General features: G+C 47.5%; 1 long non-coding RNA gene and 15 other non-coding genes across 16 annotated transcripts; 6 read left to right on the plus strand and 10 right to left on the minus strand.

Annotated features, from left to right (window-relative positions):
* Positions 1 to 52,770: 52,770 nt before the first annotated feature.
* LOC135037383 (uncharacterized) lies at positions 52,771 to 190,185 on the plus strand. Its single transcript, XR_010231938.1, has 3 exons — positions 52,771 to 52,850; positions 61,548 to 61,694; positions 189,511 to 190,185. It is a non-coding gene; the product is annotated as an uncharacterized LOC135037383 (long non-coding RNA).
* A 668-nt stretch (positions 190,186 to 190,853) lies between these two features.
* Positions 190,854 to 191,017, plus strand: LOC135037396 (U1 spliceosomal RNA). The gene has a single exon (XR_010231951.1). It is a non-coding gene; the product is annotated as a U1 spliceosomal RNA (small nuclear RNA).
* Positions 191,018 to 191,169: 152 nt separating this feature from the next.
* On the plus strand, positions 191,170 to 191,331 carry LOC135037410 (U1 spliceosomal RNA). Its single transcript, XR_010231964.1, has one exon. It is a non-coding gene; the product is annotated as a U1 spliceosomal RNA (small nuclear RNA).
* A 670-nt stretch (positions 191,332 to 192,001) lies between these two features.
* LOC135037387 (U1 spliceosomal RNA) lies at positions 192,002 to 192,165 on the plus strand. Its single transcript, XR_010231942.1, has one exon. It is a non-coding gene; the product is annotated as a U1 spliceosomal RNA (small nuclear RNA).
* A 152-nt stretch (positions 192,166 to 192,317) lies between these two features.
* Positions 192,318 to 192,480, plus strand: LOC135037414 (U1 spliceosomal RNA). Its single transcript, XR_010231968.1, has one exon. It is a non-coding gene; the product is annotated as a U1 spliceosomal RNA (small nuclear RNA).
* A 669-nt stretch (positions 192,481 to 193,149) lies between these two features.
* LOC135037390 (U1 spliceosomal RNA) lies at positions 193,150 to 193,313 on the plus strand. The gene has a single exon (XR_010231945.1). It is a non-coding gene; the product is annotated as a U1 spliceosomal RNA (small nuclear RNA).
* A 357-nt stretch (positions 193,314 to 193,670) lies between these two features.
* LOC135037416 (U1 spliceosomal RNA) lies at positions 193,671 to 193,833 on the minus strand. Its single transcript, XR_010231970.1, has one exon. It is a non-coding gene; the product is annotated as a U1 spliceosomal RNA (small nuclear RNA).
* A 152-nt stretch (positions 193,834 to 193,985) lies between these two features.
* Positions 193,986 to 194,149, minus strand: LOC135037398 (U1 spliceosomal RNA). The gene has a single exon (XR_010231953.1). It is a non-coding gene; the product is annotated as a U1 spliceosomal RNA (small nuclear RNA).
* A 670-nt stretch (positions 194,150 to 194,819) lies between these two features.
* LOC135037405 (U1 spliceosomal RNA) lies at positions 194,820 to 194,982 on the minus strand. Its single transcript, XR_010231959.1, has one exon. It is a non-coding gene; the product is annotated as a U1 spliceosomal RNA (small nuclear RNA).
* Positions 194,983 to 195,134: 152 nt separating this feature from the next.
* On the minus strand, positions 195,135 to 195,298 carry LOC135037399 (U1 spliceosomal RNA). Its single transcript, XR_010231954.1, has one exon. It is a non-coding gene; the product is annotated as a U1 spliceosomal RNA (small nuclear RNA).
* A 674-nt stretch (positions 195,299 to 195,972) lies between these two features.
* LOC135037406 (U1 spliceosomal RNA) lies at positions 195,973 to 196,135 on the minus strand. Its single transcript, XR_010231960.1, has one exon. It is a non-coding gene; the product is annotated as a U1 spliceosomal RNA (small nuclear RNA).
* Positions 196,136 to 196,287: 152 nt separating this feature from the next.
* LOC135037391 (U1 spliceosomal RNA) lies at positions 196,288 to 196,451 on the minus strand. Its single transcript, XR_010231946.1, has one exon. It is a non-coding gene; the product is annotated as a U1 spliceosomal RNA (small nuclear RNA).
* Positions 196,452 to 197,121: 670 nt separating this feature from the next.
* LOC135037402 (U1 spliceosomal RNA) lies at positions 197,122 to 197,284 on the minus strand. Its single transcript, XR_010231956.1, has one exon. It is a non-coding gene; the product is annotated as a U1 spliceosomal RNA (small nuclear RNA).
* A 152-nt stretch (positions 197,285 to 197,436) lies between these two features.
* LOC135037400 (U1 spliceosomal RNA) lies at positions 197,437 to 197,600 on the minus strand. The gene has a single exon (XR_010231955.1). It is a non-coding gene; the product is annotated as a U1 spliceosomal RNA (small nuclear RNA).
* A 675-nt stretch (positions 197,601 to 198,275) lies between these two features.
* On the minus strand, positions 198,276 to 198,438 carry LOC135037407 (U1 spliceosomal RNA). Its single transcript, XR_010231961.1, has one exon. It is a non-coding gene; the product is annotated as a U1 spliceosomal RNA (small nuclear RNA).
* A 152-nt stretch (positions 198,439 to 198,590) lies between these two features.
* Positions 198,591 to 198,754, minus strand: LOC135037384 (U1 spliceosomal RNA). Its single transcript, XR_010231939.1, has one exon. It is a non-coding gene; the product is annotated as a U1 spliceosomal RNA (small nuclear RNA).
* Positions 198,755 to 288,358: the final 89,604 nt, after the last annotated feature.

Genomic DNA, 288,358 nt, shown 5'->3' on the forward strand with positions numbered 1-288,358 from the left:
TTTATACACATTCAGGTACCTTACTCAGACCGGCAATTGCGTCGACCTGGGTGTGTAGTGCTGTAGCGGCATGGACAAATGCCTTATCTGAGGGGATGGATAGCCTAGACAAGGATACTATTTTATTGACCCTGGGGCATATAAGAGATGCTGTCCTATATATGTGTGTATGCAAACTACCGGTGGTGCTGCAGGGCCCACACCCTTTTACTTGTCTTGTAGAGCAGCTCTGAAGCTGTTACAGTGCCCAGCTGCTGCAAGAAATCAGCTTGAATGCTTCAGGGGCTTGGGCATGGCCAACATGAGCCCCACACCGAAGGAGGGTGGGGGTGTTTAATGCAAACTTGGGGTTATCCAAGCGCCGCAAAAGACCGCCATGCCCCGCATGCCCCTTTTCTCTTTTCATATACAGATGAGGGTTCCAGCCAACTTTGGCCCACTGCTTGGATGACATCACCGAATGCAAATCCGTCTGCTGCAGACCTTCCCCCAGGAATGCTTGCAATAGTTGTTGCATATGGTTTAATGTCTGAGGGTGCTTCAGTATTAGGCAGCCTTCCGCCCTCCCATGTTCATCTGAAAAGATGTGGTCTCCCTGCAGTTGTTGTCCCCAGACGAGAGTTCCCTTGTGCTTCCTCAGTTAAGTCTCCTTAACTTGACGAGGGTGTGCCCGAGCAGCCGCCCTCCCCAGCCCTTTCCCAACACATACTTATCTTGCATATGAGATCTCTTGATCATGAAGATAGTTCTCACAGGTTGAGGTTCATCCTGGCCCCGCTCCCCGCTGGAGAGCGCTGATGGGGACAGCAGCGGGGCTTCAGCAGCAGGGTGAGTATGTGTGGCCAGAGACCTCCCTTCCCATGTGCAGGCCTGCAGAGTGTGCCGCGCAGGATGGGGCATGTGACACTCTCCCTCCCTGGGGCTCTTCCAGATGTAGCTCCTCAGCAGTATTTTTCCCGGGCTGCGCGGCGCTCTCCCCGACTGGCATCCGCCCTGGAACACTGCCTTCCTCAACGCAACATCAGCAGGGGGCCCGGGCCTCATCACCATCCCAGGTCTTTCTCATGTATGTATCATGTATGTGTGTGTGATATATGTATGAATCATATATGTTTGTGATATATATATATATATATATATATATATGTATCTATCTATCTATCTATCTATCTATCTATCTATCTATCTATCTATCGTATGTGTGTGTATATATGTATCTATCATGTATGTATGTATGTATCTATCTTGTATGTATGTGTTCTATCTATCTATCTATCTATCTATCTATCTATCTATCTATCTATCGTGTGTGTGATATATGTATGTATCTATCATGTATGTGTTATATGTATGTATCACACCTTCCTCTATACATATACATACATACATACATACATACACACACCTATATCTGTACGTACACTGACATACACACACCAACATCTATACATAAACACGCTGACCCCTAAACGTACACCAACGTACCCACATGTGAATCTATACATACATGTGCTGACACCTGGACATACACTGATGTACCCACACCTAACATCTATACATACACATGCTAACAACTGGACGTATACAGACGTACCCACATTTGCATCCATGCATATATAGATGTAGGTGTGTGTACGTCAGTGTACGTCCAGGTGTCAACGCGTGTATGTATAGATGCAGGTGTGGGTACGTCTGTGTATGTCCAGGTGTCAGAATGTGTATGTATAGATGCAGGTGTGGGAACGTCAGTGTAGGTTCAGGTGTCAGCGCGTGTATGTATAGATGCAGGTGCTTGTATGTCCAGATGTCAGTGCATGTATGTATAGATGCAAGTGTGGGTACGTCGGTGTATGTCCATTTGTCAGCGCGTGTATATATAGATGCAGGTGCTTGTATGTTGGTGTATGTCCAGGTGTCAGCATGTGTATGTATAGATGCAGGTGTGGGAATGTTGGTGTATGTCCAGGTGTCAGGGCGTGTATGTATGGATATTAGGTGTGGGTACATCAGTGTATGTCCAGGTGTTAGCGCATGTATGTATAGATGCAGGATAATAATCGCACAGCGTGCCCCCCGCCAACCACAAACCTCCCCCACCCCCCTGTATGACATAAACACCGCTAATTCCACTTACACACAATAATTTCAGTTTGCAACCAGGAGCCGGCAATGTATGTGCACCCAAATGAAGCCACTGTACATGCCCTGCAGGCTGCTATGTACTGCACAGGTGCAACAAATTGAAATGCCCTATCTTTAAAATGGGGCATATTTTACTAAATTAAAAAAACCTGTAACTTTCTGTAAAACCTTAACCCCAAAAGGCACTACACTAACATCGGGGTGTAGAGTTGGATGTTGATCCAAGGCACCAACAGGCTAAAGCTTTGACTGTTCCCAGGATGCCTTGCACCGCCTCCTCTATAACCCTGCCCAGTGGCGTAACTAGACCTTTGTGGGCCCCATAGCAAAATTCTGAATGGGCCCACCAGCACTCAACAAGAATGAGTGGCGTTTGGGGTCAGAAAAGTAGAGGGGAAGGGGTCTGACAGAGTAGGGGGCAGGACATGAATGAATAGAAACTGAGGTGTCCATTATATAAAGAAATACAGTATGTGTGTCTATGTGTATATCACACACACACATATAAGGGAAATTCAAATGCCCTCAATTATTGCGCCCATTACACTCTGGTTTAGGTGCACAAAGCACCTAAACCTGAATAAAGTAATGGGCGCGATCGTGAAAAGACACCGTTTGGTTGCCCAAATGGGTCTCTTTGCACACATTTCAGCTTGTTTCCCCTGGGGGTAGCGAGCTGAAATAAACATGTCGCACCCGTTGGCAGCAACATTAGAATAGCTGCTGACGGGCACGATTGAGGGAGGAAAGGGACATTTGAATCCAGCCCATAGATGCAATGTGAATATGTAATTTGTACCTTCCTATCTTAAAATGTATATAGTAGTGTATACACTAGAGGTCTTTCCGAACCCCCTAATCCTAACATTGTAATTTGCTTTAGGGCGCACCTCCAATTAGTCTAGTGTTTCGTATTTTCACATTAAATACTTTCTTGCATTGGTTGGTTAAAGATTAGATCGTATATTTTTCTAGATATAGCTGTGCATAGTCTACAAGGCTACATGCTTCTCCCCTAACTAGAGATGTGCAGCGGGCATTTTTCGTGTTTCATGTTTTGGTTTTGGTTTCGGATCCGCAGTTGTGTTTTGGATACGGACGCGTTTTGGCAAAACCACCCTTTCGGGTTTTGGATTCGGGTGATTTTTTTTTAAAACCTCAAACAGCTAAAATCATAGAATTTGGGGGTAATTTTGATCCTATAGTATTAAGCTCAATAACCAATTTCTACTCCTTTCCAGTCTATTCTGAACACCTCACACCTCCCAATATTATTTTTAGTCCTAAAATTTGCACCAAGGTCCCTGGATGACTAAGCTAAGCGACCCAAGTGGGCAGCACAAACACCTGGCCCATCTAGGAGTGGCACTGCAGTGTCAGACAGGATGGCACTTAAAAAAATAGCCCCAAACAGCACATGATGCAAAGATAAATAAAAAAAGAGGCGCAAGATGAAATTGTAGTGTGTCTCTCCTGCTCAGTGTCAGTTCTCAGTAGTATCCTCATCAGTGCTCAGTATCACTGCTCATTGTCTTGTGCTGCATTGTGGTGCTCAGTATACTAGAGTACATTACTAATAGTCCAGTGCTGCATCTTGCTGCTCAGTGTCAGTTCTAGTATCCTCATCAGTGCTCAGTATCACTGCTCATTGTTTTGTGCTGCATTGTGGTGCTCAGTATACTACAGAACATTACTAATAGTCCAGTGCTGCATCTGGCTGCTCTGTGTCAGTTCTAGTAATCTCATCAGTGCTCCGTATCACTGCTCATTGTCTTGTGGTGCTCAGTATACTACAGTACATTACTAATACTCCAGTGTCTTGTGCCGCATATGGCTGCTGTAGGGTGCTGTGGTAGTGTCCTGTCACTGTGCATATGTCATCATTCCAGTCACAGTGACATACCCTCCAACTGTACCTTTTTAATAGGTACAGTACCTTTTTTTCATGGTCTGTACCTATTTTTGTCTCTCCAAACTTCCATTGAAAGTATAGGAAAAGGGGCGTGACCACGCCCCTTTACCTGTGACCACGCCCCTTTTTCTAATTTGTACCGATTTTTGTGTGTAAAATGTTGGAGGGTATGCAGTGATATCTGGTATCTATCTAGTGGTATCTAATTCCAGACATTACCACCGTCTAATTCCAGATATATTACTGGCATATAATTCCACACATTAAAAAATGGAGAACAAAAAGGTGGAGGGTAAAAATAAGATTTTACTTACCGATAAATCTATTTCTCGGAGTCCGTAGTGGATGCTGGGGTTCCTGAAAGGACCATGGGGAATAGCGGCTCCGCAGGAGACAGGGCACAAAAAGTAAAGCTTTTTCAGATCAGGTGGTGTGCACTGGCTCCTCCCCCTATGACCCTCCTCCAGACTCCAGTTAGGTACTGTGCCCGGACGAGCGTACACAATAAGGGAGGATTTTGAATCCCGGGTAAGACTCATACCAGCCACACCAATCACACCGTACAACCTGTGATCTAAACCCAGTTAACAGTATGATAACAGCGGAGCCTCTGAAAGATGGCTTCCTTCAACAATAACCCGAATTAGTTAACAATAACTATGTACAATTTATGCAGATAATCCACACTTGGGATGGGCGCCCAGCATCCACTACGGACTCCGAGAAATAGATTTATCGGTAAGTAAAATCTTATTTTCTCTATCGTCCTAGTGGATGCTGGGGTTCCTGAAAGGACCATGGGGATTATACCAAAGCTCCCAAACGGGCGGGAGAGTGCGGATGACTCTGCAGCACCGAATGAGAGAACTCCAGGTCCTCCTTAGCCAGAGTATCAAATTTGTAAAATTTTACAAACGTGTTCTCCCCTGACCACGTAGCTGCTCGGCAAAGTTGTAATGCCGAGACCCCTCGGGCAGCCGCCCAAGATGAGCCCACCTTCCTTGTGGAGTGGGCCTTTACAGATTTAGGCTGTGGCAGGCCTGCCACAGAATGTGCAAGTTGGATTGTGCTACAGATCCAACGAGCAATCGTCTGCTTAGACGCAGGAGCACCCATCTTGTTGGGTGCATACAATATAAACAACGAGTCAGATTTTCTGACTCCAGCTGTCCTTGCAATATATATTTTTAATGCTCTGACAACGTCCAGTAACTTGGAGTCCTCCAAGTCACTTGTAGCCGCAGGCACTACAATAGGCTGGTTCAGATGAAATGCTGACACCACCTTAGGGAGAAAATGCGGACGAGTCCGCAGTTCTGCCCTGTCCGAATGGAAAATCAGATATGGGCTTTTGTAAGATAAAGCTGCCAATTCTGACACTCTCCTGGCAGAAGCCAGGGCTAGAAGCATGGTCACTTTCCAAGTGAGATATTTCAAATCCACCTTATTTAGTGGTTCAAACCAATGAGATTTTAGAAAGTCCAAAACCACATTGAGATCCCACGGTGCCACTGGAGGCACCACAGGGGGCTGTATATGCAGCACTCCCTTAACAAAGGTCTGGACTTCAGGGACTGAAGCCAATTCTTTTTGAAAGAAAATCGACAGGGCCGAAATTTGAACCTTAATAGATCCCAATTTGAGACCCATAGACAATCCTGATTGCAGGAAATGTAGGAATCGACCCAGTTGAAATTCCTCCGTCGGAGCACTCCGATCTTCGCACCACGCAACATATTTTCGCCAAATTCGGTGATAATGTTGCACGGTTACTTCCTTCCTTGCTTTAATCAAAGCAGGAATGACTTCTTCCGGCATGCCTTTTTCCTTTAGGATCCGGCGTTCAACCGCCATGCCGTCAAACGCAGCCGCGGTAAGTCTTGAAACAGACAGGGACCCTGCTGAAGCAAGTCCCTCCTTAGAGGTAGAGGCCACGGATCTTCCGTGATCATCTCTTGAAGTTCCGGGTACCAAGTCCTTCTTGGCCAATCCGGAACCACTAGTATCGTTCTTACGCCTCTTTGCCGTATAATTCTCAATACTTTTGGTATGAGAGGCAGAGGAGGAAACACATACACCGACTGGTACACCCAAGGCGTTACCAGCGCGTCCACAGCTATTGCCTGCGGATCTCTTGACCTGGCGCAATACCTGTCCAGTTTTTTGTTGAGGCGAGACGCCATCATGTCCACCATTGGTCTTTCCCAACGGGTTACCAGCATGTGGAAGACTTCTGGATGAAGTCCCCACTCTCCCGGGTGAAGATCGTGTCTGCTGAGGAAGTCTGCTTCCCAGTTGTCCACTCCCGGGATGAACACTGCTGACAGTGCTATCACATGATTCTCTGCCCAGCGAAGAATCCTTGCAGCTTCTGCCATTGCACTCCTGCTTCTTGTGCCGCCCTGTCTGTTCACATGGGCGACTGCCGTGATGTTGTCCGACTGGATCAACACCGTTTTCCCTGAAGCAGAGGTTCTGCCTGGCTTAGAGCATTGTATATTGCTCTTAGTTCCAGAATGTTTATGTGAAGAGACGTTTCCAGGCTTGTCCATACTCCCTGGAAGTTTCTTCCTTGTGTGACTGCTCCCCAGCCTCTCAGGCTGGCGTCCGTGGTCACCAGGATCCAATCCTGTATGCCGAATCTGCGGCCCTCCAATAGATGAGGACTCTGCAACCACCACAGAAGAGACACCCTTGTCCTTGGAGACAGGGTTATCCGTAGGTGCATCTGAAGATGCGACCCTGACCATTTGTCCAACAGATCCCTTTGGAAAATTCTTGCGTGGAATCTGCCGAATGGAATTGCTTCGTAAGAAGCCACCATTTTTCCCAGGACTCTTGTGCATTGATGTACAGACACCTTTCCTGGTTTTAGGAGGTTCCTGACAAGCTCGGATAACTCCTTGGCTTTTTCCTCCGGGAGAAAAACCTTTTTCTGAACCGTGTCCAGAATCATCCCTAGGAACAGCAGACGAGTTGTCGGCATTAACTGGGATTTTGGAATATTCAGAATCCACCCGTGCTGTTTTAGCACTTCTTGAGACAGTGCTAATCCCATCTCTAGCTGTTCTCTGGACCTCGCCCTTATTAGGAGATCGTCCAAGTATGGGATAATTAATACGCCTTTTCTTCGAAGAAGAATCATCATCTCGGCCATTACCTTTGTAAAGATCCGAGGTGCCGTGGACAATCCGAACGGCAGCGTCTGAAACTGATAGTGACAGTTTTGTACAACGAACCTGAGGTACCCCTGGTGTGAGGGGTAAATTGGAACGTGGAGATACGCATCCTTGATGTCCAAGGATACCATAAAGTCCCCCTCTTCCAGGTTCGCTATCACTGCTCTGAGTGACTCCATCTTGAACTTGAACTTCTTTATGTACAGGTTCAAGGACTTCAGATTTAGAATAGGCCTTACCGAGCCATCCGGCTTCGGTACCACAAAAAGAGTGGAATAATACCCCTTCCCTTGTTGTAGAAGAGGTACCTTGACTATCACCTGCTGAGAGTACAGCTTGTGAATGGCTTCCAAAACCGTCTCCCTTTCGGAGAGGGACGTTGGTAAAGCAGACTTCAGGAAACGGCGAGGTGGATCTGTCTCTAATTCCAACCTGTACCCTTGAGATATTATCTGCAGGATCCAGGGATCTACCTGCGAGTGAGCCCACTGCGCGCTGTAATTTTTGAGACGACCGCCCACCGTCCCCGAGTCCGCTTGAGAAGCCCCAGCGTCATGCTGAGGCTTTTGTAGAAGCCGGGGAGGGCTTCTGTTCCTGGGAAGGAGCTGCGTGTTGCTGTCTCTTCCCTCGACCTCTGCCTCGTGGCAGATATGAATAGCCCTTTGCTCTCTTATTTTTAAAGGAACGAAAGGGCTGCGGTTGAAAAGTCGGTGCCTTTTTCTGTTGGGGAGTGACTTGAGGTAGAAAGGTGGATTTCCCGGCTGTAGCCGTGGCCACCAAATCTGATAGACCGACTCCAAATAACTCCTCCCCTTTATACGGCAAAACTTCCATATGCCGTTTTGAATCCGCATCGCCTGTCCACTGTCACGTCCATAAAGCTCTTCTGGCCGAAATGGACATAGCACTTACCCGTGATGCCAGTGTGCAGATATCCCTCTGTGCATCACGCATATAAAGAAATGCATCCTTTATTTGTTCTAACGACAGTAAAATATTGTCCCTGTCCAGGGTATCAATATTTTCAATCAGGGACTCTGACCAAACTACCCCAGCACTGCCCATCCAGGCAGTCGCTACAGCTGGTCGTAGTATAACACCTGCATGTGTGTATATACTTTTTTGGATATTTTCCATCCTCCTATCTGATGGATCTTTAAGTGCGGCCGTCTCAGGAGAGGGTAACGCCACTTGTTTAGATAAGCGTGTTAGCGCCTTGTCCACCCTAGGAGGTGTTTCCCAGCGCTCCCTAACCTCTGGCGGGAAAGGGTATAATGCCAATAATTTCTTTGAAATTATCAGCTTTTTATCAGGGGCAACCCACGCTTCATTACACACGTCATTTAATTCTTCTGATTCAGGAAAAACTATAGGTAGTTTTTTCATACCCCACATAATACCCTGTTTAGTGGTACCTGTAGTATCAGCTAAATGTAACGCCTCCTTCATTGCCAAAATCATATAACGTGTGGCCCTACTGGAAAATACGGTTGATTCGTCACCGTCACCACTGGAGTCATCGCCTGTGTCTGGGTCTGTGTCGACCGACTGAGGCAAAGGGCGTTTCACAGCCCCTGACGGTGTTTGAGTCGCCTGGACAGGCACTAATTGATTGTCCGGCCGCCTCATGTCGTCAAACGACTGCTTTAGCGTGTTGACACTATCCCGTAGTTCCATAAATAAAGGCATCCATTCTGGTGTCGACTCCCTAGGGGGTGACATCCTCATATTTGGCAATTGCTCCGCCTCCACACCAATATCGTCCTCATACATGTCGACACACACGTACCGACACACAGCAGACACACAGGGAATGCTCCTAACGAAGACAGGACCCACTAGCCCTTTGGGGAGACAGAGGGAGAGTTTTCCAGCACACACCAAAAGCGCTATATATATATCAGGGATAGCCTTATAATAAGTGCTCCCTTATAGCTGCTTTGTTATATCAAAATATCGCCATAAATTTGCCCCCCCCTCTCTGTTTTACCCTGTTTCTGTAGTGCAGTGCAGGGGAGAGACTTGGGAGCCGTCCTGACCAGCGGAGCTGTGAGAGGAAATGGCGCCGTGTGCTGAGGAGATAGGCCCCGCCCCTTTTCTGGCGGGCTCGTCTCCCGCTATTTAGAAAAATTAGGCAGGGGTTAAATATCTCCATATAGCCTCTAGGGGCTATATGTGAGGTATTTTTAGCCTTTATAGGTAATCATTTGCCTCCCAGGGCGCCCCCCTCCCAGCGCCCTGCACCCTCAGTGACTGCCGTGTGAAGTGTGCTGAGAGGAAAATGGCGCACAGCTGCAGTGCTGTGCGCTACCTTTTGAAGACTGCAGGAGTCTTCAGCCGCCGATTCTGGACCTCTTCTGACTTCAGCATCTGCAAGGGGGCCGGCGGCGCGGCTCCGGTGACCATCCAGGCTGTACCTGTGATCGTCCCTCTGGAGCTTGATGTCCAGTAGCCAAGAAGCCAATCCATCCTGCACGCAGGTGAGTTGACTCCTTCTCCCCTCAGTCCCTCGCTGCAGTGATCCTGTTGCCAGCAGGAATCACTGTAAAATAAAAAACCTAGCTAAACTTTTTCTAAGCAGCTCTTTAGGAGAGCCACCTAGATTGCACCCTTCTCGGCCGGGCACAAAAATCTAACTGGAGTCTGGAGGAGGGTCATAGGGGGAGGAGCCAGTGCACACCACCTGATCTGAAAAAGCTTTACTTTTTGTGCCCTGTCTCCTGCGGAGCCGCTATTCCCCATGGTCCTTTCAGGAACCCCAGCATCCACTAGGACGATAGAGAAATAGGGAAAGATCAAGATCCACTTCCACCTAGTGCTGAAGCTGCTGCCACTAGTCAAGGCAGAGACAATTCAATGCCATCAACATTATGTAATGATTATACGATACATTATATATCATATCATTGTATGGTTGTAAAATACAACTTAAAAACTTTAATGAATAAATACATAAAGTAGCTTTTATGTAACCTTTTTAAACCTATTAGCAAAGACCGAATCTCATCGTGTGTATAGGCCTTTAGTTCAACAACAGCATGGGACCAGTTAGTGTGTTTTGACCACTGCACAGCACCTGGTGTTATATAGTAAGCACCACTATGGCATAGTATACAGCATTATGGGCCTGATATGAGTGTGACCAGCGGTGATGTGGAATGCAGTAGGAGGTGCTGTTTAGTAAGCACCACTTCTATATTCACCATGCAGTATATTGTGTGAATATAGAAGTGTTGGCTGTGTTATGTATTAGAGTAATTATTGCAGCTCCCAGCTAAAATTGCAACAATGTAATTTCGTGACAAGCTGCAGAGATTAACCCTTTCTGTGGCTGCTGCACAACCTCTATTCATATCGCTGAATTCAATTAGGGAGATGTTCTCACCCCGCGAGCAAGCGCAGGTATATGCCACACTTATGGTAACATTGGATTTGCAGATATTTTCTTGCAGGGGTGTTTCTAAACAATTTGGCTTCAAATGCGTGCCCCCCGCCACCATTGGCATTAAAAATTGTGCCCCTCCCCCATATATATATATATATAAAAAAACTATATTTGCGTGAGCGCTCCGGACGGGATGGGGGGGCGTAACCTCGCAAAAATGGGTATGGTCTCCATAAAATGGGCGTAGCCTTGCAGGCAAAGACTACCTTACACCCCAGTTCTTGACCCTGCACCAACAGACCTCGGCCACCACAGGGAAAAAAGTACAGTAATTTCCACCATGTTAAGCCCCACACATTAATGCCCTTTGGAACATATTATGTCACTCACCACAATATCTGTGATACACTATGCCCTACAGTAAAGCTTCTAATTACTTTTACAAAAACTGCTCAATGCCAAGAGTTTCACGTGCTGGGTGTCATGCTCATTGCCAGGGGTTTCACTCTCTGGGTGTCATGCTCATTGCCAGGGGGAACGCAGTAGGAGGTGTTATATAGTAAGCACCACTATGGCATAGTATATAGCATTATATATATTGTGAGCACTGGTGATGTTGAGTGCAGTAGAGCTGCTGCTGGGTAATTACAATTGACTACAACCACCAATATATTCTGCTGCACTATATATATGCAAAGCTAATTCTGCTGGGTAATTACAACTGACTACAACCACCAATATATTCTGCTGCACTATATCTATATTTGCAAAGCTAATTCTGCTGGGTAATTACAATTGACTACAACCACCAATATATTCTGCTGCACTATATCTATATATGCAAAGCTAATTCTGCTGAGTAATTACAATTGACTACAACCACCAATATATTCTGCTGCACTATATCTATATATGCAAAGCTAATTCTGCTGGGTAATGCAAATTGAAACATTATTGCATAGTATGTGATTTTGAAGTACTTTTTTAAAGTTTTGAATGATATAGACCCAGTTTAATCTTTGTGGAATGCCTGGTTGTTGTTTTTAAGGTAATTTATTGCCTGGCATTTGAGGGGGTGGGGTGTGGTTACAGATTTCAATTATTGGTTTCACTTGTAATAGTCTTCTACTTAAGTCCAATGGTGTAGGCTGTGCAAAGCCGTTTGGCTGTGCATTTATTGATCTAAGCGTGCATTTTTATCAAAGCGTGATAAAATTGACACATAACAGCAGCGTTCAATCAGCGTTAATTTATCTTCAGCTGATATTGATTGTGAATTGACGTTTCTTCTCTTCTTGTCACCTACAGGTAATTACAATTGACTACAACCACCAATATATTCTGCTGCACTATATCTATATATGCAAAGCTAATTCTGCTGGGATATGCAAATTGAAACATTATTGCATAGTATGTGATTTTGAAGTACTTTTTTAAAGTTTTGAATGATATAGACCCAGTTTAATCTTTGTGGAATGCCTGGTTGTTGTTTTTATGGTAATTTATTGCCTGGCATTTGAGGGGGTGGGGTGTGGTTACAGATTTCAATTATTGGTTTAACTTGTAATAGTCTTCTACTTAAGTCCAATGGTGTAGGCTGTGCAAAGCCATTTGGCTGTGCATTTATTGATCTAAGCGTGCATTTTTATCAAAGCGTGATAAAATTGACACATAACAGCAGTGTTCAATCAGCGTTCAATCGAAGTGAAAAAGAAGGAAAACAGAAGCACACCAATCTAACAAAACAAAGAAAACTGAAGAACTAATAACAAATGTGAGTCACTTACTCCTCAGATCACTCACCTCCTGATTGTTGCATCTGATTACATAGCACAGAACTACCTTACTTGGACATTTCATAAACCATCCATTTCACCTACAAATGCCTGTATCTGTATTATTGTAATTTTGTTTTTTAAGCACAGCTGCACCAATGCAATTTTACCTGCAAACACTTAAAACATCTAACATAATTACCATTGCTTCTTAAACCTCTCACAATCATTTCATTTCTTACACTCCAAATACTTTTCTGCACCCACTTTATCTACGCTTTTGACTCATTTCATACTAAATCTACACCCCTTGAGCCTACACTGCTTTTCTCACCTGCATTTCTGCAATTCTTCTGCTCGGATTGCCTTACAGTCTCCTCTCCTACTTCCACTTTCCCTCAACCTATTTACCTACTTAACACTATGTCAAGGTTTTCTTATACTCCCCACATCACTCAGTGTCTACCTAATAATGTATCTTTAGCCTTCCCCCCTAGTCTCCTCCACCTCCTCCTCTCTCCCCTCCTCTGTCTCCCCTCCATCCCTCTGTTTTCTTCCCCCACCTTTCCTGTTACCCCACTTTCATTCACCTCTGCCCCATGGTCCTGCTACCCCACAACTCAGCCCTGCTCCCTCTCTCCCTTCCCTGTCACCTCCCCACACCCCCATCCACATCACACTGACCTCCCTCCCTGCCCACCTCCTGCAGTTTCCCCTCCTAGCTCAGGCACCCGTACCATCACTACTCTCTCATCATCCCTGCCCTCAAAGTTAATCCCACCTCATCGCTACAGCAACCCTGAAAATCGAATTCACATCTCTCCCACAAACTCATACCCCCTATCCTGTGCCCTCTGGAATGCCAGATCTGTTTATAACAAACTGGTCCCCACTCATGACCTTTTCATTTCCAACTCCCTACACCTACTAGCCATTACTGAAACTTGGATTACGCCCTCTGACACTACTTCTGCTGCTGCTCTCTCTGCTGGGGGCCTTACATTCACACACACACCCCGACCTGGGGGTCGCCATGGGGGTGGTGTTGGGGTCCTTTTACCTTCTAGTTACTCCTACCAACTCATACCACCAGAACCATCCCTTATATTCTCTACATTTGAGGTCCACGCCATATGCCTCTTCCAACCAGTCCATCTTAGAGTAGCTGTCATTTACCGCCCCCCTGGCACTGCTTCCAAATTAATCGACAACTTTGCTTCCTGGCTTCCTCACTTCCTCTCTTCTGACATTCCCACCATTATCCTAGGTGATTTCAACATCCCTATTGACATCCCCACACAATCCCCTGCCTCTAAACTCCTTAACCTCACCTCTTCACTTGGTCTCTCCCAGTGGACCTCCTCACCCTCCCATGTGAATGGGAGCTCACTGGATCTGGTCTTCACTCACCGCTGTGATATTTCTGATTTTTCCAACTCCCCATTTCCCCTCTCTGACCACCACCTGCTCTCCTTCAACCTATCTCTCTCGACTTCCCCATCTCTACCTCCTAAGGCTACCATCACTAAGCGTAACATTGAAGCTATTGACACCACATTCCTTTCCTCCCTGTTTGACTCACTTCTCTCTCCTATTCTCTCTCTCTCATGCCCTGAACAAGCCACTTCCACATACAATGCTTCCCTTACTTCTGCTCTTGACTCTGTTGCTCCACCAACCACTATTCACCCTCACAAATTAACACCTCAACCCTGGCACACCAAATGCACCAGATATCTGCAAAAATGCTCACGTACGGCTGAGCGACACTGGAGGAAATCACGCTCTAAGGCAGACTTCCTCCATTTCAAACTTATGCTCTCATCCTTCAGTGCTGCCCTTTCTCTTGCTAAACAGTCATACTTCAAGAACCTCATCTCCTCCCAGTCTTCCAACCCCCGGCGCCTCTTTGCCACTCTCAACTCACTCCTCTGCCCACCTCCACCTCGTCTCCCTTCCTCACTCTCTGCTCTTGACTTTGCCACTTACTTCACATCCAAAATTGACTCCATACGTCAGGACATCACATCACACCAGACTATCAGTAACCAGCCTTCTCGCAACCCTTACGAACCCTCCCCATCCCTCGCACCAACTCTGTCATCTTTCTCCCATGCATCTGGAGAGGAAGTCATGGCCCTCATTCGTTCCTGTTCCCTCACCACCTCCCCACTTGACCCAATCCCCTCCTGCCTCCTTTGCCACCTCTCTTCTTCTGCTTTTTCCCATCTTTCCCACCTTCTCAATCTCTCCCTCTCATCAGGCACTGTCCCCTCTGCCTTCAAGCACACTCTCATCTCTCCTATTCTTAAAAAACCTACCCTTGATCCAAACACTCTCTCCAACTACCGACCCATCTCTCTCTTCCCTTTTGCCTCCAAACTCCTTGAGCGTATTGTCTACAACCGCCTTACTTCCTTTCTTTCCTCACACTCACTGCTTGACCCATTCCAGTCTGGCTTCCGTCCTCTCCACTCCACTGAAACTGCCCTTACAAAAGTATGCAATGACCTCCATGCTGCTAAATCTAAGGGACACTACTCTCTACTTATTCTACTTGATCTCTCTGCTGCTTTTGACCATCCTCTCCTACTGCAAATCCTTCACTCCATTGGTCTGCGTAACACAGCCCTCTCTTGGTTGTCGTCCTACCTTTCTGACCGTTCATTCTCTGTCTCCTCTCATGACTCCACCTCCCCCTCACTTCCACTAACTGTAGGGGTACCCCAAGGTTCTGTCCTTGGTCCTCTTCTCTTCTCTCTCTATACGTCCTCACTAAGTAAGCTCATTAGTTCTTTTGGTTTCCAATATCATCTCTATGCTGATGACACTCAAATCTATCTTTCCTCTCCAGACCTCTCCCCTACTCTCCTCACTCGTATCTCCAACTGTCTCTCTGCTATCTCTTCCTGGATGTCCCAGCTCTTTCTTAAACTTAACATGTCTAAGACCGAGCTGATCATCTTCCCTCCCTCCCGCATAACCTCACCTCCTACAATCTCATTATCTATTGATGGCACTACTATCTCCTCTACCCCCCAAGTGCGCTGTCTTGGAGTAATCCTTGACTCCTCCCTCTCCTTCAAACCATACATTCAGCACCTCTCACAAACCTGCCGTTTTCATCTAAAAAATATTTCCAGGATCAGACCCTTTCTGACCCAGGATGCTACTAAGACTCTTATCCACTCACTGGTCATCTCCAGACTGGACTGCTGTAATCTCTTCCTGACTGGCATTCCTGACAAATACCTCTCTCCACTCCAATCTATCCTCAATGTTGCTTCCCGGCTCATTTTCCTCACCAAACGCACTACGTCCACCTCTCCTCTCTTACTAGTCCTTCACTGGCTCCCCTTCCCTTTCAGAATCCATTTCAAGCTTCTCACACTTGCTTACAAAGCCCTCACCCACTCCTCTCCCATCTACATCTCTGATCTTATCTCGCTTTACACTCCCACCCGTCCTCTTCGCTCTGCTAATGCACACCGACTCCTGCCTACGGATTACTTCCTCCCACTCCTACCTCCAAGATTTTTCACGTGCTGCACCACTTCTCTGGAATTCCCTACCTCTCCCCCTCAGACTCTCCACCTCTCTACAAAACTTCAAACGGGCTCTCAAAACCCACTTCTTCACCAAACCCAGCCAAATCTCATCCTAAACCTCTGTTCCACGCTCTCTATGTACCCCATCTGTCTCACCCCTGTCTGTCTACCCCTCCCTTTTAGAATGTAAGCTCTCACGAGCAGGGCCCTCTTCCCTCATGTGCTTACTCTTTTCTTACTTTAATAATCTTCAGCTGCACCAAATCCAGCAGTCTTCTGCCACCTGATACTTATTCCAGTGTCATCTGCTGATGTAGCTATGTTTATTTACCCTGTACTTGTCCTATATTGTCGTCAACTGTAAGTTGCTGTTTTCCTGTTTGATTATTTGTTTATGTACTCTGTAATTGGGCACTGCGGAACCCTTGTGGCGCCATATAAATAAAGGATAATAATAATAATATAATATATAGCAGTACGGTACAGTAGGCCACTGCTCTACCTACCTCTGTGTCGTCAAGTATACTATCCATCCATACCTGTGGTGCATTTTAGAAAAAAAACATGTCTCGGCAGAGCAATCTATAAATCCATAATTTTTCAGACAGCAACAGTGGGTATTGTAATAGTCACCCAATCCATCACTTTTATAGGGTTACATGCACCCACATGCTACAGCCTGTCTCAATAATTTTACTGTCACGCTGTGTGTGTTTGTGTTTTTATTTGGGTATTTTTTGTTGTTGTAGAACTACAGGTACCAGCAAGCCCGTTATTTCCCCGCCTGCTGGTACTTGAGGTTCTCCAAGTACCAGCAAGCGGGGGAGGCTTGCTGGGCCTTGTAGTTCCACAACAACAAAAAACAATATTTTTTTTTACACACATGGCTATCAGCCCGGCACCCACCACCCAGGGGTGCTGGGGACAGCCTCGGGCTTTACCTCTGGCCCTTGGGTGCCTCGAGGGGAGGAACCTCTTCATTTAAGGGGTCCCCACTCCTCCAGGGAACCCCGGCCAGGGGTGACTAGTTGGAGGGGTAATGCCAGGGCCGCAGGGACCTACATAAAAGTGTCCCCCGGCTGTGGCATTATCTCTCTGGCTAGTGGAGCCCGGTGCTGGTTTTAAAAATATGGGGGACCCCTACATCTTTTGTCCCACGTATTTTTGGAACCTGGACCGTTCTAAGAGCCCGGTGCTGGTTGTCTAAATACGGGGAACCCCTGTCCAATTTTTCCCCCAGTATTTAAATAACCAGGACCGGCTCAAAGAGCCCGAGGCTGGTTATACTAAGGAGGGGGGACCTCACGCATTTTTTTTTAACCCATTCAGACCCTTCTCCTTTAAGTTAATGGAAGCCCTGGACAACAAAATTGCATTCATGTCCTCCTCCCTCACCCTTCCCAGTCCCAAACACTCATTTTTTTTTTCTTTAAAAATGTATAATATATAACAAGAACAATGAGCAGGCAGGCAGCGGGCATTGGCGGCATCGGACTGAGATAGAAATTAGTGGTGGAGGGCTGGGTCAGTTGATTGTGGGAGAGTTTGTAAGCCATTGGCGGTGGCAGCGGGTATCGGCTCAGAGGCAGTAGCGGGCATTGGCTAAGGGTCATCGGCAGGATTCGGCGGAAATTATGGCTGTAGTGCCTCACTAGCCACTGACCTCACCGCACGCCACTGTGGGACAGATGTAACATGTAGAGAGAGGTAGATTTGGGAGGGGGAATGTCCTAGCATAACTGTTAATTGCAGACTCTTCAACCACGATACAAGATCACAGCCAAAAGGGCGAGAAGCAACTACACTTGCGTTTAACCAAAATGGCTAAAACTTAGTGAAGGAAAGTGCAGTGCACCAAAACATAAGCTGACACAATCATGGAGAATGCGCCAGCATATATGCTCTTCTATCTATATTTTGCAAACCTGCTCTTGTCCCCTCCAGCTGCTCCATGTAGATTTGACGCCTGGCAAGGTGCATAACCCACTGACAAGCAGGCACACTCCTGCATGAGTTTTCTCTCTCACTAGCTGGATGATACACAATCATTTGCATGTGCTCCACCTCCGACACACCACCCACCCAACCACCCAGTGACCAGAGCCACCCACAAGCCAACTGGCTCCGTGATTTAATTTGCACAGTGTAGTCATCCAGGCAGCATGTCCTTCTCAATGGAAGGATCTCTGGTTCCATGGAATCTTCCACATTGGAATGCTGCGGAATAAAAGGATTTAAATATTCAGCTTGCTAGCATTCAATGTACCTGCGGCTTGGCTTTAGCACATGGGTCTTCATCCTGTGGCCCTCCAGCTGCTGTGAAACTACACATCCCAGCATGCCCTGCCACAGTTTTGCTATTAAGGTATGCTAAAACTGAGGCAGGGCATGCTGGGATGTGTAGTTCCACAGCAGCTGGAGGGTCGCAGGTTGAAGACCCATGTTCTAGCATGCCTGTTCTATGATGCATGTACCGTGATGTCACAATCAGCTTGGAATGGGGTGTCTAGCAGGCATTTGCTGACAGCCACTTGAGGGAGACACACATCAGGAGATGCAGCATATCGGAGGTCTTCGATGCCTTTCCAGCAAATGCACACCACCTGCTGCTGGTCTGGACACAAAACAATGCTGACAATCGAAGTCCCAAAATGCCCAACTACAGGATTCATGTAAGTAGTGAATTTAGGAATGAATTTAGAAGTAGGAAATTAAGTTAGTTCACAAGTACATTCAAATTCAGATCTAAAGTCTAGGTAGGCCTCACGTCCTGGCAGCCCCCAGCACTTAAAAATGCCTTGATTAGAGGTAGAGAATTAAATGTAGATAAAAAGTAGACACAAAATAAGACTCCACAGAGCAGTTATCAGGTGTCTTTATCAATTGTTGCATTTAAAAAATCAAGCAATTAGGGAACACAATGTTGCAACAATGTAACCCTATTTGCAAAATAGTACTGAATAAGTTTGTCGATGTAAGACATTTGCAAAGGCGCATCCAAAACACGCTGGAAAATGCAACTGAATCTGTTTTTGGAGGCTAGAATAGGAAATGTGCATCGGTCCTACAAGTACTGAAAGCTCTTCTACCATCTCCCTTTTCTGAAAAGCCATTTAATATATGGTTCCCAGATAGGGGACATATCAGATATTGCCTTTCAAAAGCAGCAAATATCATACCACTTCTATTGCCATCAAAGATAAACATTGATTGTTTTCAGATATTGGATTGAAAAAGCAGTCTTTATTGACATAAAGAAGCAAAAAAACATACATAAACATTACACACATAAGTACTGTGTTGCAGCACAGATAAAACACAATACAAATGCTGTCGGTATAGTACAGTTCAAGAACTACAGCACAGGCCAGCCTACACTATAAATCATGAACTGCACTATACATTTAAACAATACAATAATACAACAGTCAATAAGGCTATGGGTGTGGAGTGTAAGAGGGTGAGGGAATCACAAGCCCGAAGCTTTATTGAAAGACAGACACATATAAAGGGAGGATTAATAAATACAAAGATATCCTTTACTATAGAATGTAGTCCAATCCGCTCTTTCAACTCTTCCACAACTTAAAAACGGATAGTGTTCCCAAGCCTTCCATCCTGGAATATCTTCAGTCTCTCGCCAATGAAGAAAACAATCCCTCCAGCAGACTCTTCAACCACGATACAAGATCACAGCCAAAAGGGCGAGAAGCAACTACACTTTTGTTTAACCAAAATAGCTAAAACTTAGTGGAGGAAAGTGCAGTGCACCAAAACATAAGCTGACACAATCATGGAGAATGCGCCAGCATATATGCTCTTCTATCTATATTTTGCAAACCTGCTCTTGTCCCCTCCAGCTGCTCCATGTAGATTTGACGTCTGGCAAGGTGCATAACCCACTGACAAGCAGGCACACTCCTGCATGAGTTTTCACTCTCACTAGCTGGATGATACACATTCATTTGCATGTGCTCCACCTCCGACACACCGCCCACCCAACCACCCAGTCACCAGAGCCACCCACAAGCCAACTGGCTCCGTGACTTAATTTGCTCAGTGCAGTCATCCAGGCAGCATGTCCTTCTCAATGGAATAATCTCTGGTTCCATGGAATCTTCCGCATTGGAATGCTGCGGAACAAAAAGGATTTAAACATTCAGCTTGCTAGCATTCAATGTACCTGCGGCTTGGCTCTAGCACATGGGTCTTCATCCTGTGGCCCTCCAGCTGCTGTGAAACTACACATCCCAGCATGCCCTGCCACAGTTTTGCTATTAAGGTATGCTAAAACTGAGGCAGGGCATGCTGGGATGTGTAGTTCCACAGCAGCTGGAGGGTCGCAGGTTGAAGACCCATGTTCTAGCATGCCTGTTCTATGATGCATGTTCCGTGATGTCACAATCAGCTTGGAATGGGGTATCTAGCAGGCATTTGCTGACAGCCACTTGAGGTAGACACACATCAGGAGATGCAGCATATCGGAGGTCTTCGATGCCTTTCCAGCAAATGCACACCACCTGCTGCTGGTCTGGACACAAAACAATGCCCACAATCGAAGTCCCAAAATGCCCAACTACAGGATTCATGTAAGTAGTGAATTTAGGAATGAATTTAGAAGTAGGAAATTAAGTTAGTTCACAAGTACATTCAAATTCAGATCTTAAGTCTAGGTAGGCCTCACGTCCTGGCAGCCCCCAGCATTTAAAAATGCCTTGATTAGAGGTAGGGAATTAAATGTAGATAAGAAGTAGACGCAAAATAAGACTCCACAGAGCAGTTATCAGGTGTCTTTATCAATTGTTGCATTTAAAAAATCAAGCAATTAGGGAACACAATGTTGCAACAATGTAACCCTATTTGCAAAATAGTACTAAATAAGTTTGTCGATGTAAGACATTTGCAAAGGCGCATTTAAAACACACTGGAAAATGCAACTGAATCTGTTTTTGGAGGCTAGAATAGGAAATGTGCATCGGTCCAACAAGTACTGAAAGCTCTTCTACCATCTTCCTTTTCTGAAAAGCCATTTAATATATGGTTCCCAGATAGGGGACATATCAGATATTGCCTTTCAAAAGCAGCAAATATCATACCACTTCTATTGCCATCAAAGATAAACATTGATTGTTTTCAGATATTGGATTGAAAAAGCAGTCTTTATTGACATAAAGAAGCAAAAAAACATACATAAACATTACACACATAAGTACTGTGTTGCAGCACAGCCAAAACACAATACAAATGCTGTCGGTATAGTACAGTTCAAGAACTACAGCACAGGCCAGCCTACACTATAAATCATGAACTGCACTATACATTTAAACTATACAATAATACAACAGTTAATAAGGCTATGTGTGTGGAGTGTAAGAGGGTGAGGGAATCACAAGACCGAAGCTTTATTGTAACACAGACACATATAAGGGGAGGGGCAATAAATAGAAAGGTATCCTTTACTATAGAATGTAGTCCAATCCGACCTCTGTGCTCTTCCACAACTGAAAAACGGATAGTGTTCCCAAGCCTTCCATCCTGGAATATCTTCAGTCTCTCGCCAATGAAGAAAACAATCCCTCCAGCAGACTCTTCAACCACGATACAAGATCACAGCCAAAAGGGCGAGAAGCAACTACACTTGCGTTTAACCAAAATGGCTAAAACTTAGTGAAGGAAAGTGCAGTGCACCAAAACATAAGCTGACACAATCATGGAGAATGCGCCAGCATATATGCTCTTCTATCTATATTTTGCAAACCTGCTCTTGTCCCCTCCAGCTGCTCCATGTAGATTTGACGCCTGGCAAGGTGCATAACCCACTGACAAGCAGGCACACTCCTGCATGAGTTTTCACTCTCACTAGCTGGATGATACACATTCATTTGCATGTGCTCCACCTCCGACACACAGCCCACCCAACCACCCAGTCACCAGAGCCACCCACAAGCCAACTGGCTCCGTGATTTAATTTGCACAGTGCAGTCATCAAGGCAGCATGTCCTTCTCAATGGAATAATCTCTGGTTCCATGGAATCTTCCGCATTGGAATGCTGCGGAACAAAAATGATTTAAACATTCAGCTTGCTAGCATTCAATGTACCTGCGGCTTGGCTCTAGCACATGGGTCTTCATCCTGTGGCTCTCCAGCTGCTGTGAAACTACACATCCCAGCATGCCCTGCCACAGTTTTGCTATTAAGGTATGCTAAAACTGAGGCAGGGCATGCTGGTATATGTAGTTCCACAGCAGCTGGAGGGTCGCAGGTTGAAGACCCATATTCTAGCATGCCTGTTCTATGATGCATGTTCCGTGATGTCACAATCAGCTTGGAATGGGGTGTCTATCATGCATTTGCTGACAGCCACTTGAGGGAGACACACATCAGGAGATGCAGCATATCGGAGGTCTTCGATGCCTTTCCAGCAAATGCACACCACCAGCTGCTGGTCTGGACACAAAACAATGCCCACAATTGAAGGCTCAAAATGCCCAACTACAGGATTAATGTAAGTAGTGAATTTAGGAATGAATTTAGAAGTAGAAAATTAAGTTAGTTCACAAGTACATTCAAATTCAGATCTAAAGTCTAGGTAGGCCTCACGTCCTGGCAGCCCCCAGCATTTAAAAATGCCTTGATTAGAGGTAGGGAATTAAATGTAGATAAGAAGTAGACACAAAATAAGACTCCACAGAGCAATTATCAGGTGTCTTTATCAATTGTTGCATTTAAAAAAATCAAGCAATTAGGGAACACAATGTTGCGACAATGTAACCCTATTTGCAAAATAGTACTAAATAAGTTTGTCGATGTAAGACATTTGCAAAGGCGCAAACAAAACACGCTGGAAAATGCAACTGAATCTGTTTTTGGAGGTTTGAATAGATGCAGGATCAAGTAGCTCAATGGGTAAGGTATTTGATTAGAATTCAACAGGTTATAGGTTTGAATCCTGGGTATGATAGTTTGAGGTGTTATTTAATAAAGTATGTTTATATATTAGTCACACATGGCTTACTTGTACAAATGGCATGTCACCAGTTAGTGCTGACTGCTGATATGCCATTTGCACAAACACGCCATGTGTGACTGTATATGCATCTAAGGAGGGCACCCCGGCAATACCACAAACCATTGAGTGTCAAGTATACTAGATATATCTTCATATCTCATGTGCTTTCTCTGAGACCAGGGCCGTTTCTAGACAATTTGGCTGCCAGTGCGAGATTTCAAAATGCGCCCCCCCCCCCCCCCCCCCCATTGCTATAAAAAAAAATTGCGAGCCCCCCCCCCATATATCCAGAAAAAAAGCATGCGCGCGCCTCCGGCGCGCGCGCTCCCGACAAGGCTGTGTGGCCTGATTGAAATGGGCGTGGTCTCATTACAGTGGGCGTGGCCTCGTCTGATATCACGCCCACCACAGGGGGAAAAAATAAAAATAAAAAAGTCCCCTTTTTACACATTACACCAGGCAAGTGTCCCCATATTACACAGCGCGGCAGGCAGGTGTCCCCATTTTACAAAGCGCGGCAGGCAGGTGTCCCCATTTTACAAAGTGCGGCAGGCAGGTGTCCCCATTTTACAAAGTGCGGCAGGCAGGTGTCCCCATTTTACAAAGTGCGGCAGGCAGGTGTCCCCATTTTACACAGTACGCAGGCAGGTGTCCCCATTTTACACAGTACGCAGGCAGGTGTCCCCATTTTACACAGTACGCAGGCAGGTGTCCCCATTTTACACAGTACGCTGGCAGGTGTCCCCATTTTACACAGTACGCAGGCACGTGCCCCCATTTTACACAGTACGCAGGCAGGTGTCCCCATTTTACACAGTGCGGCAGGTATCCCCATTTTACACAGTGCGGCAGGTGCCCCCATTTTACACAGTGCGGCAGGTATCCCCATTTTACACAGTGCGGCAGGTGCCCCCATTTTACACAGTGCGGCAGGTGCCCCCATTTTACACAGTGCGGCAGGTATCCCCATTTACACAGTGCGGCAGGTGCCCCCATTTTACACAGTGCGGCAGGTATCCCCATTTTACAGAGTGCGGCAGGTATCCCCATTTTACAGAGTGCGGCAGGTATCCCCATTTTACACAGTGCGGCAGGTGCCCCCATTTTACACAGTGCGGCAGGTATCCCCATTTTACACAGTGCGGCAGGTATCCCCATTTTACAGAGTGCAGCAGGTATCCCCATTTTACAGAGTGCGGCAGGTATCCCCATTTTACACAGTGCGGCAGGTGCCTCCATTTTACACAGTGCGGCAGGTGCCCCCATTTTACACAGTGCGGCAGGTACCCCCATTTTACACAGTGCGGCAGGTGCCCCCATTTTACACAGTGCGGCAGGTATCCCCATTTTACAGAGTGCGGCAGGTATCCCCATTTTACAGAGTGCGGCAGGTATCCCCATTTTACAGAGTGCGGCAGGTATCCCCATTTTACACAGTGCGGCAGGTGCCCCCATTTTACACAGTGCGGAAGGTGCCCCCATTTTACACAGTGCGGCAGGTATCCCCATTTTACACAGTGCGGCAGGTATCCCCATTTTACACAGTGCGGCAGGTATCCCCATTTTGCAGAGTGCAGCAGGTATCCCCATTTTACACAGTGCGGCAGGTGTCAAGTGGGGGGAGAGAGAGAGAGAGAGAGAGAGAAAAAGAATACTTACAACTTGCCGCTCTTCGGGTCCCGCGCGCCGGCCGCCTCCTCTGTAGATGGTTATCTCCAGTCCTCCTCTCCTCCCCCCGAGCGCTCCTGCTCGGGGGGCGGGGCTTCGCGGAATGACGCGTTTGCGTCGTGACGTCACGACGCAAACGCGTCATTCCGCGAAGCCCCGCCCCCCGAGCAGGAGCGCTCGGGGGGAGAGAGAGGGAGGAGAGCAGTGGTCACAAAGTGCCGCGGCGGGCGCCCCGTGCGGTTGCACGGCTCGCCCGCCGCTAGAAACGGCACTGTCTGAGACCAATCTTGTTATGCCCCTTCCCCACAAGGCATGCGCCTTTTGTCCATATTGCAAAAATGGGGAGGGGGGGGGCATATAATTATCTGTCACAGGGCACCAAAAAGTCTAGTTATGGCTCTGGTATGCATTATGTAATCTGGCAGACCATGGCCCTCATTCCGAGTTGTTCGCTCGCAAGGCGATTATAGCAGAGTTACACACGCTAAGCCGCCGCCTACTGGGAGTGAATCTAAACATCTTAAATGTGCGACCGATGTATTCGCAATATTGCGATCAAAACCGAGTTAGCAGTTTCTGAGTAACTCCAGACTTACTCTGCCTGTGCGATCAATTCAGTGCTTTTCGGTCCCGGCTGACGTCATAAACACACCCAGCGTTCGCCCAAGCACTCCCACCGTTTCTCCAGACACGCCTGCGTTTTTTCCGGAAACGGTAGCGTTTCCTGCCACACGCCCCTAAAACGCCGTACATCCGCCCAGTAACACCCATTTCCTGTCAATCACAATGCGTTCTCCGGAGCGACGAAAAAGCCGTGAGTAAAATTACTTTCTTCTTAGTAAAGTTACTTGACGCATGCGCAGTGCGAACATTACGCATGCGCACTAAGAGAATTCTCACTGCGATGCGATGAAAAATACCGAGCGAACAACTCGGAATGAGGGCCCATATCTCCAACACTGGCTGGTTGGAATAGAAATCCGGTTATCTATGTGAGCAAATGACCATCAACGATTTACTCTCAAACACTAGAAAATGGACAAAAATGGTCCCCTAAACAAATTGGTTAAATTTTGGGTTTAACCAATTTGTGTAATGACCATTTTTGACCACTTTTCTAGTGTTTGGGAGCAAATGGTTAATTGACATTTGCTCCTATACATTACCAGATTTTCATTCCATCCATCCAGACTGGATAGATAGCCTGACAGATAATTGTGTAGTGTACGCCCAGGATAACTGTCAGTTGTGCTTTCTTTTATGACGGCACATAAATGGGTGGGCAGATCCAGAGCAAGCACTGCCCACTCATGCATAGTTGTCAACTGATGTGAAGTTCCAGGGGGCAATCTCAGTTATAAAGAAAAGTATCTGGAAATTGTCCCTAGTTTATAAAAAAAATAAAAAAAAATTGATCAACTCCATTTATTTAGTATGATATCCCAGGTGACAGGATGCCGGCAGTCAGAACAACATACTTTATTAAATAACACATCTCAAACTACCATACCCAGGATTCAAACCTATAACCTGTTGAATTCTAATCAAACACCCTACCTATTGAGCTATTTGATCCTGCATAAAAATTGTGAACATTATATGAAGCTATTGGTACTTTGAAAAAAAAAGTATCAGCATTACAACGCAGCAGATCCATGCAGTTTGCAGCCACACACTACATGTATCTGCTCAGCCACAATGCTGATTATTTCTTCACAAAGTACAAGGTAAGCTCCAAACAGAATTCTCTAGCTTAGAATTATGCCAAACCTAGAAGTCGGGCCCCCCACCCTGGGATCCCCCAGAGGGAGGCCTGCACCGTCATGCGGCAGGCTTGTCCGTTTTGGAAGCAGGCTGATGGGCAGCCCAGGCTTGCTTCAGTCTGGGCTTGGCAGGTCTGGAAGCATGAGCTTGCTTTGGGTATGCCTGACCTTGGGTACGCTTTACCTTGAGGATGAAAGGGCCAAGGGAAAGTACTTTTAGCCTTCTGCGTGGTAGGAGTCATACTAGGTAGGCAAGCTGTTTTAGCAGTAGCCAGATCAGCTACAATCTTATTGAGGTCTTCTCCAAAGAGAGTGTCTCCCTTGAAAGGAAGCACCTCCAGGGTTTTCTTGGAATCCATATCCACCGACCAGGATCTCAACCAGCTGTATAAAGTATTACCTTGGAACTGGCTCTCCACTCCCCATTATCTGGTTATCATGGCTTCCTCCGCCAGTGTCCAGACTCGCTTGCTGAAGCTCGGCCACTTCTTCCTAGCAGCAGGCTCCTGGATCACTGGGCAGCAGAGGTGCTTGGGAGCCGGAAGGGGGCGGAGCAATCAGGCAGGCAGTTGCAGTGCTGCCCAGCTATCTGTGGTGTGAGAAGAAGCAGGGGCACCCCACCGCTGGCAGTGCTGCAGCTAGCGGTGGTGGCAGCGGCGAGGCTGCTGGGCTGGGTCTTGAAAAAGGTGGAAAGAAGGGTGTTACGGCATGGAATGTACAAACTGCGAGACCCTGCTGGTAGCGCCTTTGTCTATTTAGTAGGAAGGGCACGTAACAGCCGGAGGGCAATGGAGGAAGCCCCTTTAGGGCTGGAGCCCGGCGGCAACTGACTCCGTTGTCTCTGGCAGTTCCGCCCCTGGACTAGAGGAATGGTCAAGAACATGGCAACATTTAATGCCAAAAAATGCAAAATCATACACGTCTCAAAAATACAAAGGCTAACTATAATATTAAGGGCATTATAATGGCAAGAGGAAAGCTATCTAAGTATTACTATTTCAGGTGAGCAATGTAACAAAGCAATAGGAAAGGCAAGTCAGATGCTTAGGTAAAGAACCAGTAGCAGAAAAAAGTAATACAGGTTGAGTATCCCATATCCAAATATTCCGAAATACGGAATATTCCGAAATACGGACTTTTTTGAGTGAGACTGAGATAGTGAAACCTTTGTTTTTTGATGGCTCAGTGTACACAAACTTTGTTTAATACTCAAAGTTATTAAAAATATTGTATTAAATGAACTTCAGACTGTGTGTATAAGGTGTATATGACACATAAATGAATTCTGTGAATGTACACACACTTTGTTTAATGCACAAAGTTATAAAAAATATTGGCTAAAATTACCTTCAGGCTGTGTATATATGGTATATATGAAACATAAATGCATTCTGTGCTTAGATTTAGGTCCCATCACCATAATATCTCGTTATGGTATGCAATTATTCCAAAATACAGAAAAATCCGATATCCAAAATTCCTCTGGTCCCAAGCATTTTGGATAAGGGATACTCAACCTGTAATGCCACTGTATAGGTCCTTGGTACAGCCACATTTAGAATCCTGTGTTCAGTTCCAGAAGCCATATCTCAAGTCCTGTTGGAGAAAGAGCACTATATAAATAAATAGTATCAAAATTTGTTTCACGGCACCCCTAGGCCAAAGTTTTTTTTATTGAGAAATTCAGAAAAAAATATAAAATTAAGTAAATTGTGTTTATAGCATGTCATCCTCAGGTTCAGTTATGTTGTGAGGGAATGGTTTTGCCAATTTAATAAAGTATAAATAATTTTAATTGGTCCTGGACCACCAAACTATGCTACCAGTGCAAGAACCCCAGTTTGGAAACTACTGCCATAAAATAAACCTTTTTTGTTTTTTTTAAACTACATGTAATACACCTTAGATCTCAGTTCCTAAAAGGTTTTAAACCCTTGCATACAGTAAACTACACATATTTAAAAATCCTACACCGGGCACAAGTGCTCACGGGCCAATTTCATGGCAGTCTCGGATAGAAGGGCATTGTGGATTCACCAAGGGAATGCTGATGCTGACTCCAAGAAGCCTCTTCAAGATCGCAGGAGCAGAGTCCTCTGCTTCTGCCAAATCCACTGCATGACGCTGGGGCTCTCTTGCAGGAGCCCACACCAGTGGGGGGCACCAGGGGCGGAACTACTGGCAGGGCAGGCAGTGCATTGCACTGGTGCCCCACCGCACTCAAGGGCCCACAGCCGCCGGCATTACAATGAGTCACAATGACTCATTGTATTATGCCGCAGCCGCACACCAGCGCTCCCGTCAGGTCTGCGTCCTGCGACTCCCGCCGCCCGCCCGTCGTAACGAACAGATCAGGCCAGGGCACTACGGGCAGCAGCCGCAGCACCAGACACGCTGCCGCCTCTGTAACACACGAAGAGGGAGGAGGGTCGCTTGGAGATGAGAGGAGCAGCGGCACGGGCGGGAGGAGGAGGAGGGAGCTGAAGGAAGGAGCCGCAGCAGCGCTTTGTTACTGGTGGAGGCGCTGCTGCTGCTGCCCCTCTGCTTCACTATAGGCTGTCTTCCGAGAACAGCCTATAGTGAAGCAGAGGGGCAGCAGCAGCAGCGCCTCCACCAATAAGACAGCGCTGCTGCGGCTCCCTCCTCCACCTCCCTCCTCCTCCTTCTCTACTGCCCGGGAATCGTCAAGCTGCACGAGAAGCCTGAGCCAGCGGAGAGGGTAAGTATAATTCTTCTTTCTTTCTTTCTTTCTTTCTTTCTTTCTTTCTTTCTTTCTTTCTTTCTTTCTTTCTTTCTTTCTTTCGTCTCTTTCTTTCTTTGTTGGGACTGCCTGCCGCTATGTGTAAAAAGGGGGAATCTGCCTGCCGCTATGTGTAAAAAGGGGGAATCTGCCTGCCGCTATGTGTAAAAAGGGGGAATCTGCCTGCCGCTATGTGTAAAAAGGGGGAATCTGCCTGCAGCTATGTGTAAAAGGGGGGAATCTGCCTGCAGCTATGTGTTAAAAGGGGGAATCTGCCTGCAGCTATGTGTAAAAAGGGGGACTACCTGCCGCAATGTGTAAAAAGGGGGAATCTGCCTGCCGCTATGTGTAAAAAGGGGGAATCTGCCTGCAGCTATGTGTAAAAAGGGGGACTGCCTGCCGCAATGTGTAAAAAGGGGGAATCTGCCTGCCGCAATGTGTAAAAAGGGGGAAGCTGCTTGCCGCAATGTGTAAAAAGGGGGAATCTGCTTGCCGCAATGTGTAACAAGGGCAAGCTGTCTGCTGTAATGTGTAACAAGGGCAAGCTGTCTGCTGTAATGTGTAAAAAGTGTACGATGTCTGCCATTATGTGTAACAAGGGCAGGCTGACTGCTGTTATGTGAAAAAAGTGTACGCTGTCTGCCGCTATGTTTAACAAGGGCAGGCTGTCTGCCGTTATGTGTAAAAAGTGTACGCTGTCTGCCGCTATGTTTAACAAGGGCAGGCTGTCTGCCGTTATGTGAAAAAAATGTACGCTGTCTGCCGCTATGTGTAACAAGGGCACGCTGTCTGCCGTTGTGTAAAAAAGGGGGATGCTGTCTGCCGTAATGTGTAAAAAGGGGACGCTGTCTGCTGTAATGTGTAAAAAGAGGACGCTGTCTGCTGTAATGTGTAAAAAGAGGAATCTGTCCGCCGTAAGGTGTAAAAGGGTCTCTACCTGGTGTAGTGGTGCTACTGTGCGGCGTAATTTGAATAATGGAGACTACTGTGCACCGTTTTATGAATTGGTATTATTTTGTGGCCACACCCCTTAACCACGAAGCCACGCCACTATGTTTTTTTGCGCGCGCCTACGGCGCGCACTGCCCCTGTTTTGCATGCAGGGGTGGGGCTCCAATGCCGTTTCTTGCACACACTGCTAAAATGTCTAGTTACGGCACTGTTGCTAAGTATCCACTTCCCTGAGCAGGCCCCCCTAACCAGATCCTCTTCAGGGGTGAGGGGGTGGACTTGGATGGGAAGGGATGGGGGGGGGGGCCCAAGCCATTTTGTCGCACATGGGCCCACTGCTCGCTAGTTCCACCACTGGGGGGCACGTCTAAAACTCTTCAGTCAGTTCTGGATTCATTCGGACCTGGACTCGTGGGTTTTACAAATAGTGTCCCAAGGGTACAAACTGGGGTTTCAAGAAGTTCCCCCTCACCGATTGTTCAAATCAGCCTTAGTCAGCAGGGAGAAGGTTTTTATTCAAGCCTCTTCGTGGTCCCGAAGCCGGACGGCTCAGTCAGACCAATCTTAAATCTGAAATCCCTTAATTTCTACCTAAAGAAATTCAATTTCAAGATGGAATCTCTCAGGGTAGTGATCTCCAGTCCGGGGGATAAAGGAGATTTCCTGGTTTTGGTAGACATAAAGGATGCCTACTTACATGTTCCCATTTAGCCACTGCATCAAGCTACCTGAGGTTTGCAATTCAGGATTGTCATTATCAATTTCAGACGTTGCCGTTTGGTCTGTCCACGGCTCCGAGGATTTTCACCAGGGTGATGGCGGAAATGATGGTTCTCCTTCGCAAGCAAGGAGTCACAATTATCCCGTACTTGGATGATCTCCTGATAAAGGCGAGATCCAGGTACCAGTTGGTGCAAAACATCTACTCTCCCTGACAGTTCTTTAACAACATGGGCCCTCATTCCGAGTTGTTCGCTCGCAAGGCGAATGTAGCAGAGTTACACACGCTAAGCCGCCGCCTACTGGGAGTGAATCTTAGCTTCTTAAAATTGCGACCGACGTACGCGCAATATTGCGATTACAAACGAGTTAGCAGTTTCAGAGTAGCTCCAGACTTACTCTGCCTGTGCGATCATTTCAGTGCTTGTCGTTCCTGGTTGACGTCACAAACACACCCAGCGTTCGCCCAGGCACTCCCACCGTTTCCCCGGCCACTCCTGCGTTTTTTCCGGAAACGGTAGCGTTTTCAGCCACACGCCCCTGAAACGCCGTGTATCCGCCCAGTAACACCCATTTCCTGTCAATCACATTACGATCGCCGGAGCGAAGAAAAAGCCGTGAGTAAAAATACTTTCTTCATAGTAAAGTTACTTGGCGCAGTCGCAGTGCGAACATTGCGCATGCGTACTAAGCGGATTTTCACTGCGATGCGATGAAAAATACCGAGCGAACAACTCGGAATGAGGGCCCTGGTTGGCTCCTAAACTTGCCAAAATTGCAGTTGGTCCTAATGACGCGGTTGTTGTTTTTGGGAGTGATACTGGACACAGAAGAGGTTTTCTTCTAGTGGAATGGCTCTGGAGATCCAGAGTCTGGTCAAACAAATTCTGAAACCAGCAAGAGTGTTAATCCATCAATGCATTCGGTTGCTGGGGAAGATGGTTGCGGCCTACGAGGCCATTCAGTTTGGCAGGCTCCATGCCAGAGTGTTCCAGTGGGACCTGTTGGACAAGTGGTCCGGATCCCACCTACACATGCACCGGAGGATAATCCTGTCTTCCAAGACCAGAATCTCACTCCATTGGTGGCTGCACAGTTCTCACCACCTAGAGGGGCGATGGTTTGGGATCCAGGACGGGATCCTAGGGACCACGGATGCAACCCTCCGAGGCTGGGGAGCGGTCACACAGGGGGAAAACATCCAAGGAAGATGGTCAAGTCAGGAAAGTTGTCTCCACATAAATGTTCTGGAGTTAAGGGCCATTTAATAACTGCAGACACAGTACGCACTGGGACGGGTGCCCAGCATCCTCTACGGACTAAGAGAAAAGGATTTACCAGTAGGTATTAAAATCCTATTTTCTCTAAAGTCCTAGAGGATGCTGGGGACTCCGTAAGGACCATGGGGATAGACGGGCTCCGCAGGAGACATGGGCACTTTAAGAAAGACTTTAGTTCTGGGTGTGCACTGGCTCCTCCCTCTATGCCCCTCCTCCAGACCTCAGTTTGATACTGTGCCCAGTGGAGACTGGGTGCTTTTCAGGAGCTCTCCTGAGCTTTCTGACAGAAAGTATTTTGTTAGGTTTTTAATTTTCAGGGAGCACTGCTGGCAACAGACTCCCTCATCGAGGGACTGAGGGGAGAGAAGCAGCCCTACTCTCTGAGTTGCAAGGTCCTGCTTCTTAGGCTACTGGACACCATTAGCTCCAGAGGGATTGGTACGCAGGATCTCACCCTCGCCGTCCGTCCCAGAGCCGCGCCTCCGTCCCCCTCGCAGAGCCGGAAGATAGAAGCCGGGTGAGTATGAGAAGAAAAGAAGACTTCAGAGGCGGCAGAAGACTTCATGATCTTCACTGAGGTAACGCACAGCACTGCAGCTGTGTGCCTTTGCTCCCATACACCTCACATACTCCGGTCACTGTAAGGGTGCAGGGCGCAGGGGGGGCGCCCTGGGCAGCAATATAAACCTCTTTCGCAAAAATATAACATATATACAGCTGGGCACTGTATATATGTATGAGCCCCCACCAATTTTACAGTTTAAGCGGGACAGAAGCCCGCCTCCGAGGGGGCGGGGCTTCTCCCTCAGCACTCACCAGCGCCATTTTTTCTCCACAGCACCGCTGAGAGGAAGCTCCCCGGACTCTACCCTGCTTATACCACGTTAGACAAGAGGGTTGAAAAGAGGGGGGGGGGCACATAATTCGCAAATTACATACAGCAGCACTACTGGGCAAACATTAAGTTACTGTTTTATTCCTGGGTTATATAGCGCTGGGGTGTGTGCTGGCATACTCCCTCTCTGTCTCTCCAAAGGGCCTTGTGGGGAAACTGTCTTCAGAAAAAGCATTCCCTGTGTGTGTGGTGTGTCGGTACACGTGTGTCGACATGTCTGAGGAAGAAGGCTATATTAGAGAGGAGCGGGAGCAAATGAATGTGGTGTCTCCGCCGACAGCTGATTGGATGGATATGTGGAATGTTTTAAATGCTAGTGTAAACTCATTGCACAAAAGATTAGACAAGGCAGAAGCTTTGGGACAGTCAGGGTCTCAACCCATGCCTGATCCTATGTTGCAGGGACTGTCAGGGTCTCATAAGCGCCCACTATCCCAGTTTGTTGACACAGATACCGACACGGATTCTGACTCCAGTGTCGATTACGATGATGCAAAGTTACAGCCAAAATTGGCAAAATCCATTCGATTTATGATTATGGCAATAAAAAATGTTTTGCACATCACAGAGTAACCCCCTGTCGCTGACAAGAGGGTACATATGTACAAGGGAAAGAAGCCTGAGGTAACCTTTCCCCCCTCACACGAGCTGAACGAGTTATGTGAAAAAGCTTGGAAATCTCCAGATAAAAGACTGCAGATTTCCAAAAGGATTCTTATGGCGTATCCTTTCCCATCAACGGATAGGTTACGATGGGAATCCTCCCCTAGGGTGGACAAAGCATTAACACGCTTATCCAAGAAGGTAGCCCTCCCGTCCCAGGATACGGCTACCCTCAAAGAGTGTGCTGACCGCAAACAGGAGATTACCCTGAAGTCCATTTATACACATTCAGGTACCTTACTCAGACCGGCAATTGCGTCGACCTGGGTGTGTAGTGCTGTAGCGGCATGGACAAATGCCTTATCTGAGGGGATGGATAGCCTAGACAAGGATACTATTTTATTGACCCTGGGGCATATAAGAGATGCTGTCCTATATATGTGTGTATGCAAACTACCGGTGGTGCTGCAGGGCCCACACCCTTTTACTTGTCTTGTAGATCAGCTCTGAAGCTGTTACAGTGCCCAGCTGCTGCAAGAAATCAGCTTGAATGCTTCAGGGGCTTGGGCATGGCCAACATGAGCCCCACACCGAAGGAGGGTGGGGGTGTTTAATGCAAACTTGGGGTTATCCAAGCGCCGCAAAAGACCGCCATGCCCCACATGCCCCTTTTCTCTTTTCATATACAGATGAGGGTTCCAGCCAACTTTGGCCCACTGCTTGGATGACATCACTGAATGCAAATCCGTCTGCTGCAGACCTTCCCCCAGGAATGCTTGCAATAGTTGTTGCATATGGTTTAATGTCTGAGGGTGCTTCAGTATTAGGCAGCCTTCCGCCCTCCCATGTTCATCTGAAAAGATGTGGTCTCCCTGCAGTTGTTGTCCCCAGACGAGAGTTCCCTTGTGTTCCTCAGTTAAATCTCCTTAACTTGACGAGGGTGTGCCCGAGCAGCCGCCCTCCCCAGCCCTTTCCCAACACATACTTATCTTGCATATGAGATCTCTTGATCATGAAGATAGTTCTCACAGGTTGAGGTTCATCCTGGCCCCGCTCCCCGCTGGAGAGCGCTGATGGGGACAGCAGCGGGCTTCAGCAGCAGGGTGAGTATGTGTGGCCAGAGACCTCCCTTCCCATGTGCAGGCCTGCAGAGTGTGCCGCGCAGGATGGGGCATGTGACACTCTCCCTCCCTGGGGCTCTTCCAGATGTAGCTCCTCAGCAGTATTTTTCCCGGGCTGCGCAGCGCTCTCCCCGACTGGCATCCGCCCTGGAACACTGCCTTCCTCAACGCAACATCAGCAGGGGGCCCGGGCCTCATCACCATCCCAGGTCTTTCTCATGTATGTATCATGTATGTGTGTGTGTGATATATGTATGAATCATATATGTTTGTGATATATATATATATATATATATTAGAGATGAGCGGGTTCGGTTTCTTTGAATCCGAACCCGCACGAACTTCACTTTTTTTTCCACGGGTCCGAGCGACTCGGATCTTCCCGCCTTGCTCGGTTAACCCGAGCGCGCCCGAACGTCATCATGACGCTGTCGGATTCTCGCGAGACTCGGATTCTATATAAGGAGCCGCGCGTCGCCGCCATTTTCACTCGTGCATTGAGATTGATAGGGAGAGGACGTGTCTGGCGTCCTCTCCATTAGAATAGAGATAGATAGATTAGATAGAGAGAGATTGTGCAGAGTCGCAGACAGAGTTAGTTTACCACAGTCAGTGACCAGTGCAGTTGCTAGTTAACTTTTATTTAATATAATATATCCGTTCACTTCTCTCTGCTATATCCGTTCTCTGCCTGAAAAAAAAAACGATACACAGCACAGTCAGTCACACAGTGTGACTCAGTCTGTGTGCACTCAGCTCAGCCCAGTGTGCTGCACAGTCATCAATGTATAAATTAAAAGCTTATAATTAATTGTGGGGGAGACTGGGGAGCACTGCAGGTTGTTAGCAGGAGCCAGGAGTACAATTATATTAATTAACAGTGCACACTTTTGCTGCAGGAGTGGTGACCAGTGCCTGACCACCAGTATAGTATTGTTGTATACTACTAATATCTCTTTAAATATCAACCAGTCTATATTAGCAGCAGACACAGTACAGTGCGGTAGTTCACGGCTGTGGCTACCTCTGTGTCGGCACACGGCAGGCAGTCCGTCCGACCAGAATTGTATTATTTATTATTATATACCTACCACCTAACCGTGGTTTTTTTTTCATTCTTTATACCGTCATAGTGTCATCCTAATTGTTACGAGTATACTACTATCTCTTTATCAACCAGTGTACAGTGCGGTAGTTCACGGCTGTGGCTACCTCTGTGTCGGCACACGGCAGGCAGTCCGTCCGACCAGAATTGTATTATTTATTATTATATACCTACCACCTAACCGTGGGTTTTTTTTCATTCTTTATACCGTCATAGTGTCATCCTAATTGTTACGAGTATACTACTATCTCTTTATCAACCAGTGTACAGTGCGGTAGTTCACGGCTGTGGCTACCTCTGTGTCGGCACACGGCAGGCAGTCCGTCCGACCAGAATTGTATTATTTATTATTATATACCTACCACCTAACCGTGGTTTTTTTTTCATTCTTTATACCGTCATAGTGTCATCCTAATTGTTACGAGTATACTACTATCTCTTTATCAACCAGTGTACAGTGCGGTAGTTCACGGCTGTGGCTACCTCTGTGTCGGCACACGGCAGGCAGTCCGTCCGACCAGAATTGTATTATTTATTATTATATACCTACCACCTAACCGTGGTTTTTTTTTCATTCTTTATACCGTCATAGTGTCATCCTAATTGTTACGAGTATACTACTATCTCTTTATCAACCAGTGTACAGTGCGGTAGTTCACGGCTGTGGCTACCTCTGTGTCGGCACACGGCAGGCAGTCCGTCCGACCAGAATTGTATTATTTATTATTATATACCTACCACCTAACCGTGGTTTTTTTTTCATTCTTTATACCGTCATAGTGTCATCCTAATTGTTACGAGTATACTACTATCTCTTTATCAACCAGTGTACAGTGCGGTAGTTCACGGCTGTGGCTACCTCTGTGTCGGCACACGGCAGGCAGTCCGTCCGACCAGAATTGTATTATTTATTATTATATACCTACCACCTAACCGTGGTTTTTTTTTCATTCTTTATACCGTCATAGTGTCATCCTAATTGTTACGAGTATACTACTATCTCTTTATCAACCAGTGTACAGTGCGGTAGTTCACGGCTGTGGCTACCTCTGTGTCGGCACACGGCAGGCAGTCCGTCCGACCAGAATTGTATTATTTATTATTATATACCTACCACCTAACCGTGGTTTTTTTTTCATTCTTTATACCGTCATAGTGTCATCCTAATTGTTACGAGTATACTACTATCTCTTTATCAACCAGTGTACAGTGCGGTAGTTCACGGCTGTGGCTACCTCTGTGTCGGCACACGGCAGGCAGTCCGTCCGACCAGAATTGTATTATTTATTATTATATACCTACCACCTAACCGTGGTTTTTTTTTCATTCTTTATACCGTCATAGTGTCATCCTAATTGTTACGAGTATACTACTATCTCTTTATCAACCAGTGTACAGTGCGGTAGTTCACGGCTGTGGCTACCTCTGTGTCGGCACACGGCAGGCAGTCCGTCCGACCAGAATTGTATTATTTATTATTATATACCTACCACCTAACCGTGGTTTTTTTTTCATTCTTTATACCGTCATAGTGTCATCCTAATTGTTACGAGTATACTACTATCTCTTTATCAACCAGTGTACAGTGCGGTAGTTCACGGCTGTGGCTACCTCTGTGTCGGCAGTCGGCAGGCAGTCCGTCCATCCATAATTGTATTATTATTATAATATATACCACCTAACCGTGGTTTTTTTTTCATTCTTTATACCGTCATAGTGTCATACTAGTTGTTACGAGTATACTACTATCTCTTTATCAACCAGTGTACAGTGCGGTAGTTCACGGCTGTGGCTACCTCTGTGTCGGCAGTCGGCAGGCAGTCCGTCCATCCATAATTGTATTATTATTATAATATATACCACCTAACTGTGGGTTTTTTTGCATTCTTTATACCGTCGTCATAGTGTCATACTAGTTGTTACGAGTATACTACTATCTCTTTATCAACCAGTGTACAGTGCGGTAGTTCACGGCTGTGGCTACCTCTGTGTCGGCAGTCGGCAGGCAGTCCGTCCATCCATAATTGTATTATTATTATAATATATACCACCTAACCGTGGTTTTTTTTTCATTCTTTATACCGTCGTCATAGTGTCATACTAGTTGTTACGAGTATACTACTATCTCTTTATCAACCAGTGTACAGTGCGGTAGTTCACGGCTGTGGCTACCTCTGTGTCGGCAGTCGGCAGGCAGTCCGTCCATCCATAATTGTATTATTATTATAATATATACCACCTAACCGTGGTTTTTTTTTCATTCTTTATACCGTCGTCATAGTGTCATACTAGTTGTTACGAGTATACTACTATCTCTTTATCAACCAGTGTACAGTGCGGTAGTTCACGGCTGTGGCTACCTCTGTGTCGGCAGTCGGCAGGCAGTCCGTCCATCCATAATTGTATTATTATTATAATATATACCACCTAACCGTGGTTTTTTTATACCACCTAACCGTGGCAGTCCGTCCATAATTGTATACTAGTATCCAATCCATCCATCTCCATTGTTTACCTGAGGTGCCTTTTAGTTCTGCCTATAAAATATGGAGAACAAAAAAGTTGAGGTTCCAAAATTAGGGAAAGATCAAGATCCACTTCCACCTCGTGCTGAAGCTGCTGCCACTAGTCATGGCCGAGACGATGAAATGCCAGCAACGTCGTCTGCCAAGGCCGATGCCCAATGTCATAGTACAGAGCATGTCAAATCCAAAACACCAAATATCAGAAAAAAAAGGACTCCAAAACCTAAAATAAAATTGTCGGAGGAGAAGCGTAAACTTGCCAATATGCCATTTACCACACGGAGTGGCAAGGAACGGCTGAGGCCCTGGCCTATGTTCATGGCTAGTGGTTCAGCTTCACATGAGGATGGAAGCACTCAGCCTCTCGCTAGAAAACTGAAAAGACTCAAGCTGGCAAAAGCACCGCAAAGAACTGTGCGTTCTTTGAAATCCCAAATCCACAAGGAGAGTCCAATTGTGTCGTTTGCGATGCCTGACCTTCCCAACACTGGACGTGAAGAGCATGCGCCTTCCACTATTTGCATGCCCCCTGCAAGTGCTGGAAGGAGCACCCGCAGTCCAGTTCCTGATAGTCAGATTGAAGATGTCAGTGTTGAAGTACACCAGGATGAGGAGGATATGGGTGTTGCTGGCGCTGGGGAGGAAATTGACCAGGAGGATTCTGATGGTGAGGTGGTTTGTTTAAGTCAGGCACCCGGGGAGACACCTGTTGTCCGTGGGAGGAATATGGCCGTTGACATGCCTGGTGAAAATACCAAAAAAATCAGCTCTTCGGTGTGGAGGTATTTCACCAGAAATGCGGACAACAGGTGTCAAGCCGTGTGTTCCCTTTGTCAAGCTGTAATAAGTAGGGGTAAGGACGTTAACCACCTCGGAACATCCTCCCTTATACGTCACCTGCAGCGCATTCATAATAAGTCAGTGACAAGTTCAAAAACTTTGGGTGACAGCGGAAGCAGTCCACTGACCAGTAAATCCCTTCCTCTTGTAACCAAGCTCACGCAAACCACCCCACCAACTCCCTCAGTGTCAATTTCCTCCTTCCCCAGGAATGCCAATAGTCCTGCAGGCCATGTCACTGGCAAGTCTGACGAGTCCTCTCCTGCCTGGGATTCCTCCGATGCATCCTTGCGTGTAACGCCTACTGCTGCTGGCGCTGCTGTTGTTGCCGCTGGGAGTCGATGGTCATCCCAGAGGGGAAGTCGTAAGCCCACTTGTACTACTTCCAGTAAGCAATTGACTGTTCAACAGTCCTTTGCGAGGAAGATGAAATATCACAGCAGTCATCCTACTGCAAAGCGGATAACTGAGTCCTTGACAACTATGTTGGTGTTAGACGTGCGTCCGGTATCCGCCGTTAGTTCACAGGGAACTAGACAATTTATTGAGGCAGTGTGCCCCCGTTACCAAATACCATCTAGGTTCCACTTCTCTAGGCAGGCGATACCGAGAATGTACACGGACGTCAGAAAAAGACTCACCAGTGTCCTAAAAAATGCAGTTGTACCCAATGTCCACTTAACCACGGACATGTGGACAAGTGGAGCAGGGCAGGGTCAGGACTATATGACTGTGACAGCCCACTGGGTAGATGTATGGACTCCCACCGCAAGAACAGCAGCGGCGGCACCAGTAGCAGCATCTCGCAAACGCCAACTCTTTCCTAGGCAGGCTACGCTTTGTATCACCGCTTTCCAGAATACGCACACAGCTGAAAACCTCTTACGGCAACTGAGGAAGATCATCGCGGAATGGCTTACCCCAATTGGACTCTCCTGTGGATTTGTGGCATCGGACAACGCCAGCAATATTGTGTGTGCATTAAATATGGGCAAATTCCAGCACGTCCCATGTTTTGCACATACCTTGAATTTGGTGGTGCAGAATTTTTTAAAAAACGACAGGGGCGTGCAAGAGATGCTGTCGGTGGCCAGAAAAATTGCGGGACACTTTCGGCGTACAGGCACCACGTACAGAAGACTGGAGCACCACCAAAAACTACTGAACCTGCCCTGCCATCATCTGAAGCAAGAAGTGGTAACGAGGTGGAATTCAACCCTCTATATGCTTCAGAGGTTGGAGGAGCAGCAAAAGGCCATTCAAGCCTATACAATTGAGCACGATATAGGAGATGGAATGCACCTGTCTCAAGCGCAGTGGAGAATGATTTCAACGTTGTGCAAGGTTCTGATGCCCTTTGAACTTGCCACACGTGAAGTCAGTTCAGACACTGCCAGCCTGAGTCAGGTCATTCCCCTCATCAGGCTTTTGCAGAAGAAGCTGGAGGCATTGAAGAAGGAGCTAACACGGAGCGATTCCGCTAGGCATGTGGGACTTGTGGATGCAGCCCTTAATTCGCTTAACAAGGATTCACGGGTGGTCAATCTGTTGAAATCAGAGCACTACATTTTGGCCACCGTGCTCGATCCTAGATTTAAAGCCTACCTTGGATCTCTCTTTCCGGCAGACACAGGTCTGCTGGGGTTGAAAGACCTGCTGGTGACAAAATTGTCAAGTCAAGCGGAACGCGACCTGTCAACATCTCCTCCTTCACATTCTCCCGCAACTGGGGGTGCGAGGAAAAGGCTCAGAATTCCGAGCCCACCCGCTGGCGGTGATGCAGGGCAGTCTGGAGCGACTGCTGATGCTGACATCTGGTCCGGACTGAAGGACCTGACAACGATTACGGACATGTCGTCTACTGTCACTGCATATGATTCTCTCAACATTGATAGAATGGTGGAGGATTATATGAGTGACCGCATCCAAGTAGGCACGTCACACAGTCCGTACTTATACTGGCAGGAAAAAGAGGCAATTTGGAGGCCCTTGCACAAACTGGCTTTATTCTACCTAAGTTGCCCTCCCACAAGTGTGTACTCCGAAAGAGTGTTTAGTGCCGCCGCTCACCTTGTCAGCAATCGGCGTACGAGGTTACATCCAGAAAATGTGGAGAAGATGATGTTCATTAAAATGAATTATAATCAATTCCTCCGCGGAGACATTGACCAGCAGCAATTGCCTCCACAAAGTACACAGGGAGCTGAGATGGTGGATTCCAGTGGGGACGAATTGATAATCTGTGAGGAGGGGGATGTACACGGTGATATATCGGAGGGTGAAGATGAGGTGGACATCTTGCCTCTGTAGAGCCAGTTTGTGCAAGGAGAGATTAATTGCTTCTTTTTTGGGGGGGGTCCAAACCAACCCGTCATATCAGTCACAGTCGTGTGGCAGACCCTGTCACTGAAATGATGGGTTGGTTAAAGTGTGCATGTCCTGTTTTGTTTATACAACATAAGGGTGGGTGGGAGGGCCCAAGGATAATTCCATCTTGCACCTCTTTTTTCTTTTCTTTTTCTTTGCATCATGTGCTGATTGGGGAGGGTTTTTTGGAAGGGACATCCTGCGTGACACTGCAGTGCCACTCCTAGATGGGCCCGGTGTTTGTGTCGGCCACTAGGGTCGCTAATCTTACTCACACAGCTACCTCATTGCGCCTCTTTTTTTCTTTGCGTCATGTGCTGTTTGGGGAGGGTTTTTTGGAAGGGACATCCTGCGTGACACTGCAGTGCCACTCCTAGATGTGCCCGGTGTTTGTGTCGGCCACTAGGGTCGCTAATCTTACTCACACAGTCAGCTACCTCATTGCGCCTCTTTTTTTCTTTGCGTCATGTGCTGTTTGGGGAGGGTTTTTTGGAAGGGCCATCCTGCGTGACACTGCAGTGCCACTCCTAGATGGGCCCGGTGTTTGTGTCGGCCACTAGGGTCGCTTATCTTACTCACACAGCGACCTCGGTGCAAATTTTAGGACTAAAAATAATATTGTGAGGTGTGATGTGTTCAGAATAGGCTGAAAATGAGTGTAAATTATGTTTTTTGAGGTTAATAATACTTTGGGATCAAAATTACCCCCAAATTCTATGATTTAAGCTGTTTTTTAGGGTTTTTTGAAAAAAACACCCGAATCCAAAACACACCCGAATCCGACAAAAAAAATTCGGTGAGGTTTTGCCAAAACGCGGTCGAACCCAAAACACGGCCGCGGAACCGAACCCAAAACCAAAACACAAAACCCGAAAAATTTCCGGCGCTCATCTCTAATATATATATATATATGTATCTATCTATCTATCTATCTATTTATCTATCTATCTATCTATCGTATGTGTGTGTATATATGTATCTATCATGTATGTATGTATGTATGTATCTATCTATCTTGTATGTATGTGTTCTATCTATCTATCTATCTATCTATCTATCGTGTGTGTGATAAATGTATGTATCTATCATGTATGTGTTATATGTATGTATCACACCTTCCTCTATACATATACATACATACATACATACATACACACACCTATATCTGTACGTACACTGATATACACACACCAACATCTATACATAAACACGCTGACCCCTAAACGTACACCAACGTACCCACATGTGAATCTATACATACATGTGCTGACACCTGGACATACACTGATGTACCCACACCTAACATCTATACATACACATGCTAACAACTGGACGTATACAGACGTACCCACATTTGCATCCATGCATATATAGATGTAGGTGTGTGTACGTCAGTGTACGTCCAGGTGTCAACGCGTGTATGTATAGATGCAGGTGTGGGTACGTCTGTGTATGTCCAGGTGTCAGAATGTGTATGTATAGATGCAGGTGTGGGAACGTCAGTGTAGGTTCAGGTGTCAGCGCGTGTATGTATAGATGCAGGTGCTTGTATGTCCAGATGTCAGTGCATGTATGTATAGATGCAAGTGTGGGTACGTCGGTGTATGTCCATTTGTCAGCGCGTGTATATATAGATGCAGGTGCTTGTATGTTGGTGTATGTCCAGGTGTCAGCATGTGTATGTATAGATGCAGGTGTGGGAATGTTGGTGTATGTCCAGGTGTCAGGGCGTGTATGTATGGATATTAGGTGTGGGTACATCAGTGTATGTCCAGGTGTTAGCGCATGTATGTATAGATGCAGGATAATAATCGCACAGCGTGCCCCCCGCCAACCACAAACCTCCCCCACCCCCCTGTATGACATAAACACCGCTAATTCCACTTACACACAATAATTTCAGTTTGCGACCAGGAGTCGGCAATGTATGTGCACCCAAATGAAGCCACTGTACATGCCCTGCAGGCTGCTATGTACTGCACAGGTGCAACAAATTTAAATGCCCTATCTTTAAAATGGGGCATATTTTACTAAATTAAAAAAAACTGTAACTTTCTGTAAAACCTTAACCCCAAAAGGCACTACACTAACATCGGGGTGTAGAGTTGGATGTTGATCCAAGGCACCAACAGGCTAAAGCTTTGACTGTTCCCAGGATGCCTTGCACCGCCTCCTCTATAACCCTGCCCAGTGGCGTAACTAGACCTTTGTGGGCCCCATAGCAAAATTCTGAATGGGCCCACCAGCACTCAACAAGAATGAGTGGCGTTTGGGGTCAGAAAAGTAGAGGGGAAGGGGTCTGACAGAGTAGGGGGCAGGACATGAATGAATAGAAACTGAGGTGTCCATTATATAAAGAAATACAGTATGTGTGTCTGTTTGTATATCACACACACACATATAAGGGAAATTCAAATGCATTCAATTATTGCGCCCATTACACTCTGGTTTAGGTGCACAAAGCACCTAAACCTGAATAAAGTAATGGGCGCGATCGTGAAAAGACACCGTTTGGTTGCCCAAATGGGTCTCTTTGCACACATTTCAGCTTGTTTCCCCTGGGGGTAGCGAGCTGAAATAAACATGTCGCACCCGTTGGCAGCAACATTAGAATAGCTGCTGACGGGCACGATTGAGGGAGGAAAGGGACATTTGAATCCAGCCCATAGATGCAATGTGAATATGTAATTTGTACCTTCCTATCTTAAAATGTATATAGTAGTGTATACACTAGAGGTCTTTCCGAACCCCCTAATCCTAACATTGTAATTTGCTTTAGGGCGCACCTCCAATTAGTCTAGTGTTTCGTATTTTCACATTAAATACTTTCTTGCATTGGTTGGTTAAAGATTAGATCGTATATTTTTCTAGATATAGCTGTGCATAGTCTACAAGGCTACATGCTTCTCCCCTAACTAGAGATGTGCAGCGGGCATTTTTCGTGTTTCATGTTTTGGTTTTGGTTTCGGATCCGCAGTTGTGTTTTGGATACGGACGCGTTTTGGCAAAACCACCCTTTCGGGTTTTGGATTCGGGTGATTTTTTTTTAAAACCTCAAACAGCTAAAATCATAGAATTTGGGGGTAATTTTGATCCTATAGTATTAAGCTCAATAACCAATTTCTACTTCTTTCCAGTCTATTCTGAACACCTCACACCTCCCAATATTATTTTTAGTCCTAAAATTTGCACCAAGGTCCCTGGATGACTAAGCTAAGCGACCCAAGTGGGCAGCACAAACACCTGGCCCATCTAGGAGTGGCACTGCAGTGTCAGACAAGATGGCACTTAAAAAAATAGCCCCAAACAGCACATGATGCAAAGATAAATAAAAAAAGAGGCGCAAGATGAAATTGTAGTGTGTCTCTCCTGCTCAGTGTCAGTTCTCAGTAGTATCCTCATCAGTGCTCAGTATCACTGCTCATTGTCTTGTGCTGCATTGTGGTGCTCAGTATACTAGAGTACATTACTAATAGTCCAGTGCTGCATCTTGCTGCTCAGTGTCAGTTCTAGTATCCTCATCAGTGCTCAGTATCACTGCTCATTGTTTTGTGCTGCATTGTGGTGCTCAGTATACTACAGAACATTACTAATAGTCCAGTGCTGCATCTGGCTGCTCTGTGTCAGTTCTAGTAATCTCATCAGTGCTCCGTATCACTGCTCATTGTCTTGTGGTGCTCAGTATACTACAGTACATTACTAATACTCCAGTGTCTTGTGCCGCATATGGCTGCTGTAGGGTGCTGTGGTAGTGTCCTGTCACTGTGCATATGTCATCATTCCAGTCACAGTGACATACCCTCCAACTGTACCTTTTTAATAGGTATTTTCTCTGACGTCCTAGTGGATGCTGGGACTCCGTAAGGACCATGGGGAATAGCGGCTCCGCAGGAGACAGGGCACAAGAATAAAAGCTGTAGGATCAGGTGGTGTGCACTGGCTCCTCCCCCTATGACCCTCCTCCAAGCCCCAGTTAGATTTTTGTGCCCGAACGAGAAGGGTGCAGGCTAGGTGGCTCTCCTGAGCTGCTTAGAATAAAAGTATATTTTAGGTTTTTTATTTTCAGTGAGTCCTGCTGGCAACAGGCTCACTGCATCGTGGGACTAAGGGGAGAAGAAACGGACTCACCTGCGTGCAGAGTGGATCGGGTTTCTTAGGCTACTGGACATTAGCTCCAGAGGGACGATCACAGGTTCAGCATGGATGGGTCCCGGAGCCGCGCCGCCGGCCCCCTTACAGAGCCAGAAGAGCGAAGAGGTCCGGTGAAATCGGCGGCAGAAGACGATCCTGTCTTCAGACTAAGGTAGCGCACAGCACCGCAGCTGTGCGCCATTGCTCTCAGCACACTTCACACTCCGGTCACTGAGGGTGCAGGGCGCTGGGGGGGAGCGCCCTGAGACGCAATATAACATGATATACCTTAGATTGGCTAAAGAATACATCACATATAGCTCTGGGGCTATATGGATGTATTTTAACCCCTGCCATTTTTTACAGAAAAAGCGGGAGATAAGGTGGTCGTGAAGGGGCGGAGCCTATCTCCTCAGCACACAAGCGCCATTTTCCCTCACAGCTCCGCTGGAAGGACGGCTCCCTGACTCTCCCCTGCAGACTTGCTACTGAATCAGGGTAAAAAAGAGAAGGGGGGGCACTATTGGCAGCTAAAAACTATATAAACAGCAGCTATAAGGGATTAACACTTATATAAGGTTATCCCTGTATATATATATAGCGCTTGGTGTGTGCTGGCAGACTCTCCCTCTGTCTCTCCAAAGGGCTTGTGGGGTCCTGTCCTCTATCAGAGCATTCCCGGTGTGTGTGCTGTGTGTCGGTACGTGTGTGTCGACATGTATGAGGAGGAAAATGATGTGGAGGCGGAGCAATTGCCTGGGTTAGTGATGTCACCCCCTAGGGAGTCGACACCTGACTGGATGATCGTATTTAAAGAATTAAGTGATAATGTCAGCACTTTGCAAAGAACGGTTGATGACATGAGACAGCCGGCAAATCAATTAGTGCCTGTCCAGGCGTCTCAGACACCGTCAGGGGCCCTAAAACGCCCGTTACCTCAGTGGGTCGACACAGATCCAGACACAGATACTGAGTCTAGTGTCGACGGTGAGGAGACAAACGTAATGTCCAGTAGGGCCACACGTTACATGATCACGGCAATGAAGGAAGCATTGAACATTTCTGACACTACAAGTACCACAAAGAAGGGTATTATGTGGGGTGTGAAAAAACTACCAATAGTTTTCCCTGAGTCAGATGAGTTAAATGAGGTGTGTGATAAAGCGTGGGTTTCCCCCGACAAAAAACTGCTAATTTCTAAAAAATTATTGGCACTATATCCTTTCCCGTTAGAGGTTAGGACACGTTGGGAAACACCCCCTAGGGTAGATAAAGCGCTCACACGTTTATCTAAACAAGTAGCGTTACCGTCTCCTGATACGGCCACCCTCAAAGAACCAGCAGATAGAAGGCTGGAAAATATTCTTAAAAGTATATACACACATACTGGTGTTATACTGCGACCAGCAATCGCTTCAGCCTGGATGTGCAGTGCTGGCGTCGCGTGGTCGGATTCCCTGACTGAAAATATTGATACCCTGGATAGGGACAATATACTGTTAACTATAGAGCATTTGAAGGATGCATTACTATATATGCGTGATGCACAGAGGGATATTTGCACCCTGGCATCAAGAGTAAGTGCTATGTCCATTTCTGCCAGAAGAGCGTTATGGACGCGACAGTGGTCAGGCGATGCGGATTCCAAACGACATATGGAAGTATTGCCGTATAAAGGGGAGGAGTTATTTGGGGCTGGTCTATCGGACCTGGTGGCCACGGCAACGGCTGGAAAATCCACCTTTTTACCCCAGGTCACTTCACATCAGCAGAAAAAGACACCGTCTTTTCAAACTCAGTCCTTTCGTTCCCATAAGTACAAGCGAGCTAAAGGCCATTCCTTCCTGCCCCGGGGCAGAGGAAGGGGAAAAAGACTGCACCATGCAGCCGCTTCCCAGGAGCAGAAGCCATCCCCTGCTTCTGCCAAGTCTTCAGCATGACGCTGGGGCTTTACAAGCAGACTCAGACATGGTGGGGGCCCGTCTCAAGAATTTCAACGCGCAGTGGGCTCACTCGCAAGTGGACCCCTGGATTCTACAGGTGGTATCGCAGGGGTACAAACTGGAATTCGAGGCGTTTCCCCCTCGCCGGTTCCTGAAGTCTGCTCTACCAAAGTCTCCCTCCGACAGGGAGGCAGTTTTGGAAGCCATTCACAAGCTGTATTCCCAGCAGGTGATAATCAAGGTACCCCTCCTACAACAGGGAAAGGGGTATTATTCCACGCTGTTTGTGGTACCGAAGCCGGACGGCTCGGTGAGACCAATTTTAAATCTAAAATCCCTGAACACTTACATAAAGAGGTTCAAATTCAAGATGGAATCACTCAGAGCGGTGATAGCAAACCTGGAAGAAGGGGACTATATGGTGTCTCTGGACATCAAGGATGCTTATCTCCACGTCCCAATCTACCCGTCTCACCAAGGGTACCTCAGGTTTGTAGTACAAAACTGTCATTATCAGTTTCAGACGCTGCCGTTTGGGTTGTCCACGGCACCTCGGGTCTTTACCAAGGTAATGGCCGAAATGATGATTCTTCTTCGAAGAAAAGGCATCTTAATTATCCCTTACTTGGACGATCTCCTGATAAGGGCAAGGTCCAGGGAACAGTTAGAAATCGGAGTAGCACTATCTCAGGTAGTGTTACGTCAGCACGGGTGGATCCTAAATATTCCAAAATCGCAGCTGATTCCAACGACACGTCTACTGTTCCTAGGAATGATTCTGGACACAGTCCAGAAAAAGGTGTTTCTCCCGGAGGAGAAGGCCAGGGAGTTATCCGAGCTAGTCAGGAACCTCCTAAAACCAGACCAGGTGTCAGTGCATCAGTGCACGAGGGTCCTGGGATAAATGGTGGCTTCTTACGAAGCGATTCCATTCGGAAGATTCCATGCAAGAACGTTTCAGTGGGATCTACTGGACAAATGGTCCGGATCGCATCTTCAGATGCATCAGCGGATAACCCTGTCGACAAGGACAAGGGTGTCTCTTCTGTGGTGGCTGCAGAGTGCTCATCTACTAGAGGGCCGCAGATTTGGCATTCAGGATTGGGTCCTGGTGACCACGGACGCCAGCCTGAGAGGCTGGGGGGCAGTCACACAGGGAAAAAATTTCCAGGGCTTGTGGTCAAGCATGGAAACATCTCTTCATATAAACATTCTGGAACTAAGGGCCATTTACAATGCCCTAAGTCAAGCGAAACCCCTGCTTCAGGGTCAGGCGGTATTGATCCAATCGGACAACATCACGTCAGTCGCCCACGTAAACAGACAGGGAGCGGCACGAGAAGCAGGAGGGCAATGGCAGAAGCTGCAAGGATTCTTCGCTGGGCGGAAAATCATGTGGTAGCTCTGTCAGCAGTGTTCATTCCGGGAGTGGACAACTGGGAAGCAGACTTCCCCAGCAGACACGACCTTCACCCGGGAGAGTGGGGACTTCACCCAGAAGTCTTCCACCTGATTGTAAACCGTTGGGAAAAACCAAAGGTGGACATGATGGCGTCACGTCTAAACAAAAAACTAGACAGATATTGCGCCAGGTCAAGGGACCCTCAGGCAATAGCGGTGGACGCTCTGGTGACACCGTGGGTGTACCAGTCAGTGTATGTGTTCCCTCCTCTGCCTCTCATACCAAAAGTACTGAGAATCATAAGAAGGAGAGGAGTAAGAACGATACTCGTGGTTCCGGATTGGCCAAGAAGGACTTGGTACCCGGAACTTCAAGAGATGCTCACGGAAGACCCGTGGCCTCTACCTCTAAGAAAGGACCTGCTCCAACAGGGGCCTTGTCTGTTCCAAGACTTACCGCGGCTGCGTTTGACGGCATGGCGGTTGAACGCCGGATCCTGAAGGAAAAAGGCATTCCAGATGAAGTCATCCCTACCCTGGTCAAAGCCAGGAAGGATGTAACCGCAAAACATTATCACCGCATTTGGCGAAAATATGTTGCGTGGTGTGAGGCCAAGAAGGCCCCTACAGAGGAATTTCAACTGGGTCGTTTCCTCCATTTCCTGCAAACAGGACTGTCTATGGGCCTAAAATTAGGGTCCATTAAGGTTCAAATTTCGGCCCTGTCAATTTTCTTCCAGAAAGAACAGGCTTCAGTACCTGAAGTTCAGACATTTGTAAAAGGGGTACTGCATATACAACCTCCTTTTGTGCCTCCAGTGGCACCTTGGGAACTCAATGTTGTTTTGAGGTTCCTTAAGTCACATTGGTTTGAACCACTCACCACTGTGGACTTAAAATATCTCACATGGAAGGTGACGATGCTGTTAGCCCTGGCTTCAGCCAGGCGTGTGTCAGAATTGGCGGCTTTATCATATAAAAGCCCTTACTTAATTTTTCATTCTGACAGGGCAGAATTGAGGACTCGTCCTCAATTTCTCCCTAAGGTGGTTTCTGCTTTTCACATGAACCAACCTATTGTGGTGCCTGCGGCTACTAGGGACTTGGAGGACTCCAAGTTACTTGACGTTGTCAGGGCCCTGAAAATATATGTTTCCAGGACGGCGGGAGTCAGAAAGTCTGACTCGCTGTTTATCCTGTATGCACCCAACAAGCTGGGTGCTCCTGCTTCTAAGCAGACTATTGCTCGTTGGATTTGTAGTACAATTCAACTTGCACATTCTGTGGCAGGCCTGCCACAGCCAAAATCTGTGAAAGCCCATTCCACAAGGAAAGTGGGCTCATCTTGGGCAGCTGCCCGAGGGGTCTCGGCTTTACAACTTTGCCGAGCAGCTACTTGGTCAGGGGCAAACACGTTTGCTAAATTCTACAAATTTGATACCCTGGCTGAGGAGGACCTGGAGTTCTCTCATTCGGTGCTGCAGAGTCATCCGCACTCTCCCGCCCGTTTGGGAGCTTTGGTATAATCCCCATGGTCCTTACGGAGTCCCAGCATCCACTAGGACGTCAGAGAAAATAAGATTTTACTTACCGATAAATCTATTTCTCGTAGTCCGTAGTGGATGCTGGGCGCCCATCCCAAGTGCGGATTGTCTGCAATACTTGTACATAGTTATTGTTACAAAAATCGGGTTATTATTGTTGTGAGCCTTCTTTTTAGAGGCTCCGCTGTTATCATGCTATGCTGTTAACTGGGTTCAGATCACAGGTTGTACAGTGTGATTGGTGTGGCTGGTATGAGTCTTACCCGGGATTCAATATCCTTCCTTATTATGTACGCTCGTCCGGGCACAGTATCCTAACTGAGGCTTGGAGGAGGGTCATAGGGGGAGGAGCCAGTGCACACCACCTGATCCTAAAGCTTTTATTCTTGTGCCCTGTCTCCTGTGGAGCCGCTATTCCCCATGGTCCTTACGGAGTCCCAGCATCCACTACGGACTACGAGAAATAGATTTATCGGTAAGTAAAATCTTATTTTTTCATGGTCTGTACCTATTTTTGGCTCTCCAAACTTCCATTGAAAGTATAGGAAAAGGGGCGTGACAACGCCCCCTTTACATGTGACCACGCCCCTTTTTCTAATTTGTACCGATTTTTGTGTGTAAAATGTTGGAGGGTATGCAGTGATATCTGGTATCTATCTAGTGGTATCTAATTCCAGACATTACCACCGTCTAATTCCAGATATATTACTGGCATATAATTCCACACATTAAAAAATGGAGAACAAAAAGGTGGAGGGTAAAATAGGGAAAGATCAAGATCCACTTCCACCTAGTGCTGAAGCTGCTGCCACTAGTCAAGGCAGAGACAATTCAATGCCATCAACATTATGTAATGATTATACGATACATTATATATCATATCATTGTATGGTTGTAAAATACAACTTAAAAACTTTAATGAATAAATACATAAAGTAGCTTTTATGTAACCTTTTTAAACCTATTAGCATAGACCGAATCTCATCGTGTGTATAGGCCTTTAGTTCAACAACAGCATGGGACCAGTTAGTGTGTTTTGACCACTGCACAGCACCTGGTGTTATATAGTAAGCACCACTATGGCATAGTATACAGCATTATGGGCCTGATATGAGTGTGACCAGCGGTGATGTGGAATGCAGTAGGAGGTGCTGTTTAGTAAGCACCACTTCTATATTCACCATGCAGTATATTGTGTGAATATAGAAGTGTTGGCTGTGTTATGTATTAGAGTAATTATTGCAGCTCCCAGCTAAAATTGCAACAATGTAATTTAGTGACAAGCTGCAGAGATTAACCCTTTCTGTGGCTGCTGCACAACCTCTATTCATATCGCTGAATTCAATTAGGGAGATGTTCTCACCCCAAGAGCAAGCGCAGGTATATGCCACACTTATGGTAACATTGGATTTGCAGATATTTTCTTGCAGGGGTGTTTCTAAACAATTTGGCTTCAAATGCGTGCCCCCCGCCACCATTGGCATTAAAAATTGTGCCCCTCCCCCATATATATATATATATATATAAAAAAAAACTATATTTGCGTGAGCGCTCCGGACGGGATGGGGGGGCGTGACCTCGCAAAAATGGGTATGGTCTCCATAAAATGGGCGTAGCCTTGCAGGCAAAGACTACCTTACACCCCAGTTCTTGACCCTGCACCAACAGACCTCGGCCACCACAGGGAAAAAAGTACAGTAATTTCCACCATGTTAAGCCCCACACATTAATGCCCTTTGGAACATATTATGTCACTCACCACAATATCTGTGATACACTATGCCCTACAGTAAAGCTTCTAATTACTTTTACAAAAACTGCTCAATGCCAAGAGTTTCACGTGCTGGGTGTCATGCTCATTGCCAGGGGTTTCACTCTCTGGGTGTCATGCTCATTGCCAGGGGGAACGCAGTAGGAGGTGTTATATAGTAAGCACCACTATGGCATAGTATATATCATTATATATATTGTGAGCACTGGTGATGTTGAGTGCAGTAGAGCTGCTGCTGGGTAATTACAATTGACTACAACCACCAATATATTCTGCTGCACTATATATATGCAAAGCTAATTCTGCTGGGTAATTACAACTGACTACAACCACCAATATATTCTGCTGCACTATATCTATATTTGCAAAGCTAATTCTGCTGGGTAATTACAATTGACTACATCCACCAATATATTCTGCTGCACTATATCTATATATGCAAAGCTAATTCTGCTGAGTAATTACAATTGACTACAACCACCAATATATTCTGCTGCACTATATCTATATATGCAAAGCTAATTCTGCTGGGTAATGCAAATTGAAACATTATTGCATAGTATGTGATTTTGAAGTACTTTTTTAAAGTTTTGAATGATATAGACCCAGTTTAATCTTTGTGGAATGCCTGGTTGTTGTTTTTAAGGTAATTTATTGCCTGGCATTTGAGGGGGTGGGGTGTGGTTACAGATTTCAATTATTGGTTTCACTTGTAATAGTCTTCTACTTAAGTCCAATGGTGTAGGCTGTGCAAAGCCATTTGGCTGTGCATTTATTGATCTAAGCGTGCATTTTTATCAAAGCGTGATAAAATTGACACATAACAGCAGTGTTCAATCAGCGTTCAATCGAAGTGAAAAAGAAGGAAAACAGAAGCACACCAATCTAACAAAACAAAGAAAACTGAAGAACTAATAACAAATGTGAGTCACTTACTCCTCAGATCACTCACCTCCTGATTGTTGCATCTGATTACATAGCACATAACTACCTTACTTGGACATTTCATAAACCATCCATTTCACCTACAAATGCCTGTATCTGTATTATTGTAATTTTGTTTTTTAAGCACAGCTGCACCAATGCAATTTTACCTGCAAACACTTAAAACATCTAACATAATTACCATTGCTTCTTAAACCTCTCACAATCCTTTCATTTCTTACACTCCAAATTCTTTTCTGCACCCACTTTATCTACGCTTTTGACTCATTTCATACTAAATCTACACCCCTTGAGCCTACACTGCTTTTCTCACCTGCATTTCTGCAATTCTTCTGCTCGGATTGCCTTACAGTCTCCTCTCCTACTTCCACTTTCCCTCAACCTATTTACCTACTTAACACTATGTCAAGGTTTTCTTATACTCCCCACATCACTCAGTGTCTACCTAATAATGTATCTTTAGCCTTCCCCCCTAGTCTCCTCCACCTCCTCCTCTCTCCCCTCCTCTGTCTCCCCTCCATCCCTCTGTTTTCTTCCCCCACCTTTCCTGTTACCCCACTTTCATTCACCTCTGCCCCATGGTCCTGCTACCCCACAACTCAGCCCTGCTCCCTCTCTCCCTTCCCTGTCACCTCCCCACACCCCCATCCACATCACACTGACCTCCCTCCCTGCCCACCTCCTGCAGTTTCCCCTCCTAGCTCAGGCACCCGTACCATCACTACTCTCTCATCATCCCTGCCCTCAAAGTTAATCCCACCTCATCGCTACAGCAACCCTGAAAATCTAATTCACATCTCTCCCACAAACTCATACCCCCTATCCTGTGCCCTCTGGAATGCCAGATCTGTTTATAACAAACTGGTCCCCACTCATGACCTTTTCATTTCCAACTCCCTACACCTACTAGCCATTACTGAAACTTGGATTACGCCCTCTGACACTACTTCTGCTGCTGCTCTCTCTGCTGGGGGCCTTACATTCACACACACACCCCGACCTGGGGGTCGCCATGGGGGTGGTGTTGGGGTCCTTTTACCTTCTAGTTACTCCTACCAACTCATACCACCAGAACCATCCCTTATATTCTCTACATTTGAGGTCCACGCCATATGCCTCTTCCAACCAGTCCATCTTAGAGTAGCTGTCATTTACCGCCCCCCTGGCACTGCTTCCAAATTAATCGACAACTTTGCTTCCTGGCTTCCTCACTTCCTCTCTTCTGACATTCCCACCATTATCCTAGGCGATTTCAACATCCCTATTGACATCCCCACACAATCCCCTGCCTCTAAACTCCTTAACCTCACCTCTTCACTTGGTCTCTCCCAGTGGACCTCCTCACCCTCCCATGTGAATGGGAGCTCACTGGATCTGGTCTTCACTCACCGCTGTGATATTTCTGATTTTTCCAACTCCCCATTTCCCCTCTCTGACCACCACCTGCTCTCCTTCAACCTATCTCTCTCGACTTCCCCATCTCTACCTCCTAAGGCCACCATCACTAAGCGTAACATTGAAGCTATTGACACCACATTCCTTTCCTCCCTGTTTGACTCACTTCTCTCTCCTATTCTCTCTCTCTCATGCCCTGAACAAGCCACTTCCACATACAATGCTTCCCTTACTTCTGCTCTTGACTCTGTTGCTCCACCAACCACTATTCACCCTCACAAATTAACACCTCAACCCTGGCACACCAAATGCACCAGATATCTGCAAAAATGCTCACGTACGGCTGAGCGACACTGGAGGAAATCACGCTCTAAGGCAGACTTCCTCCATTTCAAACTTATGCTCTCATCCTTCAGTGCTGCCCTTTCTCTTGCTAAACAGTCATACTTCAAGAACCTCATCTCCTCCCAGTCTTCCAACCCCCGGCGCCTCTTTGCCACTCTCAACTCACTCCTCTGCCCACCTCCACCTCGTCTCCCTTCCTCACTCTCTGCTCTTGACTTTGCCACTTACTTCACATCCAAAATTGACTCCATACGTCAGGACATCACATCACACCAGACTATCAGTAACCAGCCTTCTCCCAACCCTTACGAACCCTCCCCATCCCTCGCACCAACTCTGTCATCTTTCTCCCATGCATCTGGAGAGGAAGTCATGGCCCTCATTCGTTCCTGTCCCCTCACCACCTCCCCACTTGACCCAATCCCCTCCTGCCTCCTTTGCCACCTCTCTTCTTCTGCTTTTTCCCATCTTTCCCACCTTCTCAATCTCTCCCTCTCATCAGGCACTGTCCCCTCTGCCTTCAAGCACGCTCTCATCTCTCCTATTCTTAAAAAACCTACCCTTGATCCAAACACTCTCTCCAACTACCGACCCATCTCTCTCCTCCCTTTTGCCTCCAAACTCCTTGAGCGTATTGTCTACAACCGCCTTACTTCCTTTCTTTCCTCACACTCACTGCTTGACCCATTCCAGTCTGGCTTCCGTCCTCTCCACTCCACTGAAACTGCCCTTACAAAAGTATGCAATGACCTCCATGCTGCTAAATCTAAGGGACACTACTCTCTACTTATTCTACTTGATCTCTCTGCTGCTTTTGACACTGTGGACCATCCTCTCCTACTGCAAATCCTTCACTCCATTGGTCTGCGTAACACAGCCCTCTCTTGGTTGTCGTCCTACCTTTCTGACCGTTCATTCTCTGTCTCCTCTCATGACTCCACCTCCCCCTCACTTCCACTAACTGTAGGGGTACCCCAAGGTTCTGTCCTTGGTCCTCTTCTCTTCTCTCTCTATACGTCCTCACTAAGTAAGCTCATTAGTTCTTTTGGTTTCCAATATCATCTCTATGCTGATGACACTCAAATCTATCTTTCCTCTCCAGACCTCTCCCCTACTCTCCTCACTCGTATCTCCAACTGTCTCTCTGCTATCTCTTCCTGGATGTCCCAGCTCTTTCTTAAACTTAACATGTCTAAGACCGAGCTGATCATCTTCCCTCCCTCCCGCATAACCTCACCTCCTACAATCTCATTATCTATTGATGGCACTACTATCTCCTCTACCCCCCAAGTGCGCTGTCTTGGAGTAATCCTTGACTCCTCCCTCTCCTTCAAACCACACATTCAGCACCTCTCACAAACCTGCCGTTTTCATCTAAAAAATATTTCCAGGATCAGACCCTTTCTGACCCAGGATGCTACTAAGTAAGACTCTTATCCACTCACTGGTCATCTCCAGACTGGACTGCTGTAATCTCTTCCTGACTGGCATTCCTGACAAATACCTCTCTCCACTCCAATCTATCCTCAATGCTGCTTCCCGGCTCATTTTCCTCACCAAACGCACTACGTCCACCTCTCCTCTCTTACTAGTCCTTCACTGGCTCCCCTTCCCTTTCAGAATCCATTTCAAGCTTTTCACACTTGCTTACAAAGCCCTCACCCACTCCTCTCCCATCTACATCTCTGATCTTATCTCGCTTTACACTCCCACCCGTCCTCTTCGCTCTGCTAATGCACACCGACTCCTGCCTACGGATTACTTCCTCCCACTCCTACCTCCAAGATTTTTCACGTGCTGCACCACTTCTCTGGAATTCCCTACCTCTCCCCCTCAGACTCTCCACCTCTCTACAAAACTTCAAACGGGTTCTCAAGACCCACTTCTTCACACCAAACCCAGCCAAATCTCATCCTAAACCTCTGTTCCACGCTCTCTATGTACCCCATCTGTCTCACCCCTGTCTGTCTACCCCTCCCTTTTAGAATGTAAGCTCTCACGAGCAGGGCCCTCTTCCCTCATGTGCTTACTCTTTTCTTACTTTAATAATCTTCAGCTGCACCAAATCCAGCAGTCTTCTGCCACCTGATACTTATTCCAGTGTCATCTGCTGATGTAGCTATGTTTATTTACCCTGTACTTGTCCTATATTGTCGTCAACTGTAAGTTGCTGTTTTCCTGTTTGATTATTTATTTATGTACTCTGTAATTGGGCACTGCGGAACCCTTGTGGCGCCATATAAATAAAGGATAATAATAATAATAAATAATATAATATATAGCAGTACGGTACAGTAGGCTACTGCTCTACCTACCTCTGTGTCGTCAAGTATACTATCCATCCATACCTGTGGTGCATTTTAGAAAAAAACATGTCTCGGCAGAGCAATCTATAAATCCATAATTTTTCAGACAGCAACAGTGGGTATTGTAATAGTCACCCAATCCATCACTTTTATAGGGTTACATGCACCCACATGCTACAGCCTGTCTTAATAATTTTACTGTCACGCTGTGTGTGTTTGTGTTTTTATTTGGGTATTTTTTGTTGTTGTAGAACTACAGGTACCAGCAAGCCCGTTATTTCCCCGCCTGCTGGTACTTGAGGTTCTCCAAGTACCAGCAAGCGGGGGAGGCTTGCTGGGCCTTGTAGTTCCACAACAAAAAAAACAATATTCTTTTTTTACACACATGGCTATCAGCCCGGCACCCACCACCCAGGGGTGCTGGGGACAGCCTCGGGCTTCACCTCTGGCCCTTGGGTGCCTCGAGGGGAGGAACCTCTTGATTTAAGGGGTCCCCACTCCTCCAGGGAACCCCGGCCAGGGGTGACTAGTTGGAGGGGTAATGCCAGGGCCGCAGGGACCTACATAAAAGTGTCCCCCGGCTGTGGCATTATCTCTCTGGCTAGTGGAGCCCGGTGCTGGTTTTAAAAATATGGGGGACCCCTACATCTTTTGTCCCACGTATTTTTGGAACCTGGACCGTTCTAAGAGCCCGGTGCTGGTTGTCTAAATACGGGGAACCCCTGTCCATTTTTTCCCCCAGTATTTAAATAACCAGGACCGGCTCAAAGAGCCCGAGGCTGGTTATACTAAGGAGGGGGGACCTCACGCATTTTTTTTTAACCCATGCAGACCCTTCTCCTTTAAGTTAATGGAAGCCCTGGACAACAAAATTGCATTCATGTCCTCCTCCCTCACCCTTCCCAGTCCCAAACACTCATTTTTTTTTTCTTTAAAAATGTATAATATATAACAAGAACAATGAGCAGGCAGGCAGCGGGCATTGGCGGCATCGGACTGAGATAGAAATTAGTGGTGGAGGGCTGGGTCAGTTGATTGTGGGAGAGTTTGTAAGCCATTGGCGGTGGCAGCGGGTATCGGCTCAGAGGCAGTAGCGGGCATTGGCTAAGGGTCATCGGCAGGATTCGGCGGAAATTATGGCTGTAGTGCCTCACTAGCCACTGACCTCACCGCACGCCACTGTGGGACAGATGTAACATGCAGAGAGAGGTAGATTTGGGAGGGGGAATGTCCTAGCATAACTGTTAATTGCAGTGTAATACTGTAATTCAGCTGTGCAGCATTTGTGGCTAAATGTCAAAGAAGCCAGTATTTACCCTGCATGCAAAACAATAAATGTATTTGAACATACCTCCCAACTATACCAATTTTTGCAGGACAGTCACTTTTTTGGGGAATGTCCAGCTAACCCAAACAACCCCCCCCCCCCCCCTGTGGGGGCCGCAGTGTCCCATAGTCATGTGGAAGGGGGGGGGGGGGTGGAAGGCTCCCTGTAGCTTGTTGCTCTGCAAATATGCACATTGTGGGTAATTCAGACCTGATTGCTAGGGTGTGTTTTTTGCATCCCTGTAATCAGGTAGTTGCCGCCTACAGCGGAAGGGAAAATTTGCTGTGCAGGTGTGTGATCACATGTGCACAAGAGCTGCACAGCTCAGCACTTACTCAGCCATTGAGGTGACGTCACAAATCCTCCCACAAAACGCCCGGTCCCTCCAGGGTTTTTCCGGACACTCCCTAGAAACATTCAGTTGCCACCCACACAAACACCCTCTTCTTGTCAATCTTCTTGTGATCTCCGGACCGTCGCACTTACGCATTGTGGCGCATACGCATGTGCAGTGCAGACCTGATTGCCCGCTGGGTGAAAATAAATTGAAGCGATCTGGTCTGAATAAGCCTCAATGTCTATTCACGGGAGACAGAGGGGCTGGGGCATGGCCAGCAGCTCACAGAGCACCTATAATGACAAAAATGGGAGACATGGCTCATGATCGCGATATACCTGCGAAGGTACGCCCTCTACTGATTGACAGGCAGAGGCATTCGCATTTTCTGCGGGGCACCCGGAGAAAATGTAGGCACACGCACAGGATGGACCCTGCGTATATGCCCCCATCCTCTTCATAGTTTTTGCGGTTGGAACGCGTATTACGATCCAAACTGAATTAGGCCCTATGTCTTATATACACGAGCAGTGTGAAAATGGGGGTAATTCGATGGGGGTAATTCCAAGTTGATCGCAGCAGGAATTTTGTTAGCAGTTGGGCAAAACCATGTGTACTGCAGGGGAGGCAGATATAACATGTGCAGAAAGAGTTAGATTTGGGTGAGTTATTTTGTTTCTGTGCAGGGTAAATACTGACTGCTTTATTTTTACACTGCAAATTAGATTGCAGATTGAACACACCACACCCAAATCTAACTCTCTCTGCACATGTTAAATCTGCCTTCCCTGCAGTGCACATAGGTGGTCATTCCGAGTTGTTCGCTCGGTAATTTTCTTCGCATCGCAGCGATTTTCAGCTTAATGCGCATGCGCAATGTTCGCACTGCGACTGCGCCAAGTAAATTTGCTATGCAGTTAGGAATATTACTCACGGTTTTTTCATCGTTCTGGTGATCGTAATGTGATTGACAGGAAGTGGGTGTTTCTGGGCGGAAACAGACCGTTTTAGGGGCGTGTGGGAATAAATGCTACCGTTTCTGGGAAAAACGCGGTAATGGCTGGAGAAACGGAGGAGTGTCTGGGCGAACGCTGGGTGTGTTTGTGACGTCAAACCAGGAACGACAAGCACTGAACTGATCGCACTGGCAGAGTAAGTCTCGAGCTACTCAGAAACTGCACAGAGATGTCTTATCGCAATATTGCAAATCTTTCGTTCGCAATTTTAAGATGCTAAGATTCACTCCCAGTAGGCGGCGGCTTAGCGTGTGCAATGCTGCTAAAAGCAGCTTGCGAGCGAACAACTCGGAATGAGGGCCATGGGGGGTAATTCTGAGTTGATCGCAGCAGGATTTTTGTTAGCAGTTGGGCAAAACCATGTGCACTGCATTTACGAACAGATGATTTTTTATATAAATTTTAAAATGTTAGTAAATGTGTGTTTTTTTTTCAACCTGGAAGCCCAACATCGATTAAGATCGATCTTAAATAGACCCCTGGGTTTTAAGGATAACCATGGTTGAGTCCAATGGTTAATTCACATTGACCGAAGTTCTAATTAAGTCACCTGTGCTCAAGCATGATATCCTTAAAATCTGGATTGCAATGACAGCATTTGGGAACTATGCCTAAGGGTTTAATTTTTACATTTATCCACTGACAATAAATCTACCTACAATATCCCTGTAACTGTTATGATTACAGTATTTCACTAAATAATTTAATTTGCTGAACCTTCTGTAAAAAGAAATATTAAGATGCTGTAATTCCCAGATGCAGCAAATTTGTTAGCTAGTGGGCAAAACCATGTGCACTGCAGGGATGGGGGGGGGGGCAGATATAACATTTGCAGAGAGATTTAGGTGGGTTATATTGTTTGTGTGCAGGGTAAATACTGGCTGTTTTGTTTTTACACTGCAATTTAGATTTCAGTTTGAACACACCGCACCAAAATCAAACTCTCTCTGCACATATTATACACCCCCCCCCCCTGCAGTGTACATGGTTTTAGCTAATAAATTTGCTGCTGTGATCAGATCTGAGTTAAGCCCTATGTATTTGGCACTGGCAAAGGGTTAGAGGCCTTGCTGTAGAGCTCACACCTTTCTTATCATGCATTGTAATATTTCCTGTGTCCTGATGTTGTGCTCTCTGCTCCATCCAAGTAAACAGCAATGTAGCGTGGCTATCAAAGAGCGTGAAGATTGCAGATTTCCTGGGATTAATGCTAAAGAATGCTATTATAGAGGCTGCTGCTTTAATTCAAGTGTCACTGGGGTTAAATGGTGTTTTTAACCTTAAAAACACAGGTAGAGTATACAGTACAGTGGTAGAGTGGGAGCATGTAGTGCTATTGATTACAGATTTGATGGAGCTTAAACATGGATAAGGTCCATAGCTATAAGAGTTTATCTTGTGTATCCTTTATTCTTAGTCATGGTCAGATAAGATTAGAAAATACCATTTATGTGGAAATTTCCTGTTAGCTGTTTTAGCTAAATTGCACCAGTTAAAAAAAAAAAAAAAAAAACTAAGCTGCTGTAATTCCTGGATGTTTCCTTACTGCATCAACAGGAAGTGACAAGAAACAATGTAATGTGGAACCGTACAGCAGAAGGGATTGCGGCTACCCCACAATAAGTGCAGCGGAATGTAAGAAGAGGAATTGTTGCTTTGACTGCAGCATTCCCGGGGTTAACTGGTGTTTCTTCAAGTCACAAGGTATGGAGCTGCTGTATAGTTACTGGCAAGTCAGTAGTTGTATGATGCTCACACCCAGGGCCGGATTAACAATGGGGCGGATGGAGCTGCAGCTCCAGGCCCCCCATTGCAAACAGGCCCACAGGAGACTGACAGCCATGACAGGAAAATAACTTTTTCCTGTCACAGACTGTCAGCGACTGTCCTCTCTCCCATGCCCCGACGCCAGCACTCTCACCAAGAGCCACAGGACGGTGCAGGCAGTGTGGTGGCAGCATCTCTCCCCCAGTCTCTCCTTCTCCGGGGTCCTGACTGATCCTGTCACTCACAAGCTCCGCCCCCTCAGACTACACGAGGAGCTGCTGCTGCTGCATGAAGCCTGGTAATTGTAAGTTGTACAATGGCTTCTGGATAAGTAGCATCGACTGCTTTGTGTGTGTAGTGTTTGTGTGCATGTAGTGGTGTGTATGTATGTACATGTGATGTTGTGTATTGTATGTGTGTTTGTGTGTACTGTATGTCTGTGTAGTGTATGTGTGTAGTGTGCACTATGCACTATGTGGTGATGTGTGTGTACTGTCTGTGTGTATATGTGGTGGTGTGTGTGCGTGTACTGTGCATGTGTATATGCATGTGTATATGCAGTGGCGTGTGTGTATGTATGTATGTATGTATATATATATATATATATATATATATATATATATATATATATATAGTGGTGTGTGTAGTGATGTGTTTGTGTACTGTATGTGTATGTAGTGTATACTGTGCGTGTGTATATGCAGTGGTGGTGTGTGTACTGTGTGTGTATATGTGGTGGTGCGTGTTTGTTGTGTGTACTATGTGTGTGTATGTGGTGGTAGGCAGGGATAAAAGTGAAACAACAAATGAATACCTAGCGCTTATCAAGGCATCAAAACTGTTTGGCCAATCGCTATATTATTGTATGTAGAATTCTCATGTAATGCTGCAGTACTGTGATGCCAGGGTTAAGTAACAACAAAAAAAGGTAATAGGAATACTTAGGGCGTGCCATAACATATTTATTAAAAATGAATATTACTGTACATACACATTATGCATACATAATAACAATACTGTAAGTCATTAAAAATATATTAAATGAACAAGACTTGTCTTATTTCTAATCATTAAGGTTACCCAATAATCGATGGTATCCAATCCTAAAAAGTGCCAAATAGAAGTTTAGTTTCAACAGTTGTATTCTGATAAAGTTAGTGCTTGTTTATTCCAGCAATGTCAGTCTCTGGAGGGGGGGAGCCTGACTGTACGGCACAAATAGGTAAATGTATTATAGCCGCACGCATCATGCCGCTATAACACTTCCTGCGTCGCCTCATTACTGAGGCGAAGCAGGAAGGGACATCAACAAGATGTATTAACATCTTGTCTGCCGAAGCGCTCCCCCCTCCGGTGATGTACCCCTGAGCACACAGCGCGTCAGCTCAGTGCTGACGCGCTGCGTCTCCTACCCGGCCGGCTCCTCTGTGCATGCGCAGGAACTCGTTACTCAGGTGAGAACTTCAGCGCAGTCCGGTGCCGGCACCCGCCACAGGCAGCGACAGCTCTGTACCTGCTGTAGTGTATGGTGCAGGTGTATGACACCTGCAGCTGTCCAAATCGACAGCTGCAGGTGTCGGAATGGTCAGCGATGCTGACCGTTCATATATTGCCCGCGCATATCCGCCTGCTATGTTTTAGATAGCCGCACCGCAGCCATCATACATGGGGGAGAAGAGGTATAACGCACATCATGTGCGCTGATACCGCTTCTCCCCCATATTGCCAGATCATACATTTACCCAAAAAAGAGCACGGCGCTATGCTCCACCTCCTAGATGTTACACTTATCCCCACAGCAATGATGTAACGGAATAACTTTTACGCTGACAAAAGGAGGTCGCCGGGGCTCTGTATGTAACGTACCAGCGCTATGCTCCACCTTTGATGTTTGTAGTTATTGTACAAAGTTACTGTATATCCAAGATGCTATTAACAAACATTAGGAATGGAGAAGGCCAGCAGCTGTTAAAGTACTTTACCCACGATGCTGTGGGGATAAGAGTAACATCTAGGAGGTGGAGCATAGCACCGCGCTCTTTTTGAACCGTACAGTCAGACGCCCTCTCTCCAGAGACTGACATTGCTGGAATAAATAAGCACAACTAACTTTAATGGAATACAACTATTGAAACTAAAATTCTATATGACACTTTTTAGGATTGGATACCATCGATTAAGGATTTCTGTCCATAAACCCTTATTAGGTAACCTTAATTATTTGAAGATAAAAGGAGTCTTGTTCAATTGTTCAGTTAATATATTTTTTATGATATATTGTTATTATGTGTGCATAATGTGTATGTAAAATAAATTTTTTATAAATTTGTTATTGTGCTCCCTAGGTATTCCTGATACCTTTTTTTGTTAGGGGTTAAAGTGTATCAGAACGGGGCAGAACTGCGTTTCCGTCAGTTGTATGTGGAATAAGCGGCACTGCTACCATGGGCATTTATTATGTGTATAAGCGGCATTGATACTGTGGACGTTAACATGTATGTAAGTGGCACTGCTACCACGGACATTTATTATGTGTATAAGAGGCACTGCTGCCACGGGGAATTATGTGTATAAGGGGCATTCCTACCGTGGGCATCATTATGTGTATAAGCGGCACTGCTATTTACAGGGGGTTTCCTTTTGTTTGTTAACTTTCACATTACACTGTTGATATAAGTGAAGTGGAGATGGCAATTAAGGTGACTGAAGGAAGGCCACACCCCCACACCACTGATCATGCCCCCCACACCACTAGCCACACCCCATGTGGCGGTGCACAATTAGGCCCTTTGTAAATTTCAGCTCCAGGCCCATGTGGACCTTAATCTGGCACTGCTCACACCTGTTAAGCTGGATACACACAGAATGCCCTACACAGGGGGTGAAATGAGCGCCCCCCCCCACCCCTCGTACGCTCAGTACACATCACGCTGTGCTGAGCGGGGGGAGAGATGTGTGCTGAGCAGTTCGCTCAGCACACATCTCTCCCCAAAATCGGGCCGTGAATACGGACCTTTAAACTGGATCCACACTTAGATTATCTGTCCAATTTTTTTTTTTTTCTAGTTGAAACAAAATTATGCTAATATGTGGCAGCAAATGACAATTGACCATTTGCTCACAAACACTGGAAAACATCCAAAAATGGTCATTTAGATAAATTGGTTAAATCCATTTCATTTAGCTAATTTATCCAAACTACCTTTATTGTATCTTTGTGGGTGAATGATGTGTGGGTCAGTGTTGAGGGTGGTGGAGGAGATGGGTAATAGGCACAGCAGGGTGTGGACAGTCAAATAGTGTGCTTAGAGGTTCAGAGTCATTGTATGAGACTCTGGCAAAAGTGACTTGATGAGTCTGGTGTCCATAGGGTGGGACGCACTAACCTTTTTATGCTATTGAAATAGTTCTCCTCCTGACCGACGCAGTTCCTTGCTCCGAGGTTGGTGTATTGTCCTGTTGCAGCGCCTCTCCACTGTGGTCACAGTGAGCTGTGTGGTGTTGCTGGCGCATGCCAATCTCCCCCCAACCTCCCTCTGGCATTTCAGACCTACGTACGCATGATGGGATCTTGTATGATATGCGCGTGTGCTGTAGAGATGAAAGTGGCGGTGAGGAGGCAGATCGTGAGATGGGGAAACTTTGTGGACTGTTAGCGAAGGGGAGCACTGGGCAATCTGAGTTGCAAAGAGGGCAGCAGAAGAGGTTATTGCATGTGCACTGGTGACAGGTCCATCCTTGGTGGCTAGCCTCAGTGGTAAAGGGGTACATGAGCTAGTGTCCCTTGGTCAGCCATGTACCATGGCCACCTCCCTACCTCCTATATATTCTCCCTAATCTGTCACTTTGTTACGGTCTGCTGCTGGCACTGGTGTATCGTCCTGCAGATGCCGTCTCCGCCCATTGCTGTGACTTCCCCCAGAGTTAGCCACACAGAGTGACAGATCTGGGAAAATATATAGGAGATCATTACTTTCACTTGCAGCCTACCTTATTTTTTGCAGCCTAGCATGCTCCTGACCCCTTCTCTCACTAATACTTATACAACATTCATGAACTCATCTTAAGGTTTCTTTATTATTCAGTCACACTGTCTTGGATCCAAACCATTTCCTGTGGCATTGCAGTCAAACAATTGAGCTATTTACCCTTGCATAGAAAGGTATAATCTAAGCTAGAGAATTCTATTTGGAGCTCACCTTGTACTTTGTGAAGAAATAATCAGCATTGTGGCTGAGCAGATATATGGAGTGTGTGGCTGCACACTGCATTGATCTGCTGAGTTGCAATGCTAATAATATTTTTTTGCAAAGTACCAATAGCTTCATATAATGTTCACAATTTTTATGCAGGATCAAGTAGCTCAATGGGTAGGGTGTTATTCCTGGGTTATATAGCGCTGGGGTACCAGTGTAGCTTGCACCAGTTGTTATAACACGGGAGAGTCCAATGACAGAAGAGACGGTCTCGGGCTGCGGGAACGGCGCTTCACTGGCGCCTGCTGTGCTGAATAATTACCCGACTTCCAAGCTTTATGAGTCCACGCCTCCAAGTGCCGTATGCAGACACCACAGTCACGGTTGTGTTCTCCCGATCTCCGTTTAGTCCACGGATATTACCGCTAGATGATGGTATATTTTGGGGCTGCAAATAAGGCTGGTATAAGGGTCCAATGACTCTCCCGTGTTATAACAACTGGTGCAAGCTACACGTAAGGCTCCAGTGTGGAGCGGTTATTTTGCACAATATCATCTCCTTTGCCAAGTGGCAGCATATTGAGGAATTCCAATATATAACCACTTATAAATATGTTATCTACTACATGGGTGCGAATTACAGCTGGTAAATTGATTTTTTAATCCAATATATGGACTGATTTTTATTTTTGAAAATTTCTCTGTGCACAGAGTTTATCTAAGATCCACCTCCTATAGCTATGCAAATATATTGTTAGTGATTTTATTTGACCGGTCTAATAGTTTATTGTAAAGTATATATATATATATATATATATATATATATATATATATATATATATATATATATATGTAATAAAAAATATAGAATATATGAAATTATTTATTTGTTTTTATTGAACTTTGAGCCATATCATACTATTTATAGCGCAAGAGGAGATTAGTTCAGTGAACTGATAAAGTGCAAGGTGATAAAGTACAAGCCAGTCTGCTCCTAACTGTCATTTTTCAAACCCAGCCTGTGACATGGCAATTAGGAGCTGATTGGGTGGTACTTTATCACCATGCAAATTATCATTTCACCAGGTTTAATAAATCGTCCGCTTATTCATTTATGTACGAGTAGTTAGAAGTAGAAGAACTCTAACAGAAACCACTAAGCTCATCTACAGCCACACCACACTGTATATGCCCAATATCACCTGATTTTAGGCCTGGTTTGTTCTTGGATGTGAGACCACCTGGGAATACCAGGTGCTGTAGGTAGTTTTATACTACCAACACCGTTCTCTTGATGCATTCTATTTTGAAACTTATTCATTGATGTTGAAGTTAGAAACAGCAAAAATCATCTACAGCCGCATCACACTGGATATGTCCAATCTCATCTGATGATGGAAGCTAAGCAGTGTTGTGCCTGGTTTGTTTTTGGATTTCAAGTCCTGCCTTCTGGTTTGGCCACGGCACCTCGGATATTTACCAAGGTCATGGCCGTGATGACGACCCTTCACCATCAGAGAATCAGGATCCTGCCAAATCTGGACGACTTGCTGATCCCGGTGAACTCCCAAGAGGTTCTCCACAGTTATCTGGAACTGGCGGTCCAATTCCTACAAGTCCACGGGTGGCTCATCAACTGAAAAAAGTCCTCGCTGGTCCCTGCTCGGAACATGGTGCACCTAGGGGCACTGCTGGACACACACAGCCAACAATTGTTTCTGTCACCAGAGAAAGTCCTGAAAATTCAGGACAGTATCTTTCTCTCTCGCCCAAGAGTGTTGATACACACGGCGATGCAAGTACTAGACCTCATGGTGTCGGCTTTCGATATGGTAGAGTACGCTCAATTTCATTACCGCCCTCTGCAGAGGTTAATCCTCTCCAAGTGGGACGGCCTGCCTCATCGGATAATGTCTCAAATGATCTCCTTGACTCCGGAGGTTCGTCTGACACTGAGCTGGTGGCTACAGGACCAACAGTTGAGCAGGAGCCATCCCTTCTGGATCTACAACTGTGTCCTCCTGACAATGGATGCCAGTCTTTTGGGCTGGGCCACGGTGTTGGAGCAACACTTTCTCCAGGGTCGGTGAACCAGGGAGGAATCTCTCCTCCTGATATACATTCTGGAATTGCAGGCAGTGTTCAATTAATTGACACTGGCCCTGCCTCTAGTACAGAACAGGCCTGTTCAAGTACAATCTGACAACGCCACCACGGTAGTGTACACAAATCATCAAGGCGGCACTCGAAACTAGGCGGCACTCGAAACTGCATGGCAAAGCTGGAAGTATCAAAAATCCTCCGTTGGGTAGAATGTCATCTGACAGCAATATCGGCAGTGTTCATTCCCGGAGTCCTCAACTGGGAAGCGGATTTCCTCAGTCGTCAGGACGTTCACGCTGGAGAGTGGAGAGGCCGCAGCAGAAATGTCTGCACTGGTGTCAGTAGGTGACTGAGGCAGGGATGACTGGGAGATAGTGGGTGACTGAAGCATGTATGAGTGGGAGATAGTGGGTAACTGAGGCAGGGGTGACAGGGAAAGTGTGTGACTCAGGCAGGGGTGACAGGGAGATAGTGGGCAGCATATCTCTGCCTCACTGCAGCAGCACATTCCTGCTTCAATGACAGCAGCACATCCCTGCCTCGCTGACAGCAGCACATCCCTGCCTCGCTGACAGCAGCACATCCCTGCCTCGCTGACAGCAGCACATCCCTGCCTCGCTGACAGCAGCACATCCCTGCCTCGCTGACAGCAGCACATCCCTGCCTCGCTGACAGCAGCACATCCCTGCCTCGCTGACAGCAGCACATTTCTGCCTCGCTGACAGCAGCACATTTCTGCCTCGCTGACAGCAGCACAGCACTGCTTCGCTGACAGCAGCACATCACTGCTTCACTACCAGCAGCACATCCCTGCCTCACTGGCAGCAGCACATCCCTGCCTTACTGACAGCTGTATATAGGGCCTAATTCAGACCTGATCCCTGCTGTGCATATTCACACAACAGGAGATCAGGTCTGAAGTGCGTGTGTGCTGGTGCCGCAGTGCACCGGCACATGCCAGAGATGCGATCAGCATCTCTGCCCAGTGAGCGCCTCTGCCTGATTGACAGGCATAGGCGATCACTGGGCAGGAGGAGTCGGGCCAGCGGCGTTGTGCCGCCATTTTGGGGGCACAGTCCGGACAACGCAGACATGACCGGACCGTATGGGGGCGGGCCGTGACGGCTGCGTGACCCGGACAGCAACGGGCCTTATTTACTAAAATCTCAGATAAATTTTATGGCATTTATGTGCAGTCTAGTTTGCACAGTTGATAGAGTGTTGATCTTGCACTATCAATGTAAGCCTCACATAGGTTTGATACACATGTAAGTTTGTTTTTATTTTACTACATTGTGGTTTGTGGCTCTATACCATGTAATGCATGTCTTTTAACAGTAGTCAAGTCTTCCAATGTGCTTGTTAGTGAAACCCAATAGATAGCTTTATTTTATTTTGTTTCTTCAAATATTGAATGCATATGTCTTTATAACTTTTTTTTTTTTAATATATATATATATATATATATATATATATACATTTTTATTATAAGATTTTCAATGACACAAAACCATCCAAGTTGCAGATTATGGATTGTGAAGGACAAATCAACCATATAAACAATTTAAGCAATTTAAATTGCATGCAGGTAGTAGAATATCAAACTCCTTGGATGAGAGTTGGTCGTAATAAACTAGGATAGAAAAGAATACAGTAGAAAATAAGATTTTAAACCGATCGGTAAATCTTTTTCTCGTAGTCCGTAGAGGATGCTGGGGACTCCGTAAGGACCATGGGGATAGACGGGCTCCACAGGAGACATGGGCACTTTAAGAAAGACTTTAGTTCTGGGTGTGCACTGGCTCCTCCCTCTATGCCACAGTTAGAGAAACTGTGCCCAGAGGAGACGGACAGTATGAGGAAAGGATTTTGTTAATCCAGGGCAAGATTCATACCAGCCACACCAATCACACCGTATAACTTGTGATAAACTACCCAGTTATCAGTATGAAAAAACAACATAGCATCAGTGCAGGACCGATGCAACTATAACATAACCCTTATTGAAGCAATAACTATATACAAGTATTGCAGAAGTAGTCCGCACTTGGGACGGGCGCCCAGCATCCTCTACGGACTACGAGAAAATGATTTACCGGTAGGTTTAAAATCTTATTTTCTCTAACGTCCTAGAGGATGCTGGGGACTCCGTAAGGACCATGGGGATTATACCAATGCTCCAAAACGGGCGGGAGAGTGCGGATGACTCTGCAGCACCGATTGAGCAAACATGAGTTCCTCCTCAGCCAGGGTATCAAACTTATAGTATTTTGCAAAGGTGTTTGAACTAGAGATGAGCGGGTTCGGTTTCTCTGAATCCGAACCCGCCAGAACTTCATGTTTTTTTTCACGGGTCCGAGCGACTCGGATCTTCCCGCCTTGCTCGGTTAACCCGAGCGCGCCCGAACGTCATCATGACGCTGTCGGATTCTCGCGAGGCTCGGATTCTATATAAGGAGCCGCGCGTCGCCGCCATTTTCACACGTGCATTGAGATTGATAGGGAGAGGACGTGGCTGGCGTCCTCTCCGTTTAGAATTAGAATAGATTAGAGAGACACTTCATTTACTAATTTTGGGGAGCATTAGGAGTACTCAGTAGTGTACAGTGCAGAGTTTTGCTGATAGTGACCAGTGACCACCACTTTTATTTATAATCCGTTCTCTGCCTGAAAAAAGCGATACACAGCACACAGTGACTCAGTCACATACCATATCTGTGTGCACTGCTCAGGCTCAGGCCAGTGTGCTGCATCATCTATTATCTATATATAATATTATATATATCTGTCTGACTGCTCAGCTCACACAGCTTATAATTGTGGGGGAGACTGGGGAGCACTACTGCAGTGCCAGTTATAGGTTATAGCAGGAGCCAGGAGTACATAATATATTATATAGTGAGTGACCACCAGACACTCAGTGCAGTTTATTTAATATATCCGTTCTCTGCCTGAAAAAAGCGATACACACAGTGACTCAGTCAGTCACATACCATATCTGTGTGCACTGCTCAGGCTCAGGCCAGTGTGCTGCATCATCTATATATATTATATATCTGTCTGACTGCTCAGCTCACACAGCTTATAATTGTGGGGGAGACTGGGGAGCACTACTGCAGTGCCAGTTATAGGTTATAGCAGGAGCCAGGAGTACATAATATTATATTAAAATTAAACAGTGCACACTTTTGCTGCAGGAGTGCCACTGCCAGTGTGACTAGTGACCAGTGACCTGACCACCAGTATATAATATTAGTAGTATACTATCTCTTTATCAACCAGTCTATATTAGCAGCAGACACAGTACAGTGCGGTAGTTCACGGCTGTGGCTACCTCTGTGTCGGCACTCGGCAGCCCGTCCATAATTGTATATACCACCTAACCGTGGTTTTTTTTTCTTTCTTTATACATACATACTAGTTACGAGTATACTATCTCTTTATCAACCAGTCTATATATTAGCAGCAGACACAGTACAGTGCGGTAGTTCACGGCTGTGGCTACCTCTGTGTCGGCACTCGGCAGCCCGTCCATAATTGTATATACCACCTAACCGTGGTTTTTTTTTCTTTCTTTATACATACATACTAGTTACGAGTATACTATCTCTTTATCAACCAGTCTATATATTAGCAGCAGACACAGTACAGTGCGGTAGTTCACGGCTGTGGCTACCTCTGTGTCGGCACTCGGCAGCCCGTCCATAATTGTATATACCACCTAACCGTGGTTTTTTTTCTTTCTTTATACATACATACTAGTTACGAGTATACTATCTCTTTATCAACCAGTCTATATATTAGCAGCAGACACAGTACAGTGCGGTAGTTCACGGCTGTGGCTACCTCTGTGTCGGCACTCGGCAGCCCGTCCATAATTGTATACTAGTATCCAATCCATCCATCTCCATTGTTTACCTGAGGTGCCTTTTAGTTGTGCCTATTAAAATATGGAGAACAAAAATGTTGAGGTTCCAAAATTAGGGAAAGATCAAGATCCACTTCCACCTCGTGCTGAAGCTGCTGCCACTAGTCATGGCCGAGACGATGAAATGCCAGCAACGTCGTCTGCCAAGGCCGATGCCCAATGGCATAGTACAGAGCATGTCAAAACCAAAACACCAAATATCAGTAAAAAAAGGACTCCAAAACCTAAAATAAAATTGTCGGAGGAGAAGCGTAAACTTGCCAATATGCCATTTACCACACGGAGTGGCAAGGAACGGCTGAGGCCCTGGCCTATGTTCATGGCTAGTGGTTCAGCTTCACATGAGGATGGAAGCACTCAGCCTCTCGCTAGAAAACTGAAAAGACTCAAGCTGGCAAAAGCACCGCAAAGAACTGTGCGTTCTTTGAAATCCCAAATCCACAAGGAGAGTCCAATTGTGTCGGTTGCGATGCCTGACCTTCCCAACACTGGACGTGAAGAGCATGCGCCTTCCACCATTTGCACGCCCCCTGCAAGTGCTGGAAGGAGCACCCGCAGTCCAGTTCCTGATAGTCAGATTGAAGATGTCAGTGTTGAAGTACACCAGGATGAGGAGGATATGGGTGTTGCTGGCGCTGGGGAGGAAATTGACCAGGAGGATTCTGATGGTGAGGTGGTTTGTTTAAGTCAGGCACCCGGGGAGACACCTGTTGTCCGTGGGAGGAATATGGCCGTTGACATGCCAGGTGAAAATACCAAAAAAATCAGCTCTTCGGTGTGGAGGTATTTCACCAGAAATGCGGACAACAGGTGTCAAGCCGTGTGTTCCCTTTGTCAAGCTGTAATAAGTAGGGGTAAGGACGTTAACCACCTCGGAACATCCTCCCTTATACGTCACCTGCAGCGCATTCATAATAAGTCAGTGACAAGTTCAAAAACTTTGGGTGACAGCGGAAGCAGTCCACTGACCAGTAAATCCCTTCCTCTTGTAACCAAGCTCACGCAAACCACCCCACCAACTCCCTCAGTGTCAATTTCCTCCTTCCCCAGGAATGCCAATAGTCCTGCAGGCCATGTCACTGGCAATTCTGACGAGTCCTCTCCTGCCTGGGATTCCTCCGATGCATCCTTGCGTGTAACGCCTACTGCTGCTGGCGCTGCTGTTGTTGCCGCTGGGAGTCGATGGTCATCCCAGAGGGGAAGTCGTAAGCCCACTTGTACTACTTCCAGTAAGCAATTGACTGTTCAACAGTCCTTTGCGAGGAAGATGAAATATCACAGCAGTCATCCTACTGCAAAGCGGATAACTGAGTCCTTGACAACTATGTTGGTGTTAGACGTGCGTCCGGTATCCGCCGTTAGTTCACAGGGAACTAGACAATTTATTGAGGCAGTGTGCCCCCGTTACCAAATACCATCTAGGTTCCACTTCTCTAGGCAGGCGATACCGAGAATGTACACGGACGTCAGAAAAAGACTCACCAGTCTCCTAAAAAATGCAGTTGTACCCAATGTCCACTTAACCACGGACATGTGGACAAGTGGAGCAGGGCAGGGTCAGGACTATATGACTGTGACAGCCCACTGGGTAGATGTATGGACTCCCGCCGCAAGAACAGCAGCGGCGGCACCAGTAGCAGCATCTCGCAAACGCCAACTCTTTCCTAGGCAGGCTACGCTTTGTATCACCGCTTTCCAGAATACGCACACAGCTGAAAACCTCTTACGGCAACTGAGGAAGATCATCGCGGAATGGCTTACCCCAATTGGACTCTCCTGTGGATTTGTGGCATCGGACAACGCCAGCAATATTGTGTGTGCATTAAATATGGGCAAATTCCAGCACGTCCCATGTTTTGCACATACCTTGAATTTGGTGGTGCAGAATTTTTTAAAAAACGACAGGGGCGTGCAAGAGATGCTGTCGGTGGCCAGAAAAATTGCGGGACACTTTCGGCGTACAGGCACCACGTACAGAAGACTGGAGCACCACCAAAAACTACTGAACCTGCCCTGCCATCATCTGAAGCAAGAAGTGGTAACGAGGTGGAATTCAACCCTCTATATGCTTCAGAGGTTGGAGGAGCAGCAAAAGGCCATTCAAGCCTATACAATTGAGCACGATATAGGAGATGGAATGCACCTGTCTCAAGTGCAGTGGAGAATGATTTCAACGTTGTGCAAGGTTCTGATGCCCTTTGAACTTGCCACACGTGAAGTCAGTTCAGACACTGCCAGCCTGAGTCAGGTCATTCCCCTCATCAGGCTTTTGCAGAAGAAGCTGGAGGCATTGAAGAAGGAGCTAAAAGGGAGCGATTCCGCTAGGCATGTGGGACTTGTGGATGCAGCCCTTAATTCGCTTAACAAGGATTCACGGGTGGTCAATCTGTTGAAATCAGAGCACTACATTTTGGCCACCGTGCTCGATCCTAGATTTAAAGCCTACCTTGGATCTCTCTTTCCGGCAGACACAGGTCTGCTGGGGTTGAAAGACCTGCTGGTGACAAAATTGTCAAGTCAAGCGGAACGCGACCTGTCAACATCTCCTCCTTCACATTCTCCCGCAACTGGGGGTGCGAGGAAAAGGCTCAGAATTCCGAGCCCACCCGCTGGCGGTGATGCAGGGCAGTCTGGAGCGACTGCTGATGCTGACATCTGGTCCGGACTGAAGGACCTGACAACGATTACGGACATGTCGTCTACTGTCACTGCATATGATTCTCTCAACATTGATAGAATGGTGGAGGATTATATGAGTGACCGCATCCAAGTAGGCACGTCACACAGTCCGTACTTATACTGGCAGGAAAAAGAGGCAATTTGGAGGCCCTTGCACAAACTGGCTTTATTCTACCTAAGTTGCCCTCCCACAAGTGTGTACTCCGAAAGAGTGTTTAGTGCCGCCGCTCACCTTGTCAGCAATCGGCGTACGAGGTTACATCCAGAAAATGTGGAGAAGATGATGTTCATTAAAATGAATTATAATCAATTCCTCCGCGGAGACATTGACCAGCAGCAATTGCCTCCACAAAGTACACAGGGAGCTGAGATGGTGGATTCCAGTGGGGACGAATTGATAATCTGTGAGGAGGGGGATGTACACGGTGATATATCGGAGGGTGAAGATGAGGTGGACATCTTGCCTCTGTAGAGCCAGTTTGTGCAAGGAGAGATTAATTGCTTCTTTTTTGGGGGGGGTCCAAACCAACCCGTCATATCAGTCACAGTCGTGTGGCAGACCCTGTCACTGAAATGATGGGTTGGTTAAAGTGTGCATGTCCTGTTTTGTTTATACAACATAAGGGTGGGTGGGAGGGCCCAAGGACAATTCCATCTTGCACCTCTTTTTTCTTTTCTTTTTCTATGCATCATGTGCTGATTGGGGAGGGTTTTTTGGAAGGGACATCCTGCGTGACACTGCAGTGCCACTCCTAGATGGGCCCGGTGTTTGTGTCGGCCACTAGGGTCGCTAATCTTACTCACACAGTCAGCTACCTCATTGCGCCTCTTTTTTTCTTTGCGTCATGTGCTGTTTGGGGAGGGTTTTTTGGAAGGGACATCCTGCGTGACACTGCAGTGCCACTCCTAGATGGGCCCGGTGTTTGTGTCGGCCACTAGGGTCGCTAATCTTACTCACACAGTCAGCTACCTCATTGCGCCTCTTTTTTTCTTTGCGTCATGTGCTGTTTGGGGAGGGTTTTTTGGAAGGGACATCCTGCGTGACACTGCAGTGCCACTCCTAGATGGGCCCGGTGTTTGTGTCGGCCACTAGGGTCGCTAATCTTACTCACACAGTCAGCTACCTCATTGCGCCTCTTTTTTTCTTTGCGTCATGTGCTGTTTGGGGAGGGTTTTTTGGAAGGGACATCCTGCGTGACACTGCAGTGCCACTCCTAGATGTGCCCGGTGTTTGTGTCGGCCACTAGGGTCGCTAATCTTACTCACACAGCTACCTCATTGCGCCTCTTTTTTTCTTTGCGTCATGTGCTGTTTGGGGAGGGTTTTTTGGAAGGGCCATCCTGCGTGACACTGCAGTGCCACTCCTAGATGGGCCCGGTGTTTGTGTCGGCCACTAGGGTCGCTAATCTTACTCACACAGCTACCTCATTGCGCCTCTTTTTTTCTTTGCGTCATGTGCTGTTTGGGGAGGGTTTTTTGGAAGGGACATCCTGCGTGACACTGCAGTGCCACTCCTAGATGGGCCCGGTGTTTGTGTCGGCCACTAGGGTCGCTAATCTTACTCACACAGTCAGCTACCTCATTGCGCCTCTTTTTTTCTTTGCGTCATGTGCTGTTTGGGGAGGGTTTTTTGGAAGGGACATCCTGCGTGACACTGCAGTGCCACTCCTAGATGTGCCCGGTGTTTGTGTCGGCCACTAGGGTCGCTAATCTTACTCACACAGCTACCTCATTGCGCCTCTTTTTTTCTTTGCGTCATGTGCTGTTTGGGGAGGGTTTTTTGGAAGGGCCATCCTGCGTGACACTGCAGTGCCACTCCTAGATGGGCCCGGTGTTTGTGTCGGCCACTAGGGTCGCTAATCTTACTCACACAGCTACCTCATTGCGCCTCTTTTTTTCTTTGCGTCATGTGCTGTTTGGGGAGGGTTTTTTGGAAGGGACATCCTGCGTGACACTGCAGTGCCACTCCTAGATGGGCCCGGTGTTTGTGTCGGCCACTAGGGTCGCTTATCTTACTCACACAGCGACCTCGGTGCAAATTTTAGGACTAAAAATAATATTGTGAGGTGTGAGGTATTCAGAATAGACTGAAAATGAGTGTAAATTATGGTTTTTGAGGTTAATAATACTTTGGGATCAAAATGACCCCCAAATTCTATGATTTAAGCTGTTTTTTAGTGTTTTTGGAAAAAAACACCCGAATCCAAAACACACCCGAATCCGACAAAAAAAATTCGGTGAGGTTTTGCCAAAACGCGTTCGAACCCAAAACACGGCCGCGGAACCGAACCCAAAACCAAAACACAAAACCCGAAAAATTTCAGGCGCTCATCTCTAGTTTGAACCCGACCAAGTAGCAGCTTGACACAGCTGTAGTGCCGAGACCCCTCGGGCAGCCGCCCAAGAAGAGCCCACTTTCCTCGTGGAATGGGCCTTGACCGATTTCAGTAACTGCAATCCAGCCATAGAATGCGCTTGCTGAATCGTGTTACAAATCCGGCGAGCAATAGCCTGCTTTGAAGCAGGGGCACCAATCTTGTTGGTTGCATACAGGACAAACAGCGCTTCAGTTTTCCTGACTCTAGCCGTCCTGGCCACGTAAATTTTCAAAGCCCTGACCACATCAAGTAACTCGGAATCCTCCAAGTCACGCGTAGCCACAGGCACCACAATAGGTTGGTTCATATGAAAAGATGAGACCACTTTTGGTAGGAATTGAGGACGGGTCCGCAATTCCGCTCTATCCACATGGAATACCAAATATGGGCTTTTATGTGACAAAGCCGCTAATTCCGACACTCGCCTAGCCGAAGCCAAGGTTAATAACATGACCACCTTCCACGTGAGATAATTTAACTCCACTGTTTTAAGTGGTTCAAACCAGTGTGATTTTAGAAAACTTAACACCACGTTAAGGTCCCAAGGTGCCACCGGAGGCACAAAAGGAGGCTGAATATGCAGCACTCCTTTTACAAAAGTCTGAACTTCTGGAGGAGAAGCCAATTCTTTTTGAAAGAAAATGGATAAGGCTGAAATCTGGACCTTAATAGAGCCTAATTGTAGGCCCAAATTCACTCCAGTTTGTAGGAAGTGAAGGAAACGGCCCAGATGGAATTCTTCCGTAGGAGCATTCCTGGCCTCACACCAAGAAACATAATTTCGCCATATACGGTGTAATGTTTTAACGTTACATCCTTCCTAGCCTTTATCAGCGTAGGGATGACCTCAACCGGAATGCTAGGATCCGGCATTCAACCGACATGCCGTCAAACGCAGCCGTGGTAAGTCTTGGAACAGACAGGGCCCCTGATGCAACAGGTCCTGTCTTAGAGGGAGAGGCCACAGATCTTCTGTGAGCATTTCCTGCAGATCCGGATACCAGGTCCTCCGTGGACAATGAGGATTGTTCTCACTTTTCTTTGTCTTATTATCCTCAACACCTTTGGTATGAGAGGAAGAGGAGGAAATACATAGACCGACCGGAACACCCACGGTGTCACTAGGGCGTCTACAGCTACTGCCTGAGGGTCTCTTGACCTTGCGCAATACCTCTGTAGCTTTTTGTTGAGCCGGGACGGCATCATGTCTATCTGTGGCAGTTCCCACCGACTTGTAATCTGTGCAAAGACTTCCTGATGAAGTCCCCACTCTCCCGGATGTAGGTCGTGTCTGCTGAGGAAGTCTGCTTCCTAGTTGTCCACTCCCGGAATGAACACTGCTGACAGTGCGCTTGCGTGATTCTCCACCAAGCGAAGAATTCTGGTGGCTTGTGCCATCGCCACTCTGCTCCTTGTGCCGCCTTGGCAGTTTACATGAGCCACTGCGGTGACGTCTGACTGGATCAGAACCGGTTGGTCGCAAAGTAAGGTCTCCGCTTGACGTAGGGCATTGTATATGTTGATGTGAAGACAAGTCTCTTGACTTGACCAAAGACCTTGGAAATTTCTTCCCTGTGTGACTGCTCCCCAACCTTGGAGGCTTGCGTCTGTGGTCACCAGGATCCAGCCCTGAATGCTGAATCTGCGTCCCTCGAGAAGGTGAGCACTCTGCAGCCACCACAGGAGTGATACCCTGACCCTGGGGGACAGGGTGATCAACCAATGCATCTGTAAATGTGACCCGGACCACTTGTCCAGTAGGTCCCATTGGAAAGTCCTCGCATGGAACCTGCCGAATGGAATGGCCTCGTATGATGCCACCATCTTTCCCAGGACTCGAGTGCAGTGATGCACTGACACAAGTTTTGGTTTCAATAGGTTCCTGACAAGAGTCATGAGTTCCTGGGCCTTTTCTATCAGGAGATAAACCCTCTTCTGGTCCGTGTCCAGAATCATGCCCAAGAAAGACAGACGAGTAGTAGGAATCAACTGCGACTTCGGGATATTGAGAATCCAGCCGTGTTGCTGTAACACTTTCAGTGAAAGTTGTCACAACTGAGGGCCTGAGCTGACGGGAGGCAGCCTCAGTTGTAGGGGCTGAGATGTACCGGAACCTGGGAGGTTGTATCAGACCCCTGGACATGTAAGTAACATGAATAATAACTGCCCGAAGGCGTGACCACGACAACTTGGATAAAAGTCAATGATGTTTATTATGACAACTCCGCAACACAGCAGCAGTAAAAGAAAACATAAAAGTCAGCAAAGAATAAATACAGTTCCTGGGTACTACAGGGTGGCAGGAGCCACAGGGCACTGGTAGTGTGAGATAGTTCTTATAATCTTCTAGATGGAAAGTCCTTACCAGGCCCGACTGTAGCAATGGAGATAACCCAGGATTGTACCAGCTGGTGTTCCAGGAAAAGCTGGGTTGCTGAAGATAAAACGGCTGCTGTGGATACTGGCTGGAACCAGACTGTTGTTAGCACAGAGTGGATACTGGCTGGAACCAGTTAAATAATAAATGAAGCTTGAGAGCGATGCAATATGAATGAAATGTAGAACTTGAGAGCGGAGAAATAATAATACCGGTGGAGAGTGGTAAAGTGTAGAAAGGACACCGGCCCTTTAAGAGAAGCTGTACTCTGCTGGAAGCTGGGCTGGAAGCAGGTAATGTTGTAGCTGGAAACAGATGAATCCACAATGGATCGGAGAGTCAGGCTACACCGCAGGTGGAATGCTGGTGCGGGTCTCTATGGTGGAAGTCTTGAGACAGGAGCTGGAACCTGGAAGACAATCACAGGAGAGAGACAAACAGGAACTAGGTTTGACAACCAAAGCACTGACGCCTTCCTTGCTCAGGCACAGTGTATTTATACCTGCAGCAAGGAAGGGATTGGCTAGGCAATTATGCAGATTAACAATACTGACAACAGATTGGAGTAAATGATCAGCTGACAGAATCCAAGATGGCTGCGCCCATGCAGACACTTGGAGGGAAGTTTGGTTTGTAATCCATGTGGTAATGAAAACAGTAATGGCGGCGCCGGCCACTGGAGACAGGAGGCGCCAGGCTGACAGATGCACATCCAACCACGCGGACACAGCGGAGGCCGCGGCTGACGTAATCGCCACTCAGACACTCTGCATGCAGAAGTTCAGGGACGGCGGCGGAGGCCGCGGGAGACGCCATGCCAGGTGTAATATGGCGTTTACTGTGACAGCGTCCCAGAGTGACAGGAGAGGATACAGGAATGTACACATCAGGATAACAGATGGGATCCGGTCCTGGAGCGCTGAGCCAGCCTTAGGAGGCATCGGATGGGTAAGAAATGGCGTCCAGATACCCGGATCATGACAGCACCCCCCCCTTTAGGAGTGGCCCCAGGACACTTCTTTGGCTTTTGAGGAAACTTGGAATGGAATCTCCGGACCAAGGCAGGAGCATGGACATCAGAAGCATTGGTCCATGAACGTTCCTCAGGACCATAACCCTTCCAGTCAATAAGATATTGTAGTTGACCGTAACTGTGACGTGAGTCCAGGATCTTGGCCACTTCATACTCAACGCCTCGTTGAGTTTGGACTTTCGGAGTTGGAGGAAGTGAGGAATGAAACCGATTCAAGATCAGCGGTTTCAACAGGGAAACATGGAATGTCCTGGGTATTTTTAAGAAGGAAGGCAACTGGAGTCTGTAAGCAACAGGATTGATGACTTGTTCAATCTTGAAAGGACCGATATAGCGAGGTGCAAACTTCATACTGGGAACTCTTAACCTCAAATTCTTCGTGGATAACCATACCCGATCACCCACCTTGAGAGCAGGAACTGCTCGACGCTTCTTATCCGCAAACTTCTTGTACCTGAACGATGCCTTGAGCAGAGCTGATCGTACGCTCTTCCAGATATTGGCAAACTGATGCAAGGTGATATCCACTGCGGGAACAGAAGTTGCTGGAAGCGGTTGGAACTCAGGGACTTTAGGGTGGAATCCAAAGTTAGTGAAGAATGGGGTTGAAGCAGATGAAGAATGATACTGGTTGTTATGACAGAACTCGGCCCAGGGAAGTAATTGAACCCAGTCATCTTGAGAGGAGGACACATAGATGCGGAGGAAGGCCTCCAAGTCCTGATTCACCCTCTCGGTTTGACCATTGGTCTGAGGATGGTAAGCCGTGGAAAACTTTAGCTTGACTTGAATGACTTGACATAAACTTCGCCAGAATTTGGCTGTGAATTGAACTCCTCGATCTGAGATAATTTCTTCAGGAAGACCGTGGAGTCGGAAGATCTCTTGTATGAATACTTGAGCCAACTTGGAAGCTGACGGAAGACCGGTGAGAGGAATGAAATGTGCCATCTTGGTGAACCGGTCAACTACCACCCAGATGGTATTGAACTTGTTGCACATGGGTAAATCTGTAATAAAATCCATCGACAAATGGGTCCAAGGTCGACGGGGAACAGATAGTGGAACCAGTTGCCCCGCAGGCGACTGGCGGGATACCTTATGTTGAGCACACTTTGGGCAAGATGCAATAAACTCCAAGACGTCCTTTTTCAGAGTTGGCCACCAATAGGACCTAGAGATAAACTCCAGGGTTTTTTGGATACCTGTATGTCCGGCAAAATGGGAAGCATGGGCCCAATGCATGAGCTTCTTCCTTAGCATCGGTTTCACAAAACTTTTCCCTGATGGGGGCGTAGAGTCCATCCCTACCGTGGAGAATGCCAACGGATTTATAATAGGATGCTTGTCTGAAGACTCTGACTCATTTTCTTGCTCCCATGAGCGGGAAAGGGCATCGGCCTTGCGATTCTGAGAGCCCAGACAGAACTGGAGTTTAAAGTCGAACCTGGAAAAGAAAAGTGCCCATCTGGCCTGACGAGGGTTGAGACATTGTGCGCCTTTCAGATATAAAAGGTTCTTGTGGTCTGTAAGTATGGTGATTGAATGAGAAGCTCCCTCCAACAGATACCTCCACTCTTCTAGAGCAAGCTTGATGGCTAGCAACTCCTGGTCGCCAATGGCATAGTTGCGCTCAGCTGGGGAGAACTTCCGGGAGAAGAAACTGCAAGGGTGTAAATGGCCATCTTTAGCCCTCTGAGATAACACCGCTCCTACTCCAACGGAGGAGGCATCCCCCTCTAAGATGAAAGGAGAGTCGATGTCAGGCTGTTTCAGAACAGGCGCAGAGATGAACCTTTGTTTTAAAAGATGAAATGCTTGCATGGCTTCTTCAGACCACTTGGACGGGTTAGCACCCTTCTTAGTGAAAGCAGTAATAGGCGCCACAATGGTGGAAAAGTCTCGTATAAACTTTCGGTAATAGTTGGCGAACCCCAAGAACCTCTGGACCCCTTTGAGGGTTAAGGGTATCGGCCAATTTTGGATTGCTTGTAGTTTCTCAGGATCCATCTCTAGTCCGGAACCGGACACAATGTACCCTAGAAACGGAATGGACTTGACTTCAAAGACGCATTTCTTTAATTTGCAATAGAGATGATTGACACGGAGACGGGACAGAACCTCTTTAACCCAAAAACGATGTTCCTCTAAATCGTTGGCAAAAATGAGGATATCGTCTAGATAGACCACGACATGACGGTATAGAATGTCTCTGAAGATCTCATTGACAAAATGCTGGAAGACAGCTGGAGCATTGCTCAATCCGAAGGGCATGACGAGGTACTCATAATGTCCGTCACGGGTGTTAAAGGCGGTCTTCCACTCGTCACCCTCACGGATCCGGATGAGATTGTATGCACCTCTCAAGTCCAGCTTTGTAAAGATGGTAGCTCCGCTAACTCTGTCAAAGAGCTCAGTAATCAGGGGTAAAGGATAACGGTTCTTGATGGTAATGTCGTTCAAACCTCTGTAGTCGATGCACGGCCGCAGACCACCATCTTTCTTTTTTACAAAAAAGAAGCCTGCGCCGGCTGGGGAAGAAGGTCGAATGAACCCCTTTGCTAGGTTCTCTTTAATGTATTCCTCCATAGAATGCGTCTCAGGCAGAGACAACGGATAAGTTCGGCCTCGAGGTGGAACCTTCCCTGGAACGAGATCAATCGGGCAGTCCCATTCTCTATGAGGAGGAAGGATATCAGCAGAAGCTTTACTGAACACATCCGTGAAATCTTGATATGGAGGAGGTGGAACATCAGACGACCTGGGGGAGGAAGAACAGACAGGCAATACTTTAAACAAACATGTCTCAGCACAGGAGGAACCCCATGCCAGGATTTGCGTAGTCGTCCAATCAATTGTAGGATTGTGAAGACGGAGCCATGGAAGGCCCAGGACCACAGGATGTGTGGCTCTTGGAATCACTAAAAAAGAAATAAGTTCGGAATGAAGAACTCCCACTCTCAGACGAACTGGTAGAGTCCTTAAAGAAATAACTGCATCAAAAATTTTGCTGCCATCCACGGCAGTTAAAGAAATGGACGAAGGAAGTCTCTCGGTGGGTAGAGACCACCGTTTAACATAGGCTTCAGTAATAAAGTTCCCAGCTGCTCCGGAATCCAGGAGGGCAATGACGTTCCGATAACGTTGAGCAACTTGAAGCGAGACTGGGAGATTACAATCTTGAGGAGATCATTACTCCTAGCCGGCCCTCTCCTTGGCGAGCTAGGGTTTGGAGTTTTCCCGGACATTCGTGACAGGCATTAATGGTGTGAGACGGAGCTGCACAATAAAGACAGAGAGACTCGGAGAGACGTCTTCGGCGCTCAGCAGGCGTTAAACGGGAACTGCCAATTTGCATGGGCTCATCTTTAGTTGGTGACAGTTGACGAGGAGGAGGAGCAGAAGATTTTAGAGCAGATGATCTTCCACGCTCAGTTGCTCTCTCTTTGAAACGTAAATCAACTTTCGTGCAGAGTGAGATTAGCTCATCTAACTTAGAGGGTAAGTCTCTGGTAGCTAACTCATCTTTAATACGCTCAGATAAGCCATGCCAGAATGCAGCATACAGGGCCTCGTCGTTCCATGCCAGTTCGGATGCCAGGATCTGGAACTGTATCAGATATTGTCCTACAGTACGTGACCCCTGGCGTAAATGGAGAATCTCGGATGAAGCTGAGGTTACCCGGCCTGGCTCGTCGAAGATGCGCCTGAATGTTGACACGAAGGCAGTGTAGGAAGATAGCAGGGTGTCGGACCTCTCCCATAACGGTGATGCCCAATCAAGGGCTGAGCCACTGAGAAGAGAAATAATGTAGGCAATTTTTGTACGGTCACTGGGAAAATTGCCAGGTTGTAGCTCAAACTGAATCTCACACTGGTTGAGAAATCCCCTGCAGAATCTTGGAGATCCGTCAAATTTTGCTGGCGTTGGAAGATGAAGACGTGGAGCAGAAATGGGTAAGGTGGGTGGGGTTATAGCTGGAGTCACTGTGGTTGACGCAGCAGACGCGCCTGATCCACAGAGAGTTGTCTGAATCCCATCCAGCCGAGTAGAGAAATCCTGGAGACAGCGGATGATGTGGCCCTGTGCAGCCTCCTGATGTTCTAGTCGGGCTGCCAGTTCTTGCATCGGCCTGGCCGCTTGATCCTGGTCTCCGGCTGGATTCATTAGGTCAGTGCTTACTGTCACAACTGAGGGCCTGAGCTGACGGGAGGCAGCCTCAGTTGTAGGGGCTGAGATGTACCGGAACCTGGGAGGTTGTATCAGACCCCTGGACATGTAAGTAACATGAATAATAACTGCCCGAAGGCGTGACCACGACAACTTGGATAAAAGTCAATGATGTTTATTATGACAACTCCGCAACACAGCAGCAGTAAAAGAAAACATAAAAGTCAGCAAAGAATAAATACAGTTCCTGGGTACTACAGGGTGGCAGGAGCCACAGGGCACTGGTAGTGTGAGATAGTTCTTATAATCTTCTAGATGGAAAGTCCTTACCAGGCCCGACTGTAGCAATGGAGATAACCCAGGATTGTACCAGCTGGTGTTCCAGGAAAAGCTGGGTTGCTGAAGATAAAACGGCTGCTGTGGATACTGGCTGGAACCAGACTGTTGTTAGCACGGAGTGGATACTGGCTGGAACCAGTTAAATAATAAATGAAGCTTGAGAGCGATGCAATATGAATGAAATGTAGAACTTGAGAGCGGAGAAATAATAATACCGGTGGAGAGTGGTAAAGTGTAGAAAGGACACCGGCCCTTTAAGAGAAGCTGTACTCTGCTGGAAGCTGGGCTGGAAGCAGGTAATGTTGTAGCTGGAAACAGATGAATCCACAATGGATCGGAGAGTCAGGCTACACCGCAGGTGGAATGCTGGTGCGGGTCTCTATGGTGGAAGTCTTGAGACAGGAGCTGGAACCTGGAAGACAATCACAGGAGAGAGACAAACAGGAACTAGGTTTGACAACCAAAGCACTGACGCCTTCCTTGCTCAGGCACAGTGTATTTATACCTGCAGCAAGGAAGGGATTGGCTAGGCAATTATGCAGATTAACAATACTGACAACAGATTGGAGTAAATGATCAGCTGACAGAATCCAAGATGGCTGCGCCCATGCAGACACTTGGAGGGAAGTTTGGTTTGTAATCCATGTGGTAATGAAAACAGTAATGGCGGCGCCGGCCACTGGAGACAGGAGGCGCCAGGCTGACCGATGCACATCCAACCACGCGGACACAGCGGAGGCCGCGGCTGACGTAATCGCCACTCAGACACTCTGCATGCAGAAGTTCAGGGACGGCGGCGGAGGCCCCGGGAGACGCCATGCCAGGTGTAATATGGCGTTTACTGTGACAGCGTCCCAGAGTGACAGGAGAGGATACAGGAATGTACACATCAGGATAACAGATGGGATCCGGTCCTGGAGCACTGAGCCAGCCTTAGGAGGCATCGGATGGGTAAGAAATGGCGTCCAGATACCCGGATCGTGACAAAAGTGATACGCTGTTCAGCAACTGCTCTCTTGATCTCGCTTTTATGAGATCGCCCAAGTACGGGATAATTGTGACACCTTGCTTGCACAGGAGCACCATCATTTCCGCCATTACCTTGGTGAAAATTCTCAGGGCCATGGAGAGACCAAACAGCAACGTCTGAAATTGGCAATGACAGTCCTGTACCGCAAATCTGAGGTACGCCTGATGAGGTGGATAAATGGGGACATGAAGGTATGCATCCTGTACACAAATGCGGACAACAGGTGTCAAGCCGTGTGTTGCCTTTGTCAAGCTGTAATAAGTAGGGATAAGGACGTTAACCACCGCGGAACATCCTCCCTTATACGACACCTGCAGCGCATTCATCATAAGTCAGTGACAAGTTCAAAAACTTTGGATGACAGCGGAAGCAGTCCACTGACCACTAAATCCCTTCCTCTTGTAACCAAGCTCCTGCAAACCACACCACCAACTCCCTCAGTGTCAATTTCCTCCTTAGACAGGAGAGCCAATAGTCCTGCAGGCCATGTCACTGGCAAGTCTGACGAGTCCTCTCCTGCCTGGGATTCCTCCGATGCATCCTTGAGTGTAACGCCTACTGCTGCTGGCGCTGCTGTTGTTGCTGCTGGGAGTCGATCGTCATCCCAGAGGGGAAGTCGGAAGACCACTTGTACTACTTCCAGTAAGCAATTGACTGTCCAACAGTCCTTTGCGAGGAAGATGAAATATCACAGCAGTCATCCTGCTGCAAAGCGGATAACTCAGGTCTTGTCAGCCTGGGTGGTGAGAAACGTGGTTCCGGTATCCATCGTTAATTTACAGGCAACTAGACACTTGATTGAGGTACTGTGTCCCCGGTACCAAATACCCTCTAGGTTCCATTTCTCTAGGCAGGCGATACCGAAAATGTACACAGACCTCAGAAAAAGAGTCACCAGTGTCCTAAAAAATGCAGTTGTACCCAATGTCCACTTGTCTGTGGTTAAGTGGAGCAGGGCAGACTCAGGACTATATGACTGTGACAGCCCACTGGGTAGATGTATTGCCCCCCGCAGCAAGAACAGCAGCGGCGGCACCAGTAGCAGCATCTCGCAATTGCCAACTCGTTCCTAGGCAGGCTACGCTTTGTATCACCGCTTTCCATAAGAGGCACACAGCTGACAACCTCTTACGGAAACTGAGGAACATCATCGCAGAATGGCTTACCCCAATTGGACTCTCCTGGGGATTTGTGACATCGGACAACGCCACCAATATTGTGCGTGCATTACATCTGGGCAAATTCCAGCACGTCCCATGTTTTGCACATACATTTAATTTGGTGGTGCAGAATTATTTAAAAAACAACAGGGGCGTGCAAGAGATGCTGTCGGTGGCCCGAAGAATTGCGGGCCACTTTCTGCCTTCAGCCACCGCATGTCGAAGACTGGAGCACCACCAAACATTCCTGAACCTGTCCTGCCATCATCTGAAGCAAGAGGTGGTAACGAGGTGGAATTCAACCCTCTATATGCTTCAGAGGATGGAGGAGCAGCAAAAGGCCATTCAAGCCTATACATCTGCCCACGAAATAGGCAAAGGAGGGGGAATGCACCTGACTCAAGCGCAGTGGAGAATGATTTCAACGTTGTGCAAGGTTCTGCAACCCTTTGAACTTGCCACACGTGAAGTCAGTTCAGACACTGCCAGCCTGAGTCAGGTCATTCCCCTCATCAGGCTTTTGCAGAAGAAGCTGGAGACATTGAAGGAGGAGCTAAAACAGAGCGATTCCACTAGGCATGTGGGACTTGTGGATGGAGCCCTTAATTCGCTTAACCAGGATTCAATCTGTTGAAATCAGAGCACTACATTTTGGCCATCGTGCTCGATCCTAGATTTAAAACCTACATTGTATCTCTCTTTCCGGCAGACACAAGTCTGCAGAGGTTCAAAGACCTGCTGGTGAGAAAATTGTCAAGTCAAGCGGAACGTGACCCGTCAACAGCTCCTCCTTCACATTCTCCCGCAACTGGGGGTGCGAGGAAAAGGCTAAGAATTCCGAGCCCACCCGCTGGCGGTGATGCAGGGCAGTCTGGAGTGAGTGCTGACATCTGGTCCGGACTGAAGGACCTGGCAACGATTACTGACATGTCGTCTACTGTCACTGCATATGATTCTGTCACCTTTGAAAGAATGGTGGAGAATTATATGAGTGACTGCATCCAGGTAGGCACGTCAGTATGTATACTGGCAGGAAAAAGAGGCAATTTGGAGGCCCTTGCACAAACTGGCTTTATTCTACCTAAGTTGCCCTCCCTCCAGTGTGTACTCCAAAAGAGTGTTTAGTGCAGCCGCTCACCTTGTCAGCAATCGGCGTACGAGGTTACTTCCAGAAAATGTGGAGAAGATGATGATCATCAAAATGAATTATAATCAATTCCTCCGTGGAGACATTCACCAGCAATTGCCTCCAGAAAGTACACAGGGATCTGAGATGGTGGATTCCAGTGGGGACGAATTAATAATCTGTGAGGAGGGGGATGTACACAGTGAAAGGGGTGAGGAATCGGAGGATGATGAGGTGGACATCTTGCCTCTGTAGAGCCAGTTTGTGCAAGGAGAGATTGATTGATTGATTCTTTTTTGGTGGGGGCACAAACCAACCAGTCATTTCAGTCAGTCGTGTGGCAGACCCTGTCTCTGAAATGATGGGTTCATCAATGTTTTTCTTTTCAATCTAAGCCCCTGCAGTTTTCTGTAAGCATCTGCTTCGCTATGATGATCAACAAGTCACATGGGCAAACACTCAGGGCTGGAGGCGTAGATCTTAGGACCAGCTGCTACAAGCATGGCAGAGGTGTCACTATCACTGGTGACACCCAGAGAGGTGGCGAAGGAGATTGTAATGCAGTGCGCGCAGATAAGCAGCGCAATGGTAAAAAGGAGGCATGGTCTCATAGGTAGGGGCGTGGCCTGAATCACCATTTTGTTGCTCCGGGTATCCCGGGGGTTGGGGGCTGCACCCGGGGACCCTGTGTGTGAGTGGTGCTGGCTCCTGCACAGTGACAGAAACTGGGTGTTGCACGTAATGTCACAGTGAAACACCCATATTCTGTCACTGAAGAAGAGCCGGCACTTTGGTGTCACCCCCCTTGGCGGGTGACACTCGGGTGTGTGCCGCAACCCTGTTGTGATGCCACTGACCCATGGGAAGCTTTACGTGGCTTACCCATGTGTTAGTAGCCCCAAGCATCTTTTGTGTTAGTCCCTGAAGAAAAACTTCAAATATTGTTTACAATTTTGTAATCAATGGGCCTAATTCAGTAAGGATTGCAAATTCTGCTAAGTAACAGAATTTGCAATCCTTTGGTTCGCATGCTGGGGCCACCCATCACAGGGCATGGCCACCCAGCATGCCGCCTCCCTTCTTGACCACGCTGAAATTGCAGTCTCAGTGCAGTTCAGCGTGATCATAAAAAATGGGTTAGCCTCCTGTTGGTGCAGACTGTACGTGTGCGCAGGAAGCCGCCACCATTTTTGTGATCGCAGCGGCTGCATGTGATGTCATGCAGCCGCTCTGACCACGCCTCATGTTTCTCCGTTGCCGACCCCATTTTGTAGCCCTGCCCCTGCACCGCTCCATCTCCGACTTTGAAATGGATTGTTGCTGACCCCCCCCCCCCCCCCCCGCACCGATTGACAGTCAGAGGTGATCGCATTATCTGCGGGGTGCCACAGAAAATGCAGGCGCATGCGTATGCTCTTAGCAATTTTTGCAGTTGGATTGCTTATTGCGATTACAATCCAACCTGAATCAGGCTCTATTACCTATCACAAAGCACTGCAGGTAGTACAAAATGGGGTTAATATAGGAGAAAAACCCCCAGAGCTGTGCTCCTTAACTGTCCCTGGTGGCTAGTGGAGCGGCTGCCCAGTAATCAGTGTCCACGCCAGTGCGTACACGGCCCGCCCCCTACAGCCACGCTGGATCTCGGTATAGTGTGGGCACAGAAGCCCCTTACCTCCCTTTCATCAGCGGCCTCGTGATCCCGGAGGGCGGTGTGTGTGTGACTGACCTTAGGAAGAAACCAGAGCCTCCGCTGCAGTGACCCAGCAACCAGGGCACGGGAGTATACTGCGCCGCTGGGAGTGATGGAGCTGCAGTAAAGATGTCTATTAGACCTAGCCTGCTGCAGCCCTTGTAGATTCTTATAAAAAAAGTTCTTCTTTTCTTGTCAAAATTAATAGCTAAGAATAGGCTGCCTGAGGCAGCCCCCTGTTAAGTGGCCTGCTACTGAAGGCACCAACTACAAACTGAGCTCCCTGTTCATGGAAGCGAGGTTATAGAGCAGGGGGCGCTGAGCATCTTGGGAACAGTCAAAAGCTTTGAGCCTGTTGGTGCCTCAGATCAAGATCCTACTCTACACCCCAATGTGAATCCTTGTGGAGTCCAGTGTACCCCACAGAAGAAATGAATGTGTCACACCCATTGGCAGCAACATTAGAATAGCTGCTGATGGGCACAATTGAGAAAGGAAGGGGGGAAAACATTTGAATCCAGCACATATATGTAATTTGAATATGTAATTTGTACCTTCCTACTTTAAAATGTAATGGATGAACCTCACCCTGTGAGAACTATCTTTATGATCAAGAGATCTCATATGCAAGATAAGTATGTGTTGGCAGAGGCGCTCACTGGGCAGAGATGCTGATCGCATCTCTGGCATGTGCCGGTGCACTGCGGCACCAGCACACACACACACTTCAGACCTGATCTCCTGTTGTGTGAATATGCACAGCAGAGATCAGGTCTGAATTAGGCCCTATATACAGCTGTCAGTAAGGCAGGGATCTGCTGCTGCCAGTGAGGCAGGGATCTGCTGCTGCCAGTGAGGCAGGGATCTGCTGCTGCCAGTGAGGCAGGGATCTGCTGCTGCCAGTGAGGCAGGGATCTGCTGCTGCCAGTGAGGCAGGGATCTGCTGCTGCCAGTGAGGCAGGGATCTGCTGCTGCCAGTGAGGCAGGGATCTGCTGCTGTCAGTGAGGCAGTGATCTGCTGCTGTCAGTGAGGCAGTGATCTGCTGCTGTCAGTGAGGCAGTGATCTGCTGCTGTCAGTAAGGCAGGGATGTGCTGCTATAAGTGAGGCAGGTATGTGCTGCTGTCAATGAGGCAGGGATGTGCTGCTGTCAGTGAAGCAGGGATGTGCTGCTGTCAGCAAGGCAGTGATCTGCTGCCCACTATCTCCCTATCACCCCTGCCTGAGTCACACACTTTCCCTGTCACCCCTGCCCCAGTTACCCACTATCTCCCAGTCACCGCTGCCTCAGTTAACCACTATACCTGCGACCCCTGCCTCAGTCACCCACTATACCAGTCACCACTGCTTTAGTCACCCACTATCTCTGTCACCCCTGCCTCAGTCAACCACTATCTCCATATCACCCCTGCCTCAGTCACCCACTATCCCTGTCACCCCTGCCTCAGTCACCCACTGTCACCCTATCACCCCTGCCTCAGTCACCCACTATCCCTGTCACTCCTGCCTCAGTCTCCTACTGTCCCTGTCACCCCTGCCACAGTCATCCACTATATCCCTATCACCCCTGCCTTAGTCACTGACTATCTCCCAGTCACCCCGGCCTCAGTCACCCACTATCTCCCACTCATACATGCTTCAGTCACCCACTATCTCCCAGTCATCCCTGCCTCAGTCACCTACTGACACCAGTGCAGACATTTCTGCTGCGGCCTCTCCACTCTCCAGCGTGAACGTCCTGACGACTGAGGAAATCCGCTTCCCAGTTGAGGACTCCGGGAATGAACACTGCCGATATTGCTGGCAGATGACGTTCTACCCAATTGAGGATTTTTGATACTTCCAGCTTTGCTATGCAATTTCGAGTGCCGCCTTGATGATTTGTGTACACTACCGTGGTGGCGTTGTCCGATTGTACTTGAACAGGCCTGTTCTGTACTAGAGGCAGGGCTAGTGTCAATGAATTGAACACTGCCTGCAATTCCAGAATGTTTATCGGGAGGAGAGATTCCTCCCTGGTCCACCGATGGTGAAGGGTCGTCATCACGGCCATGACCTTGGTGAATTTCCGAGGTGCCGTGGCCAAACCAGAAGGCAGGACCTGAAATCCAAAAACTAACTAGGCACAACACTGCTTAGCTTCCAACATCAGATGAGATTGGACATATCCAGTGTGATGCGGCTGATCGCATCTCTGGCATGTGCCGGTGCACTGCGGCACCAGCACACACGCACTTCAGACCTGATCTCCTGTTGTGTGAATATGCACAGCAGGGATCAGGTCTGAATTAGGCCCTATATACAGCTGTCAGTAAGGCAGGGATGTTCTGCTGCCAGTGAGGCAGGGATGTGCTGCTGGTAGTGAAGCAGTGATGTGCTGCTGTCAGCGAAGCAGTGCTGTGCTGCTGTCAGCGAGGCAGAAATGTGCTGCTGTCAGCGAGGCAGGGATGTGCTGCTGTCAGCGAGGCAGGGATGTGCTGCTGTCATTGAAGCAGGAATGTGCTGCTGCAGTGAGGCAGAGATATGCTGCCCACTATCTCCCTGTCACCCCTGCCTGAGTCACACACTTTCCCTGTCACCCCTGCCTCAGTTACCCACTATCTCCCAGTCACCGCTGCCTCAGTCAACCACAATACCTGCGATCCCTGCCTCAGTCACCCACTATACCAGTCACCCCTGCTTTAGTCACCCACTGTCACCCCTGCTTCAGTCACCCACTATCCCTATCAACCCTGCCTCAGTCACCCACTATCTCCCAGTCACCCCTGCCTCAGTCAGCCACTATCCCTGTCACCCCTGCCTCAGTCTTACTGTCCCTGTCACCCCTGCACAATCATCCACTATCTCCCTATCACCCCTGCCTTAGTCATTTATTATCCCTGTCACCCACTTTCTTCCCATACTTACCCAACCCCTTCCTATCACCCCTCCCTCAGTAACCCACTATCTCCCAGTCACCCCGGCCTCAGTCACCCACTATCTCCCACTCATACATGCTTCAGTCACCCACTATCTCCCAATCATCCCTGCCTCAGTCACCTACTGACACCAGTGCAGACATTTCTGCTGCGGCCTCTCCACTCTCCAGCGTGAACGTCCTGACGACTGAGGAAATCCGCTTCCCAGTTGAGGACTCCGGGAATGAACACTGCCGATATTGCTGTCAGATGACATTCTACCCAATGGAGGATTTTTGATACTTCCAGCTTTGCCATGCAGTTTCGAGTGCCGCCAAGTTTCGAGTGCCGCCTTGATGATTTGTGTACACTACCGTGGTGGCGTTGTCAGATTGTACTTGAACAGGCCTGTTCTGTACTAGAGGCAGGGCCAGTGTCAATTAATTGAACACTGCCTGCAATTCCAGAATGTATATCAGGAGGAGAGATTCCTCCCTGGTTCACCGACCCTGGAGAAAGTGTTGCTCCAACACCGTGGCCCAGCCCAAAAGACTGGCATCCATTGTCAGGAGGACACAGCTGGAGATCCAGAAGGGATGGCTCCTGCTCAACTGTTGGTCCCTAGCCACCAGCTCAGTGTCAGACGAACCTCCGGAGTCAAGGAGATCATTTGAGACATTATCCGATGAGGCAGGCCGTCCCACTTGGAGAGGATTAACCTCTGCAGAGGGCGGTAATGAAATTGAGCGTACTCTACCATATCGAAAGCCGACACCATGAGGTCTAGTACTTGCATCGCCGTGTGTATCAACACTCTTGGGCGAGAGAGAAAGATACTGTCCTGAATTTTCAGGACTTTCTCTGGAGACAGAAACAATTGTTGGCTGTGTGTGTCCAGCAGTGCCCCTAGGTGCACCATGTTCCGAGCAGGGACCAGCGAGGACTTTTTTCAGTTGATGAGCCACCCGTGGACTTGTAGGAATTGGACCGCCAGTTCCAGATAACTGTGGAGAACCTCTTGGGAGTTCACCAGGATCAGCAAGTCGTCCAGATTTGGCAGGATCCTGATTCTCTGATGGTGAAGGGTCGTCATCACGGCCATGACCTTGGTAAATATCCGAGGTGCCATGGCCAAACCAGAAGGCAGGACTTGAAATCCAAAAACAAACCAGGCACAACACTGCTTAGCTTCCATCATCAGATGAGATTGGACATATCCAGTGTGATGCGGCTGTAGATGATTTTTGCTGTTTCTAACTTCAACATCAATGAATAAGTTTCAAAATAGAATGCATCAAGAGAACGGTGTTGGTAGTATAAAACTACCTACAGCACCTGGTATTCCCAGGTGGTCTCACATCCAAGAACAAACCAGGCCTAAAATCAGGTGATATTGGGCATATACAGTGTGGTGTGGCTGTAGATGAGCTTAGTGGTTTCTGTTAGAGTTCTTCTACTTCTAACTACTCGTACATAAATGAATAAGCGGACGATTTATTAAACCTGGTGAAATGATAATTTGCATGGTGATAAAGTACCAGCCAATCAGCTCCTAATTGCCATGTCACAGGCTGGGTTTGAAAAATGACAGTTAGGAGCAGACTGACTTGTACTTTATCACCTTGCACTTTATCAGTTCACTGAACTAATCTCCTCTTGCGCTATAAATAGTATGATATGGCTCAAAGTTCAATAAAAACAAATAAATAATTTCATATATTCTATATTTTTTATTACATATAAATATATATATATATATATATATATATATATATATATATATATATATATATATATATATATATATATATATATATATACTTTACAATAAACTATTAGACCGGTCAAATAAAATCACTAACAATATATTTGCATAGCTATAGGAGGTGGATCTTAGATAAACTCTGTGCACAGAGAAATTTTCAAAAATAAAAATCAGTCCATATATTGGATTAAAAAATCAATTTACCAGCTGTAATTCGCACCCATGTAGTAGATAACATATTTATAAGTTGTTATATATTGGAATTCCTCAATATGCTGCCACTTGGCAAAGGAGATGATATTGTGCTAAATAACCGCTCCACACTGGAGCCTTACGTGTAGCTTGCACCAGTTGTTATAACACGGGAGAGTCATTGGACCCTTATACCAGCCTTATTTGCAGCCCCAAAATATACCATCATCTAGCGGTAATATCCGTGGACTAAACGGAGATCGGGAGAACACAACCGTGATTGTGGTGTCTGCATACGGCACTTGGAGGCGTGGACTCATAAAGCTTGGAAGTCGGGTAATTATTCAGCACAGCAGGCGCCAGTGAAGCGCCGTTCCCGCAGCCCGAGACCGTCTCTTCTGTCATTGGACTCTCCCGTGTTATAACAACTGGTGCAAGCTACACGTAAGGCTCCAGTGTGGAGCGGTTATTTTGCACAATATCATCTCCTTTGCCAAGTGGCAGCATATTGAGGAATTCCAATATATAACAACTTATAAATATGTTTTCTCTGACGTCCTAGTGGATGCTGGGACTCCGTAAGGACCATGGGGAATAGCGGCTCCGCAGGAGACAGGGCACAAAATAAAAGCTTAAGGATCAGGTGGTGTGCACTGGCTCCTCCCCCTATGACCCTCCTCCAAGCCTCAGTTAGATTTTTGTGCCCGGCCGAGAAGGGTGCAATCTAGGTGGCTCTCCTGAGCTGCTTAGAATAAAAGTTTAGTTAGGTTTTTTTTTTTATTTTTCAGTGAGTCCTGCTGGCAACAGGCTCACTGCATCGTGGGACTAAGGGGAGAAGAAACGGACTCACCTGAGTGCAGAGTGGATCGGGTTTCTTAGGCTACTGGACACTAGCTCCAGAGGGACGATCACAGGTTCAGCCTGGATGGGTCACCGGAGCCGCGCCGCCGTCCCCCTTACAGAGCCAGAAGAGACGAAGAGGTCCGGTGAAATCGGCGGCAGAAGACATCCTGTCTTCAGACTAAGGTAGCGCACAGCACCGCAGCTGTGCGCCATTGCTCTCAGCACACTTCACACTCCGGTCACTGAGGGTGCAGGGCGCTGGGGGGGGAGCGCCCTGAGACGCAATATAACAGAATACCTTAGGTGGCAAAACAGAATACATCACATATAGCTCCTGGGCTATATGGATGTATTTTAATCCCCTGCCATTTTACACAAAAAAGCGGGAGATAAGGACGTCGTGAAGGGGCGGAGCCTATCTCCTCAGCACACAAGCGCCATTTTCCCTCACAGCTCCGCTGGAAGGACGGCTCCCTGACTCTCCCCTGCAGTCCTGCTTCAGAATCAGGGTAAAAAAGAGAAGGGGGGGCATTTTTGGCAGCAAATAACAATAATTAACAGCAGCTATAAGGGAATAACACTTATATAAGGTTATCCCTGTATATATATATAGCGCTGGGTGTGTGCAGGCAGACTCTCCCTCTGTCTCTCCAAAGGGCTAAGTGGGGTCCTGTCCTCTATCAGAGCATTCCCGGTGTGTGTGTGCTGTGTGTCGGTACGCGTGTGTCGACATGTATGAGGAGGAAAATTATGTGGAGGCGGAGCAGTTGCCTGCGTTGGTGATGTCACCCCCTAGGGAGTCGACACCTGACTGGATGATTGTATTTAAACAATTAAGTGATAATGTCAGCAATTTGCAAAAAACTGTTGACGACATGAGACAGCCGGCAAATCAGTTAGTGCCTGTCCAGGCGTCTCAGACACCGTCAGGGGCGCTAAAACGCCCGTTACCTCAGTGGGTCGACACAGACCCCGACACAGATACTGAGTCTAGTGTCGACGGTGACGAGACAAACGTAATGTCCAGTAGGGCCACACGTTACATGATCACGGCAATGAAAGAGGCATTGAACCTTTCTGACACTACAAGTACCACAAAGAAGGGTATTATGTGGGGTGAGAAAAAACTACCAATATTTTTTCCTGAGTCAGAGGAAATAAATGAGGTGTGTGAAAAAGCGTGGGTTTCTCCCGATAAAAAACAGCTAATTTCTAAAAAATTATTAGCATTATATCCTTTCCCGCCAGAGGTTAGGGCGCGTTGGGAAACACCCCCTAGGGTAGATAAGGCGCTCACACGTTTATCTAAACAAGTAGCGTTACCGTCTCCTGATACGGCTACCCTCAAAGAACCAGCTGATAGAAGGCTGGAAAATATCCTAAAAAGTATATACACACATACTGGTGTTATACTGCGACCAGCAATCGCCTCAGCCTGGATGTGCAGTGCTGGAGTCGCATGGTCGGATTCCCTGACTGAGAATATTGATACCCTGGATAGGGACAATATTTTGTTAACTATAGAACATTTAAAGGATGCATTACTATATATGCGTGATGCACAGAGGGATATTTGCACCCTGGCATCAAGAGTAAGTGCTATGTCCATCTCTGCCAGAAGAGCGTTGTGGACGCGACAGTGGTCAGGGGATGCGGATTCCAAACGGCACATGGAAGTATTGCCGTATAAAGGGGAGGAGTTATTTGGGGCTGGTCTATCGGACCTGGTGGCCAAGGCAACGGCTGGAAAATCCACCTTTTTACCCCAGGTCACTCCACATCAGCAGAAAAAGACACCGTCTTTTCAATCTCAGTCCTTTCGTTCCCATAAGTACAAGCGAGCAAAAGGCCACTCCTTTCTGCCCCGGGGCAGAGGAAGAGGAAAAAGACTGCACCATGCAGCCGCTTCCCAAGAGCAGAAGCCCTCCCCTGCTTCTGCCAAGTCTTCAGCATGACGCTGGGGCTTTACAAGCAGACTCAGATATGGTGGGGGCCCGTCTCAAAAATTTCAACGCGCAGTGGGCTCACTCGCAAGTGGATCCCTGGATTCTACAGGTAGTATCGCAGGGGTACAAACTGGAATTCGAGGCGTTTCCCCCTCATCGTTTCCTGAAGTCTGCTTTACCAAAGTCTCCCTCCGACAGGGAGGCAGTTCTAGAAGCCATTCACAAGCTGTATTCCCAGCAGGTGATAATCAAGGTACCCCTCCTGCAACAAGGAAAGGGGTTTTATTCCACGCTGTTTGTGGTACCGAAGCCGGACGGCTCGGTGAGACCAATTTTAAATCTGAAATCCTTGAACACTTACATAAAAAGGTTCAAATTCAAGATGGAGTCACTCAGAGCAGTGATAGCGAACCTGGAAGAAGGGGACTATATGGTGTCTCTGGACATCAAAGATGCTTATCTCCACGTCCCGATATACCCTTCTCACCAAGGGTACCTCAGGTTTGTAGTACAAAACTGTCATTATCAGTTTCAGACGCTGCCGTTTGGATTGTCCACGGCACCTCGGGTCTTTACCAAGGTAATGGCCGAAATGATGATTCTTCTACGAAGAAAAGGCATTTCAATTATCCCTTACTTGGACGATCTCCTGATAAGGGCAAGATCCAGGGAACAGTTAGAAGTCGGAGTAGCACTATCTCAGGTAGTGTTACGTCAGCACGGGTGGATTCTAAATATTCCAAAATCGCAGCTGATTCCAACGACACGTCTACTGTTCCTAGGAATGATTCTGGACACAGTCCAGAAGAAGGTGTTTCTCCCGGAGGAGAAGGCCAGGGAGTTATCCGAGCTAGTCAGGAACCTCCTAAAACCAGGACAGGTCTCAGTGCATCAGTGCACGAGGGTCCTGGGGAAAATGGTGGCTTCTTACGAAGCGATTCCATTCGGAAGATTCCATGCAAGAACATTTCAGTGGGATCTACTGGACAAATGGTCCGGATCGCATCTGCAGATGCATCAGCGGATAACCCTGTCGCCAAGGACAAGGGTGTCTCTCCTGTGGTGGCTGCAGAGTGCTCATCTACTAGAGGGCCGCAGATTTGGCATTCAGGATTGGATCCTGGTAACCACGGATGCCAGCCTGAGAGGCTGGGGAGCAGTCACACAGGGAAGGAATTTCCAGGGCCTGTGGTCAAGCATGGAAACATCTCTTCATATAAACATTCTGGAACTAAGGGCCATTTACAATGCCCTAAGTCAAGCAAAACCTCTGCTTCAGGGTCAGGCGGTGTTGATCCAATCGGACAACATCACGTCAGTCGCCCACGTAAACAGACAGGGCGGCACGAGAAGCAGGAGGGCAATGGCAGAAGCTGCAAGGATTCTTCGCTGGGCGGAAAATCATGTGATAGCACTGTCAGCAGTATTCATTCCGGGAGTGGACAATTGGGAAGCAGACATCCTCAGCAGACACGACCTTCACCCGGGAGAGTGGGGACTTCACCCAGAAGTCTTCCACCTGATTGTAAACCGTTGGGAAAAACCAAAAGGTGGACATGATGGCGTCACGTCTAAACAAGAAACTGGACAGATATTGCGCCAGGTCAAGGGACCCTCAGGCAATAGCAGTGGACGCTCTGGTAACGCCGTGGGTGTACCAGTCAGTGTATGTGTTCCCTCCTCTGCCTCTCATACCAAAAGTACTGAGAATCATAAGAAGGAGAGGAGTAAGAACTATACTCGTGGTTCCGGATTGGCCAAGACGGACTTGGTACCCGGAACTTCAAGAGATGCTCACGGACGAACCGTGGCCTCTACCTCTAAGAAAGGACCTGCTACTGCAGGGGCCTTGTCTGTTCCAAGACTTACCGCAGCTGCGTTTGACGGCATGGCGGTTGAACGCCGGATCCTGAGGGAAAAAGGCATTCCAGAAGAAGTCATCCCTACTCTGGTCAAAGCCAGGAAGGACGTAACCGCAAAACATTATCACCGCATTTGGCGTAAATATGTTGCGTGGTGTGAGGCCAAGAAGGCCCCTACAGAGGAATTTCAACTGGGTCGTTTCCTTCATTTCCTGCAAACAGGACTGTCTATGGGCCTAAAATTAGGGTCCATTAAGGTTCAAATTTCGGCCCTGTCGATTTTCTTCCAGAAAGAACTGGCTTCAGTACCTGAAGTTCAGACATTTGTAAAAGGGGTGCTGCACATACAGCCTCCTTTTGTGCCTCCAGTGGCACCTTGGGATCTCAATGTGGTGTTGAGTTTTCTAAAGTCACATTGGTTTGAACCACTTTCCACTGTGGACTTAAAATATCTCACATGGAAGGTGTCGATGCTGTTAGCCTTGGCTTCAGCCAGGCGTGTGTCAGAATTGGCGGTTTTATCATATAAAAGCCCTTACTTAATTTTTCATTCTGACAGGGCGGAATTGAGGACTCGTCCTCAATTTCTACCTAAGGTGGTTTCTGCTTTTCACATGAACCAACCTATTGTGGTACCTGCGGCTACCAGGGACTTAGAGGACTCTAAGTTGCTTGACGTTGTCAGGGCCTTGAAAATATATGTTTCCAGGACGGCTGGAGTCAGAAAATCTGACTCGCTGTTTATTCTGTATGCACCCAACAAGCTGGGTGCTCCTGCTTCTAAGCAGACGATTGCTCGTTGGATTTGTAGTACAATTCAGCTTGCACATTCTGTGGCAGGATTGCCACAGCCAAAATCTGTAAAAGCCCATTCCACAAGGAAGGTGGGCTCATCTTGGGCGGCTGCCCGAGGGGTCTCGGCTTTACAACTTTGCCGAGCAGCTACTTGGTCAGGGGCAAACACGTTTGCTAAATTCTACAAATTTGATACCCTGGCTGAGGAGGACCTGGAGTTCTCTCATTCGGTGCTGCAGAGTCATCCGCACTCTCCCGCCCGTTTGGGAGCTTTGGTATAATCCCCATGGTCCTTACGGAGTCCCAGCATGCACTAGGACGTCAGAGAAAATAAGATTTTACTTACCGATAAATCTATTTCTCGTAGTCCGTAGTGGATGCTGGGCGCCCATCCCTTGTGCGGATTGTCTGCAATACTTGTATATAGTTATTGTTACAAAAAATTCGGGTTATTATTGTTGTGAGCCATCTTTTCAGAGGCTCCTTTACGTTTATCATACTGTTAACTGGGTTCAGATCACAAGTTGTACGGTGTGATTGGTGTGGCTGGTATGAGTCTTACCCGGGATTCAATATCCTTCCCTATTATGTACGCTCGTCCGGGCACAGTATCCTAACTGAGGCTTGGAGGAGGGTCATAGGGGGAGGAGCCAGTGCACACCACCTGATCCTTAAGCTTTTATTTTGTGCCCTGTCTCCTGCGGAGCCGCTATTCCCCATGGTCCTTACGGAGTCCCAGCATCCACTACGGACTACGAGAAATAGATTTATCGGTAAGTAAAATCTTATTATCTACTACATGGGTGCGAATTACAGCTGGTAAATTGATTTTTTAATCCAATATATGGACTGATTTTTATTTTTGAAAATTTCTCTGTGCACAGAGTTTATCTAAGATCCACCTCCTATAGCTATGCAAATATATTGTTAGTGATTTTATTTGACCGGTCTAATAGTTTATTGTAAAGTATATATATATATATATATATATATATATATATATATATTTATATGTAATAAAAAATATAGAATATATGAAATTATTTATTTGTTTTTATTGAACTTTGAGCCATATCATACTATTTATAGCGCAAGAGGAGATTAGTTCAGTGTTCCAGTGTTACCGGAGACTTTAAAGTGCCGGTTCTTTTTTACTTGATTTACCCCAAGTCAAGCTCTCTCCTGCAGCTTAAGTATACATTAATTGCAGTATTATTTGTACATAATTTTTAATACCAGTAATTTGATCACCAGAATATGGTGATGATGTATTAGCGCCTGGTTATATTCTTTTGTATTTTTTTACTTTATCAGTTCACCAGGCTTAATAGATCTGCCCCAATGTTTCAAAATGGAATGCATCAAGAGAACGGTGTTGGTATTGTAAAAATACACACAGCTCCTGGTATTTCCTGGTGGTCTCCCATCCAAGTACTAAAACCAGGACCAACACTGCTCAGCTTCCATGATCAGGAGAGATTGGGCAAATCCAGTGTGCTGTGGCTGTAGATGAGCTTGTGGTTTCTGTTAGAGCTCTTCTACTTCTAACTTCTGGTACATAAAAGAATATGTGTAAAAATTAAATGTACAGTACCAAGAAAAGGGTGTTGGTAGTTTAAAAACACCTAAATAATCTGATAATACATGGATGGGAGACTGCTTGGTATTAACAAAGTCCAATACTGCTTTGCTTCAAAGATCAAATGAGATTGGGCATATCCAGTGTGGTGTGGCTTTAGATAAGCTTTGTGGTTTCTGTTAGAGCTCTTCTACTTCTAACTACTGGTACATTAATGAATATGTATAAGGTTGTAGTTTATCCAATATCCCTTTACTACCTTACCTTCCCCCCCCCCTCCCCTCCCCTCCTTATAGCTTCCTTTGTTCTCTCCTCCTCGTGTGTGCGTTATTTGTTTTCTCATACGTCCTAGAGGATGCTGGGATCACATTAAGAACCATGGGGTATAGACGGGATCCGCAGGAGACATGGGCACTTTAAGACTTTCAAAGGGTGTGAACTGTCTCCTCCCTCTATGCCCCTCCTCAGGGCCGAAACTAGGACTACCGGCACAAGACAGAAATTTTGCGCCCCCCCCAAAAATTAATAAATAAATATATATATATATATATATATATATATATATATATATATATATATATATATAATAAAATAGAAAAATAAAAAAAATAAGAAACAAACAAATTCAACACAGATATCCCTCAGACCAGCAGACACCAGTAATACACACATGATAGACTGATAGATATATATATATATATATATACACACACACACACACACACACACACACACACACACACACACACACACACGCGTGTATATATGTACACAGCCACATACATATATTATATATCTATATCTATATCTATATATATATATATATATTTATTATAAGGGCACGGTCGTGCCCTTATATTAAGGCTGAATCGAACAAACGGAATTCTCCCATAGGGAACTTCTGAGATGGGGGCATGGTGTTTGAGGGGCTACACCTCAAAACTGATTGGACGTACTGAGCTGAAATTTGGCATGGGAGCGTAGAATCGTCACCCGGTGCTGCATGCCAAATTTCAGGGCAAAATAATAAAAAATGAGGAATTGGGAGTAACCTAAAGTTCCAACTGTCAGTTTTTTTCTGCCACTCCCTCTGTGGCTTTTTGACACCGTATTCCCATAGAGTGAATGAGGATTGTTTTGGGAAGGCATAACTCAGGATAGAGGACGAATTAAGACTTGGGGTTTGTTTTACTAGATAGAGTATGTCCCAGTGTAGTGCCTTTTGGGGTTAAGGTTTTTCAGGAAGTTACAGTTTTTTTTTAATTAAGTAAAATATGCCCCATTATAAAGATAGGGCTTTTCAATTTGTTGCGGCTGCGCAGTGGCCGCCAGCAGGGGGTGTACAGAGTAGCTCTGGCAGTTGGGCACGAGGAGACAGAGTGGGAAGGAGTCACGTGGAGCTGCAGGAGGACAGCCAGCGGTTCCCGGCGCGTGAGTTCACTGAGGTCCATGAAGCGGGAGGAGCTCGCCGGAGCTGCGTAGCACTGGGTGAGTTCTGTCAGGCAGCCCACCGCTGTGTACCCAGCTTCCACTTCTCCCCCGCTTGTCCGCCCTCCCTCCCGCTGTGTGCCCGGCCGCCCGCCGGACCTTCCCCGGTTGCTGCCTGCGTCTCCTCCCCGCGTCTGTGGTGCGGCTGGCAGTAGGAGCCGTCTCGGGCAGCTGTGTCCGGCCACTCCTCCCTCCTTCTCCTCCTGCTGTGTCCGGCCCTCCCTCCCTGCAGTATGCGATATTTATCAAGGTCTCTATGGTCACCAGTCCTCCCCTCCCTCCCTGCTGTGTGTCCGTCGTCCCCCACCCCCTCGCCCTCCCTGCTGTGTGTCCGTCTCCCCTCCCCTCGCCGTCCCTGCAGTGTGTCCCCCCCCGCAGTGTGTCGGGTGTGTCCGTCCCCCCCCCCCCCGCCCTGCAGTGTGTCCGAAGGTCCCCCCCTCCCTGCTGTGTGTCCGTCCGCCCCCCCCAGCCCTCCCTGCTATGTGCCTGTCTGCCCTGCTGTGTGTCCTTCCATACCCCCCGCCCTCCCTGCTGTGTGTCCCCCCCCGCCGCCCTCCCTGCTGTGTGTCCGTCCCCCCGCCCTCCCTGCTGTGTGTCCAGCCACCCTCCCCTCCCGTGCTGTGTGTTCGGCCAAACCCCCTCCTCCCGCTATGTCCGGCCACCCCCTCCCCTCCCTGCTTTGTGTCCGCCCCCCCCCCCCTGCTGTGTGTCCGGCCACACCTCCTCCTCCCTTCCGTGTGTCCGGTCACCCTCCTCCTCCCTTCCGTGTGTCCGGTCACCCTCCCCTCCCCGCCGTGTGTCCAGCCACCCCCCCCCACCGTGTGTCCAGCCACCCCCCCCGCCGTGTGTCCAGCCACCCCACCCCCCCCGCCGTGTTTCCCCCCCCCCCCCCGCCATGTGTCCAGCCACCCCACCCCCGCCGTGTGTCCAGCCACCCCACCCCCGCCGTGTGTCCAGCCACCCCACCCCCGCCGTGTGTCCAGCCACCCCCCCCCCGCCGTGTGTCCAGCCACCCCCCCCCCCCGCCGTGTGTCCAGTTACCCTCCCCTCCCCTGCTGTGTGTCCGGCCACCCCCCCCTCCTCCCTGCTGTGTCCGGCCACCCCCTCCCCTCCCTGCCGTGTGTCCCGTCACCCCCACCTCCCTGCTGTGTGTCCAGCCACCCCCCCTCCTTGCTGTGTGTCCGGCCACCCTCCCCTCCCCTGCTGTGTGTCCGGCCACCCCCCCTCCTCTTGCTGTGTCCGGCCACCCCCTACCCCCTTCCCTCCCTGCCGTGTGTCCGGTCACCCTCCCCTTCCTGCTGTGTGTCCAGCCACCCCCCCTCCTCCTCCTCCTCCTCCCTGCTGTGTGTCCGCCCCCCCCCCTTCCCCCCCTGCTGTGTGTCCGGCCGCCACCCCCACCCCACCCCCGCTGTGTGTCCGGCCACCCCCCCTCCCTGCTGTGTGTCCGGCCACCCCCCTCCCTGCTGTGTGTCCGGCCACCTTCCCCAGACACGCAGCGCCTGACACACACAGACATGCAGCGCCTGACACACACAGACATGCAGCGCCTGACACACACAGACATGCAGCGCCTGACACACACAGACATGCAGCGCCTGACACACACGCACACACGCAGCACCTGACACACACGCAGCACCTGACACACACACAGACGCAGCACCTGACACTCACACGGACCTGACACACACACACACACTCACACGCAGCACCTGACACACACACAGACACGCAGCACCTGACACACACACAGACACGCAGCGCCTGACACACACAGACACGCAGCGCCTGACACACACAGACACGCAGCGCCTGACACACACAGACACGCAGCGCCTGACACACACAGACACGCAGCGCCTGACACACACAGACACGCAGCGCCTGACACACACAGACACGCAGCGCCTGACACACACACACTCACGCACCTGACACACACACACACTCACGCACCTGACACACACACACACTCACGCACCTGACGCACACGCACACTCACCTGACACACACGCACACTCACGCACCTGACACACACGCACACGCAGCACCTCACGCACACGCAGCACCTGACACACACGCACACGCAGCACCTGACACGCACACTCACACGCACCTGACACTCACACTCATGCACCTGACACACGCACTCACACGCAGCATCTGACACACACGCAGACACGCAGCACCTGACACACACACAGCACCTGACACACAAACACGCAGACATGCAGCACCTGACACACACACGAAGACACGCAGCACCTGACACACACACACGCAGAACCTGACACACGCAGACACGCAGCACCTGACACACACGCAGCACCTGACACACACACACACACACAGCACCTGACACACACACACACAGCACCTGACACACACACACACACAGACATGCAGCACCTGACACACAGACATGCAGCACCTGACACACACACACACACAGCACCTGACACACAGACATGCAGCACCTGACACACACACACACTCACGCACCTGACACACACACACACTCACGCACCTGACGCACACGCACACTCACCTGACACACACGCACACTCACGCACCTGACACACACGCACACGCAGCACCTCACGCACACGCAGCACCTGACACACACGCACACGCAGCACCTGACACGCACACTCACACGCACCTGACACTCACACTCATGCACCTGACACACGCACTCACACGCAGCATCTGACACACACGCAGACACGCAGCACCTGACACACACACAGCACCTGACACACAAACACGCAGACATGCAGCACCTGACACACACACGAAGACACGCAGCACCTGACACACACACACGCAGAACCTGACACACGCAGACACGCAGCACCTGACACACACGCAGCACCTGACACACACACACACACACAGCACCTGACACACACACACACAGCACCTGACACACACACACACACAGACATGCAGCACCTGACACACAGACATGCAGCACCTGACACACACACACACACAGCACCTGACACACAGACATGCAGCACCTGACACACACACACACACACGCAGCACCTGACACACACGCAGACAGGCAGCACCTGACACACACACACACACACACGCAGCTCCTGACACACACACGCAGACACGCAGCACCTGACACACACACACGCAGCACCCGACACACACACACACACACGCAGCACCTGAAACACACACACACACACACAGCACCTGACACACACACACACACACGCAGCACCTGACAGACATGCAGTGCCTGACACACACACACACGCAGCACCTGACACACACACGCAGACACGCAGCACCTGACACACACACGCAGCACCTGACACACACACGCAGACACGCAGCACCTGACACACACACGCAGACACGCAGCACCTAACACAGACACGCAGCACCTGACACACACACACATACGCAGCACCTGACACACACACGCAGCACCTGACACACAGACATGCAGTGCCTGACACACACACGCAGACATGCAGCACCTGACACACACATGCAGCACCTGACAGACACACACACACACACACACACGCAGCACCTGAGACACCCACACACACAGACATGCAGCACCTGACACACACACCCACACACACACACACACACACACACACACAGCACCTGACACACATACATACATGTGGCATTTAACGCACACACGCACAGCACCTGACACACAATCATATACACTCAGAGCACCTAACACACACATACACTCGCAGCACCTCACAAACACTCGTATACACACGCAGCACCTGCCACTCACACATATATACACATGCAGCACCTGACACACACATACACGCGCAGCACCTGACAGTCACACACATACAGATGCGACACAAACACATACACGCTCAACACCTGACACCCACGTGGCAGCTGACGCATACAAATGCAGCACCTGAGATACACACATATACACGTGCAGCACCTGAGACACACACATACACGTACAGCACCTGACACACACACATGTATGTACACGCGCGGCTCCAGGCACACACATACGTACATACACACGCGGCATTTAACACACACACACACGTACGTACACGTGTGGCACCTGACACACACACGTATGCACACGCATGGCTCCTGACACACACACACACACGCACGCGTGGCTCCTGACACACACACATGTATGAACACGCGCGGCTCCTGACACACACACGTATGTACGTATATGCTCGGCACCTGACACCTACACGTATGTACGTATACGCACGGCTCCTGACACCCACACACATGTACACGCGCGGCTCCTGGCACACACACACGTACACGCGCGGCACCTGACACACGCGTGTACGTACACACATGCACAGCACCTGACATACACACATGTAGGTACGCGCCACCTGACACACACACACGTACACGCACGACACCTGACACACACGTACGTACACGCACGGCACTGACACGTACGTACGCGCACGGCACCTGACACACACGTACATACTAGTGATGAGTGGGTTCGGTTCGTCGGAATCCGAACCCCCCGAACTTCACCCATTTTACACGGGTCCGAGGCAGGTTCGAACCTTCCCGCCTTGCTCGGCTAGCCCGAGCGCGCACGAACGTCATCATCCCGCTGTCTGATTCTCGCGAGATTCGGATGTCTGCATTCGTGGAAAGGGGTCCCATGTGTAAACATGGGACCCCTTTCAGTCAGTCTGGTCCGGGTGTTCGGTTTGTTGTTTTGCCAAGTACGTGGATTTAATCTGGAACCTGGATCAGGTGAGTATAATTATCTTATTTTCAGGTACCCGTGGATTCTACTTGGAGAAGAGGACCGACTGCTTCATGTCAACATAGGTAAGTATGTGTGTGTCGGCAGGTGTGAAATAAAGTTATACTTTCACGGTGTCTGTGTCCTGTTTTTATTTGGGTATTTCTCTAACGTCCTAAGTGGATGCTGGGGACTCCGTCAGGACCATGGGGTTTAGCGGCTCCGCAGGAGACAGGGCACAATAATAAAAGCTTTAGGATCAGGTGGTGTGCACTGGCTCCTCCCCCTATGACCCTCCTCCAAGCCTCAGTTAGATTTTTGTGCCCGGCCGAGAAGGGTGCAATCTAGGTGGCTCTCCTGAGCTGCTTAGAATAAAAGTTTAAGTTACAAGGGGAGAGAAGTAAACTCACCTGCGTGAAGGATGGATTTGCTTCTTAGGCTACTGGACACCATTAGCTCCAGAGGGAGTCGGAACACAGGTCTCACCCTGGGGTTCGTCCCGGAGCCGTGCCGCCGACCCCCCTTGCAGATGCCGAAGTTGAAGAGGTCCAGAGGTCCAGAAACAGGCGGCAGAAGACTTTCAGTCTTCATAAGGTAGCGCACAGCACTGCAGCTGTGCGCCATTGTTGTCAGCACACTTCATACCAGCGGTCACTGAGGGTGCAGGGCGCTGGGGGGGGCGCCCTGGGCAGCAATGTATTATACCTTTTTTATGGCTAAAATACATCACATATAGCCCTTGAGGCTATATGGATGTATTTAACCCCTGTCAGATCTCACAAACTCCGGGAGAAGAGCCCGCCGTTTTAGGGGGCGGGGCCTATTCTCCTCAGCACACGGCGCCATTTTCCTGCTCAGCTCTGCTGTGAGGAAGGCTCCCAGGCTCTCCCCTGCACTGCACTACAGAAACAGGGTTAAAACAGAGAGGGGGGGCACTTATTTGGCGATATGATTACATATGTGAAAATGCTATAAGGGAAAACACTTGTATAAGGGGTTGTCCCTGTATAATTATAGCGTTTTTTGGTGTGTGCTGGCAAACTCTCCCTCTGTCTCCCCAAAGGGCTAGTGGGGTCCTGTCCTCTATCAGAGCATTCCCTGTGTGTGTGCTGTGTGTCGGTACGTGTGTGTCGACATGTAGAAGGACGATGTTGGTGAGGAGGCGGAGCAAATTGCCTGTATTGGTGATGTCACTCTCTAGGGAGTCGACACCGGAATGGATGGCTTATTTAGGAATTACGTGATAATGTCAACACGATGCAAGGCCGGTTGACGACATGAGACGGCCGGCAAACAAATTAGTACCTGTCCAGGCGTCTCAGACACCGTCAGGGGCTTGTAAAAACGCCCATTTACCTCAGTTGGTCGACACAGACACGGACACTGACTTCAGTGTCGACGGTGAAGAAACAAACGTATTTTCCTTTAGGGCCACACGTTACATGTTAAGGGCAATGAAGGAGGTGTTACATATTTCTGATACTACAAGTACCACAAATAAGGGTATTATGTAGGGTGGGAATAATCTACTTGTAGTTTTTCCTGAATCAGATAAATTAAAGGGTGTGATGATACGTGGGTTTCCTCCGATAGAAAATTATTGGAGGTATACCCTTTCCCGCCAGAAGTGAGGGCGAGTTGGGAAACACACCTTAGGGTGGATAAGGCGCTCACACGCTTATAAAAACAAGTGGCGTTACCGTCTCCAGATACGGCCGCCCTCAAGGAGCCAGCTGATAGGAAGCTAAAAAATATCCTAAAAAGTATATACACACATACTGGTGTTATACTACGACCAGCAATCGCCTCAGCCTGGATGTGCAGCGCTGGGGGGGCTTGGTCGGATTTCCTGACTGAAAATATTGATACCCTTGACAGGAACAATATTTTATTGACTATAGAGCATTTTAAGGATGCATTTCTATATATGCGAGATGCGCAGAGGGATATTTGCATTCTGACATCAAGAGTAGATGTGATGTCCATATCTGCCAGACGATGTTTATAGACACGACAGTGGTCAGGTGATGCAGATTCCAGACGGCACATGGAAGTATTGCCGTATAAAGGGGCGGTCCATCGGACCTGGTGGCCATGGCAACAGCTGGAAAATCCACTTTTGTTACCCCAAGTCACATCTCAGCAGAAAAGGACACAGTCTTTTCAGTCTCAGTCCTTTCGTACCCATAAAGGCAGGCGGGCAAAAGGCCAGTCATATCTGCCCAGGGTTAGAGGAAAGGGAAGAAGACTGCAGCAGGCAGCCCATTCCCAGGAACAGAAGTCCTCCACAGCTTCTGCCAAGTCCGCAGCATGACGCTGGGGCCATACAAGCGGACTCAGGTGCGGTGGGGGGTCATCTCAAGAGTTTCAGCACGCAGTGGGCTCACTCGCAAGTGGACTCCTGGATCCTACACGTAGTATCCCAGGTGTACATTGGAAATTCGAGACGTCTTCCCCTCACAAGTTCCTGAAGTCTGCTTTACCAACGTCTCCCTCCGACAGGGAGGCAGTATTGGGAAAAAATTCACAGGCTGTATTCCCAGCAGGTGATAATCAAAGTACCCCTCCTACAACAAGGGAAGGGGTATTATTCCACACTATATTGTGGTACTGAAGCCAAACGGCTCGGTGAGATCTAAAAGATTTGAACAATTACATACAAGGGTTCAAATCAAGATGGAGTCACTCAGAGCAGTGATAGCGAACCAGGACGATATGGTGTCACTGGATATCAGGGACGCTTACCTACATGTCCAAATTTTGCCCTTCTCACCAAGGGTATCTCAGGTTCGTGGTACAGAACTGTTACTATCAGTTCAGACGCTGCCGTTTGGATTGTCCACGGCACCCCGGGTCTTTACCATGGTAATGGCCGAAATGATGATTCTTCCTAAAAGAAATATGGACGCTTTCCTGATAAGGGCAAGGTCCAGAGAACAGTTGGCGGTCGGAGTAGCACTATCTCAAGTAGTTCTACGACAGCACGAGTGGATTCTAAATATTCCAAAATCGCAGCTTTTTCCGACGACACGTCTAATGTTCCTAGGAATGATTCTGGACACAGTCCAGAAAAGGATGTTTTCTCCCGGAGAAGACAGGGAGTTATCCGAGCTAGTCAGGAACCTCCTAAAACCAGGAAAAGTATCAGTGCATCATTGCACAAGGGTCCTGTGAAAAATGGTGGTTTCTTACAAAGCGATCCCATTCGGTAGATTTCAAGCAAGAACCTTTCAGTGGAATCTGCTGGGAAAATGGTCCGGATCGCATCTTCAGATGCATCAGCGGATAACCCTGTCTCCAAGGACAAGGGTGTTTTCTTCTGCGGTGGCTGCAGAGTGCTCATCTATGAAAGGGCCGCAGATTCGACATTCAGGACTGGGTCCTGGTGACCACGGATGCCAGCCTGAGTGGCTGGGGAGCAGTCACACAAGGAAAAAATTTCCAGGGAGTGTGATCAAGTCTGGAGACTTTTCTCCACATAAATATACTGGAGCTAAGGGCAATTTACAAGGCTCTAAGCTTAGCAAGACCTCTGCTTCAAGGTCAGCCGGTATTGATCCAGTGGGACAACATCACGGCAGTCGCCCACGTAAACAGACAGGGCGGCACATGAAGCAGGAGGGAAATGGCAGAAACTGCACGGATTCTTCGCTGGGCGAAAAATCATGTGATAACACTCTCAGCAGTGTTAATTCCGGGAGTGGAAAACTGGGAAGCAGACTTCCTCAGCAGGCATAACCTCCACCCGGGAGAGTGGGGACTTCAGCGGGAAGTCTTCCACATGATTGTAAACCGTTGGGAAAAACCAAAGGTGGACATGATGGCGTCCCGCCTGAACAAAAAACTAGACAGATATTGCGCCAGGTCAAGGGACCCTCAGGCAATAGCGGTGGACGCTCTGGTAACACTGTGGGTGTACCAGTCAGGGTATGTGTTCCCTCCTATGCATCTCATACCAAAAGTACTGAGAATCATAAGAAGGAGATGAGTAAGAACGATACTCGTGGTTCCGGATGGGTCAAGAAGGACTTGGTACCCAGAACTTCAAGAGATGCTCACGGAAGAAACGTGGACTCTACCTTTAAGAGAGGACCTGCTCCAGCAGGGGCCTTGTCTGTTCCAAGACTTACCGCGGCTGCGTTTGACGGCATGGCAGTTGAACGCCGGATCCTGAAAGGGCATTCCAGATGAAGTCATCCCTACCCTGGTCGAAGCCAGGAAGGATGTAACCGCAAAACATTTTCACCGCATTTGGCGAAAATATGTTGCGTGGTGTGAGGCCAAGAAGGTCCCTACAGAGGAATTCCAACTGGGTCGTTTCCTACATTTCCTGAAAACAGGACTGTCTATGGGCCTAAAATTAGGGTCCATTTAAGGTTCAAATTTCGACCCTGTCGAATTTCTTCCAGAAAGAACTGGCTTCAGTGCCTGAAGTTCAGACGTTTGTAAAAGGGGTACTGCATATACAGCCTCCTTTTGTGCCCCCAGTGGCACCTTGGGATCTCAATGTTGTTTTGAGTTTCCTAAAGTCACATTGGTTTGATCCACTCACCACTGTGGAATTAAAATATTTCACATGGAAGGTGAAGATTCTATTAGCCCTGGCTTCAGCCAGGCGTGTGTCAGAATGGGCGGCTTTATCATATAAAAGCCCTTACTTAATTTTTCATTCTGACAGGGCAGAATTGAGGACTCGTCCTCAATTTCTCCTTAAGGTGTTTTCTGTTTTTCACATGAACCAACCTATTGTGGTACCTGCGGCTACTAGGGACTTGGAGGACTCCAAGTTACTTGACGTTGTCAGGGCCCTGAAAATATATGTTTCCAGGACGACTGGAGTCAGAAAATCTGACTCGCTGTTTAGCCTGTATGCACCCAACAAGATGGGTGTTCCTGCTTCTAAGCAGACGATTGCTCGCTGGATTTGTAGTACAATTCAGCTTGCACATTCTGTGGCAGGCTTGCCACAGCCAAAATCAGTAAAAGCCCATTCCACAAGGAAGTGGGCTCATCTTGGGCGGCTGCCCGAGGGGTCTCGGCTTTACAACTTTGCCGAGCTGCTACTTGGTCAGGGGCACACCCTGACTGAGGAGGACCTGGAGTTCTCTCATTCGGTGCTGCAGAGTCATCCGCACTCTCCCGCCCGTTTGGGAGCTTTGGTATAATCCCCATGGTCCTGACGGAGTCCCCAGCATCCACTTAGGACGTTAGAGAAAATAAGAATTTACTTACCGATAATTCTATTTCTCGTAGTCCGTAGTGGATGCTGGGCGCCCATCCCAAGTGCGGATTGTCTGCAATACTTGTACATAGTTATTGTTACAAAAATCGGGTTATTCTTGTTGTGAGCCATCTTTTCAGAGGCTCCTTCGTTGTTATCATACTGTTAACTGGGTTCAGATCACAGGTTGTACGGTGTGATTGGTGTGGCTGGTATGAGTCTTACCCGGGATTCAATATCCTTCCTTATTATGCACGCTCGTCCGGGCACAGTATCCTAACTGAGGCTTGGAGGAGGGTCATAGGGGGAGGAGCCAGTGCACACAACCTGATCCTAAAGCTTTTATTATTGTGCCCTGTCTCCTGCGGAGCCGCTAAACCCCATGGTCCTGACGGAGTCCCCAGCATCCACTACAGACTACGAGAAATAGAATTATCGGTAAGTAAATTCTTATTTTTTTCCCAGTAGAACTACAGGTACCAGCGGGCCCGTTTTTCTCCTGCATGCTGGTACTTGTGGTTCTCCAAGGCTTGCTGGGACTTGTAGTACTACTAGAAAAAACAATATTCTTTAAATTTTCTCAAGGCTATCAGCCTCCCATCCGCAGCCCTTGGATGGGGGGGACAGCCTCGGGCTTCACCCCTGGTTGGATATTTAATGCCACGGCCGCAGGGCACTGTATAAAAGTGACCCCCGGCTGTGGCATTATCTGTCCAGCTAGTGGAGCCCGATGCTGGTGTAAAAAATACGGGGGATCCCTACTCTTTTTGTCCCCCGTATTTTTTGCACCAGCACCAGGCGCAGAGCCCGGTGCTGGTTTTAAAAATACGGGGGATCCCCTGTCCGTTTTCCCCCCGGATTTTTAGAACCAGGACCGGCTCGAAGAGCCCGAGGCTGGTTATGCTTTGGAGGGGGGACCCACGCAATTTTTTTTCTGGATTTTTCACATTCCATTTAAAAATAAATAATATTTAAAAAAATATATAAATAATACTTGTGCCTCCAAAATAGACAAACCAAGTACCTAATCCCTTCTAATATAAATAGATATGCTATAACCAAAAAAAAAAAACAGCAAAAAAAAACATGTTTTTAAATTTTTTTTAATTAGATTCCGCCAGCAAAGTGTTGCGGATTGAAAATGACGAATTTACTGTTTAAAAGCACTGTTGTCGAATTTACAAACTTTAATTGAATATACTTTTGTCGAATTGCCGCATTTGTACCATTTGTACCATTGCAGAAAAGTCGAATTTGTCAAATGTCGAATTGTAAAGTCGAATTTTGAAAGCCTGTAAGAATAGGCCCCGCCCCCTTCTTCACATCAGCCGTCCCCTTCTACCCCTGTACCTTGCTCTCTCCTGTCTGTGCTCTCTCCCGTAAGAAGGGGGCGGGGCCTAGTCTGTAGGACTAGGCCCCGCCCCCTTCTTGCCCTCCTGTGACTGCTCTCTCCTGACAAGTGGACCAGGCCTGCCCCCTACACGCTGCTGGTGTCTTCATTGTTACTTGGTCTGGAGCTCCGTTGGGGAGAGAACTCACGTGAGCTCATTAAGAATTAGGAACTGGGATGTTTTAATTTTATTGTGAGTAGTGTAGTGTGGTGATGTAGTATGTTGTATGGGGGGTATAGTGTAATTATGAAGTGCAGCATATGGAAGGGCTGTAGCATAGTGATGTAGTGTGGCATATGGGGGGTGGTAGCGCATAGGCGTGCGTACAGGGGGTGCCTGGTGCGCACAGGCACTCCCTAATGTCCAGCACCGCTGCACGCCACGCTTGCTGTAGCACAGTGATCGCTGAGTGTGTGATCGGTGGAGCCTAGCCTGCAGCTCATTTCCGTACCTCCCACCACCGCTGCACCCGCCCCCCCTCTGCCTGCTGCTAATACTATGCTGAGTGCATTCGTCGGCGGCCTCACTGGGGGGACTGGCGTCACCTTGCAATGTGACGTGGTGATGTCCGCCCATGCTCTCCTCCCGCCCACCTGTGCTTTCCTCCTGCTGCGGTCTCTCAGTCCTAGTGTGCCGCGGCCGCCACACCACTGGCAGTGTTCCTCTAGGAGGGACTGGGAGCTGCTGGCAGACACATTCTGCTGAGACTTACTTGTCAGTGCGGGTTCCGGACGGCAGGCGGCGGGTGGGAGGGCAGACGGGGAGCAGGTGTCACAAGGAGTGTGTGGGTAACTAATTCACAATACTTCCGCTCAACGTGGCACTGCTGGTCCTTCATCTCCCATGTCTCTTCACCAGGTGGCGGGCGGCCCGGAAATTAAGTGATGTGTTGTGCAGCAGTCAGTGTGAAGTGACTGTGAGTAACACTGGTGGTGCTGATGATGATGCTGCAGAATCGGGAAGCAATTAATTCATAAATATAATGTACTCTATCAGTGTATTATACATACATAAACATGTACATACGTGTATTTGTGTATACATGTATATGCATGTATATACATGAGTGTGTGTGCATATATATATATATATATATATATATATATATATATATATATATAGGGGAATAGGGGTACCAGCGACTTACAGTGTCTATCAAATTAAAGTAACTATGAAGAATATAGCAGGATACGGTTTTAGAAAAAGGGTAACAATATATTTATTTATGCAATTAATAACATAATGATGGGATAAAAAAGTAGGTAAAAATCTTTTTTTTGATATGCAGTAAAAAAAAAAAAAGATTTTAAAAACATAAACAGGTAAAAATAGAGTATATAATTTAGCTAGAATCCAAAATCATGTAAAATCAGTAAAAACAATTTCATACTGATAAAAAATATTTCAGGATGATAAAAATGATGCTTATCTTTTTGAAGATGGAGAGTCAGTGGAGGTACACCCAACGCGTTTCGTCCTTAGACTTCATCAAGGGGTGATGAAGTCTAAGGACGAAACGCGTTGGCTGTACCTCCACTGACTCTCCATCTTCAAAAAGATAAGCATCATTTTCTCTGACGTCCTAAGTGGATGCTGGGGACTCCGTCAGGACCATGGGGGATTAGCGGCTCCGCAGGAGACAGGGCACAAAAGTAAAAGCTTTAGGACTAGGTGGTGTGCACTGGCTCCTCCCGCTATGACCCTCCTCCAAGCCTCAGTTAGGTTTTTGTGCCCGGCCGAGAAGGGTGCAATCTAGGTAGCTCTCCTGAGCTGCTTAGAATAAAAGTATAGACTTAGGTTTTTTTATTTTCAGTGAGTCCTGCTGGCAACAGGCTCACTGCATCGAGGGACTAAGGGGAGAAGAAGCGAACTCACCTGCGTGCAGAGTGGATTGGGCTTCTTGGCTACTGGACATTAGCTCCAGAGGGACGATCACAGGCCCAGCCATGGATGGGTCCCGGAGCCGCGCCGCCGGCCCCCTTACAGAGCCAGAAGAGTGAAGAGGTCCAGAAATCGGCGGCAGAAGGCATCTTGTCTTCAAGAAAGGTAGCGCACAGCACTGCAGCTGTGCGCCATTGCTCTCAGCACACTTCACACTCCGGTCACTGAGGGTGCAGGGCGCTGGGGGGGGGCGCCCTGAGACGCAATGAAAACACTATTTATGGTAAAAAATACATCACATATAGCTCCTGGGCTATATGGATGTATTTAACCCCTGCCATTTTACCTCATAAAAAGCGGGAGAAATGCCGCCGTGAAGGGGGCGGAGCCTATCTCCTCAGCACACAAGCGCCATTTTCCCTCACAGCTCCGCTGGAAGGACGTCTCCCTGACTCTCCCCTGCAGTCCTGCACTACAGAAACAGGGTAAAAAAGAGAGGGGGGGGGGCACTAATTTGGCATATAAAAACATATATAGCAGCTATAAGGGAGAAACACTTATTTATAAGGTTGTCCCTATACATATATAGCGCTCTGGTGTGTGCTGGCAAACTCTCCCTCTGTCTCCCCAAAGGGCTAGTGGGGTCCTGTCCTCTATCAGAGCATTCCCTGTGTGTGTCCTGTGTGTCGGTACGCGTTGTCGACATGTATGAGGAGGAAAATGGTGTGGAGGCGGAGCAATTGCCTGTAGTAGTGATGTCACCCCCTAGGGAGTAGACACCTGACTGGATGGTCTTATTTAAGGAATTACGTGATAGTGTCAGCACTTTACAAAAAAACTGTTGACGACATGAGACAGCCGGCAAGTCAGTTAGTGCCTGTCCAGGCGTCTCAAACACCGTCAGGGGCTCTAAAGCGCCCATTACCTCAGTCGGTCGACACAGACACGGACACTGACTCCAGTGTCGACGGTGAAGAAACAAACGTATTTTCCAGTAGGGCCACACGTTACATGATCACGGCAATGAAGGAGGCTTTGCATATTTCTGATACTACAAGTACCACAAAAAAGGGTATTATGTGGGGTGTGAAAAAACTACCCGTAGTTTTTCCTGAATCAGAAGAATTAAATGAAGTGTGTGATGATGCGTGGGTCTCCCCCGATAAAAAATTGCTGATATCTAAGAAATTATTGGCATTATACCCTTTCCCGCCAGAAGTTAGGGCGCGTTGGGAAACACCCCCTAGGGTGGATAAGGCACTCACACGCTTATCAAAACAAGTGGCGTTACCGTCTCCTGATACGGCCGCCCTCAAGGAGCCAGTTGATAGGAAGCTGGAAAATGTCCTAAAAAGTATATACACACATACTGGTGTTATACTGCGACCAGCAATTGCCTCAGCCTGGATGTGCAGCGCTGGGGTGGCGTGGTCGGAGTCCCTGACTGAAAATATTGATACCCTGGACAGGGACAGTATTTTATTGACTATAGAGCGTTTAAAAGATGCGTTTCTATATATGCGTGATGCACAGAGGGATATTTGCACCTTGGCATCAAGAGTAAGTGCGATGTCCATTTCTACCAGAAGATGTTTATGGACACGACAGTGGTCAGGTGATGCGGATTCCAAACGGCATATGGAAGTATTGCCGTATAAAGGGGAGGAGTTATTTGGGGTCGGTCTTTCGGACCTGGTGGCCACGGCAACAGCTGGAAAATCCACCTTTTTACCCCAACTCACCTCTCAGCAGAAAAAGACACCGTCTTTTCAGCCTCAGTCCTTTCGTCCCCATAAGGGCAAGCGGGCAAAAGGCCAGTCATATCTGCCCCGGGGTAGAGGAAAGGGAAAAAGACTGCAGCAGACAGCCTCTTCCCAGGAACAGAAGCCCTCCACCGCTTCTGCCAAGTCCTCAGCATGACGCTGGGGCCTTACAAGCGGACTCAGGTGCGGTGGGGGGTCGTCTCAAGAATTTCAGCGCGCAGTGGGCTCACTCGCAAGTGGACCCTTGGATCCTACAGGTAGTATCCCAGGGGTACAGATTGGAATTCGAGACGTCTCCCCCTCGCAGGTTCCTGAAGTCTGCTTTACCAACGTCTCCCTCCGACAGGGAGGCAGTATTGGAAGCAATTCACAAGCTGTATTCCCAGCAGGTGATAATCAAAGTACTCCTCCTACAACAGGGAAAGGGGTATTATTCCACACTATTTGTGGTACCGAAGCCAGACGGCTCGGTGAGACCTATTCTAAATCTGAAATCTTTGAACACTTACATACAAAGGTTCAAATTCAAGATGGAGTCACTCAGAGCAGTGATAGCGAACCTGGAAGAAGGGGACTATATGGTGTCCCTGGACATCAAGGATGCTTACCTTCATGTCCCAAATTGCCCTTCTCACCAAGGGTACCTCAGGTTCGTAGTACAGAACTGTCATTATCAGTTTCAGATGCTGCCGTTTGGATTGTCCACGGCACCCCGGGTCTTTACCAAGGTAATGGCCGAAATGATGATTCTTCTTCGAAGAAAAGGCGTCTTAATTATCCCTTACTTGGACGATCTCCTGATAAGGGCAAAGTCCAGGGAACAGTTGGAGGTCAGAGTAGCACTATCTCGGGTACTGCTACAACAGCACGGGTGGATTCTAAATATTCCAAAATCGCAGCTGATCCCAACGACACGTCTGCTGTTCCTAGGGATGATTCTGGACACAGTCCAGAAAAAGGTGTTTCTCCCGGAGGAGAAAGCCAGGGAGTTATCCGAGCTAGTCAGGAACCTCCTAAAACCCGGAAAAGTGTCAGTGCATCATTGCACAAGGGTCCTGGGAAAAATGGTGGCTTCTTACGAAGCGATTCCTTTCGGCAGATTTCACGCAAGAACTTTTCAGTGGGATCTGCTGGACAAATGGTCCGGATCGCATCTTCAGATGCATCAGCGGATAACCCTGTCTCCGAGGACAAGGGTGTCTCTTCTGTGGTGGCTGCAGAGTGCTCATCTACTAGTGGGCCGCAGATTCGGCATTCAGGATTGGATCCTGGTGACCACGGATGCCAGCCTGAGAGGCTGGGGAGCAGTCACACAGGGAAGAAATTTCCAGGGAACGTGGTCAAGTCTAGAGACTTCTCTCCACATAAATATACTGGAGCTAAGGGCAATTTACAATGCTCTATGCCTAGCAAGACCTCTGCTTCAAGGTCAGCCGGTGCTGATCCAGTCGGACAACATCACGGAAGTCGCCCACGTAAACAGACAGGGCGGCACAAGAAGCAGGAGGGCAATGGCAGAAGCTGCAAGGATTCTTCGCTGGGCAGAAAATCATGTGATAGCACTGTCAGCAGTGTTCATTCCGGGAGTGGACAACTGGGAAGCAGACTTCCTCAGCAGGCACGACCTCCACCCGTGAGAGTGGGGACTTCACACGGAAGTCTTCCACATGATTGTGAACCATTGGGAAAAACCAAAGGTGGACATGATGGCGTCCCGCCTCAACAAAAAACTGGACAGGTATTGCGCCAGGTCAAGGGACCCTCAGGCAATAGCTGTGGACGCTCTGGTAACACCGTGGGTGTACCAGTCAGTGTATGTGTTCCCTCCTCTTCCTCTCATACCCAAGGTACTGAGAATTTTAAGACGGAGAGGAGTAAGAACTATACTCGTGGCTCCGGATTGGCCAAGGAGGACTTGGTACCCGGAACTTCAAGAGATGCTCACAGAGGACCCATGGCCTCTGCCGTTAAGAAGGGACTTGCTTCAGCAAGGACCCTGTCTGTTCCAAGACTTACCGCGGCTGCGGTTGACGGCATGGCGGTTGAACGCCGGATCCTAAGGGAAAAAGGCATTCCGGAAGAGGTCATACCTACCCTGGTCAAAGCCAGGAAGGAGGTGACCGCACAACATTATCACCGCATTTGGCGAAAATATGTTGCGTGGTGTGAGGCCAGGAAGGCCCCCACGGAGGAATTTCAACTCGGTCGATTCCTGCATTTCCTGCAAACAGGAGTGTCTATGGGCCTCAAATTGGGGTCCATTAAGGTTCAAATTTCGGCCCTGTCGATTTTCTTCCAGAAAGAATTGGCTTCAGTTCCTGAAGTCCAGACATTCGTCAAGGGAGTACTGCATATACAACCCCCTTTTGTGCCTCCAGTGGCACCGTGGGATCTCAACGTAGTTCTGGGATTCCTCAAATCACATTGGTTTGAACCGCTCAAATCTGTGGATTTGAAATATCTCACATGGAAAGTGACCATGCTGTTGGCCCTGGCCTCGGCCAGGCGAGTGTCAGAATTGGCGGCTTTGTCTCACAAAAGCCCATATCTGATTTTCCATTCGGACAGGGCAGAACTGCGGACTCCTCCCCAGTTTCTCCCTAAGGTGGTGTCAGCGTTTCACCTGAACCAACCTATTGTGGTGCCTGCGGCTACTAGGGACTTGGAGGACTCCAAGTTGCTAGACGTTGTCAGGGCCTTGAAAATATATATTTCCAGGACGGCTGGAGTCAGTAAAACTGACTCGCTGTTTATCCTGTATGCACCCAACAAGCTGGGTGCTCCTGCTTCTAAGCAGACGATTGCTCGTTGGATTTGTAGTAAAATTCAGCTTGCACATTCTGTGGCAGGCCTGCCACAGCCAAAATCTGTAAATGCCCATTCCACAAGGAAGGTGGGCTCATCTTGGGCGGCTGCCCGAGGGGTCTCGGCTTTACAACTTTGCCGAGCTGCTACTTGGTCAGGGGCAAACACGTTTGCAAAATTCTACAAATTTGATACCCTGGCTGAGGAGGACCTGGAGTTCTCTCATTCGGTGCTGCAGAGTCATCCGCACTCTCCCGCCCGTTTGGGAGCTTTGGTATAATCCCCATGGTCCTGACGGAGTCCCCAGCATCCACTTAGGACGTCAGAGAAAATAAGAATTTACTTACCGATAATTCTATTTCTCGTAGTCCGTAGTGGATGCTGGGCGCCCATCCCAAGTGCGGATTGTCTGCAATACTTGTACATAGTTATTGTTACAAAAATCGGGTTATTATTGTTGTGAGCCATCTTTTCAGAGGCTCCTCTGTTATCATGCTGTTTACTGGGTTCAGATCACAAGTTGTACAGTGTGATTGGTGTGGCTGGTATGAGTCTTACCCGGGATTCAAAATCCTTCCTTATTGTATACGCTCGTCCGGGCACAGTATCCTAACTGAGGCTTGGAGGAGGGTCATAGGGGGAGGAGCCAGTGCACACCACCTAGTCCTAAAGCTTTTACTTTTGTGCCCTGTCTCCTGCGGAGCCGCTAATCCCCCATGGTCCTGACGGAGTCCCCAGCATCCACTACGGACTACGAGAAATAGAATTATCGGTAAGTAAATTCTTATTTTTATCATCCTGAAATATTTTTTATCAGTATGAAATTGTTTTTACTGATTTTACATGATTTTGGATTCTAGCTAAATTATATACTCTATTTTTACCTGTTTATGTTTTTAAAATATTTTTTTTTTTACTGCATATCAAAAAAAAAAATTTTTACCTACTTTTTTATCCCATCATTATGTTATAAATTGTATAAATAAATATATTGTTACCCTTTTTCTAAAACCGTATCCTGCTATATTCTTCATAGTTACTTTAATTTGATAGACACTGTAAGTCGCTGGTACCCCTATTCCCCCCTTTTTTTCACATTTTAAAGGCAGCTTATCACTGCTGATTACTTAGGGGATAGCAGACACCTTACATTTTTAAAAGGAGTGTCTATAAATAACATATATATTGTTTTAATAGTTATCTGCTCACACATACCTGTGGCGCCATACCCCCACTACCCAATATATATATATATATATATATATATATATATATATATGTATATATGTATAAAAATAAGACTTGGGGTTTGTTTTATTAGATAGAGCATGTCCCAGTGAAGTGCCTTTTGGGGTTGTGGTTTTTCGGAAAGTTACAGGTTTTTTTTAATTAAGAGAAATATGCCCCATTATAGAGATAGGGCATTTCAATTTGTTGCGCCTGCGCAGTGGCCGCCAGCAGGGGGTGTACTAGAGGGCCTTCACTTGAGAGCCGCAATATGGCCGCCTTCTCCCCGGTTATTCTGTAAATAGGAAAATAACCTCACAGGTTCACATAGGGCAGAGTTGCCACTACTAGTGCAGGGCTGTAACGTACAGTACTAAGGAAAAGCCATATACTAAAGCGGCACGGTGACCTCACCCCTCTCAGAGACACCAGGGCGCAGCACACTGTACGGGGTACACTTAGTACACACACCTGTTAGCTCAGGGCAGCACTATATGACCCTCCTGTAATGCTGTGCTGGCGGCGTGTAGTGATCAGGGCACTGGGAGACTGGCTGGCTAGTCTCCGTCTCTGCTGCCTATAGAACTTCCACCTCTGTTATATATCAGGGCTGCTCTCCTGTGTGTTCTCTTCCTTTCCTACCTCACACTGGAACTGGCCGCCCAGAGAACGAGAGGGCAGCGGCTGACATCGGAGAGGGTGCAGCAATCTGTGTGGGCAGAGCCCCTCACAGCAAGGTGTCCTTATGCTGTGCCCCGTGTAATCACTGTGATCCATACAGACTCTCACCCTGGTATGCTCTCTATTTATTATTTATTTTTTTGCACTGCGGCATGCTCGAGGGAAGGGAGCAGGCACCCCCCACCCCACCGCCACTACTCCTCCGCCAGCATCACTGCCGAGCCGGTCAGTGTTCCGGCGGCAATGAGCAGTAGGCAGCCACCAGCAACAACAGTCAGGAAGCTGTTACTCCCGGCAGCAGTAGCGTCAAGCTGCAATTCAGCCAGCGGCACGATGATCCGGGAGACAGTGGCAGCACAGGGAAGCAGTACCCCCTCCAATCGCAGCACCAACCAGGAGACTGAGGCAGCAACCCGCCCCCAGCAGCAGCACCACCCTGATGATAGGTAAGATGCATTTTGGTGTCACAAGAAGGTGGCCGGAGTAGTGGCTGGCTGTGGTCACACCCCGGGGAAAAGTGATAGTGATTTCAGTGTTCCCTTGCGCGGGGATTGGATGTGTAGATGTATGTATAGATGTGAGTGGAAGTGGTTGGATGTATGAGAGCGATAGTGTACGGCTGTATGAGAGCGGCAGTGTGCGGATGTATGAGAGCGGCAGTGTGCGGATGTATGAGAGCGGCAGTGTGCGGATGTATGAGAGCGGCAGTGTGCGGATGTATGAGAGCGGCAATGTACGGCTGTATAACTGCGTCGGTGTGCGGCTGTATGAGTGCGATGATGTGCGGCTGTATGCGTGTGGTGGTGTGCGGCGGTGTGTGGATGTATGAGAGCGGCAGTGTGCGGCTGTAAGAGTGCGGCAGTGTGCGGATGTATGAAAGCGGCAGTGTACGGCTGTATAACTGCGTCGGTGTGCGGCTGTATGAGAGCAGCAGTGTGCGGATGTATGAGAGCGGGGTTGTACGGCTGTATGAGAGCGACAGTGTACGACTGTATGAGAGCGGCAGTGTGCGGCTGTATGAGAGCGGCAGTGTGCGGCTGTATGAGAGCGGCAGTGTGCGGCTGTATGAGTGCGGCTGTATGAGTGCGGCAGTGTGCGAATGTATGAGAGCGGCAGTGTACGGCTGTATGAGAGCGGCAGTGTACGGCTGTATAACTGCGTCGGTGTGTGGATGTATGAGTGCGGTGGTGTGTGGATGTATGAGTGCGGTGGTGTGTGGATGTATGAGGGCGGTAGTGTGTGGATGCATGAGTGCGGTGGTGTGTGGATGCATGAGTGCGGTGGTGTGTGGATGCATGAGTGCGGTGGTGTGTGGATGCATGAGTGCGGTGGTGTGTGGATGCATGAGTGCGGTGGTGTGTGGATGCATGAGTGCGGTGGTGTGTGGATGCATGAGTGCGGTGGTGTGTGGATGCATGAGTGCGGCGGTGTGCGGATGCATGAGTGCGGCGGTGTGCGGATGCATGAGTGCGGCGGTGTGCGGCTGTATGAGAGCGGCGGTGTGCGGCTGTATGAGAGCGGCGGTGTGCGGATGTATGAGAGCGGCAGTGTGCGGCTGTATGAGAGCGGCAGTGTGCGGATGTATGAGAGCGGCAGTGTGCGGATGTATGAGAGCGGCAGTGTGCGGATGTATGAGAGCGGGGTTGTACGGATGTATGAGAGCGGCAGTGTGCGGATGTATGAGAGCGGGGTTGTACGGATGTATGAGAGCGGGGTTGTACGGATGTATGAGCGGCAGTGTATGGATGTATGAGAGCTTCAGTGTACAGTTGTGTGAGAGCGGCAGTGTGCGGATGTATGAGAGTGGCGGTGTACGGATGTATGAGAGCGGCAGTGTATGGATGGCAGCGTCATAGGGAGGGATGTCGGAATGCTGTTATAGGATTCCTAATACAAAATGGAATCCGTATAGTGGGCGGGGCTGGCACCATGGCACCACGTTGGGCTTGATGGGCAGGTAGTGCAGCAAGCACACCCAAATTGGCGTCTGACGTCGCCCGCAGTCCACACTGTTGTGAGGAGTCAGTTAATTTTGCTGTGTAGTGCACTCACAGAGGACCTACCGCCCGTCCCCTCCTCGCATCTGAGCAGCAGGTCAGGCTCTTATTTTCTTTTTAATCAGGAGAGGCCGAGTGAACTGTGAGCAGGGGGGCAGAGCTACATGGGACCCAGAGGGGCTGCTGTGCTGTCAGAGAGGGAGAGGAAGAGAGAGATGAAGCTACTGCAGATCCCCAGCTGATTGTGAGGTGCCGGGTTGAAGGGTGATGTGATCACCCTTCTCCCTCGCTGCTGCTGGGGACCGCATCTAGGCTTCCTCCATCGAGGGCATGCGGCGCAGCAGTGGGCAGCGTGTAATGAGTTTGTCTGACTCATTATACTGCTGCCTGTTGTGGACACCTCCGTCCGTACGGACTGGTGTACATGCCCAGCACAGAGGTGACAGTGTTGGTGGAAGTGCTGCCCAGCTCTGACCCTGCAGGCCTCCCTGATCTGGCTGCGGCCGCTGCTGCTGCGGCCCGAAACCCCTGCCGGTCCCCTCCATAGACTTCTGCCTGGCCAGCGCTGAGGTACTAGGGGTAGCCCAGCTGCAGGAAGGGTATGTCTCTGGCTTTCTCTCCGGCAGGGGAAGGTGACAGCGGCGGAGGAAGTGCTGCCCACCTCAGACACTGCAGGCCTCCCCAATTCAGCTGCGGCCACAGCTGATGCTGCCAGGACCCCCTGCTGGTCTCCTTTGTTGACTGCCGCATGGCCAGTGCTGAAGTACTGGGGGTAGGCCAGCTACGGGAAGAGTGTCTCTGCCTCGGGCTCTCTCTCTCTGGCAGGGGAAGGAAGGGCTGATTCTCTGGCACAACAGGGAGGGCTGGGCTGCAGGAACACAGCACTGGAAGAAACAGGAGGCCGAACTCATGACCAAAAAGTGAGCAGTGCAATGATCAGCCCCCTGGTCTTTCCCTCTCTCTGGGTGCAGAGCTGTATTCTACAGAGAGAGCTGGGATGGGAAGAAGGGGAACGGCACCTGACATACACATACACGCGCAACACCTGACACACACACACACATACACGTGCAGCACCTGACACACACACACACACACACACAATAAAATAAACATGCAGCACCTGACACACACATACACGCGCAACACCTGACACACACACACATATACACATGCGGCACCTGACACACACACATAGCATCAGACACAATAAAATAAACATGCAGCACCTGACACATGCATGTACACGCAGCACCTGACACATACATATACACGCAGCACCTGACACATACATATACACGCACACCATCAGACACTAATATACACATGCAGCACCTGACACACACATACACACGCAGCACCTTACTCACACAGACACGTGTAGCACCTGACGCACACACATGTACACGCGTAGCACCTGACGCACACTCATGTACACGCGCAGCACCTAATGCACACTCATGTACACACGCAGAACCTGACGCACACTCATGTACACGCGCAGCACCTGACGCACACTCATGTACACGCGCAGCACCTGACACAGACATACGTATTCATGCGCAGCACCAGACATACACTTGTACACACGCGGAGCACCTGATACTCACACACATATACACCCGCAACACCTGACACACACCCACGTGCGGCAGCTGACGCATACACACGCACCATCAGACACACTCATATATACACGCAGCACCTGACACACACACACACACACACACACACACACACACAGGACCTGACACACATACACAGGCAGCACCTGACACACACACATATACACGCGCAGCACCTGACACCACGCACTCACACGTACAAGCAATGCATTTCACGCCTACCTCCAGCCTCAGTTACAGGCTGCTGCCGCCTACCCCCCTCCCTGCATCAGCTGCAAAGGCAGCAAAATATTTTGACCAAAGTCTAAAGCCCCATACACATTAAACGATGTCGCTCTGTGAGCGACATCGTCTAATGTTTCCCCCTCTCGGGCCGGCCGGCCGGCGGCCGACTGTACACACTGAGCGATATGACCGCTCATATCACTCAGTGACGTCACGCCCCCGCCAGCCCTGCATGAAGGTCGTGGACGACAGTCCACATTCTTCATGCATGCCCTACCGACAGCGATGATTGTTACCGACCCGCGGGGCAGCGCATCGTTCGTCGCTGGTGGCATATACACTTAACGATAAAACGAGCGACGTCGCTTAAGGAGGGGGAAAATGAGCGACGTCGCTCATCAAATCGTTAAGTGTGTACGGACCTTAAACAATTCGGTTTGGTAAATAAAATTATTTTGCACAGAACAGTGATGTTATACGAAAATTTTCATTAAACATTTAAAAAATCAAATGTTTATTTTTACAGTGAAATTTTACATTTCTGAATAAAAAAAATAAATTTAAAAAAAGCAATGAAATTCCATAGACAAAAAACCTTACGGTTTCACATGTCCCATTAAGGCTTCTTAGACATGATCGAAATTTCAGAAACCTGTTGTAACTCTTCCACTCAAACTCCAAAAAGCAATGAAATTCCGATCATTAAGGCTGACGCCTTAATAGACGTGTTCCTTGCGCAATACAGATATGGTATGCCATCACAGCCTGTGGGTAAGTGCAGATTCAGCACTCTCACAGAGTGAGATTGCTGTCACTCACACAATGGTGGAGCTGCTAATTCACAGATTTGTGTGCTCATTGGAATACACACATGCAGTCTATGCAACTGAAGGTCTGAGCGGAAGACAAAGCTGCTCAGATGAGGTATGAGTGTTGTTGATTGAAGAGAGGAGAGCGGTGTGGATGGGGGAACAGAAGTGTGTGGATAGAGGGAACACTAAGCAGCACTGATGGGGGGGGGCAAAGAAACACGGGGTAATTCAGACCGCAGCAGCAGCGATCGCAGTCTGAATTAGTTTGTGAGGTGCGCACGTGCAATGGCTGCACTGCGCGTACGTACCCCAGGAGCCCAGTGAGATGCTATCAGCATCTCACTGGCTGCGATCACCCTGCCTGATTGATAGGCAGAGTGGGTTGCGGGGAAGGAGGGGGTGTGCAAACAGCGTTAGAATGCCATTGGCAGGGCATGGTCTGCACAACAGAGGCGTTTCCGGACCACTGGGGGGTGGGCTGTGGCGGTTATTTCCCTGCCAAGAGCGCAGGACCCACGAAATTTACCTTCAGGATGTCGGCTACATGAATGGGGTAAGAGTGGTGTGGATAGGGGGTAGATTAAGCACAAAGTATGGGAAGGGAGACAGAGCGGTGCAGATGGGGGAAATGGTGCAGATGGGTTGAAAACACTGGCTTGGATGGGTAGAAAACTGGTGCAGATGGGAGAGAAGACAGTGTGCCCTGTACTGGAGGAGACAGAGTGACGTTGAAGAGGGAAACACTGAGCAGTACAGAGAGAAGGAAACGGTGATACAGACAAGGCACAGGTGCGGAAAGACAGATGGTGCAGATAAGTTAGTACAGACTAGCACAGATGGGAGAACACAGCAGTAGGGATAGGGGAAGACAGCAGCATGGAGGTGTATAGGGGAAGCAAGTGTAGATGCATAGACAGTAGATGTGGTATTATAGTTTTAGCAATTAACCAAGATATTTTGAGGGAGCTAAATGTGTATACTAAGTGAGATGGATGTATGGAGTGAGAAGCTGTTGTAACACGGTGGGATTGTTGTGGTGACCGAATGGGATGGTTGTGGGCACTGTGTGGGATGGGAGCACCACAAAACTGCTCAGACCTTCAGTTGCATAGACTGCATGTGTGTATTCCAATGAGCAAACAAATCTGTGAATTAGCAGCTCCACCATTGTGTGAGTGACAGCAATCTCACTCTGTGAGAGTGCTGAATCTGCACTTACCCACAGGCTGTGATGGCATACCATATCTGTATTGCGCAAGGAACACGTCCATTAAGGCGTCAGCCTTAATGATCGGAATTTCATTGCTTTTTGGAGTTTGAGTGGAAGAGTTACAACAGGTTTCTGAAATTTCGATCATGTCTAAGAAGCCTTAATGGGACATGTGAAACCGTAAGGTTTTTTGTCTATGGAATATATATATATATCTGTATATATCTGTATATCTGTAGCTGTCACAGTGGTGAAAATGAGCAGTAGTTTGAATGAGCTGCAGGGGTTAACACCAGTCACAGTGAATATGTGTGTGTGTTTTACCTCCGTCTCTCGCTGTCCTGCTTCCATCCATCACTGTGCTGTTGGGCTGAATGCAATGCTGTGTGGGGCCAGAAAAAGGTCAGTAGCTGACCACATTCGTAGCTCGTGCGGGCGGGCAGTATACTTTTTTGGGCTTGCCGCCGCTGCTTAGGAAGGGAAACTAGACGTTACCCTGACTCCCTAGCTCCAGCAGCCGTGGCCAGCTTTCTGCAATGCCTCATGGGATTTGTAGTCTCTATGCTACTGCATAAAGTCTAAGCAGTAGCACACATGACTACAAATCCCATTTTTCTTCAATAGATTCTCTGCTGTTTCAGACCCTGCTGATCCCAGCGCCCTATCAAATCCCGTGCCCGGGTCACATGCCCCCCTAGCCCCTCCCTAGTTTCGGCTCTGCCCTCCTCCAGACTCCAGTTTTAGAATTGTGCCCAGTGAGACTGGATGCACTACAGGGGAGCTCTACTGAGTTTCTCTGAAAAGACTTATGTTAGTTTTTCTTATTTTCAGGGAGGCTGCTGGCAACAGTCTCCCTGCTTCGTGGAACTTAGGGGAGAGAAGTATGACCAAATTCTAGTGAGTTCAATGGCTCTGCTTCTGGCTGACAGGACACCATTAGCTCCTGAGGGTGCTGATCGCTAGGTACGCCTAGATGCCCACTCCCGTAGCCTGCCATCACCCCCTTACAGAGCCAGAAGTCAGAAGACAGGCGAGTAGCAGAAGAACAGAAGACTTCTTCTCCAGTGACGGCATTCTGAGGTACCACGCAGCGAGCGGAATGCTGTGCGCCATGCTCCCACACAAACACAGGCACTGCAGGGTGCAGGGCGTGTGGGTGGGGAAGGGGGGCACCCTGGGCAGCATAAATTCCTCACAAAAGGCTGGCAAAAGTGGACATTAGTGCCTGGGCACTGTACTTACCCCGCCAGCGTAATTAATTATTTGTTTCTGAGCGGGACAGAAGCGTGCCATTACAGCGGCGGGGCTTCTTCCTCACCTCACCAGCACATCTATAGAGCGTAACAAGTCTATCACTATAGAGTTTATTATTTCCCAGACTGTGTACTTTTGGCGCTGGATTGTGAGCTGAAAAATCCTCTCTGTCCCTCTGACAGATTTACTGTAGGTCTATCCCCCATAAGCCGATGTGTCTGTGGGTACTTGGTACATGTGTGTCAACATGTCGGTGGCTGAATGTTTTTCCCAAGAGGAAACTATATTAGGAATGCAGACATATGATGGTGGCCCTGTTGGCACCACCAATAACTGACTGGGTGAAAGTTTCAGTAATATCAGAGTGAGGTTGGATAAATCTGTGTCCCAGACACAGACGTAGAGAAAAGATGTGATGTTCATGGCTATGCTTCTTTTCACTCAGGCCCGCAAAAATGTTACTACACATCGATACTGACTCGGATACTGATTCCTATGTCGGCCATAATATTTCCTGATTAGATCCAATATTGGCAAGGAGCATTCAGTACATGATTGTGGATATTAAGGACATATTAACATCACTGAGGACCCTGCTGTTCCTGACAAAGGGGTATATATAGATATATAATGAAAGCTGATGTAACGTTCCTCCATCTCTGTTTGAGAAAGTCTGGGCCAGCTCGACAAGATGGTTTTAAATCCCAAAAAGGTTTCCGGTTGTTTATTCATTTCCTGCTGCGGACAGAATAAAGTGGGAGTCACCCCCTCTTCTGCACGGGGCCCTGTCACAAATCCAGCGGATCGTATGCAGGAAGCTACATTATTTCTAGTTATGTAACCACGGGTACATTACTTAGACCTGCCATTACATGCGCATGGGTGAGTAGTAGTATTCAAGAATTGGTCGAATACCTCGTCATCCGATATAGATATCTTGGAGAGATGGGATTACTCCTTACGTTGGATCATATCAAGGACACTGCAGCATACTTACGACTGCAAGGGATATAGGACTCTTGAGTTCACGGGCCAATTTCATGGCAGTCTCGGATAGGAGGGCATTGTGCATTCACCAAGGGAATGCTGATGCTGACTCCAAGAAGAAAGGGAGTCTCTTTCCTATGAAGGTGAAGCCTTGTTTGGTGACGGCCTAGTTAATTTGATCTCGGCAGCTCCCGCAGGTAAGTCAACCTTCTTGCCCTATGTTCCCTCTCAACGGATGAAGACGCATCATTGTCTAACGCAGTCATTTTGGCCCAATAGATATGCAAGAAGTTAAGATTCCCCTTTCTTTGCAGGTAGAGGAAGGAAAAGAGGGAAGAGGTCTGTAGCCTCTTCAAGATCGCAGGAGCAGAGATCGTCCTCTGCTTCTGCCAAATCCACTGCATGACGCTAGGGCTTTCTTGCAGGAGCCCGCACCAGTGGGGGCACGTCTAAAACACTTCAGTCAGTTCTGGATTAATTTAGACCTGGACTCGTGGGTTTTACAAATAGTGTCACAAGGGTACAAACTGGGGTTTCAAGACGTTCCCCCTCACCGATTGTTCAAATCGGCCTTAGTCAGCAGGGAGAAGGCTTTTATTCAAGCCTCTTCGTGGTCCCGATGCCGGACGGCTCAGTCAGACCAATCTGAAATCTGAAATCCCTCAATTTCTACCTAAAGAAATTCAATTTCAAGATGGAATCTCTCAGGGTAGGGATCTCCAGTCCGGAGGAAGGAGATTTCATGGTTTTGGTAGACATAAGGATGCCTAATTACATGTTCCCGTTTAGCCACTGCATAAAGCTACCTGAGGTTTGCAATTCAGGATTGTCATTACCAATTTCAGACGTTGCCGTTTGGTCTGTCCACGGCTCCGAGGATTTTCACCAGGGTGATGGCGAAAATGATGGTTCTCCTTCGCAAGCAAGGAGTCACAATTATCCAGTACTTGGATGATCTCCTGATAAAGGCGAGATCCAGGGACCAGTTGGTGCAAAACATCTACTCTCCCTGACAGTTCTTCAACAACATGGTTGGCTCCTAAACTTGCCAAAATCGCAGTTGGTCCCAATGACGCGGTTGTTGTTTTTGGGAGTCATACTGGACACAGAAGAGGCTTTCTTCCAGTGGAAAGGCTATGGAGATCCAGAGTCTGGTCAAACAAATTCTAAAACCAGCAAGAGTGTTAATCCATCAATGCATTCTGTTGCTGGGGAAGATGGTTGCGGCCTACGAGGCCATTCAGTTTGGCAGGTTCCATGCCAGAGTGTTCCAGTGGGACCTGTTGGACAAGTGGTCCGGATCCCACCTACACATGCACCGGAGGATAATCCTGTCTTCCAAGACCAGAATCTCACTCCATTGGTGGCTGCACAGTTCTCACCTCCTAGAGGGGCGATGGTTCGGGATCCAGGACTGGATCCTAGGGACCACGGATGCAACCCTCCGAGGCTGGGGAGCAGTCACACAGGGGGAAAACATCCAAGGAAGATGGTCAAGTCAGGAAAGTTATCTCCACATAAATATTCTGGAGTTAAGGGCCATTTAATAACTGCAGACACAGTACGCACTGGGACGGGTGCCCAGCATCCTCTACGGACTAAGAGAAAAGGATTTACCGGTAGGTATTAAAATCCTATTTTCTCTAACGTCCTAGAGGATGCTGGGGACTCCGTAAGGACCATGGGGATAGACAGGCTCCGCAGGAGACATGGGTACTTTAAGAAAGACTTTAGTTCTGGGTGTACACTGGCTCCTCCCTCTATGCCCCTCCTCCAGACCTCAGTTTGATACTGTGCCCAGTGGAGACTGGGTGCTTTTCAGGAGCTCTCCTGAGCTTTCTGACAGAAAGTATTTTGTTAGGTTTTTAATTTTCAGGGAGCACTGCTGGCAACAGACTCCCTCATCGAGGGACTGAGGGGAGAGAAGCAGCCCTACTCTCCGAGTTGCAAGGTCCTGCTTCTTAGGCTTATGGACACCATTAGCTCCAGAGGGATTGGTACGCAGGATCTCTCCATCGCCGTCCGTCCCAGAGCCGCGCCTCCGTCCCCCTTGCAGAGCCGGAAGATAGAAGCCGGGTGAGTATGAGAAGAAAAGAAGACTTCAGAGGTGGCAGAAGACTTCATGATCTTCACTGAAGTAACGCACAGCACTGCAGCTGTGCGCCATTGCTCCCATACACCTCACACACTCCAGTCACTGTAAGGGTGCAGGGCGCAGGGGGGGGGGGGGGGGGGCACCTGGGCAGCAATATAAACCTCTTTTTGGCAAAACTATAACACATATACAGCTGGGCACTGTATATATGTATGAGCCCCCACCAATTTTACAGTTTAAGCGGGACAGAAGCCCGCCGCCGAGGGTGCGGGGCTTCTCCCTCAGCACTCACCAGCGCCATTTTTTCTTCACAGCACCGCTGAGAGGAAGCTCCCCGGACTCTCCCCTGCTTATACCATAGTAGACAAGAGAGTTGAAAAGAGGGGGGGGGGGCACATAATTCGGCGCAAATTACATACAGCAGTACTAGGCAAACATTAAGTTACTGTGTATTCCTGGGTTATATAGCGCTGGGGTGTGTGCTGGCATACTCTCTCTCTGTCTCTCCAAAAGGGCCTTGTGGGGAAACGGTCTTCAGAAAAAGCATTCCCTGTGTTTGTGGTGTGTCGGTACACGTGTGTCGACATGTCTGAGGAAGAAGGCTATATTAGAGAGGAGCAGGAGCAAATGAATGTGGTGTCTCCACCGACAGCTGATTGGATGGATATGTGGAATGTTTTAAATGCTAGTGTAAACTCATTGCACAAAAGATTAGACAAGGCTGAAGCTTTGGGACAGTCAGGGTCTCAACCCATGCCTGATCCTATGTTGCAGGGACTGTCAGGGTCTCATAAGCGCCCACTATCCCAGATTGTTGACACAGATACCGACATGGATTCTGACTCCAGTGTCGATTACGATGATGCAAAGTTACAGCCAAAATTGGCAAAATCCATTCGATATATGATTATGGCAATAAAAGATGTTTTGCACATCAGAGAGGAACCCCCTGTCCCTGACAAGAGGGTACATATGTACAAGGGAAAAAAGCCTGAGGTAACGTTTGAGGGGGTCACATGAGCTGAACGAGTTATGTGAAAAAGCTTGGGAATCTCCAGATAAAAGACTGCAGATTTCCAAAAGGATTCTTATGGCGTATCCTTTCCCATCAATGGATAGGTTACGATGGGAATCCTCCCCTAGGGTAGACAAAGCATTAACACGCTTATCCAAGAAGGTAGCCCTCCCGTCCCAGTATACGGCTACCCTCAAAGAGTCTGCTGACCGCAAACAGGAGATTACCCTGAAGTCCATTTATACACATTCAGGTACCTTACTCAGACCGGCAATTGCGTCGGCCTGGGTGTGTAGTGCTGTAGCGGCATGGACGGTTACCTTATCTGAGGGGATGGATACCATAGATAAGGATACTATTTTATTGACCCTGGGGCATATAAGAGATGCTGTCCTATATATGTGTGTATGCAAACTACAGGTGGTGCTGCAGGGCTCACACCCTTTTACTTGTCTTGTAGAGCAACTCTGGAGCTGTTACTGGGTCCAGCTGCTGCAAGAAATCAGCTTGAATGCTTCAGGGGCTGGGGCATGGCCAACATGAGCCCACACTGATGGGGGGTGGGGGTGTATAAAGCGATTTAGGTGTCATCCAAGCGCAACCCCACAAAGGCCGCCATGCCCTGCGTGACCCTTTTCTCTTTTCATATGCAGACGAGGGTTGCAGCCAACTATGCCCACTGCTTGGATGACATCACCATATGCAAATCCATCTGCTGCAGGCCTTCCCCCAGGAATGCTTGCACTAGTTGTTGCATTTGGTTTGTTGTTTGGGGGTGCTTCAGTATTAGGCAGCCTTCTGCCCTCCCACATTCGTCTGAAAATGTGTTCTCCCTGCAGTTGTTGTCCCCAGATGAGAGTTCCCTTGTGCTGCCTCAGTTGAATCTCCTTAACTTGACAGGGGTGTGCCCGAGCAGCCGCCCTCCACAGCCCTATCCCAACACATACTTATCTTGCATATGAGATCTCTTGATCATGAAGATAGTTCTCACAGGGTGAGGTTCATCCATTACATTTTAAAGTAGGAAGGTACAAATTACATATTCAAATTACATATATGTGCTGGATTCAAATGTTTTCCCCCCTTCCTTTCTCAATTGTGCCCATCAGCAGCTATTCTAATGTTACTGCCAATGGGTGTGACACATTAATTTCTTCTGTGGGGTACACTGGACTCCACAAGGATTCACATTGGGGTGTAGAGTAGGATCTTGATCTGAGGCACCAACAGGCTCAAAGCTTTTGACTGTTCCCAAGATGCTCAGCGCCCCCTCCTCTATAACCTCGCTTCCATGAACAGGGAGCTCAGTTTGTAGTTGGTGCCTTCAGTAACAGGCCACTTAACAGGGGGCTGCCTCAGGCAGCCTATTCTTCGCTATTAATTTTGGCAAGAAAAGAAGAACTTTTTTTATAAGAATCTACAAGGGCTGCAGCAGGCTTGGTCTAATAGACTTCTTTACTGCAGCTCCATCACTCCCAGTGGCGCAGTATACTCCCGTGCCCCGGTTGCTGGGTCACTGCAGCGGAGGCTCCGGTTTCTTCCTAAGGTCAGTCACACACACACCACCCTCCGGGATCACGAGGCCGCTGATGGGGGCGGGCCGTGTGCGCACTGGCGTGGACACTGATTACTGGGCAGCCGCTCCACTAGCCACCAGGGACAGTTAAGGAGCACAGCTCTGGGGGGTTTTCTCCTGTATTAACCCCATTTTGTACTACCCGCAGTGCATTGTGATAGGTAATGGGGCCTGATTCAGGTTGGATCGCAATCCAACTGCAAAAACTGCTAAGAGCATATGCATCCGCCTGCATTTTCTGCGGCACCCCGGTGAATCGGTGAAGGGGGGGGTCAACAACACTTCATTTCCAAGTCGGAGATGGAGCGGTGCGGGGGCACGGTTTCAAAATGGGGTCGGCAACGGAGAAACAGGAGGTGTGGTCAGAGCAGCTGCATGACATCACATGGGCCGGACTCTGCCAGTGGAGCCCCAGCGTCATGAGGTAGATTTTGTAGAGGCCGGGGAGGACTTCTGTTCCTGGGAACTAGCTGTGTTGTGCAGCTTTATTCCTCTGCCCCTACCTCTGGCAAGAAAGGACGCACCTCGCACTTTCTTGTTTCTTTGTGACCGAAAGGACTGCATTTGATAATGCGGAGCTTTCTTATGCTGTGAGGGAACATAAGGTAAAAATTTGATTTTCCAACTGTAGCTGTGCGTGTTAATGCTTTGTCCATCCTAGGGGAGGATTTCCATCGTAACCTATCCGTTGATGGAAAAGGATACGCCATAAGAATCCTTTTGGAAATCTGCAGTCTTTTATCTGGAGATTCCCAAGCTTTTTCACATAACTCGTTCAGCTCGTGTGACCCCCTCAAAGGTTACCTCAGGCTTCTTTCCCTTGTACATATGTACCCTCTTGTCAGGGACAGGGGGTTCCTCTGTGATGTGCAAAACATCTTTTCTCTAACGTCCTAAGTGGATGCTGGGGACTCCATCAGGACCATGGGGAATAGCGGCTCCGCAGGAGACAGGGCACAAAAGTAAAAGCTTTAGGATCAGGTGGTGTGCACTGGCTCCTCCCCCTATGACCCTCCTCCAAGCCTCAGTTAAGATTTTGTGCCCGGCCGAGAAGGGTGCAATCTAGGTGGCTCTCCTAAAGAGCTGCTTAGAGTAAAAGTTTTGTTAGGTTTTTTATTTTCAGTGAGTCCTGCTGGCAACAGGCTCACTGCTACGAGGGACTTAGGGGAGAGAAGTGAACTCACCTGCGTGCAGGATGGATTGGCTTCTTAGGCTACTGGACACCATTAGCTCCAGAGGGAGTCGGAACACAGGTCTCACCCTGGGGTTCGTCCCGGAGCCGCGCCGCCGACCCCCTTGCAGATGCCGAAAAGTGAAGAGGTCCAGAAACCGGCGGCAGAAGACTCTTCAGTCTTCATAAGGTAGCGCACAGCACTGCAGCTGTGCGCCATTGTTGTCAGCACACTTCATAGCAGCGGTCACTGAGGGTGCAGGGCGCTGGGGGGGGGGCGCCCTGGGCAGCAATGATAGTACCTTATTCTGGCTAAAAATACATCACATATAGCCCCTGGGGGCTATATGGATGTATTTAACCCCTGCCTGGTCTCAGAAAAACGGGAGAAGAAGCCCGCCGAAAAGGGGGCGGGGCCTATTCTCCTCAGCACACAGCGCCATTTTCCCTCACAGAACTGCTGGTGGGAAGGCTCCCAGGCTCTCCCCTGCACTGCACTACAGAAACAGGGTTAAAACAGAGAGGGGGGGCACTTATTTGGCGATATGTATATATATATTAAAATGCTATAAGGGAAAAACACTTATATAAAGGTTGTCCCTGTATAATTATAGTGTTTTTGGTGTGTGCTGGCAAACTCTCCCTCTGTCTCCCCAAAGGGCTAGTGGGGTCCTGTCCTCTATCAGAGCATTCCCTGTGTGTGTGCTGTGTGTCGGTACGTGTGTGTCGACATGTATGAGGACGATGTTGGTGAGGAGGCGGAGCAATTGCCTGAAATGGTGATGTCACTCTCTAGGGAGTCGACACCGGAATGGATGGCTTAATTAAGGAATTACGTGATAATGTCAACACGCTGCAAGGTCGGTTGACGACATGAGACGGCCGGCAAACAAATTAGTACCTGTCCAGGCGTCTCAAACACCGTCAGGGGCTGTAAAACGCTCATTTACCTCAGTCGGTCGACACGGACACTGACTCCAGTGTCGACGGTGAAGAAACAAACGTATTTTCCTTTAGGGCCACACGTTACATGTTAAGGGCAATGAAGGAGGTGTTACATATTTCTGATACTACAAGTACCACAAAGAAGGGTATTATGTGGGGTGTGAAAAAACTACCTGTAGTTTTTCCTGAATCAGATAAATTAAATGAAGTGTGTGAATTGGCGGTATACCTTTTCCCGCCAGAAACACCCTTTAGGGTGGATAAGGCGCTCACACGCTTATCAAAACAAGTGGCGGTACCATCTCCAGATAGGGCCGCCCTCAAGGAGCCAGCTGAGAGGCTGGAAAATATCCTAAAAAGGTATATACACACATACTGGTGTTATACTGCGACCAGCGATCGCCTCAACCTGGATGTGCAGCGCTGGGGTGGCTTGGTCGGATTCCCTGACTGAAAATATTGATACCCTTGACAGGGACAGTATTTTATTGACTATAGAGCATATAAAGGATGCATTTCTATATATGCGAGATGCACAGAGGGATATTTGCACTCTGGCATTAAGAATAAGTGCGATGTCCATATCTGCCAGAAGATGTTTATGGACACGACAGTGGTCAGGTGATGCAGATTCCAAACGGCACATGGAAGTATTGCCGTATAAAGGGGAGGAGTTATTTGGGGTCGGTCCATCGGACCTGGTGGCCACGGCAACAGCTGGAAAATCCACCTTTTTTACCCCAAGTCACATCTCAGCAGAAAAAGACACCGTCTTTTCAGCCTCAGTCCTTTCGTCCCCATAAGGGCAAGCGGGCAAAAGGCCAGTCATATCTGCCCAGGGATAGAGGAAAGGGAAGAAGACTGCAGCAGGCAGCCCATTCCCAGGAACAGAGCCCTCCACCGCTTCTACTAAGTCCTCAGCATGACGCGGGGGCCGTACAAGCGAACTCAGGTGCGGTGGGGGGTCGTCTCAAGAGTTTCAGCGCGTAGTGGGCTCACTCGCAAGTGGACCCCTGGATCCTACAAGTAGTATCCCAGGGGTACAGATTGGAAATTCGAGACGTCTCCCCCTCGCAGGCTCCTGATGTCTGTTTTACCAACGTCTTCCTCCGACAGGGAGGCAGTATTGGAAACAATTCACAAGCTGTATTCCCAGCAGGTGATAATCAAAGTACCCCTCCTACAACAAGGAAAGGGGTATTATTCCACACTATATTGTGGTACTGAAGCCGGACGGCTCGGTGAGACCTATTCTAAATGGATAATCTTTGAACACTTACATACAAAGGTTCAAATCAAGATGGAGTCACTCAGAGCAGTGATAGCGAACCAATAGGGTGTCCCTGGACATCAAGGTTGCTTACCTCCATGTCCCAAATTGCCCTTCTCACCAAGGGCACCTCAGGTTCGTGGTACGGAACTGTCACTATCAGTTTCAGACGCTGCCGTTTGGATTGTCCACGGCACCCCGGGTCTTTACCAAAGTAATGGCCGAAATGATGATTCTTCTTCAAAGAAAAGGCGTCTTAATTATCCCTTACTTGGACGATCTCCTGATAAGGGCAGGGTCCAGAGAACAGTTGGAAGTCGGAGTAGCACTATCTCAAGTAGTTCTACGACAGCACGGGTGGATTTTAAATATCCAAAATCGCAGCCGTTTCAGACGACACGTCTGCTGTTCCTAGGGATGGTTCTGGACACAGTCCAGAAAAAGGTGTTTCTCCCGGAGGAGAAAGCCAGGGATTTATCCGAGCTAGTCAGGAACCTCCTAAAACCAGGAAAAGTGTCAGTGCATCATTGCACAAGAGTCCTGGGAAAAATGGTGGCTTATTACGAAGCGATTCCATTCGGCAGATTCCACGCAAGAACTTTTCAGTGGGATCTGCTGGACAAATGGTCCGGATCGCATCTTCAGATGCATCAGCGGATAACCCTATCTCCAAGGACAAGGGTGTCTCTCCTGTGGTGGTTACAGAGTGCTCATCTTCTAGAGGGCCGCAGATTCGGCATTCCGGATTGGATGCTGGTGACCACGGAGGCCAGCCTGAGAGGCTGGGGAGCAGTCACACAAGGAAAAAATTTCCAGGGAGTGTGATCAAGTCTGGAGACTTTTCTCCACATAAATATACTGGAGCTAAGGGCAATTTACAATGCTCTAAGCTTAGCAAGACCTCTGCTTCAAGGTCAGCCGGTATTGATCCAGTGGGACAACAACACGGCAGTCGCCCACGTAAACAGACAGGGCGGCACAAGAAGCAGGAGGGCAATGGCAGAAACTGCAAGGATTTTTCGCTGGGCGGAAAATCATGTGATAGCACTGTCAGCAGTGTTCATTCCGGGAGTGGACAACTGGGAAGCAGAATTCCTCAGCACAACCTCCACCCGGGAGAGTGGGGACTTCATCGGGAAGTCTTCCACATGATTGTGAACCGTTGGGAAAGACCAAAGGTGGACATGATGGCGTCCCGCCTGAACAAAAAACTGGACAAGTATTGCGCCAGGTCAAAAGACCCTCAGGCAATAGCTGTGGACGTTCTGGTAACACCGTGGGTGTACCAGTCGGTGTATGTCTTACCTCCTCTGCTTCTCATACCCAAGGTATTGAGAATTATAAGACGTAGAGGAGTAAGAACTATACTCGTGGCTCCGGATTGGCCAAGAAGGACTTGGTACCCGGAACTTCAAGAGATGCTCACAGAGGACTCATGGCCTCTGCCGCTAAGAAGGGACTTGTTTCAGCAAGTACCATGTCTGTTCCAAGACTTACCGCGGCTGCGTTTGACGGCATGGCGGTTGAACGCCGGATCCTAAGGGAAAAAGGCATTCCGGAAGAGGTCATTCCTACCCTGGTCAAAGCCAGGAAGGACGTGACCGCACAACATTATCACCACATGTGGCGAAAATATGTTGCGTGGTGTGAGGCCAGGAAGGCTCCACGAAGAAATTTCAACTCGGTCGATTCCTGCATTTCCTGCAAACAGGAGTGTCTATGGGCCTCAGATTGGGGTCCATTAAGGTTCAAATTTCGGCCCTGTCGATTTTCTTCCAGAAGAATTGGCTTCAGTTCCTGAAGTCCAGAAGTTTGTCAAGGGAGTACTGCATATACAACCCCCTTTTGTGCCTCCAGTGGCACTGTGGGATCTCAACGTAGTTCTGGGATTCCTAAAATCACATTGGTTTAAACCGCTCAAATCTGTGGATTTGAAATATCTCACATGGAAAGTGACCATGATGTTGGCCCTGGCCTCGGCCAGGCGAGTGTCGGAATTGGCGGCTTTGTCTCACAAAAGCCCATATCTGATTGTCCATTCGGACAGGGCAGAGCTGCGGACTCGTCCCCAGTTTCTCCCTAAGGTGGTGTCAGCGTTTCACCTGAACCAGCTTATTGTGGTACCTGCGGCTACTAGGGACTTGGAGGACTCCAAGTTGCTAGATGTTGTCAGGGCCCTGAAAATATCGGTTTCCAGGACGGCTGGAGTCAGGAAAACTGACTTGCTGTTATCCTGTATGCACCCAACAAACTGGGTGCTCTTGCTTCTAAGCAGACGATTGCTAGTTGGATATGTAGTACAATTCAGCTTGCACATTCTGTGGCAGGCCTGCCACAGCCAAAATATGTAAATGCCCATTTCACAAGGAAGGTGGGCTCATCTCGGGCGGCTGCCCGAGGGCTCTCGGCTTTACAACTTTGCCGAGCTGATACTTGGTCAGGGGCACACCCTGACTGAGGAGGACCTGGAGTTCTCTCATTCGGTGCTGCAGAGTCATCCGCACTCTCCCGCCCGTTTGGGAGCTTTGGTATAATCCCCATGGTCCTGACGGAGTCCCCAGCATCCACTTAGGACGTTAGAGAAAATAAGAATTTACTTACCGATAATTCTATTTCTCGTAGTCCGTAGTGGATGCTGGGCGCCCATCCCAAGTGCGGATTGTCCGCAATACTTGTACATAGTTATTGTTACAAAAATCGGGTTATTATTGTTGTGAGCCATCTTTTCAGAGGCTCCGCTGTTATCATGCTGTTACCTGGGTTCAGATCACAGGTTGTACAGTGTGATTGGTGTGGCTGGTATGAGTCTTACCCGGGATTCAAAATCCTTCCTTATTGTGTACGCTCGTCCGGGCACAGTATCCTAACTGAGGCTTGGAGGAGGGTCATAGGGGGAGGAGCCAGTGCACACCACCTGATCCTAAAGCTTTTACTTTTGTGCCCTGTCTCCTGCGGAGCCGCTATTCCCCATGGTCCTGACGGAGTCCCCAGCATCCACTACGGACTACGAGAAATAGAATTATCGGTAAGTAAATTCTTATTTTATTGCCATAATCATATATCGAATGGATTTTGACAATTTTGGCTGTAACTTTGCATCATCGTAATCGACACTGGAGTCAGAATCCATGTCGGTATCTGTGTCAACAATCTGGGATAGTGGGCGCTTATGATACCCTGACAGTCCCTGCAACATAGGATCAGGCATGGGTTGAGACCCTGACTGTCCCAAAGCTTCAGCCTTGACTAATCTTTTGTACAATGAGTTTACACTAGCATTTAAAGCATTCCACATATCCATCCAATCAGGTGTCAGCGAGGACACCACATTCATTTGCTCCCGCTCCTCTCTAATATAGCCTTCTTCCTCAGACATGTCGACACACGTGTACCGACACACCACACACACAGGGAATGCTTTTTCTGAAGACAGTTTCCCCACAAGGCCCTTTGGAGAGACAGAGAGAGAGTATGCCAGCACACACCCCAGCGCTATATAACCCAGGAATAACACAGTAACTTAATGTTTGTCCAGTAGCGCTGCTGTATGTAATTTGCGCCAAATTTTTTGCCCCCCCCCCCTCTTTTCAACCATCTTCTCTACCGTGGTATAAGCAGGGGAGAGTCCGGGGAGCTTCCTCTCAGCGGTGCTGTGGAGAAAAAATGGCGCTGGTGAGTGCTGAGGGAGAAGCCCCGCCCCCTCGGCGGCGGGCTTCTGTCCCGCTTAAACTGTAAAATTGGCGGGGGCTCATACATATATACAGTGCCCAGCTGTTTATATGTTATATTTTTGCCAAAAAGAGGTTTATATTGCTGCCCAGGGTGCCCCCCCTGCGCCCTGCACCCTTACAGTGACCGGAGTATGTGAGGTGTATGGGAGCAATGGCGCACAGCTGCAGTGCTGTGCGTTACCTCAGTGAAGATCATGAACTCTGCGGAGCCCGTCTATCCCCATGGTCCTTACGGAGTCCCCAGCATCCTCTAGGACGTTAGAGAAACTAGGATTTTAATACCTACCGGTAAATCCTTTTCTCTTAGTCTGTAGAGGATGCTGGGCACCCGTCCCAGTATGTACTGTGTCTGCAGTTATTAAATGGCCCTTAACTCCAGAACATTTATGTGGAGACAACTTTCCTGACTTGACCATCTTCCTTGGACGTTTTCCCCCTGTGTGACTGCTCCCCAGCCTCGGAGGGTTGCATCTGTGGTCCCTAGGATCCAGTGCTGGATCCCGAACCATCGCCCCTCTAGGAGGTGAGAACTGTGCAGCCACCAATGGAGTGAGATTCTGGTCTTGGAAGACAGGATTATCCTCCGGTGCATGTGTAGGTGGTATCCGGACCACTTGTCCTACAGGTCCCACTGGAACACTCTGGCATGGAACCTGCCAAACTGAATGGGCTCGTAGGCCACAACCATCTTCCCCAGCAACCAAATGCATTGATGGATTAACACTCTTGCTGGTTTCAGAATTTGTTTGACCAGACTCTGGATCTCCATAGCCTTTCCCCTGGATGAAAACCTCTTCTGTGTCTAGTATGACTCCCAAAAACAACTACCGCGTCATTGGGACCAACTGCGATTTTGGCAAGTGTAGGAGCCAACCATGTTGTTGAAGAACTGTCAGGGAGACTGCAATGTTTTGCACCAACTGGTCCCTGGATCTCGCCTTTATCAGGAGATCATCCAAGTACGGGATAATTGTGACTCCTTGCTTGCGAAGGAGAACCATAATTTCCGCCATCACCCTGGTGAAAATCCTCGGAGCCGTGGACAGACCAAACGGCAATGTCTGAAATTGGTAATGACAATCCTGAATTGCAAACCTTAGGTAGCTTGATGCAGTGGCTAAATGGGAACATGTAAGTAGGCATCCTTTATGTCTACCAAAACCATGAAATCTCTTTCCTCCGGACTGGAGATCACTACCCTGAGAGATTCCATCTTGAAATTGAATTTCTTTAGGAAGAAATTGAGGGATTTCAGATTTTAGATTGGTCTGACTGAGCCGTCCGGCTTCGGGACCACGAAGAGGCTTGAATAAAAACCTTCTCCCTGCTGACTAAGGCCAATTTGAACAATCGGTGAGGGGGAACGTCTTGAAACCCCAGTTTGTACCCTTGGGACACTATTTGTAAAACCCACGAGTCCAGGTCCGAATGAATCCAGAACTGACTGAAGAGTTTTAGACGTGCCCCCACTGGTGTTGGCTCCTGCAAGAAAGCCCCAGCGTCATGCAGTGGATTTGGCAGAAGCAGAGGACAATCTCTGCTCCTGCGATCTTGAAGAGGCTACAGACCTCTTCCTTCTCCTTCCTCTACCTGCAAAGAAAGGGGAATCTTAACTTCTTGCATATCTATTGGGCCAAAATGACTGCGGTAGATAATGATGCGTCTTCATCCGTTGAGAGGGAACATAGGGCAAGAAGGTTGACTTACCTGCGGGAGCTGCCGAGATCAAATTAACTAGGCCGTTGCCAAACAAGGCTTCACCTTCATAGGGAAGAGACTCCCTTTCTTCTTGGAGTCAGCATCAGCATTCCCTTGGTGAATCCACAATGCCCTCCTATCCGAGACTGCCATGAAATTGGCCCGTGAACTCAAGAGTCCTATATCCCTTGCAGTCGTAAGTATGCTGCAGTGTCAACAGGCCAACTAAACCCTCCCCCCTCCTTTTACCCCATCACTTTGTCCAGTCCCTGTGGTCCATACTGTATTGCCATTATTATGCATGTTGCTGTGCTGGCCCTTTTCTGAATGTCCCTGCCACCGCCACCGAAGAGCTGGATAGCCCAGTATGAAAACCACCTGCCGGCCTCACTGACTGTCCGAGTCAAAGGCTCCATTTTTTTTAAAAAGATCCCTCTGCCAAGTTAAGGGGGGCTTAAGGGGGCCCCAGAGATATCAGTGTACTGGGGCCCAAGATTTCTGTTGCTGGCCCTGACCCTCAGGGGCGTATCTACCCCTTGGCCAGGATGTCACTTGCCAGGAGCACCATCCAGGTTTCAGTTGGGGGATTAGAGTTCATACAGTAATTAAATGTTTTCATATTGATAACTACATCTCCCAGCATATACAGTGTGCTGGGGATGCTAACAAGCTTTATTTAAAAGTTTAAAAAACATTGCTTTTATAATTGCAATGGTTAAAAAGGGAGAGCTATAAATCAATTTATCAGTGAATGATCGCAGTTTGAGCCGTTACATTTTACTGAACCACCTATCCCTCCACACTCACTACCTGTCCTCAGGATACATTTACCATCCTGGCAGACGGTATACCGGCGGTCATTTGACCGATGTTGGAATCCTGACACCACTTGGGAGACTGGTGCCGGCACACAGACAGCCAACATCCCGAAGGTGAGTATTGGAGGGAGGGTTAGGAGTCGGACCAGGGGAGGTGGTGTAAGGGAAGGCACTAGGAGGGGGGGGGGGGTAGCCCTAGCTGCCACCCCCTGAGGGTTAGCCCTATCCGCCACCCCCCCAGAGGGTTAGTATTAGGATTGGGGATCATGTGACCTCTGGAATCCCGAGCGCCGGATGCCATACCCAACCCCCTTTACTTTTTCAGGCATTTCTATCTCTCCTCTCTCTATGGTGTTCCAATTGCCCACTTTCCCTTTTGCTTTACTCTCTCTCTCTCTCTCTCTCTCCTTTGTTTAGAGCATCAGTTTCTGTAGTCCACTTATACCCTTATTTTTTCCAGTGTTTCACTAACTCTCTGATGTAATGAGGATGTATGGTCTAGAGGGATCAGTAATGCATTGTACTGTATAGAGGCGTCAGGGATGTAGCGTAGGGAATAGAGGCGTCAGGGATGTAGCGTAGGGAATAGAGGCGTCAGGGATGTAGCGTAGGGAATAGAGGCGTCAGGGATGTGGCGTAGGGAATAGAGGCGTCAGGGATGTGGCGTAGGGAATAGAGGCGTCAGGGATGTGGCGTAGGGAATAGAGGCGTCAGGGATGTGGCGTAGGGAATAGAGGCGTCATGGATGTGGCGTAGGGAATAGAGGCGTCATGGATGTGGCGTAGGAAATAGAGGCGTCAGGGATGTGGCGTAGGAAATAGAGGCGTCAGGGATGTGGCGTAGGGAATAGAGGCGTCAGGGATGTGGCGTAGGGAATAGAGGCGTCAGGGATGTGGCGTAGGGAATAGAGGCATCAGGGATGTGGCGTAGGGAATAGAGGCATCAGGGATGTGGCGTAGGGAATAGAGGTGTCAGGGAAGTAGCGTAGGGAATATAGGCATCAGGGATGTACTAGCAGGTATATAGAGGTCAGTGTACTGTAAAGAGTGGTCAGTAATGCAGTGAAGGTTATAGAAAGGTCAGTGATGTAGTGTAGGGTATAGAGGGGTCAGTTATGTAGTGTGGGGTAAAGAGGGGTCAGTAAAGATACTAAGCTGAAGTACTTAGAACACTTCTTGAATTAAGACACAACCTGCAAGAAAAAGTATGCAATATGGGTGAAAAGGCAAATGTCAGAGGTCTGATACTAGAGACCAGCTCCATACCTTGCACCACATAGCGTTATGTTAAACTGGGATATGTTCTTTTTTGGTGTGTGTGTGTGTGTGTGTGTGTGTGGGTGGGGGTGTGTGGGTGGGGGTGTGTGGGGGTGTGTGGGTGCCAAAGGCTGCATGCCTTATTGCTCCTCCCCCATCCGGCTCCCAAGCACCTCTGCTGCCCAGTGATCCAGGAGCCTGCTGCTAGGAAGAAGTGGCCGAGCTTCAGCAAGCGAGTCTGGAAACTGGCGGAGGAAGTCATGATAACCAGATAATGGGGAGTGGAGAGCCAGTTCCAAGGTAATACTTTATACAGCTGGTTGAGATCCTGGTCGGTGGATATGGATTCCAAGAAAACCCTGGAGGTGCTTCCTTTCAAGGGAGACACTCTCTTTGGAGAAGACCTCAATAAGATTGTAGCTGATCTGGCTACTGCTAAAACAACTTGCCTACCTAGTATGACTCCTACCACGCAGAAGGCTAAAAGTACTTTTCCTTGGCCCTTTCATCCTCCAGGTAAAGCGTACCCATGGTCAGGCATACCCAAAGCAAGCTCATGCTTCCAGACCTGCCAAGCCCAGACTGAAGCAAGCCTGGGCTGCCCGTCAGCCTGCTTCCAAAACGGACAAGCCTGCCGCATGACGGGGCGGGCCTCCCTCTGGGGGATCCCAGGGTGGGGGGCCCGACTTCTAGGTTTGGCATAGAAAGGTATAATTCTAAGATAGAGAATTCTATTTGGAGCTCACCTTGTACTTTGTGAAGAAATAATCAGCATTGTGGCTGAGCAGATACATGTAGTGTGTGGCTGCAAACTGCATGGATCTGCTGCGTTGCAATGCTGGTACTTTTTTTTTTCAAAGTACCAATAGCTTCATATAATGTTCACAATTTTTATGCAGGATCAAATAGCTCAATGGGTAGGGTGTTTGATTAGAATTCAACAGGTTATAGGTTTGAAACCTGGGTATTGTACTTTGAGATGTGTTATTTAATAAAGCATGTTATTCTGACTGCCGGCATCCTATCACCTGGGATATCATACTAAATAAATGGAGTTGATCAATTTATTTATTTATTTTTAATTAAACTAGGGACAATTTCCAGATACTTTTATTTATAACTGAGATTGCCCCCTGGAACTTCACATCAGTTGACAACTATGCATGAGTGGGCAGTGCTTGCCCTGGATCTGCCCACCCATTTGTGTGCCATCATAAAAGAAAGCATAACTGACAGTTATCCTGGGCGTACACTACACAATTATCTGTCAGGCTATCTATCCAGTCTGGATGGATGGAATAAAAATCTGGTAATGTATAGGAGCAAATGTCGATTAACCATTTGCTCCCAAACGCTAGAAAAGTGGTCAAAAATGGTCATTACACAAATTGGTTAAACCCAAAATTTAACCAATTTGTTTAGGGGACCATTTTTGTCCATTTTCTAGTGTTTGAGAGTAAATCGTTGATGGTCATTTGCTCACATAGATAACCGGATTTCTATTCCAATCAGCCAGTGTTGGAGAGATGGTCTGCCAGATTACATAATGCATACCAGAGCCATAACTAGACTTTTTAGTGCCCTGTGACAAAGAATTATATGCCCCCCCCCCCCCCCCCCCCACTATTTTTGCAATATGGACAACAGGCGCATGCCTCGTGGGGAAGGGGCATAACAAGATTGGTCTCAGAGAAAGCACATGAGATATGAAGATATATCTAGTATACTTGACACTCAATGGTTTGTGGTATTGCCGGGGGGCCCTCCTTAAATGCATATACAGTCACACATGGCTTGCTTGTGCAAATGGCATATCAGCAGTCAGCACTAACTGGTGACATGCCATTTGTACAAGTAAGCCATGTGTGACTAATATATAAACACACTTTATTAAATAACACCTCAAACTACCATACCCAGGATTCAAACCTATAACCTGTTGAATTCTAATCAAACACCCTATCCATTGAGCTACTTGATCCTGCATAAAAATTGTGAACATTATATGAAGCTATTGGTACTTTGCAAAAAAATATTATTAGCATTGCAACTCAGCAGATCAATGCAGTGTGCAGCCACACACTCCATATATCTGCTCAGCCACAATGCTGATTATTTCTTCACAAAGTACAAGGTGAGCTCCAAATAGAATTCTCTAGCTTAGATTATACCTTTCTATGCAAGGGTAAATAGCTCAATTGTTTGACTGCAATGCCACAGGAAATGGTTTGGATCCAATACAGTGTGACTGAATAATAAAGAAACCTTAAGATGATTTCATGAATGTTGTATAAGTATTAGTGAGAGAAGGGGTCAGGAGCATGCTAGGCTGCAAAAAATAAGGTAGGCTGCAAGTGAAAGTAATGATCTCCTATATATTTTCCCAGATCTGTCACTCTGTGTGGCTAACTCTGGGGGAAGTCACAGCAATGGGCGGAGATGGCATCTGCAGGACGATACACCAGTGCCAGCAGCAGACCGTAACAAAGTGACAGATTAGGGAGAATATATAGGAGGTAGGGAGGTGGCCATGGTACATGGCTGACCAAGGGACACTAGCTCATGTACCCCTTTACCACTGAGGCTAGCCACCAAGGATGGACCTGTCACCAGTGCACATGCAATAACCTCTTCTGCTGCCCTCTTTGCAACTCAGATTGCCCAGTGCTCCCCTTCGCTAACAGTCCACAAAGTTTCCCCATTTCACGATCTGCCTCCTCACCGCCACTTTCATCTCTACAGCACACGCGCATATCATACAAGATCCCATCATGCGTCCGTAGGTCTGAAATGCCAGAGGGAGGTTGGGGGAAGATTGGCATGCGCCAGCAACACCACACAGCTCACTGTGACCACAGTGGAGAGGCGCTGCAACAGGACAATACACCAACCTCGGAGCAAGGAACTGCGTCGGTCAGGAGGAGAACTATTTCAATAGCATAAAAAGGTTAGTGCGTCCCACCCTATGGACACCAGACTCATCAAGTCACTGTTGCCAGAGTCTCATACAATGACTCTGAACCTCTAAGCACACTATTTGACTGTCCACACCCTGCTGTGCCTATTACCCATCTCCTCCACCACCCTCAACACTGACCCACACATCATTCACCCACAAAGATACAATAAAGGTAGTTTGGATAAATTAGCTAAATGAAATGGATTTAACCAATTTATCTAAATGACCATTTTTGGATGTTTTCCAGTGTTTGTGAGCAAATGGTCAATTGTCATTTGCTGCCACATATTAGCATAATTTTGTTTCAACTAGAAAAAAAAAATTGGACAGATAATCTAAGTGTGGATCCAGTTTAAAGGTCCGTATTCACGGCCCGATTTTGGGGAGAGATGTGTGCTGAGCGAACTGCTCAGCACACATCTCTCCCCCCGCTCAGCACAGCGTGATGTGTGCTGAGCGTACGGGGGGTGGGGGGGCGCTCATTTCACCCCCTGTGTAGGGCATTCTGTGTGTATCCAGCTTAACAGGTGTGAGCATCATACAACTACTGACTTGCGAGTAACTATACAGCAGCTCCATACCTTGTGACTTGAAGAAACACCAGTTAACCCCGGGAATGCTGCAGTCAAAGCAACAATTCCTCTTCTTACATTCCGCTGCACTTATTGTGGGGTAGCCGCAATCCCTTCTGCTGTACGGTTCCACATTACATTGTTTCTTGTCACTTCCTGTTGATGCAGTAAGGAAACATCCAGGAATTACAGCAGCTTAGTTTTTTTTTTTAACTGGTGCAATTTAGCTAAAACAGCTAACAGGAAATTTCCACTTAAATGGTATTTTCTAATCTTATCTGACCATGACTAAGAATAAAGGATACACAAGATAAACTCTTATAGCTATGGACCTTATCCATGTTTAAGCTCCATCAAATCTGTAATCAATAGCACTACATGCTCCCACTCTACTGTATACTCTACCTGTGTTTTTAAGGTAAAAACACCATTTAACCCCAGTGACACTTGAATTAAAGCAGCAGCCTCTATAATAGCATTCTTTAGCATTAATCACAGGAAATCTGCAATCTTCACGCTCTTTGATAGCCATGCTACATTGCTGTTTACTTGGATGGAGCAGAGAGCACAACATCAGGACATAGGAAATATTACAATGCATGATAAGAAAGGTGTGAGCTCTACAGCAAGGCCTCTAACCCTTTGCCAGTGCCAAATACATAGGGCTTAACTCAGATCTGATCACAGCAGCAAATTTATTAGCTAAAACCATGTACACTGCAGGGGGGGGGGGTGTATAATATGTGCAGAGAGAGTTAGATTTTGGTGCGGTGTGTTCAAACTGAAATCTAAATTGCAGTGTAAAAACAAAACAGCCAGTATTTACCCTGCACACAAACAATATAACCCACCTAAATCTCTCTGCAAATGTTATATCTGCCCCCCCCATCCCTGCAGTGCACATGGTTTTGCCCACTAGCTAACAAATTTGCTGCATCTGGGAATTACAGCATCTTAATATTTCTTTTTACAGAAGGTTCAGCAAATTAAATTATTTAGTGAAATACTGTAATCATAACAGTTACAGGGATATTGTAGGTAGATTTATTGTCAGTGGATAAATGTAAAAATTAAACCCTTAGGCATAGTTCCCAAATGCTGTCATTGCAATCCAGATTTTAAGGATATCATGCTTGAGCACAGGTGACTTAATTAGAACTTCGGTCAATGTGAATTAACCATTGGACTCAACCATGGTTATCCTTAAAACCCAGGGGTCTATTTAAGATCGATCTTAATCGATGTTGGGCTTCCAGGTTGAAAAAAAAACACACATTTACTAACATTTTAAAATTTATATAAAAAATCATCTGTTCGTAAATGCAGTGCACATGGTTTTGCCCAACTGCTAACAAAAATCCTGCTGCGATCAACTCAGAATTACCCCCCATGGCCCTCATTCCGAGTTGTTCGCTCGCAAGCTGCTTTTAGCAGCATTGCACACGCTAAGCCGCCGCCTACTGGGAGTGAATCTTAGCATCTTAAAATTGCGAACGAAAGATTTGCAATATTGCGATAAGACATCTCTGTGCAGTTTCTGAGTAGCTCGAGACTTACTCTGCCAGTGCGATCAGTTCAGTGCTTGTCGTTCCTGGTTTGACGTCACAAACACACCCAGCGTTCGCCCAGACACTCCTCCGTTTCTCCAGCCATTACCGCGTTTTTCCCAGAAACGGTAGCATTTTTTCCCACACGCCCCTAAAACGGTCTGTTTCCGCCCAGAAACACCCACTTCCTGTCAATCACATTACGATCACCAGAACGATGAAAAAACCGTGAGTAATATTCCTAACTGCATAGCAAATTTACTTGGCGCAGTCGCAGTGCGAACATTGCGCATGCGCATTAAGCTGAAAATCGCTGCGATGCGAAGAAAATTACCGAGCGAACAACTCGGAATGACCACCTATGTGCACTGCAGGGAAGGCAGATTTAACATGTGCAGAGAGAGTTAGATTTGGGTGTGGTGTGTTCAATCTGCAATCTAATTTGCAGTGTAAAAATAAAGCAGTCAGTATTTACCCTGCACAGAAACAAAATAACTCACCCAAATCTAACTCTTTCTGCACATGTTATATCTGCCTCCCCTGCAGTACACATGGTTTTGCCCAACTGCTAACAAAATTCCTGCTGCGATCAACTTGGAATTACCCCCATCGAATTACCCCCATTTTCACACTGCTCGTGTATATAAGACATAGGGCCTAATTCAGTTTGGATCGTAATACGCGTTCCAACCGCAAAAACTATGAAGAGGATGGGGGCATATACGCAGGGTCCATCCTGTGCGTGTGCCTTCATTTTCTCCGGGTGCCCCGCAGAAAATGCGAATGCCTCTGCCTGTCAATCAGTAGAGGGCGTACCTTCGCAGGTATATCGCGATCATGAGCCATGTCTCCCATTTTTGTCATTATAGGTGCTCTGTGAGCTGCTGGCCATGCCCCAGCCCCTCTGTCTCCCGTGAATAGACATTGAGGCTTATTCAGACCAGATCGCTTCAATTTATTTTCACCCAGCGGGCAATCAGGTCTGCACATGCGTATGCGCCACAATGCGTAAGTGCGACGGTCTGGAGATCACAAGAAGATTGACAAGAAGAGGGTGTTTGTGTGGGTGGCAACTGAATGTTTCTAGGGAGTGTCCGGAAAAACCCTGGAGGGACCGGGCGTTTTGTGGGAGGATTTGTGACGTCACCTCAATGGCTGAGTAAGTGCTGAGCTGTGCAGCTCTTGTGCACATGTGATCACACACCTGCACAGCAAATTTTCCCTTCCGCTGTAGGCGGCAACTACCTGATTACAGGGATGCAAAAAACACACCCTAGCGATCAGGTCTGAATTACCCACAATGTGCATATTTGCAGAGCAACAAGCTACAGGGAGCCATCCACACCCCCCCCCCCCGTTCCCCATGACTATGGGACACTGCGGCCCCCACAGGGGGGGGGGGTTGTTTGGGTTAGCTGGACATTCCCAAAAAAAGTGACTGTCCTGCAAAAATTGGTATAGTTGGGGGGTATGTTCAAATACATTTATTGTTTTGCATGCAGGGTAAATACTGGCTTCTTTGACATTTAGCCACAAATGCTGCACAGCTGAATTACAGTATTACACTGCAATTAACAGTTATGCTAGGACATTCCCCCTCCCAAATCTACCTCTCTCTGCATGTTACATCTGTCCCACAGTGGCGTGCGGTGAGGTCAGTGGCTAGTGAGGCACTACAGCCATAATTTCCGCCGAATCCTGCCAATGACCCTTAGCCAATGCCCGCTACTGCCTCTGAGCCGATACCCGCTGCCACCGCCAATGGCTTACAAACTCTCCCACAATCAACTGACCCAGCCCTCCACCACTAATTTCTATCTCAGTCCGATGCCGCCAATGCCCGCTGCCTGCCTGCTCATTGTTCTTGTTATATATTATACATTTTTAAAGAAAAAAAAAATGAGTGTTTGGGACTGGGAAGGGTGAGGGAGGAGGACATGAATGCAATTTTGTTGTCCAGGGCTTCCATTAACTTAAAGGAGAAGGGTCTGAATGGGTTAAAAAAAATGCGTGAGGTCCCCCCTCCTTAGTATAACCAGCCTCTGGCTCTTTGAGCCGGTCCTGGTTATTTAAATACTGGGGGAAAAATTGGACAGGGGTTCCCCGTATTTAGACAACCAGCACCGGGCTCTTAGAACGGTCCAGGTTCCAAAAATACGTGGGACAAAAGATGTAGGGGTCCCCCATATTTTTAAAACCAGCACCGGGCTCCACTAGCCAGAGAGATAATGCCACAGCCGGGGGACACTTTTATGTAGGTCCCTGCGGCCCTGGCATTACCCCTCCAACTAGTCACCCCTGGCCGGGGTTCCCTGGAGGAGTGGGGACCCCTTAAATCAAGAGGTTCCTCCCCTCGAGGCACCCAAGGGCCAGAGGTAAAGCCCGAGGCTGTCCCCAGCACCCCTGGGTGGTGGGTGCCGGGCTGATAGCCATGTGTGTAAAAAAAGAATATTGTTTTTTGTTGTTGTGGAACTACAAGGCCCAGCAAGCCTCCCCCGCTTGCTGGTACTTGGAGAACCTCAAGTACCAGCAGGCGGGGAAATAACGGGCTTGCTGGTACCTGTAGTTCTACAACAACAAAAAATACCCAAATAAAAACACAAACACACACAGCGTGACAGTAAAATTATTGAGACAGGCTGTAGCATGTGGGTGCATGTAACCCTATAAAAGTGATGGATTGGGTGACTATTACAATACCCACTGTTGCTGTCTGAAAAATTATGGATTTGTAGATTGCTCTGCCGAGACATGTTTTTTTTCTAAAATGCACCACAGGTATGGATGGATAGTATACTTGACGACACAGAGGTAGGTAGAGCAGTGGCCTACTGTACCGTACTGCTATATATTATATTATTTATTATTATTATTATCCTTTATTTATATGGCGCCACAAGGGTTCCGCAGTGCCCAATTACAGAGTACATAAACAAATAATCAAACAGGAAAACAGCAACTTACAGTTGACGACAATATAGGACAAGTACAGGGTAAATAAACATAGCTACATCAGCAGATGACACTGGAATAAGTATCAGGAGGCAGAAGACTGCTGGATTTGGTGCAGCTGAAGATTATTAAAGTAAGAAAAGAGTAAGCACATGAGGGAAGAGGGCCCTGCTCGTGAGAGCTTACATTCTAAAAGGGAGGGGTAGACAGACAGGGGTGAGACAGATGGGGTACATAGAGAGCGGGGAACAGAGGTTTAGGATGAGATTTGTCTGGGTTTGGTGAAGAAGTGGGTTTTGAGAGCCCGTTTGAAGTTTTGTAGAGAGGTGGAGAGTCTGAGGGGGAGAGGTAGGGAATTCCAGAGAAGTGGTGCAGCACGTGAAAAATCTTGGAGGTAGGAGTGGGAGGAAGTAATCCGTAGGCAGGAGTCGGTGTGCATTAGCAGAGCGAAGAGGACGGGTGGGAGTGTAAAGCGAGATAAGATCAGAGATGTAGATGGGAGAGGAGTGGGTGAGGGCTTTGTAAGCAAGTGTGAGAAGCTTGAAATGGATTCTGAAAGGGAAGGGGAGCCAGTGAAGGACTAGTAAGAGAGGAGAGGTGGACGTAGTGCGTTTGGTGAGGAAAATGAGCCGGGAAGCAGCATTGAGGATAGATTGGAGTGGAGAGAGGTATTTGTCAGGAATGCCAGTCAGGAAGAGATTACAGCAGTCCAGTCTGGAGATGACCAGTGAGTGGATAAGAGTCTTACTTAGTAGCATCCTGGGTCAGAAAGGGTCTGATCCTGGAAATATTTTTTAGATGAAAACGGCAGGTTTGTGAGAGGTGCTGAATGTGTGGTTTGAAGGAGAGGGAGGAGTCAAGGATTACTCCAAGACAGCACACTTGGGGGGTAGAGGAGATAGTAGTGCCATCAATAGATAATGAGATTGTAGGAGGTGAGGTTATGCGGGAGGGAGGGAAGATGATCAGCTCGGTCTTAGACATGTTAAGTTTAAGAAAGAGCTGGGACATCCAGGAAGAGATAGCAGAGAGACAGTTGGAGATACGAGTGAGGAGAGTAGGGGAGAGGTCTGGAGAGGAAAGATAGATTTGAGTGTCATCAGCATAGAGATGATATTGGAAACCAAAAGAACTAATGAGCTTACTTAGTGAGGACGTATAGAGAGAGAAGAGAAGAGGACCAAGGACAGAACCTTGGGGTACCCCTACAGTTAGTGGAAGTGAGGGGGAGGTGGAGTCATGAGAGGAGACAGAGAATGAACGGTCAGAAAGGTAGGACGACAACCAAGAGAGGGCTGTGTTACGCAGACCAATGGAGTGAAGGATTTGCAGTAGGAGAGGATGGTCCACAGTGTCAAAAGCAGCAGAGAGATCAAGTAGAATAAGTAGAGAGTAGTGTCCCTTAGATTTAGCAGCATGGAGGTCATTGCATACTTTTGTAAGGGCAGTTTCAGTGGAGTGGAGAGGACGGAAGCCAGACTGGAATGGGTCAAGCAGTGAGTGTGAGGAAAGAAAGGAAGTAAGGCGGTTGTAGACAATACGCTCAAGGAGTTTGGAGGCAAAAGGGAGGAGAGAGATGGGTCGGTAGTTGGAGAGAGTGTTTGGATCAAGGGTAGGTTTTTTAAGAATAGGAGAGATGAGAGCGTGCTTGAAGGCAGAGGGGACAGTGCCTGATGAGAGGGAGAGATTGAGAAGGTGGGAAAGATGGGAAAAAGCAGAAGAAGAGAGGTGGCAAAGGAGGCAGGAGGGGATTGGGTCAAGTGGGGAGGTGGTGAGGGGACAGGAACGAATGAGGGCCATGACTTCCTCTCCAGATGCATGGGAGAAAGATGACAGAGTTGGTGCGAGGGATGGGGAGGGTTCGTAAGGGTTGCGAGAAGGCTGGTTACTGATAGTCTGGTGTGATGTGATGTCCTGACGTATGGAGTCAATTTTGGATGTGAAGTAAGTGGCAAAGTCAAGAGCAGAGAGTGAGGAAGGGAGACGAGGTGGAGGTGGGCAGAGGAGTGAGTTGAGAGTGGCAAAGAGGCGCCGGGGGTTGGAAGACTGGGAGGAGATGAGGTTCTTTAAGTATGACTGTTTAGCAAGAGAAAGGGCAGCACTGAAGGATGAGAGCATAAGTTTGAAATGGAGGAAGTCTGCCTTAGAGCGTGATTTCCTCCAGTGTCGCTCAGCCGTACGTGAGCATTTTTGCAGATATCTGGTGCATTTGGTGTGCCAGGGTTGAGGTGTTAATTTGTGAGGGTGAATAGTGGTTGGTGGAGCAACAGAGTCAAGAGCAGAAGTAAGGGAAGCATTGTATGTGGAAGTGGCTTGTTCAGGGCATGAGAGAGAGAGAATAGGAGAGAGAAGTGAGTCAAACAGGGAGGAAAGGAATGTGGTGTCAATAGCTTCAATGTTACGCTTAGTGATGGTAGCCTTAGGAGGTTGAGATGGGGAAGTCGAGAGAGATAGGTTGAAGGAGAGCAGGTGGTGGTCAGAGAGGGGAAATGGGGAGTTGGAAAAATCAGAAATATCACAGCGGTGAGTGAAGACCAGATCCAGTGAGCTCCCATTCACATGGGAGGGTGAGGAGGTCCACTGGGAGAGACCAAGTGAAGAGGTGAGGTTAAGGAGTTTAGAGGCAGGGGATTGTGTGGGGATGTCAATAGGGATGTTGAAATCGCCTAGGATAATGGTGGGAATGTCAGAAGAGAGGAAGTGAGGAAGCCAGGAAGCAAAGTTGTCGATTAATTTGGAAGCAGTGCCAGGGGGGCGGTAAATGACAGCTACTCTAAGATGGACTGGTTGGAAGAGGCATATGGCGTGGACCTCAAATGTAGAGAATATAAGGGATGGTTCTGGTGGTATGAGTTGGTAGGAGTAACTAGAAGGTAAAAGGACCCCAACACCACCCCCATGGCGACCCCCAGGTCGGGGTGTGTGTGTGAATGTAAGGCCCCCAGCAGAGAGAGCAGCAGCAGAAGTAGTGTCAGAGGGCGTAATCCAAGTTTCAGTAATGGCTAGTAGGTGTAGGGAGTTGGAAATGAAAAGGTCATGAGTGGGGACCAGTTTGTTATAAACAGATCTGGCATTCCAGAGGGCACAGGATAGGGGGTATGAGTTTGTGGGAGAGATGTGAATTAGATTTTCAGGGTTGCTGTAGCGATGAGGTGGGATTAACTTTGAGGGCAGGGATGATGAGAGAGTAGTGTTGGTACGGGTGCCTGAGCTAGGAGGGGAAACTGCAGGAGGTGGGCAGGGAGGGAGGTCAGTGTGATGTGGATGGGGGTGTGGGGAGGTGACAGGGAAGGGAGAGAGGGAGCAGGGCTGAGTTGTGGGGTAGCAGGACCATGGGGCAGAGGTGAATGAAAGTGGGGTAACAGGAAAGGTGGGGGAAGAAAACAGAGGGATGGAGGGGAGACAGAGGAGGGGAGAGAGGAGGAGGTGGAGGAGACTAGGGGGGAAGGCTAAAGATACATTATTAGGTAGACACTGAGTGATGTGGGGAGTATAAGAAAACCTTGACATAGTGTTAAGTAGGTAAATAGGTTGAGGGAAAGTGGAAGTAGGAGAGGAGACTGTAAGGCAATCCGAGCAGAAGAATTGCAGAAATGCAGGTGAGAAAAGCAGTGTAGGCTCAAGGGGTGTAGATTTAGTATGAAATGAGTCAAAAGCGTAGATAAAGTGGGTGCAGAAAAGTATTTGGAGTGTAAGAAATGAAAGGATTGTGAGAGGTTTAAGAAGCAATGGTAATTATGTTAGATGTTTTAAGTGTTTGCAGGTAAAATTGCATTGGTGCAGCTGTGCTTAAAAAACAAAATTACAATAATACAGATACAGGCATTTGTAGGTGAAATGGATGGTTTATGAAATGTCCAAGTAAGGTAGTTCTGTGCTATGTAATCAGATGCAACAATCAGGAGGTGAGTGATCTGAGGAGTAAGTGACTCACATTTGTTATTAGTTCTTCAGTTTTCTTTGTTTTGTTAGATTGGTGTGCTTCTGTTTTCCTTCTTTTTCACTTCGATTGAACGCTGATTGAACACTGCTGTTATGTGTCAATTTTATCACGCTTTGATAAAAATGCACGCTTAGATCAATAAATGCACAGCCAAATGGCTTTGCACAGCCTACACCATTGGACTTAAGTAGAAGACTATCACAAGTGAAACCAATAATTGAAATCTGTAACCACACCCCACCCCCTCAAATGCCAGGCAATAAATTATCGTAAAAACAACAACCAGGCATTCCACAAAGATTAAACTGGGTCTATATCATTCAAAACTTTAAAAAAGTACTTCAAAATCACATACTATGCAATAATGTTTCAATTTGCATAACCCAGCAGAATTAGCTTTGCATATATAGATATAGTGCAGCAGAATATATTGGTGGTTGTAGTCAATTGTAATTACCTGTAGGTGACAAGAAGAGAAGAAACGTCAATTCACAATCAATATCAGCTGAAGATAAATTAACGCTGATTGAACGCTGCTGTTATGTGTCAATTTTATCACGCTTTGATAAAAATGCACGCTTAGATCAATAAATGCACAGCCTATACCATTGGACTTAAGTAGAAGACTATTACAAGTGAAACCAATAATTGAAATCTGTAACCACACCCCACCCCCTCAAATGCCAGGCAATAAATTACCTTAAAAACAACAACCAGGCATTCCACAAAGATTAAACTGGGTCTATATCATTCAAAACTTTAAAAAAGTACTTCAAAATCACATACTATGCAATAATGTTTCAATTTGCATTACCCAGCAGAATTAGCTTTGCATATATAGACATAGTGCAGCAGAATATATTGGTGGTTGTAGTCAATTGTAATTACTCAGCAGAATTAGCTTTGCATATATAGATATAGTGCAGCAGAATATATTGGTGGTTGTAGTCAATTGTAATTACCCAGCAGAATTAGCTTTGCAAATATAGATATAGTGCAGCAGAATAAATTGGTGGTTGTAGTCAGTTGTAATTACCCAGCAGAATTAGCTTTGCATATATATAGTGCAGCAGAATATATTGGTGGTTGTAGTCAATTGTAATTACCCAGCAGCAGCTCTACTGCACTCAACATCACCAGTGCTCACAATATATATAATGCTATATACTATGCCATAGTGGTGCTTACTATATAACACCTCCTACTGCGTTCCCCCTGGCAATGAGCATGACACCCAGAGAGTGAAACCCCTGGCAATGAGCATGACACCCAGCACGTGAAACTCTTGGCATTGAGCAGTTTTTGTAAAAGTAATTAGAAGCTTTACTGTAGGGCATAGTGTATCACAGATATTGTGGTGAGTGACATAATATGTTCCAAAGGGCATTAATGTGTGGGGCTTAACATGGTGGAAATTACTGTACTTTTTTCCCTGTGGTGGCCGAGGTCTGTTGGTGCAGGGTCAAGAACTGGGGTGTAAGGTAGTCTTTGCCTGCAAGGCTACGCCCATTTTATGGAGACCATACCCATTTTTGCGAGGTCACGCCCCCCCATCCCGTCCGGAGCGCTCACGCAAATATAGTTTTTTATATATATATATATATATATATGGGGGAGGGGCACAATTTTTAATGCCAATGGTGGCGGGGGGCACGCATTTGAAGCCAAATTGTTTAGAAACACCCCTGCAAGAAAATATCTGCAAATCCAATGTTACCATAAGTGTGGCATATACCTGCGCTTGCTCGCGGGGTGAGAACATCTCCCTAATTGAATTCAGCGATATGAATAGAGGTTGTGCAGCAGCCACAGAAAGGGTTAATCTCTGCAGCTTGTCACGAAATTACATTGTTGCAATTTTAGCTGGGAGCTGCAATAATTACTCTAATACATAACACAGCCAACACTTCTATATTCACACAATATACTGCATGGTGAATATAGAAGTGGTGCTTACTAAACAGCACCTCCTACTGCATTCCACATCACCGCTGGTCACACTCATATCAGGCCCATAATGCTGTATACTATGCCATAGTGGTGCTTACTATATAACACCAGGTGCTGTGCAGTGGTCAAAACACACTAACTGGTCCCATGCTGTTGTTGAACTAAAGGCCTATACACACACGATGAGATTCGGTCTTTGCTAATAGGTTTAAAAAGGTTACATAAAAGCTACTTTATGTATTTATTCATTAAAGTTTTTAAGTTGTATTTTACAACCATACAATGATATGATATATAATGTATCGTATAATCATTACATAATGTTGATGGCATTGAATTGTCTCTGCCTTGACTAGTGGCAGCAGCTTCAGCACTAGGTGGAAGTGGATCTTGATCTTTCCCTATTTTCTCTGACGTCCTAAGTGGATGCTGGGGACTCCGTCAGGACCATGGGGAATAGCGGCTCCGCAGGAGACAGGGCACAAAAGTAAAAGCTTTAGGATCAGGTGGTGTGCACTGGCTCCTCCCCCTATGACCCTCCTCCAAGCCTCAGTTAGATTTTTGTGCCCGGCCGAGAAGGGTGCAATCTAGGTGGCTCTCCTAAAGAGCTGCTTAGAGTAAAAGTTTTGTTAGGTTTTTTTTATTTTCAGTGAGTCCTGCTGGCAACAGGCTCACTGCATCGAGGGACTTAGGGGAGAGAAGTGAACTCACCTGCATGCAGGATGGATTGGCTTCTTAGGCTACTGGACACCATTAGCTCCAGAGGGAGTCGGAACACAGGTATCACCCTGGGGTTCGTCCCGGAGCCGCGCCGCCGACCCCCTTGCAGATGCCGAAAAGTGAAGAGGTCCAGAAACCGGCGGCAGAAGACTTTTCAGTCTTCATAAGGTAGCGCACAGCACTGCAGCTGTGCGCCATTGTTGTCAGCACACTTCATAGCAGCGGTCACTGAGGGTGCAGGGCGCTGGGGGGGGCGCCCTGGGCAGCAATGATAGTACCTTATTCTGGCTAAAAATACATCACATATAGCCCCTGGGGGCTATATGGATGTATTTAACCCCTGCCAGGTCTCAGAAAAACGGGAGAAGAAGCCCGCCGAAAAGGGGGCGGGGCCTATTCTCCTCAGCACACAGCGCCATTTTCCCTCACAGAAATGCTGGTGGGAAGGCTCCCAGGCTCTCCCCTGCACTGCACTACAGAAACAGGGTTAAAACAGAGAGGGGGGGCACTTATTTGGCGATATGACTATATATATTAAAATGCTATAAGGGAAAAACACTTATATAAAGGTTGTCCCTGTATAATTATAGCGTTTTTGGTGTGTGCTGGCAAACTCTCCCTCTGTCTCCCCAAAGGGCTAGTGGGGTCCTGTCCTCTATCAGAGCATTCCCTGTGTGTGTGCTGTGTGTCGGTACGTGTGTGTCGACATGTATGAGGACGATGTTGGTGAGGAGGCGGAGCAATTGCCTGTAATGGTGATGTCACTCTCTAGGGAGTCGACACCGGAATGGATGGCTTATTTAAGGAATTACGTGATAATGTCAACACGCTGCAAGGTCGGTTGACGACATGAGACGGCCGGCAAACCAATTAGTACCTGTCCAGGCGTCTCAAACACCGTCAGGGGCGTTAAAACGTCCTTTTACCTCAGTCGGTCGACACAGACACAGACACGGACACTGACTCCAGTGTCGACGGTGAAGAAACAAACGTATTTTCCTTTAGGGCCACACGTTACTTGTTAAGGGCAATGAAGGAGATGTTACATATTTCTGATACTACAAGTACCACAAAAAAGGGTATTATGTTGAGTGTGAAAAAACTACATGTGGTTTTTCCTGAATCAGATAAATTAAATGAAGTGTGTGATGATGCGTGGGTTTCCCCCGATAGAAAATTATTGGCGGTATACCCTTTCCCGCCAGAAGTTATGGCGCGTTGGGAAACACCCCTTAAGGTGGATAAGGCGCTCACACGCTTATCAAAACAAGTGGCGTTACCGTCTCCAGATACGGCCGCCCTCAAGGAGCCAACTGATAGGAGGCTGGAAAATATCCTAAAAAGTATATACACACATACTGGTGTTATACTGCGACCAGCGATCGCCTCAGCCTGGATGGGCAGCGCTGGGGTGGCTTGGTCGGATTCCCTGACTGGAAATATTGATACCCTTGACAGGGACAGTATTTTATTGACTATAGAGCATTTAAAGGATGCATTTCTATATATGCGAGATGCACAGAGGGATAATTGCACTCTGGCATCAAGAGTAAGTGCGATGTCCATATCTGCCAGAAGATGTTTATGGACACGACAGTGGTCAGGTGATGCAGATTCCAAACGGCACATGGAAGTATTGCCGTATAAAGGGGAGGAGTTATTTGGGGTCGGTCCATCGGACCTGGTGGCCACGGCAACAGCTGGAAAATCCACCTTTTTTACCCCAAGTCACATCTCAGCAGAAAAAGACATCGTCTTTTCAGCCTCAGTCCTTTCGTCCCCATAAGGGCAAGCGGGCAAAAGGCCAGTCATATCTGCCCAGGGATAGAGGTAAGGGAAGAAGACTGCAGCAGGCAGCCCATTCCCAGGAACAGAAGCCTTCCACCGCTTCTGCCAAGTCCTCAGCATGACGCTGGGGCCGTACAAACAGGTGCGGTGGGGGGTCGTCTCAAGAGTTTCAACACGCAGTGGGCTCACTCGCAAGTGGACCCCTGGATCCTACAAGTAGTATCCCAGGGGTACAGATTGGAAATTCGAGACGTCTCCCCCTCGCAGGTTCCTGAAGTTTGCTTTACCAACGTCTCCCTCCGACAGGGAGGCAGTATTGGAAACAATTCACAAGCTGTATTCCCAGCAGGTGATAATCAAAGTACCCCTCCTACAACAAGGAAAGGGGTATTATTCCACACTATATTGTGGTACTGAAGCCAGACGGCTCGGTGAGACCTATTCTAAATCTGAAATATTTGAACGCTTACATACAAAGGTTCAAATCAAGATGGAGTCACTCAGAGCAGTGATAGCGAACCAGGAAGAAGGGGACTATATGGTGTCCCTGGACATCAAGGATGCTTACCTCCATGTCCCAATTTGCCCTTCTCACCAAGGGTACCTCAGGTTCGTGGTACAAAACTGTCACTATCAGTTTCAGACGCTGCCGTTTGGATTGTCCACGGCACCCCGGGTCTTTACCAAGGTAATGGCCGAAATGATGATTCTTCTTCAAAGAAAAGGCGTCTTAATTATCCCTTACTTGGACGATCTCCTGATAAGGGCAAGGTCCAGAGAACAGTTGGAGGTCGGAGTAGCACTATCTCAAGTAGTTCTACGACAGCACGGGTGGATTCTAAATATTCCAAAATCGCAGCTGTCTCCGACGACACGTCTGCTGTTCCTAGGGATGATTCTGGACACAGTCCAGAAAAAGGTGTTTCTCCCGGAGGAGAAAGCCAGGGAGTTATCCGAGCTAGTCAGGAACCTCCTAAAACCAGGAAAAGTGTCAGTGCATCATTGCACAAGGGTCCTGGGAAAAATGGTTGCTTCTTACGAAGCGATTCCATTCGGCAGATTTCACGCAAGAACTTTTCAGTGGGATCTGCTGGAAAAATGGTCCGGATCGCATCTTCAGATGCATCAACGGATAACCCTGTCTCCAAGGACAAGGGTGTCTCTTCTGTGGTGGCTGCAGAGTGCTCATCTACTAAAGGGCCACAGATTCGGCATTCAGGACTGGGTCCTGGTGACCACGGATGCCAGCCTGAAAGGCTGGGGAGCAGTCACACAAGGAAAAAATTTCCAGGGAGTGTGATCAAGTCTGGAGACTTCTCTCCACATAAATATACTGGAGCTAAGAGCAATTTACAATGCTCTAAGCTTAGCAAGACCTCTGCTTCAAGGTCAGCCGGTATTGATCCAGTGGGACAACATCACGGCAGTCGCCCACGTAAACAGACAGGGCGGCACAAGAAGCAGGAGGACAATGGCAGAAACTGCAAGGATTCTTCGCTGGGCGGAAAATCATGTGATAGCACTGTCAGCAGTGTTCATTCCGGGAGTGGACAACTGGGAAGCAGATTTCCTCAGCACGACCTCCACCCGGGAGAGTGGGGACTTCATCGGGAAGTCTTCCACATGATTGTGAACCGTTGGGAAAGGCCAAAGGTGGACATGATGGCGTCCCGCCTGAACAAAAAACTGGACAGGTATTGCGCCAGGTCAAGAGACCCTCAGGCAATAGCTGTGGACGTTCTGGTAACACCGTGGGTGTACCAGTCGGTGTATGTGTTCCCTCCTCTGCTTCTCATACCTAAGGTACTGAGAATTATAAGACGTAGAGGAGTAAGAACTATACTCGTGGCTCCGGATTGGCCAAGAAGGACTTGGTACCCGGAACTTCAAGAGATGCTCACAGAGGACTCATGGCCTCTGCCGCTAAGAAGGGACTTGCTTCAGCAAGTACCATGTCTGTTCCAAGACTTAACGCGGCTGCGTTTGACGGCATGGCGGTTGAACGCCGGATCCTAAGGGAAAAAGGCATTCCGGAAGAGGTCATTCCTACCCTGGTCAAAGCCAGGAAGGAGGTGACCGCACAACATTATCACCACATGTGGCGAAAATATGTTGCGTGGTGTGAGGCCAGGAAGGCCCCACAAAGAAATTTCAACTCGGTCGATACCTGCATTTCCTGCAAACAGGAGTGTCTATGGGCCTCAAATTGGGGTCCATTAAGGTTCAAATTTCGGCCCTGTCGATTTTCTTCCAGAAAGAATTGGCTTCAGTTCCTGAAGTCCAGAAGTTTGTCAAGGGAGTACTGCATATACAACCCCCTTTTGTGCCTCCAGTGGCACTGTGGGATCTCAACGTAGTTCTGGGATTCCTCAAATCACATTGGTTTAAACCGCTCAAATCTGTGGATTTGAAATATCTCACATGGAAAGTGACCATGATGTTGGCCCTGGCCTCGGCCAGGCGAGTGTCAGAATTGGCGGCTTTGTCTCACAAAAGCCCATATCTGATTGTCCATTCGGACAGGGCAGAGCTGCGGACTCGTCCCCAGTTTCTCCCTAAGGTGGTGTCAGCGTTTCACCTGAACCAGCTTATTGTGGTACCTGCGGCTACTAGGGACTTGGAGGACTCCAAGTTGCTAGATGTTGTCAGGGCCCTGAAAATATAGGTTTCCAGGACGGCTGGAGTCAGGAAAACTGACTTGCTGTTATCCTGTATGCACCCAACAAACTGGGTGCTCTTGCTTCTAAGCAGACGATTGCTAGTTGGATGTGTAGTACAATTCAGCTTGCACATTCTGTGGCAGGCCTGCCACAGCCAAAATATGTAAATGCCCATTCCACAAGGAAGGTGGGCTCATCTTGGGCGGCTGCCCGAGGGGTCTCGGCTTTACAACTTTGCCGAGCTGCTACTTGGTCAGGGGCACACCCTGGCTGAGGAGGACCTGGAGTTCTCTCACTCGGTGCTGCAGAGTCATCCGCACTCTCCCGCCCGTTTGGGAGCTTTGGTATAATCCCCATGGTCCTGACGGAGTCCCCAGCATCCACTTAGGACGTCAGAGAAAATAAGAATTTACTTACCGATAATTCTATTTCTCGTAGTCCGTAGTGGATGCTGGGCGCCCATCCCAAGTGCGGATTGTCTGCAATACTTGTACATAGTTATTGTTACAAAAATCGGGTTATTATTGTTGTGAGCCATCTTTTCAGAGGCTCCGCTGTTATCATGCTGTTAACTGGGTTCAGATCACAGGTTGTACAGTGTGATTGGTGTGGCTGGTATGAGTCTTACCCGGGATTCAAAATCCTTCCTTATTGTGTACGCTCGTCCGGGCACAGTATCCTAACTGAGGCTTGGAGGAGGGTCATAGGGGGAGGAGCCAGTGCACACCACCTGATCCTAAAGCTTTTACTTTTGTGCCCTGTCTCCTGCGGAGCCGCTATTCCCCATGGTCCTGACGGAGTCCCCAGCATCCACTACGGACTACGAGAAATAGAATTATCGGTAAGTAAATTCTTATTTTACCCTCCACCTTTTTGTTCTCCATTTTTTAATGTGTGGAATTATATGCCAGTAATATATCTGGAATTAGACGGTTGTAATGTCTGGAATTAGATACCACTAGATAGATACCAGATATCACTGCATACCCTCCAACATTTTACACACAAAAATCGGTACAAATTAGAAAAAGGGGCGTGGTCACAGGTAAAGGGGCGTGGTCACGCCCCTTTTCCTATACTTTCAATGGAAGTTTGGAGAGCCAAAAATAGGTACAGACCATGAAAAAAAGGTACTGTACCTATTAAAAAGATACAGTTGGAGGGTATGTCACTGTGACTGGAATGATGACATATGCACAGTGACAGGACACTACCACAGCACCCTACAGCAGCCATATGCGGCACAAGACACTGGAGTATTAGTAATGTACTGTAGTATACTGAGCACCACAAGACAATGAGCAGTGATACGGAGCACTGATGAGATTACTAGAACTGACACAGAGCAGCCAGATGCAGCACTGGACTATTAGTAATGTTCTGTAGTATACTGAGCACCACAATGCAGCACAAAACAATGAGCAGTGATACTGAGCACTGATGAGGATACTAGAACTGACACTGAGCAGCAAGATGCAGCACTGGACTATTAGTAATGTACTCTAGTATACTGAGCACCACAATGCAGCACAAGACAATGAGCAGTGATACTGAGCACTGATGAGGATACTACTGAGAACTGACACTGAGCAGGAGAGACACACTACAATTTCATCTTGCGCCTCTTTTTTTATTTATCTTTGCATCATGTGCTGTTTGGGGCTATTTTTTTAAGTGCCATCCTGTCTGACACTGCAGTGCCACTCCTAGATGGGCCAGGTGTTTGTGCTGCCCACTTGGGTCGCTTAGCTTAGTCATCCAGGGACCTTGGTGCAAATTTTAGGACTAAAAATAATATTGGGAGGTGTGAGGTGTTCAGAATAGACTGGAAAGGAGTAGAAATTGGTTATTGAGCTTAATACTATAGGATCAAAATTACCCCCAAATTCTATGATTTTAGCTGTTTGAGGTTTTAAAAAAAAATCACCCGAATCCAAAACCCGAAAGTGTGGTTTTGCCAAAACGCGTCCGTATCCAAAACACAACTGCGGATCCGAAACCAAAACCAAAACATGAAACACGAAAAATGCCCGCTGCACATCTCTAGTTAGGGGAGAAGCATGTAGCCTTGTAGACTATGCACAGCTATATCTAGAAAAATATACGATCTAATCTTTAACCAACCAATGCAAGAAAGTATTTAATGTGAAAATACGAAACACTAGACTAATTGGAGGTGCGCCCTAAAGCAAATTACAATGTTAGGATTAGGGGGTTCGGAAAGACCTCTAGTGTATACACTACTATATACATTTTAAGATAGGAAGGTACAAATTACATATTCACATTGCATCTATGGGCTGGATTCAAATGTCCCTTTCCTCCCTCAATCGTGCCCGTCAGCAGCTATTCTAATGTTGCTGCCAACGGGTGCGACATGTTTATTTCAGCTCGCTACCCCCAGGGGAAACAAGCTGAAATGTGTGCAAAGAGACCCATTTGGGCAACCAAACGGTGTCTTTTCACGATCGCGCCTATTACTTTATTCAGGTTTAGGTGCTTTGTGCACCTAAACCAGAGTGTAATGGGCGCAATAATTGAGGGCATTTGAATTTCCCTTATATGTGTGTGTGTGATATACACATAGACACACATACTGTATTTCTTTATATAATGGACACCTCAGTTTCTATTCATTCATGTCCTGCCCCCTACTCTGTCAGACCCCTTCCCCTCTACTTTTCTGACCCCAAACGCCACTCATTCTTGTTGAGTGCTGGTGGGCCCATTCAGAATTTTGCTATGGGGCCCACAAAGGTCTTGTTACGCCACTGGGCAGGGTTATAGAGGAGGCGGTGCAAGGCATCCTGGGAACAGTCAAAGCTTTAGCCTGTTGGTGCCTTGGATCAACATCCAACTCTACACCCCGATGTTAGTGTAGTGCCTTTTGGGGTTAAGGTTTTACAGAAAGTTACAGTTTTTTTTAATTTAGTAAAATATGCCCCATTTTAAAGATAGGGCATTTAAATTTGTTGCACCTGTGCAGTACATAGCAGCCTGCAGGGCATGTACAGTGGCTTCATTTGGGTGCACATACATTGCCGGCTCCTGGTCGCAAACTGAAATGATTGTGTGTAAGTGGAATAGCGGTGTTTATGTCATACAGGGGGGTGGGGGAGGTTTGTGGTTGGCGGGGGGCACGCTGTGCGATTATTATCCTGCATCTATACATACATGCGCTAACACCTGGACATACACTGATGTACCCACACCTAATATCCATACATACACGCCCTGACACCTGGACATACACCAACATTCCCACACCTGCATCTATACATACACATGCTGACACCTGGACATACACCAACATACAAGCACCTGCATCTATATATACACGCGCTGACAAATGGACATACACCGACGTACCCACACTTGCATCTATACATATATGCACTGACATCTGGACATACAAGCACCTGCATCTATACATACACGCGCTGACACCTGAACCTACACTGACGTTCCCACACCTGCATCTATACATACACATTCTGACACCTGGACATACACAGACGTACCCACACCTGCATCTATACATACACGCGTTGACACCTGGACGTACACTGACGTACACACACCTACATCTATATATGCATGGATGCAAATGTGGGTACGTCTGTATACGTCCAGTTGTTAGCATGTGTATGTATAGATGTTAGGTGTGGGTACATCAGTGTATGTCCAGGTGTCAGCACATGTATGTATAGATTCACATGTGGGTACGTTGGTGTACGTTTAGGGGTCAGCGTGTTTATGTATAGATGTTGGTGTGTGTATGTCAGTGTACGTACAGATATAGGTGTGTGTATGTATGTATGTATGTATGTATATGTATAGAGGAAGGTGTGATACATACATATAACACATACATGATAGATACATACATATATCACACACACGATAGATAGATAGATAGATAGATAGATAGATAGAACACATACCTACAAGATAGATACATACATACATACATGATAGATACATATATACACACACATACGATAGATAGATAGATAGATAGATACATATATATATATCAAAAAATAGGGGAGAGTTTATTGCGCCACTTGTGTACAGCACCAAATAATCTAGAGTCCACGTAAGAATTAACGACACTCCCTAGGAATTAGCACAGGGCGTCAGCTGTCCCCCAGAAAACACAGGGATGGTAGTTCCCTGAAACAACGAGTAATGCACACAGGGGGGTGGGGGATATAGCGACCGTCGGTGTCTTAAAAATAGTTCAGAAATTGTGGAGTTAAAATCGTATCTAAAATGAGTAACCAGATCTAGAAATTATTTAAAAAAGGGGGGTGATGTTTATTTAAACACTAAAACAGACAAATTAATTACATACAATCTCTAAAATTTAAGCAGCAACAATTCTTAAAAAATGGGATAAAAACAATAAACACAATGCTATAAATACCAGTTAAAAGATATAAAACAATTTTAACTTAACTTGGTATGAGGTCACTGCCAGGTAGCGACCTCATACCAAGTTAAGTTAAAATTGTTTTATATCTTTTAACTGGTATTTATAGCATTGTGTTTATTGTTTTTATCCCATTTTTTAAGAATTGTTGCTGCTTAAATTTTAGAGATTGTATGTAATTAATTTGTCTGTTTTAGTGTTTAAATAAACATCACCCCCCTTTTTTAAATAATTTCTAGATCTGGTTACTCATTTTAGATACGATTTTAACTCCACAATTTCTGAACTATTTTTAAGACACCGACGGTCGCTATATCCCCCACCCCCCTGTGTACATATATATATATATATATATATATATATATAGAGAAAGCAATTCAGAGGGGGCACTCACCAGACTTCTTTATATTTTACCAAATGTTCATTTATTGAAGATAATACTTTACATGATCAGCAATTCCTCAAGCGCTTTCGGCCCAAAACAAGGGCCTTCCTCAGGAGGTACTGTATAAAGATCACCAATTCCACCAACCGTGAACAATGAATCCAGACATCCAGCAGCAACACTGGTTCTGCCTGACTGGCCCTAAATACCCCAATCACTTGAAAATAGCGCCAAAACCGAATATGATGTCATCAGAGAGCGACACAAGGTTTCTCCACTGTGTAATTACCCAACCCTATGAGGGAAAAAGATGCAACAAACTAAACTCACCCCCAACACAAGACACAGGTGAATAGGCTCATGTCCGCTTGGTCTGGAGCATCAAAGGATGCCACCATAGCACATCGTGCACCGCCGGGACTCTGGAGCGGCCACTTCCGGTCTGTGAAACGCACATGTCGCACGGCCGGAAGTGTGCCTATGGAACGCAAACAGGAAGTAAAGTTCCGTTTTATCGGACACCACTGAGCCACATCAGAATTTGATTCCAAATCAATCCACTGGGTATAATTAAAGTTATAGCGTCTATAAGTGATACAGTGCATATGACATGCACCCGTAGGGTACTAGAGCCAGGCAGTGCAGAATAGAGGATTCCTATTATAAAATCACATAACACATCAACAACAGACAGACAACATGCATATTTGTCCAGATCCTCAAGGTACAGTTTCTCCACTGTGTAATTTCCCTCATAGGGTTGGGTAATTACACAGTGGAGAAACCTTGTGTCGCTCTCTGATGACATCATATTCGGTTTTGGCGCTATTTTCAAGTGATTGGGGTATTTAGGGCCAGTCAGGCAGAACCAGTGTTGCTGCTGGATGTCTGGATTCATTGTTCACGGTTGGTGGAATTGGTGATCTTTATACAGTACCTCCTGAGGAAGGCCCTTGTTTTGGGCCGAAAGCGCTTGAGGAATTGCTGATCATGTAAAGTATTATCTTCAATAAATGAACATTTGGTAAAATATAAAGAAGTCTGGTGAGTGCCCCCTCTGAATTGCTTTCTCTATATTTGGATGCCTCGGTATCCGGGTTGACACCCCAGCGTATGCATAATTGGAAGATGTGAGTGCAATCATACATTGGATATATCTAAGGAAATGGCTTTTTAGAATAAGGACCGTCTCCTGATTAGTCACCCATCCGTTATTACACCTGAAACTACATCCTGGATAATTAGAGTCTTTGGACATCCAACACAGCAACTGCTGGTTTTTTGCAGTTGGTATTCCTTTTTGAATACCTTTATTTTTAACCAATTTTCTTGTTTTTGAGGTTTTTTTGCATCGGGCATGATAGGGCTAGTACCGTCCCATTGATTTTTATGTACTCTTTGTGATAGCAGCTTTTGTTTCATGATACATTGAATAGTGTCTATATTGTTTCTGTGGAGCTGAATGACTGCTATATGAAATGTCCCAGTCTGGCACGGTGGGTTTTGATGAGGGATTGTTATTTGCGGCAGAAAATCAGTTGGTATCACTAACTGACGATGATGCTGAGAAAGTATATTTCCATCACTTTGAGTTTACTAGCCTTCCAGCAGAAAAACCAATTGATCTCTTTCACAAGGTACTACGTTTAAAACGTAGAGAGGTGGAATTAACACTCCACGGCCAATTCTTATCCGAATACCACCGAACTAAACGCATACCACGTGGATTTCGAGTGAGCAACACCCCCACCATCGGTAGAACTAATGCAGCCTTCTGCAGTAAATGGTGTGGTGTTTTAAATAAATGCTCACTCGACTTAATCCTCTTGGTCATTGAAGAAGTGGGGATAGAATTGGTTAAAATCAGGGAGGAAATTGAGACCTTTGAGAAAAAATATCTACAAACCTTGAAGGCAGATAAAACGGAAACCTGGTGTGACAAATTGCAATCACAATTAGATACGTTCAAGGACCAGTTGGTGACTTTAAAAAGGAAAAAGTTACAAATTGTCACTCAGGATTACACTACCCATCAAGTCTATAGGTGGTTAACAGGTGGTACAGGGGTGACTAGACGCTTTAGACAGAATAGGCCCTATCACAATAGATTCCAACAGAATAGTGATTCCTCGACATCACAGTCAGCTTCAGATTCTGAAGCTAGAGGGACTCGCCCACCGAGTGGTTTTTTAGGCAGAGGTACGCGTCCACCTCCCTCAAGAGATCCAGCAGACCAAGAAGACCCCACCCAAGAAGAGGCAGCTTTAAAAAGAAGAGCGAGGAGAAAGAAGGATTGAACAGCATTTTCAATCTATCTGATCACGTTCTGACGAAAGGGGAGATTTCACTCCTGTCATTAGGTCTTTCTTTTGTACCCACCTCCAGACACGACGATTTCAACTTAGCGGTTGATCATTATAAATTTGGGCGTAAGCTGCGCTTACGCGAGTTCTTTGGGGACAAAATTATGAAAGAGGGTGTGGATTTAACTGACCCCAAAATACTTAAAAAACCCAGTCTGTTTGATCCCCCCTCATCCAGCCCAAGTATACGGACCTTTTTAAGGATGACCGAAAATGACTTTAGAAATGATACCTCTAGGGGATTCCCAAATTTGACACCTGACCAACGTACAGCTTTAAGATCTCTGAGAAATAATGATAAGATTATTATTCGGCCCGCTGACAAAGGCGGTGCCGTGGTGATTCAGAATCTTGATAGCTATGATGCTGAGGTCAGGCGGCAACTCGCGAATCCTGAAGTTTATTCTAAATGTACGCATAATCCCATGCCTCTGGTGAAAAGAAAGGTTGATACATTAATTGACAGATCGGTCAGCATGGGTTGGCTGACGGAACAGATGGCGACCTACTTAAAGGTAGATTTTCCTATCTGCCCGATGCTTTACACGCTTCCCAAGGTCCATAAGTCTTTGGTCAACCCCCCTGGCAGACCTATCATCTCTGCTAGGGGGTCGCTTCTACAACCTTTAGCCATATTCTTGGATGGTTTCCTTCAAGAATTAATACCATTTATACCAAGCTATCTTAAAGATACTGGTGACTTTCTGGACAGAATTGTGGACCTTGGGGACATTAAAGAGAATGTGTTACTTGCAACACTAGACGTATCGTCACTGTATACGATCATTCCCCATAGGCTAGGCCTAGAGGCAGTAAGGAATTTACTTGTATCTACTGACTTTGGTACCATTCCTATTGATTGTATTCTGGCATTCTTAGAGATGATATTAACTAACAATCATTTTATGTATCAAGGAGAGTACTATATGCAATGCTCAGGGACCGCCATGGGTTCAAACGTGGCGCCTGTTTATGCAGGTATATTTATGCATGAGTATGAAACGGTAAACATCATGCCGAAATATAGCACTAAGATTGTGTATTATAAGCGTTTCATAGATGATGTGTTTTTGCTATGGGACGGTACTGAACTTGAGTTTAATGAGATGTTAGAATATCTGAATAACCTGGATTCCACCGTGCGTCTTACGGGACATTCAGACATGAAGTCTGTCAATTTTTTGGACTTGACTATTTTTCGGGCCGGAACTAAATTGGGGACTACACTATTCAGAAAAGAGACGGACCGTAACACGATTCTGCACGCCACAAGTAACCATCCGCCAGCTTTAAGATCAAGCCTTCCAATCTCACAATTTATGCGAGTCTTGAGAAACAATACGAATCCAATGACTGCTGAAGAGCAGATTGAAGAGATGAAGGCTCGTTTTATTCAGAGGGGGTACAGCAATGACACCATCAGCAAATGTTTGGAAAGAGCACGATCACGCGTTGGTGAAGCTAAACCGACCAAAGAACAGCGGATGATATATGTCACACAATTTGACGCTAAGTCGCCAGCCATTAGATCATCACTAAGGAAGCACTGGCCTATCTTAAATTCAGATCCGAAATTTAAGAAAGTTTTGGAACATCCACCTATGCTAGCATTTAGACGTGGCCGAAACCTGAAACAGCTGTTGATGCACCCTACAAGACAGACTGGTGACTCGGCAAAGAATTGGTTACACAAAACAAGAAAAGGCTGCGTCAAATGTTTGGGTTGTGTGACATGTCGCTCAATGCTGGTCGGAGATAAGTTCCCACATCCGTTGAGTGGAAAACCAATTACCATCCGTTACCGGTTACACTGTCGGATGGACCATGTTGTCTATATGTTACTACGCCCATGTGGACTGCCATATGTGGGAATGACCACCTGTTCATTCAGGGAGCGAATGGCTAACCACCGCAGCTCAATTCATCAAGCGCTACAAACAGGCAGTACCGACAAACCGGTGGCCTTACACTTCCTGAAGGAAGGACACCAAGTGGCATCTTTAAAGTGCAGAATCATAGATTGGGTCCCCATCCCCACTAGAGGGGGAGATCGCTCACTCCTCCTTAGAAAACTTGAAGCAAGATGGATACACAGACTTGGTTCCGTAACACCGAATGGTCTGAATGAGTCCAACCCGCTTAATATATTTTTACGTTAGATTCTATTCTTAGGCCTTTTTTGCCCGATGCATGCTTTTTTATTGCTTTTTCTTTTGTAAAAAAATTTTTTATATATATTTTTTGGTGTTATTATACACAGTGTCAGTATTATAATGAATATTCCCACAACAGGGACACTGTATTGTGCTTATATAGATATATAAAAAACACTAAAAAATCTGTTTGGTTTTAATCATGCATGTTTGATTTGATCCCCTTGGTACAGTTTGAAATCTAGAAGGGTGCATTATATTACGGATTAGTAGCCCAGGAACGGGTGTATAAATTAATTAATAATAGCGGTGTCCGTGTTTTTACTGTACCTTGAGGATCTGGACAAATATGCATGTTGTCTGTCTGTTGTTGATGTGTTATGTGATTTTATAATAGGAATCCTCTATTCTGCACTGCCTGGCTCTAGTACCCTACGGGTGCATGTCATATGCACTGTATCACTTATAGACGCTATAACTTTAATTATACCCAGTGGATTGATTTGGAATCAAATTCTGATGTGGCTCAGTGGTGTCCGATAAAACGGAACTTTACTTCCTGTTTGCGTTCCATAGGCACACTTCCGGCCGTGCGACATGTGCGTTTCACAGACCGGAAGTGGCAGCTCCAGAGTCCCGGCGGTGCACGATGTGCTATGGTGGCATCCTTTGATGCTCCAGACCAAGCGGACATGAGCCTATTCACCTGTGTCTTGTGTTGGGGGTGAGTTTAGTTTGTTGCATCTTTTTCCCTCATAGGGTTGGGTAATTACACAGTGGAGAAACCTTGTGTCGCTCTCTGATGACATCATATTCGGTTTTGGCGCTATTTTCAAGTGATTGGGGTATTTAGGGCCAGTCAGGCAGAACCAGTGTTGCTGCTGGATGTCTGGATTCATTGTTCACGGTTGGTGGAATTGGTGATCTTTATACAGTACCTCCTGAGGAAGGCCCTTGTTTTGGGCCGAAAGCGCTTGAGGAATTGCTGATCATGTAAAGTATTATCTTCAATAAATGAACATTTGGTAAAATATAAAGAAGTCTGGTGAGTGCCCCCTCTGAATTGCTTTCTCTATATTTGGATGCCTCGGTATCCGGGTTGACACCCCAGCGTATGCATAATTGGAAGATGTGAGTGCAATCATACATTGGATATATATATATATATATATATATGTATCTATCACAAACATATATGATTCATACATATATCACACACACATACATGATACATACATGAGAAAGACATGGGATGGTGATGAGGCCCGGGCCCCCTGCTGATGTTGCGTTGAGGAAGGCAGTGTTCCAGGGCGGATGCCAGTCGGGGAGAGCGCCGCGCAGCCCGGGAAAAATACTGCTGAGGAGCTACATCTGGAAGAGCCCCAGGGAGGGAGAGTGTCACATGCCCCATCCTGCGCGGCACACTCTGCAGGCCTGCACATGGGAAGGGAGGTCTCTGGCCACACATACTCACCCTGCTGCTGAAGCCCCGCTGCTGTCCCCATCAGCGCTCTCCAGCGGGGAGCGGGGCCAGGATGAACCTCAACCTGTGAGAACTATCTTCATGATCAAGAGATCTCATATGCAAGATAAGTATATGTTGGGAAAGGGCTGGGGAGGGCGGCTGCTCGGGCACACCCTCGTCAAGTTAAGGAGATTTAACTGAGGAAGCACAAGGGAACTCTCGTCTGGGGACAACAACTGCAGGGAGACCACATCTTTTCAGATGAACATGGGAGGGCGGAAGGCTGCCTAATACTGAAGCACCCTCAGACATTAAACCATATGCAACAACTATTGCAAGCATTCCTGGGGGAAGGTCTGCAGCAGACGGATTTGCATTCGGTGATGTCATCCAAGCAGTGGGCCAAAGTTGGCTGGAACCCTCATCTGTATATGAAAAGAGAAAAGGGGCATGCGGGGCATGGCGGTCTTTGCGGCGCTTGGATAACCCCAAGTTTGCATTAAACACCCCCACCCTCCTTCGGTGTGGGGCTCATGTTGGCCATGCCCAAGCCCCTGAAGCATTCAAGCTGATTTCTTGCAGCAGCTGGGCACTGTAACAGCTTCAGAGCTGCTCTACAAGACAAGTAAAAGGGTGTGGGCCCTGCAGCACCACCGGTAGTTTGCATACACACATATATAGGACAGCATCTCTTATATGCCTCAGGGTCAATAAAATAGTATCCTTGTCTAGGCTATCCATCCCCTCAGATAAGGCATTTGTCCATGCCGCTACAGCACTACACACCCTGGTCGACGCAATTGCCGGTCTGAGTAAGGTACCTGAATGTGTATAAATGGACTTCAGGGTAATCTCCTGTTTGCGGTCAGCACACTCTTTGAGGGTAGCCGTATCCTGGGACGGGAGGGCTACCTTCTTGGATAAGCGTGTTAATGCTTTGTCCACCCTAGGGGAGGATTCCCATCGTAACCTATCCGTTGATGGGAAAGGATACGCCATAAGAATCCTTTTGGAAATCTGCAGTCTTTTATCTGGAGATTTCCAAGCTTTTTCACATAACTCGTTCAGCTCGTGTGAGGGGGGAAAGGTTACCTCAGGCTTCTTTCCCTTGTACATATGTACCCTCTTGTCAGCGACAGGGGGTTACTCTGTGATGTGCAAAACCTTTTTTATTGCCATAATCATAAATCGAATGGATTTTGCCAATTTTGGCTGTAACTTTGCATCATCGTAATCGACACTGGAGTCAGAATCCGTGTCGGTATCTGTGTCAACAAACTGGGATAGTGGGCGCTTATGAGACCCTGACAGTCCCTGCAACATAGGATCAGGCATGGGTTGAGACCCTGACTGTCCCAAAGCTTCTGCCTTGTCTAATCTTTTGTGCAATGAGTTTACACTAGCATTTAAAACATTCCACATATCCATCCAATCAGCTGTCGGCGGAGACACCACATTCATTTGCTCCCGCTCCTCTCTAATATAGCCTTCTTCCTCAGACATGTCGACACACGTGTACCGACACACCACACACACAGGGAATGCTTTTTCTGAAGACCGTTTCCCCACAAGGCCCTTTGGAGAGACAGAGAGGGAGTATGCCAGCACACACCCCAGCGCTATATAACCCAGGAATAAAACAGTAACTTAATGTTTGCCCAGTAGTGCTGCTGTATGTAATTTGCGAATTATGTGCCCCCCCCCCCCTCTTTTCAACCCTCTTGTCTAACGTGGTATAAGCAGGGTAGAGTCCGGGGAGCTTCCTCTCAGCGGTGCTGTGGAGAAAAAATGGCGCTGGTGAGTGCTGAGGGAGAAGCCCCGCCCCCTCAGAGGCGGGCTTCTGTCCCGCTTAAACTGTAAAATTGGTGGGGGCTCATACATATATACAGTGCCCAGCTGTATATATGTTATATTTTTGCTAAATAGGTTTATATTGCTGCCCAGGGCGCCCCCCCTGCGCCCTGCACCCTTACAGTGACCGGAGTATGTGAGGTGTATGGGAGCAAAGGCACACAGCTGCAGTGCTGTGCGTTACCTCAGTGAAGATCATGAAGTCTTCTGCCGCCTCTGAAGTCTTCTTTTCTTCTCATACTCACCCGGCTTCTATCTTCCGGCTCTGCGAGGGGGACGGAGGCGCGGCTCTGGGACGGACGGTGAGGGTGAGATCCTGCGTACCAATCCCTCTGGAGCTAATGGTGTCCAGTAGCCTAAGAAGCAGGACCTTGCAACTCAGAGAGTAGGGCTGCTTCTCTCCCCTCAGTCCCTCGATGAGGGAGTCTGTTGCCAGCAGTGCTCCCTGAAAATTAAAAACCTAACAAAATACTTTCTGTCAGAAAGCTCAGGAGAGCTCATGAAAAGCACCCAGTCTCCACTGGGCACAGTATCAAACTGAGGTCTGGAGGAGGGGCATAGAGGGAGGAGCCAGTGCACACCCAGAACTAAAGTCTTTCTTAAAGTGCCCATGTCTCCTGCGGAGCCCGTCTATCCCCATGGTCCTTACGGAGTCCCCAGCATCCTCTAGGACTTTAGAGAAAATAGGATTTTAATACCTACTGGTAAATCCTTTTCTCTTAGTCCGTAGAGGATGCTGGGCACCCGTCCCAGTGCGTACTGTGTCTGCAGTTATTAAATGGCCCTTAACTCCAGAACATTTATGTGGAGACAACTTTCCTGACTTGACCATCTTCCTTGGATGTTTTCCCCCTGTGTGACCGCTCCCCAGCCTCGGAGGGTTGCATCCGTGGTCCCTAGGATCCCGTCCTGGATCCCAAACCATCGCCCCTCTAGGTGGTGAGAACTGTGCAGCCACCAATGGAGTGAGATTCTGGTCTTGGAAGACAGGATTATCCTCCGGTGCATGTGTAGGTGGGATCCGGACCACTTGTCCAACAGGTCCCACTGGAACACTCTGGCATGGAGCCTGCCAAACTGAATGGCCTCGTAGGCCGCAACCATCTTCCCCAGCAACCGAATGCATTGATGGATTAACACTCTTGCTGGTTTCAGAATTTGTTTGACCAGACTCTGGATCTCCAGAGCCATTCCACTAGAAGAAAACCTCTTCTGTGTCCAGTATCACTCCCAAAAACAACAACCGCGTCATTAGGACCAACTGCGATTTTGGCAAGTTTAGGAGCCAACCATGTTGTTAAAGAACTGTCAGGGAGAGTAGATGTTTTGCACCAACTGGTACCTGGATCTCACCTTTATCAGGAGATCATCCAAGTACGGGATAATTGTGACTCCTTGCTTGCGAAGGAGAACCATCATTTCCGCCATCACCCTGGTGAAAATCCTCGGAGCCGTGGACAGACCAAACGGCAACGTCTGAAATTGGTAATGACAATCCTGAATTGCAAACCTCCGGTAGCTTGATGCAGTGGCTAAATGGGAACATGTAAGTAGGCATCCTTTATGTCTACCAAAACCAGGAAATCTCCTTTATCCCCCGGACTGGAGATCACTACCCTGAGAGATTCCATCTTGAAATTGAATTTCTTTAGGTAGAAATTAAGGGATTTCAGATTTAAGATTGGTCTGACTGAGCCGTCCGGCTTCGGGACCACGAAGAGGCTTGAATAAAAACCTTCTCCCTGCTGACTAAGGCTGATTTGAACAATCGGTGAGGGGGAACTTCTTGAAACCCCAGTTTGTACCCTTGGGACACTATTTGTAAAACCCACGAGTCCAGGTCCGAATGAATCCAGAACTGACTGAAGAGTTTTAGACGTGCCCCCCAGTGGTGGAACTAGCGAGCAGTGGGCCCATGTGCGACAAAATGGCTTGGGCCCCCCCCCCCCATCCCTTCCCATCCAAGTCCACCCCCTCACCCCTGGAGAGGATCTGGTGAGGGGGGCCTGCTCAGGGAAGTGGATACCTAGCAACAGTGCCGTAACTAGACATTTTAGCAGTGTGTGCAAGAAACTGCATTGGAGCCCCACCCCTGCATGCAAAACAGGGGCAGTGCGCGCTGTAGGCGCGCGCAAAAAAACATAGTGGCGTGGCTTCGTGGTTAAGGGGTGTGGCCACAAAATAATACCAATTCATAAAACGGTGCACAGTAGTCTCCATTATTCAAATTACGCCGCACAGTAGCACCACTACACCAGGTAGAGACCCTTTTACACCTCACGGCGGACAGATTCCTCTTTTTACACATTACAGCAGACAGCGTCCTCTTTTTACACATTACAGCAGACAGCGTCCCCTTTTTACACATTACGGCAGACAGCATCCCCCTTTTTTACACAACGGCAGACAGCGTGCCCTTGTTACACATAGCGTACATTTTTTTCACATAACGGCAGACAGCCTGCCCTTGTTAAACATAGCGGCAGACAGCGTACACTTTTTACACATAACGGCAGACAGCCTGCCCTTGTTAAACATAGCGGCAGACAGCGTACACTTTTTTCACATAACAGCAGTCAGCCTGCCCTTGTTACACATAATGGCAGACATCGTACACTTTTTACACATTACAGCAGACAGCTAGCCCTTGTTACACATTACAGCAGACAGCTTGCCCTTGTTACACATTATGGCAGACAGCGTGCCCTTGTTACACATTACGGCAGACAGCATCCCCCTTGTTACACATTACGGCAGGCAGATTCCCCCTTGTTACACATTGCGGCAAGCAGATTCCCCCTTTTTACACATTGCGGCAAGCAGCTTCCCCCTTTTTACACATTGCGGCAGGCAGATTCCCCCTTTTTACACATTGCGGCAGGCAGTCCCCCTTTTTACACATAGCTGCAGGCAGATTCCCCCTTTTTACACATAGCGGCAGGCAGATTCCCCCTTTTTACACATTGCGGCAGGCAGTCCCCCTTTTTACACATAGCTGCAGGCAGATTCCCCCTTTTAACACATAGCTGCAGGCAGATTCCCCCCTTTTACACATAGCTGCAGGCAGATTCCCCCTTTTTACACATAGCGGCAGGCAGATTCCCCCTTTTTACACATAGCGGCAGGCAGATTCCCCCTTTTTACACATAGCGGCAGGCAGATTCCCCCTTTTTACACATAGCGGCAGGCAGTCCCAACAAAGAAAGAAAGAGTCGAAAGAAAGAAAGAAAGAAAGAAAGAAAGAAGAATTATACTTACCCTCTCCGCTGGCTCAGGCTTCTCGTGCAGCTTGACGATTCCCGGGCAGTAGAGAAGGAGGAGGAGGGAGGTGGAGGAGGGAGCCGCAGCAGCGCTGTCTTATTGGTGGAGGCGCTGCTGCTGCTGCCCCTCTGCTTCACTATAGGCTGTTCTCGGAAGACAGCCTATAGTGAAGCAGAGGGGCAGCAGCAGCAGCGCCTCCACCAGTAACAAAGCGCTGCTGCGGCTCCTTCCTTCACCTCCCTCCTCCTCCTCCTCCCCCCCGTGCCGCTGCTCCTCTCATCTCCAAGCGACCCTCCTCCCTCTTCGTGTGTTACAGAGGCGGCAGCGTGTCTGGTGCTGCGGCTGCTGCCCGTAGTGCCCTGGCCTGATCTGTTCGTTACGACGGGCGGGCGGCGGGAGTCGCAGGACGCATACCTGACGGGAGCGCTGGTGTGCGGCTGCGGCATGATACAATGAGTCATTGTGACTCATTGTAATGCCGGCGGCTGTGGGCCCTTGAGTGCGGCGGGGCCCCAGTGCAATGCACTGCCTGCCCTGCCAGTAGTTTCGCCCCTGGTGCCCCCCACTGGTGTGGGCTCCTGCAAGAGAGCCCCAGCGTCATGCAGTGGATTTGGCAGAAGCAGAGGACTCTGCTCCTGCGATCTTGAAGAGGCTTCTTGGAGTCAGCATCAGCATTCCCTTGGTGAATCCACAATGCCCTCCTATCCGAGACTGCCATGAAATTGGCCCGTGAGCACTTGTGCCCGGTGTAGGATTTTTAAATATGTGTAGTTTACTGTATGCAAGGGTTTAAAACCTTTTAGGAACTGAGATCTAAGGTGTATTACATGTAGTTTAAAAAAAACAAAAAAGGTTTATTTTATGGCAGTAGTTTCCAAACTGGGGTTCTTGCACTGGTAGCATAGTTTGGTGGTCCAGGACCAATTAAAATTATTTATACTTTATTAAATTGGCAAAACCATTCCCTCACAACATAACTGAACCTGAGGATGACATGCTATAAACACAATTTACTTGATTTTACATTTTTTTCTGAATTTCTCAATAAAAAAAACTTTGGCCTAGGGGTGCCGTGAAACAAATTTTGATACTATTTATTTATATAGTGCTCTTTCTCCAACAGGACTTGAGATATGGCTTCTGGAACTGAACACAGGATTCTAAATGTGGCTGTACCAAGGACCTATACAGTGGCATTACAGGTTGAGTATCCCTTATCCAAAATGCTTGGGACCAGAGGAATTTTGGATATCGGATTTTTCTGTATTTTGGAATAATTGCATACCATAACGAGATATTATGGTGATGGGACCTAAATCTAAGCACAGAATGCATTTATGTTTCATATATACCATATACACACAGCCTGAAGGTCATTTTAGCCAATATTTTTTATAACTTTGTGCATTAAACAAAGTGTGTGTACATTCACAGAATTCATTTATGTGTCATATACACCTTATACACACAGTCTGAAGTTCATTTAATACAATATTTTTAATAACTTTGAGTATTAAACAAAGTTTGTGTACACTGAGCCATCAAAAAACAAAGGTTTCACTATCTCAGTCTCACTCAAAAAAGTCCGTATTTCGGAATATTCCGTATTTCGGAATATTTGGATATGGGATACTCAACCTGTATTACTTTTTTCTGCTACTGGTTCTTTACCTATGCAAACAAGCATCTGACTTGCCTTTCCTATTGCTTTGTTACATTGCTCACCTGAAATAGTAATACTTAGATAGCTTTCCTCTTGCCATTATAATGCCCTTAATATTATAGTTAGCCTTTGTATTTTTGAGACGTGTATGATTTTGCATTTTTTGGCATTAAATGTTGCCATGTTCTTGACCATTCCTCTAGTCCAGGGGCGGAACTGCCAGAGACAACGGAGTCAGTTGCCGCCGGGCTCCAGCCCTAAAGGGGCTTCCTCCATTGCCCTCCGGCTGTTACGTGCCCTTCCTACTAAATAGACAAAGGCGCTACCAGCAGGGTCTCGCAGTTTGTACATTCCATGCCGTAACACCCTTCTTTCCACCTTTTTCAAGACCCAGCCCAGCAGCCTCGCCGCTGCCACCACCGCTAGCTGCAGCACTGCCAGCGGTGGGGTGCCCCTGCTTCTTCTCACACCACAGATAGCTGGGCAGCACTGCAACTGCCTGCCTGATTGCTCCGCCCCCTTCCGGCTCCCAAGCACCTCTGCTGCCCAGTGATCCAGGAGCCTGCTGCTAGGAAGAAGTGGCCGAGCTTCAGCAAGCGAGTCTGGACACTGGCGGAGGAAGCCATGATAACCAGATAATGGGGAGTGGAGAGCCAGTTCCAAGGTAATACTTTATACAGCTGGTTGAGATCCTGGTCGGTGGATATGGATTCCAAGAAAACCCTGGAGGTGCTTCCTTTCAAGGGAGACACTCTCTTTGGAGAAGACCTCAATAAGATTGTAGCTGATCTGGCTACTGCTAAAACAGCTTGCCTACCTAGTATGACTCCTACCACGCAGAAGGCTAAAAGTACTTTCCCTTGGCCCTTTCATCCTCAAGGTAAAGCGTACCCAAGGTCAGGCATACCCAAAGCAAGCTCATGCTTCCAGACCTGCCAAGCCCAGACTGAAGCAAGCCTGGGCTGCCCATCAGCCTGCTTCCAAAACGGACAAGCCTGCCGCATGACGGTGCAGGCCTCCCTCTGGGGGATCCCAGGGTGGGGGGCCCGACTTCTAGGTTTGGCATAATTCTAAGCTAGAGAATTCTGTTTGGAGCTCACCTTGTACTTTGTGAAGAAATAATCAGCATTGTGGCTGAGCAGATACATGTAGTGTGTGGCTGCAAACTGCATGGATCTCCTGCGTTGTAATGCTGATACTTTTTTTTTCAAAGTACCAATAGCTTCATATAATGTTCACAATTTTTATGCAGGATCAAATAGCTCAATAGGTAGGGTGTTTGATTAGAATTCAACAGGTTATAGGTTTGAATCCTGGGTATGGTAGTTTGAGATGTGTTATTTAATAAAGTATGTTGTTCTGACTGCCGGCATCCTATCACCTGGGATATCATACTAAATAAATGGAGTTGATCAATTTTTTTTTATTTATTTTTTAAACCAGGGACAATTTCCAGATACTTTTCTTTATAACTGAGATTGCCCCCTGGAACTTCACATCAGTTGACAACTATGCATGAGTGAGCAGTGCTTGCTCTGGATCTGCCCACCCATTTATGTGCCGTCATAAAAGAAAGCACAACTGACAGTTATCCTGGGCGTACACTACACAATTATCTGTCAGGCTATCTATCCAGTCTGGATGGATGGAATGAAAATCTGGTAATGTATAGGAGCAAATGTCAATTAACCATTTGCTCCCAAACACTAGAAAAGTGGTCAAAAATGGTCATTACACAAATTGGTTAAACCCAAAATTTAACCAATTTGTTTAGGGGACCATTTTTGTCCATTTTCTAGTGTTTGAGAGTAAATCGTTGATGGTCATTTGCTCACATAGATAACCGGATTTCTATTCCAACCAGCCAGTGTTGGAGATATGGTCTGCCAGATTACATAATGCATACCAGAGCCATAACTAGACTTTTTGGTGCCCTGTGACAGATAATTATATGCCCCCCCCCCTCCCCATTTTTGCAATATGGACAAAAGGCGCATGCCTTGTGGGGAAGGGGCATAACAAGATTGGTCTCAGAGAAAGCACATGAGATATGAAGATATATCTAGTATACTTGACACTCAATGGTTTGTGGTATTGCCGGGGTGCCCTCCTTAAATGCATATACAGTCACACATGGCGTGTTTGTGCAAATGGCATATCAGCAGTCAGCACTAACTGGTGACATGCCATTTGTACAAGTAAGCCATGTGTGACTAATATATAAACATACTTTATTAAATAACACCTCAAACTATCATACCCAGGATTCAAACCTATAACCTGTTGAATTCTAATCAAATACCCTACCCATTGAGCTACTTGATCCTGCATCTATTCTAACCTCCAAAAACAGATTCAGTTGCATTTTCCAGCGTGTTTTGTTTGCGCCTTTGCAAATGTCTTACATCGACAAACTTATTCAGTACTATTTTGCAAATAGGGTTACATTGTCGCAACATTGTGTTCCCTAATTGCTTGATTTTTTTAAATGCAACAATTGATAAAGACACCTGATAATTGCTCTGTGGAGTCTTATTTTGTGTCTACTTCTAATCTACATTTAATTCCCTACCTCTAATCAAGGCATTTTTAAATGCTGGGGGCTGCCAGGACGTGAGGCCTACCTAGACTTTAGATCTGAATTTGAATGTACTTGTGAACTAACTTAATTTCCTACTTCTAAATTCATTCCTAAATTCACTACTTACATGAATCCTGTAGTTGGGCATTTTGGGACTTCGATTGTGGGCATTGTTTTGTGTCCAGACCAGCAGCAGGTGGTGTGCATTTGCTGGAAAGGCATCGAAGACCTCCGATATGCTGCATCTCCTGATGTGTGTCTCCCTCAAGTGTCTGTCAGCAAATGCCTGCTAGACACCCCATTCCAAGCTGATTGTGACATCACGGTACATGCATCATAGAACAGGCATGCTAGAACATGGGTCTTCAACCTGCGACCCTCCAGCTGCTGTGGAACTACACATCCCAGCATGCCCTGCCTCAGTTTTAGCATACCTTAATAGCAAAACTGTGGCAGGGCATGCTGGGATGTGTAGTTTCACAGCAGCTGGAGGGCCACAGGATGAAGACCCATGTGCTAGAGCCAAGCCGCAGGTACATTGAATGCTAGCAAGCTGAATATTTAAATCCTTTTTGTTCCGCAGCATTCCAATGTGGAAGATTCCATGGAACCAGAGATCCTTCCATTGAGAAGGACATGCTGCCTGGATGACTACACTGTGCAAATTAAATCACGGAGCCAGTTGGTTTGTGGGTGGCTCTGGTGACTGGGTGGTTGGGTGGGTGGTGTGTCGGAGGTGGAGCACATGCAAATGATTGTGTATCATCCAGCTAGTGAGAGAGAAAACTCATGCAGGAGTGTGCCTGCTTGTCAGTGGGTTATGCACCTTGCCAGACGTCAAATCTACATAGAGCAGCTGGAGGGGACAAGAGCAGGTTTGCAAAATATAGATAGAAGAGCATATATGCTGGCACATTCTCCATGATTGTGTCAGCTTATGTTTTGGTGCACTGCACTTTCCTCCACTAAGTTTTAGCCATTTTTGTTAAGCTCAAGTGTAGTTGCTTCTCGGCCTTTTGGCTGTGATCTTGTATCGTGGTTGAAGGGTCTGCTGGAGGGAGGGATTGTTTTCTTCATTGGCGAAAAACCAAAGATATTCCAGGATGGAAGGCTTGGGAACACTATCCGTTTTTCAGTTGTGGAAGAGCACAGAGGTCGGATTAGACTACATTCTATAGTAAAGGATACCTTTCTATTTATTGCCCCTCCCCTTATATGTGTCTGTGTTACAATAAAGCTTCGGTCTTGTGATTCCCTCACCCTCTTACACTCCACACACATAGCCTTATTAACTGTTGTATTATTGTATAGTTTAAATGTATAGTGCAGTTCATGATTTATAGTGTAGGCTGGCCTGTGCTGTAGTTCTTGAACTGTACTATACCGACAGCATTTGTATTGTGTTTTATCTGTGCTGCAACACAGTACTTATGTGTGTAATGTTTATGTATGTTTTTTTGCTTCTTTATGTCAATAAAGACTGCTTTTTCAATACAATATCTGAAAACAATCAATGTTTATCTTTGATGGCAATAGAAGTGGTATGATATTTGCTGCTTTTGAAAGGCAATATCTGATATGTCCCCTATCTGGGAACCATATATTAAATGGCTTTTCAGAAAAGGGAGATGGTAGAAGAGCTTTCAGTACTTGTAGGACCGATGCACATTTCCTATTCTAGCCTCCAAAAACAGATTCAGTTGCATTTTCCAGCGTGTTTTGGATGCGCCTTTGCAAATGTCTTACATCGACAAACTTATTCAGTACTATTTTGCAAATAGGGTTACATTGTTGCAACATTGTGTTCCCTAATTGCTTGATTTTTTAAATGCAACAATTGATAAAGACACCTGATAACTGCTCTGTGGAGTCTTATTTTGTGTCTACTTTTTATCTACATTGAATTCTCTACCTCTAATCAAGGCATTTTTAAGTGCTGGGGGCTGCCAGGACGTGAGGCCTACCTAGACTTTAGATCTGAATTTGAATGTACTTGTGAACTAACTTAATTTCCTACTTCTAAATTCATTCCTAAATTCACTACTTACATGAATCCTGTAGTTGGGCATTTTGGGACTTCGATTGTGGGCATTGTTTTGTCTCCAGACCAGCAGCAGGTGGTGTGCATTTGCTGGAAAGGCATCGAAGACCTCCGATATGCTTCATCTCCTGATGTGTGTCTCCCTCAAGTGGCTGTCAGCAAATGCCTGCTAGACACCCCATTCCAAGCTGATTGTGACATCACGGTACATGCATCATAGAACAGGCATGCTAGAACATGGGTCTTCAACCTGCGACCCTCCAGCTGCTGTGGAACTACACATCCCAGCATGCCCTGCCTCAGTTTTAGCATACCTTAATAGCAAAACTGTGGCAGGGCATGCTGGGATGTGTAGTTTCACAGCAGCTGGAGGGCCACAGGATGAAGACCCATGTGCTAAAGCCAAGCCGCAGGTACATTGAATGCTAGCAAGCTGAATATTTAAATCCTTTTTATTCCGCAGCATTCCAATGTGGAAGATTCCATGGAGCCAGAGATCCTTCCATTGAGAAGGACATGCTGCCTGGATGACTACACTGTGCAAATTAAATCACGGAGCCAGTTGGCTTGTGGGTGGCTCTGGTCACTGGGTGGTTGGGTGGGTGGTGTGTCGGAGGTGGAGCACATGCAAATGACTGTGTATCATCCAGCTAGTGAGAGAGAAAACTCATGCAGGAGTGTGCCTGCTTGTCAGTGGGTTATGCACCTTTCCAGACGTCAAATCTACATGGAGCAGCTGGAGAGGACAAGAGCAGGTTTGCAAAATATAGACAGAAGAGCTCTCCAGCCTAGTTTGCTGTCTGTTTCCACTTCTCTTTTCTTGAGCCGCTCCCTTCTATGCCCTTGCGCACTATCCTGACTTCTCCCATCTGCTTACTTTGTGCCTTCCAACGCACAATGCGAATTACAGGTAGTGCTGCAGGGCCCACACCCTTTTACTTGCCATACAGAGCAGCTCTGGAGCTGTTACAGTGCCCAGCTTCTGCAAGAAATCAGCTTGAATGCTTCAGGGGCTGGGGCATAGCCAACATGAGCCCCACACCGAAGGAGGGTGGAGGTGTTTAATGCAAACTATAGGTCATCCAAGCGCCGCAAAAGGCCGCCATGCCCTGCACGCCCCTTTTCTCTTTTCATATGCAGACGAGGGTTGAAGCCAACTTTGACCCACTGCTTGGATGACATCACCATATGCAAATCCATCTGCTGCAGGCCTTCCCGCAGGAATGCTTGCACTAGTTGTTGCATTTGGTTTGTTGTTTGGGGGTGCTTCAGTGTTAGGCAGCCTTCTGCCCTCCCATGTTCATCTGAAAATATGTGTTCTCCCTGCAGTTGTTGTCCCCAGATGAGAGTTCCCTTGTGCTGCCTAATGATTTTGAATTGAAGTGGTTCATGTAGGTGCTATTTTAATCTGATTTTATATATGCATTTTAGTATATTTTTTTTTTTGCTTTACCATATTTATCTTTTTATTCTAGAACCACTATTTGTCTGATCAGTTATTTAATATTGGAACCAGTAGATATAAGGTGGATTTTATATGTTAATTAAACACTTTTAATTGACTGTAAAGAAGTCTACGCCAGCTTATCTCTGATTACGGACATTGGAATAGAAGTATACTGAAGAGAGATGAGCGTTGTGCGGCAAGTTGTCATGACAACGGACTCCAAGACGACGTAACCGGAAGTGACGTATCGCTAGACCTAGCGACTACGAGAAAAAGATCTAGGACTCCGGAGGCGGAAGTGACGGAGTGGGAGTTCAGGTTGCTATGGTAACCCGGCGGTTTCCGAACATGACGCCAGGTGGAATCAATTTGGAATCTGGCTGTGATTTGCTATTTAAATCTGGATGTGTGGTGCAGTGAGTATTCAGCCTCGAAAAAGACTCCAGGAATAGGAGTTGAAACGCGTCGGCGTATTCCATCTGTGACTGGCATTTACGGTGGTCTGCACTTCTAAGAACCAGAGGACTTTCCAGCTCCAGCCCGGGCGGTTTTGGGATTTAAAAGAACTTGTTTGAGAACTTTTTTGGGTTCTCAAACCCTCTGGTAATTGCTCTGCATATCTCTTTGTGGCTGTCACATTTTGGAGAATCATTCTGCACATTTTTACCCTACCTGTTTATTGTGTTATGTCCATGTTCCCCGATATGTGTCATTAAAAAACTTTATTGCACATGTGGTTCCCCTCTCCCCTCTGTTTTACATGCTACTACATTGAGAGGAGGAGGAGTGAGGAGTAAGAACCTGGACTTTCACGGTGACCTTAAGGGTTGTATGTTTTGTTTTTTTATTGCATGCAAGCACTTTATGCATTCATTTATGCACTGTTACTAGGTGCCTGTTGGTACCCGCAGCCTAATTTGTTTATTGTTCATTCATTTCTGGTGCTCTGGAGAGGCACTTATCCTGGTTGCGGGGGCTATTGTGCAGCCTTGTTTTAGACTGCGCGACACGTGGATAAAACTAGACAGATTCTTTGTTATACATTCCCTGCATACCCCTTTTCTCTTTTCATATGCAGATGAGGGTTCCAGCCAACTTTGGCCCACTGCTTGGATGACATCACTGTATGCAAATACATCTTCTGCAGACCTTCCCCCAGGAATGCTTGTACTAGTTCTTGCATTTGGTTTGTTGTTTGGGGGTGCTTCAGTATTAGGCAGCCTTCTGCCCTCCCATGTTCATCTGAAAATATGTGTTCTCCCTGCAGTTGTTGTCCCCAGATGAGAGTTCCCTTGTGCTGCCTCAGTTGAATCTCCTTTACTTGACAGAGATGTGCCTGAGCAGCGGCCCTCCCCAGCCCTATCCCAAATCATACTTATTTTGCATAGGAGATATCATGGTAATGAAGACTGTTATCCCAGGGTGAGGTTCATTCATTGCATTCTGGGTATGCTGACCCCTGTGATTTCCCCAAATGTGGGAAACTTGACTGCATTATTTGTGGTAGTGGGGGACTGTGTTTGTGCTTTCCTCTGGTCAGCTCTGGTAAAAGTCAGATTTCTTTGTCTCAGATCTTCCTCTAGCCTTGTTCTTCTTTCGAGAGTTCCCTTGTGCTGACTCAGTTGGATCTCCTTCACTTGACAGGGAAGTGCCCGAGCAGCGACCCTACCCAGCTCTAGCCCAACTCCTACTTACCTGCCAGGTGAGATACTATGATCATGAAGGTGTTCTCCCTGGGCAAGGCTCACCCATTGCACTCTGGGTGTGCTGCTCTTGCGATTTCCCCAAATGTGGGAAACTTGACTGCATAATTTGTGTTTCCCCTGGTCGGCTCTCGTATAATTCAGATCTCTTTGTCTCAGGTCTCTCTCCAGCCTAGTTTGCTGTCTGTTTCCACTTCTCTTTTCTTGAGCCGCTCCCTTCTATGCCCTTGCGCACTATTATGACCTCTCCTGTCTGCTTACTTTGTGCCTTCCAACGTCAATGCAAACTACAGGTAGTGCTGCAGGGCCCACACCCTTTTACATGCTTTACAGAGCAGCTCTGGAGCTGTTACAGTGCCCAGCTGCTGCAAGAAATCAGCTTGAATGCTTCAGGGGCTGGGGCATAGCCAACATGAGCCCCACACCGAAGGAGGGTGGAGGTGTTTAATGTGAATTAGGGGTCATCCAAGCGCCGCAAAAGGCCGCCATGCCCTGCACATCCCTTTTTTCTTTTCATATGCAGACGAGGGTTGAAGCCAACTTTGACCCACTGCTTGGATGACATCACCATATGCAAATCCATCTGCTGCAGGCCTTCCCCCAGGAATGCTTGCACTAGTTGTTGCATTTGGTTTGTTGTTTGGGGGTGCTTCAGTATTAGGCAGCCTTCTGCCCTCCCATGTTCATCTGAAAATATGTGTTCTCCCTGCAGTTGTTGTCCCCAGATGAGAGTTCCCTTGTGCTGCCTCAGTTGAATCTCCTTTACTTGACAGAGATGTGCCTGAGCAGCGGCCCTCCCCAGCTCTATCCCAAATCATACTTATTTTGCATAGGAGATACCATGGTCATGAAGATTGTTCTCCCAGGTTGAGGTTCATTCATTGCATTCTGGGTATGCTGACCCCTGTGATTTCCCCAAATGTGGGAAACTTGACTGCATTATTTGTGGTAGTGGGGGACTGTGTTTGTGCTTTCCTCTGGTCAGCTCTGGTAAAAGTCAGATTTCTTTGTCTCAGATCTTCCTCTAGCCTTGTTCTTCTTTCGAGAGTTCCCTTGTGCTGCCTCAGTTGGATCTCCTTCACTTGACAGGGGGGTGCCCGAGCAGCGACCCTCCCCAGCTCTAGCCCAACTCCTACTTACCTGCCAGGTGAGATACTATGATCAGGAAGGTGCTTCTCCCAGGGCAAGGCTCACCCATCGCACTCTGGGTGTGCTGCCCCTGTGATTTCTCCAAATGTGGGAAACTTGACTGCATAATTTGTGTTTCCCCTGGTCGGCTCTCGTATAATTCAGATGTCTTTGTCTCAGGTCTCTCTCCAGCCTAGTTTGCTGTCTGTTTCCACTTCTCTTTTCTTGAGCCGCTCCCTTCTATGCCCTTGCGCACTATCCTGACTTCTCCCGTCTGCTTACTTTGTGCCTTCCAACGCACAATGCGAACTACAGGTAGTGCTGCAGGGCCCACACCCTTTTACTTGCCTTACAGAGCAGCTCTGGAGCTGTTACAGTGCCCAGCTGCTGCAAGAAATCAGCTTGAATGCTTCAGGGGCTGGGGCATAGCCAACATGAGCCCTACACCGAAGGAGGGTGGAGGTGTTTAATGCGAACTAGGGGTCATCCAAGCGCCGCAAAAGGCCGCCATGCCCTGCACGCCCCTCTTCTCTATTCATATGCAGATGAGGGTTGAAGCCAACTTTGACCCACTGCTTGGATGACATCACCATATGCAAATCCATCTGCTGCAGGCCTTCCCCCAGGAATGCTTGCACTAGTTGTTGCATTTGGTTTGTTGTTTGGGGGTGCTTCAGTATTAGGCAGCCTTCTGCCCTCCCATGTTCAACTGAAAATGTGTTCTCCCTGCAGTTGTTGTCCCCAGATGAGAGTTCCCTTGTGCTGCCTCAGTTGAATCTCCTTTACTTGACAGAGATGTGCCTGAGCAGCGGCCCTCCCCAGCTCTATCCCAAATCATACTTATTTTGCATAGGAGATACCATGGTCATGAAGATTGTTTTCCCAGGGTGAGGTTCATTCATTGCATTCTGGGTATGCTGACCCCTGTGATTTCCCCAAATGTGGGAAACTGGACTGCATTATTTGTGGTAGTGAGGGACTGTGTTTGTGCTTTCCTCTGGTCAGCTCTGGTAAAAGTCAGATTTCTTTGTCTCAGATCTTCCTCTAGCCTTGTTCTTCTTTCGAGTTGCTCCCTCGGTGTGGGGCTCATGATGGCTATGCCCCAGCCCCTGAAGCATTCAAGCTGATTTCTTGCAGCAGCTGGGCACTGTAACAGCTCCAAAGCTGCTCTGTAAGGCAAGTAAAAGGGTGTGGGCCCTGCAGCACTACCTGTAGTTTGCATTGTGCGTTGGAAGGCACAAAGTAAGCAGACAGGAGAAGTCAGGATAGTGCGCAAGGGCATAGAAGGGAGCAACTCAAGAAAAGAGAAGTGGAAACAGACTGCAAATTAGGCTGGAGAGAGACCTGAGACAAAGAGATCTGAATTATACGAGAGCCGACCAGGTGAAACACAAATTATGCAGTCAAGTGTCCAACATTTGGGGAAACCGCAGGAGTAGCACACCCAGAGTGCAATGGGTGAGCCTTGCCCTTGGAGAAGCACCTTCATGATCATAGTATCTCACCTGGCAGGTAAGTAGGAGTTGGGCTAGAGCTGGGGAGGGTCGCTGCTCGGGCACCCCCCTGTCAAGTGAAGGAGATCCAACTGAGGCAGCACAAGGGAACTCTCGAAAGAAGAACAAGGCTAGAGGAAGATCTGAGACAAAGAAATCTGACTTTTACCAGAGCTGACCAGAGGAAAGCACAAACACAGTCCCCCACTACCACAAATAATGCAGTCCAGTTTCCCACATTTGGGGAAATCACAGGGGTCAGCATACCCAGAATGCAATGAATGAACCTCAATCTGGGAGAACAATCTTCATGACCATGGTATCTCCTATGCAAAATAAGTATGATTTGGGATAGAGCTGGGGAGGGCCGCTGCTCAGGCACATCTCTGTCAAGTAAAGGAGATTCAACTGAGGCAGCACAAGGGAACTCTCATCTGCGGACAACAACTGCAGGGAGAACACATATTTTCAGATGAACATGGGAGGGCAGAAGGCTGCCTAATACTGAAGCACCCCCAAACAACAAACCAAATGCAACAACTAGTGCAAGCATTCCTGGGGGAAGGCCTGCAGCAGATGGATTTGCATATGGTGATGTCATCCAAGCAGTGGGTCAAAGTTGGCTTCAACCCTCGTCTGCATATGAAAAGAAAAAAGGGATGTGCAGGGCATGGCGGCCTTTTGCGGCGCTTGGATGACCCCTAATTCACATTAAACACCTCCACCCTCCTTCGGTGTGGTGCTCATGTTGGCTATGCCCCAGCCCCTGAAGCATTCAAGCTGATTTCTTGCAGCAGCTGGGCACTGTAACAGCTCCAGAGCTGCTCTGTAAAGCATGTAAAAGGGTGTGGGCCCTGCAGCACTACCTGTAGTTTGCATTGACGTTGGAAGGCACAAAGTAAGCAGACAGGAGAGGTCATAATAGTGCGCAAGGGCATAGAAGGGAGCGGCTCAAGAAAAGAGAAGTGGAAACAGACAGCAAACTAGGCTGGAGAGAGACCTGAGACAAAGAGATCTGAATTATACGAGAGCCGACCAGGGGAAACACAAATTATGCAGTCAAGTTTCCCACATTTGGGGAAATCGCAAGAGCAGCACACCCAGAGTGCAATGGGTGAGCCTTGCCCTGGGAGAAGCACCTTCATGATCATAGTATCTCACCTGGCAGGTAAGTAGGAGTTGGGCTAGAGCTGGGTAGGGTCGCTGCTCGGGCACTTCCCTGTCAAGTGAAGGAGATCCAACTGAGTCAGCACAAGGGAACTCTCGAAAGAAGAACAAGGCTAGAGGAAGATCTGAGACAAATAAATCTGACTTTTACCAGAGCTGACCAGAGGAAAGCACAAACACAGTCCCCCACTACCACAAATAATGAAGTCGAGTTTCCCACATTTGGGGAAATCACAGGGGTCAGCATACCCAGAATGCAATGAATGAACCTCACCCTGGGATAACAGTCTTCATTACCATGATATCTCCTATGCAAAATAAGTATGATTTGGGATAGGGCTGGGGAGGGCCGCTGCTCAGGCACATCTCTGTCAAGTAAAGGAGATTCAACTGAGGCAGCACAAGGGAACTCTCATCTGGGGACAACAACTGCAGGGAGAACACATATTTTCAGATGAACATGGGAGGGCAGAAGGCTGCCTAATACTGAAGCACCCCCAAACAACAAACCAAATGCAACAACTAGTACAAGCATTCCTGGGGGAAGGTCTGCAGAAGACGGATTTGCATACAGTGATGTCATTCAAGCAGTGGGCCAAAGTTGGCTGGAACCCTCATCTGCATATGAAAAGAGAAAAGGGGTATGCAGGGAATGGCGGCTTTTTGCGGCGCTTAGATGACCCTTAGTTCGCATTAAACACCCCCACCCTCCTTCGGTGTGGGGCTCATGTTGGCAATGCCCCAGCCCCTGAAGCATTCAAGCTGATTTCTTGCAGCAGCTTGGCACTGTAACAGCTCCAGAGCTGCTCTGTAATGCAAGTAAAAGTTTGTGGGCCCTGCAGCACTACCTGTAGTTTGCATTGTGCATTGGAAGGCACAAAGTAAGCAGACAGGAGGAGAAGTCAGGATAGTGCACAAGGGTATAGAAGGAGGGGCTCAAAAAAAAAAGAAGTGGAAACAGACTGCAAACTAGGCTGGAGAGAGACCTGAGACAAAGAGATCTGAATTATATGAAAGCCAACCAGTGGAAACACAAATTATGCAGTCAAGTTTCCCACATTTGGGGAAATCACAGGGGCAGCACACCCAGAGTGCAATGGGTGAGCCTTGCCCTGGGAGAAGCACCTTCATGATCATAGTATCTCACCTGGCAGGTAAGTAGGAGTTGGGCTAGAGCTGGGGAGGGTCGCTGCTCGGGCACCCCCCTGTCAAGTGAAGGAGATCCAACTGAGGCAGCACAAGGGAACTCTCGAAAGAAGAACAAGGCTAGAGGAAGATCTGAGACAAAGAAATCTGACTTTTACCAGAGCTGACCAGAGGAAAGCACAAACACAGTCCCCCACTACCACAAATAATGCAGTCAAGTTTCCCACATTTGGGGAAATCACAGGGGTCAGTATACCCAGAATGCAATGAATGAACCTCAATCTGGGAGAACAATCTTCATGACCATGGTATCTCCTATGCAAAATAAGTATGATTTGGGATAGAGCTGGGGAGGGCCGCTGCTTAGGCACATCTCTGTCAAGTAAAGGAGATTCAACTGAGGCAGCACAAGGGAACTCTCATCTGCGGACAACAACTGCAGGGAGAACACATATTTTCAGATGAACATGGGAGGGCAGAAGGCTGCCTAATACTGAAGCACCCCCAAACAACAAACCAAATGCAACAACTAGTGCAAGCATTCCTGGGGGAAGGCCTGCAGCAGATGGATTTGCATATGGTGATGTCATCCAAGCAGTGGGTCAAAGTTGGCTTCAACCCTCGTCTGCATATGAAAAGAAAAAAGGGATGTGCAGGGCATGGCGGCCTTTTGCGGCGCTTGGATGACCCCTAATTCACATTAAACACCTCCACCCTCCTTCGGTGTGGTGCTCATGTTGGCTATGCCCCAGCCCCTGAAGCATTCAAGCTGATTTCTTGCAGCAGCTGGGCACTGTAACAGCTCCAGAGCTGCTCTGTAAAGCATGTAAAAGGGTGTGGGCCCTGCAGCACTACCTGTAGTTTGCATTGACGTTGGAAGGCACAAAGTAAGCAGACAGGAGAGGTCATAATAGTGCGCAAGGGCATAGAAGGGAGCGGCTCAAGAAAAGAGAAGTGGAAACAGACAGCAAACTAGGCTGGAGAGAGACCTGAGACAAAGAGATCTGAATTATACGAGAGCCGACCAGGGGAAACACAAATTATGCAGTCAAGTTTCCCACATTTGGGGAAATCGCAAGAGCAGCACACCCAGAGTGCAATGGGTGAGCCTTGCCCAGGGAGAAGCACCTTCATGATCATAGTATCTCACCTGGCAGGTAAGTAGGAGTTGGGCTAGAGCTGGGTAGGGTCGCTGCTCGGGCACTTCCCTGTCAAGTGAAGGAGATCCAACTGAGTCAGCACAAGGGAACTCTCGAAAGAAGAACAAGGCTAGAGGAAGATCTGAGACAAATAAATCTGACTTTTACCAGAGCTGACCAGAGGAAAGCACAAACACAGTCCCCCACTACCACAAATAATGAAGTCGAGTTTCCCACATTTGGGGAAATCACAGAGGTCAGCATACCCAGAATGCAATGAATGAACCTCACCCTGGGATAACAGTCTTCATTACCATGATATCTCCTATGCAAAATAAGTATGATTTGGGATAGGGCTGGGGAGGGCCGCTGCTCAGGCACATCTCTGTCAAGTAAAGGAGATTCAACTGAGGCAGCACAAGGGAACTCTATTCTGGGGACAACAACTGCAGGGAGAACACATATTTTCAGATGAACATGGGAGGGCAGAAGGCTGCCTAATACTGAAGCACCCCCAAACAACAAACCAAATGCAACAACTAGTACAAGCATTCCTGGGGGAAGGTCTGCAGAAGACGGATTTGCATACAGTGATGTCATCCAAGCAGTGGGCCAAAGTTGGCTGGAACCCTCATCTGCATATGAAAAGAGAAAAGGGGTATGCAGGGAATGGCGGCTTTTTGCGGCGCTTAGATGACCCTTAGTTCGCATTAAACACCCCCACCCTCCTTCGGTGTGGGGCTCATGTTGGCAATGCCCCAGCCCCTGAAGCATTCAAGCTGATTTCTTGCAGCAGCTTGGCACTGTAACAGCTCCAGAGCTGCTCTGTAATGCAAGTAAAAGTTTGTGGGCCCTGCAGCACTACCTGTAGTTTGCATTGTGCATTGGAAGGCACAAAGTAAGCAGACAGGAGGAGAAGTCAGGATAGTGCACAAGGGTATAGAAGGGAGGGGCTAAAAAAAAAAAGAAGTGGAAACAGACTGCAAACTAGGCTGGAGAGAGACCTGAGACAAAGAGATCTGAATTATATGAAAGCCAACCAGTGGAAACACAAATTATGCAGTCAAGTTTCCCACATTTGGGGAAATCACAGGGGCAGCACACCCAGAGTGCAATGGGTGAGCCTTGCCCTGGGAGAAGCACCTTCATGATCATAGTATCTCACCTGGCAGGTAAGTAGGAGTTGGGCTAGAGCTGGGGAGGGTCGCTGCTTGGGCACCCCCCTGTCAAGTAAAGGAGATCCAACTGAGGCAGCACAAGGGAACTCTCGAAAGAAGAACAAGGCTAGAGGAAGATCTGAGACAAAGAAATCTGACTTTTACCAGAGCTGACCAGAGGAAAGCACAAACACAGTCCCCCACTACCACAAATAATGCAGTCAAGTTTCCCACATTTGGGGAAATCACAGGGGTCAGCATACCCAGAATGCAATGAATGAACCTCACCCTGGGAGAACAATCTTCATGACCATGGTATCTCCTATGCAAAATAAGTATGATTTGGGATAGGGCTGGGGAGGGCCGATGCTCAGGCACATCTCTGTCAAGTAAAGAAGATTCAACTGAGGCAGCACAAGGGAACTCTCATCTGGGGACAACAACTGCAGGGAGAACACATATTTTCAGATGAACATGGGAGGGCAGAAGGCTGCCTAATACTGAAGCACCCCCAAACAACAAACCAAATGCAACAACTAGTGCAAGCATTCCTGGGGGAAGGCCTGCAGCAGATGGATTTGCATATGGTGATGTCATCCAAGCAGTGGGTCAAAGTTGGCTTCAACCCTCGTCTGCATATTAAAAGAGAAAAGGGGCATGCAGGGCATGGCGGCCTTTTGCGGCGCTTGGATGACCTATAGTTCGCATTAAACACCTCCACCCTCCTTCGGTGCGGGGCTCATGTTGGCTATGCCCCAGCCCCTGAAGCATTCAAGCTGATTTCTTGCAGAAGCTGGGCACTGTAACAGCTCCAGAGCTGCTCTGTATGGCAAGTAAAAGGGTGTGGGCCCTGCAGCACTACCTGTAGTTCGCATTGTGCGTTGGAAGGCACAAAGTAAGCAGATGGGAGAAGTCAGGATAGTGCGCAAGGGCATAGAAGGGAGCGGCTCAAGAAAAGAGAACTGGAAACAGACATCAAACTAGGCTGGAGAGCTCTTCTGTCTATATTTTGCAAACCTGCTCTTGTCCTCTCCAGCTGCTCCATGTAGATTTGACGTCTGGAAAGGTGCATAACCCACTGACAAGCAGGCACACTCCTGCATGAGTTTTCTCTCTCACTAGCTGGATGATACACAATCATTTGCATGTGCTCCACCTCCGACACACCACCCACCCAACCACCCAGTGACCAGAGCCACCCACAAGCCAACTGGCTCCGTGATTTAATTTGCACAGTGTAGTCATCCAGGCAGCATGTCCTTCTCAATGGAAGGATCTCTGGTTCCATGGAATCTTCCACATTGGAATGCTGCGGAATAAAAGGATTTAAATATTCAGCTTGCTAGCATTCAATGTACCTGCGGCTTGGCTTTAGCACATGGGTCTTCATCCTGTGGCCCTCCAGCTGCTGTGAAACTACACATCCCAGCATGCCCTGCCACAGTTTTGCTATTAAGGTATGCTAAAACTGAGGCAGGGCATGCTGGGATGTGTAGTTCCACAGCAGCTGGAGGGTCGCAGGTTGAAGACCCATGTTCTAGCATGCCTGTTCTATGATGCATGTACCGTGATGTCACAATCAGCTTGGAATGGGGTGTCTAGCAGGCATTTGCTGACAGACACTTGAGGGAGACACACATCAGGAGATGCAGCATATCGGAGGTCTTCGATGCCTTTCCAGCAAATGCACACCACCTGCTGCTGGTCTGGACACAAAACAATGCCCACAATCGAAGTCCCAAAATGCCCAACTACAGGATTCATGTAAGTAGTGAATTTAGGAATTAATTTAGAAGTAGGAAATTAAGTTAGTTCACAAGTACATTCAAATTCAGATCTAAAGTCTAGGTAGGCCTCACGTCCTGGCAGCCCCCAGCACTTAAAAATGCCTTGATTAGAGGTAGAGAATTAAATGTAGATAAAAAGTAGACACAAAATAAGACTCCACAGAGCAGTTATCAGGTGTCTTTATCAATTGTTGCATTTAAAAAATCAAGCAATTAGGGAACACAATGTTGCAACAATGTAACCCTATTTGCAAAATAGTACTGAATAAGTTTGTCGATGTAAGACATTTGCAAAGGCGCATCCAAAACACGCTGGAAAATGCAACTGAATCTGTTTTTGGAGGCTAGAATAGGAAATGTGCATCGGTCCTACAAGTACTGAAAGCTCTTCTACCATCTCCCTTTTCTGAAAAGCCATTTAATATATGGTTCCCAGATAGGGGACATATCAGATATTGCCTTTCAAAAGCAGCAAATATCATACCACTTCTATTGCCATCAAAGATAAACATTGATTGTTTTCAGATATTGGATTGAAAAAGCAGTCTTTATTGACATAAAGAAGCAAAAAAACATACATAAACATTACACACATAAGTACTGTGTTGCAGCACAGATAAAACACAATACAAATGCTGTCGGTATAGTACAGTTCAAGAACTACAGCACAGGCCAGCCTACACTATAAATCATGAACTGCACTATACATTTAAACAATACAATAATACAACAGTTAATAAGGCTATGTGTGTGGAGTGTAAGAGGGTGAGGGAATCACAAGACCAAAGCTTTATTGTAACACAGACACACATAAGGGGAGGGGCAATAAATAGAAAGGTATCCTTTACTATAGAATGTAGTCCAATCCGACCTCTGTGCTCTTCCACAACTGAAAAACGGATAGTGTTCCCAAGCCTTCCATCCTGGAATATCTTTGGTCTTTCGCCAATGAAGAAAACAATCCCTCCCTCCAGCAGACCCTTCAACCACGATACAAGATCACAGCCAAAATGCCGAGAAGCGACTACACTTGAGCTTAACAAAAATGGCTAAAACTTAGTGGAGAAAAGTGCAGTGGACCAAAACATAAGCTGACACAATCATGGAGAATGTGCCAGCATATATGCTCTTCTATCTATATTTTGCAAACCTGCTCTTGTCCCCTCCAGCTGCTCTATGTAGATTTGACGTCTGGCAAGGTGCATAACCCACTGACAAGCAGGCACACTCCTGCATGAGTTTTCTCTCTCACTAGCTGGATGATACACAATCATTTGCATGTGCTCCACCTCCGACACACCACCCACCCAACCACCCAGTCACCAGAGCCACCCACAAACCAACCGGCTCCGTGATTTAATTTGCACAGTGTAGTCATTCAGGCAGCATGTCCTTCTCAATGGAAGGATCTCTGGTTCCATGGAATCTTCCACATTGGAATGCTGCGGAACAAAAAGGATTTAAATATTCAGCTTGCTAGCATTCAATGTACCTGCGGCTTGGCTCTAGCACATGGGTCTTCATCCTGTGGCCCTCCAGCTGCTGTGAAACTACACATCCCAGCATGCCCTGCCACAGTTTTGCTATTAAGGTATGCTAAAACTGAGGCAGGGCATGCTGGGATGTGTAGTTCCACAGCAGCTGGAGGGTCGCAGGTTGAAGACCCATGTTCTAGCATGCCTGTTCTATGATGCATGTACCGTGATGTCACAATCAGCTTGGAATGGGGTGTCTAGCAGGCATTTGCTGACAGACACTTGAGGGAGACACACATCAGGAGATGCAGCATATCGGAGGTCTTCGATGCCTTTCCAGCAAATGCACACCACCTGCTGCTGGTCTGGACACAAAACAATGCCCACAATCGAAGTCCCAAAATGCCCAACTACAGGATTCATGTAAGTAGTGGATTTAGGAATGAATTTAGAAGTAGGAAATTAAGTTAGTTCACAAGTACATTCAAATTCAGATCTAAAGTCTAGGTAGGCCTCACGTCCTGGCAGCCCCCAGCATTTAAAAATGCCTTGATTAGAGGTAGAGAATTAAATGTAGATAAGAAGTAGACACAAAATAAGACTCCACAGAGCAGTTATCAGGTGTCTTTATCAATTGTTGCATTTAAAAAATCAAGCAATTAGGGAACACAATGTTGCAACAATGTAACCCTATTTGCAAAATAGTACTAAATAAGTTTGTCGATGTAAGACATTTGCAAAGGCGCATCCAAAACACGCTGGAAAATGCAACTGAATCTGTTTTTGGAGGCTAGAATAGGAAATGAGCATCGGTCCTACAAGTACTGAAAGCTCTTCTCCCATCTCCCTTTTCTGAAAAGCCATTTAATATATGGTTCCCAGATAGGGGACATATCAGATATTGCCTTTAAAAAGCAGCAAATATCATACCACTTCTATTGCCATCAAAGATAAACATTGATTGTTTTCAGATATTGGATTGAAAAAGCAGTCTTTATTGACATAAAGAAGCAAAAAAACATACATAAACATTACACACATAAGTACCGTGTTGCAGCACAGCCAAAACACAATACAAATGCTGTCGGTATAGTACAGTTCAAGAACTACAGCACAGGCCAGCCTACACTATAAATCATGAACTGCACTATACATTTAAATACAATAATACAACAGTTAATAAGGCTATGGGTGTGGAGTGTAAGAGGGTGAAGGAATCACAAGCCCGAAGCTTTATTGAAAGACAGACACATATAAATGGAGGATTAATAAATACAAAGATATCCTTTACTATAGAATGTAGTCCAATCCGGTCTTTCAACTCTTCCACAACTGAAAAACGGATAGTGTTCCCAAGCCTTCCATCCTGGAATATCTTCAGTCTCTCGCCAATGAAGAAAACAATCCCTCCAGCAGACTCTTCAACCACGATACAAGATCACAGCCAAAAGGGCGAGAAGCAACTACACTTGCGTTTAACCAAAATGGCTAAAACTTAGTGAAGGAAAGTGCAGTGCACCAAAACATAAGCTGACACAATCATGGAGAATGCGCCAGCATATATGCTCTTCTATCTATATTTTGCAAACCTGCTCTTGTCCCCTCCTGCTGCTCCATGTAGATTTGACGCCTGGCAAGGTGCATAACCCACTGACAAGCAGGCACACTCCTGCATGAGTTTTCACTCTCACTAGCTGGATGATACACATTCATTTGCATGTGCTCCACCTCCGACACACCGCCCACCCAACCACCCAGTCACCAGAGCCACCCACAAGCCAACTGGCTCCGTGATTTAATTTGCACAGTGCAGTCATCAAGGCAGCATGTCCTTCTCAATGGAATAATCTCTGGTTCCATGGAATCTTCCGCATTGGAATGCTGCGGAACAAAAATGATTTAAACATTCAGCTTGCTAGCATTCAATGTACCTGCGGCTTGGCTCTAGCACATGGGTCTTCATCCTGTGGCTCTCCAGCTGCTGTGAAACTACACATCCCAGCATGCCCTGCCACAGTTTTGCTATTAAGGTATGCTAAAACTGAGGCAGGGCATGCTGGGATGTGTAGTTCCACAGCAGCTGGAGGGTCGCAGGTTGAAGACCCATGTTCTAGCATGCCTGTTCTATGATGCATGTACCGTGATGTCACAATCAGCTTGGAATGGGGTGTCTAGCAGGCATTTGCTGACAGACACTTGAGGGAGACACACATCAGGAGATGCAGCATATCGGAGGTCTTCGATGCCTTTCCAGCAAATGCACACCACCTGCTGCTGGTCTGGACACAAAACAATGCCCACAATCGAAGTCCCAAAATGCCCAACTACAGGATTCATGTAAGTAGTGGATTTAGGAATGAATTTAGAAGTAGGAAATTAAGTTAGTTCACAAGTACATTCAAATTCAGATCTAAAGTCTAGGTAGGCCTCACGTCCTGGCAGCCCCCAGCATTTAAAAATGCCTTGATTAGAGGTAGAGAATTAAATGTAGATAAGAAGTAGACACAAAATAAGACTCCACAGAGCAGTTATCAGGTGTCTTTATCAATTGTTGCATTTAAAAAATCAAGCAATTAGGGAACACAATGTTGCAACAATGTAACCCTATTTGCAAAATAGTACTAAATAAGTTTGTCGATGTAAGACATTTGCAAAGGCGCATCCAAAACACGCTGGAAAATGCAACTGAATCTGTTTTTGGAGGCTAGAATAGGAAATGAGCATCGGTCCTACAAGTACTGAAAGCTCTTCTCCCATCTCCCTTTTCTGAAAAGCCATTTAATATATGGTTCCCAGATAGGGGACATATCAGATATTGCCTTTAAAAAGCAGCAAATATCATACCACTTCTATTGCCATCAAAGATAAACATTGATTGTTTTCAGATATTGGATTGAAAAAGCAGTCTTTATTGACATAAAGAAGCAAAAAAACATACATAAACATTACACACATAAGTACCGTGTTGCAGCACAGCCAAAACACAATACAAATGCTGTCGGTATAGTACAGTTCAAGAACTACAGCACAGGCCAGCCTACACTATAAATCATGAACTGCACTATACATTTAAATACAATAATACAACAGTTAATAAGGCTATGGGTGTGGAGTGTAAGAGGGTGAAGGAATCACAAGCCCGAAGCTTTATTGAAAGACAGACACATATAAATGGAGGATTAATAAATACAAAGATATCCTTTACTATAGAATGTAGTCCAATCCGGTCTTTCAACTCTTCCACAACTGAAAAACGGATAGTGTTCCCAAGCCTTCCATCCTGGAATATCTTCAGTCTCTCGCCAATGAAGAAAACAATCCCTCCAGCAGACTCTTCAACCACGATACAAGATCACAGCCAAAAGGGCGAGAAGCAACTACACTTGCGTTTAACCAAAATGGCTAAAACTTAGTGAAGGAAAGTGCAGTGCACCAAAACATAAGCTGACACAATCATGGAGAATGCGCCAGCATATATGCTCTTCTATCTATATTTTGCAAACCTGCTCTTGTCCCCTCCAGCTGCTCCATGTAGATTTGACGCCTGGCAAGGTGCATAACCCACTGACAAGCAGGCACACTCCTGCATGAGTTTTCACTCTCACTAGCTGGATGATACACATTCATTTGCATGTGCTCCACCTCCGACACACCGCCCACCCAACCACCCAGTCACCAGAGCCACCCACAAGCCAACTGGCTCCGTGATTTAATTTGCACAGTGCAGTCATCAAGGCAGCATGTCCTTCTCAATGGAATAATCTCTGGTTCCATGGAATCTTCCGCATTGGAATGCTGCGGAACAAAAATGATTTAAACATTCAGCTTGCTAGCATTCAATGTACCTGCGGCTTGGCTCTAGCAAATGGGTCTTCATCCTGTGGCTCTCCAGCTGCTGTGAAACTACACATCCCAGCATGCCCTGCCACAGTTTTGCTATTAAGGTATGCTAAAACTGAGGCAGGGCATGCTGGTATATGTAGTTCCACAGCAGCTGGAGGGTCGCAGGTTGAAGACCCATATTCTAGCATGCCTGTTCTATGATGCATGTTCCGTGATGTCACAATCAGCTTGGAATGGGGTGTCTTGCATGCATTTGCTGACAGCCACTTGAGGGAGACACACATCAGGAGATGCAGCATATCGGAGGTCTTCGATGCCTTTCCAGCAAATGCACACCACCAGCTGCTGGTCTGGACACAAAACAATGCCCACAATTGAAGGCTCAAAATGCCCAACTACAGGATTAATGTAAGTAGTGAATTTAGGAATGAATTTAGAAGTAGGAAATTAAGTTAGTTCACAAGTACATTCAAATTCAGATCTAAAGTCTAGGTAGGCCTCACGTCCTGGCAGCCCCCAGCATTTAAAAATGCCTTGATTAGAGGTAGGGAATTAAATGTAGATAAGAAGTAGACACAAAATAAGACTCCACAGAGCAATTATCAGGTGTCTTTATCAATTGTTGCATTTAAAAAAATCAAGCAATTAGGGAACACAATGTTGCGACAATGTAACCCTATTTGCAAAATAGTACTAAATAAGTTTGTCGATGTAAGATATTTGCAAAGGCGCAAACAAAACACGCTGGAAAATGCAACTGAATCTATTTTTGGAGGTTAGAATAGATGCAGGATCAAGTAGCTCAATGGGTAGGGTATTTGATTAGAATTCAACAGGTTATAGGTTTGAATCCAGGGTATGATAGTTTGAGGTGTTATTTAATAAAGTATGTTTATATATTAGTCACACATGGCTTACTTCAGTGGTTTCCAAACTTTTTTGAATCACGGCGCCCTAGAATATCAGAATTTTTTTCACGGCACCACTAGGCCAAAAATTTCTTATTGAGAAATTTAGAAAGAAATATTACATTAAGTTGATCACGTTTATATGTCATCCTAAAGGTCAGTTGTGTGGTGAGGGACAAGATTTGATTCTGTTTGGCCACATATTTTATGACTGGCAGCCACCAGCACTGGTTTTGCCTATTATATTGACCATGAATAATTTGAATTGGTCCTGGACCACCAACCCAGGGCACCCCTGCAAGTGTCCCGAGGCACCCCAGGGAGCCACGGCACACAGTTTGGGAACCTCTGGCTTACTTGTACAAATGGCATGTCACCAGTTAGTGCTGACTGCTGATATGCCATTTGCACAAACACGCCATGTGTGACTGTATATGCATTTAAGGAGGGCACCCCGGCAATACCACAAACCATTGAGTGTCAAGTATACTAGATATATCTTCATATCTCATGTGCTTTCTCTGAGACCAATCTTGTTATGCCCCTTCCCCACAAGGCATGCGCCTTTTGTCCATATTGCAAAAATGGGGAGGGGGGGGGGCATATAATTATCTGTCACAGGGCACCAAAAAGTCTAGTTATGGCTCTGGTATGCATTATGTAATCTGGCAGACCATATCTCCAACACTGGCTGGTTGGAATAGAGATCCGGTTATCTATGTGAGCACATGACCATCAACGATTTACTCTCAAACACTAGAAAATGGACAAAAATGGTCCCCTAAACAAATTGGTTAAATTTTGGGTTTAACCAATTTGTGTAATGACCATTTTTGACCACTTTTCTAGTGTTTGGGAGCAAATGGTTAATTGACATTTGCTCCTATACATTACCAGATTTTCATTCCATCCATCCAGACTGGATAGATAGCCTGACAGATAATTGTGTAGTGTACGCCCAGGATAACTGTCAGTTGTGCTTTCTTTTATGACGGCACATAAATGGGTGGGCAGATCCAGAGCAAGCACTGCCCACTCATGCATAGTTGTCAACTGATGTGAAGTTCCAGGGGGCAATCTCAGTTATAAAGAAAAGTATCTGGAAATTGTCCCTAGTTTAAAAAAAAAATAAAAAAAAATTGATCAACTCCATTTATTTAGTATGATATCCCAGGTGATAGGATGCCGGCAGTCAGAACAACATACTTTATTAAATAACACATCTCAAACTACCATACCCAGGATTCAAACCTATAACCTGTTGAATTCTAATCAAACACCCTACCTATTGAGCTATTTGATCCTGCATAAAAATTGTGAACATTATATGAAGCTATTGGTACTTTGAAAAAAAAAGTATCAGCATTACAACGCAGCAGATCCATGCAGTTTGCAGCCACACACTACATGTATCTGCTCAGCCACAATGCTGATTATTTCTTCACAAAGTACAAGGTAAGCTCCAAACAGAATTCTCTAGCTTAGAATTATGCCAAACCTAGAAGTCGGGCCCCCCACCCTGGGATCCCCCAGAGGGAGGCCTGCACCGTCATGCGGCAGGCTTGTCCGTTTTGGAAGCAGGCTGATAGGCAGCCCAGGCTTGCTTCAGTCTGGGCTTGGCAGGTCTGGAAGCATGAGCTTGCTTTGGGTATGCCTGACCTTGGGTACGCTTTACCTTGAGGATGAAAGGGCCAAGGGAAAGTACTTTTAGCCTTCTGCGTGGTAGGAGTCATACTAGGTAGGCAAGCTGTTTTAGCAGTAGCCAGATCAGCTACAATCTTATTGAGGTCTTCTCCAAAGAGAGTGTCTCCCTTGAAAGGAAGCACCTCCAGGGTTTTCTTGGAATCCATATCCACCGACCAGGATCTCAACCAGCTGTATAAAGTATTACCTTGGAACTGGCTCTCCACTCCCCATTATCTGGTTATCATGGCTTCCTCCGCCAGTGTCCAGACTCGCTTGCTGAAGCTCGGCCACTTCTTCCTAGCAGCAGGCTCCTGGATCACTGGGCAGCAGAGGTGCTTGGGAGCCGGAAGGGGGCGGAGCAATCAGGCAGGCAGTTGCAGTGCTGCCCAGCTATCTGTGGTGTGAGAAGAAGCAGGGGCACCCCACCGCTGGCAGTGCTGCAGCTAGCGGTGGTGGCAGCGGCGAGGCTGCTGGGCTGGGTCTTGAAAAAGGTGGAAAGAAGGGTGTTACGGCATGGAATGTACAAACTGCGAGACCCTGCTGGTAGCGCCTTTGTCTATTTAGTAGGAAGGGCACGTAACAGCCGGAGGGCAATGGAGGAAGCCCCTTTAGGGCTGGAGCCCGGCGGCAACTGACTCCGTTGTCTCTGGCAGTTCCGCCCCTGGACTAGAGGAATGGTCAAGAACATGGCAACATTTAATGCCAAAAAATGCAAAATCATACACGTCTCAAAAATACAAAGGCTAACTATAATATTAAGGGCATTATAATGGCAAGAGGAAAGCTATCTAAGTATTACTATTTCAGGTGAGCAATGTAACAAAGCAATAGGAAAGGCAAGTCAGATGCTTGTTTGCATAGGTAAAGAACCAGTAGCAGAAAAAAGTAATACAGGTTGAGTATCCCATATCCAAATATTCCGAAATACGGAATATTCCGAAATACGGACTTTTTTGAGTGAGACTGAGATAGTGAAACCTTTGTTTTTTGATGGCTCAGTGTACACAAACTTTGTTTAATACTCAAAGTTATTAAAAATATTGTATTAAATGAACTTCAGACTGTGTGTATAAGGTGTATATGACACATAAATGAATTCTGTGAATGTACACACACTTTGTTTAATGCACAAAGTTATAAAAAATATTGGCTAAAATGACCTTCAGGCTGTGTGTATATGGTATATATGAAACATAAATGCATTCTGTGCTTAGATTTAGGTCCCATCACCATAATATCTCGTTATGGTATGCAATTATTCCAAAATACAGAAAAATCCGATATCCAAAATTCCTCTGGTCCCAAGCATTTTGGATAAGGGATACTCAACCTGTAATGCCACTGTATAGGTCCTTGGTACAGCCACATTTAGAATCCTGTGTTCAGTTCCAGAAGCCATATCTCAAGTCCTGTTGGAGAAAGAGCACTATATAAATAAATAGTATCAAAATTTGTTTCACGGCACCCCTAGGCCAAAGTTTTTTTTATTGAGAAATTCAGAAAAAAATATAAAATTAAGTAAATTGTGTCTATAGCATGTCATCCTCAGGTTCAGTTATGTTGTGAGGGAATGGTTTTGCCAATTTAATAAAGTATAAATAATTTTAATTGGTCCTGGACCACCAAACTATGCTACCAGTGCAAGAACCCCAGTTTGGAAACTACTGCCATAAAATAAACCTTTTTTGTTTTTTTTAAACTACATGTAATACACCTTAGATCTCAGTTCGTTTTAAACCCTTGCATACAGTAAACTACACATATTTAAAAATCCTACACCGGGCACAAGTGCTCACGGGCCAATTTCATGGCAGTCTCGGATAGTAGGGCATTGTGGATTCACCAAGGGAATGCTGATGCTGACTCCAAGAAGCCTCTTCAAGATCGCAGGAGCAGAGTCCTCTGCTTCTGCCAAATCCACTGCATGACGCTGGGGCTCTCTTGCAGGAGCCCACACCAGTGGGGGGCACCAGGGGTGGAACTACTGGCAGGGCAGGCAGTGCATTGCACTGGGGCCCCGCCGCACTCAAGGGCCCACAGCCGCCGGCATTACAATGAGTCACAATGACTCATTGTATCATGCCGCAGCCGCACACCAGTGCTCCCGTCAGGTCTGCGTCCTGCGACTCCCGCCGCCCGCCCGTCGTAACGAACAGATCAGGCCAGGGCACTACGGGCAGCAGCCGCAGCACCAGACACGCTGCCGCCTCTGTAACACACGAAGAGGGAGGAGGGTCGCTTGGAGATGAGAGGAGCAGCGGCACGGGCGGGAGGAGGAGGAGGAGGGAGGTGAAGGAAGGAGCCGCAGCAGCGCTTTGTTACTGGTGGAGGCGCTGCTGCTGCTGCCCCTCTGCTTCACTATAGGCTGTCTTCCGAGAACAGCCTATAGTGAAGCAGAGGGGCAGCAGCAGCAGCGCCTCCACCAATAAGACAGCGCTGCTGCGGCTCCCTCCTCCACCTCCCTCCTCCTCCTTCTCTACTGCCCGGGAATCGTCAAGCTGCACGAGGAGCCTGAGCCAGCGGAGAGGGTAAGTATAATTCTTCTTTCTTTCTTTCTTTCTTTCTTTCTTTCTTTCTTTCTTTCTTTCTTTCTTTCTTTCTTTCTTTCTTTCTTTCTTTCTTTCTTTCTTTCTTTCTTTCGTCTCTTTCTTTCTTTGTTGGGACTGCCTGCCGCTATGTGTAAAAAGGGGGAATCTGCCTGCCGCTATGTGTAAAAAGGGGGAATCTGCCTGCCGCTATGTGTAAAAAGGGGGAATCTGCCTGCCGCTATGTGTAAAAAGGGGGAATCTGCCTGCAGCTATGTGTAAAAGGGGGGAATCTGCCTGCAGCTATGTGTTAAAAGGGGGAATCTGCCTGCAGCTATGTGTAAAAAGGGGGACTGCCTGCCGCAATGTGTAAAAAGGGGGAATCTGCCTGCCGCTATGTGTAAAAAGGGGGAATCTGCCTGCAGCTATGTGTAAAAAGGGGGACTGCCTGCCGCAATGTGTAAAAAGGGGGAATCTGCCTGCCGCAATGTGTAAAAAGGGGGAAGCTGCTTGCCGCAATGTGTAAAAAGGGGGAATCTGCTTGCCGCAATGTGTAACAAGGGGAAATCTGCCTGCCGTAATGTGTAACAAGGGGGATGCTGTCTGCCGTAATGTGTAACAAGGGCACGCTGTCTGCCATAATGTGTAACAAGGGCAAGCTGTCTGCTGTAATGTGTAACAAGGGCAAGCTGTCTGCTGTAATGTGTAAAAAGTGTACGATGTCTGCCATTATGTGTAACAAGGGCAGGCTGACTGCTGTTATGTGAAAAAAGTGTACGCTGTCTGCCGCTATGTTTAACAAGGGCAGGCTGTCTGCCGTTATGTGTAAAAAGTGTACGCTGTCTGCCGCTATGTTTAACAAGGGCAGGCTGTCTGCCGTTATGTGAAAAAAATGTACGCTGTCTGCCGCTATGTGTAACAAGGGCACGCTGTCTGCCGTTGTGTAAAAAAGGGGGATGCTGTCTGCCGTAATGTGTAAAAAGGGGACGCTGTCTGCTGTAATGTGTAAAAAGAGGACGCTGTCTGCTGTAATGTGTAAAAAGAGGAATCTGTCCGCCGTAAGGTGTAAAAGGGTCTCTACCTGGTGTAGTGGTGCTACTGTGCGGCGTAATTTGAATAATGGAGACTACTGTGCACCGTTTTATGAATTGGTATTATTTTGTGGCCACACCCCTTAACCACGAAGCCACGCCACTATGTTTTTTTGCGCGCGCCTACGGCGCGCACTGCCCCTGTTTTGCATGCAGGGGTGGGGCTCCAATGCCGTTTCTTGCACACACTGCTAAAATGTCTAGTTACGGCACTGTTGCTAGGTATCCACTTCCCTGAGCAGGCCCCCCTAACCAGATCCTCTCCAGGGGTGAGGGGGTGGACTTGGATGGGAAGGGAAGGGGGGGGGGGCCCAAGCCATTTTGTCGCACATGGGCCCACTGCTCGCTAGTTCCACCACTGGGGGGCACGTCTAAAACTCTTCAGTCAGTTCTGGATTCATTCGGACCTGGACTCGTGGGTTTTACAAATAGTGTCCCAAGGGTACAAACTGGGGTTTCAAGAAGTTCCCCCTCACCGATTGTTCAAATCAGCCTTAGTCAGCAGGGAGAAGGTTTTTATTCAAGCCTCTTCGTGGTCCCGAAGCCGGACGGCTCAGTCAGACCAATCTTAAATCTGAAATCCCTTAATTTCTACCTAAAGAAATTCAATTTCAAGATGGAATCTCTCAGGGTAGTGATCTCCAGTCCGGGGGATAAAGGAGATTTCCTGGTTTTGGTAGACATAAAGGATGCCTACTTACATGTTCCTGACACAGAAGAGGTTTTCTTCTAGTGGAATGGCTCTGGAGATCCAGAGTCTGGTCAAACAAATTCTGAAACCAGCAAGAGTGTTAATCCATCAATGCATTCGGTTGCTGGGGAAGATGGTTGCGGCCTACGAGGCCATTCAGTTTGGCAGGCTCCATGCCAGAGTGTTCCAGTGGGACCTGTTGGACAAGTGGTCCGGATCCCACCTACACATGCACCGGAGGATAATACTGTCTTCCAAGACCAGAATCTCACTCCATTGGTGGCTGCACAGTTCTCACCACCTAGAGGGGCGATGGTTTGGGATCCAGGACGGGATCCTAGGGACCACGGATGCAACCCTCCGAGGCTGGGGAGCGGTCACACAGGGGGAAAACATCCAAGGAAGATGGTCAAGTCAGGAAAGTTGTCTCCACATAAATGTTCTGGAGTTAAGGGCCATTTAATAACTGCAGACACAGTACGCACTGGGACGGGTGCCCAGCATCCTCTACGGACTAAGAGAAAAGGATTTACCAGTAGGTATTAAAATCCTATTTTCTCTAAAGTCCTAGAGGATGCTGGGGACTCCGTAAGGACCATGGGGATAGACGGGCTCCGCAGGAGACATGGGCACTTTAAGAAAGACTTTAGTTCTGGGTGTGCACTGGCTCCTCCCTCTATGCCCCTCCTCCAGACCTCAGTTTGATACTGTGCCCAGTGGAGACTGGGTGCTTTTCAGGAGCTCTCCTGAGCTTTCTGACAGAAAGTATTTTGTTAGGTTTTTAATTTTCAGGGAGCACTGCTGGCAACAGACTCCCTCATCGAGGGACTGAGGGGAGAGAAGCAGCCCTACTCTCTGAGTTGCAAGGTCCTGCTTCTTAGGCTACTGGACACCATTAGCTCCAGAGGGATTGGTACGCAGGATCTCACCCTCGCCGTCCGTCCCAGAGCCGCGCCTCCGTCCCCCTCGCAGAGCCGGAAGATAGAAGCCGGGTGAGTATGAGAAGAAAAGAAGACTTCAGAGGCGGCAGAAGACTTCATGATCTTCACTGAGGTAACGCACAGCACTGCAGCTGTGTGCCTTTGCTCCCATACACCTCACATACTCCGGTCACTGTAAGGGTGCAGGGCGCAGGGGGGGCGCCCTGGGCAGCAATATAAACCTCTTTCGCAAAAATATAACATATATACAGCTGGGCACTGTATATATGTATGAGCCCCCACCAATTTTACAGTTTAAGCGGGACAGAAGCCCGCCTCCGAGGGGGCGGGGCTTCTCCCTCAGCACTCACCAGCGCCATTTTTTCTCCACAGCACCGCTGAGAGGAAGCTCCCCGGACTCTACCCTGCTTATACCACGTTAGACAAGAGGGTTGAAAAGAGGGGGGGGGGGCACATAATTCGCAAATTACATACAGCAGCACTACTGGGCAAACATTAAGTTACTGTTTTATTCCTGGGTTATATAGCGCAGGGGTGTGTGCTGGCATACTCCCTCTCTGTCTCTCCAAGGGGCCTTGTGGGGAAACTGTCTTCAGAAAAAGCATTCCCTGTGTGTGTGGTGTGTCGGTACACGTGTGTCGACATGTCTGAGGAAGAAGGCTATATTAGAGAGGAGCGGGAGCAAATGAATGTGGTGTCTCCGCCGACAGCTGATTGGATGGATATGTGGAATGTTTTAAATGCTAGTGTAAACTCATTGCACAAAAGATTAGACAAGGCAGAAGCTTTGGGACAGTCAGGGTCTCAACCCATGCCTGATCCTATGTTGCAGGGACTGTCAGGGTCTCATAAGCGCCCACTATCCCAGTTTGTTGACACAGATACCGACACGGATTCTGACTCCAGTGTCGATTACGATGATGCAAAGTTACAGCCAAAATTGGCAAAATCCATTCGATTTATGATTATGGCAATAAAAAATGTTTTGCACATCACAGAGTAACCCCCTGTCGCTGACAAGAGGGTACATATGTACAAGGGAAAGAAGCCTGAGGTAACCTTTCCCCCCTCACACGAGCTGAACGAGTTATGTGAAAAAGCTTGGAAATCTCCAGATAAAAGACTGCAGATTTCCAAAAGGATTCTTATGGCGTATCCTTTCCCATCAACGGATAGGTTACGATGGGAATCCTCCCCTAGGGTGGACAAAGCATTAACACGCTTATCCAAGAAGGTAGCCCTCCCGTCCCAGGATACGGCTACCCTCAAAGAGTGTGCTGACCGCAAACAGGAGATTACCCTGAAGTCCATTTATACACATTCAGGTACCTTACTCAGACCGGCAATTGCGTCGACCTGGGTGTGTAGTGCTGTAGCGGCATGGACAAATGCCTTATCTGAGGGGATGGATAGCCTAGACAAGGATACTATTTTATTGACCCTGGGGCATATAAGAGATGCTGTCCTATATATGTGTGTATGCAAACTACCGGTGGTGCTGCAGGGCCCACACCCTTTTACTTGTCTTGTAGATCAGCTCTGAAGCTGTTACAGTGCCCAGCTGCTGCAAGAAATCAGCTAGAATACTTCAGGGGCTTGGGCATGGCCAACATGAGCCCCACACCGAAGGAGGGTGGGGGTGTTTAATGCAAACTTGGGGTTATCCAAGCGCCGCAAAAGACCGCCATGCCCCACATGCCCCTTTTCTCTTTTCATATACAGATGAGGGTTCCAGCCAACTTTGGCCCACTGCTTGGATGACATCACCGAATGCAAATCCGTCTGCTGCAGACCTTCCCCCAGGAATGCTTGCAATAGTTGTTGCATATGGTTTAATGTCTGAGGGTGCTTCAGTATTAGGCAGCCTTCCGCCCTCCCATGTTCATCTGAAAAGATGTGGTCTCCCTGCAGTTGTTGTCCCCAGACGAGAGTTCCCTTGTGTTCCTCAGTTAAATCTCCTTAACTTGACGAGGGTGTGCCCGAGCAGCCGCCCTCCCCAGCCCTTTCCCAACACATACTTATCTTGCATATGAGATCTCTTGATCATGAAGATAGTTCTCACAGGTTGAGGTTCATCCTGGCCCCGCTCCCCGCTGGAGAGCGCTGATGGGGACAGCAGCGGGGCTTCAGCAGCAGGGTGAGTATGTGTGGCCAGAGACCTCCCTTCCCATGTGCAGGCCTGCAGAGTGTGCCGCGCAGGATGGGGCATGTGACACTCTCCCTCCCTGGGGCTCTTCCAGATGTAGCTCCTCAGCAGTATTTTTCCCGGGCTGCGCGGCGCTCTCCCCGACTGGCATCCGCCCTGGAACACTGCCTTCCTCAACGCAACATCAGCAGGGGGCCCGGGCCTCATCACCATCCCAGGTCTTTCTCATGTATGTATCATGTATGTGTGTGTGATATATGTATGAATCATATATGTTTGTGATATATATATATATATATATATATATATGTATCTATCTATCTATTTATCTATCTATCGTATGTGTGTGTATATATGTATCTATCATGTATGTATGTATGTATGTATCTATCTTGTATGTATGTGTTCTATCTATCTATCTATCTATCTATCTATCTATCGTGTGTGTGATATATGTATGTATCTATTATGTATGTGTTATATGTATGTATCACACCTTCCTCTATACATATACATACATACATACATACATACATACACACACCTATATCTGTACGTACACTGATATACACACACCAACATCTATACATAAACACGCTGACCCCTAAACGTACACCAACGTACCCACATGTGAATCTATACATACATGTGCTGACACCTGGACATACACTGATGTACCCACACCTAACATCTATACATACACATGCTAACAACTGGACGTATACAGACGTACCCACATTTGCATCCATGCATATATAGATGTAGGTGTGTGTACGTCAGTGTACGTCCAAGTGTCAACGCGTGTATGTATAGATGCAGGTGTGGGTACGTCTGTGTATGTCCAGGTGTCTGAATGTGTATGTATAGATGCAGGTGTGGGAACGTCAGTGTAGGTTCAGGTGTCAGCGCGTGTATGTATAGATGCAGGTGCTTGTATGTCCAGATGTCAGTGCATGTATGTATAGATGCAAGTGTGGGTACGTCGGTGTATGTCCATTTGTCAGCGCGTGTATATATAGATGCAGGTGCTTGTATGTTGGTGTATGTCCAGGTGTCAGCATGTGTATGTATAGATGCAGGTGTGGGAATGTTGGTGTATGTCCAGGTGTCAGGGCGTGTATGTATGGATATTAGGTGTGGGTACATCAGTGTATGTCCAGGTGTTAGCGCATGTATGTATAGATGCAAAATAATAATCGCACAGCGTGCCCCCCGCCAACCACAAACCTCCCCCACCCCCCTGTATGACATAAACACCGCTAATTCCACTTACACACAATAATTTCAGTTTGCGACCAGGAGCCGGCAATGTATGTGCACCCAAATGAAGCCACTGTACATGCCCTGCTGGCTGCTATGTACTGCACAGGTGCAACAAATTTAAATGCCCTATCTTTAAAATGGGGCATATTTTACTAAATTAAAAAAACCTGTAACTTTCTGTAAAACCTTAACCCCAAAAGGCACTACACTAACATCGGGGTGTAGAGTTGGATGTTGATCCAAGGCACCAACAGGCTAAAGCTTTGACTGTTCCCAGGATGCCTTGCACCGCCTCCTCTATAACCCTGCCCAGTGGCGTAACTAGACCTTTGTGGGCCCCATAGCAAAATTCTGAATGGGCCCACCAGCACTCAACAAGAATGAGTGGCGTTTGGGGTCAGAAAAGTAGAGGGGAAGGGGTCTGACAGAGTAGGGGGCAGGACATGAATGAATAGAAACTGAGGTGTCCATTATATAAAGAAATACAGTATGTGTGTCTGTGTGTATATCACACACACACATATAAGGGAAATTCAAATGCATTCAATTATTGCGCCCATTACACTCTGGTTTAGGTGCACAAAGCACCTAAACCTGAATAAAGTAATGGGCGCGATCGTGAATTGAAAAGACACCGTTTGGTTGCCCAAATGGGTCTCTTTGCACACATTTCAGCTTGTTTCCCCTGGGGGTAGCGAGCTGAAATAAACATGTCGCACCCGTTGGCAGCAACATTAGAATAGCTGCTGACGGGCACGATTGAGGGAGGAAAGGGACATTTGAATCCAGCCCATAGATGCAATGTGAATATGTAATTTGTACCTTCCTATCTTAAAATGTATATAGTAGTGTATACACTAGAGGTCTTTCCGAACCCCCTAATCCTAACATTGTAATTTGCTTTAGGGCGCACCTCCAATTAGTCTAGTGTTTCGTATTTTCACATTAAATACTTTCTTGCATTGGTTGGTTAAAGATTAGATCGTATATTTTTCTAGATATAGCTGTGCATAGTCTACAAGGCTACATGCTTCTCCCCTAACTAGAGATGTGCAGCGGGCATTTTTCGTGTTTCATGTTTTGGTTTTGGTTTCGGATCCGCAGTTGTGTTTTGGATACGGACGCGTTTTGGCAAAACCACACTTTCGGGTTTTGGATTCGGGTGATTTTTTTTTAAAACCTCAAACAGCTAAAATCATAGAATTTGGGGGTAATTTTGATCCTATAGTATTAAGCTCAATAACCAATTTCTACTCCTTTCCAGTCTATTCTGAACACCTCACACCTCCCAATATTATTTTTAGTCCTAAAATTTGCACCAAGGTCCCTGGATGACTAAGCTAAGCGACCCAAGTGGGCAGCACAAACACCTGGCCCATCTAGGAGTTGCACTGCAGTGTCAGACAGGATGGCACTTAAAAAAATAGCCCCAAACAGCACATGATGCAAAGATAAATAAAAAAAGAGGCGCAAGATGAAATTGTAGTGTGTCTCTCCTGCTCAGTGTCAGTTCTCAGTAGTATCCTCATCAGTGCTCAGTATCACTGCTCATTGTCTTGTGCTGCATTGTGGTGCTCAGTATACTAGAGTACATTACTAATAGTCCAGTGCTGCATCTTGCTGCTCAGTGTCAGTTCTAGTATCCTCATCAGTGCTCAGTATCACTGCTCATTGTTTTGTGCTGCATTGTGGTGCTCAGTATACTACAGAACATTACTAATAGTCCAGTGCTGCATCTGGCTGCTCTGTGTCAGTTCTAGTAATCTCATCAGTGCTCCGTATCACTGCTCATTGTCTTGTGGTGCTCAGTATACTACAGTACATTACTAATACTCCAGTGTCTTGTGCCGCATATGGCTGCTGTAGGGTGCTGTGGTAGTGTCCTGTCACTGTGCATATGTCATCATTCCAGTCACAGTGACATACCCTCCAACTGTACCTTTTTAATAGGTATTTTCTCTGACGTCCTAGTGGATGCTGGGACTCCGTAAGGACCATGGGGAATAGCGGCTCCGCAGGAGACAGGGCACAAGAATAAAAGCTTTAGGATCAGGTGGTGTGCACTGGCTCCTCCCCCTATGACCCTCCTCCAAGCCCCAGTTAGATTTTTGTGCCCGAACGAGAAGGGTGCAGGCTAGGTGGCTCTCCTGAGCTGCTTAGAATAAAAGTATATTTTAGGTTTTTTATTTTCAGTGAGTCCTGCTGGCAACAGGCTCACTGCATCGTGGGACTAAGGGGAGAAGAAACGGACTCACCTGCGTGCAGAGTGGATCGGGTTTCTTAGGCTACTGGACATTAGCTCCAGAGGGACGATCACAGGTTCAGCCTGGATGGGTCCCGGAGCCGCGCCGCCGGCCCCCTTACAGAGCCAGAAGAGCGAAGAGGTCCGGTGAAATCGGCGGCAGAAGACGATCCTGTCTTCAGACTAAGGTAGCGCACAGCACCGCAGCTGTGCGCCATTGCTCTCAGCACACTTCACACTCCGGTCACTGAGGGTGCAGGGCGCTGGGGGGGAGCGCCCTGAGACGCAATATAACATGATATACCTTAGATTGGCTAAAGAATACATCACATATAGCTCTGGGGCTATATGGATGTATTTTAACCCCTGCCATTTTTTACAGAAAAAGCGGGAGATAAGGACGTCGTGAAGGGGCGGAGCCTATCTCCTCAGCACACAAGCGCCATTTTCCCTCACAGCTCCGCTGGAAGGACGGCTCCCTGACTCTCCCCTGCAGACTTGCTACTGAATCAGGGTAAAAAAGAGAAGGGGGGGCACTATTGGCAGCTAAAAACTATATAAACAGCAGCTATAAGGGATTAACACTTATATAAGGTTATCCCTGTATATATATATAGCGCTTGGTGTGTGCTGGCAGACTCTCCCTCTGTCTCTCCAAAGGGCTTGTGGGGTCCTGTCCTCTATCAGAGCATTCCCGGTGTGTGTGCTTTGTGTCGGTACGTGTGTGTCGACATGTATGAGGAGGAAAATGATGTGGAGGCGGAGCAATTGCCTTGGTTAGTGATGTCACCCCCTAGGGAGTCGACACCTGACTGGATGATCGTATTTAAAGAATTAAGTGATAATGTCAGCACTTTGCAAAGAACGGTTGATGACATGAGACAGCCGGCAAATCAATTAGTGCCTGTCCAGGCGTCTCAGACACCGTCAGGGGCCCTAAAACGCCCGTTACCTCAGTGGGTCGACACAGATCCAGACACAGATACTGAGTCTAGTGTCGTCGGTGAGGAGACAAACGTAATGTCCAGTAGGGCCACACGTTACATGATCACGGCAATGAAGGAAGCATTGAACATTTCTGACACTACAAGTACCACAAAGAAGGGTATTATGTGGGGTGTGAAAAAACTACCAATAGTTTTCCCTGAGTCAGATGAGTTAAATGAGGTGTGTGATAAAGCGTGGGTTTCCCCCGACAAAAAACTGCTAATTTCTAAAAAATTATTGGCACTATATCCTTTCCCGTTAGAGGTTAGGACACGTTGGGAAACACCCCCTAGGGTAGATAAGGCACTCACACGTTTATCTAAACAAGTAGCGTTACCATCTCCTGATACGGCCACCCTCAAAGAACCAGCAGATAGAAGGCTGGAAAATATTCTTAAAAGTATATACACACATACTGGTGTTATACTGCGACCAGCAATCGCTTCAGCCTGGATGTGCAGTGCTGGCGTCGCGTGGTCGGATTCCCTGACTGAAAATATTGATACCCTGGATAGGGACAATATACTGTTAACTATAGAGCATTTGAAGGATGCATTACTATATATGCGTGATGCACAGAGGGATATTTGCACCCTGGCATCAAGAGTAAGTGCTATGTCCATTTCTGCCAGAAGAGCGTTATGGACGCGACAGTGGTCAGGCGATGCGGATTCCAAACGACATATGGAAGTATTGCCGTATAAAGGGGAGGAGTTATTTGGGGCTGGTCTATCGGACCTGGTGGCCACGGCAACGGCTGGAAAATCCACCTTTTTACCCCAGGTCACTTCACATCAGCAGAAAAAGACACCGTCTTTTCAAACTCAGTCCTTTCGTTCCCATAAGTACAAGCGAGCTAAAGGCCTTTCCTTCCTGCCCCGGGGCAGAGGAAGGGGAAAAAGACTGCACCATGCAGCCGCTTCCCAGGAGCAGAAGCCATCCCCTGCTTCTGCCAAGTCTTCAGCATGACGCTGGGGCTTTACAAGCAGACTCAGACATGGTGGGGGCCCGTCTCAAGAATTTCAACGCGCAGTGGGCTCACTCGCAAGTGGACCCCTGGATTCTACAGGTGGTATCGCAGGGGTACAAACTGGAATTCGAGGCGTTTCCCCCTCGCCGGTTCCTGAAGTCTGCTCTACCAAAGTCTCCCTCCGACAGGGAGGCAGTTTTGGAAGCCATTCACAAGCTGTATTCCCAGCAGGTGATAATCAAGGTACCCCTCCTACAACAGGGAAAGGGGTATTATTCCACGCTGTTTGTGGTACCGAAGCCGGACGGCTCGGTGAGACCAATTTTAAATCTAAAATCCCTGAACACTTACATAAAGAGGTTCAAATTCAAGATGGAATCACTCAGAGCGGTGATAGCAAACCTGGAAGAAGGGGACTATATGGTGTCTCTGGACATCAAGGATGCTTATCTCCACGTCCCAATCTACCCGTCTCACCAAGGGTACCTCAGGTTTGTAGTACAAAACTGTCATTATCAGTTTCAGACGCTGCCGTTTGGGTTGTCCACGGCACCTCGGGTCTTTACCAAGGTAAAGGCCGAAATGATGATTCTTCTTCGAAGAAAAGGAATCTTAATTATCCCTTACTTGGACGATCTCCTGATAAGGGCAAGGTCCAGGGAACAGTTAGAAGTCGGAGTAGCACTATCTCAGGTAGTGTTACGTCTGCACGGGTGGATCCTAAATATTCCAAAATCGCAGCTGATTCCAACGACACGTCTACTGTTCCTAGGAATGATTCTGGACACAGTCCAGAAAAAGGTGTTTCTCCCGGAGGAGAAGGCCAGGGAGTTATCCGAGCTAGTCAGGAACCTCCTAAAACCAGACCAGGTGTCAGTGCATCAGTGCACGAGGGTCCTGGGAAAAATGGTGGCTTCTTACGAAGCGATTCCATTCGGAAGATTCCATGCAAGAACGTTTCAGTGGGATCTACTGGACAAATGGTCCGGATCGCATCTTCAGATGCATCAGCGGATAACCCTGTCGACAAGGACAAGGGTGTCTCTTCTGTGGTGGCTGTAGAGTGCTCATCTACTAGAGGGCCGCAGATTTGGCATTCAGGATTGGGTCCTGGTGACCACGGACGCCAGCCTGAGAGGCTGGGGGGCAGTCACACAGGGAAAAAATTTCCAGGGCTTGTGGTCAAGCATGGAAACATCTCTTCATATAAACATTCTGGAACTAAGGGCCATTTACAATGCCCTAAGTCAAGCGAAACCCCTTCTTCAGGGTCAGGCGGTATTGATCCAATCGGACAACATCACGTCAGTCGCCCACGTAAACAGACAGGGCGGCACGAGAAGCAGGAGGGCAATGGCAGAAGCTGCAAGGATTCTTCGCTGGGCGGAAAATCATGTGGTAGCTCTGTCAGCAGTGTTCATTCCGGGAGTGGACAACTGGGAAGCAGACTTCCTCAGCAGACACGACCTTCACCCGGGAGAGTGGGGACTTCACCCAGAAGTCTTCCACCTGATTGTAAACCGTTGGGAAAAACCAAAGGTGGACATGATGGCGTCACGTCTAAACAAAAAACTAGACAGATATTGCGCCAGGTCAAGGGACCCTCAGGCAATAGCGGTGGACGCTCTGGTGACACCGTGGGTGTACCAGTCAGTGTATGTGTTCCCTCCTCTGCCTCTCATACCAAAAGTACTGAGAATCATAAGAAGGAGAGGAGTAAGAACGATACTCGTGGTTCCGGATTGGCCAAGAAGGACTTGGTACCCGGAACTTCAAGAGATGCTCACGGAAGACCCGTGGCCTCTACCTCTAAGAAAGGACCTGCTCCAACAGGGGCCTTGTCTGTTCCAAGACTTACCGCGGCTGCGTTTGACGGCATGGCGGTTGAACGCCGGATCCTGAAGGAAAAAGGCATTCCAGATGAAGTCATCCCTACCCTGGTCAAAGCCAGGAAGGATGTAACCGCAAAACATTATCACCGCATTTGGCGAAAATATGTTGCGTGGTGTGAGGCCAAGAAGGCCCCTACAGAGGAATTTCAACTGGGTCGTTTCCTCCATTTCCTGCAAACAGGACTGTCTATGGGCCTAAAATTAGGGTCCATTAAGGTTCAAATTTCGGCCCTGTCGATTTTCTTCCAGAAAGAACTGGCTTCAGTACCTGAAGTTCAGACATTTGTAAAAGGGGTACTGCATATACAACCTCCTTTTGTGCCTCCAGTGGCACCTTGGGAACTCAATGTTGTTTTGAGGTTCCTTAAGTCACATTGGTTTGAACCACTCACCACTGTGGACTTAAAATATCTCACATGGAAGGTGACGATGCTGTTAGCCCTGGCTTCAGCCAGGCGTGTGTCAGAATTGGCGGCTTTATCATATAAAAGCCCTTACTTAATTTTTCATTCTGACAGGGCAGAATTGAGGACTCGTCCTCAATTTCTCCCTAAGGTGGTTTCTGCTTTTCACATGAACCAACCTATTGTGGTGCCTGCGGCTACTAGGGACTTGGAGGACTCCAAGTTACTTGACGTTGTCAGGGCCCTGAAAATATATGTTTCCAGGACGGTGGGAGTCAGAAAGTCTGACTCGCTGTTTATCCTGTATGCACCCAACAAGCTGGGTGCTCCTGCTTCTAAGCAGACTATTGCTCGTTGGATTTGTAGTACAATTCAACTTGCACATTCTGTGGCAGGCCTGCCACAGCCAAAATCTGTGAAAGCCCATTCCACAAGGAAAGTGGGCTCATCTTGGGCGGCTGCCCGAGGGGTCTCGGCTTTACAACTTTGCCGAGCAGCTACTTGGTCAGGGGCAAACACGTTTGCTAAATTCTACAAATTTGATACCCTGGCTGAGGAGGACCTGGAGTTCTCTCATTCGGTGCTGCAGAGTCATCCGCACTCTCCCGCCCGTTTGGGAGCTTTGGTATAATCCCCATGGTCCTTACGGAGTCCCAGCATCCACTAGGACGTCAGAGAAAATAAGATTTTACTTACCGATAAATCTATTTCTCGTAGTCCGTAGTGGATGCTGGGCGCCCATCCCAAGTGCGGATTGTCTGCAATACTTGTACATAGTTATTGTTACAAAAATCGGGTTATTATTGTTGTGAGCCTTCTTTTTAGAGGCTCCGCTGTTATCATGCTGTTAACTGGGTTCAGATCACAGGTTGTACAGTGTGATTGGTGTGGCTGGTATGAGTCTTACCCGGGATTCAATATCCTTCCTTATTATGTACGCTCGTCCGGGCACAGTATCCTAACTGAGGCTTGGAGGAGGGTCATAGGGGGAGGAGCCAGTGCACACCACCTGATCCTAAAGCTTTTATTTTTGTGCCCTGTCTCCTGCGGAGCCGCTATTCCCCATGGTCCTTACGGAGTCCCAGCATCCACTACGGACTACGAGAAATAGATTTATCGGTAAGTAAAATCTTATTTTTTCATGGTCTGTACCTATTTTTGGCTCTCCAAACTTCCATTGAAAGTATAGGAAAAGGGGCGTGACCACGCCCCCTTTACATGTGACCACGCCTCTTTTTCTAATTTGTCCCGATTTTTGTGTGTAAAATGTTGGAGGGTATGCAGTGATATCTGGTATCTATCTAGTGGTATCTAATTCCAGACATTACCACCGTCTAATTCCAGATATATTACTGGCATATAATTCCACACATTAAAAAATGGAGAACAAAAAGGTGGAGGGTAAAATAGGGAAAGATCAAGATCCACTTCCACCTAGTGCTGAAGCTGCTGCCACTAGTCAAGGCAGAGACAATTCAATGCCATCAACATTATGTAATGATTATACGATACATTATATATCATATCATTGTATGGTTGTAAAATACAACTTAAAAACTTTAATGAATAAATACATAAAGTAGCTTTTATGTAACCTTTTTAAACCTATTAGCATAGACCGAATCTCATCGTGTGTATAGGCCTTTAGTTCAACAACAGCATGGGACCAGTTAGTGTGTTTTGACCACTGCACAGCACCTGGTGTTATATAGTAAGCACCACTATGGCACAGTATACAGCATTATGGGCCTGATATGAGTGTGACCAGCGGTGATGTGGAATGCAGTAGGAGGTGCTGTTTAGTAAGCACCACTTCTATATTCACCATGCAGTATATTGTGTGAATATAGAAGTGTTGGCTGTGTTATGTATTAGAGTAATTATTGCAGCTCCCAGCTAAAATTGCAACAATGTAATTTAGTGACAAGCTGCAGAGATTAACCCTTTCTGTGGCTGCTGCACAACCTCTATTCATATCGCTGAATTCAATTAGGGAGATGTTCTCACCCCGCGAGCAAGCGCAGGTATATGCCACACTTATGGTAACATTGGATTTGCAGATATTTTCTTGCAGGGGTGTTTCTAAACAATTTGGCTTCAAATGCGTGCCCCCCGCCACCATTGGCATTAAAAATTGTGCCCCTCCCCCATATATATATATATATATATATAAAAAAAACTATATTTGCGTGAGCGCTCCGGACGGGATGGGGGGGCGTGACCTCGCAAAAATTGGTATGGTCTCCATAAAATGGGCGTAGCCTTGCAGGCAAAGACTACCTTACACCCCAGTTCTTCACCCTGCACCAACAGACCTCGGCCACCACAGGGAAAAAAGTACAGTAATTTCCACCATGTTAAGCCCCACACATTAATGCCCTTTGGAACATATTATGTCACTCACCACAATATCTGTGATACACTATGCCCTACAGTAAAGCTTCTAATTACTTTTACAAAAACTGCTCAATGCCAAGAGTTTCACGTGCTGGGTGTCATGCTCATTGCCAGGGGTTTCACTCTCTGGGTGTCATGCTCATTGCCAGGGGGAACGCAGTAGGAGGTGTTATATAGTAAGCACCACTATGGCATAGTATATAGCATTATATATATTGTGAGCACTGGTGATGTTGAGTGCAGTAGAGCTGCTGCTGGGTAATTACAATTGACTACAACCACCAATATATTCTGCTGCACTATATATATGCAAAGCTAATTCTGCTGGGTAATTACAACTGACTACAACCACCAATATATTCTGCTGCACTATATCTATATTTGCAAAGCTAATTCTGCTGGGTAATTACAATTGACTACAACCACCAATATATTCTGCTGCACTATATCTATATATGCAAAGCTAATTCTGCTGAGTAATTACAATTGACTACAACCACCAATATATTCTGCTGCACTATATCTATATATGCAAAGCTAATTCTGCTGGGTAATGCAAATTGAAACATTATTGCATAGTATGTGATTTTGAAGTACTTTTTTAAAGTTTTGAATGATATAGACCCAGTTTAATCTTTGTGGAATGCCTGGTTGTTGTTTTTAAGGTAATTTATTGCCTGGCATTTGAGGGGGTGGGGTGTGGTTACAGATTTCAATTATTGGTTTCACTTGTAATAGTCTTCTACTTAAGTCCAATGGTGTAGGCTGTGCAAAGCCGTTTGGCTGTGCATTTATTGATCTAAGCGTGCATTTTTATCAAAGCGTGATAAAATTGACACATAACAGCAGCGTTCAATCAGCGTTAATTTATCTTCAGCTGATATTGATTGTGAATTGACGTTTCTTCTCTTCTTGTCACCTACAGGTAATTACAATTGACTACAACCACCAATATATTCTGCTGCACTATATCTATATATGCAAAGCTAATTCTGCTGGGTAATGCAAATTGAAACATTATTGCATAGTATGTGATTTTGAAGTACTTTTTTAAAGTTTTGAATGATATAGACCCAGTTTAATCTTTGTGGAATGCCTGGTTGTTGTTTTAAAAGGTAATTTATTGCCTGGCATTTGAGGGGGTGGGGTGTGGTTACAGATTTCAATTATTGGTTTCACTTGTAATAGTCTTCTACTTAAGTCCAATGGTGTAGGCTGTGCAAAGCCATTTGGCTGTGCATTTATTGATCTAAGCGTGCATTTTTATCAAAGCGTGATAAAATTGACACATAACAGCAGTGTTCAATCAGCGTTCAATCGAAGTGAAAAAGAAGGAAAACAGAAGCACACCAATCTAACAAAACAAAGAAAACTGAAGAACTAATAACAAATGTGAGTCACTTACTCCTCAGATCACTCACCTCCTGATTGTTGCATCTGATTACATAGCACAGAACTACCTTACTTGGACATTTCATAAACCATCCATTTCACCTACAAATGCCTGTATCTGTATTATTGTAATTTTGTTTTTTAAGCACAGCTGCACCAATGCAATTTTACCTGCAAACACTTAAAACATCTAACATAATTACCATTGCTTCTTAAACCTCTCACAATCCTTTCATTTCTTACACTCCAAATACTTTTCTGCACCCACTTTATCTACGCTTTTGACTCATTTCATACTAAATCTACACCCCTTGAGCCTACACTGCTTTTCTCACCTGCATTTCTGCAATTCTTCTGCTCGGATTGCCTTACAGTCTCCTCTCCTACTTCCACTTTCCCTCAACCTATTTACCTACTTAACACTATGTCAAGGTTTTCTTATACTCCCCACATCACTCAGTGTCTACCTAATAATGTATCTTTAGCCTTCCCCCCTAGTCTCCTCCACCTCCTCCTCTCTCCCCTCCTCTGTCTCCCCTCCATCCCTCTGTTTTCTTCCCCCACCTTTCCTGTTACCCCACTTTCATTCACCTCTGCCCCATGGTCCTGCTACCCCACAACTCAGCCCTGCTCCCTCTCTCCCTTCCCTGTCACCTCCCCACACCCCCATCCACATCACACTGACCTCCCTCCCTGCCCACCTCCTGCAGTTTCCCCTCCTAGCTCAGGCACCCGTACCATCACTACTCTCTCATCATCCCTGCCCTCAAAGTTAATCCCACCTCATCGCTACAGCAACCCTGAAAATCTAATTCACATCTCTCCCACAAACTCATACCCCCTATCCTGTGCCCTCTGGAATGCCAGATCTGTTTATAACAAACTGGTCCCCACTCATGACCTTTTCATTTCCAACTCCCTACACCTACTAGCCATTACTGAAACTTGGATTACGCCCTCTGACACTACTTCTGCTGCTGCTCTCTCTGCTGGGGGCCTTACATTCACACACACACCCCGACCTGGGGGTCGCCATGGGGGTGGTGTTGGGGTCCTTTTACCTTCTAGTTACTCCTACCAACTCATACCACCAGAACCATCCCTTATATTCTCTACATTTGAGGTCCACGCCATATGCCTCTTCCAACCAGTCCATCTTAGAGTAGCTGTCATTTACCGCCCCCCTGGCACTGCTTCCAAATTAATCGACAACTTTGCTTCCTGGCTTCCTCACTTCCTCTCTTCTGACATTCCCACCATTATCCTAGGCGATTTCAACATCCCTATTGACATCCCCACACAATCCCCTGCCTCTAAACTCCTTAACCTCACCTCTTCACTTGGTCTCTCCCAGTGGACCTCCTCACCCTCCCATGTGAATGGGAGCTCACTGGATCTGGTCTTCACTCACCGCTGTGATATTTCTGATTTTTCCAACTCCCCATTTCCCCTCTCTGACCACCACCTGCTCTCCTTCAACCTATCTCTCTCGACTTCCCCATCTCTACCTCCTAAGGCTACCATCACTAAGCGTAACATTGAAGCTATTGACACCACATTCCTTTCCTCCCTGTTTGACTCACTTCTCTCTCCTATTCTCTCTCTCTCATGCCCTGAACAAGCCACTTCCACATACAATGCTTCCCTTACTTCTGCTCTTGACTCTGTTGCTCCACCAACCACTATTCACCCTCACAAATTAACACCTCAACCCTGGCACACCAAATGCACCAGATATCTGCAAAAATGCTCACGTACGGCTGAGCGACACTGGAGGAAATCACGCTCTAAGGCAGACTTCCTCCATTTCAAACTTATGCTCTCATCCTTCAGTGCTGCCCTTTCTCTTGCTAAACAGTCATACTTCAAGAACCTCATCTCCTCCCAGTCTTCCAACCCCCGGCGCCTCTTTGCCACTCTCAACTCACTCCTCTGCCCACCTCCACCTCGTCTCCCTTCCTCACTCTCTGCTCTTGACTTTGCCACTTACTTCACATCCAAAATTGACTCCATACGTCAGGACATCACATCACACCAGACTATCAGTAACCAGCCTTCTCCCAACCCTTACGAACCCTCCCCATCCCTCGCACCAACTCTGTCATCTTTCTCCCATGCATCTGGAGAGGAAGTCATGGCCCTCATTCGTTCCTGTCCCCTCACCACCTCCCCACTTGACCCAATCCCCTCCTGCCTCCTTTGCCACCTCTCTTCTTCTGCTTTTTCCCATCTTTCCCACCTTCTCAATCTCTCCCTCTCATCAGGCACTGTCCCCTCTGCCTTCAAGCACGCTCTCATCTCTCCTATTCTTAAAAAACCTACCCTTGATCCAAACACTCTCTCCAACTACCGACCCATCTCTCTCCTCCCTTTTGCCTCCAAACTCCTTGAGCGTATTGTCTACAACCGCCTTACTTCCTTTCTTTCCTCACACTCACTGCTTGACCCATTCCAGTCTGGCATCCGTCCTCTCCACTCCACTGAAACTGCCCTTACAAAAGTATGCAATGACCTCCATGCTGCTAAATCTAAGGGACACTACTCTCTACTTATTCTACTTGATCTCTCTGCTGCTTTTGACACTGTGGACCATCCTCTCCTACTGCAAATCCTTCACTCCATTGGTCTGCGTAACACAGCCCTCTCTTGGTTGTCGTCCTACCTTTCTGACCGTTCATTCTCTGTCTCCTCTCATGACTCCACCTCCCCCTCACTTCCACTAACTGTAGGGGTACCCCAAGGTTCTGTCCTTGGTCCTCTTCTCTTCTCTCTCTATACGTCCTCACTAAGTAAGCTCATTAGTTCTTTTGGTTTCCAATATCATCTCTATGCTGATGACACTCAAATCTATCTTTCCTCTCCAGACCTCTCCCCTACTCTCCTCACTCGTATCTCCAACTGTCTCTCTGCTATCTCTTCCTGGATGTCCCAGCTATTTCTTAAACTTAACATGTCTAAGACCGAGCTGATCATCTTCCCTCCCTCCCGCATAACCTCACCTCCTACAATATCATTATCTATTGATGGCACTACTATCTCCTCTACCCCCCAAGTGCGCTGTCTTGGAGTAATCCTTGACTCCTCCCTCTCCTTCAAACCACACATTCAGCACCTCTCACAAACCTGCCGTTTTCATCTAAAAAATATTTCCAGGATCAGACCCTTTCTGACCCAGGATGCTACTAAGTAAGACTCTTATCCACTCACTGGTCATCTCCAGACTGGACTGCTGTAATCTCTTCCTGACTGGCATTCCTGACAAATACCTCTCTCCACTCCAATCTATCCTCAATGCTGCTTCCCGGCTCATTTTCCTCACCAAACGCACTACGTCCACCTCTCCTCTCTTACTAGTCCTTCACTGGCTCCCCTTCCCTTTCAGAATCCATTTCAAGCTTCTCACACTTGCTTACAAAGCCCTCACCCACTCCTCTCCCATCTACATCTCTGATCTTATCTCGCTTTACACTCCCACCCGTCCTCTTCGCTCTGCTAATGCACACCGACTCCTGCCTACGGATTACTTCCTCCCACTCCTACCTCCAAGATTTTTCACGTGCTGCACCACTTCTCTGGAATTCCCTACCTCTCCCCCTCAGACTCTCCACCTCTCTACAAAACTTCAAACGGGTTCTCAAGTCCCACTTCTTCACCAAACCCAGCCAAATCTCATCCTAAACCTCTGTTCCACGCTCTCTATGTACCCCATCTGTCTCACCCCTGTCTGTCTACCCCTCCCTTTTAGAATGTAAGCTCTCACGAGCAGGGCCCTCTTCCCTCATGTGCTTACTCTTTTCTTACTTTAATAATCTTCAGCTGCACCAAATCCAGCAGTCTTCTGCCACCTGATACTTATTCCAGTGTCATCTGCTGATGTAGCTATGTTTATTTACCCTGTACTTGTCCTATATTGTCGTCAACTGTAAGTTGCTGTTTTCCTGTTTGATTATTTATTTATGTACTCTGTAATTGGGCACTGCGGAACCCTTGTGGCGCCATATAAATAAAGGATAATAATAATAATAAATAATATAATATATAGCAGTACGGTACAGTAGGCCACTGCTCTACCTACCTCTGTGTCGTCAAGTATACTATCCATCCATACCTGTGGTGCATTTTAGAAAAAAACATGTCTCGGCAGAGCAATCTATAAATCCATAATTTTTCAGACAGCAACAGTGGGTATTGTAATAGTCACCCAATCCATCACTTTTATAGGGTTACATGCACCCACATGCTACAGCCTGTCTCAATAATTTTACTGTCACGCTGTGTGTGTTTGTGTTTTTATTTGGGTATTTTTTGTTGTTGTAGAACTACAGGTACCAGCAAGCCCGTTATTTCCCCGCCTGCTGGTACTTGAGGTTCTCCAAGTACCAGCAAGCGGGGGAGGCTTGCTGGGCCTTGTAGTTCCACAACAAAAAAAAACAATATTCTTTTTTTACACACATGGCTATCAGCCCGGCACCCACCACCCAGGGGTGCTGGGGACAGCCTCGGGCTTCACCTCTGGCCCTTGGGTGCCTCGAGGGGAGGAACCTCTTGATTTAAGGGGTCCCCACTCCTCCAGGGAACCCCGGCCAGGGGTGACTAGTTGGAGGGGTAATGCCAGGGCCGCAGGGACCTACATAAAAGTGTCCCCCGGCTGTGGCATTATCTCTCTGGCTAGTGGAGCCCGGTGCTGGTTTTAAAAATATGGGGGACCCCTACATCTTTTGTCCCACGTATTTTTGGAACCTGGACCGTTCTAAGAGCCCGGTGCTGGTTGTCTAAATACGGGGAACCCCTGTCCAATTTTCCCCCCAGTATTTAAATAACCAGGACCAGCTCAAAGAGCCCGAGGCTGGTTATACTAAGGAGGGGGGACCTCACGCATTTTTTTTTAACCCATTCAGACCCTTCTCCTTTAAGTTAATGGAAGCCCTGGACAACAAAATTGCATTCATGTCCTCCTCCCTCACCCTTCCCAGTCCCAAACACTCATTTTTTTTTCTTTAAAAATGTATAATATATAACAAGAACAATGAGCAGGCAGGCAGCGGGCATTGGCGGCATCGGACTGAGATAGAAATTAGTGGTGGAGGGCTGGGTCAGTTGATTGTGGGAGAGTTTGTAAGCCATTGGCGGTGGCAGCGGGTATCGGCTCAGAGGCAGTAGCGGGCATTGGCTAAGGGTCATCGGCAGGATTCGGCGGAAATTATGGCTGTAGTGCCTCACTAGCCACTGACCTCACCGCACGCCACTGTGGGACAGATGTAACATGCAGAGAGAGGTAGATTTGGGAGGGGGAATGTCCTAGCATAACTGTTAATTGCAGTGTAATACTGTAATTCTGCCGTGCAGCATTTGTGGCTAAATGTCAAAGAAGCCAGTATTTACCCTGCATGCAAAACAATAAATGTATTTGAACCTACCTCCCAACTATACCAATTTTTGCAGGACAGTCACTTTTTTTGGGAATGTCCAGCTAACCCAAACAACCCCCCCACCCCTGTGGGGGCCGCAGTGTCCCATAGTCATGGGGAAGGGGGGGGGGGGGTGGAAGGCTCCCTGTAGCTTGTTGCTCTGCAAATATGCACATTGTGGGTAATTCAGACCTGATCGCTAGGGTGTGTTTTTTGCATCCCTGTAATCAGGTAGTTGCCGCCTACAGCGGAAGGGAAAATTTGCTGTGCAGGTGTGTGATCACATGTGCACAAGAGCTGCACAGCTCAGCACTTACTCAGCCATTGAGGTGACGTCACAAATCCTCCCACAAAACGCCCGGTCCCTCCAGGGTTTTTCCGGACACTCCCTAGAAACATTCAGTTGCCACCCACACAAACACCCTCTTCTTGTCAATCTTCTTGTGATCTCCGGACCGTCGTACTTACGCATTGTGGCGCATACGCATGTGCAGTGCAGACCTGATTGCCCGCTGGGTGAAAATAAATTGAAGCGATCTGGTCTGAATAAGCCTCAATGTCTATTCACGGGAGACAGTGGGGCTGGGGCATGGCCAGCAGCTCACAGAGCACCTATAATGACAAAAATGGGAGACATGGCTCATGATCGCGATATACCTGCGAAGGTACGCCCTCTACTGATTGACAGGCAGAGGCATTCGCATTTTCTGCGGGGCACCCGGAGAAAATGTAGGCACATGCACAGGATGGACCCTGCGTATATGCCCCCATCCTCTTCATAGTTTTTGCGGTTGGAACGCGTATTACGATCCAAACTGAATTAGGCCCTATGTCTTATATACACGAGCAGTGTGAAAATGGGGGTAATTCGATGGGGGTAATTCCAAGTTGATCGCAGCAGGAATTTTGTTAGCAGTTGGGCAAAACCATGTGTACTGCAGGGGAGGCAGATATAACATGTGCAGAAAGAGTTAGATTTGGGTGAGTTATTTTGTTTCTGTGCAGGGTAAATACTGACTGCTTTATTTTTACACTGCAAATTAGATTGCAGATTGAACACACCACACCCAAATCTAACTCTCTCTGCACATGTTAAATCTGCCTTCCCTGCAGTGCACATAGGTGGTCATTCCGAGTTGTTCGCTCGGTAATTTTCTTCGCATCGCAGCGATTTTCAGCTTAATGCGCATGCGCAATGGCCCTCATTCCGAGTTGTTCGCTCGTTCTTTTTCATCGCATCGCAGTGAAAATCCGCTTAGTACGCATGCGCAAAGTTCGCACTGCGACTGCGCCAAGTAACTTTACTATGAAGAAAGTATTTTTACTCACGGCTTTTTCTTCGCTCCGGCGATCGTAATGTGATTGACAGGAAATGGGTGTTACTGGGCGGAAACACGGCGTTTCAGGGGCGTGTGGCTGAAAACGCTACCGTTTCCGGAAAAAACGCAGGAGTGGCCGGAGAAACGGTGGGAGTGCCTGGGCGAACGCTGGGTGTGTTTGTGACGTCAACCAGGAACGACAAGCACTGAACTGATCGCACAGGCAGAGTAAGTCTGGAGCTACTCTGAAACTGCTAAGTTGTTAGTAATCGCAATATTGCGAATACATCGGTCGCTATTTTAAGAAGCTAAGATTCACTCCCAGTAGGCGGCGGCTTAGCGTGTGTAACTCTGCTAAATTCGCCTTGCGACCGATCAACTCGGAATGAGGGCCAATGTTCGCACTGCGACTGCGCCAAGTAAATTTGCTATGCAGTTAGGAATATTACTCACGGTTTTTTCATCGTTCTGGTGATCGTAATGTGATTGACAGGAAGTGGGTGTTTCTGGGCGGAAACAGACCGTTTTAGGGGCGTGTGGGAATAAATGCTACCGTTTCTGGGAAAAACGCGGTAATGACTGGAGAAACGGAGGAGTGTCTGGGCGAACGCTGGGTGTGTTTGTGACGTCAAACCAGGAACGACAAGCACTGAACTGATCGCACTGGCAGAGTAAGTCTCGAGCTACTCAGAAACTGCACAGAGATGTCTTATCGCAATATTGCAAATCTTTCGTTCGCAATTTTAAGATGCTAAGATTCACTCCCAGTAGGCGGCGGCTTAGCGTGTGCAATGCTGCTAAAAGCAGCTTGCGAGCGAACAACTCGGAATGAGGGCCATGGGGGGTAATTCTGAGTTGATCGCAGCAGGATTTTTGTTAGCAGTTGGGCAAAACCATGTGCACTGCATTTACGAACAGATGATTTTTTATATAAATTTTAAAATGTTAGTAAATGTGTGTTTTTTTTTCAACCTGGAAGCCCAACATCGATTAAGATCGATCTTAAATAGACCCCTGGGTTTTAAGGATAACCATGGTTGAGTCCAATGGTTAATTCACATTGACCGAAGTTCTAATTAAGTCACCTGTGCTCAAGCATGATATCCTTAAAATCTGGATTGCAATGACAGCATTTGGGAACTATGCCTAAGGGTTTAATTTTTACATTTATCCACTGACAATAAATCTACCTACAGGAGAGAGCATTGACTGCATAGGAGAGAAAAGAGTTAAACATCTGGGGAGGGGTGGACCTAGCTGTGAGGAAAGTACAGCCTTCTTTAGGGGGAGGGTTTGATATATATATGGAAGGTGAGGCCATTTTAAGTCTCTTGGGATTTGCTTTAGGTGAGTGCTGCAGTGCCAGCAAATTTTGCTTTTATTGGGGATTCTTGCTGTGCAATTAATACATAGACTGATCCTCACTTTAGTGATTCCCCACTCCAGAGTAACTCCTTACTATTGTGATTATCCTCCTTCCCTCCTGGTATTGTTTGGTCTGCTGATATGTCTCGCCCCCAGCGCGTGCTAAGGGCCCCGGCTCGGTACCGTGGTTCGGACGGCCGAGCGGGCCCTGAGGCGGCAGTGGGCGGCATGAGGGACGGGGCTCCGTCCCCTAGGGCCTCACCGAACGCGGCCGCGGGCAGCGCGGACGGGTCCCGGGCCTGCTCGCCGCCGGGTGCTGGGCCGGGCACTCCGGCCGGTCGGGGGCGGCGTGGGGGACCAGGGGTCCCCTCGGGCCGCTCGAGGATCGGCGGGCGGCGGCCGTCCCCTCCGGGGGCCGCCGAGCCCGGGATCATGTCGGGCGCCCGCGGGCACGCGCGTGCGCGCCGCGGGGGGCGCCCAGGAGCGGCGTGCACTGGCTCTTCTTCCTCGCCACGGCCGAATGTTCGAGCCGGGCGGGGGGAGAGGACGAGTGAGGGAGCTGGCGGTCGCCGCGCGGGGACTATGCAGGAACCTCGCGCGGCGGCCGAAGAGGAGGATCAGTGCGGGAGGCCGATGGCGGGAGGGCGTGGGACGCGCGCTCGACGTGCGCGCGCGCCCACGCTCGCTCCGGATGCCGCTGGCCGCACACGTGCGCGCGCAGCGGCGCCAACATCACAGGGGCCACCCGCTTCTTCTCCCCAGATGCCGGAATTCGGCAGGGAGAGGGAGCCCATTAGGGGGGTGCAGCGTATGCCTCGGTTAGGCAGCGCTGGGCGCAGGGGGAGGTCGTTAGGAGAAGGGGGCACAGCAGGAGATACAAGGGGTGGCCGAGAGCAGCATGCGGGTGCGCTCTCCGCGGGTCCGGTGACACGCGGGGGAGCGCGCGCGGGGGGGTAGCAGGTCCCTGTGACTACCGCAGGACGCAGCGGCATGAGGGGAGACAGGGAATGGGTCAGCGGCCGCAGGGCCGCAGCACGGGCAGCTGCGCACGACAGCGGGTCCTCCCCAGGTCCAGGGGATTCTTCTGCTTCCCTGGATAGGGAAGGGGAAGGATCGGAGACGGAGAGCGGCTGGGCCGGCCGGGGGGCACTTGCCTTCGGATTAGAGCATGAGGGGCAGGGTCCCCGGGGCGCATCGGGCGGTCGGTGGGCGCGGGCTCGCGCCCAACCAAGGACCGGTCGTCCTTCGGGCGGCATTTCCGGGGGTCGCGCCGCACGGGATCCTCCTGGGGCCATAGCGTCGGCGCTGGCCACGGTGGTGGAGGCTCTGGGGCCATTAGCTGCAGTGGCCTCCCCTAGGGCGATGGCGGATTTCGGCCAGGCTGCGGGACGCAGGGGGTCAGGCAATCGAAAGGCATCAGCGGCGCAGCGAGTGGCACGAGCCTGCCGAGAGCTGGGGGCCGCCGCGGCGGAGCTGGAGCTAGGATCAGACCGGGAGCGGCAGGGGCGCACGGTCACTGCGCATTCCACACGGGGTGCCCGGCGTGCGCCGCAAGCGCGGGCCGGGCCCTCTTCTGTTTTGTCTTCCACAGAGGACCGAGGTGAAAGGGATTCGGCAGACTTCGTGGTTGACGATGATTGGAATGAAGACAACGAAGAATCCGGGTCGGAGAGGTCGATGGCATCCGGTGAGTTTGTACAGTCTATATCAATTTCCACCGCGAGCTCGAGTTCGCGTAGCTCTTCGTCCTCCTCCTCCTCCTCTTCTTTGGCGTCGCAAGCGTCTGACGCTGATAGTACTGCTAGGGCAAGGAAGGAGGCCGAGAAACTTGCCAAAAGGGCAGCAAAACAGCAGAAGAGGCGTAAGCGGCGCAGGCGAATTAGTGAAGAGGAGCGTAGGGCAAAGAAGAGGCGAGATCTGCCGGGGGTAGTGCGCTGCGAGTACACCGCAGTTATGCGGGGGCTGCGAGACAGCTGCCGCAAAAAGATACGTAGGGGTGACTTTGTGGACTTATTCGGTTTGACTAAGGCCATGAAGAAGGATTACAAAGCGGCGGCCGCTACGAAGGGCATGGGGGCAGAAGCTTTCAGGTCTTTTGATAACTGGCTGGCCGGATTTTGGGTGTTTGCGGCTTGCTATTTGGAGGACAGGCCGGAAGAGCACATGAATATCATCCGGTACCTTCATCTCGTGCACGACATGCAGCGCACATCCTCGGGCTCGGAATGGCGGCGATATGACCAAGAGTTTCGGGAGAAGCAGGACGGGTTACGGGTCATGGACTTTGGGTTCAAAGACGTGGAGGTCTGGCTCAAAGTGACCCGGGCATCCCAGCGGGAGGAGGAGACCCAGAAACAGGGAACGGGTGGGCGTCGCGGGGGGTCGTCAGCGCAGGGAACGGGCGCGGACGGGGGATTTGCCAAGACAGGCGGATTGGCCGTTCGCATGGGCGGGCGGTCTGCCCCTCGGGGGAAATGCTTTGCTTTTAACAGCGGAACATGTTCATATGGCAAACAGTGTCGTTTTCGCCACTCTTGCCAGCAGTGCGGTGGAACCCACCCAGCCTCCTCTTGTTTCAAAGGGGGACGACAAGGCAATCGGGGGAAACAACCATACCCTAAGCAGGCCGCGAGCGGGATCGCTCAGCAGAGCACCAACGCCAGTTAAGTTGGAAACGATGGGTAAATGGTTGGGTCTGTATCCTTATAAAAGGGATGCAAAGTTTTTGTTAGACGGTTTTAAGTTCGGTTTTCGCTTGCCTGTTGCAAGCGAAGTGTCCGTGCGCGCGCACAGGAACCTTCAGTCTGCCCGAGCCTTGCCGACTGTGTTACGGGAGAAAGTGGAGAAGGAGGTCAGGTTGGGCAGGATGGAGGGGCCGTTTAAGTCACCCCCGGTGGATGACTTGGTCATCTCCCCGGTCGGGGTGGTACCAAAGAAGACTCCGGGCGCTTTTCGGCTCATTCAGCATCTTTCTTACCCGCCAGGGGCATCGGTCAACGACGCAATACCACCGGCTCATTGCTCGGTGGTGTATCAGTCATTTGACGAGGCGCTGGAGATGGTCCGCGGCTACGGGAACGGGGCCCTCATGGCTAAGATTGATGTTGAGTCAGCTTTTAGATTACTGCCATTGCATCCGGACTCATTTCGCTTTATGGGTTTCCGGATTGGGGCGGAGTATGTCATCGACAAATGTCTGCCGATGGGATGTTCCGTTTCATGCTCGTTTTTCGAGCGCTTTAGCACTTTTCTTCATTGGTGCGTGGAGTCGGCGTCAGGCGGTCATGGGGTTGCACATTACCTCGATGATTTCCTGTGCGCGGGGCCAGCTAATGACACAAGGTGCAGCGACTTGCTGTTTAGCACACGGGCCCTTTTTTACCACTTCGGTGTCCCGGTAGCCAGGGATAAAACGGAGGGTCCGGCCTCCTGCCTATCATTTTTGGGGATTGAAATTGACACCGTGGCGGGAGAGTGTCGCCTGCCCCAGGACAAAGTGTCAAAGCTCCGCGAAACTATTTGCCGTTTCAACGGCTCGCGTAAAGTCACGCTGCGGCAGGCGCAGTCCTTGCTGGGCATGCTGAACTTTGCTTGTCGGGTAATACCGATGGGCAGGGTTTTCTGCAGGAAGCTCGAAAGGGCAACAGCGGGGTGTGCCAGGCCGCATCATTTCGTTCGATTGTCCTCTGAATTAAAAAGGGATTTGGCCGTCTGGGCTTCGTTCCTGGAGGATTTCAACGGGGTGAGCATATGGCAAGCGCCAGCCGTTGACAGCGAGAGTTTGCAGCTTTTTACCGATGCTGCAGGTGCCTCGGGATTCGGTTGTTTTTTGGAGGGATCGTGGTGTGCGGCATCTTGGCCGGGAAACTGGCATAGCGAGGGTCTTACAAGAGATCTGGTGCTGCTGGAGCTTTTTCCCATTATGGTAGCGTTGGAAGTTTGGGGCGATCGGTTGGCTAACCGCAGCATAGTGTTCAGGTGCGATAATCTGGGCGTGGTGCATGCGATTAATAACCAGAGGGCGAAATCGCTAGTGGTGCTGCGGGTACTCGGACAATTGCTTTTGACATGCTTGCGTAGGAACCTATGGTTCCGGGCGCAGCACGTGCCCGGTTTGGAAAACGGAATCGCAGACGCGTTGTCGCGTGGATAGTGGGAGAGATTTTGGGATTTGGCACCTGAGGCCGAAGAGCTAGGTTTTCACTGTCCTGGTTATGTTTGGCAGGTGATCGGGCCGGACTGGAGGGTCTAGCGTTGCGGTCAATCGCGCCGGCCACGCTAAAGGCTTACGGACAAGCTTGGAGTGAATGGGAGGAGTTTGTCCAAGGGCGTCAGCATCAAGGTAAGAGCAGGCATCGGCTGATGCTTTCTTTTATGTGGCAGCTTTACGTCTCCGGTAGGTCACGGGCAGTGGTATCGCGGTATTTGGCAGGCATCTCATTTTTCTGCAAGCTGCGAGGCGTCCCTGACGTAACAAAAAGCGAGGTTCTGCGGAAGGCAATGAAAGGGTGGGCGCGAGTTGCGCCGTCGCCACCGGATAGGAGGCGGCCCATCGATGCGGCGTTGTTGCCGGCCGTCATCAAGGCGGTAGGGCGAGTCGCGTCGTCCAGGTTTGAGACGCTTTTGTTCAGTTTGGCGTTCTCAATGGCGTACCACGGGGCCTTTCGAGTTTCTGAGTTGGTAGCGCCTTCCAAGAAAGCAGATTCGCGCATGCTGGTCGGGGACGTGGTAGTGGGTGAGAGGTCCTTGCTATGCAGATTGCGGCGCTCCAAGACGGATCAAGTGGGGAGAGGGCGCTGGGTTACAATGGTTCCAGCGCTGGAGGAGAGCGTTTGCCCGGTGGGGCTGGCCATGCAATATGTGGTGGTGCGACCCGTTAAGGAGGGGTCTTGGCTGTTGCATTATGATGGGCTGCCAGTCACGAAATACCAGTTTCGTTGGATGCTGAGTCGTTGTTTGGCGGGTTTGGGCCTCCCACCCACTGCTTTCGGTACTCACTCCTTTCGCATAGGCGCAGCGACGTCGGCGGCTGCGGCGGGTTGCTCCAGAACTGAAATCCAGGTGGTGGGGCGATGGAAGTCGTCAAGTTACAGACGATATATTCGCCCCGTCACATGAGAAGTCGGTTTGCGCTTGGTGCTTTGTTTAAATTGCAATATATTATGTTGTTCCAGTTCTGTGATTTTATGGTGTTGTGCGTATGTTGGTGTTCCCCCCTTTTTTATCCTACTCAGGGATTAGCTACTCGCCGTTGCTGGCATGAGTCGGCAGCGGGGGTCTGGAGTTATTAGCGATTTTTTGCCTGACTTGACGGACTGAATTCTAATTTATAATTCGGCTCATTTGGTCTAATCAGAGTCCCTCAGCAGGTCTTTACGTTTCACCTCCAGCTGAGTTATTACATGTGTTTCCCATTTTATACCCCCCCCCCTCCCTGTTTTTTATTTCGTTTGTTTTATTTGATCTTCCCCCTTTGTGTCTTTAATTGAGCTTTAAATTGGAAACGGAACAGGGTGCAGTCGGCTAGGCCATGACTGCTGCAATAGCGAGATATAAAGTTTTTCTTTTTGGCAGATCCTTCAGTACAAACAATTAATAAGCCTCTTAGTAATCAATTCTACCCCTCTTTTTCCCTTCAGGATGGTTCGAAGACTATTTGCCCATTTGGGTGGTTGGCCACTCTTACATTTACTGGGCGGCCAGGTTGGTGGCCTCGGAAGGGTCTCAGGCATTGCTAGGAACACAGGGTGTCAGATGGCTTGGCTGGCGAGGAATGATGTGGGGTGAGCTGAGGAGTAGGTTAGTGAGTCAGGCCAGCAAGCATGGAGTCCCTAGGGTTTTGGTTGTCCATCTAGGTGGCAACGACCTGGGGAAGAGGACATCCTTGGATCTGCGGTGGGCCATGATACAGGATCTGGCAAGTGTGACCGCGGCATGGACCAATTGTGTGTTGGTTTTTTCCATGATGGTGCCAAGATTGTGTTGGAGGGGTGTGGCGGATGGGCGCCAGATTGATGAGGCCCGGAAAAAGGTGAACGGAGCGGTGGCAAAGTGGGTGCTGTCCCACGGTGGGAGGGTGGTTCGCCACCCGAGGATACGGTTCAGAGACAGCCACCTTTTCCGGCGCGATGGAGTACATCTATCCAATGAGGGGATGATGTTTTTTCTGGAGGATCTAGGTTTCGCTTTGCAGGAGTTAGGGTAGGTTTATGGTGGCGGTGCGAAAGACTGTGGGGATGAGTCTTTCGCTGTTGGCGGAAAAGAACGGCAGTTTTGTATTGTAGGGAAAACTGTAGTGTTTTTACAGTTTGTTGTGGTTTAGGTGCACTCACCTCCATCGACTTATGGCCGCTTGACCACCCGTCCGGGAAGGCAGCGGCAGGGCACCCAGGAGCGGTGGGTAGTCACTGTGGGGGTTGAGTTGTCACCTATTACCGGTTTATGGTAAGTTTTAGTAAATTTATAGGGTTAGTTATTTAAGGTTAATTTAGATTAATTGAGCCGTTCTTTTGGGCCGCCACCATATGCCAGCTGGAGCGGCATATTAAATTAATTTCTTTATTACAGGTTTCCTAATGGATAGGGACAAATAAATAGCTAGCAATTTTCTGCCAAAATTCAAGTCTCAGTGTCGTTATTTCTGGTTCTTGGTTATGAATGCTTTACTTTCAAAGAAAGGGGTCCACCAAATATCACTAAGATGTTTAATATCCCTGTAACTGTTATGATTACAGTATTTCACTAAATAATTTAATTTGCTGAACCTTCTGTAAAAAGAAATATTAAGATGCTGTAATTCCCAGATGCAGCAAATTTGTTAGCTAGTGGGCAAAACCATGTGCACTGCAGGGATGGGGGGGGGCAGATATAACATTTGCAGAGAGATTTAGGTGGGTTATATTGTTTGTGTGCAGGGTAAATACTGTCTGTTTTGTTTTTACACTGCAATTTAGATTTCAGTTTGAACACACCGCACCAAAATCTAACTCTCTCTGCACATATTATACACCCCCCCCCCCTGCAGTGTACATGGTTTTAGCTAATAAATTTGCTGCTGTGATCAGATCTGAGTTAAGCCCTATGTATTTGGCACTGGCAAAGGGTTAGAGGCCTTGCTGTAGAGCTCACACCTTTCTTATCATGCATTGTAATATTTCCTATGTCCTGATGTTGTGCTCTCTGCTCCATCCAAGTAAACAGCAATGTAGCGTGGCTATCAAAGAGCGTGAAGATTGCAGATTTCCTGGGATTAATGCTAAAGAATGCTATTATAGAGGCTGCTGCTTTAATTCAAGTGTCACTGGGGTTAAATGGTGTTTTTAACCTTAAAAACACAGGTAGAGTATACAGTACAGTGGTAGAGTGGGAGCATGTAGTGCTATTGATTACAGATTTGATGGAGCTTAAACATGGATAAGGTCCATAGCTATAAGAGTTTATCTTGTGTATCCTTTATTCTTAGTCATGGTCAGATAAGATTAGAAAATACCATTTAAGTGGAAATTTCCTGTTAGCTGTTTTAGCTAAATTGCACCAGTTAAATAAAAAAAACTAAGCTGCTGTAATTCCTGGATGTTTCCTTACTGCATCAACAGGAAGTGACAAGAAACAATGTAATGTGGAACCGTACAGCAGAAGGGATTGCGGCTACCCCACAATAAGTGCAGCGGAATGTAAGAAGAGGAATTTTTGCTTTGACTGCAGCATTCCCGGGGTTAACTGGTGTTTCTTCAAGTCACAAGGTATGGAGCTGCTGTATAGTTACTGGCAAGTCAGTAGTTGTATGATGCTCACACCCAGGGCCGGATTAACAATGGGGCGGATGGAGCTGCAGCTCCAGGCCCCCCATTGCAAACAGGCCCACAGGAGACTGACAGCCATGACAGGAAAATAACTTTTTCCTGTCACAGACTGTCAGCGACTGTCCTCTCTCCCATGCCCCGACGCCAGCACTCTCACCAAGAGCCACAGGAGGGTGCAGGCAGTGTGGTGGCCGCATCTCACCCCCAGTCTCTCCTTCTCCGGGGTCCTGACTGATCCTGTCACTCACAAGCTCCGCCCCCTCAGACTACACGAGGAGCTGCTGCTGCTGCATGAAGCCTGGTAATTGTAAGTTGTACAATGGCTTCTGGATAAGTAGCATCGACTGCTTTGTGTGTGTAGTGTTTGTGTGCATGTAGTGGTGTGCATGTATGTACATGTGATGTTGTGTACTGTATGTGTGTTTGTGTGTACTGTATGTCTGTGTAGTGTATGTGTGTAGTGTGCACTATGCACTATGTGGTGATGTGTGTGTACTGTCTGTGTGTATATGTGGTGGTGTGTGTGCGTGTACTGTGCATGTGTATATGCATGTGTATATGCAGTGGCGTGTGTGTGTGTGTGTATATATATATATATATATATATATATATATATGTATGTGGTGGTGTGTGTGTAGTGATGTGTTTGTGTACTGTATGTGTATGTAGTGTATACTGTGCGTGTGTATATGCAGTGGTGGTGTGTGTACTGTGTGTGTATATGTGGTGGTGCGTGTTTGTTGTGTGTACTATGTGTGTGTATGTGGTGGTAGGCAGGGATAACAGTGAAACAACAAATGAATACCTGGCGCTTATCAAGGCATCAAAACTGTTTGGCCAATCGCTATATTATTGTATGTAGAATTCTCATGTAATGCTGCAGTACTGTGATGCCAGGGTTAAGTAACAACAAAAAAAGGTAATAGGAATACTTAGGGCGTGCCATAACATATTTATTAAAAATGAATATTACTGTACATACACATTATGCATACATAATAACAATACTGTAAGTCATTAAAAATATATTAAATGAACAAGACTTGTCTTATTTCTAATCATTAAGGTTACCCAATAATCGATGGTATTAAATCCTAAAAAGTGCCAAATAGAAGTTTAGTTTCAACAGTTGTATTCTGATAAAGTTAGTGCTTGTTTATTCCAGCAATGTCAGTCTCTGGAGGGGGGGAGCCTGACTGTACGGCACAAATAGGTAAATGTATTATAGCCGCACGCATCATGCCGCTATAACACTTCCTGCGTCGCCTCATTACTGAGGCGAAGCAGGAAGGGACATCAACAAGATGTATTAACATCTTGTCTGCCGAAGCGCTCCCCCCTCCGGTGATGTACCCCTGAGCACACAGCGCGTCAGCTCAGTGCTGACGCGCTGCGTCTCCTACCCGGCCGGCTCCTCTGTGCATGCGCAGGAACTCGTTACTCAGGTGAGAACTTCAGCGCAGTCCGGTGCCGGCACCCGCCACAGGCAGCGACAGCTCTGTACCTGCTGTAGTGTATGGTGCAGGTGTATGACACCTGCAGCTGTCCAAATCGACAGCTGCAGGTGTCGGAATGGTCAGCGATGCTGACCGTTCATATATTGCCCGCGCATATCCGCCTGCTATGTTTTAGATAGCCGCACCGCAGCCATCATACATGGGGGAGAAGAGGTATAACGCACATCATGTGCGCTGATACCGCTTCTCCCCCATATTGCCAGATCATACATTTACCGAAAAAAGAGCACGGCGCTATGCTCCACCTCCTAGATGTTACACTTATCCCCACAGCAATGATGTAACGGAATAACTTTTACGCTGACAAAAGGAGGTCGCCGGGGCTCTGTATGTAACGTACCAGCGCTATGCTCCACCTTTGATGTTTGTAGTTATTGTACAAAGTTACTGTATATCCAAGATGCTATTAACAAACATTAGGAATGGAGAAGGCCAGCAGCTGTTAAAGTACTTTACCCACGATGCTGTGGGGATAAGAGTAACATCTAGGAGGTGGAGCATAGCACCGCGCTCTTTTTGAACCGTACAGTCAGACGCCCTCTCTCCAGAGACTGACATTGCTGGAATAAATAAGCACAACTAACTTTAATGGAATACAACTATTGAAACTAAAATTCTATATGACACTTTTTAGGATTGGATACCATCGATTAAGGATTTCTGTCCATAAACCCTTATTGGGTAACCTTAATTATTTGAAGATAAAAGGAGTCTTGTTCAATTGTTCAGTTAATATATTTTTAATGATATATTGTTATTATGTGTGCATAATGTGTATGTAAAATAAATTTTTTATAAATTTGTTATTGTGCTCCCTAGGTATTCCTGATACCTTTTTTTGTTAGGGGTTAAAGTGTATCAGAACGGGGCAGAACTGCGTTTCCGTCAGTTGTATGTGGAATAAGCGGCACTGCTACCATGGGCATTTATTATGTGTATAAGCGGCATTGATACTGTGGACGTTAACATGTATGTAAGTGGCACTGCTACCACGGACATTTATTATGTGTATAAGAGGCACTGCTGCCACGGGGAATTATGTGTATAAGGGGCATTCCTACCGTGGGCATCATTATGTGTATAAGCGGCACTGCTATTTACAGGGGGTTTCCTTTTGTTTGTTAACTTTCACATTACACTGTTGATATAAGTGAAGTGGAGATGGCAATTAAGGTGACTGAAGGAAGGCCACACCCCCACACCACTGATCATGCCCCCCACACCACTAGCCACACCCCATGTGGCGGTGCACAATTAGGCCCTTTGTAAATTTCAGCTCCAGGCCCATGTGGACCTTAATCTGGCACTGCTCACACCTGTTAAGCTGGATACACACAGAATGCCCTACACAGGGGGTGAAATGAGCGCCCCCCCACCCCTCGTACGCTCAGTACACATCACGCTGTGCTGAGCGGGGGGAGAGATGTGTGCTGAGCAGTTCGCTCAGCACACATCTCTCCCCAAAATCGGGCCGTGAATACAGACCTTTAAACTGGATCCACACTTAGATTATCTGTCCAATTTTTTTTTTTCTAGTTGAAACAAAATTATGCTAATATGTGGCAGCAAATGACAATTGACCATTTGCTCACAAACACTGGAAAACATCCAAAAATGGTAATTTAGATAAATTGGTTAAATCCATTTCATTTAGCTAATTTATCCAAACTACCTTTATTGTATCTTTGTGGGTGAATGATGTGTGGGTCAGTGTTGAGGGTGGTGGAGGAGATGGGTAATAGGCACAGCAGGGTGTGGACAGTCAAATAGTGTGCTTAGAGGTTCAGAGTCATTGTATGAGACTCTGGCAACAGTGACTTGATGAGTCTGGTGTCCATAGGGTGGGACGCACTAACCTTTTTATGCTATTGAAATAGTTCTCCTCCTGACCGACGCAGTTCCTTGCTCCGAGGTTGGTGTATTGTCCTGTTGCAGCGCCTCTCCACTGTGGTCACAGTGAGCTGTGTGGTGTTGCTGGCGCATGCCAATCTCCCCCCAACCTCCCTCTGGCATTTCAGACCTACGTACGCATGATGGGATCTTGTATGATATGCGCGTGTGCTGTAGAGATGAAAGTGGCGGTGAGGAGGCAGATCGTGAGATGGGGAAACTTTGTGGGCTGTTAGCGAAGGGGAGCACTGGGCAATCTGAGTTGCAAAGAGGGCAGCAGAAGAGGTTATTGCATGTGCACTGGTGACAGGTCCATCCTTGGTGGCTAGCCTCAGTGGTAAAGGGGTACATGAGCTAGTGTCCCTTGGTCAGCCATGTACCATGGCCACCTCCCTACCTCCTATATATTCTCCCTAATCTGTCACTTTGTTACGGTCTGCTGCTGGCACTGGTGTATCGTCCTGCAGATGCCGTCTCCGCCCATTGCTGTGACTTCCCCCAGAGTTAGCCACACAGAGTGACAGATCTGGGAAAATATATAGGAGATCATTACTTTCACTTGCAGCCTACCTTATTTTTTGCAGCCTAGCATGCTCCTGACCCCTTCTCTCACTAATACTTATACAACATTCATGAACTCATCTTAAGGTTTCTTTATTATTCAGTCACACTGTCTTGGATCCAAACCATTTCCTGTGGCATTGCAGTCAAACAATTGAGCTATTTACCCTTGCATAGAAAGGTATAATCTAAGCTAGAGAATTCTATTTGGAGCTCACCTTGTACTTTGTGAAGAAATAATCAGCATTGTGGCTGAGCAGATATATGGAGTGTGTGGCTGCACACTGCATTGATCTGCTGAGTTGCAATGCTAATAATATTTTTTTGCAAAGTACCAATAGCTTCATATAATGTTCACAATTTTTATGCAGGATCAAGTAGCTCAATGGGTAGGGTGTTTGATTAGAATTCAACAGGTTATAGGTTCGAATCCTGGGTATGGTAGTTTGAGGTGTTATTTAATAAAGTGTGTTTATATATTAGTCACACATGGCTTACTTGTACAAATGGCATGTTACCAGTTAGTGCTGACTGCTGATATGCCATTTGCACAAGCAAGCCATGTGTGACTGTATATGCATTTAAGGAGGGCAATACCACAAACCATTGAGTGTCAAGTATACTAGATATATCTTCATATCTCATGTGCTTTCTCTGAGACCAATCTTGTTATGCCCCTTCCCCACGAGGCATGCGCCTTTTGTCCATATTGCAAAAATAGTGGGGGGGGGGGGCATATAATTCTCTGTCACAGGGCACTAAAAAGTCTAGTTATGGCTCTGGTATGCATTATGTAATCTGGCAGACCATCTCTCCAACACTGGCTGATTGGAATAGAAATCCGGTTATCTATGTGAGCAAATGACCATCAACGATTTACTCTCAAACACTAGAAAATGGACAAAAATGGTCCCCTAAACAAATTGGTTAAATTTTGGGTTTAACCAATTTGTGTAATGACCATTTTTGACCACTTTTCTAGTGTTTGGGAGCAAATGGTTAATCGACATTTGCTCCTATACATTACCAGATTTTTATTCCATCCATCCAGACTGGATAGATAGCCTGACAGATAATTGAGTAGTGTACGCCCAGGATAACTGTCAGTTATGCTTTCTTTTATGATGGCACACAAATGGGTGGGCAGATCCAGGGGAAGCTCTGCCCACTCATGCATAGTTGTCAACTGATGTGAAGTTCCAGGGGGCAATCTCAGTTATAAATAAAAGTATCTGGAAATTGTCCCTAGTTTAATTAAAAAAAAAAAAAATTGATCAACTCCATTTATTTAGTATGATATCCCAGGTGATAGGATGCCGGCAGTCAGAATAACATGCTTTATTAAATAACACATCTCAAAGTACAATACCCAGGATTCAAACCTATAACCTGTTGAATTCTAATCAAACACCCTACCCATTGAGCTATTTGATCCTGCATAAAAATTGTGAACATTATATGAAGCTATTGGTACTTTGAAAAAAAAAAGTACCAGCATTGCAACGCAGCAGATCCATGCAGTTTGCAGCCACACACTACATGTATCTGCTCAGCCACAATGCTGATTATTTCTTCACAAAGTACAAGGTGAGCTCCAAATAGAATTCTCTATCTTAGAATTATACCTTTCTATGCCAAACCTAGAAGTCGGGCCCCCCACCCTGGGATCCCCCAGAGGGAGGCCCGCCCCGTCATGCGGCAGGCTTGTCCGTTTTGGAAGCAGGCTGACGGGCAGCCCAGGCTTGCTTCAGTCTGGGCTTGGCAGGTCTGGAAGCATGAGCTTGCTTTGGGTATGCCTGACCATGGGTACGCTTTACCTGGAGGATGAAAGGGCCAAGGAAAAGTACTTTTAGCCTTCTGCGTGGTAGGAGTCATACTAGGTAGGCAAGTTGTTTTAGCAGTAGCCAGATCAGCTACAATCTTATTGAGGTCTTCTCCAAAGAGAGTGTCTCCCTTGAAAGGAAGCACCTCCAGGGTTTTCTTGGAATCCATATCCACCGACCAGGATCTCAACCAGCTGTATAAAGTATTACCTTGGAACTGGCTCTCCACTCCCCATTATCTGGTTATCATGACTTCCTCCGCCAGTTTCCAGACTCGCTTGCTGAAGCTCGGCCACTTCTTCCTAGCAGCAGGCTCCTGGATCACTGGGCAGCAGAGGTGCTTGGGAGCCGGATGGGGGAGGAGCAATAAGGCAGGCAGCCTTTGGCACCCACACACACCCACACACACCCACACACACCCACACACCCACACACACACCCACACACACACACACACACACACACCCACACACACCAAAAAAGAACATATCCCAGTTTAACATAACACTATGTGGTGCAAGGTATGGAGCTGGTCACTTGTATCAGACCTCTGACATTTGCCTTTTCACCCATATTGCATACTTTTTCTTGCAGGTTGTGTCTTAATTCAAGAAGTGTTCTAAGTACTTCAGCTTAGTATCTTTACTGACCCCTCTTTACCCCACACTACATAACTGACCCCTCTATACCCTACACTACATCACTGACCTTTCTATAACCATCACTGCATTACTGACACCTCTTTACAGTACACTGACCTCTATATACCTGCTAGTACATCCCTGATGCCTATATTCCCTACGCTACATCCCTGACACCTCTATTCCCTACGCCACATCCCTGACGCCTCTATTCCCTACGCCACATCCCTGATGCCTCTATTCCCTACGCCACATCCCTGACGCCTCTATTCCCTACGCCACATCCCTGACGCCTCTATTCCCTACGCCACATCCCTGACGCCTCTATTCCCTACGCCACATCCCTGACGCCTCTATTTCCTACGCCACATCCCTGACGCCTCTATTTCCTACGCCACATCCATGATGCCTCTATTCCCTACGCCACATCCATGACGCCTCTATTCCCTACGCCACATCCCTGACGCCTCTATTCCCTACGCTACATCCCTGACGCCTCTATTCCCTACGCCACATCCCTGACGCCTCTATTCCCTACGCTACATCCCTGACGCCTCTATTCCCTACGCTACATCCCTGACGCCTCTATACAGTACAATGCATTACTGATCCCTCTAGACCATACATCCTCATTACATCAGAGAGTTAGTGAAACACTGGAAAAAATAAGGGTATAAGTGGACTACAGAAACTGATGCTCTAAACAAAGGAGAGAGAGAGAGAGAGAGAGAGAGAGAGAGTAAAGCACAAGGGAAAGTGGGCAATTGGAACACCATAGAGAGAGGAGAGATAGAAATGCCTGAAAAAGTAAAGGGGGTTGGGTATGGCATCCGGCGCTCGGGATTCCAGAGGTCACATGATCCCCAATCCTAATACTAACCCTCTGGGGGGGTGGTGGATAGGGCTAACCCTCAGGGGGTGGCAGCTAGGGCTACCCCCCCCCCTCCTAGTGCCTTCCCTTACACCACCTCCCCTGGTCCGACTCCTAACCCTCCCTCCAATACTCACCTTCGGGATGTTGGCTGTCTGTGTGCCGGCACCAGTCTCCCAAGTGGTGTCAGGATTCCAACATCGGTCAAATGACCGCCGGTATACCGTCTGCCAGGATGGTAAATGTATCCTGAGGACAGGTAGTGAGTGTGGAGGGATAGGTGGTTCAGTAAAATGTAACGGCTCAAACTGCGATCATTCACTGATAAATTGATTTATAGCTCTCCCTTTTTAACCATTGCAATTATAAAAGCAATGTTTTTTAAACTTTTAAATAAAGCTTGTTAGCATCCCCAGCACACTGTATATGCTGGGAGATGTAGTTATCAATATGAAAACATTTAATTACTGTATGAACTCTAATCCCCCAACTGAAACCTGGATGGTGCTCCTGGCAAGTGACATCCTGGCCAAGGGGTAGATACGCCCCTGAGGGTCAGGGCCAGCAACAGAAATCTTGGGCCCCAGTACACTGATATCTCTGGGGCCCCCTTAAGCCCCCCTTAACTTGGCAGAGGGATCTTTAAAAAAAAAAATGGAGCCTTTGACTCGGACCGTCAGTGAGGCCGGCAGGTGGTTTTCATACTGGGCTATCCAGCTCTTCGGTGGCGGTGGCAGGGACATTCAGAAAAGGGCCAGCACAGCAACATGCATAATAATGGCAATACAGTATGGACCACAGGGACTGGACAAAGTGATGGGGTAAAAGGAGGGGGGAGGGTTTAGTTGGCCTGTTGACACTGCAGCATACTTACGACTGCAAGGGATATAGGACTCTTGAGTTCACGGGCCAATTTCATGGCAGTCTCGGATAGGAGGGCATTGTGGATTCACCAAGGGAATGCTGATGCTGAATCCAAGAACTTCAGCGCAGTCCGGTGCCGGCACCCGCCACAGGCAGCGACAGCTCTGTACCTGCTGTAGTGTATGGTGCAGGTGTATGACACCTGCAGCTGTCCAAATCGACAGCTGCAGGTGTCGGAATGGTCAGCGATGCTGACCGTTCATATATTGCCCGCGCATATCCGCCTGCTATGTTTTAGATAGCCGCACCGCAGCCATCATACATGGGTGAGAAGAGGTATAACGCACATCATGTGCGCTGATACCGCTTCTCCCCCATATTGCCAGATCATACATTTACCGAAAATAGAGCACGGCGCTATGCTCCACCTCCTAGATGTTACACTTATCCCCACAGCAATGATGTAACGGAATAACTTTTACGCTGACAAAAGGAGGTCGCCGGGGCTCTGTATGTAACGTACCAGCGCTATGCTCCACCTTTGATGTTTGTAGTTATTGTACAAAGTTACTGTATATCCAAGATGCTATTAACAAACATTAGGAATGGAGAAGGCCAGCAGCTGTTAAAGTACTTTACCCACGATGCTGTGGGGATAAGAGTAACATCTAGGAGGTGGAGCATAGCACCGCGCTCTTTTTGAACCGTACAGTCAGACGCCCTCTCTCCAGAGACTGACATTGCTGGAATAAATAAGCACAACTAACTTTAATGGAATACAACTATTGAAACTAAAATTCTATATGACACTTTTTAGGATTGGATACCATCGATTAAGGATTTCTGTCCATAAACCCTTATTGGGTAACCTTAATTATTTGAAGATAAAAGGAGTCTTGTTCAATTGTTCAGTTAATATATTTTTAATGATATATTGTTATTATGTGTGCATAATGTGTATGTAAAATACATTTTTTATAAATTTGTTATTGTGCTCCCTAGGTATTCCTGATACCTTTTTTTGTTAGGGGTTAAAGTGTATCAGAACGGGGCAGAACTGCGTTTCCGTCAGTTGTATGTGGAATAAGCGGCACTGCTACCATGGGCATTTATTATGTGTATAAGCGGCATTGATACTGTGGACGTTAACATGTATGTAAGTGGCACTGCTACCACGGACATTTATTATGTGTATAAGAGGCACTGCTGCCACGGGGAATTATGTGTATAAGGGGCATTCCTACCGTGGGCATCATTATGTGTATAAGCGGCACTGCTATTTACAGGGGGTTTCCTTTTGTTTGTTAACTTTCACATTACACTGTTGATATAAGTGAAGTGGAGATGGCAATTAAGGTGACTGAAGGAAGGCCACACCCCCACACCACTGATCATGCCCCCCACACCACTAGCCACACCCCATGTGGCGGTGCACAATTAGGCCCTTTGTAAATTTCAGCTCCAGGCCCATGTGGACCTTAATCTGGCACTGCTCACACCTGTTAAGCTGGATACACACAGAATGCCCTACACAGGGGGTGAAATGAGCGCCCCCCCACCCCTCGTACGCGCAGTACACATCACGCTGTGCTGAGCGGGGGGAGAGATGTGTGCTGAGCAGTTCGCTCAGCACACATCTCTCCCCAAAATCGGGCCGTGAATACGGACCTTTAAACTGGATCCACACTTAGATTATCTGTCCAATTTTTTTTTTTCTAGTTGAAACAAAATTATGCTAATATGTGGCAGCAAATGACAATTGACCATTTGCTCACAAACACTGGAAAACATCCAAAAATGGTCATTTAGATAAATTGGTTAAATCCATTTCATTTAGCTAATTTATCCAAACTACCTTTATTGTATCTTTGTGGGTGAATGATGTGTGGGTCAGTGTTGAGGGTGGTGGAGGAGATGGGTAATAGGCACAGCAGGGTGTGGACAGTCAAATAGTGTGCTTAGAGGTTCAGAGTCATTGTATGAGACTCTGGCAACAGTGACTTGATGAGTCTGGTGTCCATAGGGTGGGACGCACTAACCTTTTTATGCTATTGAAATAGTTCTCCTCCTGACCGACGCAGTTCCTTGCTCCGAGGTTGGTGTATTGTCCTGTTGCAGCGCCTCTCCACTGTGGTCACAGTGAGCTGTGTGGTGTTGCTGGCGCATGCCAATCTCCCCCCAACCTCCCTCTGGCATTTCAGACCTACGTACGCATGATGGGATCTTGTATGATATGCGCGTGTGCTGTAGAGATGAAAGTGGCGGTGAGGAGGCAGATCGTGAGATGGGGAAACTTTGTGGACTGTTAGCGAAGGGGAGCACTGGGCAATCTGAGTTGCAAAGAGGGCAGCAGAAGAGGTTATTGCATGTGCACTGGTGACAGGTCCATCCTTGGTGGCTAGCCTCAGTGGTAAAGGGGTACATGAGCTAGTGTCCCTTGGTCAGCCATGTACCATGGCCACCTCCCTACCTCCTATATATTCTCCCTAATCTGTCACTTTGTTACGGTCTGCTGCTGGCACTGGTGTATCGTCCTGCAGATGCCGTCTCCGCCCATTGCTGTGACTTCCCCCAGAGTTAGCCACACAGAGTGACAGATCTGGGAAAATATATAGGAGATCATTACTTTCACTTGCAGCCTACCTTATTTTTTGCAGCCTAGCATGCTCCTGACCCCTTCTCTCACTAATACTTATACAACATTCATGAACTCATCTTAAGGTTTCTTTATTATTCAGTCACACTGTCTTGGATCCAAACCATTTCCTGTGGCATTGCAGTCAAACAATTGAGCTATTTACCCTTGCATAGAAAGGTATAATCTAAGCTAGAGAATTCTATTTGGAGCTCACCTTGTACTTTGTGAAGAAATAATCAGCATTGTGGCTGAGCAGATATATGGAGTGTGTGGCTGCACACTGCATTGATCTGCTGAGTTGCAATGCTAATAATATTTTTTTGCAAAGTACCAATAGCTTCATATAATGTTCACAATTTTTATGCAGGATCAAGTAGCTCAATGGGTAGGGTGTTTGATTATTGATTAGAATTCAACAGGTTATAGGTTCGAATCCTGGGTATGGTAGTTTGAGGTGTTATTTAATAAAGTGTGTTTATATATTAGTCACACATGGCTTACTTGTACAAATGGCATGTTACCAGTTAGTGCTGACTGCTGATATGCCATTTGCACAAGCAAGCCATGTGTGACTGTATATGCATTTAAGGAGGGCCCCCCGGCAATACCACAAACCATTGAGTGTCAAGTATACTAGATATATCTTCATATCTCATGTGCTTTCTCTGAGACCAATCTTGTTATGCCCCTTCCCCACGAGGCATGCGCCTTTTGTCCATATTGCAAAAATAGTGGGGGGGGGGGCATATAATTCTCTGTCACAGGGCACTAAAAAGTCTAGTTATGGCTCTGGTATGCATTATGTAATCTGGCAGACCATCTCTCCAACACTGGCTGATTGGAATAGAAATCCGGTTATCTATGTGAGCAAATGACCATCAACGATTTACTCTCAAACACTAGAAAATGGACAAAAATGGTCCCCTAAACAAATTGGTTAAATTTTGGGTTTAACCAATTTGTGTAATGACCATTTTTGACCACTTTTCTAGTGTTTGGGAGCAAATGGTTAATCGACATTTGCTCCTATACATTACCAGATTTTTATTCCATCCATCCAGACTGGATAGATAGCCTGACAGATAATTGAGTAGTGTACGCCCAGGATAACTGTCAGTTATGCTTTCTTTTATGATGGCACACAAATGGGTGGGCAGATCCAGGGCAAGCACTGCCCACTCATGCATAGTTGTCAACTGATGTGAAGTTCCAGGGGGCAATCTCAGTTATAAATAAAAGTATCTGGAAATTGTCCCTAGTTTAATTAAAAAAAAAAAAAAAAAAAAAAAATTGATCAACTCCATTTATTTAGTATGATATCCCAGGTGATAGGATGCCGGCAGTCAGAATAACATGCTTTATTAAATAACACATCTCAAACTACAATACCCAGGATTCAAACCTATAACCTGTTGAATTCTAATCAAACACCCTACCCATTGAGCTATTTGATCCTGCATAAAAATTGTGAACATTATATGAAGCTATTGGTACTTTGAAAAAAAAAAGTACCAGCATTGCAACGCAGCAGATCCATGCAGTTTGCAGCCACACACTACATGTATCTGCTCAGCCACAATGCTGATTATTTCTTCACAAAGTACAAGGTGAGCTCCAAATAGAATTCTCTATCTTAGAATTATACCTTTCTATGCCAAACCTAGAAGTCGGGCCCCCCACCCTGGGATCCCCCAGAGGGAGGCCCGCCCCGTCATGCGGCAGGCTTGTCCGTTTTGGAAGCAGGCTGACGGGCAGCCCAGGCTTGCTTCAGTCTGGGCTTGGCAGGTCTGGAAGCATGAGCTTGCTTTGGGTATGCCTGACCATGGGTACGCTTTACCTGGAGGATGAAAGGGCCAAGGAAAAGTACTTTTAGCCTTCTGCGTGGTAGGAGTCATACTAGGTAGGCAAGTTGTTTTAGCAGTAGCCAGATCAGCTACAATCTTATTGAGGTCTTCTCCAAAGAGAGTGTCTCCCTTGAAAGGAAGCACCTCCAGGGTTTTCTTGGAATCCATATCCACCGACCAGGATCTCAACCAGCTGTATAAAGTATTACCTTGGAACTGGCTCTCCACTCCCCATTATCTGGTTATCATGACTTCCTCCGCCAGTTTCCAGACTCGCTTGCTGAAGCTCGGCCACTTCTTCCTAGCAGCAGGCTCCTGGATCACTGGGCAGCAGAGGTGCTTGGGAGCCGGATGGGGGAGGAGCAATAAGGCAGGCAGCCTTTGGCACCCACACACACCCACCCACACCCACCCACACCCACACCCACCCACACCCACCCACACCCACACACACCCACACACACCCACACACCCACACACACACACACACACACACACACACACACACACACACACACACACACACACACACACACCAAAAAAGAACATATCCCAGTTTAACATAACACTATGTGGTGCAAGGTATGGAGCTGGTCACTTGTATCAGACCTCTGACATTTGCCTTTTCACCCATATTGCATACTTTTTCTTGCAGGTTGTGTCTTAATTCAAGAAGTGTTCTAAGTACTTCAGCTTAGTATCTTTACTGACCCCTCTTTACCCCACACTACATAACTGACCCCTCTATACCCTACACTACATCACTGACCTTTCTATAACCATCACTGCATTACTGACACCTCTTTACAGTACACTGACCTCTATATACCTGCTAGTACATCCCTGACACCTCTATTCCCTACGCCACATCCCTGACGCCTCTATTCCCTACGCCACATCCCTGATGCCTCTATTCCCTACGCCACATCCCTGACGCCTCTATTCCCTACGCCACATCCCTGACGCCTCTATTCCCTACGCCACATCCCTGACGCCTCTATTCCCTACGCCACATCCCTGACGCCTCTATTCCCTACGCCACATCCCTGACGCCTCTATTCCCTACGCCACATCCCTGACGCCTCTATTTCCTACGCCACATCCCTGACGCCTCTATTCCCTACGCCACATCCATGACGCCTCTATTCCCTACGCCACATCCATGACGCCTCTATTCCCTACGCCACATCCCTGACGCCTCTATTCCCTACGCCACATCCCTGACGCCTCTATTCCCTACGCCACATCCCTGACGCCTCTATTCCCTACGCCACATCCCTGACGCCTCTATTCCCTACGCTACATCCCTGACGCCTCTATACAGTACAATGCATTACTGATCCCTCTAGACCATACATCCTCATTACATCAGAGAGTTAGTGAAACACTGGAAAAAATAAGGGTATAAGTGGACTACAGATACTGATGCTCTAAACAAAGGAGAGAGAGAGAGAGAGAGAGTAAAGCACAAGGGAAAGTGGGCAATTGGAACACCATAGAGAGAGGAGAGATAGAAATGCCTGAAAAAGTAAAGGGGGTTGGGTATGGCATCCGGCGCTCGGGATTCCAGAGGTCACATGATCCCCAATCCTAATACTAACCCTCTGGGGGGGTGGTGGATAGGGCTAACCCTCAGGGGGTGGCAGCTAGGGCAACCCCCCCCCCCTCCTAGTTTCTTCCCTTACACCACCTCCCCTGGTCCGACTCCTAACCCTCCCTCCAATACTCACCTTCGGGATGTTGGCTGTCTGTGTGCCGGCACCAGTCTCCCAAGTGGTGTCAGGATTCCAACATCGGTCAAATGACCGCCGGTATACCGTCTGCCAGGATGGTAAATGTATCCTGAGGACAGGTAGTGAGTGTGGAGGGATAGGTGGTTCAGTAAAATGTAACGGCTCAAACTGCGATCATTCACTGATAAATTGATTTATAGCTCTCCCTTTTTAACCATTGCAATTATAAAAGCAATGTTTTTTAAACTTTTAAATAAAGCTTGTTAGCATCCCCAGCACACTGTATATGCTGGGAGATGTAGTTATCAATATGAAAACATTTAATTACTGTATGAACTCTAATCCCCCAACTGAAACCTGGATGGTGCTCCTGGCAAGTGACATCCTGGCCAAGGGGTAGATACGCCCCTGAGGGTCAGGGCCAGCAACAGAAATCTTGGGCCCCAGTACACTGATATCTCTGGGGCCCCCTTAAGCCCCCCTTAACTTGGCAGAGGGATCTTTAAAAAAAAAATGGAGCCTTTGACTCGGACCGTCAGTGAGGCCGGCAGGTGGTTTTCATACTGGGCTATCCAGCTCTTCGGTGGCGGTGGCAGGGACATTCAGAAAAGGGCCAGCACAGCAACATGCATAATAATGGCAATACAGTATGGACCACAGGGACTGGACAAAGTGATGGGGTAAAAGGAGGGGGGAGGGTTTAGTTGGCCTGTTGACACTGCAGCATACTTACGACTGCAAGGGATATAGGACTCTTGAGTTCACGGGCCAATTTCATGGCAGTCTCGGATAGGAGGGCATTGTGGATTCACCAAGGGAATGCTGATGCTGACTCCAAGAAGAAAGGGAGTCTCTTCCCTATGAAGGTGAAGCCTTGTTTGGCGACGGCCTAGTTAATTTGATCTCGGCAGCTCCCGCAGGTAAGTCAACCTTCTTGCCCTATGTTCCCTCTCAACGGATGAAGACGCATCATTATCTACCGCAGTCATTTTGGCCCAATAGATATGCAAGAAGTTAAGATTCCCCTTTCTTTGCAGGTAGAGGAAGGAGAAGGAAGAGGTCTGTAGCCTCTTCAAGATCGCAGGAGCAGAGATTGTCCTCTGCTTCTGCCAAATCCACTGCATGACGCTGGGGCTTTCTTGCAGGAGCCCACACCAGTGGGGGCACGTCTAAAACTCTTCAGTCAGTTCTGGATTCATTCGGACCTGGACTCGTGGGTTTTACAAATAGTGTCCCAAGGGTACAAACTGGGGTTTCAAGACGTTCCCCCTCACCGATTGTTCAAATTGGCCTTAGTCAGCAGGGAGAAGGTTTTTATTCAAGCCTCTTCGTGGTCCCGAAGCCGGACGGCTCAGTCAGACCAATCTAAAATCTGAAATCCCTCAATTTCTTCCTAAAGAAATTCAATTTCAAGATGGAATCTCTCAGGGTAGTGATCTCCAGTCCGGAGGAAAGAGATTTCATGGTTTTGGTAGACATAAAGGATGCCTACTTACATGTTCTCATTTAGCCACTGCATCAAGCTACCTAAGGTTTGCAATTCAGGATTGTCATTACCAATTTCAGACATTGCCGTTTGGTCTGTCCACGGCTCCGAGGATTTTCACCAGGGTGATGGCGGAAATGATGGTTCTCCTTCGCAAGCAAGGAGTCACAATTATCCCGTACTTGGATGATCTCCTGATAAAGGCGAGATCCAGGGACCAGTTGGTGCAAAACATTGCACTCTCCCTGACAGTTCTTCAACAACATGGTTGGCTCCTACACTTGCCAAAATCGCAGTTGGTCCCAATGACGCGGTAGTTGTTTTTGGGAGTCATACTGGACACAGAAGAGGTTTTCTTCCAGGGGAAAGGCTATGTAGATCCAGAGTCTGGTCAAACAAATTCTGAAACCAGCAAGAGTGTTAATCCATCAATGCATTCGGTTGCTGGGGAAGATGGTTGTGGCCTACGAGGCCATTCAGTTTGGCAGGTTCCATGCCAGAGTGTTCCAGTGGGACCTGTTGGACAAGTGGTCCGGATCCCACCTACACATGCACCGGAGGATAATCCTGTCTTCCAAGACCAGAATCTCACTCCATTGGTGGCTGCACAGTTCTCACCTCCTAGAGGGGCGATGGTTCGGGATCCAGCACTGGATCCTAGGGACCACAGATGCAACCCTCCGAGGTTGGGAAGCAGTCACACAGGGGGAAAACGTCCAAGGAAGATGGTCAAGTCAGGAAAGTTGTCTCCACATACATGTTCTGGAGTTAAGGGCCATTTAATAACTGCAGACACAGTACACACTGGGACGGGTGCCCAGCATCCTCTACAGACTAAGAGAAAAGGATTTACCGGTAGGTATTAAAATCCTAGTTTCTCTAACGTCCTAGAGGATGCTGGGGACTCCGTAAGGACCATGGGGATAGACGGGCTCCGCAGAGTTCATGATCTTCACTGAGGTAACGCACAGCACTGCAGCTGTGCGCCATTGCTCCCATACACCTCGCATACTCCGGTCACTGTAAGGGTGCAGGGCGCAGGGGGGGCACCCTGGGCAGCAATATAAACCTCTTTTTGGCAAAAATATAACATATATACAGCTGGGCACTGTATATATGTATGAGCCCCCGCCAATTTTACAGTTTAAGCGGGACAGAAGCCCGCCGCCGAGGGGGCGGGGCTTCTCCCTCAGTACTCACCAGCGCCATTTTTTCTCCACAGCACCGCTGAGAGGAAGCTCCCCGGACTCTCCCCTGCTTATACCACGGTAGAGAAGATGGTTGAAAAGAGGGGGGGGGGGGGGGGCACAAAATTCGGCGCAAATTACATACAGCAGCGCTACTGGACAAACATTAAGTTACTGTGTTATTCCTGGGTTATATAGCGCTGGGGTGTGTGCTGGCATACTCTCTCTCTGTCTCTCCAAAGGGCCTTGTGGGGAAACTGTCTTCAGAAAAAGCATTCCCTGTGTGTGTGGTGTGTCGGTACACGTGTGTCGACATGTCTGAGGAAGAAGGCTATATTAGAGAGGAGCGGGAGCAAATGAATGTGGTGTCCTCACTGACACCTGATTGGATGGATATGTGGAATGCTTTAAATGCTAGTGTAAACTCATTGTACAAAAGATTAGACAAGGCTGAAGCTTTGGGACAGTCAGGGTCTCAACCCATGTCTGATCCTATGTTGCAGGGACTGTCAGGGTCTCATAAGCGCCCACTATCCCAGATTGTTGACACAGATACCGACATGGATTCTGACTCCAGTGTCGATTACGATGATGCAAAGTTACAGCCAAAATTGGCAAAATCCATTCGATATATGATTATGGCAATAAAAGATGTTTTGCACATCACAGAGGAACCCCCTGTCCCTGACAAGAGGGTACATATGTACAAGGGAAAGAAGCCTGAGGTAACCTTTGAGGGGGTCACACGAGCTGAACGAGTTATGTGAAAAAGCTTGGGAATCTCCAGATAAAAGACTGCAGATTTCCAAAAGGATTCTTATGGCGTATCCTTTTCCATCAACGGATAGGTTACGATGGAAATCCTCCCCTAGGATGGACAAAGCATTAACACGCACAGCTACAGTTGGAAAATCAAATTTTTACCTTATGTTCCCTCACAGCATAAGAAAGCTCCGCATTATCAAATGCAGTCCTTTCGGTCACAAAGAAACAAGAAAGTGCGAGGTGCGTCCTTTCTTGCCAGAGGTAGGGGCAGAGGAATAAAGCTGCACAACACAGCTAGTTCCCAGGAACAGAAGTCCTCCCCGGCCTCTACAAAATCTACCTCATGACGCTGGGGCTCCACTGGCAGAGTCCGGCCCATGTGATGTCATGCAGCTGCTCTGACCACACCTCCTGTTTCTCCGTTGCCGACCCCGTTTTGAAACCGTGCCCCCGCACCGCTCCATCTCCGACTTGGAAATGGAGTGTTGTTGACCCCCCTCCCCCCCCCCCCCCCCTTCACCGATTCACCGGGGTGCCGCAGAAAATGCAGGCGGATGCGTATGCTCTTAGCAGTTTTTGCAGTTGGATTGCGATCCAACCTGAATCAGGCCCCATTACCTATCACAATGCACTGCGGGTAGTACAAAATGGGGTTAATATAGGAGAAAAAAAACCCAGAGCTGTGCTCCTTAACTGTCCCTGGTGGCTAGTGGAGCGGCTGCCCAGTAATCAGTGTCCACGCCAGTGCGCACACGGCCCGCCCCCATCAGCGGCCTCGTGATCCCGGAGGGTTGTGTGTGTGTGACTGACCTTAGGAAGAAACCGGAGCCTCCGCTGCAGTGACCCAGCAACCGGGGCACGGGAGTATACTGCGCCACTGGGAGTGATGGAGCTGCAGTAAAGAAGTCTATTAGACCTAGCCTGCTGCAGCCCTTGTAGATTCTTATAAAAAAAAGTTCTTCTTTTCTTGCCAAAATTAATAGCTAAGAATAGGCTGCCTGAGGCAGACCCCTGTTAAGTGGCCTGCTACTGAAGGCACCAACTACAAACTGAGCTCCCTGTTCATGGAAGCGAGGTTATAGAGGAGCATCTTGGGAACAGTCAAAAGCTTTGAGCCTGTTGGTGCCTCAGATCAAGATCCTACTCTACACCCCAATGTGAATCCTTGTGGAGTCCAGTGTACACCACAGAAGAAATTAATGTGTCACACCCATTGGCAGTAACATTAGAATAGCTGCTGATGGGCACAATTGAGAAAGGAAGGGGGGAAAACATTTGAATCCAGCACATATATGTAATTTGAATATGTAATTTGTACCTTCCTACTTTAAAATGTAATGGATGAACCTCACCCTGTGAGAACTATCTTCATGATCAAGAGATCTCATATGCAAGATAAGTATGTGTTGGGATAGGGCTGTGGAGGGCGGCTGCTCGGGCACACCCCTGTCAAGTTAAGGAGATTCAACTGAGGCAGCACAAGGGAACTCTCATCTGGGGACAACAACTGCAGGGAGAACACATTTTCAGACGAATGTGGGAGGGCAGAAGGCTGCCTAATACTGAAGCACCCCCAAACAACAAACCAAATGCAACAACTAGTGCAAGTATTCCTGGGGGAAGGCCTGCAGCAGATGGATTTGCATATGGTGATGTCATCCAAGCAGTGGGCATAGTTGGCTGCAACCCTCGTCTGCATATGAAAAGAGAAAAGGGTCACGCAGGGCATGGCGGCCTTTGTGGGGTTGCGCTTGGATGACGCCTAAATCGCTTTATACACCCCCATCAGTGTGGGCTCATGTTGGCCATGCCCCAGCCCCTGAAGCATTCAAGCTGATTTCTTGCAGCAGCTGGACCCAGTAACAGCTCCAGAGTTGCTCTACAAGACAAGTAAAAGGGTGTGAGCCCTGCAGCACCACCTGTAGTTTGCATACACACATATATAGGACAGCATCTCTTATATGCCCCAGGGTCAATAAAATAGTATCCTTATCTATGGTATCCATCCCCTCAGATAAGGTAACCGTCCATGCCGCTACAGCACTACACACCCAGGCCGACGCAATTGCCGGTCTGAGTAAGGTACCTGAATGTGTATAAATGGACTTCAGGGTAATCTCCTGTTTGCGGTCAGCAGACTCTTTGAGGGTAGCCGTATACTGGGACGGGAGGGCTACCTTCTTGGATAAGCGTGTTAATGCTTTGTCCACCCTAGGGGAGGATTCCCATCGTAACCTATCCATTGATGGGAAAGGATACGCCATAAGAATCCTTTTGGAAATCTGCAGTCTTTTATCTGGAGATTCCCAAGCTTTTTCACATAACTCGTTCAGCTCGTGTGACCCCCTCAAAGGTTACCTCAGGCTTTTTTCCCTTGTACATATGTACCCTCTTGTCAGGGACAGGGGATTCCTCTCTGATGTGCAAAACATCTTTTATTGCCATAATCATATATCGAATGGATTTTGCCAATTTTGGCTGTAACTTTGCATCATCGTAATCGACACTGGAGTCAGAATCCATGTCGGTGTCTGTGTCAACAATCTGGGATAGTGGGCGCTTATGAGACCCTGACAGTCCCTGCAACATAGGATCAGGCATGGGTTGAGACCCTGACTGTCCCAAAGCTTCAGCCTTGTCTAATCTTTTGTGCAATGAGTTTACACTAGCATTTAAAACATTCCACATATCCATCCAATCAGCTGTCGGTGGAGACACCACATTCATTTGCTCCTGCTCCTCTCTAATATAGCCTTCTTCCTCAGACATGTCGACACACGTGTACCGACACACCACAAACACAGGGAATGCTTTTTCTGAAGACAGTTTCCCCACAAGGCCCTTTGGAGAGACAGAGAGAGAGTATGCCAGCACACACCCCAGCGCTATATAACCCAGGAATTCACAGTAACTTAATGTTTGCCCAGTAGTACTGCTGTATGTAATTTGCGCCGAATTATGTGCTCCCCCCCTCTTTTCAACTCTCTTGTCTACTATGGTATAAGCAGGGGAGAGTCCGGGGAGCTTCCTCTCAGCGGTGCTGTGAAGAAAAAAATGGCGCTGGTGAGTGCTGAGAGAGAAGCCCCGCACCCTCGGCGGTGGGCTTCTGTCCCGCTTAAACTGTAAAATTGGTGGGGGCTCATACATATATACAGTGCCCAGCTGTATATGTGTTATAGTTTTGCCAAAAAGAGGTTTATATTGCTGCCCAGGTGCCCCCCCCCCCCCCCCCCTGCGCCCTGCACCCTTACAGTGACTGGAGTGTGTGAGGTGTATGGGAGCAATGGCGCACAGCTGCAGTGCTGTGCGTTACTTCAGTGAAGATCATGAAGTCTTCTGCCACCTCTGAAGTCTTCTCTTCTTCTCATACTCACCCGGCTTCTATCTTCCGGCTCTGCAAGGGGGACGGAGGCGCGGCTCTGGGACGGACGGCGATGGTGAGATCCTGCGTACCAATCCCTCTGGAACTAATGGTGTCCAGTAGCCTAAGAAGCAGGACCTTGCAACTCGGAGAGTAGGGCTGCTTCTCTCCCCTCAGTCCCTCGATGAGGGAGTCTGTTGCCAGCAGTGCTCCCTGAAAATTAAAAACCTAACAAAATACTTTCTGTCAGAAAGCTCAGGAGAGCTCCTGAAAAGCACCCAGTCTCCACTGGGCACAGTATCAAACTGAGGTCTGGAGGAGGGGCATAGATGGAGGAGCCAGTGTACACCCAGAACTAAAGTCTTTCTTAAAGTACCCATGTCTCCTGCGGAGCCTGTCTATCCCCATGGTCCTTACGGAGTCCCCAGCATCCTCTAGGACGTTAGAGAAAATAGGATTTTAATACCTACCGGTAAATCCTTTTCTCTTAGTCCGTAGAGGATGCTGGGCACCCGTCCCAGTGCGTACTGTGTCTGCAGTTATTAAATGGCCCTTAACTCCAGAATATTTATGTGGAGACAACTTTCCTGACTTGACCATCTTCCTTGGATGTTTTCCCCCTGTGTGACTGCTCCCCAGCCTCGGAGGGTTGCATCCGTGGTCCCTAGGATCCAGTCCTGGATCCCGAACCATCGCCCCTCTAGGAGGTGAGAACTGTGCAGCCACCAATGGAGTGAGATTCTGGTCTTGGAAGACAGGATTATCCTCCGGTGCATGTGTAGGTGGGATCCGGACCACTTGTCCAACAGGTCCCACTGGAACACTCTGGCATGGAACCTGCCAAACTGAATGGCCTCGTAGGCCGCAACCATCTTCCCCAGCAACAGAATGCGTTGATGGATTAACACTCTTGCTGGTTTTAGAATTTGTTTGACCAGACTCTGGATCTCCATAGCCTTTCCACTGGAAGAAAGCCTCTTCTGTGTCCAGTATGACTCCCAAAAACAACAACCGCGTCATTGGGACCAACTGCGATTTTGGCAAGTTTAGGAGCCAACCATGTTGTTGAAGAACTGTCAGGGAGAGTAGATGTTTTGCACCAACTGGTCCCTGGATCTCGCCTTTATCAGGAGATCATCCAAGTACTGGATAATTGTGACTCCTTGCTTGCGAAGGAGAACCATCATTTCCGCCATCACCCTGGTGAAAATCCTCGGAGCCGTGGACAGACCAAACGGCAACGTCTGAAATTGGTAATGACAATCCTGAATTGCAAACCTCAGGTAGCTTTATGCAGTGGCTAAACGGGAACATGTAATTAGGCATCCTTATGTCTACCAAAACCATGAAATCTCCTTCCTCCGGACTGGAGATCCCTACCCTGAGAGATTCCATCTTGAAATTGAATTTCTTTAGGTAGAAATTGAGGGATTTCAGATTTAAGATTGGTCTGACTGAGCCGTCCGGCATCGGGACCACGAAGAGGCTTGAATAAAAACCTTCTCCCTGCTGACTAAGGCCGATTTGAACAATCGGTGAGGGGGAACGTCTTGAAACCCCAGTTTGTACCCTTGTGACACTATTTGTAAAACCCACGAGTCCAGGTCTAAATTAATCCAGAACTGACTGAAGTGTTTTAGACGTGCCCCCACTGGTGCGGGCTCCTGCAAGAAAGCCCTAGCGTCATGCAGTGGATTTGGCAGAAGCAGAGGACGATCTCTGCTCCTGCGATCTTGAAGAGGCTACAGACCTCTTCCCTCTTTTCCTTCCTCTACCTGCAAAGAAAGGGGAATCTTAACTTCTTGCATATCTATTGGGCCAAAATGACTGCGTTAGACAATGATGCGTCTTCATCCGTTGAGAGGGAACATAGGGCAAGAAGGTTGACTTACCTGCGGGAGCTGCCGAGATCAAATTAACTAGGCCGTCACCAAACAAGGCTTCACCTTCATAGGGAAGAGACTCCCTTTCTTCTTGGAGTCAGCATCAGCATTCCCTTGGTGAATCCACAATGCCCTCCTATCCGAGACTGCCATGAAATTGGCCCGTGAACTCAAGAGTCCTATATCCCTTGCAGTCGTAAGTATGCTGCAGTGTCCTTGATATGATCCAACGTAAGGAGTAATCCCATCTCTCCAAGATATCTATATCGGATGACGAGGTATTCGACCAATTCTTGAATACTACTACTCACCCATGCGCATGTAATGGCAGGTCTAAGTAATGTACCCGTGGTTACATAACTAGAAATAATGTAGCTTCCTGCATACGATCCGCTGGATTTGTGACAGGGCCCCGTGCAGAAGAGGGGGTGACTCCCACTTTATTCTGTCCGCAGCAGGAAATGAATAAACAACCGGAAACCTTTTGGGGATTTGAAACCATCTTGTCGAGCTGGCCCAGACTTTCTCAAACAGAGATGGAGGAACGTTACATCAGCTTTCATTATATATCTATATATACATACATATATACCCCTTTGTCAGGAACAGCAGGGTCCTCAGTGATGTTAATATGTCCTTAATATCCACAATCATGTACTGAATGCTCCTTTCCAATATTGGATCTAATCAGGAAATATTATGGCCGACATAGGAATCAGTATCCGTGTCAGTATCGATGTGTAGTAACATTTTTGCGGGCCTGAGTGAAAAGAAGCATAGCCATGAACATCACATCTTTTCTCTACGTCTGTGTCTGGGTCACAGATTTATCCAACCTCACTCTGATATTACTGAAACTTTCACCCAGTCAGTTATTGGTGGTGCCAACAGGGCCACCATCATATGTCTGCATTCCTAATATAGTTTCCTCTTGGGAAAAACATTCAGCCACCGACATGTTGACACACATGTACCAAGTACCCACAGACACATCGGCTTATGGGGGATAGACCTACAGTAAATCTGTCAGAGGGACAGAGAGGATTTTTCAGCTCACAATCCAGCGCCAAAAGTACACAGTCTGGGAAATAATAAACTCTATAGTGATAGACTTGTTACGCTCTATAGATGTGCTGGTGAGGTGAGGAAGAAGCCCCGCCGCTGTAATGGCACGCTTCTGTCCCGCTCAGAAACAAATAATTAATTACGCTGGCGGGGTAAGTACAGTGCCCAGGCACTAATGTCCACTTTTGCCAGCCTTTTGTGAGGAATTTATGCTGCCCAGGGTGCCCCCCTTCCCCACCCACACGCCCTGCACCCTGCAGTGCCTGTGTTTGTGTGGGAGCATGGCGCACAGCATTCCGCTCGCTGCGTGGTACCTCAGAATGCCGTCACTGGAGAAGAAGTCTTCTGTTCTTCTGCTACTCGCCTGTCTTCTGACTTCTGGCTCTGTAAGGGGGTGATGGCAGGCTACGGGAGTGGGCATCTAGGCGTACATAGCGATCAGCACCCTCAGGAGCTAATGGTGTCCTGTCAGCCAGAAGCAGAGCCATTGAACTCACTAGAAGTTGGTCATACTTCTCTCCCCTAAGTTCCACGAAGCAGGGAGACTGTTGCCAGCAGCCTCCCTGAAAATAAGAAAAACTAACATAAGTCTTTTCAGAGAAACTCAGTAGAGCTCCCCTGTAGTGCATCCAGTCTCACTGGGTACAATTCTAAAACTGGAGTCTGGAGGAGGGCAGAGCCAAAACTAGGGAGGGGCTAGGGGGGGCATGTGACCCGGGCGCGGGATTTTATAGGGCGCTGGGATCAGCTGGGTCTGACACAGCAGAGAATCTATTGAAGAAAAATGGGATTTGTAGTCATGTGTGCTACTGCTTAGACTTTATGCAGTAGCATAGAGACTACAAATCCCATGAGGCATTGCAGAAAGCTGGCCACGGCTGCTGGAGCTAGGGAGTCAGGGTAACGTCTAGTTTCCCTTCCTAAGCAGCGGCGGCAAGCCCAAAAAAGTATACTGCCCGCCCGCACGAGCTACGAATGTGGTCAGCTACTGACCTTTTTCTGGCCCCACACAGCATTGCATTCAGCCCGACAGCACAGTGATGGATGGAAGCAGGACAGCGAGAGACGGAGGTAAAACACACACACATATTCATTGTGACTGGTGTTAACCCCTGCAGCTCATTCAAACTACTGCTCATTTTCACCACTGTGACAGCTACAGATATACAGATATATACAGATATATATATATATATATATATATATATAGCAAATGGAAGGACTGCGGCAGGGCCGGTTCTATGTTTTGTGGCGCCCCGGGCAAAATATGGGGGGCGTGGCTTCAATAGGGGGCGTGGTCAACGCGCTGAAAGAAAAAAGAAAAAGAAAGAAAAAGTATACTTACCATCCCCGTTCCTGATCCAGACCCCCTCCGCCGGCGGCGGCGCTCTTCTGCTCTCCTCTTCGATCTATGGGAGAGACGTTATTACGTCTCTCCCATAGAACAGCATAGACACTAGAGGTCAATTATGACCCCTAGTGTCTGTGCCACTGTGCTGTGCGGTGCGCGATGACGTCATCGCGCATCGCACAGCAAAGGTCCTCTAGACGAAGGGAAACTAGACCGTAGCGTCTAGTTTCCCTTCATGGAGAGGACCATTGCTGTGCGGTGCGCGATGACGTCATCGCGCACCGCACAACTAAGGTCCTCTCAATGAAGGGAAACTAGACGCTACGCGTCTGGTTCCCTTCCAAGCGGGGGGCACAGCAGGGCACTGCGGGGGGCACAGTGGCGGTTCTTGCCCTGGTGCGGCGCCCTCCGGATGGCGCCAGCGCCCTCCGGAAGGCGGCGCCCCGGGCAAAAGTACCGCTTGCCCGCGGCAAGAACCGCCACTGGACTGCGGCACTCGAAAATCAAGGTGAAAAAAGTGCTGGTTTATTGGAACAAATCCATCATAAAGATGCCGTGTAGAGCCGACGTTTCGGTGCCAAGCACCGTTTTCAAGGCAGGCATGTACAGATTGAACAAAAAAAAAAGCTTTTTTTTGTTCAATCTGTACATGCCTGCCTTGAAAACGGTGCTTGGCACCGAAACGTCGGCTCTACACGGCATCTTTATGATGGATTTGTTCCAATAAACCAGCACTTTTTTCACCTTGATTTTCGAGTGCCGCAGTCCTTCCATTTGCTTTATCACACTCTTACTGAAGGCACCGCATCAGATTCACTACAGCTACGAGTGACGGTTCTTTTTTGCACGTATATATATATATATATATATATATATATATATATGTGTATGTGGCTGTGTACATATATACACGCGTGTGTGTGTGTGTGTGTGTGTGTGTATATATATATATATATATATATATATCATGTGTGTATTACTGGTGTCTGCTGGTCTGAGGGATATCTGTGTTGAATTTGTTTGTTTCTTATTTTTTTTTGTTTTTATTTTTCTATTTTATTATATATATATATTTATTTATTTATTTTGGGGGGGGGGGCGCAAAATTTCTGTCTTGCCCCGGGTGCCGGTAGTCCTAGTTTCGGCCCTGAGGGGCATAGAGGGAGGAGACAGTTCACACTAGAGATGTGCACTTGAAATTTTTCGGGTTTTGAGTTTTGGTTTTGGGTTCGGTTCCGCGGCCGTGTTTTGGGTTCGACCGCGTTTTGGCAAAACCTCACCGAATTTTTTTTGTCGGATTCGGGTGTGTTTTGGATTGGGGTGTTTTTTTTTTAAAAACACTAAAAAACAGCTTAAATCATAGAATTTGGGGGTCATTTTGATCCCAAAGTATTATTAACCTCAAAAACCATAATTTCCACTCATTTTCAGTCTATTCTGAATACCTCACACCTCACAATATTATTTTTAGTCCTAAAATTTGCACCGAGGTCGCTGGATGACTAAGCTAAGCGACCCTAGTGGCCGACACAAACACCTGGCCCATCTAGGAGTGGCACTGCAGTGTCACGCAGGATGGCCCTTCCAAAAAACACTCCCCAAACAGCACATGACGCAAAGAAAAAAAGAGGTGCAATGAGGTAGCTGTGTGACTAAGCTCAGCGACCCAAGTGCCCGACACAAACACCTGGCCCATCTAGGAGTGGCACTGCAGTGTCACGCAGGATGTCCCTTCCAAAAAACCCTCCCCAAACAGCACATGACGCAAAGAAAAAAAGAGGCGCAATGAGGTAGCTGTGTGAGTAAGATTAGCGACCCTAGTGGCCGACACAAACACCGGGCCCATCTAGGAGTGGCACTGCAGTGTCACGCAGGATGTCCCTTCCAAAAAACCCTCCCCAAACAGCACATGACGCAAAGAAAAATAAAAGAAAAAAGAGGTGCAAGATGGAATTGTCCTTGGGCCCTCCCACCCACCCTTATGTTGTATAAACAGGACATGCACACTTTAACCAACCCATAATTTCAGTGACAGGGTCTGCCACACGACTGTGACTGATATGACGGGTTGGTTTGGACCCCCACCAAAAAAGAAGCAATTAATCTCTCCTTGCACAAACTGGCTCTACAGAGGCAAGATGTCCACCTCATCATCATCCTCCGATATATCACCGTGTACATCCCCCTCCTCACAGATTATCAATTCGTCCCCACTGGAATCCACCATCTCAGCTCCCTGTGTACTTTGTGGAGGCAATTGCTGCTGGTCAATGTCTCCGCGGAGGAATTGATTATAATTCATTTTAATGAACATCATCTTCTCCACATTTTCTGGATGTAACCTCGTACGCCGATTGCTGACAAGGTGAGCGGCGGCACTAAACACTCTTTCGGAGTACACACTTGTGGGAGGGCAACTTGTGTCTGCCGGAAAGAGAGATCCAAGGTAGGTTTTAAATCTAGGATCGAGCACGGTGGCCAAAATGTAGTGCTCTGATTTCAACAGATTGACCACCCGTGAATCCTTGTTAAGCGAATTAAGGGCTGCATCCACAAGTCCCACATGCCTAGCGGAATCGCTCCCTTTTAGCTCCTTCTTCAATGCCTCCAGCTTCTTCTGCAAAAGCCTGATGAGGGGAATGACCTGACTCAGGCTGGCAGTGTCTGAACTGACTTCACGTGTGGCAAGTTCAAAGGGCATCAGAACCTTGCACAACGTTGAAATCATTCTCCACTGCGCTTGAGACAGGTGCATTCCACCTCCTATATCGTGCTCAATTGTATAGGCTTGAATGGCCTTTTGCTGCTCCTCCAACCTCTGAAGCATATAGAGGGTTGAATTCCACCTCGTTACCACTTCTTGCTTCAGATGATGGCAGGGCAGGTTCAGTAGTTTTTGGTGGTGCTCCAGTCTTCTGTACGTGGTGCCTGTACGCCGAAAGTGTCCCGCAATTCTTCTGGCCACCGACAGCATCTCTTGCACGCCCCTGTCGTTTTTTAAAAAATTCTGCACCACCAAATTCAAGGTATGTGCAAAACATGGGACGTGCTGGAATTTGCCCATATTTAATGCACACACAATATTGCTGGCGTTGTCCGATGCCACAAATCCACAGGAGAGTCCAATTGGGGTAAGCCATTCTGCGATGATCTTCCTCAGTTGCCGTAAGAGGTTTTCAGCTGTGTGCGTATTCTGGAAAGCGGTGATACAAAGCGTAGCCTGCCTAGGAAAGAGTTGGCGTTTGCGAGATGCTGCTACTGGTGCCGCCGCTGCTGTTCTTGCGGCGGGAGTCCATACATCTACCCAGTGGGCTGTCACAGTCATATAGTCCTGACCCTGCCCTGCTCCACTTGTCCACATGTCCGTGGTTAAGTGGACATTGGGTACAACTGCATTTTTTAGGACACTGGTGAGTCTTTTTCTGACGTCCGTGTACATTCTCGGTATCGCCTGCCTACAGAAGTGGAACCTAGATGGTATTTGGTAACGGGGGCACACTGCCTCAATAAATTGTCTAGTTCCCTGTGAACTAACGGTGGATACCGGACGCACGTCTAACACCAACATAGTTGTCAAGGACTCAGTTATCCGCTTTGCAACAGGATGACTGCTGTGATATTTCATCTTCCTCGCAAAGGACTGTTGGACAGTCAATTGCTTACTGGAAGTAGTACAAGTGGGCTTACGACTTCCCCTCTGGGATGACCATCGACTCCCAGCAGCAACAACAGCAGCGCCAGCAGCAGTAGGCGTTACACGCAAGGATGCATCGGAGGAATCCCAGGCAGGAGAGGACTCATCAGAATTGCCAGTGACATGGCCTGCAGGACTATTGGCATTCCTGGGGAAGGAGGAAATTGACACTGAGGGAGTTGGTGGGGTGGTTTGCGTGAGCTTGGTTACAAGAGGAAGGGATTTACTGGTCAGTGGACTGCTTCCGCTGTCGGCCCAAGTTTTTGAACTTGTCACTGACTTATTATGAATGCGCTGCAGGTGACGTATAAGGGAGGATGTTCCGAGGTGGTTAACGTCCTTACCCCTACTTATTACAGCTTGACAAAGGGAACACACGGCTTGACACCTATTGTCCGCATTTCTGGTGAAATACTTCCACACCGAAGAGCTGATTTTTTTGGTATTTTCACCAGGCATGTCAACGGCCCTATTCCTCCCACGGACAACAGGTGTCTCCCCGGGTGCCTGACTTAAACAAACCACCTCACCATCAGAATCCTCCTGGTCAATTTCCTCCCCAGCGCCAGCAACACCCATATCCTCCTCATCCTGGTGTACTTCAACACTGACATCTTCAATCTGACTATCAGGAACTGGACTGCGGGTGCTCCTTCCAGCACTTGCAGGGGGCGTGCAAATGGTGGAAGGCGCATGCTCTTCACGTCCAGTGTTGGGAAGGTCAGGCATCGCAACCGACACAATTGGACTCTCCTTGTGGATTTGGGATTTCGAAGAACGCACAGTTCTTTGCGGTGCTACTGCTTTTGCCAGCTTGAGTCTTTTCATTTTTCTAGCGAGAGGCTGAGTGCCTCCATCCTCATGTGAAGCTGAACCACTAGCCATGAACATAGGCCAGGGCCTCAGCCGTTCCTTGCCACTCCGTGTGGTAAATGGCATATTGGCAAGTTTACGCTTCTCCTCCGACAATTTTATTTTAGGTTTTGGAGTCCTTTTTTTACTGATATTTGGTGTTTTGGATTTGACATGCTCTGTACTATGACATTAGGCATCGGCCTTGGCAGACGACGTTGCTGGCATTTCATCGTCTCGGCCATGACTAGTGGCAGCAGCTTCAGCACGAGGTGGAAGTGGATCTTGATCTTTCCCTAATTTTGGAACCTCAACATTTTTGTTCTCCATATTTTAATAGGCACAACTAAAAGGCACCTCAGGTAAACAATGGAGATGGATGGATACTAGTATACAATTATGGATGGACTGCCGAGTGCCGACACAGAGGTAGCTACAGCCGTGGACTACCGTACTGTACTGTGTCTGCTGCTAATATAGACTGGTTGATAAAGAGATGTAGTAGTAGTATGTATGTATAAAGAAGAAAGGAAAAAAAAAACCACGGGTAGGTGGTATACAATTATGGACGGACTGCCGAGTGCCGACACAGAGGTAGCTACAGCCGTGGACTACCGTACTGTACTGTGTCTGCTGCTAATATAGACTGGTTGATAAAGAGATGTAGTAGTAGTAGTATGTATGTATAAAGAAGAAAGAAAAAAAAACCACGGGTAGGTGGTATACAATTATGGACGGACTGCCCAGTGCCGACACAGAGGTAGCTACAGCCGTGGACTACCGTACTGTACTGTATCTGCTGCTAATATAGACTGGTTGATAAAGAGATGTAGTAGTAGTATGTATGTATAAAGAAGAAAGAAAAAAAAACCACGGGTAGGTGGTATACAATTATGGACGGACTGCCGAGTGCCGACACAGAGGTAGCTACAGCCGTGGACTACCGTACTGTACTGTGTCTGCTGCTAATATAGACTGGTTGATAAAGAGATGTAGTAGTAGTATGTATGTATAAAGAAGAAAGAAAAAAAAACCACGGGTAGGTGGTATACAATTATGGACGGACTGCCGAGTGCCGACACAGAGGTAGCTACAGCCGTGGACTACCGTACTGTACTGTGTCTGCTGCTAATATAGACTGGTTGATAAAGAGATGTAGTAGTAGTATGTATGTATAAAGAAGAAAGAAAAAAAAAACCACGGGTAGGTGGTATACAATTATGGACGGACTGCCCAGTGCCGACACAGAGGTAGCTACAGCCGTGGACTACCGTACTGTACTGTGTCTGCTGCTAATATAGACTGGTTGATAAAGAGATGTAGTAGTAGTAGTATGTATGTATAAAGAAGAAAGAAAGAAAAAACCACGGGTAGGTGGTATACAATTATGGACGGACTGCCCAGTGCCGACACAGAGGTAGCTACAGCCGTGGACTACCGTACTGTACTGTGTCTGCTGCTAATATAGACTGGTTGATAAAGAGATGTAGTAGTAGTAGTATGTATGTATAAAGAAGAAAGAAAAAAAAACCACGGGTAGGTGGTATACAATTATGGACGGACTGCCGAGTGCCGACACAGAGGTAGCTACAGCCGTGGACTACCGTACTGTACTGTGTCTGCTGCTAATATAGACTGGTTGATAAAGAGATGTAGTAGTAGTATGTATGTATAAAGAAGAAAGAAAAAAAAACCACGGGTAGGTGGTATACAATTATGGACGGACTGCCGAGTGCCGACACAGAGGTAGCTACAGCCGTGAACTACCGTACTGTGTCTGCTGCGACTGGATGATAAATAATGATATAAAAAATATATATATATCACTACTGCAGCCGGACAGGTATATATTATATAATGACGGACCTGCTGGACACTGTCTGTCAGCAGAATGAGTTTTTTATAGAATAAAAAAAAAAACACCACACAAGTGAAGTCACACGACGAGTGTTTAACTTTTTCAGGCAATCACAATATAGTATACTATACTACTAACTATACTGGTGGTCAGTGTGGTCAGGTCACTGGTCAGTCACACTGGCAGTGGCACTCCTGCAGCAAAAGTGTGCACTGTTTAATTTTAATAATAATATGTACTCCTGGCTCCTGCTATAACCTATAACTGGCACTGCAGTGCTCCCCAGTCTCCCCCACAATTATAAGATGTGTGAGCTGAGCACAGTCAGATACGAGTGTTTAACTTTTTCAGGCAATCACAATATAGTATACTATACTACTAACTATACTGGTGGTCAGTGTGGTCAGGTCACTGGTCAGTCACACTGGCAGTGGCACTCCTGCAGCAAAAGTGTGCACTGTTTAATTTTAATAATAATATGTACTCCTGGCTCCTGCTATAACCTATAACTGGCACTGCAGTGCTCCCCAGTCTCCCCCACAATTATAAGATGTGTGAGCTGAGCACAGTCAGATATATACATAGATGATGCAGCACACTGGGCTGAGCAGTGCACACAGATATGGTATGTGACTGAGTCACTGTGTATCGTTTTTTTCAGGCAGAGAACGGATATATTAAATAAAACTGCACTGTCTGGTGGTCACTGTGGTCAGTCACTAGTAAACTCTGCACTCTCTACAGTTCTACAGTACTCCTAAGCTCCAGTAAATCAGGTCAATCTCTCTCTCTCTCTTCTAATCTAAATGGAGAGGACGCCAGCCACGTCCTCTCCCTATCAATCTCAATGCACGTGTGAAAATGGCGGCGACGCGCGGCTCCTTATATAGAATCTGAGTCTCGCGAGAATCCGACAGCGTCATGATGACGTTCGGGCGCGCTCGGGTTAACCGAGCAAGGCGGGAAGATCCGAGTCGCTCGGACCCGTGAAAAAAAACATGAAGTTCGTGCGGGTTCGGATTCAGAGAAACCGAACCCGCTCATCTCTATAAGCTAAGCGACCCAAGTGGCCGACACAAACACCGTGCCCATCTAGGAGTGGCACTGCAGTGTCACGCAGGATGGCCCTTCCAAAAAACACTCCCCAAACAGCACATGACGCAAAGAAAAAAAGAGGCGCAATGAGGTAGCTGTGTGAGTAAGATAAGCGACCCTAGTGGCCGACACAAACACCGGGCCCATCTAGGAGTGGCACTGCAGTGTCACGCAGGATGGTCCTTCCAAAAAACCCTCCCCAAACAGCACATGACGCAAAGAAAAAAAGAGGCGCAATGAGGTAGCTTTGTGAGTAAGATAAGCGACCCTAGTGGCCGACACAAACACCGGGCCCATCTAGGAGTGGCACTGCAGTGTCACGCAGGATGGCCCTTCCAAAAAACACTCCCCAAACAGCACATGACGCAAAGAAAAAAAGAGGCGCAATGAGGTAGCTGTGTGAGTAAGATAAGCGACCCTAGTGGCCGACACAAACACCGTGCCCATCTAGGAGTGTCACTGCAGTGTCACGCAGGATGGCCCTTCCAAAAAACCCTCCCCAAACAGCACATGACGCAAAGAAAAAAAGAGGCGCAATGAGGTAGCTGTGTGAGTAAGATAAGCGACCCTAGTGGCCGACACAAACACCGTGCCCATCTAGGAGTGGCACTGCAGTGTCACGCAGGATGGCCCTTCCAAAAAACCCTCCCCAAACAGCACATGACGCAAAGAAAAAAAGAGGCGCAATGAGGTAGCTGTGTGAGTAAGATAAGCGACCCTAGTGGCCGACACAAACACCGGGCCCATCTAGGAGTGGCACTGCAGTGTCACGCAGGATGGCCCTTCCAAAAAACCCTCCCCAAACAGCACATGACGCAAAGAAAAAAAGAGGCGCAATGAGGTAGCTGTGTGAGTAAGATAAGCGACCCTAGTGGCCGACACAAACACCGGGCCCATCTAGGAGTGGCACTGCAGTGTCACGCAGGATGGCCCTTCCAAAAAACCCTCCCCAAACAGCACATGACGCAAAGAAAAAAAGAGGCGCAATGAGGTAGCTGTGTGAGTAAGATAAGCGACCCTAGTGGCCGACGCAAACACCGTGCCCATCTAGGAGTGTCACTGCAGTGTCACGCAGGATGGCCCTTCCAAAAAACCCTCCCCAAACAGCACATGACGCAAAGAAAAAAAGAGGCGCAATGAGGTAGCTGTGTGAGTAAGATAAGCGACCCTAGTGGCCGACACAAACACCGGGCCCATCTAGGAGTGGCACTGCAGTGTCACGCAGGATGGCCCTTCCAAAAAACATTCCACAAACAGCACATGACGCAAAGAAAAATTAAAGAAAAAAGAGGTGCAAGATGGAATTGTCCTTGGGCCCTCCCACCCACCCTTATGTTGTATAAACAGGACATGCACACTTTAACCAACCCATCATTTCAGTGACAGGGTCTGCCACACGACTGTGACTGAAATGACGGGTTGGTTTGGACCCCCACCAAAAAAGAAGCAATTAATCTCTCCTTGCACAAACTGGCTCTACAGAGGCAAGATGTCCACCTCATCATCATCCTCCGATATATCACCGTGTACATCCCCCTCCTCACAGATTATCAATTCGTCCCCACTGGAATCCACCATCTCAGCTCCCTGTGTACTTTGTGGAGGCAATTGCTGCTGGTCAATGTCTCCACGGAGGAATTGATTATAATTCATTTTAATGAACATCATCTTCTCCACATTTTCTTTCTGGATGTAACCTCGTACGCCGATTGCTGACAAGGTGAGCGGCGGCACTAAACACTCTTTCGGAGTACACACTTGTGGGAGGGCAACTTAGGTAGAATAAAGCCAGTTTGTGCAAGGGCCTCCAAATTGCCTCTTTTTCCTGCCAGTATAAGTACGGACTGTGTGACGTGCCTACTTGGATGCGGTCACTCATATAATCCTCCACCATTCTTTCAATGGTGAGAGAATCATATGCAGTGACAGTAGACGACATGTCCGTAATCGTTGTCAGGTCCTTCAGTCCGGACCAGATGTCAGCATCAGCAGTCGCTCCAGACTGCCCTGCATCACCGCCAGCGGGTGGGCTCGGAATTCTGAGCCTTTTCCTCGCACCCCCAGTTGCGGGAGAATGTGAAGGAGGAGATGTTGACAGGTCGCGTTCCGCTTGACTTGACAATTTTCTCACCAGCAGGTCTTTCAACCCCAGCAGACTTGTGTCTGCCGGAAAGAGAGATCCAAGGTAGGCTTTAAATCTAGGATCGAGCACGGTGGCCAAAATGTAGTGCTCTGATTTCAACAGATTGACCACCCGTGAATCCTTGTTAAGCGAATTAAGGGCTCCATCCACAAGTCCCACATGCCTAGCGGAATCGCTCCGTGTTAGCTCCTCCTTCAATGTCTCCAGCTTCTTCTGCAAAAGCCTGATGAGGGGAATGACCTGACTCAGGCTGGCAGTGTCTGAACTGACTTCACGTGTGGCAAGTTCAAAGGGCATCAGAACCTTGCACAACGTTGAAATCATTCTCCACTGCGCTTGAGACAGGTGCATTCCACCTCCTATATCGTGCTCAATTGTATAGGCTTGAATGGCCTTTTGCTGCTCCTCCAACCTCTGAAGCATATAGAGGGTTGAATTCCACCTCGTTACCACTTCTTGCTTCAGATGATGGCAGGGCAGGTTCAGTAGTTTTTGGTGGTGCTCCAGTCTTCTGTACGTGGTGCCTGTACGCCGAAAGTGTCCCGCAATTCTTCTGGCCACCGACAGCATCTCTTGCACGCCCCTGTCGTTTTTTAAAAAATTCTGCACCACCAAATTCAAGGTATGTGCAAAACATGGGACGTGCTGGAATTTGCCCATATTTAATGCACACACAATATTGCTGGCGTTGTCCGATGCCACAAATCCACAGGAGAGTCCAATTGGGGTAAGCCATTCCGCGATGATCTTCCTCAGTTGCCGTAAGAGGTTTTCAGCTGTGTGCGTACTCTGGAAACCGGTGATACAAAGCGTAGCCTGCCTAGGAAAGAGTTGGCGTTTGCGAGATGCTGCTACTGGTGCCGCCGCTGCTGTTCTTGCGGCGGGAGTCCATACATCTACCCAGTGGGCTGTCACAGTCATATAGTCCTGACCCTGCCCTGCTCCACTTGTCCACATGTCCGTGGTTAAGTGGACATTGGGTACAGCTGCATTTTTTAGGACACTGGTGAGTCTTTTTCTGAGGTCTGTGTACATTTTCGGTATCGCCTGCCTAGAGAAGTGGAACCTAGATGGTATTTGGTAACGGGGGCACACTACCTCAAGAAATTGTGTAGTTCCCTGTGAACTAACGGCGGATACCGGACGCACGTCTAACTCCAACATAGTTGTCAAGGCCTCAGTTATCCGCTTTGCAGCAGGATGACTGCTGTGATATTTCATCTTCCTAGCAAAGGACTGTTGGACAGTCAATTGCTTACTGGAAGTAGTACAAGTGGTCTTCCGACTTCCCCTCTGGGATGACCATCGACTCCCAGCAGCAACAACAGCAGCGCCAGCAGCAGTAGGCGTTACACGCAAGGATGCATCGGAGGAATCCCAGGCAGGAGAGGAATCGTCAGAATTGCCAGTGACATGGCCTGCAGGACTATTGGCATTCCTGGGGAAGGAGGAAATTGACACTGAGGGAGTTGGTGGGGTGGTTTGCGTGAGCTTGGTTACAAGAGGAAGGGATTTACTGGTCAGTGGACTGCTTCCGCTGTCACCCAAAGTTTTTGAACTTGTCACTGACTTATTATGAATGCGCTGCAGGTGACGTATAAGGGAGGATGTTCCGAGGTGGTTAACGTCCTTACCCCTACTTATTACAGCTTGACAAAGGCAACACACGGCTTGACACCTGTTGTCCGCTTTTCTGTTGAAATACCTCCACACTGAAGAGCTGATTTTTTTGGTATTTTCACCAGGCATGTCAACGGCCATATTCCTCCCACGGACAACAGGTGTCTCCTCGGGTGCCTGACTTAAACAAACCACCTCACCATCAGAATCCTCCTGGTCAATTTCCTCCCCAGCGCCAGCAACACCCATATCCTCCTCATCCTGGTGTACTTCAACACTGACATCTTCAATCTGACTATCAGGAACTGGACTGCGGGTGCTCCTTCCAGCACTTGCAGGGGGCGTGCAAATGGTGGAAGGCGCATGCTCTTCATGTCCAGTGTTGGGAAGGTCAGGCATCGCAACCGACACAATTGGACTCTCCTTGTGGATTTGGGATTTTGAAGAACGCACAGTTCTTTGCGGTGCTTTTGCCAGCTTGAGTCTTTTCAGTTTTCTAGCGAGAGGCTGAGTGCTTCCATCCTCATGTGAAGCTGAACCACTAGCCATGAACATAGGCCAGGGCCTCAGCCGTTCCTTGCCACTCCGTGTGGTAAATGGCATATTGGCAAGTTTACGCTTCTCCTCCGACAATTTTATTTTAGGTTTTGGAGTCCTTTTTTTACTGATATTTGGTGTATTGGATTTGACATGCTCTGTACTATGACATTAGGCATCGGCCTTGGCAGACGACGTTGCTGGCATTTCATCGTCTCGGCCATGACTAGTGGCAGCAGCTTCAGCACGAGGTGGAAGTGGATCTTGATCTTTCCCTAATTTTGGAACCTCAACATTTTTGTTCTCCATATTTTAATAGGCACAACTAAAAGGCACCTCAGGTAAACAATGGAGATGGATGGATACTAGTATACTTATGGATGGACTGCCGAGTGCCGACACAGAGGTAGCTACAGCCGTGGACTAACGTACTGTGTCTGCTGCTAATATAGACTGGATGATTGATAATGAGATGAAATCAATATATATATGTATGTATATATAATATCACTAGTACTGCAGCCGGACAGGTAGATAATATATTTATTAGGTAATGATGACTGATGACGGACCTGCTGGACACTGTCAGCTCAGCAGCACCGCAGACTGCTACAGTAAGCTACTATACTATAGTAGTATGTACAAAGAAGAAAGAAAAAAAAAAAACACGGGTAGGTGGTATACAATTATGGATGGACTGCCGAGTGCCGACACAGAGGTAGCTACAGCCGTGGACTAACGTACTGTGTCTGCTGCTAATATAGACTGGATGATTGATAATGAGATGAAATCAATATATATATGTATGTATATATAATATCACTAGTACTGCAGCCGGACAGGTAGATAATATATTTATTAGGTAATGATGACTGATGACGGACCTGCTGGACACTGTCGGCTCAGCAGCACCGCAGACTGCTACAGTAAGCTACTATACTATAGTAGTATGTACAAAGAAGAAAGAAAAAAAAAACCACGGGTAGGTGGTATACAATTATGGATGGACTGCCGAGTGCCGACACAGAGGTAGCTACAGCCGTGGACTAACGTACTGTGTCTGCTGCTAATATAGACTGGATGATTGATAATGAGATGAAATCAATATATATATGTATGTATATATAATATCACTAGTACTGCAGCCGGACAGGTAGATAATATATTTATTAGGTAATGATGACTGATGACGGACCTGCTGGACACTGTCAGCTCAGCAGCACCGCAGACTGCTACAGTAAGCTACTATACTCTATAGTAGTATGTACAAAGAAGAAAGAAAAAAAAAAAAACCACGGGTAGGTGGTTATGGATTGGACTGCCGAGTGCCGACACAGAGGTAGCTACAGCCGTGGACTAACGTACTGTGTCTGCTGCTAATATAGAGTCTAGACTGGATGATAAATTATTGATAATGAGATGAAATCAATATAATATCACTAGTACTGCAGCCGGACAGGTACTATATATATTTATTATGTAATGACTGATGACGGACCTGCTGGACACTGTCAGGTCAGCACAGCACCGCAGACTGCTACAGTAAGCTACTATAGTAGTATGTATAAAGAAGAATGAAAAAAAAAAAACCACGGGTAGGTGGTATACAATATTATATATATATATATATATATATATATATTATATACAATTATATATATATATATATATATATATATATATATATATATATATATATTAAACTGGTGGTGATTGATTATTAAACTAGTGGTCACTTCAGGTCACGTTGCAACTTGCAACTAGTACTCCGAGGCCTAAGCAGACAATCACAAAATATATTATACTGGTGGTCAGTGTGGTCACAACAATGGCAGTGTGGCACTGACTCTGGCAGCAAAAGTGTGCACTGTACGTTATATGTACTCCTGAGTCCTGCTCTCAGACTCTAACTGCTCCCTACTGTCAGTGTCTCCCCCACAAGTCAGATAATACACTTACAGTTACACTATCTATTATCTAATCTATAAATATCACTTCAGCAAGTAGTATATAGTAGTATACAGTATAGTAGTACTCCTCCTAATAATGCTCCCCAAAATACTGTGTCTCTCTCTTCTCTAAACGGAGAGGACGCCAGCCACGTCCTCTCCCTATGACTCTCAATGCACGTGTGAAAATGGCGGCGACGCGCCGCTCCTTATATAGAATCCGAGTCTCGCGATAGAATCCGAGCCTCGCGAGAATCCGACAGCGTGATGATGACGTTCGGGCGCGCTCGGGTTAGCCGAGCAAGGCGGGAAGATCCGAGCCTGCTCGGACCCGTGTAAAAAACCTGAAGTTCGGGCGGGTTCGGATTCAGAGGAACCGAACCCGCTCATCTCTAGTTCACACCCTTTGAAAGTCTTAAAGTGCCCATGTCTCCTGCGGATCCCGTCTATACCCCATGGTTCTTAATGTGATCCCAGCATCCTCTAGGACGTATGAGAAAACAAATAACGCACACACGAGGAGGAGAGAACAAAGGAAGCTATAAGGAGCGGAGGGGAGGGGGGGGGGGGAAGGTAAGGTAGTAAAGGGATATTGGATAAACTACAACCTTATACATATTCATTAATGTACCAGTAGTTAGAAGTAGAAGAGCTCTAACAGAAACCACAAAGCTTATCTAAAGCCACACCACACTGGATATGCCCAATCTCATTTGATCTTTGAAGCAAAGCAGTATTGGACTTTGTTACTACCAAGCAGTCTCCCATCCATGTATTATCAGATTATTTAGGTGTTTTTAAACTACCAACACCCTTTTCTTGGTACTGTACATTTAATTTTTACACATATTCTTTTATGTACCAGAAGTTAGAAGTAGAAGAGCTCTAACAGAAACCACGAGCTCATCTACAGCCACAGCACACTGGATTTGCCCAATCTCTCCTGATCATGGAAGCTGAGCAGTGTTGGTCCTGGTTTTAGTACTTGGATGGGAGACCACCAGGAAATACCAGGAGCTGTGTGTATTTTTACAATACCAACACCGTTCTCTTGATGCATTCCATTTTGAAACATTGGGGCAGATCTATTAAGCCTGGTGAACTGATAAAGTAAAAAAATACAAAAGAATATAACCAGGCGCTAATACATCATCACCATATTCTGGTGATCAAATTACTGGTATTAAAAATTATGTACAAATAATACTGCAATTAATGTATACTTAAGCTGCAGGAGAGAGCTTGACTTGGGGTAAATCAAGTAAAAAAGAACCGGCACTTTAAAGTCTCCGGTAACACTGGAACACTGAACTAATCTCCTCTTGCGCTATAAATAGTATGATATGGCTCAAAGTTCAATAAAAACAAATAAATAATTTCATATATTCTATATTTTTTATTACATATAATATATATATATATATATATATATATATATATATACTTTACAATAAACTATTAGACCGGTCAAATAAAATCACTAACAATATATTTGCATAGCTATAGGAGGTGGATCTTAGATAAACTCTGTGCACAGAGAAATTTTCAAAAATAAAAATCAGTCCATATATTGGATTAAAAAATCAATTTACCAGCTGTAATTCGCACCCATGTAGTAGATAACATATTTATAAGTTGTTATATATTGGAATTCCTCAATATGCTGCCACTTGGCAAAGGAGATGATATTGTGCAAAATAACCGCTCCACACTGGAGCCTTACGTGTAGCTTGCACCAGTTGTTATAACACGGGAGAGTCCAATGACAGAAGAGACGGTCTCGGGCTGCGGGAACGGCGCTTCACTGGCGCCTGCTGTGCTGAATAATTACCCGACTTCCAAGCTTTATGAGTCCACGCCTCCAAGTGCCGTATGCAGACACCACAGTCACGGTTGTGTTCTCCCGATCTCCGTTTAGTCCACGGATATTACCGCTAGATGATGGTATATTTTGGGGCTGCAAATAAGGCTGGTATAAGGGTCCAATGACTCTCCCGTGTTATAACAACTGGTGCAAGCTACACGTAAGGCTCTAGTGTGGAGCGGTTATTTTGCACAATATCATCTCCTTTGCCAAGTGGCAGCATATTGAGGAATTCCAATATATAACAACTTATAAATATGTTATCTACTACATGGGTGCGAATTACAGCTGGTAAATTGATTTTTTAATCCAATATATGGACTGATTTTTATTTTTGAAAATTTCTCTGTGCACAGAGTTTATCTAAGATCCACCTCCTATAGCTATGCAAATATATTGTTAGTGATTTTATTTGACCGGTCTAATAGTTTATTGTAAAGTATATATATATATATATATTTATATGTAATAAAAAATATAGAATATATGAAATTATTTATTTGTTTTTATTGAACTTTGAGCCATATCATACTATTTATAGCGCAGGAGGAGATTAGTTCAGTGAACTGATAAAGTGCAAGGTGATAAAGTACAAGCCAGTCTGCTCCTAACTGTCATTTTTCAAACCCAGCCTGTGACATGGCAATTAGGAGCTGATTGGCTGGTACTTTATCACCATGCAAATTATCATTTCACCAGGTTTAATAAATCGTCCGCTTATTCATTTATGTACGAGTAGTTAGAAGTAGAAGAACTCTAACAGAAACCACTAAGCTCATCTACAGCCACACCACACTGTATATGCCCAATATCACCTGATTTTAGGCCTGGTTTGTTCTTGGATGTGAGACCACCTGGGAATACCAGGTGCTGTAGGTAGTTTTATACTACCAACACCGTTCTCTTGATGCATTCTATTTTGAAACTTATTCATTGATGTTGAAGTTAGAAACAGCAAAAATCATCTACAGCCGCATCACACTGGATATGTCCAATCTCATCTGATGATGGAAGCTAAGCAGTGTTGTGCCTGGTTTGTTTTTGGATTTCAAGTCCTGCCTTCTGGTTTGGCCACGGCACCTCGGATATTTACCAAGGTCATGGCCGTGATGACGACCCTTCACCATCAGAGAATCAGGATCCTGCCAAATCTGGACGACTTGCTGATCCTGGTGAACTCCCAAGAGGTTCTCCACAGTTATCTGGAACTGGCGGTCCAATTCCTACAAGTCCACGGGTGGCTCATCAACTGAAAAAAGTCCTCGCTGGTCCCTGCTCGGATCATGGTGCACCTAGGGGCACTGCTGGACACACACAGCCAACAATTGTTTCTGTCTCCAGAGAAAGTCCTTAAAATTCAGGACAGTATCTTTCTCTCTCGCCCAAGAGTGTTGATACAAGTACTAGACCTCATGGTGTCGGCTTTCGATATGGTAGAGTACGCTCAATTTCATTACCGCCCTCTGCAGAGGTTAATCCTCTCCAAGTGGGACGGCCTGCCTCATCGGATAATGTCTCAAATAATCTCCTTGACTCCGGAGGTTCGTCTGACACTGAGCTGGTGGCTACAGGACCAACAGTTGAGCAGGAGCCATCCCTTCTGGATCTCCAACTGTGTCCTCCTGACAATGGATGCCAGTCTTTTGGGCTGGGCCACGGTGTTGGAGCAACACTTTCTCCAGGGTCGGTGAACCAGGGAGGAATCTCTCCTCCTGATATACATTCTGGAATTGCAGGCAGTGTTCAATTAATTGACACTGGCCCTGCCTCTAGTACAGAACAGGCCTGTTCAAGTACAATCTGACAACGCCACCACGGTAGTGTACACAAATCATCAAGGCGGCACTCGAAACTAGGCGGCACTCGAAACTGCATGGTAAAGCTGGAAGTATCAAAAATCCTCCGTTGGGTAGAATGTCATCTGACAGCAATATCGGCAGTGTTCATTCCCGGAGTCCTCAACTGGGAAGCGGATTTCCTCAGTCGTCAGGACGTTCACGCTGGAGAGTGGAGAGGCCGCAGCAGAAATGTCTGCACTGGTGTCAGTAGGTGACTGAGGCAGGGATGACTGGGAGATAGTGGGTGACTGAAGCATGTATGAGTGGGAGATAGTGGGTGACTGAGGCCGGGGTGACTGGGAGATAGTGGGTTACTGAGGGAGGGGTGATAGGAAGGGGTTGGGTAAGTATGGGAAGAAAGTGGGTGACAGGGATAATAAATGACTAAGGCAGGGGTGATAGGGAGATAGTGGATGATTGTGGCAGGGGTGACAGGGACAGTAAGAGACTGAGGCAGGGGTGACAGGGATAGTGGCTGACTGAGGCAGGGGTGACTGGGAGATAGTGGGTGACTGAGGCAGGGTTGACAGGGATAGTGGGTGACTGAAGCAGGGGTGATAGGGTGACAGTGGGTGACTAAAGCAGGGGTGACTGGTATAGTGGGTGACTGAGGCAGGGATCGCAGGTATAGTGGTTGACTGAGGCAGCGGTGACTGGGAGATAGTGGGTAACTGAGGCAGGGGTGACAGGGAAAGTGTGTGACTCAGGCAGGGGTGACAGGGAGATAGTGGGCAGCATATCTCTGCCTCACTGCAGCAGCACATTCCTGCTTCAATGACAGCAGCACATCCCTGCCTCGCTGACAGCAGCACATCCCTGCCTCGCTGACAGCAGCACATCCCTGCCTCGCTGACAGCAGCACATCCCTGCCTCGCTGACAGCAGCACATCCCTGCCTCGCTGACAGCAGCACATTTCTGCCTCGCTGACAGCAGCACAGCACTGCTTCGCTGACAGCAGCACATCACTGCTTCACTACCAGCAGCACATCCCTGCCTCACTGGCAGCAGCACATCCCTGCCTTACTGACAGCTGTATATAGGGCCTAATTCATACCTGATCCCTGCTGTGCATATTCACACAACAGGAGATCAGGTCTGAAGTGCGTGTGTGCTGGTGCCGCAGTGCACCGGCACATGCCAGAGATGCGATCAGCATCTCTGCCCAGTGAGCGCCTCTGCCTGATTGACAGGCATAGGCGGTCACTGGGCAGGAGGAGTCGGGCCAGCGGCGTTGTGCCGCCATTTTGGGGGCACAGTCCGGACAACACAGACATGACCGGACCGTATGGGGGCGGGCCGTGACGGCTGCGTGACCCGGACAGCAGCGGGCCTTATTTACTAAAATCTCAGATAAATTTTATGGCATTTATGTGCAGTCTAGTTTGCACAGTTGATAGAGTGTTGATCTTGCACTATCAATGTAAGCCTCACATAGGTTTGATACACATGTAAGTTTGTTTTTATTTTACTACATTGTGGTTTGTGGCTCTATACCATGTAATGCATGTCTTTTAACAGTAGTCAAGTCTTCCAATGTGCTTGTTAGTGAAACCCAATAGATAGCTTTATTTTATTTTGTTTCTTCAAATATTGAAAGCATATGTCTTATAACTTTTTTTTTTTAATATATATATATATATATACATTTTTATTATAAGATTTTCAATGACACAAAACCATCCAAGTTGCAGATTATGGATTGTGAAGGACAAATCAACCATATAAACAATTTAAGCAATTTAAATTGCATGCAGGTAGTAGAATATCAAACTCCTTGGATGAGAGTTGGTCGTAATAAACTAGGATAGAAAAGAATACAGTAGAAAATAAGATTTTAAACCTATCGGTAAATCTTTTTCTCGTAGTCCGTAGAGGATGCTGGGGACTCCGTAAGGACCATGGGGATAGACGGGCTCCACAGGAGACATGGGCACTTTAAGAAAGACTTTAGTTCTGGGTGTGCACTGGCTCCTCCCTCTATGCCACAGTTAGAGAAACTGTGCCCAGAGGAGACGGACAGTATGAGGAAAGGATTTTGTTAATCCAGGGCAAGATTCATACCAGCCACACCAATCACACCGTATAACTTGTGATAAACTACCCAGTTATCAGTATGAAAAAACAACATAGCATCAGTGCAGGACCGATGCAACTATAACATAACCCTTATTGAAGCAATAACTATATACAAGTATTGCAGAAGTAGTCCGCACTTGGGACGGGCGCCCAGCATCCTCTACGGACTACGAGAAAAAGATTTACCGGTAGGTTTAAAATCTTATTTTCTCTAACGTCCTAGAGGATGCTGGGGACTCCGTAAGGACCATGGGGATTATACCAATGCTCCAAAACGGGCGGGAGAGTGTGGATGACTCTGCAGCACCGATTGAGCAAACATGAGTTCCTCCTCAGCCAGGGTATCAAACTTATAGTATTTTGCAAAGGTGTTTGAACCCGACCAAGTAGCAGCTTGACACA

The sequence above is a fragment of the Pseudophryne corroboree genome, unplaced genomic scaffold (genome assembly GCF_028390025.1).
Source record: "Pseudophryne corroboree isolate aPseCor3 unplaced genomic scaffold, aPseCor3.hap2 scaffold_672, whole genome shotgun sequence".
NCBI classification, from domain to species: domain Eukaryota; kingdom Metazoa; phylum Chordata; class Amphibia; order Anura; family Myobatrachidae; genus Pseudophryne; species Pseudophryne corroboree.